General features: G+C 42.9%; 2 protein-coding genes across 6 annotated transcripts; both read right to left on the bottom strand.

Moving 5' to 3' along the window:
• Positions 1-960: 960 nt before the first annotated feature.
• Positions 961-52,748, bottom strand: SLC38A11 (solute carrier family 38 member 11). Of its 4 annotated transcripts, XM_090045596.1 has the most exons (14): positions 52,616-52,748; positions 49,000-49,117; positions 48,483-48,557; positions 45,931-46,065; positions 42,289-42,354; positions 41,561-41,667; positions 37,897-37,976; positions 14,701-14,724; positions 13,411-13,481; positions 12,617-12,778; positions 10,362-10,474; positions 9,918-10,049; positions 3,256-3,542; positions 961-1,656 (listed from the first exon to the last, which is right to left on the bottom strand). In XM_090045596.1, the coding sequence occupies exons 1-13, from the start codon at positions 52,640-52,642 to the stop codon at positions 3,294-3,296; spliced, it is 1,359 nt and encodes a 452-aa protein (XP_089901722.1). In that variant the 5' UTR covers positions 52,643-52,748; the 3' UTR covers positions 961-1,656; positions 3,256-3,293. The 4 variants fall into 4 exon arrangements, with proteins under 4 accessions (XP_089901722.1, XP_089901721.1, XP_089901724.1 ...); XM_090045595.1 differs by lacking the exon at positions 961-1,656 and having other exon boundaries at positions 2,573-3,542; XM_090045598.1 differs by lacking the exon at positions 961-1,656 and having other exon boundaries at positions 2,573-3,542; positions 49,000-49,113; positions 52,616-52,725.
• Positions 52,749-148,080: 95,332 nt separating this feature from the next.
• On the bottom strand, positions 148,081-281,260 carry LOC149867529 (sodium channel protein type 2 subunit alpha-like). Of its 2 annotated transcripts, XM_090045593.1 has the most exons (27): positions 281,096-281,260; positions 248,271-248,587; positions 233,975-234,093; positions 232,679-232,768; positions 231,040-231,168; positions 230,436-230,527; positions 229,063-229,335; positions 228,651-228,714; positions 225,951-226,092; positions 225,559-225,765; positions 223,184-223,483; positions 218,680-219,027; positions 215,881-216,013; positions 213,763-214,001; positions 210,171-210,344; positions 207,233-207,589; positions 203,688-204,173; positions 182,110-182,230; positions 180,417-180,571; positions 179,129-179,302; positions 170,103-170,225; positions 166,492-166,773; positions 162,767-162,820; positions 161,165-161,302; positions 159,500-159,604; positions 158,176-158,446; positions 148,081-151,638 (listed from the first exon to the last, which is right to left on the bottom strand). In XM_090045593.1, the coding sequence occupies exons 2-27, from the start codon at positions 248,535-248,537 to the stop codon at positions 150,449-150,451; spliced, it is 6,033 nt and encodes a 2,010-aa protein (XP_089901719.1). In that variant the 5' UTR covers positions 248,538-248,587; positions 281,096-281,260; the 3' UTR covers positions 148,081-150,448. The 2 variants fall into 2 exon arrangements, with proteins under 2 accessions (XP_089901719.1, XP_089901718.1); XM_090045592.1 differs by lacking the exons at positions 233,975-234,093; positions 248,271-248,587; positions 281,096-281,260 and having other exon boundaries at positions 232,679-232,763.
• Between the last annotated feature and the right edge of the window lie 7,098 nt (positions 281,261-288,358).

The following is a 288,358-nucleotide window of genomic DNA, read 5'->3' as shown; positions in this document are numbered from 1 at the left end:
ATTAAAAGCTCTGAATCAATTTGAATAATCAAATCGATTTGGCCACTTCAGAGAATCGGCCATAGATTAAGCAGGCAGCTAACAAGGGTGCCTCCAGTTTGTAAGTCTGTTGGGGTTGGGGAAGGGGTGTGAGGGAGGGATTGGGGCTGGGGCAAGTTGCCCAGCTGTGGCAGGGAGACGTGTTACTTGGGGTGGGGGGGCAGGCACAGGATGCGGCACAGTAGTGGTGGGAGCAGGAACTATGCACCGCTGTTGCCCGGAGCAAGCTGTGCCTGCTTTGCACAGGCCCCCCACCGCACTGGCTGGGTTGGCCAGGAGATAAAACCGGGCAGGGCAGCCATGGGGGCTTCTCCCACAGTGCCCCCCACCAGGGCAGAGGTAGGCACAGCCAGAGGAGCTGCAGAAGTCTCCTTAGCTGTCCTGACAGGCTCCAGCCTCCCAGCACTTAAAAAAAAAAAAAAAGCCCCGCACTCACTGGCTTTGGCAGCAATGATCAGGGCCTCTGAGGGCTTGTGGCAGAGCCCCCCTGCACAGCGCTGGGCAGTGGGGCTCACTACCCCACACCAGGCATGCGCGTGGCAGCTGTCCCATTATGCAGGTGCAGCATGGCTCAGCAAGGTGCTATCTGGGAGCTAGGGTTCCTCCAGCAGTCAGCCAGACCCCAGAACTGCTCAGCTACAGTGGCCCCAGCTCCCAGACAATGCACAATACTCTGCCAAGCTGCATTGCACTGTACCTGCGTTGCCATACGGCAGCTACCACGCAGGTGCCAGGTGGGGGGATGTGATCCCCACTGCACGGGAGACCTTTGCTATGAGCCCTCAGAGGCCCTGATTGCTGCTGCTGGTGAGTGCAGGGCTTTTTTGAAATGCTAGGAGGCTGGGGCCAGGCTGGGCAGTTTCAGGGGCTTCTCCTGCAGGTTTCCCCCCCTCCCTCCCCAGGAGAGGCAGGCACAGCTAGAGGAGACATGGAAGAGCCTGCTGCTGCCTGGGTGTGCCTGCCTTTCCCTGGCCAATCCAAATAGCCGAATTAGCGATGAATCTCTGATTCTGATTTGGCCAAATCGAATGGGGACAGTGATTTCAAATCACCGAATCGAATCGCTGTCCTCTGAATCAGCTAAATCCAAATCGAATACTTCCCTATTCATACAGGCCTATTAGACAGCTCTGACCTTATGTGTTCCTTATTGATTTACACAATTTATTGCAGTCTTAGATCAAAACGGCATGTAAGGAGGTTTCTCTTTCAGGATTTTCAGTGAAACCCAAGGACTAACTTGCATCCCAAATGGACTCATGAGGGAAAATTTTCACATTCTTCTAAGGGGTGTTGGTTGTAGCCGTGTTGGTCTGAGGACACAGGCAGACAAGGTTCTTTGGGTAGATGCGATATCTTTTATTAGACCAACGAAATAGTTGGAAAAATTAGACTATTCTTCTTGCCTAGGGTTACCATACATCTGGGTTTTCCCAGACATGTCTTTTTTGGACCCCTGTCCTCATGTCCAGGTGGGTTTTTAAAATTAGAGCAAATGTCTGGGTTTTTGCTCTTTCTCTACTTTCCCAGGCTGGCTGCTTGGAGATCAGAGCAGAGAACAAGGTAATTGGCTGTTGAAGGTCGTGTGCTCCTCATGGGGGCCCCGGCAAGCCACTCCTAGGTAAAGAGAGAGAGTGTGTGTGTGCATGCACAATGCAGGAGCTGCTTAGGTAGCAGGGCTGGGGGACAGGGGGCTGCAACTTAGGAGTGAAGGGCAGCAGCAAGGCAGCGGGGGGGAGGGAGGCTGTGGGTCAGGAGTGAGGGGCATTGTCAGGGGTGGAGGGAGGCAGGGGTCTGTGGGTCAGGAGTAAGGGGCACCAGCAGGGCTGAGGGGCTGGGGCCTGTGGGGTTGGTGTGAGGGGCACTGGCAGTGTTGGAGGGGCAGAGGTTGGCGAGTTGGGAGTGAGGGGTACTGGAAGTGCCCAGGGGCCAGGAGGCTATGGGTTGGAAGTGAGGCGGGGCTGGCAAGGGGATAGGGGTTTAGGAGTGAGGGGCAGAGGTAGGGCATGGGCATATCACTGCCCCACCCACACAACCATATGCCCATTATCAACACATCCTTAGCTGAAAGATCATAAAGATCTTAAGATAACATAAACAGATTCCAAGTAGGTGAACAAATGTCTTAATATGGATGCAAAACAAAGTATTTTCATAAGCATAGCAGTACAGTGAAAAACAAGGCTTAACTTTTTCACATTATTTACATGCAAAGCCTTAGTTCAGTAGACATAGATAAAAATCGTCTCAGTGAAAGTTATGGATTATGCTGTTACCCATATATTGAGCAGTGTTACTAGGGCTACCATGTCACTTTCTAGTATCAAGGGAAAAAAAGAACAAATTCACCTACAAATGTACAGCACTACAGAATTCTTTATATTTAGAGTGCTGTAAATTTAGTTTCTACCCTGCTGTTTTGCTTGGTAATGATTTTGAAAGTATGTTCTGTTGAATCAAAATAATAACAATAATAAAAATGATTAAAAACACACATATGGACACTTGTGCTATTTCTATTCATGTTTTTATAAAAAAAAAAAAAAGCCTAAAGCATACAACTCTTACAGTGGAATCTTGTCATTCACAGTTCTTTGTGTAAAACTGCCATCATAAAGAAACCAGGTCAAGGTCTCTGCACCACTAAATCCCATGTTTGAGTGTCAGTGCATGACTCTTCCCCCTCACCTGGCAATTGGTGAGGGGGGTGCTATTTTATTCTAAGCTGCTTATTCTACAATTCATAGGCAGAATTCACAGGGCTACCTCAAATTCTTTGCAAAGACATAACAGCAAAATGGTATGGTCAAATCTTTCAATATACTATTAGATGCTAGTAAAATGTTCTGTAAGGCTTTATAAAAGAATTAAAACTAAATTACACTTAAATGAGGGGGAAAAGTTCAGTCTGAGATGTTTGCTCCAAGCTTCTTATTTGTGTTTGTTTTCTGACTTACTAATTTGCAAAGTGTAGTCCTTTGCAATTGGTTTCCAAATCAGTCATGCAGTATAACAAGACTGAACTGAACAGACTGGTCTGAGGCAATGAACCTTAAAGCATTTCAGCCTTAAAAATTAAAGCTGAATTTCTATCTGGAGAAGGATATAGCATTCAACAAGATGTGTACATATACATTGTACAGTTTAATATTTTTGTTTATGTGAAAATTCAAGAACTCTCTGTTCCTGTCGTATTTAAATTATCATTGGACTCACAGGAGACATGTAGCATATCCTCATGGTTAGGATACTGGCTAAGGTGGAAGTGTACTACTATTGTAAAGAGAGATGTTGCTAGGGAAACAGTAGAACATTTCTTTTCCGTGGCTACATTCTTGGGGATGCAAAATAGTCAAAATGAAGCCAACTGTCATCACTAATACACCAACAGTGAGAATCAGGCAGGATATGAGACGATCTGAATGGTTCCAACGCTCTTCAGACAGCTTCAGATAACACGCTGTAGGGATGATGAAAATAAGTGGAGTAGCACTGAGAACCCCCTGGGAGTAGGAAACAACAACAAAATCCATAAGCATATATGCTTGTGTCTCCTCATATGCATATATACTCGTGCATAAAAAAAAAAAGAACAATTGCAATTTTCCTATATGTAAATGAAACTGTGCAAAGTGATTCCTATTAACTGAAATTAGACTATAGTGAGGGGGGTTTCCTTCCATGAGGGGGGTTTCCTTCCATGTGGTTAGATGTTGTATTTCACTTACCCAAACACTAGCAACTCATAAAGGCATTTGTAAAGACTGTTTGAAGTCTCTCAGGATTAAGAAAATAGTTGTAAATATATTCACGTGGCTGAAGCAGGGTGAAATTTTATCTGACAAACTAAAGTTACGTGAAATTTACCAGCTACAAAAGTACAGCAAAGTTCATATATAAACAGTTTTAAAATAATTTATCATTAAGGAATATTTAGGAGCATTGCCTGGCAGGGTTTTCGAAGATATGATCAGAGGCAATACTGCTTTTGCCTTTCAAAAGAAGAAACTGAAGCTTGCTAATGCATGGTGAAGCTTAATGCATCAGTGCATAATGTAGTTTTAGCAAATTCTCAGCTTAATACTACTCAGCAATGCTTCCAACTTTGTGAAAGTCCAAATCCAGAACTTTTAGAAGACTACATCTTGGCCTAAAAGCACAGCATATCCTGGATAAAGATGCATGTAATCCTATCCTAAAGGCATGTCTAAACATACAAACTGATGATCCAGGGTACTGTCCACAAGCAGCATACACTACTGCAGGCAGGCTACTGCTTCAACTGGAATCAACACAGCCATGTCTGCAAAGGGCTAAAGGTGGACTCATTAGCACTGTCACTCAACAATTCTAATTAGCCCACCCCAAATGCCTGATAGCTTTAGCCACACTTCATTCAGTTTAGGAATCAGTCCAGCACAGCACAGCATGCTGGAAGACATTATTCTGGACCACAGTCAGGGTTTGAACAAATGGACTCTTGGGGTGCTTATACATGTGACAAAAATTAGCTGTTTTTGTGGCTTAATTGTGTCACACTGTACAGGTGTGGGGGATTTTTATGATTTAAATGAGTTTGCTACGTTGCAACCTAAGCCACATCTGCATTTAGTTTAGTTTGCAATCCTGCTATTTGTAACACTGTAGCCTTTGAAAATTTGCCCCCCTGCCACAGAAGCGGACTGAGACAGAAGCAGAGAGGGGCATGACCCCCGCCTTTTTTTCCCTGCCCCCCATGGAGCCTGCATCTCCCACAGCCAGGATGCAAACTGCTGGTGGGCCGAGCAGTCCCTAAGCTGTGGAGGACCTCAGTCCTTCCCTCCAGGGCAGTGGTGCCCCCTGGGGCTGCCCAGGCGGACTGCTAGTAGTGGGGTGCTGCCCTAGCTTGGGATCAGGAAACAGTTGGATTGGGCTGGGTGCTGCCTACACCCACCCACTAGCTGCCCACCTAGGTGGCCCTGGGGGGGCACCGCCACTGTGGAGGAAAGGAAAGGTCGGGGCTCTTCACAGCTCAGTGCCCACTGGCAGCAGGAGATGTGGCAGATTGTGGGGGGCGGTGGCGGAAGGATCAGGGATCACTCCCTTTGCCATGTTATTTTTTTTCCCCTCTGGTGGTGATGCCCCCTGGGGCTGTCCGGGCGCTGCCCCAGACCTCCAGATCCAACTCTTCCCTGAGACTCAATGCTGGAAGCCCACCAGGTGCTGCTCGGGGAAGAGCTGCGTCTAGGAGGTGCTGCCTATGAGCTGAGGCAGCACCCACACAGCTAGGTGCAGCCGCAGAGGGAAGAACTGGGCCTCCCTGGAGCTCAGGTGCTGCACGGCATGACAAAATGATCAGGCCCCTCATTGTAACGGTGATGGAAGCCCCTACATTGCAATGGTGGGTTTTTAATTGCTGCAATTAAAAACCCAACTGTTTCAATTTGGGGGACTAAACCCCTGTCACATGTACAAGTGACCTTGGAGTGGCTACAGAAGTGGAGGGGGGACTGGTGTTCTGGAGTGCTCAACAGCTGTTATATCAACTGTTATGTATGCACAAGCCTATAGCAATACCAGTGAGAAATTCAGGGACAAATTCAGAGGGGGTGCAGTGGTACAGTTTCACCCATTTTGACCCACTGTGAGAGCAGTGATTGGCATCTATTTTTATGTCCCTCAGGCAGATAAGAATCTACCCTTCTCCCTATTCTCAGCACCCACTCTCTTCCTTTCAGTGCTCAGCAGTCAGTCCCCTTCCTTCCCACTTCCCTACCTGCCGTTACCATGGTCTGTGAATGGCCCAGCGGTGCGGGAAGGCTCCACAGCTGCTCCTCTACTGCTTCAACTGGGCTGTGGGGGGAGCTAGGCTTAGGTAGGGACAGTGGCAGCAGCAATGATGGGCAGGTTCCCCCTTCCTGCCTGCTTCCACCACAAATATTCCGCCAGGGGGAACTGCCCTGCCTCATTTCTGCTGTCCTTGATTAAGCTTGAAAGGTGGGGACAGCAGCAGAGGTGGGCAGGTGTCTGTGTTCAGAGACATAAGTAGAGATAGCAAGGAAGGGAATGGGAGGAGAGGGGAGGTACTGATGAACAGAAAGAGGAATGGACGGGTTGCCTAACGCTGGGAGATGGGGATTCTTACTTATTTCAGGGAAACTTTAAGAAAGTCTCCAGCTGCTGCTCCCACCTCCACCTCTTTAAAAATCCCAGATCTGCCTAAATCGGAATGGTTTTGCCATAATTGTATGACAACAGGCTAATGCACACCCAACTTGTTACAGCATAAAAGTTGCAGTGGTCCCCCTCTCTTTCTGAAGCTACTCCAAGTGCATGTGCAGACATGAACTAAGCTAAAAACAGTGCAAGCTTGAATATTAGTTGCAGCCAACTATCACTTGCCCTCAGAGAGCAATGCATTCCTAAGTAAGAGTTGAGAAGTTGCTATCTCGATGCACAGTTTATGGGCAACATCCATTAATGAATTAGTTTATTGATTTAGGAGACAGCCATAGAGTGATAATCCATTTTATATATTTTTTGTCTTATTTGTTTGTATTGACCCATATATTGTTATGCTGAAAGGTGTTAATAGTTACTGTTACAGATTTGGTAAAAACTAAAATGTATACTAGCCATCTTTAGTTCTGGCTACATAAGTGTGCAATTCAGTTTTATGATGGCTAAAACCAAAGAACCCAAAGGACATGTGAAAGGACAAAACAGAAGCTAAACTATGTGGCCTAGAGGTTTTCTCTGTGAAAATGCAGTAACATAGTAGGTGGAACAGGACTTTTGGCTTCAACTGCATGTTTCTGTGTATAATTAGAAGGAACTAATAGGCAGAAAGAAAGTAAACAGGCAGTGAAGGGATCAGTAATGAGTATGGTCCATGCTAAGAGTAAGAGCCAAGAGATGGCGCTTCATTGTAGTACAGCATTTGCTGTGAGGGTAGATTTGGATTCCTGTACAAGGAGACTGAGTTTTAGGTATATTTCTTACATACAGAACAGGACTCCTCCAACTAAAATACCTGGCTCATCAATTTTTCTTTACAATGCTCACCACCTGATAAGGCCTTGATTACTGTTTAAATGGTTGGGACAAATGGGGCAAGAATATGGTATTTATGGACTATTAAGTCCTGAGTAATTATTTAAAAACCTTTAAAGTTGAAAAGTATTTAACAATAAAAATCAGGCATGTTTACTAATCTTAGGAAGATAATAGAGTTGGCATACATTGCCGGCTCCTTACTGTAACATAATTGATTCAGATCTGTAGCACTATATCAAGGATGTAACTCTGGGTAATGAGAGACTTTATACTGAAAAGCTGTTGTCGATGAATAATGCATGTATGACTGTCATATATTTATAATTTAAAACAGAAAGAAATGTTGAAAAGCGCATTACTAACAGATGCCCAAGAAGCCGTATTTGGGGGATATGTTAATGTTAACATGTAAAAGGGATTAATTACAAGGAACAATGAAGGTAATTATTTCAGAGAGGTTAATTGGATAGCTTATCTGGATGTTAGGATCAGTACAACAGCATTAGCATGAGCATGAGCGCTAAGTAAGCTGGTAACAACTTCTTTCTACCACTCGAGAAAGTTAAACTGCATTGTGAATGAGAAAGATGCATTGTTGAAGATTGCTCGTTAAAGCTTTACTCCTGGGAAAGTGCTTGCACTTGTGTAGAGATCAACTCACTTCCTTTTACTTCACAATTTCAGTGAGGTTTGGTTAGGGTTACCATACATCTGGGTTTTCCCAGACATGTCCTCTTTAGTGGACCCCTGTGCTGCATCTGGGTGGGTTTTTAAAATAAGAGCAAAATTTCCAGGTTTTCTATTCTCTTGGGCTTGCTGCTTGGGGCTAGAAGTGGGCAAGGTGATTGGCTGTTGGGAGTCACGCACTTCCTGTGTAGGCTCTGGCAAGCCAGAAGAGAGAGAGAGCAAGCGCAGGTGCATGCAATGCAGCAGGACTGTGGGGGCAGAGGTCTGTAGGTCAGGAGTGTAGGGCACCAGCAGGGCTGAGGGGCAGAGGCTGTGGGTTGGGAGTGAAGGGCACTGCTGGGCTGGGAGCACAGGGGGCTGCAGATCAGGAGCAAGGGGAATGGGATGGATGACTGTGGGGTGTGCAGGGCACTGGCAGTGCCAGGGGTTGCAAGTCAGGAGTGAGGGGCACCAACAAGGGGTGGGGGGGCAGGGTACTGCTGTTTGGGAGTGAGGGGCACTGGCATTGCTGGAATAAGTGGGCCTGGAGTGAGGGGCAGCAGCAGGGCTGGGGGTGTGTGGCTTGTCAGTGAGGGGCAAATAAGGGGAAGGGGCAGGGCACTGGCATGTCACTGCCCCACCCCCCATCATATTCCTTTTGCACCCCCTCCTCCCCCAAAGGTGTCTTCTTTTTTGGACCTGGAAATATGGTAACTGTATTGCTGGATCAGGTGTGTAAATTTTCAACTAAGGACAGTTACATAAGGAGCCCCCTTTTTGAATGCTTTTGAGCAAAGTTGGTAATGCTTTTGGCAGGGGGCTGGAATGACCCGACTTAAGTCTGAGAGGGGTGGGCAGTAGCATCTGGCTGCCTTTGCCACTTCTCTCTGCAATGAGGCTGGGTACAACACAGGAAAAGCCCCACCTTTGTCAAAGCCCTGGGCAACTGACTGCCACACAGGTACAGGTAGTACTTTCTATCTGCCAAAGGTCATTGTGCTCAGCTTCAGTAGTGTGGGCTGTTGTACATTTGATGCATGACATGCTGTAGATTTCCCCAAACTGAATTTGAAGCTAAATTGACAGGATTAAGGGGAGTTTATGAGGATTACCACAAAAAGTGACTGCCTGATTTAGGAATATGTTTGCTTTTCTGGTGTTGTGACAGCATGGCCGGGAAGCCTGCCCTACCCACTGGGAAATGAGGCAGGGAAGATGTCATCTTGGAGCACCTCACTGCTACTCAAGCACAGTGGGAAGAGAGTTCAATTGTAGCAGCAGGAAGCACCCTAAGGGAAGCTCAACTGCCTCATGTCCAAGTTTTGTGGGTAGGGAGAGGCCATGTGCCTTGGTCTCCCATTCTGAAACAGGAAGCAGTACAAACATACCCTCAAAAGGCTTTTTTGTTAAACTACAGAGCCTGCTTTATGAAGAACACAAGTATTCTGTATGACGCTGTATGATAATCAAAATAAGGGAGTCTGTTGGTCAGAATGTGGTTCCCATCAGCAAAACCAGTTTTCAGTCTAAAAGTTTTAAAGGAGAGAAAAACCATGTCTGTTTTTTAAACTGAATTCTGTTTAGCACCATGCACCTTGACTTTAAAGTAGACTAGGGAGGTTGCTTTACAATGTACACATTTTCTCTTTGAAAAGTTTAGGTTTGGATTTTTGGACTACCAAACTCCAATGAAGACCATGGTGGGAGTGTCGTATACAGAAAATACCAGTACAGTAACAGTGGTGATCTATGTTAGGAATTGGCTCTAACCACCCTTCTGCCATGAGCTCAACAAAAGTGAGCAGAACTACTTTGGGAGCAGTCCTGGATAGAGGAGGTAGTGATCCAACATGGGATATCTGCAATAAGGATCAATATTTGAATGGGTCCCACTGTTCTCAATTCTTCCCTAACACATTTGACTATTGGACGTCATAGCTACATCTGCTGCTCATTTACTCTTCTGTGTTTTGAATGTCCTCCAGATGTCTAGTCTTCTTCCTTAGCTTCACGCCATGTCTTCTTTCTTACCATCTTTTGGAGGTGGTGAATAATTCTCTCTGACAGTCAATACAAAACACAATGCTACATTCATTTTAAGAGGCCTGTACATTTTCAGAACTGCATAACAATGAAAAGGTGGCTTATTTAATAATAGAACATCTAGGTGTACTTACATTCAGCTCTAGAACTATTCCAAGACAATCGTACACTAAAGAGACGCCTGTGGCTACAGCAACAATGATTACTGTCACAACAATGTGGAAAACTGTTGTTAGATTCCCTTTGAAAAACACATTAGCGATAACCTGAAATGGAAACAGAACTTTAACTTTGTTTTCTCATTTTATTTCAATGAGCAGAATGTGTTTAATTCTTTATGCTATGCCTCTATAACTCAACTGAAAAGAGAGGGTGAGGATGTAATGACTTTCAGCCTTAACCATCTTGCAGTTCTATCACAGAAACAAGATAATAATAACCAAATAAATGCTATATGTAGTATACACCAGGCCAGTAACCACTGGTCTTCACTAAAGACCAATCAGTGACTGCAATTAGAACAGATCTCTCCATCTACTTTACAGATTAATATAATGGAAAGTATGGTAAAAGCTCACCTCTCGTGTCACAAAACATTCAATTGGGAAAGTCAGGATTACAGTGACTCCATAACAAAATCTTCCAAATGTAGCAAGGTCATCACCTCTACAGTAGTTTTCAAATAGGTCCCCTGGAGAATAGTAAAATACAAAATTATTTTGAAATTTTTGACAACTGTGACTAATTATGAGGTGACATTAAGAGTTTTGCAAATAGAGAGACTGAAGTCACTGTAACAGCATTGTGCAAGCACTTGAGATTTCCTGACCCACTTTGTGAGGCACAGATCAGGAAGAGATAATTATACAGTCACAAATTACATTCAGAATGAACTGTCACTATCACTATCTCCTATGAGTAGCAGCTTTCTCTATTATTACTTGAAATCAAGATAATTTCCAGGTTGGTATTCATCTTTTTAAAAAAATCATATGGCTTACTATGTTGCCATCCCTACATTTTGCAGCTCTCTTTTTTAATTGAAATTTTAAGGCAACTAGTGTTTGTTTAAAATCTGTATCTCACAGTTTTAGAAAGAAAACAATTCTAGATAAAACAAACAGATTTCCTTTAGAAATGTTATTCATAGGACAAGAACAATTACATAAGGAAGACTAGATGGGTGCATCTGGAGACTTGCATTTCCTGCATATCACATTACAGGATCTAATCACAGCTGCAAAAACTATATTAGAGGACTTCAAATATATATTGACCTCTGTAAATACACTCCAGTTAATAATCCAGTTTTTTTATATCTAACTACCATACTATTGCTAGACAATTTGAAACACCATCCTACCTAATTGTTATAACAAATGACCTGAGGAAAGATGAACATAGATTATAGCTGAGAAATGCAAGTAAATCTTAAGATCAGAAGAAGATAGGTAAACAGATATCTTCTCTCTTAATGCTATTGTGCTATGGATGGTCTGCACCTACAAAACTACCAGATTTGTTCTGGAAAAGCCAGGGACTGAGTGACTTGGTGGAAAAGCCAGAGGTTAGAGGAAATTGCTTTATAGTATAAACACAAAAGGGCACATGACATAGACCTTTCAAGAGCAGGAAAATCTGTCACAGGCATTCCGCTCTCAGTCAGTCCAGATAAAAATCAGGATATAATCAGTGGCTAGAATAAATTGTTCTCTTGGATACAAAATGTAATAAAGTAGGTTTACACAGGGGGCAGATCTGGCCCATACAGCCAGCTGATTTGGATCAAAGCCAGGGAATTTCAGCAGTGTTTTGGCAGAATTCTGATGGTGTGGAGCTTTACCTGTGTGGGATCAGGAGCACTACAGTGGGAAGTAGGGACTGTGGCACTGGAGCAGGCTGGGCTAGAAGTGGCTCATGCTCAGAACTAAGAGTTAGCAGTTAGCTCTGTTAAAGCAGTTCCAGTTTCAAAAGTTTGCCAGCTGGGTTTAAAATGGCAACTGCTCATACTGGTATAGGAATGGACAGAATCATCCAAATGTATGCTTGTGAGTGGTAAGCCCACTCCCATTTACATTGCTACATCAATTCACAGCCAAAGAAATGTTTCCTGCTCCTCTTCTCTCCCTCCCCCACTCTATTAAAGTCCCCTTGTCTCCCTTTGAGCTACTGGGAATGAGTTTCTTTGAACCATGTTTATGTATCTATGGCAGATTCATTCTAGCTGGTGTAGGTGAAGATAAGCCAGACCAGGCTGAGCCAGCCTTGCCACCAGCAGAGAGTAATTATTCTCGAAGAAGTGTAGGTGATGATGATAATAACATTGGTGTCCTCGGTCACGGTTTCAGCTGGGGGCATTTAAAGCTAGATATTGTAATTGCACTGTTAGCAACAGATGCCAATGGGGTGTGTGAATACTGCTTAGTCTTTTACACTTTGCTTCTTAAATCCCCAAACACCCTGGTCTTTACTTTGGGTATTTTTTACACTTTGCTAATTCTTCAATTGGGAGGATGGCATTAATCAGTTACAGCAGCTTGGTACTAATACATGTCCTTGGTGCTGGTTTTCCATCAGCAGTGACCCCCCCCAGTTTTGAGTCCACATCATCTTATGCTATCACAGGCCCTCAGATGAGCTTTTCCTACTTGCTTGCTTTCTGATTACTGGATGTGAAGGATAAATTCCAACTCTTCCTTCATAAGTACAAATAAAAAGATCAGCTTGGCATTCTCCCCTCTCCTGTGTATTTTGCAAAGCAGAAAACTGGAAAGAAGGATGGAAATGCCAGAGACTAAAATAAACATTAAAATGGATGGACTGAGCATCTTACCTTCTGTGTATCCTTTAAATGTCACATATCCACATGCAGCAAACATCATGCTGATAGACACAGCAAGTGAAACAGACACATGTGTGATGCGAGACCAGTTACTTAGAGTGGGTTCCTCCAAAGAGCCATATATTAAAAAGCTGTTATGGTGGCAAATGAATGCTGAAACACACATGGCCATTAATAGCAATCACATGCATTTTACTTAAAAAAAACAAAAAACAAAACAAAAAATCCAAACAAATAATGATTCGTATCAGGCTAACGTTGCAAATTGTGTACTCCAAGGCAGTGGAAGTATGGCACAACTTAAATTAATTTATTATTACAAATAAACATGAAGTAGGTAATGAGTAGCAAAGCTCACACAGCCTGAAATACTAGCTACCTGTCCAATTCTGTGAATGTTTTTTTCTTTTGCTACTCCCTTCAGTGTAAGACTGTGACCCCAGTACCAGTTCCTACTCTGGCATTCTCTGTGACATGCACATTGTGCAGTAACAAGCAACGTGGAAACCACAAAGCAAAATCAGGACTTATAGAGAGGTGTGAGAACAGTAGTAGGGTTTATGAATATTTGAGGAGACATCAAATTTTGAGGAATGATTTCATTTCGACTACTGGAAGAGAATGAGACCCAGCTTAATTTTGCCTACAACATCTTAATAAATACTAATATCAAAACATAAAAGGGGGTGCCTACTTGCTGGCTAGATCAAAATATTTAAAATAAAACTACTTTACATAGCAAGATTGACTGCAGGTTGAGAAGAAATGTTCAGATACAAACTTACCAAAGGACATCACCCCAATGGCTTGTACTGCATTAGACTTTGCAAATACCCAAGCATTCTCTGTTTGGGGTCTAAAATAAAAATTTGTTTTAATAGAACGTCCCCTTTCTTGTGATCAGGAATTTTAAATACGATATAGAACAAAGTGACACTGGTGAGCCCCTGAACTCTTCATGCCAGGTTTGCATGTGCCAGCTGCTTTCATTAAGTAAAGTAGCTCCAGAAATACAAGTAAACCTTTATTAAAACAACCTATCTGGGAACTGCTGTCAGCACACTGAAAGCCAAGGTGCTCATACAAATAACCTCTGAGTCTACTTCTCCTGGAAGCATATCCCACGGATTTCAATGGCTATACATCCTATACAAAATCTTTCTCTGTGCAGGTGCGTGTGTGTGTAAATAATAAAGTTTTAACCAGTCAGATTAAAGAGTAAGTACTACAAGTTCGCAGCAATGGCCCTAGATTGATAGAAGATGGATTTAGGCCTATCCCAAACTTTCATCCTTATTAGGTAATATGCATACAGAATGAGTATAATTTCAGATGCCCACACATTACATTTTTCCAGTTATACTAGTAAAATTATACACATGTTCTTCAAGTGCTATAGGTCTCAGTATAGGTCAAATGTATTGGAACAAATCCCCTGTAGACATTTTTATTCCAGAATCAGACTTTTTTTTTCTGATTTAACTTAAGCTATGGCCAAAGCAATATAAATTAGAGAAAAAAGAAGAATTTTTGTAGCAGAATAAGAGTATTTATATGGGAAATTATTCCAGAATCACCAATGTTTTAAATAATGTCCTACCTTAGGACAGTGTAATTTTTCTGTATAGACAAGTCCTAGGAATATGTAAAAAAAAAAAAGGTCCAAAAGAATAGCTTTACAGAATTAATTTGTGCTGACTGGCTGTTTTTAATCTACAGTTAGTTACCACTTCCATTTATGTATTTTTAAAGTTATTTCAGGGTATAATTTCTTGTTGCCTTGTACAGAGAGACCAAACTGCCTAAATTGCTTTCAGTCTTTAATTCAGAAACATCCTCTGAAGAGGACTGCAGAAAGCAGCTCAGATCAGACTGAGCACAGAAAAGAAATCTGGCAGCAATCTTTGTTAAATCAGATCCAGAGTTTGAGTTACAAAATTCCACCCTGAAAAAAAATCATGAAAGTCTTCTTCATGTTAACGTACACTCTAGGGAAATCTGGGTGGGTGACGGGAGAGAGAAAATACCGTTTTTGTAATATTGGTCTTCAAAAGTATCAATTGAAATGTGCTCACCTGTTGAGCATTTCCTTAACAGCTCTACAGAAGAGATAAAAAAAAAAAAAAGCAGGAGAGAACATTGTCACATAGTCAGTTGCTTGCTCCAGTTTCCACCACATTTTGAGGAAGCTGCTGCCACCTGCTGCTGTACTCTTACTATAATGTAACACAGCATGAGAATTATTAGACCACCTCTGCCAAGAGAATAACACCTTCTTTCTTCCTTTTTGTTGATGACTAATCTGTTTTCACAGTCCTCCTATCTTAGTTTAAGACTTTATTGTTACCAAAATTTTAAATTCTTTCAAGTCAGTTCTTTCCCCCCCCCGCAATATTTATTTTCCCCATTCTTTAGATCTGGAGTGCCTTCCAGAAGAGGGATTTTAACAACTTGATTATTCCAGTTACACAAAACACTACTGAGGTTATTCTATGATTACACTGCTTTGCTTTTAAAGGACTATCAAATAGTAAATTCTTACTTTCCATCTTAGAAATATGGCTTTTTCAAGGCAGCATATTTAGGTTTGATTCAGAAAAGCTATTCTTCATCTCATTCTTAACTTGTAAGTAGAATTTGAGTATATACTTAAGGTAAAGACATGCTTAACTGCTGTCATAATTCAGTCCCTACCCAAGTTAACATAGGCTCAGGCTAAGATACAGTACATGGACTGGATGTATAACATATTTTTCATCTTTCGTACTGTTTCCAGTATTATCAAACTCAAAATCATGTGAGGGCTCAAAAAACAAACAATCAAAACAACAAGAAAAATCAATAAACTCGCCTCCAAAGCATGATTTTTTTCTCTTTCCCTTTTTCTTTCTAAAGAAGTGTTATGGTATGTAAGGGCTGTCCTTTAAATTCCCCATTCACATTTTCATGGTGTGTGAGAAAGCGAAAATTAATATACTGAGGAAGGCAGACAAGGTTCTTTGGGTGAATCTGATATCTTTTATTAGACCAACTTAAGTAGTTGGGGGGAAAAAAATTCCAACATATTTTTGGACACGATGATCAGTATCCAGACCACATTATAAAAAAGAAACCCACAGACCCACATAGATATCTGCACAGAACCAGCAATCATTCTAAACACACCAAAAAAGCTGTGCTATACAGCCAAGCCCTCAGATACCACTGAATTTGCACTGAGGAGAACACCTAGGATGGCTTTTGCCCAACAAGGACACTCCTCTAGAGAGACAGAATGCATGTTTGAAAGAGCTACCAATACCACATGAAGAACTGCTGTAGTACAGAAGAAAATCCCCCACGAATCACACAGCGCTGGTTATGACAGATCATCTCTCCCTTGCACCCATACAGAATATCCTCAAACAATTGCAACCCATACTAGAAAGAGACCCTATTTATAAAAAGATCTTCCCAGAGCAGGGGCAGGCAATTATTTTGGGCAGAAGGCCGCTTACTGAGTTTTGGCAAGCCAACAAGGGCCACATGACAGGCAGCCAGGGGCAAATAAATATTAATTTTCTACATTTTTTAGGGATCCCGTGGCCTGGATAGAATGGCTTGGTGGGCCACATTTTGCCCACCCCAGAGCCACTCATCCTAGCCTTCAAACAAGCACTGAACCTTGCTAACCTCATCACCAGAAGCAAACTTCCTATGACCCAAAGCACACTAAATGGATCCAGACCATGCCATGACAAGAAATGCAAAACCTGTCAACACATTTCCATCACCCCCACACTTGCTACACCCCACAACAGAGCCATCAGCATTTCTAGATCTTAGAACTGCACTTCCAGAAATGTAATACATCTTATCCAATGTACCAAATTCCCTGATGGAAACTACACAGGAGAGACCAAACAACAACTGCGCACCAGAATGAGTGCACACCAGGAATCTATCAAAGACAAGAATACCCAATTACCTATGGGACCACATTTCTCACAAGAAAACCACTCTCTCTCCAATCTCTCAGTTCTAATCCTCAAAGGAAACTTACACAACACTTCCCAGAGACGAGCCTATGAACTCCATTTCATCAACCTCCTGGATACTAAAAACCATGGACTAAATATATTCATTAGATTTATGACACATTATAACCTGCATGACATCCAACTCCCCAGGTATTCATTCCCCTTCTTTCCCTTACCGCCCCCACCACACACCCAGCCTGTTTCTCACCCATTGACACCTCAATCTACATCTTCACTGACTACCTGTCTTGTATGCAGACCAGCCCAGCCTCTCGCTTCTTTAATTTTCATTCCATCCAGGAAGAGCACACACCAACTGCTGAAACTCAGCCTGACAAAGGGTTTTTAAACCTGAAAGCTTGCTTAATTTTTTTCCCCCCAACCATTTAAGTTGGTCTAATAAAGGATATCAGATTCACCCAAAGAACCTTATCTGCCTATGTCCTTAGACCAACATGGCTACAACCTACACCCCTGTATACTGAGAAAGGTGATTTTAGCTCACTAGTACTGCAGGAACTCGTACCCAACATATCTGTTCACCCCTGCTACAACTATGTCCACCCCAAATTACCACATTTATTCTGCTTCAACATTAATTCTACCAGTCTTCTTAGATGTGGACCCCCTGCATCTAAAAAGACCGACCTACAAAGGATGGAGGATGGGATCCACCTCCAAGGAGGAATATACTGCATTGGTCCAGGCCTGCAGGGAGCGATCCAGGAAAGCCAAGGCTGTGATGGAACTCCAACCAGCTACAAGTATCAAGGACAATAAAAAGTCCTTTCTTAGATATGTGGGGAACCAGAGGAAAAGCAAGGGCAACATTGAATCTCTGCTAAACCACATGGGTGAACTGATGACCAACGCCCAGGAAAAAACCAACTTACTAAATGGGTACTTTGCATCAGTCTTTCACAAGTCCCACAGGATGCCCCTGCCCATTACGGGACGGGGATCCTTGCCCTCCATCAGTACTGACCTTGTGAAGTCAGTGACCTTGAGAGGCTGGACGCCTTCAAGTCAGCCGGTCCTGACAATTTACACCCCAGAGTACTCAAGGAGCTGACCTGCATCATTGCTCAGCCCCTGGCACGGATTTTTGAGAGATCCTGGCGCTCTGGTGAAGTGCCCGATGATTGGAAGAAGGCCAATGTGGTGCCTATCTTCAAGAAAGAGAAGGAAGTGGATCTGGCAAACTACAGGCCCATCAACCTGACTTCTATCCCGGGGAAGCTCTTAGAAAAGAATAAAGAGGCCATTCTTAATGGACTAGCTGACGGCAACACCCTGAGGGATAGCCAGCATGGGTTTGTTGCAGGTAGGTCGTGCTTGTCCAACCTCATTTCCTTTTACGACCAGGTGACCTATCACATGGACAAGGGGGAAGAGATTGATGTCATAATATCTTGGCTTTAAAAAAGCCTTCAATCTGGTATCCCACGATCACCTCTTGGCAAAACTGGCCAACTGTGGCCTCAGGTCCACCATGATCCACTGGCTCAGAAATCGGGTCTGTGGTTGGACCCAGAAGGTGCTGGTTGATGGAAGTCAATCGTCATGGTGCCCTGTGACCAGTGGGATCCCCCAAGGCTCTGTCCTTGGACCTATGTTGTTCAAACTCTTCATCAATGATGTGGACATTGGAGTCAGAAGCAGACTGGCCAAGTTTGCCGATGATACCAAACTTTGGGGTAAAGCGTCCACACCCGAGGACAGGGGGGTAATCCAGGCTGACCATGACAGGCTCAGGAAATGGGCGGATGAGAACCCAATGGTGTTTAACACCGAAAAATGCAAGGTCCACCACCTTGGGAGACAAAAACCTGCAACATGTTTATAGGCTCAGCAGTGCTACACTGACTAGCACTATGGATGAGAGGTACTTGGGGGTCATTACTAACCACAAGATGAACATGAGCCTTCAATGTGACGCTGCTGCTAGTAAAGCGAGCAAAACCCTGGCTTGCGTCCATAGATGTTTCTCAACCAAATCCTGAGACGTCATTCTCCCATTGTACTTGGACTTGGTGAGGCCGCATCCAGTTTTGGGCTCCATAATTCAAAAAGGATGTGGAGAAGCTTAAAAGCGTTCAGAGAAGAGCCACGTACATGATCAGAGGTCAAGAAAACAGACCTTATGACGAGAGGCTGAGCTATGGGACTCTTCAGCCTAGAAAAGTGCAGGTTCAAGGGTGACCTGATGGCCACCTGTAAGTTTATAAGGGGTGTTTCACCAGGATCCGGGGGAATGTTTGTTCACCAGAGTGCCCCAAGGGATGACAAGGCTGAACTGTTATAAACTTCCGCAATACTATTTCAGGCTGGACATAAGGAAAAACTTCTTTATTGTCTGAGCCCCCAAGGTCTAAAATAGCCTGCCGCTGGAGGTGGTTCAAGCACCTACTTTGAATGCCTCCACAAGAAACCTGGATGTTTTTCTTGCTGGGATCCTATGACCCCAGCTGACTTCCTGCCCCTGGGGCAGCAGGCTGGACTCGATCTTCCAAGGTCCCTTCCAGTCCTAATGTCTATGAAATTTCCCAGCCTACTGCCCTTCTTCCAACCCCCAAGCCATCCATCAATTCTGTTCCCCAAACTCCCAACCACACCAAGCTTCCAAACCCACCATATCTTTCTGAAGCCTCACTTCTGCCCCTCCTGAGTGTCTTCATCTCCCTAACCCAAGTTTGAGGGGCAACTCTGGCAGAGATCCCTTCTAGTCTTGTGGGAAATGCCTCTATACAAATGCTCAAATGCCTCTACACAAATGCTCGTAGTATGGGAAACAAGCAGGAGGAACTTACCCTCCTGCTAGCTGACACCAACCCGGATATAGTGGGGAATCACTGAAATGTGGTGGGACCCAATGAATGACTGGGCGATGAATTTCAAGGGCTATAGGCTGTACAGGAGGGACAGGATAGGAAGGAAAGGTGGGGGCGTGGCACTCTACATTAAGGAGGAATACCCATCCTTGTCAATTAGCAAAGAATCAGAGGAGGGGCACTCTGAAGTGCTTTGGGTTAGTATACAAGGCAGTCGAGGGGAAAGAGACTGAATGGTGGGGGGTCTACAACAGACCTCCCAACCAAGGGGAAGAGCTAGACCAGGAATTCTTAAGTCAGCTCATGGAGGTAGTGAAATCAAAGGATGTGGTCGCCATAGGGGACCTGAACTTTCCAGACATCTGCTGGGAAGAGCAGTCAGCCAGGTCTGACCGCTCACATAAGTTCCTAGCCAGAATGCAGGACCTCCATCTAACCCAAGAGGTGCACAGGCCACCAGGGGAGACACCTTGTTGGACCTGGTGCTGGCCATGGGTGACAACCTGGTGAGGGGGCTGCAGGTGCTCAACCACCTGGGTGACAGTGATCATCGCCTGCTGAAATTTGCCATCCAGCACAAGGTGGCAAAGGCCTACAGCAAGGCAGCAGCCCTAGATTTCAGGAGGGCGGACTTCAGTGTGCTAAGAATAGTCAGGGAAGCACTGAGGTCCCGGAGTGGAGGGGAGCCAGGTGTCCAAGGAGAGTGGTCATTCCTTAAGGAGATGATCCTCCAAGCCCAAAGGGAGGTAATCCCAATGTGGATCAAAGAGAGCAGGAGGGCACATAAGCCCCCATGGCTCACCAAAAGCATCCGGGAATGTCTCCTAGCAAAAAAAGGAGGTGTACACCCAATGGAAGGGAGGGGCCATCACCAGGGAGGACTATACTGCAGGGGGGGGCAGTCAGGAAGGCCAAGGCAGAGATGGAACTAGGACTAGCTTCCCGGATCAAGGACAACAAGAAGTCCTTTTTTAAATACATAGGGGGCAAAAAGAAGGTTCCAAGTAATGTGGGGCCCCTGCAGGAAACGCTAGGAAATTTGGTTGTCACACCAGATGACAAAGCCAACATATTTAACAATTACTTTGCCTCCATTTTCCTAAGCAGGGACCGGAACATTCATCCTCCCACTCTGGGCCCCCCTTAGATCACAGGAGAGGTGCACCTAGGCCAAGGGTTAGTGAGGATCAGTCAGGGAACTTCTGGAGGGACTGGATTATTTAAATCAGCTGGTCCAGACAATCTCCACCCCAGAGTGCTGAGGGAATTAGTGGAGGTCACTGCGGGATCCCTGGCATGGCTGTACGAGCACTCGTGGTGTTCTGGTGTGGTGCCAGAGGACTAGAAGAGGGCGAATGTGGTTCCCATCTTCAAAAAGGGAAGGAAGGAAGACCCAGGAAACTATAGGCCAGTTAGTCTTACCTCGATCCTGGGTAAGCTTTTTGAGAAAATTATTCTGGCGCATATCCATGAGGGGTCAGCAGGGGAGATTATGCTTAAGGCAACCAACACGGGTTCATTAGCGGTAGGTCCTGTCAGACCAACCTGGTGGCCTTCTATGAGCAGATCACCAAATCCTTAGATGCAGGGGTAGCAGCGGACAAAGTCTTTCTGGACTTTCGGAAGGCCTTCAACACCGTCTCTTACCCCATTCTCATTAAGAAACTGGGGGACTGTGGTGTCAACACCAACACAGTCAGCTGGGTTGCCAACTGGCTGGAGGATCGCACCCAGAGAGTGGTGGTAGATGGGTCATTTTCGACTTGGAGGGATGTGGGCAGTGGGGTTCTGCAGGGCTCTGTCCTTGGGCCCGCATTGTTCAACATCTTCATCAGTGACTTGAACAAGGGGGTAATAAGAACCCTGTTCAAATTTGCTGAAGACACTAAGATGTGGGGGGGATGTGGGCATGCTAGAAGGGAGGAATAGGCTGCAATCAGACCTAGACAGGTTACAGGGGTGAGCGGATGAGAATAGGATGGGATTCAACACTGACAAGTGCGAGGTACTGCACCTGGGGAGGAACACCTGGCACCATACCTACAGGTTGGGGAACTCCTTTCTTGTCAGTACAGAGGCAGAAAAGGATCTTGGAGTCATCATTGACTCCAAGATGAACATGGGCTGGCAGTGTGGGGATGCAGTCAGGAAGGCCAACCATACCTTGTCATGCATCCACAGATGCATCTCAAACAGGTTCAAGGAGGTAATACTCCCCCTCTATGCGGCACTGGTCAGGCCACAGCTGGAGTACTGCATCCAGTTCTGGGTGCCACAGTTCACGAGGGATGTGGACAACATAGAGAGGGTCCAGAGGAGGGCCACTCGCATGATCGGGGCAGCATAGCAGGCCCTATGAGGAGAGGCTACGGGACCTGAACCTGTTCAGCCTCCACAAGAGAAGGCTGAGGCGGGATCTAGTGGCCTGTTACAAACTAGTCAGGGGGGACCAGCAGGCACTGGGGGAGTCCCTGTTCCCCCGAGCACTGCCAGGAGTGACCAGGAATAATGGTCACAAGCTGGCAGAGGGGAGATTTAGGCTAAATATCAGGAGGCGCTACTTCACAGGTCAGGGCAACTAGGATCTGGAACCAACTTCCACGTGGTGCTGTCTCCTACCCTGGGGGTCTTTAAGAGGAGACTAGCTGTACACCTTACTGGGGGCGTTTGACCCCAGTACTCTTTCCTGCCATGGCAGGGGGTCGGACTCAATGATCTGCTCAGGTTCCTTCCGACCCTAGAAACTATGAAACTGCAGCAGGACTCTCTCTTCCTTCTTCCAGGTCAAGGGCAAGCAGCTTTTCTCACCCTTTCCCATGTCTACATTACAGTGAGAATGATGCCACGTTGCCAAGAATCTGATTGGCTTCCTGAGGATCCGATTGGCTTTTCTATGCATGGGGGTAGGCAACTGGGTATACAGCTAATCATAGAGTATTTTAAAACTCATGAGAAGGCCTGAACTTATTTCATGACAAGGCTGGCTCCTTTCCTAGCCAAACATTCCTTCTGCAAGAATTTAGGACAGGTGGCATCACTGTATTTTTAGCTGAGAACCACAAGGAGTCGGAGGCAATGAAATGGAGAAAAAAGGGAAGTTCTGCAGAAGCAGCAGTTAAACCCATACAACGCTTACAGCTATCAGCCTGTCTGGGAAAATCTCCCACAGCTTTATTGGGCATACTGTAGGTGGGGATAGATATTAAAAGGTATCTCTAGCCGCGATACCCTCTACCCTGCTGTCATACCAGCCAGAAAGATAGGAGTTAATTAATGGATATCTTCCCCTTCCTCCTGAAGGGGCTGCTAAAGCCAGGTGGTAAAGACTGTTGGAGCCAACAGCAATTGCCATCTTTGGTACACAAGAATAAAATTGCTTTAGGCTGGGCCTCAGCTAGCTGGGGTTTGAGGAAGGAAGAGGCTTTGGCCCATTGCCTTTAGAGCTGGGATACTAGAGGATGCAGCAAGGGGCCCTGCTGCAGCTTTTCCTCTGTTTCCTCTGAAGTAAGGCAGAACAAATGGAGTATTATCGTTCACACTTGGCTGAGGTACTGTGATTATTTTTGTAATTATGTGAGCTAGAAAATTACTTAAAGGAGAGAAAGACTTACATCTGAAAACTGTAATAGGTTTGCCCCAAAACTTCCTACTTGCTGAGGCTGAGTGGAATTATACAAGACTGATCCACACGCATAACAGGCACGTACATTGCATTTTTAAACAGACTGAATGCTTAAACAGTGATATTTCCTGTAGGTTAGGCAGATTCAAAACACGTTGGAAAAATAGTTAAGGTTATCCATAAGGTTATCCAATATAGAAACAGTAGTAAGGTGTAATGAAGTGAGTTCTTGTGAAGACAAGACCTGCCCAAGAACGACATAATCTGGCCTGTGGAGATCCCCACACATCCAGAAATTTGGTGGTGGGGAGAGGTGGCATTTAACACATCCACTGCTTCTTCACTACCAAATAGTCAAGCCTTGCGGCCAGCTGACATGGCCCTATATGCCAGACATGGCTTGTGCAGGGCTGGGACAATAGATTTGATCCAGTGCTTGCAGGGCCAGGGCCCTATCTAGAATACATGTGGCTGGGCCCTGAGCAAGAAGCCCAGTTCCTCATGCAAAGAGGCTGAGGCCCATGTGGCAGGTCCAATGTAGCATACACAGAACTGGGGCAGGGAACCTGATTTGGCATGTGTGAGGCCAGAGTAGTAGGCCCAATCTGGTGCATGCACAGTTAGGGTTGGGTTGCAAGCCTGAACTAGCACACAGGGCCAAGATCTAATCTGGCACATGGGGCTGTGGTCACATGCCAGGTCACGCCTGCACACTGGCTTCACACTGGATCAGGGCCATGAATAGGAGATCCATGCATCTCCCAGCCACTTGTTCTGTGGAGAAGAGATGTCTTGCAGCAGCAGATTTTGAAACTACAGTAGCAGCCATATAGATCCTAACCAGTTCTCTTCCCATATACCTCCAGATGATTGCTACATGCAACTTTTCTGCTTAGGCCTTGAACAGGTTCCAAGATTTGGCCCTGAATTTGAAAATGAAATTATGTGCAATAAACAATTATGTGTAATTTATCAAACTCACTTCTTTGGTGAAAATGCTTGCAGTTTAATTGTTGCCAACTTTTAAAACTTTCTCTCTTCAATATTTTGAGGTTGTTCTTAAAGCTCCAGCTCTTATTTACTTGGATCTGCTGCCTTTCAATAGGGGTGGGCAGGTGGGGAAAGGATTGTAATATTAGTATTGTCAGTTAGGATTAGTATATTGAAAGTTACACATGGGCAAGATTATTCAGAACATGAATATTCCATGCATTGCCATTAGATGAACAAGCGTCATAAACTTTGTTAAATTATGAACTATTTAAAACAGCCAGCATAATTAAGTTGAATTATACCATTAAGGCCAACCTACTGAAAAATATCTGTATAAATCTTGTATGCATTTAGACATTAAAGGGCAGAAAAGTAAATTTAGAATTTTCTTGTTTTTTTCTTTTCTTTATTATCTACACCATTCTGAATGGTAGAAACATAAAAATGTATTTAAAAAAATATTAATTATGCTTCTACTGAAGCTTGAGGCTGTTGTTCCTAGTCCCTGGTAGTCATGATAAAAAGCCTATCTCCATCCGCTCTATAAATGCCCTTCAGGTATGTGAAGACAGTTATCAAATCCACCCTCAAGCTTCTCTTCTCTCAGCTAAATAGTCCTAGTTCTTTCAGCCTCCCAGGCTTGGCCCCTAATACTTTTTGCTGCTCTGCACTGAACTCTTTTGCTTCTTGAGGTGTGGAGTGCAAACCAGACACTACTCCAGGTGACGCCTCACTAGCACTGAAGAGAGTGGAAAAATCACTTCCCATGCAACATTCCTGCTGATATAACCCAGTATATGCTTTGGCCTTTTTTCTGCACAACAAGAACATACTGTTGGTTTATATTCAGTTTATGGTCCACTGTAATCCCCAGGTCCTTCTCTGTTGTACTGTAGTCTGACCAGTCATTCCCCAGCCTGTATTTGTGCATACAATTATTCCACCGCAAGTGCAGGTCGTTACATTTGTCTTCATTGAATCTTATCTAGTTTAGTGCCATCGATTTAAAAAAAAAAAAAATCAGAAATATGTGACGATAAAGATGAAAGTAGGTAGGTATCAGTAGGTATCACAGCCAGGTATCTAATTCCAGTCTATCAATGTGAAACTTATTACAAAAATCCAAAGTTGCAACAAAACAAGTTTAATAATATGTCAAACTAAGATGTGCAAGCAATTCAGTTTTACAACCACTAGATGTCAGATAATATCAAAACAGAAGGAGAGACTGTTTAATGTTATTCTTTGACGGCACTGATCTAACGGAAAAAAGGGAAGTCTTTCTAACCAAGAGTTAAGACACTGAACCTTTTCCATTAAGTATAGTTCTAACTGCATTATAATGTATGAATGTACTGACTATTTAAAAACACAACCAGAAAAAAATGCTTTTAATGCTGCTAAAATATTAAAAGTAAAACACAGGCTGATATGAAAATGGCCCTACAATGCTCCACTTTGACACACTTCATTTCATTATCAAACTGACAATTATGACAAAATGTGTCAGATTAAATAGTTTTATAGCTAAATTATAAATAATAGTAGGTATGTCAGGACTTTGGACGTCATGTATATTATGAAAAGACAGTAAACAGGGCAGTTTGTTAAAGATAAAAAGACACTCATGAGTGGTGTGCATACTGTAAATAGTGGCTTCTGCTTCGGCAACTTATCACACTCATCAATCCAACTGAAACAATGTTGTTTTCTAGGTGCATGACTCCATAGAGAGGAGAGTACTACTTGGAAATAGCACCAGAAAAGTAAAATCCTTAGACTGGATTAGCTGGGCACAGAAGGTGGTTCCCAGTCCCACCACACATTCTTTGAGTTACCAATCAGACTTCACACCACATTACCTCATTGCAACTGTATGCCAATACAGAGCATCATAACATACAAATACTATATCCCTTATTGTACCAAACATGTTTTCCTAATCGTTAAATTAGAAATAGAGGGAAGGCACACAACTCTGGAATTAAACAAGTTCTTTTCCTATTTTTATAAGAATCATCTTCATATTCCATCTCTCATGAGATACACTGTGCAGTCTAGTCATGAACTGGAGTTTTAAAAAGCAGTGAGAGGTAGTCAGCTGTGTTAGTTTGTAGTTAGGCAGAAGGAACAGTAGAAATGCATCTTATAGACCAGTGGGGGGAATAACGTTTTTGGGAGGAATACTACAAGTTAACTCTGCACACTCCTCATATGGTACTCCAATTGTCTTGTGTCCAATCTGCTGCTCTGCTTTCTGCTTCCTTCCCCATCTGCTGCCCTCTTTTCTGCTTTCTGTCCTACCCCCTTCCTGATCTTGTCATATATAGAGGCTGCCCTTGCTACTTGCTACATGCTGTAGGCTGGTAATGCCTGTTACAGACTAAATCAGAGATACATAAGCATTTATGGTCTTAGGTTCAATTCATCAGGTGTTGCGTTGGATAAAGTGAGATTGGGTTCACAAAAGCTTAGGCATTTCTGATTTAGTTACTCTAAAAGGTGTAGCTCTACCTTGCCTTCTGTGTTAGAAAAGAAGTGGTTCCCAAAAGGATTTAAGTAAATATTTACCGTGAAATCTTAATATATAGGGTTGAAAGATAGTTCCAGAGTTGCAACTTCTTTAACTTCTCCAGAGTTGTAATAATCTCTGACTCCTGGATACTGCATACTAGGATTCGGATTCTGCTGATAGCAACTTGATTCAGTGATTCAAATCACTGTCCCAAATTGATTTGGCCAAATCTGATTCTGAGATTTAGCTGCTGTCAAATCGGCTGAATCTCTGAATCAAACAGGTCCCATCCCCTGCACGCTATCTCAGCCCCATCAACGGCTGCCCCGCCTGGCCCCAACATCCCAGCTCTTTAAAAAAAAAAAAAAAAAAAAAGCCTTGCTCTCATCAGTTGCTGCCATGAAGGGGGGGCAATTCCTGCTGCCCCCCACTGCATGGGGGGCTCTGCCACAAGCCCCCAGAAGCCCCAGTGGCTACTGCAGCAGCTGGTGAGTGCAGGCTTTTTTTTCCTTTTTTTTTTTTTTTTTTAAAAGGTGGTGGGATGCTAGGACCGGGTGGGACAACCATTGATGGGGCTGGGAGAGTGGGCAGGGTTGGTGGGTGCTCAGGGGGAGCAGGCAGCAGATGGGGCCTGGTGGGGGTTCCCCCATGGTCCCTGCCCCCCTCCTGCTTACTGGCACAGTCTGGGCCTAGCTCCCTGTGGCAGCAAGTGGGGACTGTCCGAATCTCTAAATCCCTTCAAATCTTTCCCAAATTGATCCAGAGAGCTTTGAATTGATTTGGACCTTTTTAGGTTTCCCAATTTGATTCAGATTTGGAGATTCAGCCACCGAATTGGGCCTAACCTCCTCCAAATCAAATCAGCACCCAAAGGTTTGCCCAGCCCTAACGAGTACCATAGTGTGTTGCAACCTATATAGAACTTTGAGGTGGGGCACAGGTTGCAATAAAAACTCCTGTATCCCCGATCTCAACCCTACCACACGTACCAGGTAAAAAGAGCTCAGCAAAATAGAAAAAGCACTTGCGATCCAGGACAAAAGTCACACTTCTGTAAGAGGTGGCTGCGTTATTTTGTACAGCAAAAGCCTCCCACTTTCTTGAACAGCAGCGTGGCAGGGTATTGTAGGTGCCTGCCACTTTTAGGGCCAAGCCAAGTGGCCAGCAGGTGCTTAATTGTGGCAGTCATTTTAGATCCATGGCTACCTATATAAACAGTGCAGTTTACTGCTGGCAAGGCAGACAGTAACATTGCTTGGCTGCAAGGCTGTCTGGAATATCCTGGAGGTAAGGAAAGGAGCTGTAGGGGATGGTTTGGAGGCTCCTGGTCCTGGGCATGACCTAAAACTTCACTCTGCTGGGAGTGGGTGGTAGGGGTGCCTTAACCCCAGCCCTTACTTGTGGGTGGGCCATGTAACACTGGAGCAGGGTAGGCCACGTAAACTTCTGGAGGTGCCTCAGCCTACTGGGGGAGTGACCCTGCAGGGCCAGGCATGCTTCCAGGAGCACCTGAGCTGGGAATGGGGGACCCCAATCCATAAAGGTAGGCAGGAGGCGAAATCCCTGCTGAGGTACTTGACTGGTCAATGCTGGGGCCAGGACCACAGGGTCAAAAGGGCCAGAGCCCCACTGCGAGGGATGCCCATGAAAAGTGCAGAAGCTCAGGGTCCCAACTGGGCCTGAGATGGGCCAGGGCTTACGGAAGCCAAAGGTCCCCATGGTTGGGGCCACAGCTAATGGGCGAAGGTGACAGTTTAGCTAACTGCCTGAGATGCCATCTGTGAGGCTTGGGCTGCAGTGTACGGGTGGAACAGAGCTGTGGATAGCTCCCTCCCCCCTTTTCAGGGTGCAACAATGGGCAGCCTCCCACCTTAATTAACAACTTACTTAATTACCAACAAGGTGTGGCGGATGAGACCAGCAGGTGGCGTGCCCAGAGGCAGGTGGGAAGTTAGCTTTGTGGCTAGTTAGGGACTCCCACTTTGCCACAAGCAGCAGCAATAAAAAACTACAGGAACAAAACTGCCTGGTTAAGGAGTAGGCAATTAGCAAAGTAATGCTGATAATGAAGCAACAGATGGTAGATTTAATTCAAGTTTGAATTCTAAAATGTAGAGCTCTATAATTGTGGAAATTCAATTCCAATTCTGAGGTAAAACTATGTAATGAAGCAAAATATGGAATATTATCTTTATACTCTGGTTTAAGGCATTTACAATTTGCAGCCACTGAAGAGAACCTCAATTTGCATTATGAAAAAAAAACATAGTTACAATACAAAATTGAAGGCTCTTCTGAATAAGGGAGATCTTCCTGACCATCAAGGAAAATAAACCATCAAATGAAATACCACTTACAGTTCTGGCACATCCCTAATTAAAGATAATAATTGTGTTTTCCTGCTCTTTTTAATGGACTATTTAGTGGTGCTATAAATATGGAGTTTCTTTGTTCTGGATTTAATAACAAGCAAAAATTTATCTTTGTTATTTGATTAAGGAGGAAGAAAGCATCAAGTTCCCACTTTCATGTTGTTTTTTTGAACACTTGGAGTTTCATCCCTATGATCAGCTGCCTAATTCTCACATCTACATTTATGTGTGGTCTTTAGAAGTCGCTCTTGAAGATTTTGTGGAGATTTATTTCTTTTTCAGGCACTGGCATCATGCTATTTTTTCACAATCTACACCAGTATAGTGAAAAACAGTTTAACTTTATAAATGGCATTATTTATTATCCCTTTGCTAACAATGCAGTTTCAGAAGTTTATTCTAACCTATGAATTCACTTCATGCAATATTAATGCAGCTGAAAATCACTATAGCTTGAGTTTACTCTAACCCACTGTGGTTCCTAAGCGTGTTAAAAAAGTAACCAGCCGTAAGTAGTTGGAATTAAACTGAAGGGAAGATCATCTAACTGTATTTTACCAAACAATCCTCTTAAATTTAGCAAAGCCAAGAAATATAAAGTGTATATTCTTAAAAAGCTATATGATATGCTTCAGGCAACCACCTTTATATACAGATTATGTATAGTGGAAACAAATCTGAAAAATTAGATGAAAGAGAGAATGTATATTTACTCTCTTGGCTAAGGATAAAAATGGATCCAAGTAGTATTCTCGCACAAATGTAAACTCTTTCTGAAGCCTACCAAAATACAACTAGGCCTTCGCTATTTTTATAATAATAATCATTAGTATGTGAAATTAAAATAAACATAATATATCTAGTTTGGCCAAATTACTTCAAACTGTAACACAAAAGAACTTTTTGGAAAGGTGATCAGGCCACGGAAGAGAATTGCATTTTAAATGAAAGAACGTCAAGTAAAAATTGGTGCTAGGTCTCCACCCTAGTGCACACACACTGGACCTTAAAGACACCTACTTTAAATTGTGCAAACAATGAGGCCTTTGCTCTTCCATAAGTGTCTGTTCCACCATCTATTTGCAGCCTTTGTTTAATTTATTTTCCTTCAACCACATCAATAATACAGAAAAATAAATGGATAACGAGTCAAGTTCTTTAGAACTCTAAAAGGATGTCTAGAAAGAGCAGTGTAGATCCTTCTAGCTCCCCATACCAGGGAGACCCTCCTTACTTCCCCACGCCCCTTCCTGAAGGAGTGGGAGAAGCCCGTCACTGTCCTCCTTAAAGAGCAAAGGGAGAACAGAAAATCAATCAGGGTTCCAAACCCACTGGTAGTAAGAGAAACCTTACTACAAAGTCACGAGGCAAGGAGAGATGATGGCAGGCTGTAACTACTGCTTTAAAAAGAAAACTGAGAAATAGAAATAAAATCTAACATAATGAAGGTACGATAGACTAGAGAGATAAATACACAATGTGTCTAAAATGGCAAAAAAAGAAACACCTATGTTTATTTAGCTGAAATCATATAAATATCTCTGAGTTGCAGGCTTTCCTGTAACATCAGTAGCTGTGGAAGTGGAAACGTTCTGATTTTTCCAACACTAACTTCTGACATATCTACATAAAAATGAAAACTTTCAGTAAGGACATACTGCTAGCACCACAGTATGATCACCATCCATTCTCACTAAGAAAGACGATTTCCTCAGACCAATATACATCTGTGAAAGCAGCTATGCCTATTCTTCAGGGACATATATGTGGTTTCATCCTCTAAGGCTGCTTACAGATGTGACCCCTCCCCTCCCCCCAACAAACAACACTTTACTGTCAGCTTGGCACCCTCCTGTGCCAAGTGCAGCGCATGTCCAGAAGAGGCACTGCGTTAGTATGATCTAGCTCACCCAATGTCTGCATAGATCAGGTGCTTCAGCAGGGGTTTTTGGTGCTTTTATCTGATTGAATCAGCTATTAGATAAAAATGCCTAAAAGATCAGGTGAAGTGCCCAATCTATACAGATGTTGGGGAGCCGAGTCAAACTAACATGCTTCCTCTTCTGGTATAGTGCTGGGTTTTTGTTTGGTTTTCTTTCCATGTCTGTCAGCAGCCTAAATGTTGCAAACTTAGAAGTCTATTAGTATTCACTGCCATTTGGGGTTAGATATTGAAATAAGGCTCAAGATTCTCATCTCAGCCAGATTCTACTTGTACAGAAGCTCCCAATCTTTTCTGAGTTTCAAAATCCTATTTATATGTTTCAAAGACGAACTCTATAAAGAACTGTCAGATATTCAGGTACATGGTTCCCATCACAATATTAAATAGCTAGTAAGCTATTTGGATCACAGCTGCCAGGTTCGCATAATTATCTGTCAGTAACCTAAAACTTTCAGTCTCGTGGCAAAAACGGTGGTTTAACTTAAACTGATTTTACTTATAATTTTAAATTATCAGGCATGGAATCTTGATTTAAATAATCTATTTGAATCTTGTTTTGCAATTATATTTTACCTTTGTAAAGAAAGGTCATCTCTCACCAGTTTGTAACCATTAAAAAAATACACTGCTTTGCAATTAAACATAACCTTTACACTTTATTAGGTACTACTTTCTGCTAGCTAAGTAGCACTAGGATTGCTTATTTAAGCCATTATAGGGGCTTAAAAATTAAGAACCGAATACATACATATTAGTTTTTTATTAAGTTAAAAAAAGATTTGAGATTTTTCCTTTTTAATAGATTATATTTTTAATACTTGTACTTGATGTCAAATTGGGTTTGAGTGGAAATCGGGATGGTACAAAACAGCATTTTAAAAGCACAGTAGTTGTTAAAGATGCTTTGTTAAATCAATGGAAGCATTCTCTATAGTTAACGAACTGAAGGGGTTATTTTTGGTTACCATGTCCTTCAGCATTTTAGATTTCACAGACTTATCATCTGCACTCAGTATTTACTTGTAGATTGGTGTGGTGGCATACCTTTGGGTGCTTGCCACTTTAAGGTCATGTGCAGGTGAGGGAATAGAGGGTCACGTGTAGGCATAGAGGGAAGCAGCAGAGATACCGCCCCCCCCCCCCGGGGAGGATTTTAAGGGGGAGTGCGTGGCGGTGCACTTTTGGGTACTTGCCTCTTTAAGGGCCTGAGCAGGCTGTGAGGTAGCTGCAGATGACCGCAGAGCCAATCAGATGGTCACATGATAGCCAGGAGGCCACTTGACTGGAGCAGGGTGGAACAGCCTCAGAATAAGAGCAGGCAGTTGCAACTGGGGAGCTGAAGGATGAACAAGTCCTGGCTGGAGCACAGCTGCTCCGAGGATCATTCTGGAGGTCAAGAGGAGGAGGTTTCTAGGGACCAGGGAGGGGGCAGTCCCAAGCCCTGAGAAAATGGCTATGGGCCCAAGGATAGTGTGGCTAGCTTAAGGAAGGGGCTTAGAGAGTGTGGGCCTACTGAGGGGCTAGGCAAGCACTTGATTGAAACTGGTTGTGACTGAGGCCGGGGGCTCAGATGAGCCCGATGGAATAAAGGGCTGCCAGAAGATCTCTTGGGCACTAGGCAGGTCCAGCAGGAGTTGATGGCTGTATAGTGGGTCCCCCGCTGATTAGGGAGGTCAGCTGCTGCCAGACCGATCCTCAGACTCTCAATTACTCGATGCAAGGCAGGCAGAGCTGATAGGCTGAAGGACATGGAAGCCCATCATGAGAGGCAGGGCAGGCTGTGGAGAGCTACTGGTACCTTAACTGGCCTAGAGGCAGGGCCACAGCTTAAAAGAGGCTGAAGTTCTCTTCAATGTGGGGGACATCACTGCTGAGAGAGGACAGGAGGTCAGCCAAAAAGCAGGCTGGTAGGAAGAAGGCTGAAGCCCAGCCTCCTGATGGGAGGTATTCTGCAAGGGGAGCTGAGAGAGATGGGGCCTGTGGCTGAGAAGAAGAGTATGAGATGGAAACTGCAACACAGTGCCCCAGAGTGAGCAGCCTGGGAGGAACATCTGGAAGCCCAGTGAGGGAGGTGTAAGACCAGTGCAGGTAGGCCTATATTGGTCCTGGGGTATGACCTAAAACTAAAACCCTGCTGGGGTAGGATAGTGTGGTGGAGCTGCTTGTGGTGAGGCAGCCCTCAGGAAATGCCACACTAGTGCTCCCTTAGAGACAGGCAAGTATGGGGCACAGGAAAGCCTCACTCCCCACTGCCTTGTGGGTGACTCTGTGGAGGGTAAAGACTACACCCTGAAAGAAAAGCAACAGGTTTGGGCAACAACAGGCTTGGAGGCCAGGAGGGCCCAAAGTGTGAGAGAAAGAGGCTTGGGCAACAACATGGAGGCCAGGAGGGCCTGAGGCTCAATGACAGAGTGAGGTTTGGGTGACAACACAAGGGCCAAAACGGCCTGAGGCCCAAGGCCTAAATGAGAGTGGAGCCTAGTGAGATGCCCAAAGGCAGGTGAGGTCCAGGTATGCTGACTGAGGCCTGAGCGGGCCATAGACTGACAGTGGGGTCCAGGCACATTGGCAGACACCTGAGGCCCACAGGGCATAAGGCCCAGTGAGGGGGCACGAGTAGAAGCCACAGTGAGACCCAGCTAAGGGGCCAAGGGAGTCAGAGTGGATTTGGATGCCACTGGCAAAGCATGGGACACGGTAAAGGGGAGGGTGGAGCTGTCTATTATACCCTTAGCATCAGGGCATTAAATGGGCAGCCTCCTGTATTTTTTCCATCTGTATATTTAATACATCAAGGCGTGGCAGGAAAGTCAGGGCAGACTGTCCTAGACAGCTGGGCAGGCCAACATTGTGACTGGCCCTGGGGATGGCCCCCCGTCACAACTGGGAATGAAAAAGCAGTTAGTCCAGCCAGTCAAGGAACCCAACACAGGTCTGTGGCTTCAGCCACTGATAGTACATCCCCCTAAAACACAATTCAATGATGGCCCAATTTCTGGGATATACACAAGGTAAGGGAGAGACAAATCAGTCCCTATACAGCCGATGGAGCTATTTATTATTTACTTGGTTCTTCTGCTATAATAAAAATGGTGAAACATATTAGATGAAAATAAAGCAATACAGATTATGTTTATTTTGTCATTAAGAGATAATACTACCTGGGAATGAAAAGATTTTCATTATAAAAGTACTATATACATATACAACATAAATAATTAGATAACAGGAGAAGATTCTAGAACAGTTAATTTTAATAGACTCAGTTCTGAAAAGAAGAATAGTAAAAGAATAATTGATAAATATTGGAGGTATCAAAAAAATCCATTAGTAAAATCCTAGAAATTATTTTACAAAAAAATGTTATTCTTTATTATTAAAAAGTAAGCAGAACAATGTCTTATGATTTACAATGCAATACTATTGTTAAAACGATAGTGTTACCATAGTAACAAGGTCTTCAGTAGCCATTATATACAGCTCCCTTTTTGACGGGGGATTAAGAGATCTTTCTTTCACATACATACTGGTATTTAACATGCACTACCGTTTCCTATATCATTTCAGTGAAGCAAAACAAGAAAGCAAAACCACACCATGCTGAACTGACAGATGATGTACACTCGTTTATTATGTTTTTTGTTTATCATGTTTTCAGAAGCAAGACTGCCATTCTAGGTATTCTGCCAACATTAAAAATATGCCCTATAGTTAGCCTAATTATCAGACAGCGATCAAACCAGACAGATAAATAGCTCTGTGTGGTACCACTGAATCATCCACGCTAACATCTTCCAAGTGTACGAATCTACTCCATATACACACACATTCTGAAGAGTGCAAACAATCCCAATGAATAAGAAATTAAGATGTTCACGTAAAGTCCCTCCCCTCTAAGACGTGAATCTCATATAAAATAGAGGATACCATTCTTTTAAAGATGGATAAAGCCATAAAGGATGTACATAAGATTCATACACTTCCTGCTAGTGTAGCTTTACAAACATGGTTACCACCAAACAGACACATACTGATCTTCTGGTTTGTGGTAATGTTAATTATCACACAAAGTGCAGTACAGAGTACTGGGCTGCAGTATTGGCCTGTTTATTCACCTGTTTTCTGGAACAGCTTATTAGTATTTCTATTTACTGGATAGTTTCCCTTTTTTATTCTTTCCCATTTGTTTTCCCAACTTTGGCTTTTGAAATAATTGTTTTAATAAGCTCTGAAATATCTATATTAAATTGCCAACATTTTCTAACTTTCAATTAAAACAAATTTTAAATTTGACTGTCCATTACATGAAAAACCATCAGAAAAAAAAATCAGAATCATCACATCTTAAAGCTTACAAATTTTTTAATACATCAATGCAGCCCATTAAAGAATGAAATATAATTCTTAGGCTCCCTCTACACATGATACACAGGTATCACACAATTAACTGGTTAATTGCACATTTAACTTAAGACCAGCTTCGTGTATGAAATACTTATCACACATTAAAAAGCTCCAGTCACCTATAAAGCTAAACTTTGAAAATATGTACTACTTTGACAGCTGGCTGCTTTTGAGCTTTAAATTTACACCTGCAGATGGGAACTCCATCAGCTGACAAGGCTCGTAGCCACAAACAGTACATCATGCTCAGCATGAAACCCCAAGGCCCTGGGGATTGTGGCTGCTGCAATCCTGAAGGCTTGGGGGGTGCACGAAACCTCTGGGCCCGGGGGATCACAACTGCTATTATCCCAGGTCTGGGGGTTTCAGATACTCCCTGAGCCTTGAGGGTTGTGGATGCCATGATCCCTCGGGTCTGGGGGTTTCATGCACTCCGGCCTTGGGGATCATACCTGCTGCGATTCCCAGAGCTCAGAGGTTCAAAGATTATACAGTCGGAAGGGACCCAATGGATCATCATATCTGACCCCCTGCCCCTGGCAGGAAAGAGGACTAAGGTCAGACGACCCCAGCCAGGTGATTGTCAAGCCTCCTCTTGAAGATCTCCAAGTTAGGTGATAGTACCAGCTCTCTTGGAAGCCCATTCCAAACTCTGGCCACCCTTACTGTAAAAAATGTCTTCCTAATTTCCATGCACTTCTAAGTCTCAAGGATCGCAGCTGCTCTGATCTCCCAGCCCCAGGATTTTTCTTCTTGATGGTGCATGTATGGCATGACCGTGTGGATCATGCATTAGGTTGCATCACACCTTTACCTGCACACGTAGAGGGGACCCGAGTCCTGCATTATTTTAGAGAAGATTGTGCCATTGAGATTACTTTGGGGACATTTGTCAGATGCCTCCCTTTGTGAAGACCTCAGGGACCATCTGGGCCTTAGGAAACAGGATCATTCCCCCAGTGCTTCAGTAAATCCATTGAACTTCGCTTTTACTATTGGCTTACTGCATAGACTAGTACAGTTATGACCACACCCTTCTCCTCATGGGATCACAGAAAGGTTGGGCTGGAAGAGACCTCAGGAAGTCATCTAGTTTAAACTTCTGCTCATGGCAAGATCATCATCATCTAGACTACCCTCTACAAGTGGGTGCCTGATTCTTAAAACTGCATGAAAAAAGTCTCTTGCCCATCTACTACACACAATGCCCAAAACCACTAAGAATGTCTCATCTCACTTTAGGTAAAACAGAGCCATGAAGACACTATTAATGTCCTTCAAATGCTGCTTGTTAAAATACACTTGATAGATTCTGAAAATGAGGATCATACACCCATTGCAGAGGAAGATAAAACCATCATGTGTCCATGCTGATCTGACAGTAGTATACACTTCTTTCTGACCCTAAATCTGGTGATTGGTCTGACCCTGAACAGAAGACCCATTAACAAAGAAGATCAACACACTCCAGTTGGTAACCCTAGTGTTGACTGTAGCTAACATCTAATGCTTCTGAGGAAGACAGAAACCCCCCCGCCTGACACTTGTATCAGCAGAGGGGAAAACTTCCTTCCTAGATTCATGCGGCAACCAGCAAAGCCTAGACACACAGGAAAACAAAACAGTCTGCACAGCAACCTAGAGACCACAAATGCAAGTCCAGACATCCTAACTAGAGAGCCAGAACTCCTATTTCCCTTACTGAACCCCCTCCATAAATTTCTCAACTCCTTAAGCTTCTTTCATAACAAAACCAGCTGTGAAGGTCTGCTTTATTCTCCTGTTGCTGATCATGGCCCTCTCCAGTAAGGCTCTTATTTTGATGTCCATTCAACACGCATGTGGTCTTCATAGCATGCTCCAGGCATTGCTACTCCTAGAACACCTCTGACCAATGCTTATCCAACATCTTGAAAACCATTACTGAAGGAGATTCCACAACTTCTCTAGACAGTCTATCCTGCTAACTTACTTACAACAGCAAAGAAGTTTTTCCTCAGACCCAATCTAAATATGCTGTACTCCCCCTGTAGATATCTTTTTATTACCCGCATATTGTGAGAATGCAGCTCTGTAAAGCACAGGACCGCTACTGTGAATCGCACTCGTTCAGGAGAGGCAATGAAAGGAAGGACTATATTTGCATCAGGCACATTGCCTATTACTGCAATGGTTTCCAAAAGAATGGATGATTTTTTCCCATATGTAAAATGTTTTGATGCAAGAGGAAAGCTGCACAATTTCTGAGGGGGGTAATATATTGCATATTTAGCTGTAATTCTCAATTCTTCGTTTATATTTTTTTCATAGCCCTGCACCTGTGTCTGTATCCCTTCTCTTTCCTTCCATCACCCAGGTTCTGATCTCAATCAAAACTGAACGCTAGCCTTCCATCTACTTTTCATTGTATTTTCCAATTTGTAAAATCTATACTATTTTAAATATATTCCAATCCTCCAAAAAACAAATCCCAGAGTCGAGTTCTTTACTCATGCAAATGCACACAAAAGATAAAATACATGTGCTTTATAAAATTCATTCAGTGGTGTTCAAAATGATAAAATACTCACACTTGTGAACTAAACGTAACTGCCCGTATCATCACAATGACCAAGATGACAATTGTTAATATGAGAGATGTAAGAGATACCTGCAAGTAAATCAAATATGGTATCAGCTGGATGGTCAGAAATTAAATATTTAAATATCTATTTCAAAATCATAATTTCTCTCAAAAAAAGGAAAAAGTTTCTTTAAAACAACTAATATTGCAATGGATCTTTTGTAAAAAAACAAAACAAAAACGAAAAAACATTCATAGCCTTTTTCTTTTACTTCCAGTCATCCTCTTTCTATGGTTCTATGTTGGAGACAAAGGTTTAGTCCACTGCAACCACCGAGAGTGTAGATGTCAGAGATGCTTTCCACTCACTTCATTTGAAATTGCAGAGAATCAGTATCTTTTTCAGTCAGGCCCACAGTATCTGCCACTAAAAATAAAAGCTTACCTTTCTTCCTAACAGTAAAAAGAACATACAATTATGTAGGTGCAATAATCTTTATTTTTTAGTAGAGACAAATATTTTGGATTGGAGCCTATTTATCCATACGCTCCTGTATTTTGAGGATGCAGGTTGATTAGTCCGTTTTATTCTATTACTTGGGGGTCATGTAACATGAGATAATCTAAATGTATAAAGTATAAAATAGATTTTCCCCAGAAAACATTAAATAAAAATACATGAAGTTGACAAGAGCTGCATCTGCCTATGTCAGATCTAAGTTGGGCTTTATTTCATTCTGGTCACGTGAGATGCTTCAATACATTTTATATTCATGGTGTTATAAAGCATACATTTGAAGGTGTTTTAGCACATAAGTCTTGAATTCTAAATTCTTATCATCATGGACACATGGATTTGCTTGTAGAGATAAGACTGCATAGCTGGGGTAAAAGTTTGCTTGGACTGCTTACTGGTTACTATTTTCCACCATGATCACTGTATAAATTACGTGATCTTCATTTTTAGGGAATACGATACAAGATTCAGGGATTGAACCTGCCATCTTTGTTAGAAAGACACTTTTTGCATCAGTATTTGAGCCAACTCCTCCTCACAAAATTCATGCTGATTCATTCAAGTGACAGCCATTATTAATGAGAGTGGTGCTCTGCTCAATACTCTAGCCAGGGTATCTGAAATGTTTTGCTCAGTCTTTATCAAAGAAAATTAGTTCAGCATGAGCTATCCACGCATGTAAAGAGCATAAAACAATCTACAACTGAATATGAATTGGATTTCAAAGAGAATTGCAGAAAATTATTAATATTCAAAATAACACCCTGTTAAGCAAAAGTAATAGAATTTGTTTTTAATACTTCTAAATATTTGGCAATCTGAGCAATTCAAGTCATCCAAGAAAAATGGCTGATAATATTCACAATGAGATGGTACCCAAATATGGGGAAAACTTAGCCAATTAATTTAATATAATTTTCTACATTTATGACTGTCAAAATTATATTATAATATGTAATGTTGTAAATTGCTTCAACCACCTAACCCTTAACGATTTAATTCTATCAGCTGCAGTCTCTAGAACGTACTTTCCATTTTTTACCCTGAGAGATTGTGGGTTCTCTCTCACTGGAAGTTTTTAACAGGTTAGGAAAACATTATTCTGGGATGTTTTAGGGTTGAAAAAGGGTTGGACTAGAGAAGTGGTCACCAACCTGGGGATTGCAATTGACCTGCTCGATTCCTGAGCCTTTTTAGGTTGATCCTGGGCTGAAGGGATAGCTGGGTGCATGCACATACCCAGCGCCATCAGCCCCAGCAGGTCAATCTGGGAAGGGGGGAAGGGGGCCACAGAGGCCCCTGCAGAGAAGGGATGACCTGCGGCTCAACCAGGAGCAGGGGAAGGCAAGTAGGGCCCCAGCCTCATTGGGTGGTGGAAAGATTGGAACCCCAGGGTGGTCCTCCAGGGGCATGGGGTGCTCCCTCCCTGTCCCTGAGGGTGGAGGAGGCAGAGGCGGCTGCTGTAGTGCCTCAAGCCTCAATGCAGCTGGCTACATGTGGCTAGGCTCAGCAGTGGGGACTCATGTGGTGTCAGGCACCAACCTGGATGGGTCTGGGACTCTCCATCGCTGAAGGGTACAGCCCAGCAGGGGCTCATGCCCCCCACCTGTCCCCCCCAATCTGTGCTTTGCGACAAAGTGGCTCCTGCTGCAGGCTGCCTGCTGTACCTGGAGCAGAGAGAGGGAGGGTGCACGGGCCAGTGGAGCACAGATGGGGGTAGGGGAGGGGGTTATGGGCCCTTGAGGCTTCTACCAGGTTGTACCCAGCAAAAGGAGCCCCACGCCCCTGGGTGGTGGAGTCCCAGGCCCAGCCAGACCGGGGCCCGATGCCACATTCCTTTGGTTGCCAGGCATGGCAGAGAACTGGGGTCGGGACTGGGACTGTCCGCCACCCAGAGGCACATGGTGGGGTGCTCCTGCTACTGGGAGCAGCCTGGCGGAGGCCTTGGGAGCCTATGCCCCCACCCCCCACCTGTGCTCCAGGTACAGCAGCAGCTGGCTCATCCCAGAGCACAGGGAGGTGGGGCCCGGGCCTCAGGAGCCTCCCCCCCGCCCCACACCCATGGGTGGTGGAGAGACCCAGACTGGGCCAGGCTAGGACCTGACCTCAGTTCTCTGTCACAACTGGGCTGGGGGTGGGGATGGGTAGGTGGGACAGCATGGTAGATCCTGGGGTGCCCTTTACATCCAAGAAGTGATCTTCACCATAAAAATGTTGGAGAGCACTGGACTAGAGGGCTGTCTGAAGTCTCTTCCAGCACAACTCCCTTTGATTTTATAAACACTATCATTTTGACACCCATGTCTATATTTCTCCAAAAAAAAAAAAAAATAGTTGTAACATTTCATTTAGTTATATTCTTTTGAATGTATAAAGTTTATTCGAAGTGTTTGTTGTGAAAGTTCTTTCATACATATTAAGAACAAGAATGTAGTCCCCTTTCCCACACTGGAAGATGCTATTGAATGCAAGTATTCCCTAATCCAGTGGTGTTCAACCTTTTCCCCCTGCAGGCTGTATGGGTAGTGCTTGGTCTGGCTGCAGTCTGGATGGTAATTCCAGTCCACTGTCTGGGGCTGGCATGACTGGCACTATCCAGATGTGTGGAGGAGGAAGGGGTGGGTGGGGGGAGGGAGGCTCTGCAGGTAGCATTTGGCCCATGGGCCAGCAGTTGAGCACCCCTGCCCTAACTTTTGTGACTAGGTGAGGCACAAGATCTTATTCCAGGGGCATCTGAAACTGATATATGGTTTCTTTAGTAGACTTATAACATTTAAGTCTCTCAGTTACAACGCCAAGGAGAACTCAGGACCTGAGAACAAGTCTGTCAGTACCAGGACTATTCAGTTCAAGGTCTGAGCCACGCAAGCAGTAGGAAGCACTAAAAACCCAATCTAGTACCGTTTGCAGTCAATGGACAGTCTCCAATTGACTTCAGTAGGATTGAAACAAGCCAGGAAAACCCAATGTTAATAATGGGAAAAGGAAGAGGAGACTAAATGTGCACTTTTTAAAAAAATACAAAAAACAGGATTTAACCTCTGTAATTGCTTTCTCATGCTGAACTAAATAGTTAGCAGTGTAAATGGATATTCTATTGTGGTATAATAAATTACATCAAAGACCACTGAGATTCACTGTCATTATGATTTACCTTTCCCAGTTTTGCTATGTCACGATACAGAGATAAAGGCAGAGTAAAGATGATGGTAGTACACAGAATAACAAAGTGACGGTCAATAAGCCAGTTATCTGGTCCAACTAAAACAAAGAGGAAAAAAACAGAAAATTTATTTTTGAAGAACCGATTTATAGCAAGGAATTTAGGGTCTGCCCCATAATGAAATAAAGTGTGACTTCAACTCCTCTCCTTTCCTATAGGAAACACACATTAAAATAAAAAGCGAGTATTAAATGGTTCTGTGCAAATATAAAAGATATACAGTTATAAAGTAATATTAAAGGCTTAAATACACATTTAAAATTGATTTGCATGATCTGATTTGTAAGTCTTCTAACAATGATCAACAGACAATGATTGTTTGAATATCATAAGTGGTGTTTACTTCAGCTGTTACCCACTAAGAAACAAAATGTATGTTGGCATGTTTAAAATCCTGTATCACCCCACACTGCATGGAGTTGTACTGAAGCTAGTTGGGGTCAACATTGGCAGAGAAATCCACTAATATTAATTAGGTAGGGTTAGGGCCTCAGAGTACAGGAAAGACAATTGTATATTAAAATAAATCCTTCACATAGGAGATCTTATCAGTAGGAGAAATTAAATGACTGTTTATAGAAACATTATGGTTACTTTTTACTAAAGAATCTCAACTAGTTGATTGTCCCTGTACTCCCAAGCTTTACATATAAACTTACCTCCAGGTATTCTTTGAAAAACTTTAGTCAAAGTGTCTCCTGTTGTTATGTTGTAACTAATCATAGCTTCAAAAAACAAAACAGAAATAAAACTTACAATTAATCAAACTTTTATTAATACAAATCAATTACGAGATAAAGACCCACACTACATACTACAGACTTCAGGATTATATGCAGCTAATAATGGAACCGAGTCAACATGGTGCATGGTGACCAGTGGTGTCCCCCAGGGTTCAGTTCTCAGACCAGTACTCTTTAATATATTCATAAACGATCTGGATTTGGGTGTTCGAAGCAGACTGGCTAAGTTCACGGATGACACCAAATTATAAGGAAGTGCCGTCACTCTAGAGATGATAGGCTGGTGATTCAGGCTGACCTGGACAGGCTTGCAAGGTAGGGGGATCAAAACCTGATGACACTCTTCAATATAGAGAAATGCAAGGTGCTCCACCTCAGGAAAAAGACCCACAACATATTTATAGGCTCAGCAGTGCTACACTCACTAGCACTATGACCAAAAGAGACTTGGGGATCATGACTGACCAAAAGATGAATATAAGACACCAATATGATGTCGCAACTGGCAAACCAAATAAAATCCTGGCTTGCATCTACCGATGCATCTCAAGCAAGACCGAAGATGTCATCCTCCCACTTTACTCAGCCTTGGTGAAGCTGCAGCTGGAGTACTGCATCCAATTCTGGGCTCTGCACTTTAGAAAGGATGTTGAGAAGCTCAAGGGGGTTCAGAGGAGAGCTACACACATGATTAGAGGTCAAGAGAGCAAGCCTTATGAGGAGAGGCTGAGAGGCAGGGGACTCTTCAGTCTGGAGAAGTGTAGGTTCAGGGGGGACTTGGTGGCAGCCTAAGTACATAAGAGCTGTGCATCAGGATCTGGGAGAACATCTGTTCACCAGCGCTCTCCAAAAACAGTCACAAACTGAAGGAAGACTATTTTAGACTGGACATAAGTAAAAACCTTATCGTCCGAGTCTCCAGTCTGGAACAGACTCCCCCCAGAAGTGGTGCAAGCACCTACTCTGGATACATTCAAGAAGTGTTTGGAAGATTATCTTGCTGGGGTCATCTGACCCCAGCTGACTTCCTGCCCTTTGGGCAGGGGGCTGGACCCGATGATCTCGTGAGGTCCCTTCCAGCCCAAATGGATATGAAATTTATGAAATCTAAATTAGTTGCAGTCTCATCCTTACTAGCCTTTTTTTTTTTTTGACTGGCTTCCTAACCTTACTGCTGCCTGTAAGCTGCCCTTCACAGACCTACTTTCAAGTTTTGAATGCTAAATGAAGAACTATTTAATGCTCACAATTTTCCTTGTATAATAGACATGAGAACTTGAAAGGGACCCAGTCAGATGACCAAGACTGTTGAATTTTGTGGCTAAGCACATTTACTTCAAAAGGGGGAAAAAAGGGCTTTTAAAACTGCCTCCGTCAAACACAGCAATTCATTGACAGCTTTTATTACAGAGAAAAATTACATGCATCCAACAGTTCGTTTCAGCTTTATACATAATCCTCTGGGCTCAATCCCGCTGTCACATGCAAGGGGATATATGTACTTATTTTACCTTGAACAATTATGCACAAAACTGATTTTACAAGAGTGCTAGTCAATGTTATAGTTATTTGTCCTGTTGCAGGGATGCCACTTCTAGTGTATCTTTTAATTTAAACAGTGACAGATACAAAAGTTACTGTAGGAACCTCATACCAAAGTGCATTTTAAATGGCAACTGCTGTAGATTATGCGGTAAAATTTTTTTAAGTAATTGAGGGCAGAAGAGAAGCAATATTTCAAACAGTTCCCTGATGCTTGTAAACAGTTACTGAACTTTGCAACTTGAATAATGGGAAAGGGAATAAAAGCGGTAATGCAAAGGGAAAACTGCAATAGATGAAGATACAGGTTTTGAAGTGGGAAGACTAGGTTTTAGTCCTTCTTTTCTCAATAGGCTTCTATTCATTTCATCAGGAACTTGAGTAAGGACAGAGGGCTTTAGGTCCAAACTCGCAAATCATTTTTTTACATCAAAAGATTACTACACATACTATAGATATGCATGCGTTTTTGTCTTTTACAAATTCATATATAAATATGCCCCATCATACAAATGCTGATGCATGTATTTAACTTAACTACTATAGTTAATCATTATTAGTAGGGGAAATCAACAAAAAAGCATTTATTTTAGTGGATGCATAAATATTTTCATAATTGTATATTTCCTATGATAAAGCTACTATTTTTCACGCTAAAAGGTTGGGGATTCTGTTCTAGTACCTTACTCATCTCATGATTAGAAACTCTGTTCTGATTTGTAGCTCAAGTTTATTCACTCCAAATGCATACAGATCTGTTCTTGGACCAACACTGTTCACTTAATTTGAATAGCTTTTCTCCCTTAATGAAGTTTATTCTTAATGTATTTGGACAGAACATATCCCTTCAGCTTTGCCAGGTAAAACAAACTAAGCTTTTGGTTTGTTGTTGTGACCCATGCCTTTTGTACAATATTGGATGGAATTTTAGTCTATTAATCCTGTTTTCAAGGTATTTTTTCCCTTTATATCAGTCTTCTTCCAAAGCACCTGAAATTAGTTGTCCCTTGAAAATCTTCAGCATCAAAAGGATAGAGAATGAGTTTTCTGTGTTTTAACAAGTAAAACTATTGCTACCAATGTTGGAGTGATGTCATAGCTGTAACTTCACAGGAAACATGCAAAATGCAAGGATTTGTGCATGTAATATCTTTTGTTGGGCCAATTGCATGGTTGGGATATATCAAAACAAGAAGAATGCATTGCATTTGTAAACTTCAGGACCTGAAAAAATGCACTCCATTCAAAAGTTTGTCTCATTCTATCCCCAAAACTGAAAGAGTAGCTGCTTGATGGCCAGGCTATCAGAGATCCAGCCCTTTTACCTCTCTCTCCCATGAAGGAGGAGGAGGGAGAGCAGAGAACTGTGGGATCCTAGACACCCCTGTAATGCTACGAGTAACTGTACAAGGGCTATGTATACAAAACTGAAAAGATCCTCTTTGAAACAGATACCATTTTTACTATTTTGTAGCACTTTCATGATCTTTACAGAGCTACAAACAGCATGTAGCCTTTTTTAAAGCATTTAGAGGGTGAATTTAGCTTTAGAAATGTAATGACTGCCCATGACCTTAATATTCAGCTCTAGTCACTAAAAGCATAAGATTCAAATATACCTGGGATGAAAGCCTGGTGCAGCTGAATCAATGGGATTTTACCATAGACTTCAGAGCCAGAGTTTCACACTCTGAAATGAACCAGACCTAATAAAATGTCCTAATACATTTTCTTACTTCAGATAAGGACATATTATGAGTTAAACTGTGAAGATCTAACTATTGTTTTATGGTGATATTATTTTTAATTGACTGGCAAGACAGATAATAAAATTATAATTATAAGAACAGGAGATACTTGGATTTAAGTGTTCTCAGTTTCATTGCCAATATAACGAAACACAAAAATGAATTCTTATCCTAAAAATTCATTTTTAAGTATTTTAAGCTAAGATGATCTCTTTTTTGGTAATACAAATAGGACAACTTTAAAGGAATAACTTTACAGTAATCTTACCAATAAATGGATATAAAAATTGCAGAGTGGAGAGGATTAGGTACCCTACAAAACCGTATGTTTTATGTACCAGTGCTTGATAGGTGTTCATACCAGAGAGATTTCCTGCTTTAATTAGTAATATAATGGAATAATCTGTAAACAATAAAGACATATTGGAGATTAGCTTTGTGGTTTTTTGTTTTTTTTTAAACACGTTCCAAGAAAACAGTTTGATAAATTTTACAACAAAAGCAACCTGCAATTATTGACTGAAATGCATGGGTTTACCTTAAATCAACTTTACAATGGATTTAAACATTAGAAGTCAAGATATTCAAAAGTGTAATTTCCACCATGGATGTGTAACAAGTTTACTCACACATATTACAAGTCTAATCTTTGACTGTGACAGAACACTAAGGTAGTCAAAATTGCACACTCTGGCCCTACAGCTGTATGCAGCCATGCAAAACACTACACTGAGTTCTCTAAATGGAGTTACAAATAATTAAATTCCCTGGTCTCTGTGTCTGATATCTAATAAATGGGAATCAACTTATTTTGCCACTAGATCTAGTGATGACTATTGGGATTTAACAGTGTAAAGCTGGTTAAATCCTGATCACTGATTTTCATGACTCCTTTTAGGTAGTATTTGAACCCATAAAAATGGCCCTATAAACTTTTTTGTACTGTGTAAAACTATGAACCTCTGCACGACTTTTGGCTATAGGAGCATATTTCTGCGTATCATAAATTGCAGCATCAAGGACATGAAACTAGCTCATATAACATCCTAAACTTCTAAAAAAAAAAATAAAAATAAAGGGTCTTTAAGTCTGCATCCTAGGATTAGTATGTATTATTTAAAAGGGTTGGCCAACTAGCCTGTGGGCACCTGCAGCTGCCTCTCCTATTGCAGTGCCGTGGGGAAAAGCCCAGGGAGGGCCATGCACTGTCCATGTAGCAGGTGATGGGGAGACTGCACACTGTTGACAGCCCACGCAATGATGAAGGGTGCCCAGGGGCCTACCCCAACAGGATATAGCCAGTGTAGTGTGTGGCTCAAGGGCTACACTCTAGAATTACATAAAGTTCCCAAGTTCACTGACACTAGGTAAACCTGTCCTTCCAGTTGTAGCATGAGACACACTTGAATGTGTACCAGATCAAGAAAAAGGACCTAAAAAACTACTGTACATAGAACATAAGTATTCAATTTTGCATATGGGTGTATTGGAATGCTTAAAGTATATAATAGCTTCTTGAAGAATGTTAAGTTACAAACACACATGACTGCTAGTCTACAATTTTTAAAAATGAAAAATGTATATTTTAAAATGACAAAACAGTGATTTCTGCCTTGCGTTCCAATCCTTACTACTGTAAGGAAAATAAAGTTGAATTATTTGTCAAATCATATCCTGCAGACTTGAAACTAGAATATTTCAGTCTCTCCTCTCACTTTAGGGAAGCAGCTGAAAAATTCTGAATGGTTTCTGTTCCCATCTGCACAACCACCTACACTGCAGTAAGCATTGTAGTTACACCCCTGAGAGCTCCAAAAAATGCATAACTGGAGAGTCTGTGCCAAAATACCAACTAACTCCTTGAAAACTTGTTATGGAGAAAGAAAAACACCAGGCAGCATAATATAAAACTGTGGTAATTTTATCAGGAGATTTCTAACTGCAGGGAACCATAATATTTCCTTCAAAAATTAATTATTGCTGTTCTGTGGTACAATTTCTTCCTGGAGGAGGTGTTGCAAACATAGAAGGCCTGTATTTTGCCTTAACTTCAGTTAAGTACTGGGACAGAGTTGTCCCCCAGGAACTTGGCACTGATGTTTTAGTGAAATTTCTGGCAGTAGAAACTACCTGTTATATACAACAGGTTGGGTGTAAGTTACCCAGAATTCCACATCACTGATTTCTCCTACTACAGGAAACCAATGTTCAAGACCCTAAGGTTTGCTCAGACATGCTGCTGTCCCTCCTGCTGTCTTAGCACTGGGCACCACAGGGCTAGAACATGTGACTTTTATTCACATGGATAAAGATTTACAAACATACTCCCATTACAACCAACAGATTATTAAATTTGGGAAGTAGATGCTCACTCTGTGAATCTACATTGTGGCCCTTTATGAATATAGAAGTAGGGGAATTTAGATTCTTTCTTGCTGGACAATTATGATAAAAATAAAATAAGCATGTTGAAAAAGATCTGGTTTTAATATGTTTGGAATACACCATTTATGTCTTAATTAGAACTTTTGAATAGGAACAAGTGTTCTGCAAGAATAGATAATATTTATCTCAATAATGGCTTAATCTAGTCTAGTTACCTAGATATCCCCTCCCCGCAAGAAACAGCTTTAAATGTATGGCATAATTCTCTGCTTGTATTAATCTGCTCAAAGGATTAGCAAACTAAGTGTAAAAGTCTTTATTTTTACTAAATTGTAATTCATAGATATACTTGCTAAGTTATTCTCAACTTCAAATTCAGTTTATCTTTGCAAAATGGATTCTCTCCCTATATAATCACTATTGCTTTTGTTGTACCTGTGATATAGGCAACACCAAATAAAAGTAATATTCCTAACGGAAAGCCAGCTTGCTTCATTGAATAGGGCAATCCTGTGAATAAAGAAACAAATGCAAATTAGAAAAGATCCGTTCTACGTATTTGTAATGTTTTTGCAAGATAAACATTCTTTCAAAATAAAAATCTATTATTCATCCCAAAACTTGGAACAATACTGTGCAATGTTTCCCAGCCCTTCCTACCCGTATACTTCAGGGCTTACTTAAAAAAAGCTCACTTTTGGAGGATAAAGACTATTTATGTCTTGAAGCCGAACCACTACTTGATTGCTCTGCTGGTCTGCCAACAAAGACTATACAACAGTTATCATACTGGGGCTCTTGATTCGTTTGCAAGTGCTACTTCAAAACAAGTACATAATAGTAACCTGTACTGATAGCACTATAATAATGTAAAAGCATGTTTTTCTCAAGACTGTATATTTTTGCAACGATGAAAGACCAATTAAACCAGAATGAAAAAAGTGTAAGTTACCTATTATGCCCGATCCTATGATAGAGTTGATAATATTAAAACCAGCCGATGGCAGATCACCGTTTCCTCCTTTCTTCCTGGGCTTACAAACCAGGGCTGTTGTGTCACCTGTTTCTATCTAGTCCAACAAGATAATATTAACATTATACAAGAAACAAACAGCACAGGAAAGAACAAGTAGATTACACACATTTAACTAAAAATAAATAAATATTGCTTTCAAATGTAATCACCATTCAGTCACATCTAAAAGTCTGGACCTTACTCTTCAGCTTCTCAATTAGTTCTGATAAGTTATAGGATGGGGACATAATGGTTGAAGCCACATGCACTTATGTGGGAAAAGAGTTGTTCTTATGAGATCTTGACCCTAGAGGCAGAAATATGGGACCAGGTATCCTTCCAATATTTTGGCTATGTGACAAAGCACTCTCAAATTCGGATCTATCCCAGAGCCAAAAATCAGACAGATAGTTTCAGTGCCAAGAAATCAGATCGGAATACTCAAGAAATGTAAATTCAAAGTTCCACCGGAGATTCATTTTTGGTTCTAGCAATTTCCTTCTTAGTTAGAAGTTTAATCCATTATGTATAACTAAATGATACAACTAAATAGCTAGCTCCAGCTATGTGGAAGACCTAGATTCCAGGCAAAGCAAAAGATTATCATGCATCAGACTTGCAATAGCCACCAGGTCTTGCAAAAATGAGATTCTCAGTCCGTAGATAGATGGAAGAGAGAGAAAGATGCGTCTTACTCTGATCCTCTGCTTGTGTTGTCAAAAAAGGTGTAGTCCCATCATTATACTGCAACTACCTGAATCTAAGATGACTCTGAATTTAAGGTGGCCCCCTCGAATAATTAGATTCCGTGCATGGAAAATGCATCAAATTGTTATCATTTTCCATACATACAATCTAATTATTGGACACCAATAATTAGACTGTATACATGGAAAATGATAACAATTTGATACATTTTCTTAAAGTCATCCCCCCACTGATCCAGCAAGGAAAACAGGGATGGGGAGCAGGTGGTAAGAGGAAGAAGTCAAGCAGCCTGGCCCCTGCCTCTTGCTCCTGCCACATGTCTGCCCCCAAACACTTTCTCCCTGCTGCCCAATTCCCACCTTGTGCTTGGGCTCTGGGGCCTGGCCAAAGTTACCAGAGCCACAAGAGCTGCTATTGGGACAGGCTGGAGATGGAGCAACCATGTGCTCTGTGCCCTGGGCTGCAGCAGTGCCAGAACTATTCTAGAGCCAGAGGCTAAGCAGTGGAGGGGAGGGAAAGACAGCAGTGAGAGCACCGGGCCCATGCGGGGCAAGGGGACAGCTGCAAGCAGTCCTCAAAGACTATGCACTATTCTGCTGCCACAAGCCTGGAGCCAGAATAGTTGCCTGCTCCCCTGCTACCTCGTACTCAAAACTAAGATGAGACCCTCACCCCCTTATTAAGTGGGAGGGAAAACCTCATCTTGGATTCAAATAAATTTGGTATGCAGCAATAGCATGGAATTAAATGGAGGAACACGCATTTATATGGAAGTTAAAAATGTAAACTCAACCATCCTCATACTCATCATGATACTGAAATCCCTGTCTCAAGCAGGTAAGAGCTCAGTCAGTATACTCCTACAGTATAAAGAAGAGTTCAACCTGGCTGCCTACAGCCAACACTAACAAAAAATTAATATGATTTATCAATGTCAATTGTATTCAGTTCAAAGATCTGTGCACTTCCACCAGCGGCCAAGGATAACAGCACTGCAAAAAGACCTAATTAAATTATTACATGTCAGCTTGCTGGTGACAGCAGTGTACATCAACACCAACATGGGACTGGAACATTTTAGGTTTTCTCCCTTGCATCAAGCATTTAGATATTACTTCCATTGTCTAAAAGCTTGATGCAAGAGATGCTCCCACCCCTTGAAATAAAAAACTTGTTAGAAATATCCACTTTGAAATCAGAAACTCATTCATGTTATTGTCCCCTCTCCAGGTTACTGCATGATAAGCCTTTGGAAAAAAGAATTTTATGGTTAAACTCAGGGGCTGGCAAACGTTTCAAACTGCAGGCCAGAACCACTCAGCTCCAGTCTGGTGAGGGCTGACTCAAGGTTGCTTCCACTCAGGCAGGGGCCAGGCAGTTGGAAACCACTTTCCCCAGTTCCCCAAGTGGGGCACAAGCACAGCTTCCAGCTAGAAGGGAGCTGTGCTGGGGGATGGGCAGCTGGCAACTGCACCCAGGCTGCTACCACTTCTCCCTGCCCCCCTCTCCCTGGCTGCAGTGTGGGGGCAGCTTCATCAAGGCCAGGGGCTGGAAGCACTGCTGCTGCTTCTCCTTGCTCCCCTCCTTCTGGCTGCTGTGCAAGCTGCACAGATATTTACTGCCCCCCGCCAACACATATTCAGGCAAAGGCAAAGCCTTCCAACTCTGAGGACCAGATCCAGGCTGTGTTGCTGATCCGCAGTCAAACTATGTTGGTTACCTGTGCAGCCACATGTTAAATATCAATCCTTATCAGCAACCCTTGTGAAAACCAATGGTGTAGCCTGGATGGGAACCTTTACTTTTTTCACACCTGTGAGACTGGCCTTCAACAAGGGCCAACAAAGCATCCATGCAATTCGCGCAGTGTTATCTGTACCAGAAGCATTCCTGACATCCTGAAAACAAATCCCGTTTTAAGAGAGCATCCAAGAAATGCAACAGACAGTCTAATTACCATTCATTTCTTTTTGATGCATCACAGTATAATATAACAAAGGAATAAAGGGTTCCGGTCTCTATTCTGAATCACCACATGCATGTTGGATAAAATAAATCCTCCTTCATGCCTGTGATTCTTTTCAGTTACTACTACCTGTGCATAGTCTTTTGAGGACTTCACAAGGCACCAGCATGCCTCCATGTTTCTATAACATGCTCATCCATGGAAAGGTAAAACTAGGACTGACTTTGCTTTCCTTCAAGACTGGTGTGGAGCAGAAAGGTGCTTGAAGGCAGATTTTCAGAGGCGCCCACTCCCCGGGCTCACATGACAAAACCCACGCGTGCTCGCTGTGTGCCTTCCGTGCTTTCTTATCCCTCCCCCACCCAAGTATCTTGCATGGGGGACGCTCTTCTAAGCCAAGACACGTCGGTTCCTGCCGCCCCGCCCCCGGCAAGGCTGGCAGAGGCTGCTTCTGTTTCCAGACATCTCTCCGGTTAAGGCGGTTGTGCAGCGCTCTCCCCCTCCAGACACCCCCCTTAGGGTTCGCACAGAGGCGGCAGCTCAAGGGGGCCCAGCGAGTTCAAACCAAGCCAGGCCACTACTAACGCTGACAATCTTTTCCTCCTCATCCAGGGTGTCCAGGCCCTTGGAGATGTGGCTCTGGCGGGCTGCGGGCTCGGACACACGCGGGTGTCTGAGGGGCCAGCGGTGCTTTCCTCCCCGCGCCGCACGGAGCCTCGGGTCCGGCAGCCAGAGGCGAGCGAGAAGGGGCACGCGGCGCGGGCAGGTCGCAGGAGCCCTCTGAAGCCTGCAAGCAAAGGAAGGGCATCCCGCCGGCTCCGCCGCTCCCCGCCTGTGCCCCAAGTGCACGGAGGGAGCCCGCACAGGGGCCGCGCTTACCTGCGGAGCCGGCTCGGGCGGCTGCATCTCGGCGGGCCGCGTCCCGCTGCCGCCGCTCCGCGCTGAGCCCCCGCCGAGCCCCTCGCTGCCCGGAGCCGGCGGCGGCTCGGCTGCAGCGGGCGGAGCTCCTCCCGGCCGGGCGGCGCCGCCAGCACGTGCGCGGGGGCGGCGGGGCGGGCTCGGAGCTGCGACCTGGGCAGCTGCACTCGAGGGCGGGTTTCCCCCGTCCCTGAGGCGGCGGAGCCTGCCCGGGACGCGCCGGTGGGGCTGTGCCCGCCCGCCCGCCTGCCGCGAGGGGTGCTCGGCCCCTGGCCCCTGGGTGGCGGCACGCCGCCGCCGGGGAACAGATAGGCCGCAGCAGTAGAGAGTTGCCCGGGCACTCGTGGTTCCTGGGAAGGGGGGAAAGGAGTCAAATGCAAAACGGACTGAGGCCACGGTGACATTTCAAAAGGAAAAATACTTGGGAAACAGCACTGCCAGTGATGCAGTACGCCGGGTGGGAGACGGGCGCTGCACACCTGCGGCAGGTGAGAAAGAGCCACTGGGTTGTGCACAAAAGCTCCAGCTGTTGGGAAAGAAGGGCTGGATGCTGTAAGTGCTCAACCACAATCATAGGGCAGAGGGCAACACACAAAGCCCTCTAGTCCTTGCCCCTGCTGGGGCAGGATCATCCCTGACTAAACCACCAGGCTTGGTGTCTGTGTAATCTGCTCTTAAACTTCCAAGGCTGGAGACTGCACAATCTCTCTAGGTAACCTGGTGCAGTGCCTGATCGCTTGCATAGCCAGGAAGTCACTCCTAGTCTGTGGGGGCAGGGACGTGGAAGGGGGCCATACTGAGGCCCCCACAGCAAGCGAGGGAGGGAGTGGGGCTGGGGCACAGACAGGTGCTGCCCACGGGGGGCAGGGCGGGGTGTGGGACGGCGTGTCTGGGGAGGTGGGAGGGGCCGGTCCCTCAGCTGTGCACAGGCCCCCGCAGCAAGGGCAAGCTACCCGCTCAAGGCCAGAGGCAGTGCCCACCTCTTCCCAGCAGGGGACTGGGCCAGCCTGTGGTCGTGGTAGGTGGGGCGTGGTGGGCAGTGGCGGCACTGGGAGGGTGGGTACAGGGGTGCTATGGTGAATTTTGGGGTGGCTGCAGCTTCCCTTGAGCACCACCACCACCTGCTCCACCCTGAGCACAGCCCCAGCCCAACCCCCACCAGGAAGAGGCTGGCTTGGCCCCCAGCCCTGAGCCTGCAGTGGGCAGCCCATCTTCACCCTGTGCACAAAACCAGGGGTCACATGCCCCCCATGCTTCTCCCAGGGGTGCACACAGCTGTAGGAGCTGCCCCCTACCCCTGGATGAGCTGCCTGTGGCTCCGTCCCATGCCCCACCCTGCCCCAGCTGGGCAGCTCCTGCCCCTGTCCCAACCCCACTCCCTCTTTCACCATGGGGGCCTCAATCTGCCCCCCCATACACCTTCCCTCCCCCATGCCCCCTCCTCGCTACAGAGTTACCAACTAGATGTTGCTCTCCAGGCTGCATAACAGTAATCAGATGGGTACTGGCTGAAAATAATTGGCCAAAACATTCTTTGTTATTGAGTTCCAATTTACTGTCTATATGAGGATTCTAAGAAATGGGGTTGTTCAGAGTTTAAGGGATGGAAACCATGCCTGTGAGACTATTTTCTTTCTGAGCTCAGGGTACATTAGTAGTCTTCTACTTACCTGAGCAGAAGGGCTGATATGGGTATTAGGAAGTAGTGTATAAATTTTTTAAGTTATTCATTATAGGATGCTATGTGATGTTTTGATGAAAGCCAAAAATTTACAGTCATGAGACTTTGGGACTGATTTTTCTTTAAGCTGATTTAAAGTAAGAGTGACTCTAGGTGAACTGGGAAGATAGGACGGTATCTTGTTGAAATGAAGGGGAGTCTGGCACCTAAAGTAGAGTAAGGTGCCTTAATACTCTGAGTGGATGGAGCAGGGGTATTTATTCAACCACCAGCCCATGGCGTGCTTTTGGCTTCAGGGACTTAACTTGTGGCTCTTGGTTGCCACTATCCCCATCGCTCTTCTGCTGCTGCCATAGGGTGCAGGCAGAAGTTGTGTTTGATGTTCAGTTGACCCCTTGAAAGTGCCCTACAGCCGTGCCCTTACAGAAGTGCATGGCTGCAGAGCACTTTAAAAGTGTCCTAAGGTGAGGGGGCTCCAGACGTGTCTTTATATGTAGGTAGCATCAAGGTGAATTTAGCCTCATTGTTATGTCTACATGAATTGTGGTATCCCATATACATATGATTTTGATATGTCTTGTTAACCAAGACTGTTTAGTGGGGCAGTGATTAACTTAAGCAGTCCTCATCTATTCACACTTGGAAAAAGTAATCACTGGGGGTTAGCATGTGATATAGGGTTTGTCTACTCACGGAGTAGATCCTGGCAGATGTGTTCTGAGGCCCATGAATCAAGCCCTTCAGACAATGACAAACTCCCCAGCTCCCAGACAGTATGCAGCGCCTTGCTGAGCCATGTTACACCCATGCAATGGGACAGCTGCTGCGCGGGTGCCAAGTGGGGGGGGGATCCCCACTGCCCTGCACTGCATGGAGGGGCTCTGCCATGAGCCACCAGAAGCCCTGATTGTCACTGCTGCGGCTGGTGACTGCAGGGATTTGTATTTATTTATTTTTTAAGTGCCAGGAGGCTGGGCACAGGTGGGGGATGGGACTAGGCAGGGCAGCCATGGGGACTTCTCCTGTGGCTCCCCCTGCCTGGGCAGAGGCAGGCACAGCCAGAGGAGCCATGGGAAAAGCCCCCATGGCTGTTCTGCCTGGCCCCATCCCCCACCCAGCCCCAGCTTCCTGGCACTTTAAATGGGGGGCTGTGATGGGGGACGGGGACAGTATCTAGCTACAGACGTCAATATCAGAGCTGTCCTTCTCCCCCCTGCCTCCCTCTTCTGAGTTTCTGTTCCCTGCAAGCCCACCTCCAAAACATCCAAAACATTTGGGATGTATTTGTTACCAGTCTCACCAAGGTCTTCCAAACCTGTAGAATTGGGCATCCCTGGTTGTATCGGGGGGCCACGATGTGTCACAGGAATGGTCACTATGTTCGTAGGGTTCAACATTAAGCTATCTTAACTTACTATCTGCATTCTTGTGAAGTGCTCAGACTTTGACAAACCTCAGATAGGAGATGATACATAATTACAGATTATTTTAAAAGAAGTAGTACCTTCCTTAAAGGTAATTTGGTGATTCAGGGAGCTGTAAGTGATAGGGGTGTGCAAAACAGCACCATTTCATTTCGGCTTCCATTTAGCCATGTCAATGGTTCAGTGTTTTGTTTTGAGTTTCATTTAATTTCAAAATCACTGTTTTGTTTTGTTTCGTCAGAACTGTGTTTCACTCTTTCGACGTTTCGCCCATAGGCTATAATGGGGAAGCATGAAACTGCCTGTAAATTTATCATTTTTTGGCAGATTTGGATGAAAGCAGCAGGGATGGTAGCTCCTTCTGAGGCCATGAAGCCTGCCAGCTTTTTTAAGAGAGAGGTGCAGGAGTTTCTGGGAAACTGCACCTCAAACCGCTGACAAGCAAAACTCACGATGTGTGACTGTGTGTGTGTTAAGGCATGCCCTCACTGGTGCTGGGGCCTCTAGACAACACGTTGGTGTGCCCCAACGAGGTCTCCTCCTCCCCTACAGCCTCAGCCCCAGTCTTCTCAGCAACTTCTCCACTGTCCTTCCCCCTGCTTCCTCCTCCCTCTCCTTACTTTCTGTTTCCCTGCAGACAAGCTCAGCTTCAGCTTTGAAACTCTAAACGTTTCAAAACTTTTGAAACATTTCAACTGCACTCGTTTTGTTCCGAGGCTGTTTCCAAGCCCTTTGTTTCATTTCAATTTCACTGTTTCGAGCTAGAAACAAGTCGAAACAGTGCCAAAATAAAAAGGCCGGTGAAATTTTGCACAGCTCTAGTAAGTGAGCTACCATAACATTTCATTTATTCAAAGTATTAAAAAATGCCCGAATTTTCCATTCATTTTTTCCATTCACAATTTGTGAGTACAGTCAACAATCTAGGGGAATATAGGGCATTTATACACATACATTTGCCTGCTCCGATGCACCAGAGATCCAGCATGTTGGAGCAGAGTCAATTAATCAAGTTTGTGGAGCATGCGAGCTGACATGCCCAGCGCTGCAGCGCATACATTTGTACAAATGTTGAAATGTGCATCAGTGCTGAGAAAGTGGTGGCAGTGTGGTTTTGAACTAAAACACCTTCCATATGTTTTAGTTCAAAAGTGCACCACCACCGTTTTCTCAGAGCTGATGTGCATTTTTCCATGTATATACATGCATGTGCTGCAATGCCAGATGCTTTTAAAAGCACCCAGTGCTGTGGGGCAACCATAGAGTTAGGATTTTCAGCACTACAGAAGAACAGTTTTCTTTATCACCAGGCAAAAGTTATTCCTTTATATCCTATGACCCTTAGGGTAATGCTTTTTCATGTTTATAAGCCTCATGGAAGGCTGAGGATTGAGGAAATATCTGAGACCATAACAACCTTTTTCAGCTAGAGTAATTATACTGCTGTCTTTCTTTACTATGTCTCTGATGTTCTTTTCTTCTGCTGCTGCTTGATCCTTCTGTATCCTGTTTTCTCTTTTCATTTCTGGTCATTGTTTATCTTCCAGACTATCCTATTGCAGGTTCTTTTCTGTTAGATATGCTTGTAACAGTTTCTAGCATATATTATCTTATACTCCTATCCATAAGAGAACTTTCTTCCTGAGCAACTATCCTTAACAGAAAATTGATTTTAAAAACTAATAGTGGAATGTGACAGTAGTGAGTATATGCAATCAGTCTGAGTTGATTCTAGGCAGCCTTTAGAAGCTCTTCATTCTTTTAAGGACACAGATAAGTGTCATGTCTCAGCAAACCGCACAGGAATATTTCAGCTACTTTGTCAGATCTTACTGTGGCCACTGTAGTCTTAAGCAAAAGAAGTATAGCTCTCTGATTTTGTTTTTCTCTAGTTTGTGAACTTTTCTAAGTGTGGAATAATAGGAATAATGACTGATATTAATTAACTTGTAAAATAAAATGGGAGACATACACGGGAAAATGGCAAGTTTGCATGCTGGGAAGAACTAATTTCTTGTGGTTTTATCCCAAAGGCTCTGGCTTGTTGATTGTTAATTCGGGTGTGGGGAAGGGAAGGGAAGGCAAGGGGGGGAGGGGAGTGAGCAGGGTGTGGGAATGGATTGGTAAAAGAAAATGACACTAGAGAATACTTACTGGGTATCAGGAAAACAAATAGACAACATCATTTTTTTTCCTCTCTCAATCTGAAAACCTCTCATCTGAACATGTGATTCCAATACTTTGTAGGGTAAAGTAGAGTATATAAAGGAATGCACATGCATCAGTAATTTTTGTCCTTGAAGACCTATAGTACATATGATTTTAAAATCAATAACTTAATCCATAGGAAAGGAATGCATGGTATTTTTTTGCCCAATAACCTAACCATATTAGGTTCAGCTGCTGGTGGAGGAGGGAAAAGCACTAATTAGTTCCATGATAAGCTACAAATAGACATGTATTTTTGTGTGACTGGTCAGCTGATATGACTCAGCAAAGAAAATTTCAGAGCCCCAAGATTCAGAAGAAATGCTGTCTTTTTTGGTAACAGCATAAGCTGTACTGTAGGAAGAGCCCTCATTTATACTGTACAAATTAGATTGTGTGGACACAAAGGAGTAAAGATGAAGCTGTTTTAAAATAAATTATTGTTTTAGAAAACAGTGTACCAAATCATGCAGTACACTTTAATGAAGTTATTCTGCCTGACTTTGTGTGTCTGATTCAAGTTGCTGAGCAGCTTGTTAGTAGCATTCCATTTTCTCAGAAAGCCTTTCTGTTTCAGAATCATGTATGCTACAATAATCCCCATATATGCTGTGACTTTTTATAGTCCAAAAAAAAAATAAATTTTGTCATATGAGAAAACATTGTTTTGTAAGAGTGTGCGTGTGTGTGCATACACACACACATGCACGCACATACACACACTATTATATAAAAGGTGTTTCTCCTATATAATGTTTTAATGGATATTTAATGATGGGTTCTTACTAGGCAGTTCTTACAAAGCTGGGACCCATTTACTGAGTTCAGGAACTATGTGGTAGTCCCTTGATTTCATTGGAACTCCTCACAGTAAGACAATGTTGAGTACTGTTTGTAAATCTGAGCTCTAAATAAATAGCATATAGCAATGAATTAGGAGAAGGAAGTATGTGGGGGTTTTTTTTCCTATTTTTTATCCTACATTATAGTCCCCAATTACTTGATTTCTTATTTTTGGGGTACATTATACAATACTCTTAAAACATTCTACATTTTTGTAATGTGTACATGAAATTTTTGTGTATACAGGGGAAGGCAAAACCCCTCATTGTCCATGCCCATCTGAACATGGGATAAAACTCCTTCCTGACTGTAATATGGTTTGACCCTAAGTCAAAGGCAAGACCCTTTAGCCAGGAACCTCTGGCTTTGGTCCCACCAGGAGCATTGGCATATACCAGTCAAAGTCCCAAGCCTTGGTTGTAGCCAATACTCAGTGCCTTTGAGGAAGGCTTAAAAGCATCCTGACACACGTAGGGAAAAGGAAGGACTGAGCAGGGGCAACCAGCAAAGCCTAGAAGCATGGGAAATCCCTACAGTAGAACATAGGCATAGCTATTCCTAGATCATCCCCAATCAGTGGCTGACCAACATCTTCTTGAACACTTCCAGTGATGAAGAGTCCACAGCTTCCCTAGGAAGTCTGTTCCACTGCCTCACTATTCTAGCAGCAAATAATTTTTTTCTGGATATCCAGTCTAAACTTACTTTGCTGCAACTTCAAGCCATTGATCCACATCCTCCTCTCTGTAGCAAAAGGGAAAAGATGATTTTCCCATTCTTTATGGCAGCAATCATATCCCCTCTTAAATGCTTTTAATGCAAGTTGAACATGCCTAGTTTCTTCAGCTTCTCATGACTTGCTTTCCAAGCCCTTTATGTTTGTAGTCCAGCTCTGAACCCTCTCTAACTTTTCCATATCCCTTTTAAAATGTGAAGCCCAGGACTGCATATGGTACTCCAGATGAGGCCTAACCAGTGCTAAGTAGAGAGGAACTATCACAGTGGCAGGCAATTATTTTGACTGGAGGGCTGCTCAATGAGTTTTGGTGAGCTGTTGAGGACAGCAAGGGTAGCCCTGTCTCTTGACAGGTGCCTCGCCCCTTGGTTGCCATCTTGCCACTGGAAGTCCCTCTCCTTGTCCCCCAGAAGTACTCCTTTTTTGTGGGGTTGCCATCTTGGAACAAGAAGAAAACCAGATCATATACTAAAGTCAAACAACTACTATAACATATTTTAATTTAATTACAAAAATATTATTGTCATGATTTGTGTTTGTGTAGTGTATATTGAGGTGATTACATAATAACTCAAAAGTAAAGTCTTACTTTTGTATATTGTGTGGGGGTGTGAGATATGGTTGTGGTGGGTGGGTGTGTATTGTGGGAGGTGTGTGACATCCACAAACTCCGCCTCCCTCCATACAGCCCCCTATGCTGCAGACAGCAGCAGCTGACCGCAGGCCCTCAGGGCGCTCGTGCCTCATGTAGGTGCTGCTGCCCAGCTGTGCATGGCTCTGGCCAGTGCTGCATGTGATGGCAGCACCTCTATTGCTTGGGGCTCCCTGTGGTGTACATGCAGCTTCCACACTAGCGCATCACTAGGGGAAGCACCGCATGTTGGAGCTGGCTGCCTTTACTGCTCTCTGCCATTCAGGTCCCAAAAAGCTTTTTTTGCCCGGTGTGGCCAATAATGTTGCTGATAAATGCCACATGCATGTGCAGCTGCATTATGCACACAGCAAGCCTGGCAGCTTGCAGAGCAGTGGCCGGCTGGTAGGTCTGTTGGGGCAGGGAGAGGGAAACGGCATGGTGGGGGGAAGATCAAGTCTGCTGCGGTGATGGAGGGAGAGGGACTGGGGCAAGAGCAGTAGAGGCAGGGTGCGGCACGGGATGGAGCCATGAGGGCTTCATCCAGGGGGTGAAGGGGAGGTGGATCCTGCTGCTGCATTCACCCCTGAGGGAGCTATGGGGGGTATGTGCACCCCTGGATCTGTGTGCGGAATGAAGATGGGCTGCCGGCGGCCAGGGGCGGCACTGGGCTTTTCCCAGCTGGGGCTCTGGACTGAGGCTGGACTTGGGGCAGGTGGCATCACTGGGAGGCAGGGCTACAGTGAATTTTGGGGTGTCTGTAGCTCCCCCTACAGCCCCTCCTTGCAGTGCTGCTGCCATGCACCCAAGCACAGCCTCAGCCCAGCCCCCCCACAAGGAAGAGGTTGGTGTAGCCAGCCCCAGCCCACTTGACAGCCTGTGTGCACAGGGTGCACACATCTGAGGGGCACTTCCTCCATGCCTCCCCCCAGAGGTGTGCGCAGTGGTGGGATCCATGCTCCCTGCACTCTTCAGACAGGGCGATAAAAGCTCCATCCCATGCCTCGCTGTGCCTGAGCAGTGCCTGCCCAAACCCAGCTCCCTGTCTCACCACAAGCAGTTTTGAACTTGAAGGCCCCGTTTCCTTTGCATTTTTGAGATGTTGACTGGGACATGCTGGAGGACCAGGAGAATCGGGCACCCCAGACCTAGAGAAGGATCTGGGCTCAGGATATTTTGGGACCTCTTAGAGACCTCTAGGGAGGATCCGGGAAGCAAGGGATTTCACGTTTCTACTTTTGAAGTATATTATTGTTTATGTTGTTTCTTTTGTCTCAACAGTATCACCTATGATACTCAGGGTTTGGATATCTAGACAAGAGCAGCATAGTCTACCATCACCTCACAGGAGATGAAGAACAAGATTTCATCAGTGCAGTTCCGGCACTAATATCTTCGAAGGAGTCCAGTGGCTTTGACGGGGTGACGAGTGCATTCTTGGTGACACCATGTCTGGTGTGTGAATAGGTGTAGGGGAAGTGGAGCCTCAAGTAATTGGTCTGTCACTCCATAAGTAACCCTGAGGAAGGGATGGAACCCGTAATAGCTGCACTGAACCCTCCTCTTTCTTCTTAACACCAAAGACGTGGCAGACAAGTTGGAGGTGGTTCTCTCCCAGGGTGCTCACAGATAGGCCTCCTGGAGTGCAGGCTCTACCATGCAGATATACTTTATACTGTGCCCCTCTGACTGTGTGGCAGAGTTGTACTGCTACCAAGCATGTCCACATGTAGCAGGTAGTGGAATGACCTTCAGGGTAGCTGTAAAATAATCAGATGTAGCTTATGAATAAGCAGTTATGGGCCAAGCAATGGCAGCACCACTTGGATGTGGTGACAGCAGCAGATGACAGTTGTCTCCCTCCTGAAAAGTCACACATATCCTGTGATGATGCTGTGACATGATGCGTACCTGTCTTCGCTATAATAAAACTGCCCAGCCCTCAGCCATGGGTCTGTAAGACCTCAATGGCAGAGTAGACAAAAGAAGATGTTAGAATCTCAATGGCTGCAAAGGCAGAGGAAGGCTGCTGCAGAATGAGAACCCTGGTTGTTGTGGTCTCCTTGCCATTGGATCAAGGTCCTGTTCTATCAAGAGCTGTGTGGAAGCTGATGTGCAGCAGCTTCCCCATGATAAAACAAGTCATGTACAGGCATCTTTCATGAAAACAGCTTTTCCAGATCATTCCTCAAGCCTTTTGGTGACCAACTAATAGTGACAGGAGCAGGATTGTAAGGCCTGGAAGCTCCTAGTCGTGAACCAGCAGAAAGGCAGCAGTTACAAGAAGGTCATCTAGCACTTGGACAAGACAGGAGTGTGATTTGGCAGCTGTAACTGTGACTGAGTAGCCCTCTTCAGGAACTGCTGCTCACCCTACATGGGAAAGGAGCTAAAAAATGTGCCCTAAACGTAGCTTGTCTAATACAGTATTTCTTCCTGCCTGGGTAACCCTATCCAGTGGGATCACCTTTATGCAGTCGAAAATACCAGCAAAGACACACAATCATTCTTGGGACCTGGAACATCAGCACCCTCATGGACAACTCTAATAGTGAATGCTCCGAGCACCACACTTCAATTATGGCCTGAAAACTCAGGCGACACAACATTGATGTAGTTGCATTGAGCAAGACTTGGTGAGCAGGAGATGGGCAGCTCAAAGAACATGGAGGTAGCTATACCTTCTTCTGGAAGGGTAAACAGGAAGGAGAACACAGACTTCATGGAGTTGGTTTTGCCCTTAAAAATGGACTCTTAAACCAACTCAATGAGTTTCTGATCAGAATTAATCAGTGCCTCTTATTAGGAAACATCAAGAATGGCTTGATGAGAATGACTGGGAGATCCAAGAATTAATCGATCTTAAGTAGGGATCCTGGTTTTCTCTGCTAAAAGTGTTCAAATTCTCTGATTAAAAACACAATATCCGTAATAAAAATTAAAGGCCCCCCCAAGTAGTGGCACACAGCCATCCCCACCACCACCCACGCCACGCAGTGGCCACAACCGCCACCACACTGCTGCTGCTGCCCTGTGGCCAGCCATACAGCTCCAGGCATGGCTCCGTGGCAGCAGCGGGAGGTTTTGTATGCAGCAGCCATCACCGCTGGCATACAGCGGCTGCTGCTGTTTGCCTGTGAGTCGGCCCATACCAGTGGTGATGGCTGCTGCATACAAAAACTCCCACTGCTGCCACGGAGCCATGCTCAGAGCTGTGTGGCTGGCTGCCAGATGGCAGCAGCAGTATGGTGGCAGCCATGGCTACTGCGTGGTGTGGGATGCTGGTGAGGATGGTTGTGTGCTGCCCAGTCACCACCACACTGCTGCTGCCACCCTGCGGCTGGCTGCAGAGCTCGGCACGGCTCCACAGCAGTGTAGGGAGGTTATGTAGGCAGCAGCTGTCAGCATTGGCACATCCCTACAGGTAAGCGGCAGTGGCCGCCACATGTGAGCCCCCTTGCACCCGCAGCTGTCATCCCTCACTGCCTCTGCAAAGATGGCCATGTAGCTGTGCAGCCAGCTGCATGCCGGCCTCTTCCTTCCTCTCCCCTGGGCAGGCGGCGGGGCAGTATGTGTACAGCTTGCACATGGCAGGCACCACCACACTGCACCCTGCATTGCTTGCCCACAAAGCCCCTGCAGAGGGGCACCCCTGCTCTCACCCCCTGGCTCTGTACCCCTGCCCGTACCCCCTGGCCCTGCTTCTGACTGTGGTATGTCACCTGGGGCCCTCAACCATCTTCCCCAGCCCTGCCCCATAGCCCCCAAGTCCCACTTACCTCTAGGCTCCAGGGGCAAAGGGCGAGTCTGAGCCTGAGCTCAGCCTTGGCTGCCTCAGAGGCTCAGGCCCTGGCCTTTCCTCTCTTCCTCCCCTTCTAGGCAGGGCTGGAGGTTTGCCACTCTTTCTGCAATCAGCTCTTGCAGGCTGGAGCTGTGCCAGCCTGCAATAGCTCTTTGCAAAAGCAGGGAATCTGCAGATTTCTCTGCTAAAAAGGAAAATCTATGATTTTCTCCATTTTTCTATGGGGAATGGAAAATCTGGATCCCTGAACAGTGCAAGGCCTGTTGTGCTTGGCAAAACAACACCAACTCCAAGCAAAAGAACTTGAATCTCCAACAAGCCAGGGCAGAGATCCAAAGGAGGACCTGTGTTGTGAAGAACAAATGGTGGAAAGGTGAGGCTAAGGACATTCAACATCTTGCTGACATCCACAATATGCCTGGGTTCTTCAGTGCCACCAAAGCCATCTATATTTCAAGCATTCAGGGACCAATTCTCGTGAGACCTAAGGATAGAGGAGACCTGATCAACGAAAGGGGAGCCATCAATGTCCATTGGAAGGAGTGTTTTGAAGACCTTCTCAATTGAGGCTCTGTTGCTGATAATGTTCTCAACTCCATCCTGCAACACCCAGTTAGAGATGATTTTGGAATCCCTCCATCCTTGGTGAGTTGACGAAAGCCATAGTGGAGGAAGAACAAGAAGGCATTTGGAGTGGATGGAATCCCTGCTGAAATCTTCAAACAGGGAGGAGAAGAGCTCACATCACAGCTCCATGCCCTCATCTTAAGGATCTGGAATGATGAAGAAATTCCAGATGACCTCCGGGATGCCATGATCGTGACAATGTTCAAGAAAGGAGGCAAGTTTGACTGTGGCAACTACCGAGGAATCACTTTACTGTCTACCACAGGGCAGATCATTCTGAGACCCCTCCTAAACTATCTCTTTCCACTTGCTGAAGTGCTCCTCGCAGAATCCCAGTGTGGGTCAAGAGGCACAACTGACATGTTGGTAGTGCTGGATTCTTGATGTGGGCCTGCTGCCCCCACTTTTCCATCTCCTGTTCTTGTTGTGAGGTTTCAACCTCGTGAGATTCCTGCAGCAGACTTCCTCAACTTGGGACAGTCCTCACTTGTACATGTGAGGTGATGTTGGATTTCTTCATTGAAGTAAGCCTTTTGAGAGATGACTTCTGAGGTACAGAAAATACTCAGTGTTTTCCAGAGTCTCACCATGGATCTGGATTACTGGAGCTGGGAACTGTACCTTTTACAGCTCACCAGCTTCAGGAGAAATGCTGGGAACAACATAAGCCTCTTTACATGGCCTTCTTTGACTTCACAAAAGCTTTTGACTTTTGTGTTGTGGAGTATCCTTCTGAAGTATGGATGCCCATGAAATTTGTCAAGATTTTCTGCCTGCTCCATGGCAATATGAGAGTGGTGGTTCTCAGTGATGGAACTATCACAGATCCCTTTGAAGTTGCATGGGAATTAAGCAAGGCTCTGCCATTGCTCCAACACTCTTCTCATACTACTTGCTCTGCAGTGCTACTTTTGACCACCAACAAGCTTCTAGCCAGAATTAAGCTAAACTACTGAAGGGATGGCAAGCTGTTTAACCTCAGCTGACTCTGAGCCAAAACTAAGACCACCCCAACTTCAATCATTGAGCTCCAGTATGCTGATGATGCTGTAGTGTGTAATCAATTGGAAGCAGACCTTCAGCAATTGTCAACACCTTTACCAAGTTATACAAGAAAATGAGACTGATGCTTAGCATTCTGTAGACTAAGGTCCTCCACCAACAAGCTCCTAATGAACAGTCCCCAGCTTCAGTAATCCAGATCCATGGTGAGACTCTGGAAAACACTGAGTATTTTCTGTACCTCAGAAGTCATCTCTCTTACTTCAATGAAGAAATCCAATATCACCTCACATGTGCAAGTGAGGACTGCCCCAAATGAAGGAAGTCTGCTGCAGGGATCTCAGGAGGTTGAAACCTCATGACAAGAACAGGAGATGGAAAAGTGGGGGGAGCAGGCCCACATCAAGAATGCAGCACTACCTACCCCACACAGAACCACATGACCAGGGTTCGGTAGCGTCTGTTGATCCCAGAGGGGCCTCATCAGCTATCTTCGGACACACAGATAAGACAGTTATGGAAGATGATATTCCTTGACTTCATGGGATTGCCAGAGAAGATCCACAGCAAATAGTCATCCACCCAGAAAGTTACTTTGTCAAAGAAGGAGATGAAGTTTGTTTGACACTGTATGTTTTTCATAAATCCATAGTGGCTGCTTGTGATCAGCCTTTCCTCCTCCAGATACATCCAAATGGCCTTCCTTAGGATGTACTCCAGTAACATTCCAGGTATTGAGGTGAAGCTTACTGCTTTGTAGTTCCCTGGGTTGGTGGGTTGGTTGGTTGGTTTGTTTGTTTGTTGTTTTTTCCCTGTTTTGCCTTTTGGCTTTATCCAGCATCATGGTGAGGAATGTTCCAGGCAATACCTTCCACACGCTTGCCAGATAAATATTTATTCCTTTTCAGATTATATATTTTCTCTTGTTTTATCTTGCTTCTGTTATGTTTCTACTAGTTTCCTCATTACAGAGGTTTCAGAGTAAGATGAAAGGTTTGTTATCATTATAAATTGGAACAATAATCAGGGAAATTTAAAAAATGGAGTTTCTTGTAACCTTACTACTTCTGTTCATGTTTTTAACACAAATATAGTGCAGGAATGTCAAATATATGGCCCACCAGCTGGATCCAGCCCATAGACCTGTAGCCCCAGCCTACCTCTGCCCGGTGCACAAATCTGGGGAGCCCAAGCCTCCCATGTCTTCCCTGGGGGTGTGCACCACGGTGGGGAACCGTGTCCCACCCCCTTACCCCCTATCCCCTGGTGCTCATGGACGTGCCAACTACAGCTCCATGGACCGCCCTGGCCCCAGCATCCCATTAACCCAGCCCCTCTCCCACATCCTCACTGTGGGGGCCTCGATCTGCACTCCCTTCCTCTCCGCAGCTGTAGTTTAGCTGGGCACTGCTGTACATGCAACCAGGTTGCATTCCTGTAGGGTTACCACATTTTTAGTTTCAAAAAGAGGACACCTGTGGGAAGGGGGGGGTATGATTGTGGGAGGGAGGCAGTGATATGCCCATGCCCTGCCCCTGCCCCTCAGTCTCACTCTGAAGCCACAGCCCCCCCACGCTGCTGCTGCCCCTCACTCCTGACCCACAGTACCCCACATCAAGGCAGGCAGGGTTTTCCCCCTCCTTAGGCTCCAGAGCCCTCTGTGGGTACCCACCCCTCACTGGGCTTCAAACCTCACACGCACACCCAGAGCCCCCCACACCTTCACAAATCTGCCCCCCCACAAACACTCCACATCCACCCCCCAACCATACAAAGAACCTGCATCATTTTGCATAATTTCGAGTTTTCAGTTGTGCAATTAAAATTGTGATTAATTGTGACTAATTTTTAAATCGTGTAACTAATCATGAACAAACTTTTTAATCATTTGACAATCCTACCCAAAATCACTATCTGCATCTTTTTGAAACTGTAAGACAGTAATTCTGAATAATTTGCTTGTTAATGGGTCTGTGTAAAAAATTAAACCTGAATCTTCTATTTACGCTACCCATGGCTAACACAGAAACTTCCTCTAGGTGTGCTAGAAATCAAGCTTCAAAGTAAATTGGGCTATAAGCGAGTGAACTACACTCTGGTGAGGAAAGTAAATAATCAGGAAAAAGATAAGGGCCATTTTTCTCATTATTTGGTGTTTTTTATTTAAATTGCATCTTGGGTTCTGTAACATTAGTGGTCTGGAAGCAGGGCATAAAATGTAGAATTCTTTATTTTTAGGAGTTAACATTCTATATTTTACTGATATCATAAAGGCTAACAATGATAAAAATAAAAACATTAGCAGCGGCTTTAGTCCTTTGTAAAAATATGGAGCCAAAGATTTTTTGTGAGTGGGGTAATAATTTTGAAAATTGAAATCACCTCTTTGTCTGTCATTTTTTCATACTTGCCAAGTATCTCATCTGAAACATCAGTGTGCAAAGCTAGAATATTTCCTCCAAAGTTTTTTAGCTCCCCCTTTCCTCCTCTTAATTTTTGGTTTAGCCTTTCCCTTTTAGCTTCATCCTCTAAAACTGCTCTGAGAGACCTATAGTTATGAAGAAATAAAGGACAAGAAACGGATGGGCAGAGGTTGAGAAGGAAGAAGCAAAATCCTATGCTTCAGCATGCTGATTCTCAACCAGGGTGATACAACAGCATGGGGTACTGCCAGATCCTTCAAAGGTTGTGGGTTGTGAGGAGCTAAACAGATAAGCTAACCAGATAAGTACAGGCTCAAGTTTTCCCCTGTCTGGACAATCTCCTGCTACCACTGCCTGGTTCCTCTGTAAGAGGGTAAACACTTGAATGTGTAAATTGAAATTGAATTTAGTTTTTGAAATTAGATGTCACTCAATTCAGAAACGTTATGGAAAGGTACCTTCAGTCCAATAAGGGGTGCCTCGAGTCTAAGAAGTTTGAGAATCACTGCTTTAACATCTCTAGTGAAACTTAGTAGCCTTATTATTTCATAGCTGTCAGTTTGTCTCAGTTTGGTTTTTTTAAGCATAATAAGTGTGGTTAGAAAAACTGAATAATAAGAGCCGGTGACTGTGCAATTTGGAAGCAGTAGGCAGATGGCCCTGCCATTGTCACTGTATGCATTATTGGTCATGTCAGTGCACAAACTGGTTGCCAAAGGTATGCAAGGAAAAAAAAATACTGTGATCCCTTAAATTTGTCTTTGTAGGTCACAGCTGATATATGTTGGCAGGACTTCGTGGTGAAGTTTGAATTGTTACAACTTGTGCTTTATCAGTTTTGTGGCTGGAGGACTTCATTTTCCAAGGCTGTCAAATAGACTGTCATCTTTCATGAGAGAGAGAGAGATAGCTGAAGGAAAAATCGATAAAAGGAGTTGTTTGTGTACCATCACTCTGAAGATGTGTTGCTGTAAGTCTGAAGGCATTCATAAGATAAAAGAGATCCAAGGAGGAAAGATGATACAAGATAAAACACAAACTAGACGTGATGCAAATTGAGAAATATAAAGAGAAAGAAAATTCATTTTTTCTACAGTCTATTTTTTAAGTTAATAAAATGCAAATAAATGAAGATGCTAGAAGGATACATATAATCACATGAAACTTGGAAGTCAGATTTGCCAGTTTTTGTTCCTTAAGTTGTCACTAGCAATATCATTTGAATTATGTCTTTGTCCATGAGGCAAATCTATAAAGAACCAATGGTTTTTGTAATAGTAAATTAATTTAGCTATAAGACAGCTAACAATATAAGAATTGGATTTAACTCCTTTGTAAAGTGAACATGTCCAGATAAGTAGGCCCCTATGTTCTGTCTGAACAACATAAGGTTAACATTCTGTCTTCCTCAATTAGATACTGTTACAAAGGCTGTTGGGACTGCAGCCTCCTGATGCTGTAGCTGCAAGCAATCTGCCTGCAATGCTTAATTGAGTAGCTTAATAAGCAGCAAGTGCCTGATCCTTTGGAGGAGTATATAGAGCACCAGGGAAGGTGTTTGCAAGAATGTGAGGTGGAAGAATAATGCTTACTTATGTTTTAAAAGGCTTTTCAAGTCCTTGTTCATAGAAGCCTTTATTTTTTGTGAGTATTTGGTGGGCGAATCTAAAGCAGTTGAGCTAAAAATCATCTGTGCAACTTTCCTTTTTCCTTTTTATATGGCTATTATATAGCTTGTCTGTCAGAGACAGCTATTAAGAATATTGATAAGATTTTCTATGTGGCCTGTAGGCTTCACTGGTGATCCATGATTCTCGCTTTTACGTATCTGTTTCAGAATTGCTCTATTTGACACATCATTTGAGCTGCTTATAAGGAAAATCTGAGACAAGTCTAACTGGGTATTTTAAAGCAAATATGAGAAACAAGATACTTGCTTATTAGGACTGTGCAAAATTTCGACGAGTGTTTCATTTCGAAGCTGTTTCAACACATTTCAAGTTTGAAACTGAAATGAAACAAAAGGCTTCGAAACAACTTTGAAACAAAATGAGAGCACTCGAAATGTTTCAAAATATTTAGAGTTTCAAAGCTGGGCTTGCTGCAGCTAAACAGAAACTAAGGAGAGGGAGGGGGAAGACGAGGGAAGGACTGCTCTGATATTGACATCTAGCTTCCTGTTTGAATCCCCAGCTCTATGATTGTTTCCCCCAGCTCTTATCATTTTCTCAGCTCTTTCCAGGGGGTGAGGGCCCCTGGTTTGCACACGGGATTTCAGCAGTCTGCAACTGAAACTGCAGTGGCAGCTTGCTGAAACTCAGCACGCAGATCTGGGATGCCCCGGAAAGAGATGGGGAAATAATCAGAGAGCTGGGGAATCGAACAGGGGGCTGGGGAATCCAGTTGGGAGCTGGGGGAATGTTTAGGTCCCTGAACATGCCACTAGTTCCCAGTAGGATTCCCTGGCTCCCCGATCTTTCCCTCAGTTCTCTGATCGCTCCCCCCAGATCTTCCTGGGGGGCATGAGCCCTTGGATGATGCAGGATGACAGTAGGCTGCTGCTGCTGGCTGGGGGCAGTGCCAGAACCAGGTTCATCCCGGTGCTCAGTGTGGGCTGTGCCAGGCAGACTTGGGTGCTGACACTGTCTCCAGCTGGCAGTGGCAGCATGGTGTCATCCCACATGCAGATTTGGGGGCCTGTACCCCACAGAAAGAGTCTGGCATAGCCCTAAGCCCTCCTGGGGTTACAGACCCCCAGATCTGCGCGGGGGATGACAGCAGGCTGCTGCTGCCAGCAAGTGATTCAAGTTTGCTTATAATGGGTGTGCTGCTGTCAGGGCTGTCCCTAGGGTATGGAAAATTGGGGCTACTGCTCTGGGCCCTATGCTTTGGGCGGCCTATGGAGCTGGGTGGAGCAACCTTGGTCCCTCCCACAGGGCCTGCCTGGTGGTTCCACCCCATGCCACAGAAGAAGCTCGGAGACTCCTCCCCCAGATGTGGGGGAGACCCCAGTCCTTGAACTGCCTGTGTGGGGGTCCCATGGGTCTTGTGCAGTGTTAAGGGTTCCCCACACAGCCTGGCTGCTGCTGTTTGTCCCCAGGGAAACAAGTGTCCGTGCTCATCTGGATGCAGCCATGGAGTTTAAAGGACTCAAGGCTCTGATTCTGCAAGCAGGTGAAATGTAACACTTCTGTCAGGTTTCTAGTTGCATAGCTTTATGCAGCATACATGTGTTGTGCTGGACTTGGTTTAGATAGGGTAGGACATTTACTTTTTTCTTCTTAACATGTTTTAACATGTTTTTCTTAACATGTCCTGTAGTCGGATACACTTAAAGTCTTAGCTTTACTGGGCAGGCATTGTATAAAGAAGAGCGCTATGTGTCCTGATACGGTCCTTTATGAAAATTGTGTAAATATCCAGACTCTGAATTTTTTGAGACCTTCAGTAACAGTAGTAGCTCTAAATGTTGGTTAGCCAAGGATGATTTTAGGATGTAGTTCTACATGTAGTCCATCTCCATTTAGGCTACTCTGTTGGGTACTTGTAGCTGAAGTGCATGTATAATATAAGAACCAGTAACACTTTCGATGGGTGGTTTCTAACCTGCAGAATATGAGCCCCTTGTGGTACTCAAGGGTGACTTTTTGATAAAGAGATTTTTATACTTGATTGTGAGGTGGAAACTGGCTCCTTGGACTGCACGCTGACTGAATTATTTGAACTCCATTTGCCAGGGAAGAAATGGAAGAATTCAAATCTCCTCAGCTGTTTCCTCCTCATTCCATTGAAACACTAGAAGCCTCTTTCCATAGGTTTCCCTGTTAGTCACCTGTTGCATCACAGAGATAACTCTGGCTGTTCCATATCGTACATGGTTTTAGAAGCCTCAGCATGGTTATAGATGAAGATGGGAGTTCATTTGGCTTTGTCCGAATTTGAGTGTCTAGGAAAGTATGCGCTATCTCAAACATGCAACCACTCATGTCTCCCTTCCCTTTTCCCCCTGGGAGGGGGGAATAGAAGCTGGCAACCAAAAACTAGGGAGCTTTCCCTGACTATTATAGCGCAAATTGGAACAACCTAGAGAAATACAAGTAGGGTTTATGGAAACTGGATTTGACTTCTCGGTCTTCTCTTCACCCCTTGTGCTGCCTAACCATCTCCAAAAAAGCAAAAGAGAGAAAAACTGCTCCAAAATACTGACTGTAGAGTGAAATAATTTTTGGCACCCAGACTGAAAAACTCTGCCATTTCAAATAACCTCTGTGGTCCTTTCTTTAATTGTTCTGCTATACCATAATACTGACAACAAAAGCTGGTATGCTTTATGCCTTGTATCTGTTGCCTTACTTTGTCTGCCTTAAATTCCCAGGCTGTGGGAGATCTGCTTTGTTACAAGTGTCCAGCAAGACCCTTGGAAAATTGTATTGTCTCTGTCCAAGCTCCCCATCTGTAAAAAGAGCAGTTCAATTACCCCAGCAGGAGTGTTTTGACAATAAATACAATAAATATTAGAATGCAATCAGATACAACAAAGATGAAGTGCTAAAATGTATTTATCTTAGATGTTCATCTTTGGCTACATTCATACCTAGTAGTTCAAATAGAAAGAAAGTGGAAAAATCCATGACATTTTCAACTAGAAATAAATTCTGACTTCTGATCCAGTAGGTCATTTGAATATTGTCCAAAAAAAATTTATGCAGGACTATATTCTGAGAAAATGTTGCATGCATGTATTCCTTCAGATACTGCGACCAGGCCTTTGAAACAGATAGCGTAAGTTTATTATGGCCTGTATTTACACTGCTGAAGCCTTGTACAATCGATAAGGAAAAGATTAGGTTTTTGATACGTCATGGTGTACAGCAGGGTTGTCCAATTTCTAACCAGCTGGGATCTGTATGCCCCATGAGCCACACTAGTGGAGGCTGTACTGGTGGAGATCATGGCCCCTGAGTCCATATACTGCATGACTCCCTGCTGAACCACGCACCCCCAGTGCCCCTCCCACCCGCTGCACCACATGCCCCAGTGGTCTTTCCCACTGCGCTTCATAGATTTCATAGACATTAGGGCTGGAAGGGACCTCGGGAGATCATCAAGTCCAGCCCCCTGCCCAAAGGGCAGGAAGTCAGCTGGGGTCATAGGATCCCAGCAAGATAAGCATCCAATTTACTCTTGAAGGTGTTCAATGTAGGTGCTTGAACCACCTCCGCTGGCAGACTGTTCCAGACCTTGGGGGCTCGGACAGTAAAGAAATTCTTCCTTATGTCCAGCCTGAAACGGTCTTGCAGGAGTTCGTGACCGTTCGACCTCGTCATCCCTTAGGGCGCTCTGGTGAACAAACGTTCCCCCAGATCCTGGTGGTCACCCCCGATAAACTTATAGGTGGCCATCAGATCACCCCTGAGCCTGCGCTTTTCCAGGCTAAAGAGTCCCATGGCTCTCAGCCTGTCATGGTAAGATCTGTTTTCCTGACCTCTGATCATGCACGTGGCTCTCCTCTGGACTCTCTCAAGCTTCTCCACATCCTTTTTGAATTGTGGAGCCCAAAACTGGACGCAGTACTCCAGCTGCGGCCTCACCAAGGCCGAGTACAAGGGGAGAATGATGTCCCGGGATTTGCTCGAGAAGCATCTATGGATGCACGCCAGCATTTTGGTCGCTTTACTAGCCGCAGCATCGCATTGGAGGCTCATGTTCATCTTGTGGTCAATGATGACCCCCAAGTCTTTTTCTTCTGTAGTGCTAACCAACGTAGCACTGCCGAGCCTATAAGGGTGCTGCAGGTTTTTCCTCCCAAGGTGGAGAACCTTGCATTTTTCGGTGTTAAACACCATGAGGTTCTCGTCTGCCCATTTGCTGAGCTTGTCCAGGTCAGCCTGGATCACCCGCCTATCTTCTGGCATGGATGCTTTGCCCCAAAGTTTGGTGTCATCGGCGAACTTGGCCAGTCCACTCCTAACTCCAATGTCCACATCCTTAATGAAGATGATGAACAGTATGGGTCCCAGGACAGAGCCCTGGTGCTCCTGTTTTGCTGTACTGTGTGCCCGAGGGCCCCCTCTCTTCACTGTACCAGGCATCCAGGTGTCCCACGTCATCCTAAGCTCTCCAGCCGTGGGCCCCTTCATTGCACTGTGACATGGAATGGCGAAGGAGAAGCTGAAGGAAGGTGGAGGCTGGAGACCATGACTGCTTCTGTAGCCAGAACAATGTCGGGAGCAGTGGCTGGATGGGAGCCTAGGGGCTTCAATTTAAACCCTCATGGGCTGCCTGTGGGCCACGAGTTACACAGCTCTGGTGTAGAGTGCCTTTTTTTGTAGCTGTTTGATACTGACTCATTGTGGCAGTTGGCTTTAGTGATGGTTGAGCTGAGGTGTTTATAGCTAAGTGGGCTAACATGCAAGTCCCTTATCTGGCACAAAAAGATTCTGCTTTTAAATGAAGAGGTGCAGATCTGATCCCTGCCACCAAAACACAAGAAAGGTAGCAGTATAAAAACTGCCTTTGTTCTTACAGATCCCTGCCTCTTGCGCTATCAGACTGTTATCGGGTCTGCAGGGTAATGTCCCTTCCTCTGTTTCTTGCCTGCCATGACTTTGTTCTTATTAAGGGAGGAAAGAGATGGAGTGTTAATAGGTACCCACGGAGTAATGATGCTTGACCCGTCACGTAATCCAAGTGCTTTATTCTCTTGTCTTTCTTTTACAGTGGCCTGGACCACAGGCGGCAGCTCGTCCACCTCACGCTCCCCAAAGTCACCCTCTTGGTTGAGGAAAGATCAGCGCTTCACTGTCCTGAAGGTAAGCGCCGGCTGGGGGACCTGCGGTGCTAAATACCTCATTAGCAGCCCTCGCAAATGAAGCCTTTTATCCCTCGCTGATTACTGTAAGCAGTGCTTCTGGCTGTTCTCCGTCTGTGGGTCTCAACCAGTGGGAGTCCTGACACAGTCCCCCTGGGTGCATGTCGCTCCAGCTGGCGACTTGGCGTAATATCCACTAATTACCTCCTTAGCAGTGGAGGCTGGCCACGTCTCTTACTGCCTCTCAGCGGTTTGAGGCAGCTCGGCTCTGGGAGCACCGTAGCTGCTGGCATCGGTGCTGAAACTTCGGGGCAGTCTCCCCCTTTCCCTTCAGGGTTGCTGTCCGCTTCCCTTCTTGGATCCCAGTAAGGAAGCTCTTCTCTGCTCCAGGACACTGCACCTGCGTCACTGCCCGGATCTGCAACTCCTTCCCTTTGACTCACCGCAGCGGCTGGGGTTTCATGCATCAGTACCAGGCGTCTGGGGGCTGCCTGGCTCTTCTCATCTTTTCTCCGAGATCCCGGACGGCCCTCCTCTTCGCTCTCTAAGTGCCCGGAGGCATTTTTTCTGGGGCCTCTTCCTTCCTTTATTCCTGGAAGCTGGGTCCCATTGGCTAACCGGTGGCGTGGGGAATCTCTCCCCACCCGACCCTGCCTGGGCATTGTGACTGCCAGCTGCAGGGATTTCTCCAAGTAACAGGGCTTTGCTCAGGGACCCTGTTACACAGACAAATCATGGTGTAATGACTCTGGACCATGACTTTTTGGATGTTTGTAGAACAGGTAGAATAAAAGGCCCTGATTCTGGTATCAGTATGAAATTTCTGATGTTGCATGTGAAATAGTGGATGACACAACGACCTAAACTGTGGCATTCTTAGATTTTTTTGTTTAAATTTCCATTATATTGAAATAATACTAGATGATGTTTGGAGGGTCATTCAGTCCCCTTCTCTGCACAGATGCAGGATTTGCTGTTCCTAAATTAATTATTTTTGTTAATTAAAAAAGAAAAGCTGTAGAAACTTTTCTGTACTAAGTCCACTCTGCTAAACTTTAAATCATAGTTTCAAAATAAAAAACTTTGAAACCCAGGGGGAAAACAACAAGGTGTGGATGATTGAGGTACACTTGTCTGCAATCAACCTGAAGGAAGAACAGCTGTTTCTTCAGTCACTTAGCATATTAGTGACTGTCTGCCAGTCAGGCGCCCAGAGTACAGACAGTAAAAGGTAAGGGTAGAGAGACACGTATTTGGCTTGTGTGTGTTTTTTCACATGGTCTTCTTTGGCTAAGTGTATTAAATTAGTATTCCTGCCAAATTCCACATTTAAATTGTGCTGGATCCAGTGGCTAATCAGCTGGTGTTGGCATGGCTGCCAGCTAACCTAGATGTTTTGATTAACTTCTTTGATGCTTCTGGTTTGTGGCAGACACTGACAATATTCTGTTGGTAGTTCATTGTGGAAATACTAGGTACAAATGTACTAGAGTTGTATTAATCTGTAGCTACATAATATCATTTTTCAGGTAATAATTGAAGCTGTCTTGGTTGCTAGGTACTTAGGTTCTTAAACAGGGTTAAATAACTTGACTTCTATTAATGGATCTGTCCATTTTGACTCCTCTGTCCCCTGAAGTCTTGCTCATCTCCAAAGTAAATTCTGAGTGATTGCATTATTTATTTTCTTCCTGGGAGCATTTTAATGTTAAACATGTGTTGTGGTGGTGGTGGTGTCCTTTTAGTGGATATCAGCATTAGGCTGCTTATATTAATATCATGACTTGTCCTGGGGATCAAAAAACACCTTCTTGTAATATGAAGATCCCTTGTTTTCTCACTTGAGAAAAACTAAGTATGATTTACTATGGCCATAATCTATTTCTTTCTAAGAACAAAAGATGAAAAGGGTGAGTTCACCTGTTCTGAATGATAATTACTTAATGACATATTTTAGATAATTTACAATTTGGGGTGAGGGAAAGAGAAAGATAGAATGTTTTCTTTAAATTCTTTTAAAAAAAGATATGATTGTAATCAGAGGCTTATTAACTTACTGAACACAAGGACTCTAATGTTTTCCTATTTTGACATTCAAGGTTATTTTTTTTAATGTGCAGTCCTAAAGGCATCATTTTGCATATAAATTGCCCATAAACTGCTTTCCAAGTGTTTCTAATTCTTTTGTGCAGAAATTCATAGCTTCTGCTAATGTAATACATTTTTCAGCTATGGCAATCATGTCTCCTTCACTACATCAACATTTTTGTTTTTGTGGGCCTGAGTTTTCCACCAAACTTCTGCAGATTCTATTTGAGACAGCAGCAGTAGCTCTGTTTATATAGACTAGAGCCTGGAATAATTTACACTAGGTGGAGTTCATGTAATTGCTTCTTTCTTCAGTTTTATGTATTGGTCACTAGAGGGCAGCATTTGACTTCATTAGTGGTAAACTACAAAGATGTAAAAAATCCTCTGTAAACTCCCAAGATGGATATAACTGAATATAGGCCAAGTCCAAAGCCCATTGAAGTCTGTGGAAATAATTTACTTTAGTCAGTGCTGATACAGGTTTATTATGTGCAGTCTTCTACAAACACAAATGAAACAGAAATTTTAAAATATATATTGAAAACAGTATCTGAAAAACAGGTTCTCTCTCTGTGTTCCTATTCTTGCTTTGCAGTGACTCTTGCTGCTGACATGGTTGCTTTTATTGCACAGCTCTCACTATGACTTCATGTGATATCAGCAATACTTATGGAAGAAACATCCTGTCATCGGTACTTGTATTCTTTAAGGAGGTAGGGGTCTGTATGAATATAAAAGCTTGTTGGGTCAAGTCAGTTTGTAGGGTGAAGCTTTGACAGGATGCTATAAGCACAAGAGTAAGTCTTAAAACCAATTTTAAGATCTTATGTATGGGATCATTTTTTTTCAAAGATGTACATACATAACTGTTTATACATGTAAATGCAATGATGACATACATGGATTGCTTATGGTTAGTTGTGTGTGTGGAAGATGGCCAGGTACATATTTATGATCCAAAGAGATGTATAATAATAAAATGTATAAGCACTGCTTTGGAAACCTTTAAATATATTTAAATTCATACATCTTTTCTGTTGCTTGGAGTAAGAATGCTTGGATAAGTTTTGCTTGCCAATTTCTAAAATCATACATGTTCATCTTATAAATTTTGTTTCACAATAATATATTATGGAAAAGAACTTTTTTCAGTAAATGCCTATTTAGTATAGCACCTATGGCCACATCCAGATGTGCAGGCATGTGCAGTTTGTGGCACTAAAAACTTCTTTATGGCACCATAAACCGCATGCTTGGGATGTTAAAATGTGTCCCTATGCTGTAATTTAGAAGTGCTGGGGCAAGTTTTGCTACTGAGAAATCCCAATAGCAAAAAAAATAAAAATAAATAAAGGCACGAAAAGCACATTAGAGGAGCGGGCACTGGCAGACACAGATGTTTGGTCCTCCCAGGAGATGCTCTGGCTGCTGGCCAGAGTGTTTCCACACCTTTATGTCCCCTGGCTTATCCACTATGCTAGGAGCCGGAAGGAATGGGGAAAGGGCAGTTTTGCTGAAGTGGGGCATTTGCCCCACACCAAACTGCACATGCAGGGGCGTGCACAGCAGCAAAAAGTCAATCAAGTCCATCAATTTGATTTTATTGTTCTAATCCTACATCTGCCTTACTAAGATTAGAGGCAAACAGAACTTTCCTAGTCCCATGAAATATGTACTCTGATGGAAGTTCCCCACTAGATGCTGTTTTCTAATACATGCATATTTTATATCATCAACTCTAGTTTTTCTTTGATTCATAATGGCTTTATATAAAAAAGTATATCATCAGCCAGCCAAACTGCTTGATAACCTTGGCTGGTGTTCCCCCAAAATTATCTTCCTTGCCTCTTTCCCCCAAATTTATCAACAAGGTCCTGGTTTTCTTTGATTTAAAAAATAAATCCCCAATTTTCAATTAAAAAAAAATAGTAACCCCAAATCCACATTTTCCCATGATTTAAATGAAACACCTTTAATATATATAGTATGTATATATTAGTGGTGTTTCATTTTAATCATGGAAAAGTGTGGAGTTGGGGTTACTTTTTTAACAAGAAATTGGCATTTTTTTAAATAAGAGAAAACCGGGATTTCTTGTCATCAGAAAGATGAAAACTCTGGCTAGGGTTTGCTTTAAGTGATTCTGACTGCACTGACTGACTTTAAGGGATGTTTCAATTTTTTTTTTTAAGAATTGAAATTGTGATTGAATATTCTATTTTGAGCTGCCAGCCTCCAGTATAACAATAAAAAAAAATCAAGTAAGTATTGGCCAGACGTTTAAAAACACTCTGCAATATCTTTTTATTTTTAAGTTAATGAAACTAGAGCAAAGTAATCGGTAAGAGGACATGATTTGTTAATGTGTGATTTTCTTCCACATGGTATGACAAATTTACTGTATTCCGGAGCAATCTGTATGTCAAGGGCAGCTGTAGAACAAAGAATAGTTGTACTGTGATCAGAACTGTAGAGTAATATTGTGATCAGACTATGTCATTTGTCAAAAATGCAATTCTATTGGGCTCTCATCTGGATGAAAAATGCAAATGAAATAAAGTTTTAATGCTCTAATAGCTAATTTTTCAAATAATGTGTATATTCAGTAAGTAATACAAACTCCTTAGAACCTAGTTTGTAAGTGAGTGATGATCATATGGCCCCATCTGAATGTTACATTTTAGGCATGACGAACCAGTTAATCATGTCATAAGTGGTCATCTGGCCACACATTCAATCAATTAATGGCTTGCTAAAAAGAGGAATAAGTTACAAAGTTATTCCATAGAATAGGTATAATAACTTTGTAGCTGCTTCTTATCATGCTGTTAATTGAACATTTGGCCAAGGTCCTATGGCTAATTGACAGTACATATAAATAAAAGAATTACTTCCATTGACAGTTTCCTTAGCAGAATGGTCACCATCATATTGCAAAAAGTATTATAGTGTACTTTTGGTGCATTGTTATAGTGCATGGATTTTTAATGTTTGTTCTTGATGGTCATTTGTAAACCTTCCTTGGTTATTTTTTTTTAATGCCAAAATTGAGAGGACAAGATGAACTCCAGTGCAGGAAATGAAGTGTAATCAAACTACTTAAAGTATTCAAATTAATTTAAAGTACAGCATGACATGCTGTGAATATGCAATAGATCCTAAGTATTGTATTTGAATCTCTCTTCACTTGATATATATTGCCTGTGAATTTACACTCTTCTTAAGAATGACAGTGAACTTACATTTTTTGGACTTCCTCAAGGTATCTCTTTATTAATGCTCTTCTTTTTTATACTGTCTGGATGCTTTGGATAAGATGTTAAAGATGAAACCCAGGTCCCACTGAAGTTAATGAAGTTAACTGAACTCTTATTTACCCTAAATACTCCATAGGGATGATAGATGAAAAAGTATATACTGCATATGCCAGGATTCTCTACTGCAGTAGTCACCAATGGGTAGATCGCGATTGACTGGCAGTCAGTCGGGGGCTAAGCATGCCTCCATCCCTTCCCTCCCACACAAACTGCCCAGCAGGTCAGTTTGTGGGGGAGGGAAGTGGTGAGGGAGGGAGTGTGGGGCAGGGGCTATTTGAGTGAGACCCTGGCCAGGCTGGGTGATTGGACAGTTGGGGGGGGGGGCGGTTCTGCCACTGTGTGCACTTGGCAGAGACCTAGGGGAGCACATGCCCCCCCACCAACTTGTGTGCGGGGTAGAGGCGGCTGCCACTGCGCACTGGTTTTTGAGCCCTGAGCCCCACTGCAGCTGCCCCGGGAGCGGTGTGACACCATGTGTGTCTCGCCGCTGGGTGGGCAGGGGGGTGTGGCTCAGGTAGTTTCTGGGTTACACTTTAATTCAAAAAGTGATCTTGTGCTGAAAAAGGTTGGAGATCACTGCTCTACTACCTATGACACAAAGAATTTGAGGGCATTTCGTAACTTTCATTTCCACATTATTTGGAATATAGACAGTTTTACTTTTGGGCACATCTTTCCCAACTATGCAGTTGATCCATTAAAAGATAATCACAACCCCCGCCCTCTGTAGTAGTTTGTATGGCAGTTCCTTCTAATCGTATCCTTTATAACTGTAGAGATAATACATACTTTGCACAGGGTGGATAAACTTCAGCATAAGAGGAAAGACGGGAGCAATAACATTGGTCTAAGAGCACAGTGATGTCAAATATCAGCCTTAAGTGAATTGTTGGTAGTCCCTCATCATAAAGCTACAGTCTCCCAGTAAATAGGAAAGTCATCAATGAATTCATAGATGATTGAGGAGACTGATATGAGATCTTTATGTTTCATTGCAGATGTGGCAAATAGTTCTGGGAGGAAGGAGTAGATCCTGGTGATGTTGGGTCACAGCTCTTTTCCTTTCTCTCATCTCTCTCTACCTCCATAGTGAGATGAGTTAACTTGAAATGTTCAATGCCTTGTACATTGTTGGGGATGACTTAGTTCCTGAGTCTCCCAAGTATTGATGTTAATGTAACATTTCAGATTGGCTCTTAAGGCGTCTCTTCTTTTTTCCCACTTGTAGAGCAGTGACCGGGGTGATTTGGGAGTATAGGCTTTGTTTGGGTGTTTGATTGTCAGGTGTTTATGATCGGTACAGACAGTTAATTTTAATATCGTGGTTATACTTGTGACAGACAGGGTACATTTTGTGGGTTACAATCTTGCAAGCTTTGCCTTAGCTAATATTAACTGTTATGCCATTGTTAAATGCTTCCACGAAGCAGACATTATTTGCTATAATTTGCTTATTAACCTCTTTGGTTCTGACCATCACAGTCAGGCATCCTTATGACATGTCCTGTCGAAAGGAGCTGGTACCATATAAATTTTACTTCAGTGCTGATGGTGTTTGAGCCAGAACACTGGCTTTTGTTCCGTCTTCCCAGTTGATGTGGTGGATTTTCTAGAGAAATCATTGATGGTAACATTATAAAGCTTTCAGTTGTTTTCCAAAATGTTGTCCATATTTCACACGCATGTAACAGAGTAGGAGTAGAAATAGCCTGGTAGGTGAGAAGCTTGGTTTGGGTCCTGATGCCATGATCAAAGACATGATTTTGGAGACATCTGAAGGCAGCAGTGGTAGATTTTATCTGGTATTGAATATCATCGCTTACGTTTACTTTTGGGAAAGATGGCTACCCAGGTTGGGGAAATGCTCAACATACTCCAAGAGTTGCTCTTTAATTGCAGTGTGTGGAGAAACAGCTGGTTGGTTTGGGGTGGGTTGGTAAAGGATCTTGGTTTTTGTGGGGTTCACAATGAGTTCAAGCAATTCATAATGCTTCACAATCAAGAGTGACCTAGAACTGAGTCAGCACACACAGCACAATCATCAACATATTGAAGATCAGTAATGCAGGTGGAATTGGTTAATGTTAAAGAGATTCCTGTCCACACAGTTTTGGAAAATTACTTCAAATGCAAGCCTCTCACCAATGAGATGAGGAATTGCTGTAATATAGATGGGAAAGAGTACTGGTACAATCACATATCCTTGTTTGACTCCAGTTCTAATAGTGAAGGAGTCTGTTTCTGCTTAGGATTGTCGTTGTTATTACATCATGAAGGAGACTGATAATGTTAACAAATTTTGGTAGGCATTATTCAGATCTCATCAGAATCTTCCAAGGGGTCTCTCTGTTGATTTGACAAACATTGAGGTCTTTACACTGTTGTCACATCAATGAAGGTAGTGTAAAGACCTCATTGTTTCTAATGGTACTTCTGCTGTCTAGTAATTCCTATCTAGTGTAACTCTGAGTGGTGTGAAACTACATTGGGACTTGGGTAGAATCCCCTGAATGAGGGAAATTAATATGTTGAAGTGAATGTGGGTGAGGATTTGCCCAGATATGGACCAAAGTGGTGTACCACAGTAACTGCTGCAATCCTATCCATCTCCTTTCTTGAATATTGTAACAATTCTGGCATCTCTCAAGTCACCATGACTCTGTTACTGTTTCCAGATATTAAAAATAATGACGTATAGTTGGTGAGCTTTTTTCCACCTTGCTTATAAATTTCAGTTGGTGTTCCATCAAGATCATGTGCTTTGTTCTTCATAATCTGCTTAATGGCTTTCAAGGCCTCTTGATAAGTTGGTGGATCTGCAAGGTAGTCCTTAATAGTGTGGAATGGCTTTGATGGTATGGTCTTTGACATTAGAATCTTAGTTCAATATTGAGTGCTTGAAAAAGCGATCATGTCTAGCAGTGCATCAGTGAGAAATTCTCCTTGTTGATCTCAACACCATTGATCACTAAGGAGAGACTCAAAAAAGGAACCTATGAGGTGAGCAAAGAGTCTCTAGGCTTCACAAGGAAACCTTAGGACTGGTTCAGTGAAAGTGGTAGGGAAATTCAAGCTCTCATTGACAAAAACAAACAAACAAGAGCCTTCAGAGCTTGGCAGAATAAAATCAACTCCAAAACAAAGCAAGGCACTTATCTCTGTATTAAAGCTGAGAGCCAGAGGAAAATTTCAGTGAAAGACTAGGAGAATAAAGTATGTAAAAAAGATTCAAAAGTTTCTTGATAGCCGCAATATGCATAGTTTCTTCAGCGCAACCAAAGTTATGTATGGGCCAAGCACAAAAGGAGCCATCCCTCTGAGGTCCAAGGATGGAACAACACTGCTTAAAGGTAGTTCCACCATCAATGCATAGTGGAAGGAGCACTTTCAAGAGATCTTGAACTGAGATTCTACAAGTTTAAGTGATAAATAGAGGTAGCTTATGCAAAATATTTAGAGTATGGGCTGTGATGCTTACAGGGCCAGGAAGCCCAAAGACTGGGAAGTGGGAAAGACCTAATGGGATAGTGGCAACTTAAAGATGATTTGAAAAAAATAGGATAGAAACAAGTGGGGGACAATTGAGTTGGTCAATATAGTCAGTACTATTCTTGTTAATTATGCTCTTGAGAGTTATTTCTTTGTTTCTTCTTTAATTGCTTTTGCAGCCTCTTCTTTTTTGAAGAAGCATTTTCTGACTTAGCACTCTTAACATTTCACCCAAGTAGATGATTAAATGTTTTCTAATTGTAATTCAGTTTGTAATCATAACTGATTGCTCATTTTAGCCCTCAATATATTAGTTAATTGTGAAAAGCAGTCAAGAAATTTTTGAAGCAGTTCTTGATTCAACTGTAGAATGAAGGTGAAGAAATCAGATTTTTTCTGTAACTGTCATAATGTCAAGTGTAACAGTGTATTAAGCATTTCCTGTTATACTTTACACTGAGGATGCTCACCCCTCAGCCTGTGGGCTAAATCTGGTCCACAGGGCTCCCCAGAGTTCAGGGAATTTGGCAGAAGGGGAATAGTAGCCCTGGCTCCACCTGCCTCAGATGCCAGATTAGGCCCACTGGCTGGGGCCAGCCCACAAACGGACTGCACACTGTTTGTCCATGGCAAAATGGTTGGGTCCCACCACTTTACAGTGACTTTCACCTGTATTGGCACAGCCCACCTGCAGCATTCATGCCAAGATTGGCACTATAGTCTCTGTATGTGGCACATGCCAAATCCATGCGGGGACAGGCAGCACAGCAGCAGAAAGCAAAGCAGTGGATTGGTTAGGCAGCGCAGAGCAGAAAGCAGAGCAGCTGATTGGGCAGGGAGCACAAGGCAGGAAAATAGAATAGCAGATTGGGGAGAGGAAAGGAATCGGTGGCATTCAAGGAGGATATGGGGCTAGTTTGTGGCACATCTGCCAAAAAGGTGGCACATCTATATGATCCAAAGGCGGCTGATCCAGAGGCAGCTGTGCTTGGGCTGGGTAGGGTGGGGCAGGCAGTGACGGTGCTGGGAGGGGGGACTATGGCGAATTTTGGGGTGGTTGTAGCCCCCTCATAGCCTTCCCTCTCGTTGCTGCCTGTACCACGCCGCCCGAGTGCAGCTGCCAGGAAGAGCCAGGCCTAGTCCTGGCCCTGAGTGAACAGCGGCAGCCTGCCTCCACCCCATGCATAGAACCAGGGGGCACATGCCCCCCATGCCTCCCCTGGGGGTGCATGCAGCAGCAGGAGTCGACCCCTTCCCTGGGCCCCCTGGACAAGCTGCCAGCTCTGTCCCATGCCCTGCCGCACCCCGGCTGGGCACTGCCTGCCCCTGCTGCTGCCCCACATCTTCCCTCACCATGTGGGTCTCGATTTGCCCCCACCACCCCCACTTTCTGCCATGTCCCCCCAGCCCCCCTGCAGACTTACTGGCTGTACACTGCTCTCCAAGCTGCTGGGCTGCATGTTATCTATCAGATCAGCATTGGCTGATATGGCTGGTGAATAATCGGCCGTCAGTATTGGCCCAAAAAATCTTTTATCAGTGCACCCCTACACATAAGGCACTACTGGAATGTAGCTTCTGCTGTTCATAATTGCCTATATAGTTGTTCATGTGTTCAAATACAGACTTCTGCTGGGAAGTGTCTGTTGTATGCATGTTCCAAGATACTTTCTGTTGAGTGCAGTGTCTGTACCTCAGTTTTTGTCAGCTGGATCCTGACTTCCTATGTGTTCATAGGAAAGTATGACTGAAAGGGACTGTAACAGGTTGTCTGCCCCAGCGCCATCTTCCCTGTTATCCGCGCCCTACGTGGAGCACCCTTGGAGTCCTCTTTGAGGTTTCTTGTATCCTGCTGTCTACTTTCCTGCTGCGTCTTGACAGAAAATTGTTATACTGATGTTCTTGTAAGCAGGAGACTGCCTATTATATTTTGTATGTTGGGGTCTTCCACCTACATGAACCTCGACCCCTGCCTTTCCCTAGCTAGGCCTCCCCATCTAAACCCACCAAACAGGGTTGGACTCTGAGGCTCTAGCTCTTTTCCTTGTCTTGAGGCTCATGGCCCTCCTTTCTGCTCCAATCTCGAGCCAAGTCTCCTTGGCCCAGAGGCCCAGCCACTAGCCCCCACCCCCACAGCCAGGGGGTCACAAGTTCAAGGCTGGGGAACCCATGCTATCCTAGTCCACAACCCTCCCCCCCGCCCCAAACAAACAAACAAACTGTACCTCAGGGGCACCAAACCATCCCGGCCTTTTAGGATGACACCTTCTGGTGTGGGGTCACTACCCCACCAAAATCCTGTGCCAACACTGGCTCTGGGGCCTATGTACCCTGAATATTGTGCCTTCTCTGGCACCGGGGTTAGTACACCCCAGATCCGGCACCCACATGGTTGCCAAGTCCCCATGGTGTAGTGGGATCCCAATGAGGCCTCCTTCTTTCCCACTAGCCTTGCCCAAACCGCTGGTGTTATTCAAAAAATCCCATAAACAGTCTGTCCATGGGCTGTAACCGCCACCAGAAAAATATGATCAAAGAAGGCAGAATGCCAGCTTACATTTACTCAAGGGTCATGCTTCTGCTCCCAACTGTTGGCTACCGTCCTTCCTCTGGGGTTGCAGCTGCTTCTCTGGATTCCTCAGTAGTTCCTTCAGCCTTTGGACTGCTCACCCAGCCTCTCCATGGAGCTCTCACACGCACTTCTTCTTCCTTGGCTGCCAGGCTCCAACTGCTGCCCAGCCCAGGGTTTTTATAGTCCTGGCCTGCCCCCTTTGTCACCTGACCAGCTGGCCTGGCTCAACTTCTAACCCCTACCTTTCCAGTGCACTGTGCCCAGAAAGTCCTGATCTTAAAGGGACTGACCTGTCTTCTGGTAACAGGGCTAGGGTCCCCCTCTCTTCTCTTTTGTCTGGTCTGCAGTCTTTCCTTCCCCTCTGAATCCTCAACCTGCCTTCTGGTAACAGGGCCAGGGTTCCCTGTTACAGGGACCTTGTGAGCTCATCAAGCTTAGCCCATGGCAGGATCATCTCAGCCAAGTGTCTGTTTAACCTGTTCTTAAAAATTTCTCTGGATGGAGATTCCATAACTGCACTAGGTACCATGTTCCAGTGCTTGACAACCTCATAATCAGAATATTCCTCTTGATCTGCAACCTAACTTTACTGCATCTTGAGGCCATAGCTTCTATCCCTGTCCCCTACAGCCACATTCCTTGCCATTCTATTATTGCCCTTCAGCTGTTGTCAAATCTCACCCCAGCTTTTTCTTTTCAAGACTAAATAACCTTAGTTCTTTCAGACGTTCCTCATAAACCAGACTTCCTAGGCCTCAAAATCATTTTTGTTGCTCTCCACTGGACTTTTCAATCCGTCCACATGTTTCTTGAAGTTTGGGGCCCAAAATTGGACACTGGACTCCAGGTAAGGCCTCACCAATCCCAAATAGAGCAGCAGAATACCTTCTCTTGATTTGCATGTTACATTCCTGTTAATATGACCCAGGATACTTTGACTCTTTTCCAGGAAGAGCATACTGTTGACTCATATTCAGATTATGGGCTGATGTGATTCACAGGTTATTCTGGGGTTAATTAAGACAGCCAGAAAATTCTGTTTGCTTCAGTGCTTTAGAGGTCATTAACTGGCTAGTCTGTTGATCTTGTATTTTAGCACTTCTCTTATGGTTGGTAACTTGAGAGTTTTATCACTAGGTGTACAGGTACACCAAGGGCCTCTTGCTTTGGGAAACTGCATATTCCAGAAAAGTGCTCTGTTTTCAAAATCTATCATCTAGACCTGTAAGAAAAAGATGGCCAGACAGATAAATCTAAAGCTAAACAGTGCTCCTGAATTTTCCTTTGACCTTGGACTCTGCTCCATTGATCTTCCACTCCAAAGCACTGATTTAAAGGGTTTGCTTCTAGCATTACAGCACACAGTACTGCAAACTGTAGCATGGCTACTGTTACTGATGTACAAGCCAACACAGACAACCTAAGAGACCTCAGTATACCTTCACATGCATGTAGCCTAGCATTTCCAACATCTTGGCCTTAAGATCTATACTATTCTATGCCCATGATGTCTATATTGATGACCCTGGGCTTAGCATAGAGGTGGGGGACAATGATGAACTGTATACTACTTTCAACAGGCTTTCCAACATGGACTGCCCCCATAACTTCAGTGAGCCACCTCTCCAGAATAGGAGGATCTAATAAAAGATTTCACACACACATTTCCACTAACCTGGTTGGCCCTATTCCAGCTTTCTTCTTTTTCTTCAGTTAAGGCCCTCATCTCTTCAAGTTTGCACCTGGATGAATAAAAAAGCAACTGCACTGCAGATTCCCGTGGTAGAGGTCAAGAAACCAAACTGTTAATTGGTATACATACTACTGATGGAAACTAAGAAATTGGGGTGTGTGTGTTGTCTGTGCATGCCCATGTAGTATGTATGTATGCATTACTTAAGTGGGGAAAGTGGTTCTGCCTATAAAGAAGAAATGTGAATCTGGTAAACATAGTGTGTCCAGAACCATCCACAGCAACACCTACAATGTAAGAAAAAGATATCAGGTATCACATATCACTAAATATATACTTGGCCACAAGGCCACTTGATGAGTTTACACTTCAGGCACCAACTTTCAGACTGTGAGGTCCATGCATAACTGTTGAGCCTCAGAAGCTAGGATCCTTCCCAGGAAATCTACTACCACAACTGAGACAGAAGTTTGTCTGCAGAGTTTGGACAACTCATGGTCAAAACCATGTTGCCAAATGCACTAAGTGCAGTGGATGCAGTGGCAACTCTAGCATTCATAAAGTGTGCATAATTCAGGCTTTCCTGAATTGGTCCACTGCTTTGGAGTTGTGGTAAGTAGAATCCAGATGTAGGATGCAAAGTTATGTATATAGCCACTGGAGTCCCTTGTGATATGTTGTTGAAATTCATATTTTCTTTCCATCTTCCTCAGTCTTTCTCTGTTCAGTCTCATTTGAGAAGAAGCCAGGGTACCATTGGTGTGTTCTTGCCCTTTATATACTTGGTGCACAAAACAAGGACTATGAGGACATATATTATCTATCTGCTGGACAGATATACCCCATCCTCAAAGTAAATGTAATGTGTACCATTAGTAGAATATATTTATGCATAAAATATCATCACAAAGATTACTTTTGTGCTCCAGTTACTATATAAAGAGCTTCTTATTTCCCTGGTATAGAAGATAGAACTTGGACCAAAGGCAGGAACCGTAGAACATATGTATCCATCAAAGATCATAGTAGGTATGCTTACAATTTTGGAAATTTAAATGATATTTCTTTATAATAGGAGCTCCTGCATTTAAAGGAATCCATACTTCAAAGCTAGAAAATGCATAGCTCAAATATTTGTACTTTTGCGTACTCAACTACTCTGCTTTGGAAGAAGACAAACTAGAACTCATCTATCACATCTCTTATTTTAACAGAGATGTTCTGGGCCATACCACTTTCTTTATGCCTGTAAAATGGGATTAATGGAACTTCCCTACCATGGAGCGATGCTGTGGAGATACAGTCATTAACATTTCTGGGGTACTTAGATGCTACAGTGATGAACACCACAGAACTTACTACAAGTAAGCAAGCAGTTATGTTTTATTTGAGTGACTGGGGAAAAAACTTATTTTCAGTTAGATTATGTAATAGATTCTCTTGTCATTTATATTGGTGAGTTTAGTTTCATTTCACTTTTGATCTAGTTGGAGAGTGGCTTGTGTAGGAAGAAAATGGAGAGAGGTTAGAACTTGCTAATGTGGGGCCTAGATGTAGTTGCTAAAAAGGAAAGTTATGTAGGAAGAGCCTATAATTTTCAGTGCTATCTTTGGACTTGGAATAATGCCCAGGATAGTGACAAATAAAATGTCACTGGGGAAAGACTCAGAATCAACTCCATTGGCAATAATAAATAGCTAAGGAAATGGCTAATGGCATAACATTTGAACACTAAAAAAATTAAATCAATAAATTATTACATTTTTAATTTCTTCTGGGATTTGTTTTCAAAACATAAAGTATTAATTAAAAAGGAAGATATTACTACTTGGAGTAGTAGTTGGATTGCAAATGGACACTTTATCTATAAAGTGCTTTCCAAATAATGAAACATTTTCAATTATTTATTTTCTATTTATGGAGCGCAAAAGTGTCCGACATACTTTTGTACATAAGTAGAAGAATTCCCCGCTCAGAAGACCTTATATTCTAAGATTCTTAATCTACCTGAATGGGTCCCACAGCTTTCTGTGATAGCATACAAAGGAAGTTGAACAAAAGCACAAGACGTTTCTCCTCCTTTAGTATTTCCATCCACTCTTGTATTATAAGTTTTCTCGTTTCCTTCTCGTTTCCTTCCATAATTCAGCTCAATTTTTCCTTGTCCTCAGTACAATTCTGCCACTGTTCTTCCCTTCCCACACCAAACAAATAAACATCATCCCTTAATTTCTTTCTTCTTTTCTCTCTTCATTGCCAGGCCACAGGCACAATTATGAAAATGATGTTTTCCTGGGGCTTGGTAGTTTAATTTATTCTTGGCAACAAAAGATATTGTTTCCACTGCTGTGGTAGAGAGCTGGAGAAATGCCTTGTTCTCCCTCTATAATATATCATTATAGATTTCTAGGATCGGAAGGGATCTATTAGATCATCGAGTCTAACCCCTTGGTCTACAGGCCCATCAGCCTGACTTCTATCCCAGGGAAGGTCTTAGATAAGATTATCAAAGAGGCCATTCTTAGCAGATTGGCCGATGGCAACATCCCGAGGGATAGCCAGCATAGGTTTGTTGCAAGTAGGTCTTGCTTGACCAGTCTTATTTCCTTTTATGACCAGGTGACCTATCAGCTGGACAAGGGCGAAGAGATTGATGTCATATATCTTGACTTCAAAAAAGCCTCGGTCCGGTATCCCATGATCACCGCTTAGCAAAACTGGCTAACTGCAGCCTCGGCCTCACCACTATCCACTGGCTGGGGAATTGTCTCCATGGTAGGACCCAGAGGGTAGTGGTTGTTGGAAGTCAGTCGTGGAGTGCTCTGACCAGTGGGGTCCCTCAAGGCTCTGTCCTTGGTCCTACACCATTCAACATCTTCATTAATGATGTGAACGTTGGAATCAGAAGCGGACTGGCTACGTTCATTGACGACACCAAACTCTGGGGTAAAGCATCCACACCTGAGGACAGGAGGGTGATCCAGGCTGACCTTGACAGGCTCAAAAAATGGGCGGATGAGAACCTGATGGTGTTTAACACCAAAAAATGCAACGTTTTCCACCTTGGGAAGAAAAACCCACAGCATGCTTATAGGGTCAGCAGTGCTACGCTGGCTAGCACTATGGGGGAAAGGGACTTGGGGGTCATCATTGACCACAAGATGAACACGAGCCTTCAATGTGATGCTGCAGCTAGTAAAGCAAGCAAAACCCTGGCTTGCTGCCATAGATGTTTCTCTAGCAAATCCCAGGATGTCATTCTCCCATTGTACTCAGTCTGGTGAGCCTGCAGTTGGAGTACTGTGTCCAGTTTTGGGCTCTGCAACTCAAAAAGGAAGTGGAGAAGCTTGAGAGAGTGCAGAGGAGAACTACGTGCATGATCAAAGGTCAGGAAAACAGACCTTATGATGAGAGGCTGAGAGCCATAGGACTCTTCAGCTTGGGAAAGTGCAGGCTCAGGGGTGATCTGATGGCCACCTGTAAGTTTATCAGGGATGCTTGCCAGGATCTGGGAGAACGTCTGTTCACCAGAGCATCCCAAGGGACGTCAAGGTCAAATGGTCACAAACTCCTTCATGACTGTTTCAGGCTGGATATAAGGAAGAACTACTTTACTGTCTGAGCCCCCAAGGTTTGGAATAGACTGCTGCCAGAAGTGGTTCAAACACCTACTTTGAACACCTTCAAGAGACATCTGGATGTTTATCTTGCTGGGATCCTATGATCCCTGCTGACTTACTGCCTCTGGGGCCAGGGGCTGGATTCAGTGATCTTCCAAGGTCCCTTCCCGCCCTAATGTCTATGAAATCTATGGAAGTTTTCTTTTATTACCCAGGCAATGCTGGATTTTGTGTAATTGTGATTTCAGTAGGTCCCTGTTAATAGACACTCTTCTCTTCTTTGCAGGAAGGGGAGATGAAGCAAGTGTTCAGGATTCATCAGTAAGCTGACTTTTGTATCCTTTCCCTATTTTATTGTGGCCTGTCACTGAAATCCATCTCCACAACTCTCTGCCATTTATCTGCATGTTCTGACAAACTGGAATTGAACAGACTCTCCATTTCAGAACTCAGACAATAGTGACTACCTTCTAAAAATATTTTGCTTGCTTTAAATAATTAAACTGTCTCTTCAGTGCTCCTTGTATGAGAGAGGGCTTATTTAAAAAAACATAGTGAATATGATTTTTTCAAATGAAAACCAGCATTTATGTATACAGACTCTAGATTATTACATGATAAGAAGCCTAAATATGTTTAGATTGATTGTATATGAGAGACTGGCAAATACTAAAGATATTATTTAAAGCAAAATTGGAAAAAAAATTAGGAGCAATCAATACAGTAAAGACAGTTCCTTCAGTGCTCTGGGCTTTTGCTTATTTCTAACTTAGAGAGACAAGTGCTTTCCTACAGAAATAATGCAGTGAACCAAGCTAATGACAGTGCTAAATATAAGGTTTTGAAATAGTTGGGTATTTAAGAAATGTTCTAAATATTAACTGGTATGTTTCTGGTGTGAAATAGCTTGTTGAAGCTGATTGTTGACACTCATTCTTTAACAACAAAAATCTGTTTGCAGGCAGAAGCAGAACATGTGATAAAGCAGCTGAGCAAAATACAGGTCTCCATATTATATGCTGTTGCTAAGGGTATAAACCTATCAGTTATATCTCATTTTAGGAGTTCAAAGAATGAATAATAGACCTGTGACTAATTATTAATGATATAGAGAAAAAACCCTGTGTTGGGTGACAGAAGATAGTAAAATGATTCTATCTGCATCAATGCACACTAGTTTGCACAAACATTACAGCTTTAGAGGCAGGGTAGGTGGAAATGCAGCTGGGTAGGTGGTAGTGATAAGATTAAAAGAGAATGCTTGATGTGGGGAGAACTTGTATCCTGAAAGTACATTGAAACACTAGAAATTAGAAGTGAAGGGGGGCTGGGCTTCTTCAGGTTTCCAAATACTGTCTGTAGTCTGAATTCTGGGTTAGTGGCATCTTTATTTCCACAGCAACCATTCATGGTGTTGCAAAGAGAGGACTGAAGGTAGAGGTGCCATTATTAAATACAGTCAAAGCAGGTATACATTGTAGCTCTGACTGTTTTAAATATATCCCTTACAAATGAATTCAGCATGCTTTTACTCTTGCTAGTTTACAGGTAGACAAAATACTAATGGTATCAGAAGAGTATGTTCGATCAAGAATTTAACTTATACCACTTTAAGAATTGTTGGACAGGAAGTCATTGTGAACTAGCTACATATTATTGTCCTTGTTCCTTTTAAAGCTAATAAATGAATGTCACTTTAAGCATTTTTAATGGTACTTGAAACTAATTTTAACAAATTATTTTCCTCCCACATGATATGTTTAAGTTAGCATAGCTTTATTCATGACGGTTATTCTGTAGTCAACCACAGGAGAACATTTGATAGTCAGTCTTTTTTCTGCCCTTATTTTCTAAATATGAATGATAGAATCATGTGTATTCACAGTTCTTCTGCTCTGTATTATCTCAATTTTGAAAACAGGGGCTGCAACATTGTTTATATTTAGCCTTCTTGTTGAATCCTCAAGGATCAGCAAAACCAAAGACAATGAGTTTCTTCATATACTCATGATTATCTTGTTATTCCTTTCCATTTTTTGTATCTGTGTTGTATGATAGCCTGCTGTTGAAACATTCAAGGATCTTGATTTGTGAGAACAGTATTCATGCATATTGCATTACTCTGCTGGCTCACAAGAGCACAGTGTAGGGGCTAAGTAGAGGGATGTTGCAGCCAAGTAGAACAAAACTGCGATATAGGTCTAATTTTAGGACTAACAGCCTTGACATGTGAATGTGTGTGTGTGTGCGCGTGTGTGTTTAAGTCAAAACCAACTTCAGCAGGGATAATACACAAAATTCAACACTGTAATGGATTCTAATAAAAGGTTAATCACATTTTGATAAAAATCAAGTTACAGTTCCATTTATTTTTTTCAAATGTGACATGGATACAGTGGAGCTATAGGAATTTTGTATGCATGGGTCTAATTTGGAAGTTTTCTATGCATTTTGGAGTCTTCCCAGTTCCTTTTATTGCTATTTAATAAATTAAAATGTTTACATCTCTTGGAAGATATGCTAGCAATTTGTTTCCTAAATAATACACAATTAAGTCTTTTGAAAACACTTTTCTTCTGTGTTTTGAAGAAAGAATGTCCCTTTTTTAAATGCTGGCAGCTTCTGTACCTGCAAGGTTTGGAAGTCTCTTAATCGTCATCATATAAATACCATGATGCACATCATGCATGCATAAAGATGAATTATTATAGCACTGAATTTTCACAGCAGGATACATAACTAGGTGTAAATACAAGATATATATCACAACTTTATTAAAGAAGGTTAATAATTATCAGGGAAAACAAACCAACAAAAAACTAATATGGTGCGTCTCTAATTAAGTTTCAGCAGTTTAGGCCATAGCATTTTTTACCTTTGTGCTTACTTTCATTTATAGTATCCACAGATATTGATTATTTGTCAAATGCTTCACCTTGCCTTATAAATGAGATCTAGACCAAAATGTGGGGCATCATGTTCTGCCCTTCCTCATCCTGAAAATTCATCAAGCCTCTCTCCCAGCTATGCAGTTGTTCCAATAAAATATTTCATGAAAAAAGCCTTCTAGCCCTTACATGTGTTACTAATTCTGACTGAATAAGAACTAAAGCCTTTGACATGACAGCAGTTCAGATCTTTGGGAAAAAAAAATTTCTTGCAGTGCCACTATTACCAGACAAGATTAAGATATGAAAAGAAAGGACCAGTTGAACCCCATTATACAATATTAAGGCAATAATGGTAATGTCTCTCTTAAGAATTTGTATAATTCCCTAACAGTCTGAGAGATCTTTGTTTTAAAACAGTTTAGCTGAATTTCCAGATTAGTGCATGTCTGTGGAGACCTAGTTATGTCAAAAGCATTGATAAAAAATGTATGCTTCTGTTAAAGGCACAAAGATAACAAACTGTAAAAGTGCCTTTAAAGTAATAGGTTAATAGCACAAATCAAGGACATTCCTAATTAAATCTTCAGATTCTTAATTAATAATAACACATTCCAAGGCCTTGCTCTACACATTTTTTATCCAGAAGTTTTACAACGATAGCTGGTCAATTAATATGGGAAAAAGAAGATATTTATAAGCTAATCTACTGATTGATAGAAGATTTTTTTTAACAAATTCTCCAAATATTAGCCAACCAACTATACAGCATATCAATTAATTAAAAAAAATGTAACAAAAAATTATTTGTTTGGGGGAAAATGCTGTAAATCTCTCATGACAATTATTTGAAGAAATATTTTTTGTTGATGTTAATACAGTAGTAAAGGGACACTGGCTTAGTGTTCTCCTCCCCCCACCAAAAAACCCAACAAACAAAACCACCCCCCCTCAAAATTTATGCTTGAAGAAGATGAAATAAGAAATCAAACACGTAAAATCCACCATTCAGTTCAGTTCTGTTATGGGGAGTACACTATAACCTCTTCCCTTCTTGCCAGTATATCAACTTTTCTTGGGACTGTTTATCTTTTCTGTTCTAGGATTTTGTGTAGTGCCCATCATTACGGCATATGACAGCTTCAAATAAATGTTTGCTAAGTGGGAATTTGTATACGCTAAATTGAAATGCAGTCCAAGAGAGCATGAATCCTTAAGAGTTGTAACTTAAACCTGAAAGTTTGAATTGTTGTGTTTATTAAAATGTATGCATTCGTCTTGCTGGGCTTTTCTGCCTAATGGTAAACATGTATAATGTGTCATTTTTCTGCAACAGTAGATAGAAATTTTCTGCACTTGTAATCTACTGCCAGTGGTGCAGCTTCTGGCAGAGGATAATGTATTAAGCATTTGCATCAGTGAGCACATTTTTTACAAGCACTTTGAACCATCCTACCATACATTCTTAGGACATGTTGCATCTCTTTTGACCATAAATTGACTTTCCTTGCAATTCTCTTTTATAATATATCAAAAGTCATCTGCTGTCTGCCAAATACCATTTTGTTGTTCTAAAGAATTTTTCATAAATGCAAAACAAAAGGTACCCTGAAATCAGTTTAAAAACAAACAAACACCAAAACAAAACCTCACCCAACCTTCCCCATCAAATAACTTGACAAGACCCAGAAAATTGCATTAGTTTGAAATTGCAGGAAGAATTTGTCCCAATATCACTAACAAGGCTGCAAATTAGTTGTACTGAATTTTGTGATGAAGATGCCTCTCCACTAGAAACTTGACAGAGTATCAAGAATAAACTTTGCCTTGTATTATCCCAAAGAAATTCATGAGTTCTCTCCATTTTCTGTGTGACTGCTTTTGTTATCTGATAGCTTTTGTTTAAGTAACTCTTTAAGTAGTGTTTGTTTACGGTAAATTTTCAAAAGCTCTTTAGTAAAAAAGCTCATAGGAGATTCAGGTAATTCTGAAATTTTCATTCTTGAATTTCTGCATTATACATTAAGCTCTTGATTTAGGGAAAGAAATCTTTATGAATAAAAGAATATTGAAAGAGAGATTTGATCATTATAATCTTCCTTTCAGTGTTGAGTGGCTTATCTAGTCTGACTTCATATTTTAATGCTAAAAATAAGAGTGTGAGATTTGCACTTTAAATACCTCCAGCTTTGGGGAGTTCTTTTTTGTATCAAGATCATTAAAGTAATCAATTTAATCTAAAATACTGACATTAGACTTCAAACTAGTTCTTGATTTTCTATTAGTTGATTCCTCAGAAACATTCAAATGGCAAGCACCTGAATGCTGAGGCATGAGACTACATCTTAAAGGATTTCAGCCATTTGCATCTTTCTTTTTGTCTCTTGTATGTAAATTTTCAGGCTCAGCCCTTTCAAAGTGGCAGCGCAATAACACTGAAGATCAAAAGGAATGTAAACTGTTTCTGAGACTAGCAGCAGTAGAAAAGCAGTGAACGCAGTTAAAAGATTAATATACCTAAGGGTACACAAAAAAAACATTGAAACTTAACTTAAACGTGAGGGCTTAAAAAGTATTCCAAACACTGTATCATTTCAGTATTTAGCCATTAGGCCTGTGCAAAGCAGCTAGTATTCATTTTGGATTTGGATTCGGCCCATTCGGGGGGACAGTGATTTGATTTGGTGTCCCAATCTGATTTGGGTGAATCTGCTGCTGCCGAATCTCTGAATTAGCCAGGCCAGTCCTATCCCCCGCCCGCTCTTCCCAGCCCAGCAATGGCTGCCCCACCTGCCCCAGCTCCAAGCACTTGGGAGGGGGGGAAGCCCTGACTTGGTGGGTGGTACCAGGCAGGGGATGATCCCTGCTGCCCCTCAATGCCCCATGCTGCATGGGGGGCTCTGCATGAGCCCCCTGACCCTCCACTCGCTCCCCCAGTCCCCCCACAGGTGCTCCGCCCACCCCAGCTCTGGCTCTTTAAGAAAAAAACCCCCTGGACTCACCGTTCCTGCCAGTGGAGGGCTCTGCATAAGCCCCTGAGGCCGCTGCAGGAACAGCGAGTCCCAGGGCTTTTCTTTGGCCTTTTTTTTTTTTTTTTTTTTTGCTTAAAGGGCCAGAGCTGGCCTGCTGTGGGGAGCAGGAGGAGCAGGGAGGGTTAGGGGGCTCATGTAGAGCCCTCCCATATAGTGGGGAGGGCTGTGGGGGGGGGCAGCAGGGATTGTCCCCCCTCCCAGCAGCACCAAGTGCACACCAGGGCTTTTTTTAAGGTACCAAGCTGGGGTGGGTGGGGGCAGCCATGGGGGGGCTGGGGGAGCAGGTGGGGGTCGGGGAGGCTGGCAGGGGTCCCCCCATGATCCCCTCCACCCTCCCCCAACCCCCCCTCCCCTGCCTCTAGTACTTATCAACTTGGAGTCAGCTGCAGCTCCCTGCTGCAGCCACTGAGGACTGTCTGAATCAAAGCTCTCTGAATCTTTCCTGAAGATTCAAAGAGCTTTGAATTGATGTGGACCTTTAAAATTGGTCCCCTGGTTCGATTCAGACTTGGAGATTCAGCTGTTGAATCAGGCCGAATCTCTTCTAAATTGAATCACCACCCGAAGCTTTGTGCAGCCCTGTTAGCCATATAGTACAGCCTGAAACCTTATGTTTGTCCTCAAGATTAGACTATTGCAGTACAAAACTGCTTGGCTTTTCTTAAAATCCCAAACTGTATTGCAGTCCAAATACCTGCTGTTTTATGTAGCACAACTATGTAGGGTTTTTTAATGCTTTTGGCACCCAGCATGTTCGCAGAGTAAATGGATTTCCTGTTCCATGTAAGTCAAATGATGAGGTAGTATTCTAACTTTAGGAGGCTGTGAATAAGTCCATTAGGACAACGACAGGTGAGAAATTATAGAAATTGTTTTTCTCCACTTTTTAATGTTACCATCTTCCCTCCTAACTCTACCACCAACCCTTTACCCTGTTTCCATGTCTCTCATCTGAAGCCGTGTGCCTCCTCCTATTGAAGTCTCTTGGACTAGTTAATTGTGCGCTGTTGTATATTTTTGAGATTTTTCTGTCTTCTGTGGGTGATCTGCATAGTCCTGAAGAACATAATTTGATTGCTACTTTGATTATTTCAACTGGCATAACTTCATAAAATGTTCTAGCTGTTTTTCAAAACTAGATATAGTATTTGGCTCTGACCTTTTCAGTTAATGAGTTCCCTGTGTTGGCAGTTTGCTTTGTGAGGAGATACTTTCTTTTAGTGACTGATTTACAGTCCGTGTTTTCATATTATTAAGTAGAATAAATAAGCAGTTAACTGGTTCTATTTTTCTATTGTTCTTCAGTCTGAAAACATCAAGTCTTCTCAAACTCGCCTCTTGTTTGTGGTAAATGGGAACTTTTGGTGTTTCTCATAGTAAACATACCATATTTTTAATGATATCTTACTGGCCTCTCTTCTCTTCTCATTTTCTGCTATATTATTATAGGCTCTGCTTTGCAAATAGACATGTATAAGTGCTTGACTTTACTATCATGACTAGTTCCATACAGTGTTAATAAACTTGTGCACATATGTAAGCATTTGCAGGCTCAATGGCCAAGTGTTCACCTGCTAAAGCCCCAGTCTTCAATGTAGACAAAGACTAAGAGGGGATAAGAGAATTATATTAACAATCTGCCTGTTAACCCAGTGAGCAGAGGGGGAAATGTCAGTTGCTTGTCTGCCAGGTGTAAATCACTGCTTTGCTTGCCTTGAGAGAGCTGGTTGGGAGAGAGCAGCTTGTCAGACCAACTGCCCAGAGGTTCCATCCTAGTGGGAAACAACCTGCTGAGCCAACATGCCTACCTGTGATCTCTTTTTAAGTCATATTATGAGCAAATGACCTGGATAAGCAAATAAAGGAGGGAAAGGAGGGAGCAGAAGGAAAATCCTTATAAGGTTGAACTCTCCTACTATATGAAAAAAATACTATGTAAAGCATAAGGACAGAGACACAGGAGGGCAGTTCAGTGCCTTGGGCGGTTGTGGCCGTCACGGCGTGGGGTCTAGGAGCGGTTTTGATCCTCTTAGCACCCCCTACCATGTCAATTAGGCAATCCAGCACCCTTTATCTTTGCCTGCCATGTCTTTGCTGTTAAATGGTTCAATTAGGGAGGCTGCCTTTATCTCCTAATACACAGTATTTGCTGAACTATCCCCTGTTCCATATGGGGTGACTCAATACCCCAGCTTTAAGGGCTATGTGTGCCTCCTACCTCCCCTTTAGCACACCCCAAGCCTTGCAGCTCTTCCGGACGTTGTCAGGTCCTTCTCTTTTCTGCGCCCCTCTCTTTGGCACCCCCTGGGCTTGCCACACAACCCGCGCCCCTTACTACTAATTAGCCCTATCGGGCTCACAAATGGTATCTTCCCCACTGGGCTAGTGGCCTAAGCCTCACCTAGCCCCTCTGGGTTCCCGTCAGTAACAGTTATCCAATTAGGCTCAGGCAACCTAAGCCTTACCTGGCCCCTCTGGGTCCTGTCAATCATGTGTGTCCAGTTAGGCTCAGGTGGCCGGAGCCTTACTTGGCCCCTTTGGTTCCTTGGGGTTCCTATTACTGTGGAATCCCTCCAGAACACTTTCTAGGCTGCACCCCTTTTGGGGTGACTGTCAATCATACACACCCCTCTTGGTGTTGCTTCTTACTACACGTGCCCCGCCTGGGGCCTCTCTTCAACACATACCCACTCCCACAGCTTCTCAGCACTTTCTCCAGGCTCTATATAGCCATGGATTTGCCCTCACTGTTTAGTCGCCTTTACAGCACCCACCCTAGGCTTTCATTCGTGTGGCTCCCACACCTGGAGCCCAACACGAGTCCCTACAGGCTTCACTCTGGTGCTAGGACCTTCGGGCAGGGTCCTCTGCCCTGCTCTGGTCTCTCACTATCACCCATACAGGGCTACCCGCTGTGCCTTTCCAGCACTGAACAGCTGTGCCATTCCAGGCACCACTCTTTTGCCAACATAGGGCACTGGGAGCCCCCAGGCAACTGGGGAGCTCCCGTGAGGCCTCCTCACACCTCTACAGCCTCACCTGGTCCTCCGGTGTAAGCAATATCAAACAGGGAACACAGAAGCCATGAGCCAACTGGCTGCAACATAACAATAAGCCTTTTGGCTATAACATATGGTCCAGGCCCCACCTGGCTTTCCAGTAAAACCTCCTAGTCAGGGTTTTCTCCACCCGTGCTATAATGCAGCTGCTCAGCTCAGCTCAGCTCCCCTGAAGAGCTCCTGCTCCTACAACTGCCAGAAGGGAACTGCTCTCTAGGCTCCATCCTGGGCTGTTTATAAAGGCCTGGCCCTGCCTCCTCCTGGTCACATGACCAGCTTGGTTGTCCCAGCAACCATCACCTGGGTTCCCCTGGTGATGGGCAGCTACCCTTCTTCCTATCTAGGAACAGGGCACCTAAGTGTTCCTGTGACAGTGGGATGTGGTGCCAATTGTGGTGGTGTGATCAGCTGCTGATACAGTGGTGGCTATTTTTTGCACCCTTTGCTCTCCTGCTTACACACAAAGGTGGTACCCAATGCTGCTGCCCATTCACCCCCTTCCAATTAAATAATTTCATAAAGGGCTGGTGTTTGAGAAGGTATAATTATGTATTAAAGAGATGTCATTGAAAAGAGATAAGATAGAAGTCAGGTAATTGAAATTTGGGTGTGCATACCTGACCTTAACTGTATTGCAAACTACTGACTGGAATATATAAAAAGGTACTTGGAGAAACACCACTAACAAAATGGCAATCACTTCTGGAAATACAGAAGCATGGTATGATCCTAGGATTCCAACCTGGTTACAGCTTAATGAGATCAGGTATGCTTTTCAGAGTGTATTTTTTTATCAGCAAATCTACAAACTAATCTGGAAATGAGCAGTAATCATGCATGTAAATATAAGTGTCCTGTGCTGTTTCTCTAAGCATATGAAATTAAGTGGTTAAAAAAAAGACAAAATGTTATGAGCATTGGAATAAGTGATAAGAAAAATAAATGTTTCCAACATGTATATTCCCACTATGAAAATGAGCTTTCAGTGATCTTGGGAAAATGCTTGATTGGTATGCAAATCATGGTTCCTACAGTGATGGGAAAGAAAACATTGGAATAGAATCCAAGAAGGAAACAGAAATGCTCAACTAAAAAAGTAAAGCTAAAATCCTGTTTTTGGGCCACAGATAAATAGTTTGATTGATTGATGAAATGAAGAAAAGTAATTAAAATGTTAGAAGTACAGGGAAATATGGCATAAAAATAGTGATACCATATGAGTAACTCATGGGATAAATATGGAATTGAATTGTTCATTTTGGGAAAACAAAAATCACCTGTTCATAACACAATCCAGTACTCATTTTCCAAAATAAGTAACTCTCAAAGATACCATAACAACATGGGTTTCAAGCATATTACATCTGTATTTGCACACAAAGGAATTCAAGTAATTTTAATAGTAGGAAATGCCTAGATTTTGCTAAAATATGTCTTTTATCATGAGAAGTCTAGTCGCAGATACCTCTAAACCTATTCCATGTTACTGTAATCTCTGGCACTTAAAAAACAAAACAAAACAAACAAACAAACAAAAAACAACTTGCCGAAAAAGGGCAATGAAGAAAAGTCAGTTGTTGAACACTTTTAAGATATATAAATGCTCTGTTATTGGACACTGGGGAGGAAAAAAAAAAAAAAAAAAAAAAAAATCGGTGAAGGACTCCGTGATAGTGTGGAAAAGACGGGGAAGTACAGAGTTAAATAAAACTAAACACAAAGTTTCTGGCTGAATTTGCTTAAACAAACTCCAATCAAAAAGGAGTTCTCTCCTATACTCTCTGATCACACGTCAGTTTCAAACTTTAGAAGGAATCCTATATACATAAAAGCGTGGCCAATATTAGTCAGGTGAGAATAGATATACATTAAATACTTAACAATAGTTCTTTCATTATTTTAGGGAAGTATGAATGAACACAGTAAACTACTCAGGAGAGCATGGCTACTGTCTTTCTCTACAGTTATAATAATTTGAGCTACACTGGACATGTGTATTGTTACCCGTCAGCTCTGTGTTCCTGAGGAAGCCCTGGCACCCAACTTGCTGGACTTACAAAGGACTTTTTCTATTTCCCTCCCTCCCCCCACCCACACACACCTCATCTACCCAGAACTAAGCAGAAGAAAAGTTTAATAGGCATCTTGGTCCATACATTCCCTGGTTCCAGTATGGGATGCCTATTTAAACTTGATTGACTAGAGCTCGGTTGCCGGGTTAGGGAAAGCTGAGGCAAGAGACCAAGGCAGAGCAGGTATGGGCAACATTTGAACAATGGTTAAGTGTTCACAATAGATAAAATACAAAACACTGATACTGACTTCTCAGATGGCCTAGCTATGCTTGCACTGTGAAGAAACAATGTGGTATCTCCTTCCAGTATATCTTCTATGTTCGTAATTATTTCAAGCTAGCTCCTAGGTGTCTAGTTGCTCCATAAAACTTAATATTTTTCCTGGTCATTAATCAGTTTGTTGAGATGTTCCAAACCAGATTACCCCTTGTCACTGAAAAAGGTAATTCATTTAAATTTAAACTGTTTATATAACAGGGTTTTCCCTGTCAATTATGGCTTGGGACCCTCTTGATTTACACAATTAAAAGAATGCTTTGAAGAGGCTAGACTAAGGGTATAAGGAAGCTGTAAATCAGCAAACAGTGTGCTTCAAGAGAGAGCAGTCTCTTTGACACTATCCGCTGTTCATAGATGCATAGATTGTAGAGTCGGAAGGGACCATGATGGATCATCATGCCCGACCTCCCTGCCCCTGGCAGGAAAGAGGACGGAGGTCAGATGTTGTTCCCAAGAAGCTGAGAGAAACAGATAGTCTCCCTTCAGCAATCATGTTAGAAACTTTGCTTGTCAACACATCACCCAAGTGCCTTGAAATGATGAGATTCCAGCTTTTGCTCTCTCTTTCTCTTTTTTTCTCTAGGCATAGCTTTCTGAACCTGAATTTTATTAGTTAAGCTTGAGCTAGGTTTTCCCAAATACTCAATTAAATCAGGGTAATATTGTAATTGTTTTGTTTGTTTTTCCTTGCATGGCTATTACTACTAGTACCATTATAAATTTTATATATTTAGCAATAAATAACTTTTATAGTCAAACTGGTGGTAACTGGGTGAATTTTTCCTTGTCTTTTTCCCTTTCCCACTTGTTCTGCAGCAACGTTTTTTTTACCCAAGACAAAGATCCCTGTGAAGCCCAGAAATACTGAGGTCCACTCATCAAGAGGTTACTGCTACTAGGGCAGTTAAGGCAAAAGATTGGGACATGCTGATTTTGAGACGCATAAGGGAATCAGCTTGTATAGGCTAATTGACCCAGTTTGGCTCAGATGTGCCCTAATGAACTGAATGCTAGCCCATGAGGGTGTCAGCTGGACACCCAGCCAGATTCAGCTGTGTGCTCGTCTGGCTGCATTTTATTGTTACCTTAATGAACTGATTCCTGGCACATGAGGGTGTCAGCCTGTACGTACTGATCAACCTGGCCAGGTCAGGCATATCACATTAGAGAGACAGTGAGTGAGTGTTTGACTGATTTGGTGGCTGGAGGAACCCAGCCCCACGGAAACCGAGTCCTACAAAGTAGCTCCACTGGGGGTGAGGACTTGTAGAGGGGGGAGATACAGCTCTGTATAGAAACACAGGTAACATGAGCAGCATATTGATAGAATTACAGACCCTAGAAATGTACCCCTAATAAATGAGCACACCACAAAGTAATGGGCAGATCTGGTAACAGTGCTAAGCCTTTGCTCAGCTATTGCACCGTGATTGTACAGTGGTTACTTCACATTTAATAGTATTTGTATAAGCAAATATTAAATAAATGTGCAGTAACTGAAGTTACTACACAGTAGCACCGGAGAATGCTTTTTAAGTGATACTGCTGTGCAGTAGCCTAATAGTACGGCATAGTAGTGACTTGACATGGTTTTTGCCATGTCATGCTACTGTTCAGTAGTATCAGGCTACTGTATAGTCAGCATCTTGTGTAGACGTGCCAATGTGGCTCGTTGGGGTGAACAACAAAATCCCTCTCCCTGGGGTTCACCTGCCATGTTTTGGAATAAGAATAAGGGAGGGTATAGTAAATCACCCCAGAAGCAGGATTTTAAAAAACCTGGTTTATTAGTAACACCCCTGCAGGTTGTGGAGAACCCCAGCTGTTCTCACAGCTGGCGGTCGCCACTGTGGAGCCCATTCCCTCAAGCCAGTCAGCTCCGCTCCAGTCCCACTCCTTTCTCTCTTTCCTGCCAGTACCAGCAGATCCTTTCCCTGTGGGACCTTCTCTCAGCCAGTAAGTTTCTCCTTTCTTCCTCACCGCCTTGCTTCACTGGTTGCCATAGTTACCTACACCCAGTCAGCTGGTTTTATCAGCAAGCTGCTCCAGTGCTGGGTCTGCTGCTCCTGGTGTCCCTGCTGTGCCCCACGGAGCAAAGAAAAACCCCTTGCTGTGGACTTAAGTAGCTGCTGGCTCCTAACCAGTTAACATTCACCTGGGGTGCAATCCCCTTCCCAACTGTGTATACTAAGTAATTAACTTTGCCCTGTCCCTTCCCCATACTTGCAACATCATAACATTAAAGGAACAGGAATGTCTTTGCTCTGTTTCAGAGTACTAAAGGAGTTATATAGCTGTGTATTCTTATGCATTCTTTTCAGGGTTCATATGTATGTTTCTATGTAAGGCAAAAGTAGTTAACTCCTACAGGCACTAAAGAAGCTATTTAGTTGTAAATACTGTATATATTTTTTCTTTCTGCTATCATAGCTTCTGGTTTACACACCACTTGCCATCTTTCTGTGACTAATCCTTAATTTGTTTCTCAATTTGTCACTTGAAATGAACAGATGTATTTGAGATGATCACAGTGACTAAAAATCACTACATTCTGCAGCATGTAGTGTTCAGTGACCTTGAAGTTCTTTGCATACATTTTTGAACAACCCTATGGCTTATGCACTGCTTATCTCTGTTAAACAGGTGAGGAAAGTAAATAACAGAATGTTTCAGCATCTTGATAGAGAGACTGCAGGAGTCCTATGGCAGAGCTAGGAACAGAACAGTTCTCTAGATTTCATTACTGTATCTTGACTGATGAGCCAAGCAAAGACTTGGGTAGCTTTGTTTAAGCCAAAATTATTGGTGATTTTAGTGGTAGCTGTACACTCACAAAGGTAGATCAGCCTATTTATTTTGAAGGAGCCATTAAAGATTCAATGCTAATTACCAACCTAACATAAAGCCAATGCCTTCATCCATCTCCCCGTGTATCCTAGGGAATGTTGTCAAAGACATGCATGGCAGTTAAAAGTCTAACTTTCATTGGAAATGCATATCTTTGCACCTGAGAGAATCATCCTCTGCCTTTTCTTTGTATGTATTGGTGTAGAGACTATTTTGTGTTTTGTATGTATAGCACCACAAAAATGAACAAATGACTTCCTCCTGTCTAAAATGCATGATTAAAAGATATGCATGTACTATAAGTATTAGTATAGTGAATGGTATGTAAACATAGTGTGAATGATCAATCTAGATGTCGAGAAGGGTCCGGGCAGCTGGCTGAGCCAAGCTCACGGTCTCCTCGGTCACGATGAGTTGGCCAGGTGGGGGCAAATTGGATGCGAACAGGTTGGGATTAGCGGCGGTTGAGTCGGGGTGGCACAAAAGCTTGATGGTTGTAAACAAGCAGATTTATTGACTTACGCTTTGGTGGCGCAGGTACAGATGCTTCTTCTTGTTACAGTTATACAACAGACAAGGGGGTCTGTCCACTCACGAGGTTCAGCAAATAAGCCCTTGCTTTCTACCCCTGAGACTTGCCCAGGGATAGATGCGGCAGCCTGATGCCTAGTCCCAGAGTTGGGAGACAGCTCATGAAATCAAACAAACAAAACTGTAACTGAGCATGGAGAGAGTTGGTGGTCCAGTGGGTAGCGGAAGTCGGTAGCCGGTCGAGAGATAGTGGGAGTCCGATGAGGTGATCTGAAATCGTAACCAGGTCGAGCGGGCCGAAGGTCAAATGCCAATGGGTCAAAATGGAGAAATGGTATCGATGTGAAGCGAGAGGCAGGTGAGGAGGAGACCGGTAGGCCTAAGGGCCTAGCTAAGAGACAGTACTGTGACAAGCAGTCACTATTTCTAGCCACGCGGGTTGTCTTTGAGACAGTCTCTGGCAAGCCACTCTCTGTCACAGAGTTCCCCAGGGAGGGACTCAACAACTTTTAAAGCAGTCTTGTGGCCAATCAGGCTGCTTAACTGAGTGAATTTTCCAGAAGCGTGACCTCATTCTGGTTAGTCTCTGAGCATGCTCAGCTGCAAGCTCTGTGAGGCAACTGAGTCTGCGCCAGAGAAAAACTAGGTCAGGCCTGAGTGACAGGCCAACAGGTCATGAAAAGGGCACCTGCAAGGCCCGTCGCCACGGTGCATGCCTGGTAGCTTCTGTTTTGGCAGCACACACAGCAAATTTCTCTGACACTAGACAAATGTAATATTACTGGAGCAAGTTTGTTTATGTAAACCCTAACTAATTTTTAGAAGTTGAAATAGGTAACCATTGCTTCCAAGACTGTTTTATATGGCTTTACTAATGGTCTCTGGTACTAAATTAATTTTAGGGGATCTGATGCTGAAATACGTATGGGGGTGGCAGATCAATGCCCCCACAGTGAGTGAGAGAGTGGGGTTGGGGCTGGGGTAGGCACTGCCCAGCTGGGTTGGGGCAGGGCATGGGAAGGAGCCATAGGTGGCTCATCAGGCATGTGCATGGGCTGGCTCCTGCCTCTGCACACTCTTGGGGGAGACATGTGCCCCCTGGATTTGGGTGGTGCCAGGGCAAGCTGCCTGCTGCAGGCTCAGGGGCTGCACCAGCCTATGCCTTGCAGGGAGGCTGGGCTGAGGCTGCACTTGGGGCAGGGTGGGCAGTGGTGCTGGGAGGTGGGGGCTACAGGTTGTGCTACAGCTGCCCCAAAATTCACTGTAGCCCCCTCCCCAGCACAAGTGCCATCCACCCCACCACTGCCTGCCCATGGAACACCCTTGGCCCAGCCCCCACACTGGGAAGAGGCTGGAGCAGCACCTGAGCCTGCAGCAGGCAGCCTGCCCTTGCCCCACACAAATCCAGGGGTCACATGCCCCCTATGCCTTCTCCAGGGGTGCATGAAGCAGCAGGAGCTACTTTCCTTCCCCACCCCCTGGCGCTGCCTGCATGAATCACTCGTGGCTATGTCCTGCTTCTCACCCTGCACCACCCCGGCTGGGCAGTGCCTATTCTTACCCCTACTCCAGTCCCAGCCCTACTCCCTTTCTCAATGTGGAGGCCTCTATCTACCCCCACATGCCCCTTCCCCCATATAGACTTACTGGCTAGATGTTGTTCTCCAAGCTACATGCCTGCATTCCTGGTTGTGTGCATGCTGTCTGTGCGCTTGCATATGGCATTTATTGGTGACGTTATCAGTCACATTGGCCAAAAAAAGCCGATTGGCAATAATGGCAATTTTCCTTTTATTGATGTCAATACAATATGAACCAGCTCTACTTGTTGGTAACTCAATTTCTTTTGCTTGGAGTTGGAGTGTACCAAGCACACGAGGCTTTGCACTTGCAATGGATCAACTCTTGGATCTCCTGGTCAGTCTTATTAAATGTTGTGAGGGAGCGGCAACTAGGGGCGGCCGTGAACCCCCTAGCGCCGCCTACCGTCACTTTAGGGTGACGTAGCACCCTCAGAACCTCGCCCGCCACGACTTTGATGGTAAGATATATGATGTGGAGGCTGCCAGTTCCCCTAATGGACGGTCTAGTTGTTCGTCCCTATTCCAGACTGGGGATTTTAATAAGCGTCCTGCCTTAAGGGCAATGCGTGCCTCCAAGCCTCCCCCTTAGCACGCCCCAAGCCTCGCAGCTATTCCGGGGGACGCTTGTATGGTCCCTCGCCCCTCGGGTGCTCTTGTTCGCACTCTCGGGCACCGGGGCTCTTCGCCCACCTGGCGCCTCCTTGGGTCGGGCCCCAATCTCTGGCCCGTTCCCCACGCCCTGGGCCTATCACGCTGGCGCCCAGCCACTTGCTGGCGCCTCCTGTGTCGGCTCCACCAGCGCCGCTCACTACCGGCCCCCCCTGGGCTGGGTTCTAGCCGGCGCCTGGCTAATCGCCGGCTCGGTCTGAGTCTGGAGCACTCTCGCCGCCCTAGCCTCGGCGCCCTTGGGCCGGCACGCTCCCTCTCCCGGATCTTGGCTCTCTCGCCGCCCTAGCCTCGGCGCCCTCGGGCCGGCTCACTCCCTGCGCCCGGATCTCGGGTCTCTCGCCGCCCTAGTCTCGGTGCCCTTGGGCAAGCACTACCGCCGCCCTCGTCTCGGCGCCCTCGGGTGGCTAGCTAGGCTGCTCTCGCCGCGCTAGCCTTGGCTCAATCGCTGCCCTAGTCTCGGTGCCCTTGGGCCGGCACTACCGCCGCCCTAATCTCGGCGCCCTCGGGTGGCTGGCACTATCGCCGCCCTGGCCTAAGCTCCATCGCTGCCCTGGCCTCGGCGCCCTCGGGCCGGCTCACTATCGCCGCCCTAATCTCAGCGCCCTTGGGTGGCTAGCTAGGCCGCTCTCGCCTCGCTCTGTCTCTGCCCTGCTCCGGGCCTTGCCCTCTCGGGCTGACTCTGCGCCTCCTGCGCTCTGTCACTGCTCCGCTCCAGGGTTAAACACCGCCCTTCTGGGCTGGGGTCTGTAACCCGCTCACTGTGCCTCCCTGGCGCAATACTATGCCCAGCCGCACTGACACTGGTGCCCCCGGCACTGTGCCTCTACTGGGCCCTGGGAACCCCCAAACTGTTGGGGAGCTCCCCTGAGGCCTCCTCGCTCCCCTACAGCCTCCCCGGTCCTCCGGATGTAAACTATAACTAAACACTCAAGCCATCTGGCTATAACATAAATACAAAGGCTCCACACGCCTAACAACTCCAAGCCCCACCAGGGCCCGCAATCCTACCTCCAGTCAGGGCGATCCTGTTCCCTGCATCATTGCAGCCGGTTAGCGCGATGAAGTAGTAGCCACTAACCCCGGCCGCTCAGCTCAGCCGCAGAGCTCCTGCTCCTGCAGCAGCCAGAAGGGAACTGTGTCTCAGGCTTTGGCCTGAGCTGGTTTTAAAGGCCTGGCCCTGCCCCCTTCCGGTCAGGTGACCGCCTGGTTGCCCTGGTAACCCAGCACCTGAGCTGCCTGGGTGATTGGCAGCCCTGCCAATCAGCCTCAGAATCACGGGGCACCTCTGTGACTCCGTGACAAATGTGTTTTGATGTTTCCTGGTAGAAAATCTAAGTGCTTCTTCACCAATACTGCTGATAATTGACTTGAAGTCACGCCAAGGACTGATGATATTCTCCCATTGTTGTTGATGGGAATTTGCTAGTTTTTCATTGAGGCACTGGTGGAAGAGGTGTCGCTTGATTCGTTCTATGTTGACCTCCCATTGGCATTGCTTCTGCTACAGCTGTTGTTTGGGAGCCAGTTTGAGTGACATAAGCGAGTGGATGAGTCAGTGATCAGACCAGCAATCATTAACTTCTAGCATAGCTCAAGTGATTTGAACATCTTTATGATCCTGGGCATGAAACATGATGTAATCAATCAAGTGCTTAGATTGTGGATGTTGCCATGATGTCTTTTGGTTTTCTGGTATTCTTCACATTTGTTCAAGAGGAGGATACTGTTGGAATTAACCTTTCCCACTTGTTTGCTGATGTTTCCATTCCAGAGGTTCGAGTACTTTCCCATTCTATTATTGAAATTTCTGAGCAGAATAAACCCGTCTCCCTCTGGAATGTCAGAAAGGACTTGGCCAAAGTTCCTCCTTGCTTTCTTTGGCAGCATCAAGAGTTGGGGCAGATGCGCTGATGACAGTGCCATAATGGGTTCCTGCCAATTTGAGACAGAGAGTCATGAGGCAGTCATTCATTCTGATAGGGAACCCATTGGGTTGGTTTATGATTTCATTCTTAAAGCCAACTCTGTGAAGTTGGTATTCTCTTTCCTATTTACCCTTTCCAGAAGAGGGTATAGCTGTCACCTTGTTCTTTGAGCTGCCCATCTCCCACTTGCTGAGTCTTGGACACAGTTATCCAGTCAGAAATAAGGTGAGCAGAGCAGATCCTAAAGAAAGATGGTCAGTCAGTTACAGCTGCCATATCACTCTCCTGCCTCATTCAAGTGCTAGCTGACCTTCCTGTAACTGCTGCCTTTGTGCTAGTTCATGGCTCAGAGCTTCCAGGCCTCACAGTCCTGCTCCTACTGTCACTAGCTGCTTGCCAAAGGACTTGAAAAATGTGCTAAAGCTGTTTTCATGTAAGAGGCCAACACATAATTTTTTATCATGAAGAAGCTGCTGCCCATCAGCTTCCACATCGTTCTTGACAAAACAGGACCTTGATCCAATGGCAAGGAGGCCAAAACATTGGAAATCTTGTTCTGCTGCAGCCTTCTGTCTTCACAGCTGTTCATATTATAACATCTTGTGCCTGCTCCACCACTGAGGACCTATGGCTGGGGGTTGAATGGGCTTCTTATAATGGCTACCTGCTCTCATCATGTCACAGCACTGTCGGAGGATGGATGTGGTTTTTCAGGAGGGAGTCTTAGGGTAGTTTGTCATATTTTATAATTTAAAGTTGCACTTGCTTTTCGAGTGGTGAATTATAGTATTTTTCAATTTATATATTCAGCCTTTTTTAATCATTGCTTACGTTCTGTATAGCTTCATTATTATCTGAACTTTTCATTTTGTTTATCAGCTGGCCTTGAGTTGTTTTTGTAGAGCTCATAGTGCCCATTATATTATATCTTTTCTTTTTTATTGTTGTAAGAAGTTTTTCTAACATAACATAGCAATGACCTTGTTACCAGCTCAAATTAACTGAACTTGGCACTAACTAGCTGGATCAGAGGGATGAAATGATTGGATATGTTAATGAAAGGTGATAAGGGAGACCAATGGACAATGCCCAAAGTAAGACACTGGAAAAAGGCCAAATTAAGAGGTGTGTTCATGATGGGTCTGTTGAACAAAAGAATATGCTGACAAGATAAAATATGGATAGTATGCTGACCGCAGAAATCAGCCTGAAAGCCAGGAGTCATCAAAGGAGTGAAATTAAAGACGAGCATAAAAGGAGGCAGCAAGGAAGTTAACTAGCATTGTCATAAATCCAGCCTTCAACATCTGTCTGGATTATCCCAGCTAATGATGCACCCTATACTGCCAGGAACTGAGTGGCCAACTTTTCTGTTGAGCAAAGTAACATCTGGGATTGGGTGAGATTATTGTACTGAATGTTTTTCTCTTTCTGATTACAGAAACTACTTACTACTAAAGTTAGACTTTGATTTTAGGACACACTGTTGTCTGCATTTGTATTTCAGTTTCCACTTAAGAGTTAATTGTGCTTTAACGATCCCTAAGCACTATCTGGTGGACAGTGTTGCTAACGGGAGAGCATTGCCACCTGCTGTTACCACCACATTCTGGCGGTGCTGCCCTTCCTTGATCCGCGACTGCTTATTCATCAGAGTTGCCTCTGCTTATTTCACAACTAACTTTCCCTGAAGGCCTTTCCATTATCCGCCACCTGTAGATGTGCTGGATAGCAGCACACCTCTGCCACCAGAACAATTGTATTTACAAATTGTACTTGCTTCTTAAAGGGTGTTCTGTATTATTAAGCTTCCCTCAGATATTTTTTCATACCTGTGTGTTATTCGTTCTGTGCTCAGTGGAAAAGGAAATAAAGAATAGTATTGTTAATTACTTTCTGTTACTAAGAATCTTGATATGACTTTGTACTGTGTATTAGTGAGTGCATAACCATCTCTTGCAGAAATCTGAGGAAAAGAAAAGGGATTATTTTCTTGCACTTGTTTAAATTTTAATTGCCTTATCAACTAGCAAACAAGCTTCAAGCTAAGTCTTGTAGATGTTGAAATCTAGGTCGTCTTGTTTATGCAAAAACTATGTTTTCTATACTATAGCACGATGGTTTAAAAGAAACAATTTAGGAAGATTTTAAAGTATTTAGTAAATCCATAAAAATGTTATATACTTTTTAAGGACAAAGCTGTAAATTGACTGTTAATTTTCATACAATTCTGTTAATTCTTTTGCTCTGTACATACTTGGTTTTACCTTTAACTAGCCAGCTCTAAATGAATAACTGCAGAGAGCTTTCCTTATTCAGGATGTATTTGGAGTAAAAACAATTTACACTTTTCTTAATCTGAGGTGATCCAAAGCCTTCCATGCTGACTAGACTTTAGGGGATTTATAAGACTGTTTTGTTTGTTTTTTATCCACCCACCAAGTTCACCTGAAATTTCGTGACACAATAAAACTTTTTCTTCCCATGTCAGATAATGCAAGAATTATTTTGTTTCATTCCTTTTGATTTTACTAAAGGCTCATACTGGATCCTCTTCTGATTATAAAGCCATGTATCAATTCTAGGTTTGTGACAGATGTGGCTGGCTAGTATGGAAGGATTTGGATCACCTCAGATTAAGAAAAGTGTAAATTATTTTTACACTCCAACTTCATGGGCTACATTCTCAATAAATAAAGCTCTCTGCAGTTATTCTTTTAGAGCTGGGACACAATCTGAGAAACTACCTATTGGCATGCATACAGTAGCATAGAATTTGTACAGTGCTGTGGGGCAATAAAGTTATGAAAGCAAGGTGGAGTGCAGTTTATGCACAGAGCAAAACATGATAAAATAAGTTACATAGATAAAACCAATTAAGGTTGCTGTAATTGAGGTCATAATTTGAGGGTAGTGGAGTTGTGTATTTTTAATGAAGGGTAGAAATTTTCATGAAACTTGATCATGAAAGGTGATGTAGCCCAGTGAATTAAGCACAAGGTAGAGAGTCAGGAGTTCTGTGTACTGTTAACATCTCAGCCACTGACCTGGGAAACTGGGAAGAAACCTATTTTTCTCTTTCTCCATTTTCCATTTTTTAAATTGGGGTAATAATATTCTGTCTTCTCTTTAAAAGTGTTAACCATTTTTTGAATGAAAAGCACTGTAGAGATTTGTGGTATTATATATTTAGTACCTGAAACAATTCAAAAGCCAGAAAGAATTGAGCTGAGCATCCAGTTTGTAGGATATGTTTGTAGAGTGTGAATTAGGGGAAGTAATTTAAACATTTTTCATTGGTGATCTGAGAAAATTTGATATATAAATGGATGGTGAAACAAAGTTCATGTAGAGAACAGGTTGCCATTGATTCTACAGAGGAAGAATCACAGTTGTTTATTACTCACGTTTACAGCACATGTTGCATCTCACCTTCTGTATGGTAATACAGTAATAAAACTGTAATATCTGAACCACAAAATGTTTCATTGGATGGAAATGCCATTTTTCTGGCTGGCTTACACATAAATAACAATATATGTATTGTATATAGTAAATATTTAACTGTGAACTTGTGTATTACCATAAGACATTCAATTAAGTTTTTTTATTATACTTCTTATAAATACTAAACCTATCAAAGGGAAATACATTTTGTATTTGATAGTTGACATCTAGGTTCTGCTGTGCATTTTATTATAATAGGATCATAATCTTTTCATGGTAAAAATAAAAATAGGCATTAATCAACATTTGGAATCAGCTGACAGAGAAAATACCTGAAAACATAAGGTTGGCTACGGAGAAACATCTATAGAGCCTAAACAAAGCTCCCAATTGGTCCTGAATACCCCACATTCAAGACATCTTTCTTTTTCAAAGTAAATTTTGGACTTCTGCATTTTTGCTAAATTGTCCAAATTTCAGTTCAAGTACATAAAATAATAAACAGAATGCAAAGGATTTTAAAATGGTCAGTGTGGCAGGGATAGGGTCCTGGCCCCTGCCACGCTCCCACAGAAACAGCCCTGTGGTTGGGGGAAACTCACCTGGCAGGGTCTGGATACATGGCATGGCTCCAATGTCTGGGGGAGCACAGCTGCTGGTAGTTCCAGGAGCGTGGGAACCTGGAGAACTGGCCCTGATTGGCCTGCAGCAGGTGGTGGGCCATTTAAAAGTGAGAATGCCAAGGGAAGCATGCGTCAGCATTCCCAGGCAGAAAACACTGGAGCCTACAGGAGGGGACACCTCCAAAGAGAAACGTCCCACACCAGACCCTTGGGAGCTGCTGGGAACAGGACGACCCCAAGTGAGGATTGTCCCTCCCGGAGAGAGAAATAAACCATGATATGTGGGGATTGATGTGGAGGGTTGTTCCCATAAGAACCCAAGCTGGGATTCTGGGGAAAGAGAACCCCATGGCTAGGGTTATGCCAATCATTGCTCAAGTGAAGGAGAGATAAGGAAAGAGGAAGAAAGAAAGTGAGCCAGCTACCAACTGAGGCAGCTGACCTAAGGGAAAGGGTTAAACTGCACTGCTGGTGGGAGGACCTGAGCAGAAGCACAGTCTATGGCAGAAGGAGAGAGAAGGACTCTGAGGGATTTACTGGACATAGGTCTGTAAAGGAAGAACCAGGTTGAGAGCCTTGGCTAAGAGCGTTTTTTGTGGGTTTAATTCTTCCTACTGGAGACAAATCCTAAGAGTGGAATACAAAAAGGAGAAAATCCTTCCCTGGAGATTTGAGTTTTAGTTAACCAAGCAGCAGGGCAGGATTCCCAAAGAGGGGACAATTGGCTAGGGTCCAAGGTTGGTGACCTGCATGGGAATATCTTCAAGGGACCTTGAAGAAATAATGTGTGTATGATTTAAGGAGCGTATCCCTAGAATGAGTGAATGGATGAAGAGTTAGAACCAGCTACTGGGAGTGTAAGACAGAAGGAGAGACTCGGACAAGTTCCATTCAATACCCACAAAGCACAGTGACCATCCACCCAAGAGAAAAGGGGCAGGGTAAAGGGGAGGTTGGAGCCCTGCAGAATATTTGCGATGAGACCAGATGGACTGCCAAGCCAGAACATCCCTCCTTCTGAACGTATTTACCATCAAGGCATGGCAGGAGAACGTGGGGAATATATACATTGTGATCCCAGGAACCTGGTGTGGTTCTGAAGCAAGAGAATACAACTCACTCACAGACAAATTATAGTCCTCTCTTTCTTTGTCCCCCTTTTCTAGCCTATGAATCTTGTCACTAGTGTCCTTAGAAAAGGACCCCTCTAATGGGCTTCTCAACCTTTAAAACTGTTTTCATTTGACCTATAGAAATAACAAACCAAGGAAGTCTTTTACAAACTCATGCTACTTCTGTATTCCTACATGCCAGATAGTGATAGATAAGAACATGCCCAGCATCTCCTGTATGAGAGAGATGGTAGAAGGTTATCAAATATTTCTGCTAGTCATTATTATTAAAATTGTTATTGAAACTACAGTATCTATTTATCAAAACATAGATATAAGCCATAATTTATCAATCAGTGATTATGCAGCATTAGCTCAATATTAGAGATGGTGCATAACTATTTTAGAACATTTTTTTTGATTCATACAAACCAGATAGCTACCTGTTTGCCATAGCAACTCTCTTGATAAAACTGTTATCTTATCTACATGAGTCACTTTTAACACGAGTAATATGACTCTTCCACACTCACAGCATCCTGACTTCTCTTTAAGGTTGGGGGTAGGGTGGTATGTGAACACACGTGGGTTGCAAACAGAAGAAAAGGTTCTCTACTATTTTTATCCTGAACTTTAAAGCTGAAATCTACTTTCTGACCATAAAGTTGTCTGTGTTAAAACATCTATAGAACCAACCTAAGTAAAAGTCCTGAATAAACTACAGATTTCCCTCTGTTCTTTATATGTGAATTCACTCTTATGTGATGAGCATATTCAGACCCATAATTTGTTATATGCAAGGTAAATTTGCTCTTATGTGATCAGCATAGATGCCCCCCATCCCCTGCCTAAGCAGGTAAGTCTGTGGGGGGAGGGGAAAGAGCCATGGTCCCACTTATCCCAGCCCCAGCTGCAATGGCCCTGGGAGCAGCCGGCGCCAGCTGCCTGCAGCCATGGGACTGCACCATGCCCTGAATCCCCTGGGGCTCTGACTGTCTCCACTCACTGCAGCTCCTGCTGCACTGCCCTGGGAGCGGGCAGTGCCAGCTCCCTGTAGCTGCTGGGCTGCACTGTGCCCTGGTGCAGGGCTGTAGTGAGTGTGGACAAGCGGAGCCCTGGGCAGTGCAGGGTGTGGCACTTGCTACAGCAGCTCCGGGAGCTGCTGGCCACATGTTCAGCTCCAGGGCTGGTAAGTAAGGGGTATGGGGGGCTGGAAGAGGGGGGACTATGGGGGAGACCCCTGCCATCCATGCCCTGCCTGGCCCTTCTGCCTCTCTACCCCCGGCCACCCTGATCACTGCCTGGCCCCTCCTCTTATGTACCCTCCCAATCACCTCCCTGCTCAGCCCCACCCCCTGCCTGCCCTCTGACCCCTGCCCCCCCCACTCCATAGTTAAAAAAAAACAAACCCCAAAACAAAACCCAGCACTTACTGGCAGTCTGGCTGCCATGTGTCTCACTGGGGCCCCACCCGCACAGTGCAGGGCAGAGGGACAGGCCCATCCCAGGACCTCCTTCCACCCACTGCCCTGTGCTGCCTGGGGGGCTCTGTCAGGAGGGTGGTATGTGAACACACGTGGGTTGCAAACAGAAGAAAAGGTTCTCTACACCTGCTTCTAGAGTAAGTAGAGGCTTTTTATTCTGCTTTTTTTCTTTTTTCTTTAAAGTGATGGTGCCTGGGGTTGGGGGGGGCAACCATGGGGTCCTGGGGGTGCAAGCGGGGGTTGGGCCAGGCACGGCAGCCATTGGGGGAGCGGGGGGTGGGGCTGGGGCTGGGTGAGGCAGCAATCAGGGGGCTGCTGTGGGGCATGTGGGTCTTGCAGAGGGGGTGATAGCCCCTGCGAGGGCCATTTGGACCCTGTTGGGGGGCCATAGGCCCTGCATAGGGATCAAACCCCCTGTTGGGGGTCTATAACCCCTATGTGGGGGCTGTAGCCCCTGTTGGAGGCTGAATCCTCTTTTGGGGGGGCATAGCCCCTGTGGGAGGGCAGCAAAATATATATTCATGTATTCACTAATTCATGGAACATGTATTTAGAGTTCACTTTATTATGGTAGAGACACTGGTAGGCTTCCACATTGCCTTAACACTGTAGATATATCAATAAAACATTGCCCAACTGATTGCTGTCTCTGTCTTTCTCTCACTTTATAGTGGTCTTTTGTTTTACTTGTGGAGGAACATGGATTTTGGGGTATTTTACAGAGTGACTTTGGTTTTTTATCAGGGATTTTTCAGTTTTCCAGTAGGGAACACCAGAATTCCTGCTAGGGAGGCTAGTGGCAGGACCTTGACTGCTCAGAGCTGGCACCTTGGACCCAGCTGGCTGTGGCTGGCCTCCTGGCTAAATGCAGCCAGGAGGACATGCTTTGACCACCACACCCAGAACAGCAATAGCTGTCCAGATGGCTGGCCAGGGGGCACACATGACAGTAGTGCCGCACAGAGGTCAACTCTGCAGCCACAGCCCGCTGGCAGGTGGCCCAGAGGGGCAGATGCTTCTATTGGCTGTGCAGTCCCCATCCGGGTCTGGTAGGTGCACAGCAGGTCATGGCCAGGCAATAACTCCCACTGTCAGCCTGCTGCAGTGGGTAGAGGGTGCAGGGAAATTTCAGGGCTGCTTCAGCAGTCCACTACAAGGGGTAGTGTCCCCAGGTACCAATTGGCTGGGCCCCCGAAGCTCCTGAAACTGAGTAGCCCTGAGCTACATGCCAGGGTCAGCTTTTTATACTGCTGGGGACAGCACAGGTGCTGGCCCCTGGCTCTAGCTCCCCCTGGCTGCAGATCAGGGAGGTGCCAGGCAGGGTTATTTTGCCCCAAGTGGCACAATTTGCTCAAAGTGCATGTCCGGGCTTGTGTGCTGAGGCAAAAAGCCCCAGCTCAAATTTGCACTGCTTCTATTTGAGCTGCTGCAAGTGCACATGCTTGCATGTGTGGACACGCTTCTAGAGTTACTATTTCCAAACACTGAGTCAAAACCTTGATTGGATTTTCCCATGAACAATGGGTGGTTGAAAATTCAGTTATTGGACTTGCAGCATGTTCCAAACTCACCAGTAGTTAAGTCAGTGATTCTACACCAAGTACTATCAGCTCCTTAGAAGGGTGTTGCAAGCTGTGAGGAGGTAAGTAGATAAACTAATCAGTAAGCTAGGTTCAAGCTTGTCCCTGCCTGAACAAGCCCCCTTCCCCACAGCTTATCCCCTGAGTATATACATTAGTTTTTAAACTTTGGAGCCATTCAATTCAGAAAAGTTATGGAGGGGTGCCTTGAGCTCAGTGTGGGGTGCCTCAAGTCCAATAAAGGTTGAGAACCACTGAGTTAAATAAATTTAATTCAGTATCCCATAATAACGTCTCTCTTCTGCACTGTTTTGGTGTTGGTACTGATTTAATAGCATCTTAAAATATAAAGCTAAATGAATTTGTAGAGGTTGTATAAATCTAGTGTGATGTGTGTAGATGAAACAAATTATGTTCCTCCTGTGTCATGCATAAAATCTGCCACCTCATTGTAATGCTAGGCATCAGTTCCATTTTTATTTATATTTTTATTTTTATCTTTGAGGACATAGAAAACCTATTCTGAATATTTACACCAGGATTAAGAAAAGGAAGTTTTGTCACATGCTTTGGGCAGAAACCCAGAACCAGCCAGCTGCATTTGAAATGGACCTTCACTTGTGTGGGGGAGGTAGGAGACGTATCAACAAAGTTGTTTTTTCTGTCTGGCCCTCTAGATTTTGCAGAAATGTATCTATGCTGCACATGTGTGATTTCTAATTGGCAACCATAGACCATGTCCACATGAGCACTGATGTTTGGTTGCTTAGGGACAAATAGCTGTGGCCCAAGGTGAGCCGCCTCTACTTGTCCCTGGGGAACACCTGTGCCATGTGCACTTTGGCATGTGCCAAATTACCCCCAGTGAGGTAGGGGAGGATGGGACCAGCATTAAGCTGGCCCCAGCAGCCTTCTCTGGGGTTTTTGGGCCTCCAAATGCTGTTGAAGTAGCCTTTATAACTAATATTCTACACTGATTTTAGAATTGATTCTTTTTAGCAGCTAGGGGCCATGACCACAGTATCTGCTATTCAGCAGGAGCTTTATTGCTCTATGCCTTTTTAAATAGAAAGTTAATTAACACAATTAAGGCAAGAGAAGCTGTTTCATGGTTCTGAATATAACAATAAGCAGGAACTCCCTAGATTTTGAGGATTAGTAGTTCAAGTATTTGGAATCTGCTTGAAGAAATGTAGCTATTTAACTCTGGTGTTAAAATTCCAGAATAGATGGTGATTATTCTGACAAAGAATTGTATCAGCTTTATGTATGACTGGAAATGTATGCATCTCTGCAGATCTTGTTACTTATGTATTTGAAGTATTTTGGAAATCAACTCTTAAACAATGCATTAACTAATTTAAATATTTGCAAAATAGCCATTTGGTTCATATTATAGCCAAATATATTGTGAGAATAACTCCCAAAAGCAATATATATAGAAAGGCGATTTGTAGGATAAAAATGATGTGTGATGTTGGTATCCAGTGCAGCTTGGGGAGGCGTGAAATAAAATCTCTATTCAGTTGGCCCATTGCCCAGATAATATAGACAATGCCTTGCCAAGTCCTATAGGTAAGAAATGTCACAGATCCCAAAGAGAAATAAAGGCCAGTATGCCCAGAAGATACAAACAAATCCTGAAAAGCTTTAAAATAAATGTTTGTAGTCTCTTCTTATTTCCTCCTTCTTGATCAGGAAGTTGTGTACCCTCTCACAAAAAGAACTACAGCCTGTAGCAAAACAATTCATTTTTCTCACTGTTTTGAATGGTTGCACAGAAAAGGCATGGCCTAGGCAAATGTTTCTTCGCAGGGATGCAAGAAATTACATGATTAAATACCTAAAAGAATTCAGATTTGATTACCTAAAAATGACTAACTTCCCTTGCATTGAATATTGTCTTGCTTCCATTAATACAAAAAACTGGATAAAGAGAAAAAAAATAATATTTTACAGAGTAAGGGATAAAAGTACCTTAATCTAATTATATTACAGAATTGCAGTCTAATTATATATTTCTTCATGCCTATGTTAAATATGATAGCTGACATATATCATAGACCCTGGCATGGATCTTCGAGAACTCCTGGTGCTCTGGTAAAGTGCCTGAAGATTGGAAGAAGGCCAATGTGGTGCCTATTTTCAAGAAAGGCAGGAAAGTGGATCCAGCAAACTACAGGCTCATCATCCTGACCTCTACCCTGGTCAAGGCCTTAGAAAAAATTATTAAAGAGGCCATTCTTAACAGACTGGCTGATGGCAACATCCTAAAGGGATAGCCAGCATGGGTTTGTTGTGGGTAGATCTTGCTTGACCAATTTTATTTCCTTTTACAATTGGGTGACATATCACCTGGACAAGGGCGAGGAGATTGATGTCATATATCTTGACTTCAAAAAAGCCTTCAATCTGGTATCCCATAATCACCTCTTGGCAAAACTGGCCAACTGTGGCCTCAGGTCCACCATAGTTTCATAGTTTTATAGTTTCTAGGGTCGGAAGGGACCTGAGCAGATCATCTAGTCCAACCCCCTGCCATGGCAGGAAAGAATACTGGGGTCAAAAGACCCCAGCAAGATGTTCATCCAGTCTCCTCTTCAACACCCCCAGGGTAGGAGCCTGCACCACTTCTCTTGGAAGCTGGTTCCAGACCCTAGCTGCCCTGACTGTGAAGTAGCGCCTCCTGATATCTAACCTAAACCTACCCTCTGCTAGCTTGTGACCGTTATTCCTGGTCACTCCTGGCGGTGCTCGGGGAACAGTGACTCCCCCAATGCCTGCTGATCCCCCCTGACTAGTTTATAACAGGCCACAAGATCCTCCCTCAGCCTTCTCTTCTGGAGGCTGAACAGGTTCAGGTCCCATAGCCTCTCCTCTTAGGGCCTGCCCTGTTGTCCCCTGATCATACGAGTGGCCCTCCTCTGGACCCTCTCCATGCTGTCGACATCCCTCCTGAAGTGTGGTGCCCAGAACTGGATGCAGTACTCCAGCTGCGGCCTGACCAGTGCCACATAGAGGGGGAGGATCACCTCTTTGGACCTGCTCGAGATGCATCTGTGGATGCATGCCAAAGTGCGGTTGGCCTTCCTAACTGCCTCTCCACACTGCCAGCCCATGTTCATCTTGGAGTCAATGATGACCCCCAGATCCTTTTCCGCCTCTGTGCTGACAAGAGGGGAGTTCCCTAACCTGTAGGTATGGTGCCGGTTGTTCCTCCCGAGGTGCATCACCTTGCACTTGTCTGTGTTGAAACCCATCCTGTTCTCGTCCGCCCACCCTTGTAACCTGTCTAGGTCTGATTGTAGCCTGTTGCATCCTTCCAATGTGCCCACGTCCCCCCACATCTTAGTGTCATCAGCAAATTTGAACAGGGTGCTTTTTACCCCCTCGTCCAAATCACTGATGAAGATGTTGAACAGTGCGGGCCTGAGGACCGAGCCCTGAGGAACCCCACTGCCCACATCCTTCCAGGTTGAGAAGGACCCATCCACTATCACCCTCTGGGTGCGGTCTTCCAGCCAGTTGGTGACCCATTTGACTGTGTAGGTGTCTACACCACAGCCCCCCAGTTTCTTAATGAGAACGGGGTGAGAGACAGTGTCAAAAGCCTTCCGGAAGTCCAGGAAGACTATATCCACTGCTACCCCTGCATCTAATGATCTGGTGATCTGATCGTAAAAGGCCACCAGGTTGGTCTGACAGGACCTGCCACTGATGAACCCATGTTGGCTGCCCCTAAGCATGCAGTCCCCTGCTGGCCCCTCCTGGATGTGTACCAGCATAATTTTCTCGAACAGCTTGCCTAGGATCGAGGTAAGACTAACCGGCCTATAGTTTCCCGGGTCCTCCTTCCTGCCTTTTTTGAAGATGGGGACCACGTTGGCCCTCTTCCAGTCTGCCGGTACCTCACCAGTGTACCACGAGTGCTCGTAAAGTTGTGCCGGGGACTTGCAATGACTTGGGCCAGTTCCTTTAGAACTCTAGGGTGGAGATCATCGGGACCAGCTGACTTGAATACGTCCAACCCCTCCAGAAGCTCCCTAACTAAATCCTCGCTAACCCGTGGCCCAGGTGTGCCTCCCCCGGGGCCCGAGGGGGGCCCAGCAGGGAGGTGGCTGTTCTGGTCCCTACTTAGGAAGACGGAGGCAAAGAAATCGTTAAACGTGTTAGCTTTGCCGTCTGGTGTGACGGCCAAGTTTCCCATCACGTCCTGCAAGGGCCCCACATTACCCGGGACCATGATCCACTGTATACAGAACTAGCTCTGTGGGTGGACCCCGGGGGGTGGTGGTTGATGGAGGTCAATCGTTATGGTGCACTGTGACCAGTGGGGTCCCCCAAGGCTCTGTTCTTGGACCTATATTGTTCAACATCTTCATTAATGATGTGGACATTGGAGTCAAAAACGGACTGGCCAAGTTTGCTGATGATACCAGGCTGTGAGGTAAAGCCATCCACACCTGGGGACAGGAGTGCAATCCATACTGACCTGGACAGGCTCAGCAAACGGTCAGATGAGGACCTGATGGTGTTTAACACTGAAAAATGTAACATTCTCCACCTTTGGAGGAAAAACCTGCAGCATGTCTATAGGCTCAGCAGTGCTACACTGGCTAGCACTACGGATGAAAGGGACTTGGAGATCATGATTGATCACAAGATGAACATGAGCCTTCAACATGATGCTGCAGCTAGTAAAGTGAGCAAAATGCTGGCTTGCATCCATAGATGCTTCTCAAGCAAATCCCGGGACATCGCTCTTTCATCATACTCAGCCTTGGTGAGGCTGTAGCTGGTGTACTGCATCCAGTTTTGGGCTGGGCTCCACAATTCAAAAAGGATGTGGAGAAGCTTGAGAGAGTCCAGAGAAGAGCTACGCACATGATCAGAGGTCAGGAAAACGGACCTTACGACAACAGACTGAGAGCCATGGGGCTCTTTAGCCTGGAAAAGTGCAGGCTCAGGGGCAATCTGACCCCAGCTGGGATCAGGATCCTATGACCTCAGCTGACTTCTTGCCCCTGGGGCAAGGGACTGGAGTCGATGATCTTCCAAGGTCCCTTCCAGTCCTAATGTCTATGAAATAGATGTATTGTGTGTGTGTCTATGCACACGCACAACACACGCACACACACACCAGTTGCCCATCAAGAATGATGGGGGGGTGGGGGCGGGGGGGTGGCTGGGATGGAGTGCTGCCACCTAACGCCACAGGGTGGGGCAGCCAAGGCCAGCGTTGTTGGCCTCAGCCCCCCGACCCTCTGTCTGGTCCTCAGGCTCAGCTTTGGAATCATGGCGACACTCTCCCAGACTTGGAACATTCTGATTGGCTGTTTCCATCAGCCAATCTGAGTGCGAATAAAGTATTACAGACAAAAAGACAGACTTAGGCTCTCTCTATATGCATTAGGGCTTTAGTGTGCTACCTATAGAGACCCATTATTGTCCACTCTTTGAAGTAAAAGATTGTTTTTAATCTCCACTAAATTAGATGAATGCAAGAACTACATGAGAGTAGGAAAAATCTAACCAAAATACTTCTATGGTGCATATTTTGTGACTGGGGGTCAGAATCCATTATTAAGTGTCTTACCTCAGCTTCAGAAAGAAAAAAATAACCTTTTTAGAAGCCCTGATCAAATAAATGAGTTCAGGTTATAGTCTGTTATGTGAGAGCTCCTTCGGGAAACAAGGATTCATTTTTGTTGTTGAGGCTGTTGTCTGCTTACTACCAAATATTGAATTAATTTATGTACCCTGATGGGATACCCTCCCTACTGTTTAAGTAGCAATAATTCTTTGTGGCTTATCTTTGCTAAAATGAAATTAAATAAATAGAACTTAGTAAACCAAATTATATAAGGGCATGGATATAAGAAAAGAAATGTTGCAGGCAGCATTAAACATTTAAGTTTCAAACAGAACTTCTCTTGATTTTGTTTTTAAATTAATTTTGGTTACTAACTGTTTACAAAGCAAAGGCATAAAGACATGGCAATGAGGTATGCATTTTTCCATTTGCCATCTCCAGCAAGCATAATATTCATTCATGATTAAGTATTCCTTATCTTAAAATTATAGAATTGTTATACCTTGGTAACATTAAAAGGCTGAATAAAGTACTCTCTACAGCAGCGTTTTCCAAACGTTTTGAACATTTTTGTGCCCCCTACTTCAGCCACCACTGCCTCCCTCACTGTTCGTTCCCCTCATTACCAGTTGCTGTTCTTGGTATCTTCCTTGGTGCCTGTTTGCTCCTGCTGCCATTGATTTCCCTCTCATTAGTGATTGCCACTAACATCCTGGGTCCCCTTGTTCCCTCCCACAGGAACTTTACACATACCAGAGCTGCCTTATTCTGTACAAGGGAGGTGTGTCCCATGGTTTGAGAAATGCTGCTCTAGAGGATGTGGGATTTAGCTTTTCAGGCCTTACTCATGATACTAGTTCTACTGACTGTATTGAGACATATGGATGAGTAGGGGCTGCAGACTTGGCCAGTAAGCCTCAGGTGAATTAAGGAAGGTGTTCTGGACATATTCCAGACTCCAAACTGTTGGTCTCACTGTAAATATCAAGAGTTAATGTTTAGTTCAAAAGTAGCATATTTACGTAAGCAGTTTTTGTTATACCATATGCATTTTAGTTCTGTATATTGCATACTTTTGATACATGTCTTTAACCAATTATGTACCATAAGCACAGTAATTCACAAAATTGAGATGCTACATGTGTCTGTAGTGTTGCAAAATAAACTGTAATAAATTATTAGAAGCAGTGTTCTCATGAAATTAGACTGTATTTTATTGTATCTCCACAAGGTGGCAGAGTTAACTTTAGCTTCATCAACCTTAACTTAGGATTTTCTGTATTTGGTGTGTTAAAGCATTTTCTGTAGTTGGTGTGTTAAAGCATTCAGCATACTGTTCTGTGAGAAGAATGCCATATTCAGTATGGTGTTACATGGGTACATACTGGGTGGAGGGCATAAAAAGTCCCACCACCTTTCCTTTCTTTGCCTTTATGATGTTCATCAAGAATTGCAGCCCCTCTAGGCATTTTTTGAACATAACATTTCCCCCATATTCCCAGCGTCAGCTTTCACTGCAGACTCAGCATCAGCATAGGTGTTAGCTGATCTTTCCAAAAAAGTGTAGTAAAGGTCAGCTGGTCTCCTGTTTCTGTGTGTGCTCTCTATATACAGCTTTTTATTTCTGATTGCTAGGTACTGATTCTTTCTTACAGTTGATTTCTCAAGGGGTAGTCCTCCTCAGCACTGATGGGAATGGCAGTAGATATTGCCTTACAAATGCTTGTGCTGTGTTCATTCCCCAGTATTCCCCCTGTATGTTTTGGGAAGGGCAGAGCCAAGCTCCTCCCAAATTTAATAGAGAAGCATTAACCTGGTCCAACTTTGCAAAACTACAGCCCATGGAAACCCCATAAAAGTTTCTGAGAGGCTTAGTAGAGTCAGTGGAGGGACAGTGGAGTATGCTGCAGAAACTGAGCTCAGTCTTCATTCTGCCCAAGCCACTGGTTCTCTGTGCCCAGTGGCAGAGGGCTTGGTAGGACCCTTACTTTTCATTAATTGCTGCTGTTTCTTGGTGCTAATTCAGCCAGTTTCCCTGTTTCTAGTCAGTTTTGTTTTCAGGTTCTCACATACTAATACAATGCCGCAATGTTTAGATTTAATCTGGAAGGGATAACATATTTTAAAATCTGTATTTCCTTTGGAATAAAAACATCAAAAACCCAATTCATGGAAACATCTGCAGTCACTTCATCTTTGCAAAGCCTGTTTGGAGTTTGGGGTGAGCTAGGACATACATTGTCCTTTCAGTTTTACTTACTAAGCAGGTACTTTTGAAGAACTTCAAATTCCCCCTTTTATTCATTGGCAAGTTGCTGCTGTTTTGGTGAGAAATTTTCATGAGGCTTCAAAATGTACCTGAATTATTTTCTTCTTATTTTGTTCTATGGGTTTTTGTTGTTGTTGTTGCCATTCCCTCTGTTTGTTTGATTTCTGCTAGGATCAGGTTGTTTTATAGGCTGCAGCGTGCTCCAAAACGCCGCGAAACAAAGCATTATATTCTGGCTCATCGCCTCCATTGCAGGGCAGACAGGTGGCGATGTCCTGTCACCATGACTACAGGCAGTCCTCAGGGAAGCTCTTCTAAGATGATACTCGGTTCCTAGGACTGGGGGAGGGGCAGCTAGCTATGCTAACCTTAGCTGTGGGCTCTGCTGTAGTGGTTACACTACATTATGAGCCCCTAATGTGCTGCAGGAGCGTATGCATTTATTGAGATGCCTTTAAGTAGAAATCAGAATAAGAATGATTCATTTAAGACAGAGGCAATAGCTACTTCACTTTTCAATCAGCATCCCTACATTTAGTGACATTCCACCGAGGCTCCTTACCAGATTAACTCTTCATTATAAACTATATTCATTTGCTATCGTTTTCATTCTCTCAGCTCTGTTATAGCTGTTTCCTGTTGTGCGTAATCAGCATGTTTAACTCCTAATGAACATGGTCATTCACTTCCTCAGCAACAGCCTCCAGCAGGTGACAGCTCACTTATTAAACTTGATTAGAAGTGTACAGTATGGTCGCATCTTACGTGGGGGTTAGGTTCTAGAGTCAGTGTGCAAGGTGAAAATCGCATATAGTCAAAATTACCCTTGAAAATCAGCTGCACAGCTTCCCAGCAGGGCTGCTCCCAATATAGCTGCTTGGCCCCATGCACAGCACTGCGGGGGGCACTCTAGGTCCCAGGAGCTGGCTGGGGGTAGAGGGGAGCCGGGGGGCTTGCCCAGTGGTACAGTCTGCTCCCTCCCCCATCCAGCTGCTCCCGCTCAAGGCAGCCTGCACCAAAGTCCCGCCCAGCCAGTGTGCGCAGCTTCCCAGCAGGGCTGCCCCCAATCTAGCTGCTTGGCCCTGTGCACAGCGTTGCAGGGGGCAGCTGCAGGCTGCGCGCACGCTAGATCCCGGGAGCTGGCTGGGGGTGGAGGGGAGCTGGGGGGCTTGCCCAGTGGTACAGTCCACTCCCCCCCAGGGCATCCTCCCACAGCGCCCAGGGCAGCCTGCTCCAAACTCCCGCCTGGCCAGTGTGCACAGCTTCCCAGCTGCGGGGGGCAGCTGCAGGCTGAATGCAAACAACTGCCACTCCGAGGTATATGCTTATGAGGAATTTGCGTAAGTTAAATGCACGTATGATGCGACTCCACTGTACGCTTTTTTCCTGATATGTTTTACCTTGAAGTGATGTGGAAATAATACAAACATCAACTTACTCTGTTCTCAGAACATTTACAAACCAAAAGAGATGTGTAGTTTTGATGGTGGCTTTCCCAAGCATTTCTTTATTTTAAAAAAATCACAAATATCCTAGAATGTCACAAGTTACTATACGGGATGTGTTCCCTGTGTCCATCCCCACTCCCAGATATATTTGACACCTCAGATATATTGAATGCCTATTCAGAGAACATCCCCTGAGCATTGCAGGTCTTTAGAGGCAACAGCATCAACAGGAACAGTGTAAACCTGATGAGCTTGAGCAATCATGGCACTATTGTATTTATACCCAATCTTTCAGCCAAGCTGATTTCACAGCTCTATACAAACTTTATGAACACTTCCTTTCTATCAATCCAATTTGTTTCTGTTTGTAAGGGTGTGTCTATATAAGTGCTGTGTTGCGCTGGAGATTGCAGTTGAAAAGTTTGCCGTACCCATGTTCTCCTAGTTCTCAAAGCCACACATTCCAAGCCTAGAAACATGGTGGTGCATGGGAGCAATCCCCACTGCCTCTCTTGATCTTTGTTTCACATGTCAAATCTCCTAGCACCATGGTTGGGTATAAATTCAGTAATGATTCAGGTAGAGGAGTGCCTCTGAGTGAATTACCAGTACTTTCCCTCTAGAGACATACCTTCTGTGTGCTGGCCTGGCCTGACCTGCCGTTGTTTAAACTCATCAGATATGACGAGATAACAGCTTGGGTTGGTATCACTGCAGGATACTTGTCAGTTTCATTCTACTCCTTTCTACTCTGTTAGGGAATCCACCATTTGTAGAAGCACAGATACATTTTTTTTTACTGACTGTATACACATGTGTGCAGGAAAGAAGAGACAAACTTAAAAAAGGAGTATGAAAGAGACAAATGACATGGAAGAGGAATTGCAAAAGTAAGAGAAGGAATGAAACAACCACAGGGCAAGCAGGTCTTGTGGTTTGGTGGTAATATATTTATTGGCTTGTTTGAAACATTACAAGCTATACTAAAAGAGTTTCTGTCTAGTGTTCCTGCTGGCCTTAACAGTCTTTTAAAAATACATTACAGAGCTCTGTTAATGCCTGCAGAGATTTGAGGTCACAAGAACCCAGCAAGAATATCTAATAGATGTTAATAGACCTGAACTACAACTCTCAGGACCATTAGCTTGAAAGAGTACTAGCAATCTCTTGGACAAGGGATGAAGGCACACTTTTCAGTATGTTTCAGAAGTTAATAAACCCATATCATTCATATCTCCAGGTGGGGGGAGAGGGGCATCACAACAAGCTTCATTCATAGTGACTTCTTAACTTAAGAAAAGCTATTAGTTATTTGCTGTGGCTTTACCTCAAAGAAGTCTCCCTCTTCAATCAGCTGGAGCTCATCATAGTCCTGTGAAATTCATGGGGACAGAGTGCATTTGAAGTAAAAGCCACAGCAAATAGCTGTAACACCTCAGCAGTCCCATGCACCTGCTTACTCCAGCTTTGCGTACCCCTAGATACTTCAAACCTTCACCTTTATAGGTGGGTTAAGAAATTAATCATGTGAAGTATCCAGGTTTTCCTGTATAGACCTGGGAAAGGAGGGAGTTTCAGAAGGTCAGGGCCTATAAAAAGGCGTGACCAAATTCCATCCCTCTTATGGGATCATCAGCTCAGGTGCCTCTGCTGGGTTGCCACTGTCAGTATTCCATGGGAAGACTGTCATGTAGTAAAGACTTGTTCATTAGGGGCGTATGTACGCATGATAAAAATTGGTTGTTTTTGCAGTTTAATTGCATCCTGATGTACATGTATGGGGTTTATTTTACAATTTAAAAAGTTTGTTATGTTTCAAACTAAACCACATCCCCATGTAGTTTATTTTGCAACATAGCTATTGGTAATGTTGCAGCCTTTCGACAGCTCCTCCTGCCCCCACAGAAGAGGCGGGCTGAAGGCAGAAGTTGTGAGGGGCCAATTCTTTCCCCCTCCCCCTGAAAAACCTGCCCATGTCTCCCATGGCAGAACAATAAGCTGCTGGCAGGCTCTGAGCTGTGGGGGCCTCAGTCCAACTTGGGGGGCTTTTCACTTCTTCCCCTGGCAACTGAGGCCTGGCTGGGATCCCCCAGCCCCACCCCTTCCTTAGTTGTTGCCTCTGAGAGGGGTGAGGGGACAGGGAGTGGGAATGCACCGCTCATCCACCCCTATACCAGCCCCCCATCCGAGGTCTGCCCGGTATGGGGGGGAAAGCACCCACTGGATGGGCTTTTCATTCCTGTGCAACTCAAGCTGGCCTGAGATTGCCCCAGCCCTGCCCCCTCCTTAGCTGTCACCTCTAAGGGTGGGCACGCACATGCACACGCACCCATTCTGGGTCTGCCTGACGTAGGAGAAGCACCCACCTGGGGCTGTCTTTTCTCTCTGCAGTTCAGAGCTGGGCTGGGATTGTCTTGGCTCTACCTCCCCCTCAGCCCTCTGCCAGATGGGGGAGGAGGAGGACTGAGATAATTTCAGCCTAGCTCTGAGCTGTGGGGAGATGAGAAGCACGCAGGTGGGTGCTTCCCCCCCACACCAGGCAGACCCAGGCTGTGGGGGGGGGGGGGCAATGCCAGGCCCGTGTTCTCATCTCCTGCCCCTCTTGGAGATGACAGCTGAGGAGGAGGCAGGGTTGGGGCAATTCCAGACCAGCTTGAGCTATGGGAGAGCAAAAAGTCCCCCTGGTGGGTGCTTTCCCCTGTGTTCTGGACAGACCTTGGCTGCAAGTGGGGGAGAGGGCTGGAGGGGTGGGCCTGGTGCATTCCTATCCCCTGCTCCCCTCACCCCCAGAAACAATGTCTGGAGAAGGGATAGGGCTGGGGGATCCCAGCTGAGCTCAAGCTGCATGGGGGGTGTGGTGTGAAATGCCCCTTGTGGGTGCTTTCCCTTCTGTGCTGGGAAGATGTCAGCTAGAGGGATACTAGGGGGTAGGTTCCTACCCTCTGCTGCCCCTTCTCTTTCTCAGAGGTAGAGCGTTGGGGAAGGGGTGGAGGTGGGGTGATCCCAGCCCAGCTTGATCTGCAGGGGTGGTAAAAAGCCCTCCCAGTACCTTTCCTTCCCACACTGGGCAAACCTCAGCTGAGGATTGTGTTCCCACCCTGCCTCCCTCTGCACCACACTCTTGGAGGTGGATGGCTGAAAAAGGGGCAGGTCTCAGCTGATCCTAGCTTGTCTCAGAGCTATATGATGGCAGGAGATAAATTCTTGGGTTGGGGCTTGCCCCGCTTCCAGACCATGGCTGGGGGAGCAAGTGCCAGGTGGGAGGTGGGGAAGGGGACGTTTCCCCTTTCTAGAAGGTGGAAGCTGTGGGGAGGGCAGGGCTGAACTGATCCCTGCCTGGCCCACTGGGCTGCAATGTGGGTAGCAGAAAGTTCCCACAACAGGGGCTTTTCTTCCTATTGATGTACAGCCTGGGACTAAGGGTCCCTGGGTGTCCATTCCCCTGCCCCTCATTCCAGTGGGTTGACAGGCCCAGAGGCAGGAAGCAGGCTGAGGAGATGAGGCTTTAGTGCCTCAGGTCTGTGAAAGCTGTGGTCAGGGCCAGCCTTGCTCTGTTGGAGCAGACAGAATAGTTGCAAAGCATCCTGGGATGCTGGGTGACTGTCAGTTAACTTGAATCTGGAAGGGATCTGTGCCTGAAGTTCCCTAAACCAGTTTAACTTAAATCAGTTAAGTCTGATACTATTTCTAACCAGGTTTATCTTAAACCAATTTCAGCCATTTTGAAAGTACTGAACTTCTGTTCTGTTACAGGTTTAAACCAAGTTTCTAATCACTTAAACTGGTTTTATGTGTGACTTCTGTCCCAAGCCCACATGTTCAGATTATGAGTCTGGAAAGTGGCACTACAGGAAGGAAGGTCACTAGTTGGGAGCCATTGCACCCACTCTGGCCTTTCCAGTACAGTAGTTTCTGCTTTGGCTGTATGCAGTTGACTGTAATGATCCTAGAATAGAAAGAAAAATTTTACAGATGAAGAGACCTGGACAATATAGAAATATTTCACAGTATAATATTTACAGCCTCTAGCTGTAGATCTTTAAAGAAGTGGTAGAAAGGCGGGATGTTAGCACCGACACATGGAAGTAGTTCATCCTCCTAAATGGCTGTAACACCATATTCTGATTTGAAATGCAACAAGGATGTTCCCATGCACATGCATAAAATCTGCAAAACAGAAATAAAAACCAAAAACATAAAATACACAGTTGCATAGTTTCCACGATCAATTTACTAGCTTAGTCACAACATTGATTGGCCTGTCCTTTACTATGACAGATAAAATGGGAAGTTTTACTTAGATATCTTGAAAATATTATTTGTTGTGGCCTGATAGGCTGATGTAAGATTACATTGTTACAGGGGGAGCTGGCAGGAAGCTCTATATTTAGGTTGCTTAACACTTTTGCTTATATGCAAATAAAAGTTTGAGACATCAAGAAAGGGAAGGTGTTGGAATCACAGCTCTACTAAACTCACTTCGTGTAAGCTGGCTGTCATCCTGCTTGATCTGGGTAGCAGAGGATTCTGCCTCTCCTCCCACCCCACAAGTGAAGGATGATCTTGTGGTGACATAGAAACCCTCATATGGCAGTTTGTATAACACCTGTCTTTTTACATGTATGGCCAGTGGCTGGACGATACTGAATATATACTTGGAATATATGTTTGAATTTTATATGCTATTTGGCTATTTGGTTCTGTTGTATACCAGAAATTGGCCTAATATGTGGGGCACTGGGATTAGCGGACCTTCCAGGTGACTTGCATCTAACATTTGCAGTCCCTCATTTCTAGTTGCAAAGCTGAACACAACTTGTCTGTAGCAGGTCTAGTCCATGATCCTAGAAAATACCAATATGTGCAAAAGGCAGCTCTGTATGTAGAACACTGTATGGAAAAATACATCCTCAAATGAAGCACTGAAATGCAAACTACGTTTTAAACGTCATTATTCATATCACTCAAAATGCTGATGAGAACAGGGTTAAATAATACTTTAAATAGAATTGCCTGCCCTGATTTCTGCACCACATGCAGCACATGAATTAAGAATGCGGTTGGTGTGGGTGGGAGATGTTACACAGCATCCTTTTTACACAGCATGTATTCATGAAAGTAAACTGGATATACTAACTCTTTCCCTTGTATTGAGTTGTTCTGTCACTTTGAAATGGCGTGTGGAGTTTTTTGTGGAGTTGGGATAGCAAGATCCGGTCCACATTACTAAAGAGTATGTGTCTTTCCATGATGTGTAGGTTTCCTGGATGTGTCATTTCAGGAAATACTCCTTGCTCTTTCCCTTTCTGTTGGTTTTTTTTTTGTCTATAGCCTATGGTTAGGGATAACTTGGTTGAAGGATAGAGAAAGTACACAGCCTTTATATTGCACACTATCTCGTATTTCTCAGACCTCTCTGTACTTATTTGTATGAAGCGTTTAGATTATGGCCTTCAGTGTTGTGTAGTGACAAAAGGTTGTTGCTTTTTCTGTGTCAATCAATTTCCTGCCGCCCTCCATGCTATCTTTTCTTCCTTAGATCAGGTCAGGGATGTGCATAAGGGCAAATTGTTTCCTGCAGAGTCCTGGGAATCAGGTCTGCAGCCATCTTCACCCTATAAGCGCAAAATAAAAGCAAATGTGATTAAGTGCAAGTTTTTGTGGCTATTGAACTCAATCTAGTGGTTCCTGTTACATAACAAGCAGTTGCACAAGTACATATCCTAGATGTGTTAAATTATTATTCATAAAGGTATGTAAATTAGTAGTTATGCTTCTCCTGAGGGAGGGAGAAGGAGCAAGAGGAGAAGCTTAAGTCCCCTGCCACATCCCCTTCTCATCCTCTGGGCCAGCTGACAGGGTGGCATGGGGACTTCAGCTTCTCCTCTCCCTCCTTCCCCACTCCCCTCAGCTGGCCCAGAGACAGAAGGGGACGTGGCAATGGATTCCTGCCCTGCTCCCAGCTTGGGGGTAGGGGAAGAGCCAAGCCCCAGTACAGGTTGCTTGATCCTTACAGCCCGCCCCAACTGCGGCTGAGAAGAGGAACTCTGTCCCCTCTTGTGCTGAGCAGTCACGCTGCTGGGCAGCTGCCACTCCATCTGTGCTCAGGGCAGTGTCCTGAGAAATAAGCCCCCTGCTGCTGGGAGGGGCCTGGCTCAAGTGCAGACCAAGTAGCAGCTACTGATTGCAGGGCAGCAGCCTAACTTCTCAGCACAAGAGGTGAGAGAGTTCCTCTTCTCAGCCTTGGGGCTCAGAGGAGGGGGGAAGGAGGGAGAGGAGAAGCTGAAGATCCCTGCCATGAGCCCTTCTTATCCTCTGGACCACCTGTGAGGTGGACAAGGCTCCCAGCTTTGGGGGCAGAGCCAAGTCCCACTGTGGGTTTATGCTCCCCACATCCCTTGCTGGCCTCAGCCAGCCCAGAGGCTGGGAAGAGGATGTGGCAGGGGACTCCAGCCCTGCAGTGGTGGGGCAGGGACATGGCCAGACAGGGCCCCTTGGGGGCGCAGGGATGGGGTTATTCTTCTTCCCTCCAACCTCCTGGGGAGGGAACAGCAGAGGGCCTATTCCTGCACTGGGAATGAGTGTGGCAGTGGCGTCAGGCAGATCCGGCTACCTGTGGGGGTAGGGGGGAGGCTAACTCTCTTCCCTACTCCCCTCTGCCTCAGGGACCATGGTGCCCCGCTGCTGTAGCAGCAAGGGGGGGGTGCCCAGCATGCCTGGCTGGGGTCTCTGCAGTGGGATAGAGAGGGGAGAGTTAAACCCCCCCTTGGCCAGACCCCCCCCCTTGCCTGCCCCTGCTTGAGCGGGGGAGCAGAGGGGCGGGGCCAGCCTGGCTGGGCTAAAGCAGAGAGCCCAGCCCAGAGAACAAGCTGGGATGCTGTGGGTCTCTGGTTTAAGTTAAACCAGCCTGGGACAGACATTGCATAAACCGGTTTGAGCCAAATCAGTTATTCAGTCAGGTTTACTCAGTCAGGTTCACTCAAGTTGGTTTCAGTCATTTTGAAACTGGTTTATATGCACTGAATGTCTGTTCTATTACAGGATTAAACCAGTTTCTGATCACTTAAACTGGTTTATGTGTAATGTCTATCCCTAGCCTAAGTCTTCAGAGAGGTAGGAGATAGTGTGCGTTATCCTAGATAGGTGTCTAGAGTCCCTTTAAATGCATAGGCATCATTTCTGAAGCTGGTGTGACAGAATGCCCTAGATCTACTTATCAATTCATTTAGGTGCAAGAAATAGCAAAGCAGATACAGATTAAGAATATTGCATTTTAGGATGTAAGTTTATAGAAAGTAAGCAAATACCAGGTATATACCAGGCAAATACCAGAGAATAAGCAAATACCAGGTAAAACCTTGTAATGTAGTGATCTTCAAATTGCAGGTGCCTTCTTCATTTGTTTCATATATATTTCATATCACAGCAAGGAATTGCAATTTTGGCTGACTTGTTTTTTTTCCCCTTGTTCCTGAATGTATGATTTGTACAAAATTTAAAATGGCACTGGTTATAATAGAAAATGTGCTTAAGTACATTTACATGGCATGGCTCCCTGCTTTACTGTTATGAATTGTTCATAATATGTCTCCTCATATATGCATCAGACACTTGCTGCATAGATGCATGTGATTTGTCTTTTCTCCTGAGAAATGATAATTGACTTTGGTTTACTTAGGTTACTTGCAGTACAGTTTATTTTCTCAGCCCAACTAAGATTTATGCAGCAGCATACTCATACTATGAGGGATGAACAATTTAATTTCTTAAATGATAGAGGGTATGCAGTGCATTACAGAGGTGGAATATATTTGTACTTTAAGATATGTCATAAAATAGATCAAACACATTTATACTGTATCCCACTGAATTTGTTGTTAATTGTGATAAGCTAGTAAAAACAGAGGCTTTCTCAGTTAAAAGATCAGCTTCACCATGTGTACACAAAGAACACATTAGGAAAGTAAACGATGAATAGGGATATTTTAACCATTTATTATTACTTTTTTAAGACTATAATCCCTTTTCTGGAAATGTTCATAGCCCAATCCTGATCTTTTCAAATATATTCAGTAGTATTTGGTGAATACTAGCAGTGACTGTTGAATGACTATCAAACCATGGCTTCTTTGAATTGCTTACTTTGTCTTTTAATAATTATTTGTGTGGTGGAGCTGCTTTGTCATGTTTCTACTTCTGCTTGCTTATGAAGTAATTAAAATACTTTAAACAGTGAACAATAATGAATAACATTTTTAGGTCTGAATTCTTCACACTAAAAGGGTGACTTTTAGATTTTATTGCAATTTTTAACTATGTGATGAGGTTCTGAATCTTAGGGATAAGTCATGATATGAACCCATGAATCATGGAAAATTTAACTTCAGGGAATAAGTTCTTCTATGCAAAAATAATTGAAAAGGAATATTTTAATAATTGAAGCACTTACAGTTAGGGCTGTGAGAAGTTTCAGTCGCTGATTCAATTCAGCAGAGATTCAGCCCGATTCAGTGGCTGAGTCTCCGAATCTGAATTGAATCAGGAGACCCTTTAATCTCTCTGAATTGAATCGGAGAGATTCGATGATTTGAACATAGAGCTTTAAATGTTTTTTCTACATACCTAAAGGTACCAGGCAGTACCTGGTGAATGCTGAGATGCTGGGGTGGATAGTGTGTCACACCGGAGGACGGGGTGGGGGATCCCCAGCAGACTCAGCAGTGGACCCAGAAGTGGACCAGAAGCACTTCTGGTCCATTTCTGGGTTCACCGGAGAGTGCGCAAGGCCGCCCCCTGCACTCCTGTGGGACGCTTCATCTGTCCTGCCTTCGGAACATTCAAGAGCCATGCCTGGTACCTGCAGGTATGTAGAAAAAACATTTAAAGCTGTGTCATGGATGAATCACTGATTCTCCAAATCAGTATTGAGGATTCGGATTCCGACGAATCAAATCAGGACAGTGATCCGAATCAACTAATCGGATCAGTATAGCCAATTCAGGCTGAATCCCAATTGGATACAGCCCTTTTGCACACCCCTAGTTACAATAATGATAGACTAGAAGACTTAATGTACTGAGTTGAAGCAATTAATTTTTTTTCCTGAGCCTCTATCACAGCCATAGCTTCTTTCCACTTACGTTTTTTTACATTGAATTGCATCATACAAAGAAACACAGTATGTAGTTTTATAACAGATCCTCAGAAATGGTGAGTATCCACAGCTTTGTTTTCTGTTATCCTCGGTGAGTCTGAAGAATGCACTCTGCTACTGTGCAAGATGGCATTCCCAAATGGGCAGTCTTTTGGTTTCTTTCCTTTGGTTCCCAGACTGTTCATTTCCAAAACTGCTTATTTGTTGATTTATTTGCCTTTGGCCACAGAAGCTTGTCTTCACTGCAGAACTTGTCTCAACTAAATTAACTTAAGTTGAGCATTGTACTGCAGTAGTGCTTAACCTGTCTGGCCATGCGAACTGCATGAGTAGCACAGGGTCAGTCCATGGGTGTAATCCAGCATGTAATGTGTGAGGCATGGAACTCAAGGCAAAGATTCCTACTCATCTTTAATATAATTCTTAGCCTGGCAATAGATACATGAAGAGCATTAGGAGACGTTTTAATAACGAATTATGGCATGTCTTACGAAGGACATCATGCAGGCTGCCTGAAGCCGGGGGCCAGCAGAGACAGTGGATTAGGGATTTAATAGCTGCAGAATTCCTCAACACTGGAGGTTGTAGAGGAGGAGCATGAGCACAAAGCACTAGGACTACATTGTTGTGAAGACTTAGGTTGCCTGCAGGCTGAAGGGATTATTTTTTAGGTGGCATCTCTGTTGAAGTGCTATAGAAGCAGCACTGAGAGTAGGCATAGTAGGAACATAACTGCCATATACTGAGTCAGACCGTTGGTCCATTTTGTCCAGTATTCTGTGTCACACAGTGGCAGAAGGGTGAAAGGGTGAGTGAACAGAACATAACCAGTAGGCCTGTGTGAATAGGGAAGTATTTGATTCAGATCCAGCCAATTCGGAGGACGGAGATTCGATTCAGGGATTTGTATCACTGTCCCAAATTGATTCAGCCTAACTGGCTTTGGAAGATCTGGTGATTCGTCCATAGACTATAATGGGGAATCACTGAAATACCTATAACTTTGTCAATTTTTGGCAGATTTGGGTAAAAACAGCCCTTTTTGAAGGCATGAGGTGTGTTATGATAGCCCTTTTTGAAGGCATGAGGTGTGTTAAGTTTCACAGAGATAGGTGCAAGGGTTTCTGGGAAACTGCACCTCAAACTGTTCAAAGCAAAACTTGTGACGGGGATAAAAACAGCAGGGAAGGTAGCCTGTAGCCGGGGGCCTTCCCAGTGCTGGTTAGATCTCTGCCCACCCACCTTTTTCTGGGCCAGCCATGCTCCCCTCTTTTGCTCAAGCAGAAACAGCTCACAAAAGGGACAGAAAGTCTTCAGAGAGAGGCTTATATGCTTTTTCTACATCCCTCCCCCAGAGCAGTGTGATTGGAAGAGGACTCAAGGACACATCACAGTCACTGGCCGTCTATTAAATGTCAGTCTTTCCCCCACCCGTTCCCCCTCCCTCTTCTCAGTTTCTGTTTCCCTGAAAGACTGCCTTCCTAATCATTTTCCAAATTGATTTGAAGACTCCAAATTGATTCGGGGGAGGGAGGGGTTGTCTCCTGATTCAATTTGGATTTGGTGATTCTTCCTCCGAATTGGGCCAAATCTTCTCCAAATCAAATTGGCAACTGAAGCTTTGTTTTTTTCCATTGTTCCTCTTCCACTTGTAGCATCCAGCATTTAGGCCAGGTACAGACTGTACACTTTTACTGGGGTAAGTGATTGGAAACTGGTTTGTACCCATAACAGAAGTTTAGCAAACAAAATACGCCCATACCCATAACAGAATAGAAGTTTGGCACATACAAACTGGTTTAAAAATGGTGAGCCAAGTCTAAGATTTGCCCCCCTCTCCTCCCACCAAAGGGCAAATGTGTGTTTTGCATGCTACTGATCAATGATGCTGCTTACAGAAAACCACATAACTTAGGTCGATTCTGCATCAGGCTTTCTGAATATCTGTACCTAACCCCAGTGTCTAGAAGTTCTGATTCAGAGGCTGTGCCACTAACTCCCATGATCAAGCTGTTAACAGCTAAAGACTTGAGTTAGTTTTTAAGTAAAAATGTATTGCGGTAGTTTTGTTGTTTAGTGCCTCCTCCCCTCCCCCTCCTTTCCCCAACTCCTCTACAAATACTCATCACTGCTTTAGTGCTGCTTGAATGATAAGCAGAACTTCCTGCTCAGTAGCAATGATATCCACTTGTCTAAGATGCTCTTTACTGCTTTGGGCTCTCCACTGCCCCTTCCACTCAGGGTATTTGAAGTCCAAGTCCTCATGCAGCTCTTCAGATGCTGTTTCTAACTCCAAAGCCCAGATACAGTGCCTTGTAGATCAGGAATAACTGGCTTTGGACTCCAGAGATGTAAGTCTTCTTAGTAATCTTCCTGGATACAGGCCTCTCATCTCTCCAATTCTTTATGGCTTCAAGTAGTTGTTTTTTGGAGCTTCCTCTTTGTCCTGGACTTCATGTCAGATTTCCTCTGTTCTCACCTTCTTGGAGTTCCTGAAGGTGTGCAGGAGAAAAGAGCCTTTGCATATGACTGATGTGTACCTAGAAGCTTCTTGATTCTGCCTGTGCGCTGTAGACCTTATAGCCTTAACTTAAGGGGAATGGGAGAGAAGTAATTCCACAATGGACATTCCTGGGCTGCGGAACCATGACACTAATTGTGACTGACCACCTTCATCCCTGATCTTGTATATGACTTCCTTCAACACAGAGTCTGAGGTTCATTTGATAGCTGCTTTCATTTATTGTGCAACTGGCAAGTTTGGTCCAGAGTCTCCTCAGTCCCAGTTAGATATGAGAAAGAATCTGAAAAAAGTGAGAAATAAACGTGGAGGTTTTAGGGAAAGAGGCATAGAGAGATAGGGGGTGGAAAGCTCAGTGATTTAGTTTGCAATGATATTAAGCTGTGGGGACACCCACGCACATCAGAGGATAGGGGAAGGATCCAGGATGACCTTGACAGACTGGTTTTATGTGCAGAATGGAATCAGATGAGGTTTAACAAGGTTCTCCTGTTGGAGGGTTCTTCATCTAGGTAAGATGAACCTCCACCATAACATCATGATGGGTGTTGGTCCACTGGCTGGCACAGCTTCTGAACAGGACCTGCCGGTCACAATCGACCAGAAGATGAACACAAGCCAACACTGGAATGAGGTTGCCAGCAGGGCAAATATAACTCTGGCATACATCAGCTAATGTGTTGCCAATAGATCCAGGGAAGTGCTTCTTCTCTGTTTGGTGTTGGTGACATCACAGCCAGAGTACTGTGTCCAGTTCTGGGCACCACACTTCAGGATGGATGTGGATAAGCTCAAGAGGCCACACATATGATTAGGGGCCTGGAGGATAGACACTGTGAGGAGAGATCCCAGAAACTGGGCCTGTGCAGTCTGAGTAAAAGATGACTGAGAGCTGACTTGATAGCTGCTTACAAGTACATCAGGGGTGAGCACCAAGATCTAGAGAAGCAACTCTTCATAAAGGCACCTCAAGGGAGGATGAGGACCAGTGGGAACAAGCTAATAGAGGTTAAGTTGGACATAACCTCTCCCCAAAAAAACCCCAACTTCTTTTCCGTAAGGCTAACTAAAATCTGGTGCTCACTCCCAGCAGAGGCAGTGCTGTGCTCCACTATCCTTGGAGGTATTCAGGATGAGGCTGGATAAGCCTTGTTCAGCTTGTTTGAACCCAGTAGCTTCTTGCCTATGGCAGGGAATGGACTTGATGATCTTGCAGGTGTCCTTCGATTCTATGATACTTAAGGAAATGCATAGGTTATCTTTCAAGTATCTCATAGTGGTAGACTTTGAAGTCTGAACTGAAAAATTGTGTGAAATGCTTGAGCCTACCCTTTCAGTTCTCATGGGACTACTCTTCTCATAATAATTTCATATTTTTGTCTACACAGATGAAAATGTAATATTATAAAAGCCTCTGTCTGTCTGTCTGTCTGTCACTAAAGCTGACAAACAGCCAATCAGAGTGCGACCAAGTGTTCCAAAAGGAGCTGGTGGCAGTGGAGTGCTGCCATGATGGCAGGAACACAGAGGATGGGGGAGCAAGGTCAGCTCTGGTGGCCTGCCCCCCCCCCCCGCCCTGCTTCCTGGAGTTTAAGGCAATGGATGGGTGAGGCCAGCACCCTCACCCCCCCGCCCTGCTCCTTGCAGGTCATGGCAATAGAGTGTGGGGGGGTGAGGCCACTGGAGCTGGCCTTGCCACCCCCTTACTCCTTGCAGGTGACAGCAGTGGGGACATTGGAGGGGAGTTGGGATCAGGATGCCATGGGGGGGTGAGGCCACCACCTCTGGCCTCAGCCTGCCCCTCCCCACTTCTGCAAGGCCCAATGCAGTGGCAGTGGGGGGAATAGTGGGCATGCCATGGCAGCAGCAGTGGGGGGAGGGGAAGGGTGGGTCCAGGCCCAATGCGGAAGAGGACTGGGTCTGAGGGTGGGGAGAAGCGGGCCTGGACCAACCCAGTGACAGTCGGGGGGATGGGAGGAGTGGGTTCTGACCTGACGTGGCGGTGGGGGAGGAGTGGAACCAGGCCTGGGGTGGGGATGAGGACCAAGCCTGAGCTGAGGGAGAAGCTGGCCCGTTGTAGTGGTGAGGGGGGGGAGAAGTGGGCATGGCCTACTGTGGCAGTGGCTAGGCAAGGGAAGGAGTGGGCCTCCTCCCCCCCTCAGGTCTGGTCCCACTTCTCCCCCACCCCCCTCTCCCTTGCTTCAACCCCAAGCCTGCTCATAGAATCATAGAATCATAGAAGTAGGGTCGGAGGGGACCTTGTAGATCTTCAAGTCTGACCCCCCGCCTGGGCGGGAGAAAAGACTGGACTCAAATGAGTCCAGCCAGGTAGTCATCAAGCCTCTTCTTAAAGATCCCCAGGGTAGGAGCCAGCACCACTTCCCTAGGAAGTTGGTTCCAGCTCCTAGCTGCCCTAACTGTGAAGTAGTTCTTGCGGATGTCTAATCTAAATCTACTCTCTAATAATTTGTGTTCATTGTTCCTTGTCATGCCAGGGGGCGCTAGGGGAAACAGTGTCTCCCCTAAACCCTTCTGGTCCCCCCTAGTGAGTTTATAGACAGTCACCAGGTCCCCCTTCAGCCTTTTCTTGTGAAGGCTGAACAGGTTTAGGTCCCGCAGTCTTTCAATGTAGGGTCTGCCCTGTAGTCCCCAGATCATGCGGGTGGCCCTTCTCTGGACCCTTTCAATGTTGTCCGCATCCCTCCTGAAATGGGGCACACAGAACTGGACTCAGTACTCCAGCTGTGGCGTGACCAGCATCGCATAGAGGGGGAGGATCACCTCCCTGGCTCTACTTGAGATGCACCTGTGGATACACGACAGGTGCGGTTAGCCCTGCCAACCGTGACCTCGCATTGTCGGCCCATGTTCATCTTGGAGTCAATAATGACTCCAAGATCCCTTTCTGCCTCCGTGCTCTCAAGAAGGGAGTTTCCCATTCTATAAGTGTGCTGCTGGTTTCTTCTACCTAAGTGCAGCACCCTGCACTTGTCAGTATTGAAATGCATCCTGTTTATGTCAGCCCACTCCTGTAACCTATCCAGGTCTTGTTGCAGTTTTTCCCTCCCTACTAGTGTGCTCACCTCACCCCAAATTTTGGTATCATCGGAGAATTTAAACAGGTTCCATTTCACCCCGCCGTCCAAATCGCTGATGAAGAAATTGAACAGCGCAGGCCCCAGGACCGAGCCCTGGGGGACTTCCCTGCCCACTTCCCCCCAGGTCAAATATGACCCGTCCACCCTGAATATGCTCCTCCCATCCCGCTGCTACCAGCTCAGCCTGGGTCCACTGCTCTCCCTACCGTGGTGGCCTGGCTTCTCCTCAGCCTTGGGCCCACTCCTCCCCAGTATCAGGCCCAGGCTCACTCCTCCCCTCCCCCCGCTGCTGCAGGAGGGAAAGGAGGAGTGGGTCCAAGTGGCAGGGGGGCACACTCCCTGCCCACTCCCCCCTGTCATTTGTGATGGGCAATTGGCTAGTTGCCATAATAAAAGTCTATCTGAAGATTCAAGAAAAACACATATATGTACAATAGTATTGTACCTAAGGATTTGACAAACTATATTTATTTTCATAGTTTCATAGTTAGTAGGGTCAGAAGGGACCTGAGCAGATCATCAAGTCTAACCCCCTGCCATGGCAGGAAAGAGTACTGGGGTCAAATGACCCCAGCAAGGTGATTGTCTAGCTTTGTCTTAAAGACCCCCAGGGTAGGAGCCAGCACCACTTCCCGTGGAAGTTGTTTCCAGATCCTAGCTGCCCTGTGAAGTAGTTCTTACGGATGTCTAATCTAAACCTATTCTCCAACAACCTGTGGCCATTATTCCTTGTTATGCCAGGGGGTGCTCGGGGGAACAGGGACTCCCCCAATACCTGCTGGTCTCCTCTGACTAGTTTGTAACAGGCCACTAGATCCCCCCTCAGCCTTCTCTTGTGGAGGCTGAACAGGTTCAGGTCCCGTAGCCTCTCCTCATAGGGCCTGCCCTGCTGCCCCGATCATATGAGTCGTCCTCCTCTGCACCCTCTCCATGCTGTCCACATCCCTCTTGAAGTGCAGCACCCAGAACTGGACGCAGTAGTCCAGCTGTGGCCTGACCAGTGCCGCATAGAGGGGGAGTATCACCTCCTTGGATCTGCTTGAGATGCATCTGTGGATTCGCGACAAGGTGCAGTTGGCCTTCCTGACTGCATCCCCACACAGCTGGCCCATGTTCATCTTGGCATCAATGATGACTCCAAGATCCTTTTCGGCCTCTGCACTGATGAGAAGGGAGTTCCCCAGCCTGTAGGTATGGTGCTGGTTCTTCCTCCCCAGGTGCAGCTCCTGGCACTTGTCAGTGTTGAAACCCATCCTGTTTTCATCCGCCCAACCCTGTAACTTGTCTAGGTCTAATTGCAGCCTATTCCTCCTTTCTAGCGTCGCCATATACCCCCACATCTTAGTGTCATCAGCAAATTCAACAGGATAAGTCAAAGTCAGTGATGAAGATGTTGAACAGTGTGGGCCCAAGGCCCAAGCCCTGTGGAACCCCCCTCTCCACATCCCTCCAGGTCGAAAATGACCCATCCACCACCACTCTCTGGGTGCGGCCCTCCAGCCAGTTGGCAACCCATTTGACGTTGGAGGTGTCAACATCACAGTCCCCCAGTTTCTTAATGAGAACGGGGTGAGAGACAGTGTCGAAGGCCTTCCGAAAGTCTAGGAAGACTATGTTCACTGCTACCCCTGCATCTAAGGGTTTGGTGACCTGGTCATAGAAGGCCACCAGGTTGGTCTGACAGGACCTGCCGCTAATGAACCCATGTTGGTTGCCCCTAAGCATGATCTCCCCTGCTGGCCCCTCGTGGACATGTACCAGAATAATTCTCTCAAAAAGCTTGCCCAGGATTGAGGTAAGACTAACTGGCCTATAGTTTCCCGGGTCCTCCTTCCTTCCCTTTTTGAAGATGGGAACCACATTGGTCCTCTTCCAGTCCTCTGGCACCACACCAGAGCACCATGAGTGCTCGTACAGCTGTGCCAGGGGTCCCGCAATGACCTCAGCTAATTCCCTCAGCACTCTGAGGTGGAGATTGTCTGGACCAGCTGATTTAAATAATCCAGTCCCTCCAGAAGTTCCCTAACTAGATTGACCTCATTGACCCTTGGCCTAGGTGCACCTCCCCTGGTGCCTGAGGGGGGCCCAGTGGGGTGGGGGGCTGATCCAGTCCCTGCTCAGGAAAATGGAGGCAAAGAAGTTGTTAATTAAGTTAGCTTTGTCGTCTGGTGTGACGACCAAATTTCCTAGCATGTCTTGCAAGTGCCCCACGTTACCTGGGACCTTCTTTTTGGCCCCTATGTATTTAAAAAAGGACTTCTTGTTGTCCTTGATCTGGGAAGCTAGTCCCAGTTCCATCTCCACCTTGGCCTTCCTGACTGCCCCCCTGCATCCCCAAGCAACCGCAGTATAGTCCTCCCTGGTCATGGTCCCTCCCTTCCACTGGGTGTACACCTCCCTTTTAGCTAGGAGACATTCCCATATGCTTTCAGTGAGCCATGGGGGCTTTTGCACCTTCCTGCTCCCTTTGATCTGTGTTGGGATTACCTCCCTTTGGGCTTGGAATTACCTGCTTTTGGGCTTGGATTTTAATGCGAATATGGGGCTTCATCATGCACTAATCTTTTATCAAATTTTATTTTTATATGTTACTGTTTCTGTGTAAGAGTTCAGAAAAAGATCTGAAACAGTTTTATAAAAAGATTTCAAACATCACTGTTCATATTAAGGGTGCCTTCCCTCAAATGCTTAATGCTCTATTGTTTTGCCTTTTTCTTTGTTTGTTATATGCAACTCATTACTGATCTTAAGGTCCAAACTCTTAATGAGACAATTCTCAATTCCAGCCATAAGTTTGAAGTTATGCTTAAACTACATAATCTATTTTTGGCAAAAGTCTTAAAAGTCAATTTTGTTGTACAGTTTAACTGTCTCCTAAATTTGAAACAGTAGGATTTAAGCATTAATTTCATTCTAGGTTTTAGAGCAGGAATTCCCATTAAATCTTGGTACCTGCTTTGCCTATCAAATGCTACTATATGGTTTCAAAAAATGCTTGATCTAATAAGGGCCAAATTTCAGCGATTTGTACAAGAATGAATGCCTATTACAATTAAGCCATTGTGTTCCCTCAGTAGTGGTAGAGGTTACAGTGTCATACCCTTTCTGTGCTGACATGATGGTCTGCGCTCAAACTTACAGATAATTGAAAATGAATTACTTGTTTTTTTTTATATTATATTTTTTTCCAACTATTTAAGTTGGTTTAATAAAAGATATCAGATAAACCCAAAGAACCTTGTCTGCCTATGTCCTTAGACCAACATGGCTACAACCTACACCCTTGTAACATTGCTTTATTTTATTATTTCAAAGATATCGAACGGTCCAAACCATGCCGTTCTTGGTCTGTAGTTGGGCAACAAGTCTGTTGGTTCAAAATATTGTTGTTTAGATTTGTTTAGGACAGTTCTATCTGTCAGTTTCAGGATCTTCCTTACTTCAAAAATGGGTACATCTGCATTTCTATCAATTTTTCCCATTTGCGGTTTTTGAGATGTATTTTGTAATTTTCTCCCGTTTTGTAATTTCTTGTCTCTAAGCTAAACATTTCATATCTTGAAGTCCTCCCCTTTTTCTCCCACCCCACATGGTGAGGGCAGCTGCTGCAAAAGGAAAGAAGGAGTCTAATTTTACTCTGTTTAGATAATTGATTAGTATTAACTGCCTTTCAGGATATGTCTAGATGTGTTCCAGTGTCTCGCCAAAACTTACATGATAGGTTCATGAATTATTCTTTATACCATCTTTCATTAGTATTTGATACCTCAGCAGGTAAGTTTGAAGTTCCCTTCTAAAATGGGATCTAGATAGTACATGAAATTAGTAATATTACTCTCCACTCACAACTGTATCCCTAGGGTATTATGCTGTTCTGTGATTTGTTTTTTATATAGTGTTCCTTTCCAGCAGTCAACCGTTGGTGTTTCTCATTATGTTGACAAACTTTAACTTTTTTGTAGGTAACTTTCACTAGATAACTGTTCTAATAAACCATCATAGCACAGGCTTCCCTGAGTAGTCTTCAGATATCAAAATATAGTACGTCTGCTATTTAGCTGACTTTAGTAAGTGGTAGCAAGTCATCTTGCAAGTCTGCTGACTTCCTACCACTTGCTAATATCAACCAAATAGCAAATCTAATGTTCTGCCTCTGCCAGTGCTAAATTTCAAATCAGAAGGAAATCAAAAATTGATAGGACACTAGTTCCTGACACTGACAAGGTACACAGAATAATATCAAAGACATTATATAAGAGCCCAATATTATTGTGATTTTATTTATCAATCTGACCAGTTTTTCATGTAGTTGATCATTTTGATCTACTCCCTTGTTTATAAGATCTTGCAGGCATAGGCAGGGCATTGATTTCTATCATAAGCACTAGCTTCATTTCGGGAATCTTACAATTTTAGTTCTTAAAATCAGACAATAAAAGATCGGGTCTTCTAAGCTACAATCATGGGACTCCTCAGTAGTGGGTTGTTATTATAGAGAAGATGGTTTATATTTTTAAGCTTTTTCCAGAAATTGTTTTTGGTTTTATGGACAGAATCAAGGCATATCAATGCATAAATTATTGTATAGATATATGGCATGTTTATACTAAGGAGAAATATTAGAATCAGAATATTAGGGACCCATCCAACTATTCAGTAGAGTGAGGTGGAAACAATATCTACAGTCAAGGTGGACTAATAGTTCTTTGTTATAAACCCTAGTGTTTGGATACTTATTCCTTTATAAAATGTAACTGTTTAGCCTAACATTTATATTGGGTCTTTCATTGTCAGGGGTCAGCAACCTATGGCCCTTGGGTTGGATCCAGACTGAAAAGGGCCATATGGGTCTGACCTGGGCTGCATTTTATTAAGGGTGTGCTAGTCTCCAGTTGTTTGAACCCGTCTGTGTTTTCCTAATGGCACACCAATAGCCTCCAGCCTGCAGTGGAGGGGTGCTCTTTCTCATTGGAGCCTCTGCTCACCCTTGCTGGAACGGCTAGAGGTGAGTGTGGGCTTATGACATCAGCTAGGTTGCAAGCTGTGTCACACATTAGTAAAAGGTTCTAAACTTTTTAATATATTGTTGTCTGTTATTTTTTCCCTATATATGCAGATGATACTTTTAATGTATAGAGATTAAGGCATTTAACTTTGAATATCAAGAACACATTCCTGATCAAAAGCAGTTAATCACTTTATGATTCCTTAAGCAATAAAGGCAGAGAATCAAAGGAAATAAATACAATAAAAAACAAATGTTTATTCTTTTGGCTCAATTATAATGTAGTTTACGTTTTTTATGGTAGTAGCAATTTCCTGCATGCACTCCATCAACACATTACAAGTTAAAAGCATTAGTAAGGAAGAGTCTACATTTATCTTTAGCTTGTGAATGATACACAAAATGTGGTGATGAGTTTGATTTACAAGTGTACCATTTTTTCTCAGGAAAATATTGGCGATTCCATCATATGCTTGAGTGCAGTATGAATTAAAAAGAATAAGAATAGCCTATATGAACAAATACTGAGAAATAACAAGGTTTCTGTGAAAAATGGGTATCTGTACATGAGCATCAAGGCTGCTCCGATGCTCTGTAATTACTGCCCATCTAAGCAGACTTGATCATTCAAGTCTTCTGGAGCATGGTAATGTGGTTCAACAAGCTTCAGATAAAGTAGCCCCACTGCCATTTTGAAGCACGGAGACACGGATGTATGAGATGTTCTGGGCTCTTTAATTACAATGGCTCTCAAAGTTGCTCTAATTAAAGCACTCCCCCACCTCCCCCCTGCCCCTCAGCAGATGTATAAATGCCCAGTAAGACTATCGTGAAACTTCTGATGCAAGTAGTGCTAGAAATTCAGTTGTCCCCCTAACAGTTTCTCCACTATCCCTAACACCAGATATGATTGTATGGTAACTAATAAACTGGTGTTCCAGTTTTACACACTTTACAAATTAAATATCTGCAAATATAATATTAAAACAAAATAGCCTATTAGTACTTATTTTCTTTATTTCTTATATTGTGAAGATCTCAACCGAATATTATCATGGACAGAAAGTAAACAGAGTGATATGGGAAGTAACTTAAACAGAGAAGTGAGCCTGATGACAGTTACCTTATATACAAAATGCTGCCAATAATATGATTTTTTTTACATTATTTATATATGCTAACCACATTTCAACAGGTTAAGCAATTTGCAGTATGCCCCATACATTTTGATTCTATACCATATAATAGCCACTTAAAATTTAAAATGCAAAACTAAAGAAGCTCATAAATAACTTCAAACTATTGCTTAATGATATGAAGGAATGAGGTCTTGTCAAACAATTTGATTCACTTTATCACTGACATGGCTTCCTATAGCAGAGACTCTGGACAGTGGAAGGAGCAAGATACAGCAGCAAAACTATTGACATGCATCAGTGGTACTCTCCAAACTATCTATAATGATACAGAATATAAGAACTTACCGGTTGAGAGCTTAGAATCTACACATACTTTGGTACATATTTGATGCAATATGCTGTGGCACAGCCAGTTATGTATATATTCAAATATGTACAAAAGTGTAAAATAAGTATTTACACAATAGGGGGGATTTTGTTATTTCATTAGTTGTCAAGCTTACTGAGAGTAAAAAGGGGATAAACAATTTCAATAAAATATAAACCTTTAAAAAAATTACTTATTTGATTAAATTACTTTCCCAAGACAAATACAATACAGTGGTTTTTTTTCTGAACAACATTTGATAAAAACAAAGACTAGGTGACTAGAAATTGGGATGAAGTTTGCGCTTGCTTATATTTCATGATTTGCATAAACATAACTCGTGTAAATTCTTGTAAATTACAAGATACTTTGCAGGCACATAAAGATTAGTTTGAATGTGACAACACAAATCGTTAAGGACTTCAAATTTTAAAGCCACCCAGAAAGATGGAAGTAGTTAAAACCCTTGTTGCTTTGCATCGTGTCATGGTTTTTTTTCCAGGCACAATCTACAAGTGCAGCATGCCTCCATGCAAATCACTTTGTCTGTACATTATAGAGAATTGGAGAGTAAAACACCTGGCCCTCATACCCCCTCCCCAACATAAAACCCATTTACAAAAATAGTCACATATAATATTAAACAACCTGTGGATTAAAAAAATCAAAAATTCACTAACACTGTTTTTGTAAAAATATGGCAAATGTGGCAGTTGAAGTACAAACAGTGAATAGAGTTACCATACTAGGTGTTTTTCAGTATGTCAAACACGCAAAAAATGTAGCTTTGCACACCTTTCAGGGCTCCTATGATGTAAAGAACCATTGTGTCTGTCTTCTTCAGCAGTGTCAGCTGTGATGAAAACAGTAACCACCTATCAAGTATGTTACCCTGTTTTAGACTTACAGGTTGATGACGATGGGTCACTGTCTTGTTATAGGCACTGACCATAAGTATATATATAATGTGTATATACATATATATATGTAAAAACAGTCAGTTTGGCATAAACCTCCTACAGGAGTCCTGTTGACACAGATACATTACTTTCAAAGGCTGTAAACAAGGTGACCTACAAACAGAATTCTTAGTGTTTTACTTTTTACTTTCCCTGATGTCTTTGCCTTTGTAGTCTTTTACTGCTTTGTCTTTTTCATATTTCTCTTTTTCTGGCTTTGTTACACTGTCATAAGAGGGCGGTGAGGTGGTTGAGGAGCTCTCATCTGTTTTTTCTGGAGTAGAATTCTCATTTAGTTTATCAATAATCATATCCTTGATAGGTAGTCCATCTCCTTTGTTTTTATCTTTGTTAATTAGACTAGAAACTTTTTTAACTTTTTGCCTTAAAAGGTGCCGTCTGTAAGCACGCTGAATAACAGTAGCAGAAACCTCCTCTTGCTTTCTTTTTAATGTGGTTGTAATTGGTTCATAGGAGACTTTAGAAGGATTGGCTGCCATAAACCGATCTTCCATTTGTATTCGAAGTGCATCCATCTCCCCACTTTCACCCAAAACACGCTTTGTAAAAGCAAACAAGATGTCCAGGCAGTGAATTCTGTCACCACTTACCATGGGCAGATCCATTGCAATAAGCTGGACTTTGTTGGGCTTTGCTATAAGAAGAGGAGGATCCAGTGAAGCTGCAAAATCAGACAGTTTACTATATTCTATGAACTGGGTTGCATCTGGGTCAAACTTTTCCCAAACCTCATAGAACATCTCAAAGTCATCCTCACTCAAGGGCTCAGCACTTTCTTCAGTTGCAACACTGAAGTTCTCCAAAATCACAGCAATATACATGTTTACTACAACTAGAAATGATATGATAATGTAACTGACAAAAAAGAAAATCCCAACTGAAGGGTTACCACAGTCTCCTTTAACAGAGCTTCCAGGGTGATCTTTATGTGGGTCACAGTCTGGTTCCCCACTGTTAAGAATTGGTGCTAACAAGCCATCCCAACCAGCGGATGTGGTAATTTGAAATAGGCAGATCATGCTGTTGCCAAAAGTTTCAAAGTTGAACATGTCATCAATCCCAACTTCCCTCTTAACATAGGCAAAGTTGGACATCCCAAATATTGCGTAAATAAACATGACCAGGAAGAGCAGGAGGCCAATGTTAAACAAAGCAGGAAGAGACATCATCAAAGCAAAGAGCAAAGTGCGAATCCCTTTAGCTCCCTTAATGAGTCGCAGGATTCGACCAATTCTGGCGAGTCGGATGACTCTGAACAAGGTGGGGGACACAAAATATTTTTCGATCAATTCAGCTAGAAACATTCCTGTTAAAAAATAAATTAAGTTAGTCAAATAGGCCATTAATTTAAAAACAGCTACTGGATATTTATACTAGCATATTCAGGCTGACCATAGAGGAATATAGCACACTTGTAGTATACTATAGCAAACTATAACAAAATTGCAGTAGTTTGTATTGTCACCATTCAGTTAATTGAACAAAACATTCACAGTATGAAAATCAGCAAAAAAAAAAAAACCCTAAAAGTTTTACAGCACTCTGCAAGACCATGCAAACTGAGCCAAAGAAATGCATATATTTTAGCTGGCAAGGTTCTTTGAGTAGATGTGATAACTTTTATTAGAACAACTGAGTAGTTGGAAAAAAGCTCTTAGCAAGTTTTTGGGTGCAATCACCCGATATTTTAGCATGTGCGTATGTGTGTGTGTGTGTGTGTGTTTTTCCTAGCACAGAATACTCCCAAATAGGAGTATTATAAAATGCACTTGGCCAGCCTATTTGTATTATCTCAATATCATAGATATTGAGGTCTGAGGAATATTGTTCTGTTTTAGTTATAATAAAATAATATAGATTAATTGGAAGGAAAAGCCCTGTTTATAGTTGTTGGTGACAGATTACAATGTAATCAAATCAAACTACTTCTATGAAATATATAAATTTATACAGAAAATTAGCTTTTTGCAAAGAGCAAAGTTCAAATCCCTTTATCTGTCTTTATTAGTCACAGGATTTGACCAATTCTGGCAAGTCAGATGACTCTTAACAAGGTGGGGGACACAAAATATTTTCCGATCATCTCAGCTAGAAACATACCTATAAAAACAAATACACATTTAATTCAAGAACAGCTTTAAATTTATTAATGTATCATTGGTGGAAATATTTGTTTGTTGTTCTCTCAGAAACAATCAGAATATGAAATGCTTGTTTCTTTACTTTAAAAGCTAAAAGCTGACATCAGTCTTTCTGGAAGGAAGATAACATATATACAGATATAAACTGGCTATTTTATTACCACACTTACTTTAATACAAGACAATGCCCAAATAATTAGATTCTATATATGGAAAATATATAAATTTGTTATAATTTTCCAGGTATTGAATCTAATTATTAGAGGTTTGCCTTTAATTTGTCCCTCTCTCACTGCTACAGCAGGGAAAATAAATTTGGAGGGTCAGGTAGCCTTTTTGCTCTCTGTCCCTGTCAGCTTCTGCCCCCCTGCAGTCCCTTTCTCTCTTCCACGCTGTAAGACCCTGTTCTCCCTGAGCACATGGAAGTGAGGGGCAAATCTGAAATAAACATACCTGTATTAATTCACATCTAGATACATTATTACATGTACCCACACACTTAGTTCATGCAGATTTGATCTATTGTATCTTCTTCTTTTTTTTTTTAATTGCTGCAAATTTTAAGACAGGTCCTCCAGAAATGCACTTTTTAGAAACACTTCTGTACATACACTTTTGTGCCAGACTATCCATGGTATTAACCCAAAGCCAAAAAGGCTCATGATTTACCATATAGGTCATTGGCCTGGACCCCAGCAGAGTCAGCAGCTTTTAAAGCCATGGTGACCTCACAGCTCAGTGTTGCTCAGTATGTTTGTGTACTCTAGATTCCCCCTCCCCCTACACAAGGATCCATATGCTAATTAGTCCCCTACTCATGACTAGAAGTGTTCTTGTCATGAAGCCTGAGACCCTCCAAAAATGTATATGTAGATGAGGTGCAGGGCAACCTGGTTTGGCTGTACCTCATGGAATGTGAGGCCACACTAATCATATGAAACAAACTGAGAGAGGAGGAGGCAGAGGCATTCTGGGTGAACTGTATGAAGCTGACGTTTGCCAGACATTAAAAGCAGAACTCAGCTGTGGGGGTGAAGAGGAAGTCAAAATGTATTCAGTATAGTGGCTAGCCATGACTTGAAAAAGAGTCAGTGCTGAGGGGGACTGTGCTCAGTGGGCGCTACCATATATCTTATTCAGTTGGGTTCACTAACCTATCCTTGTGGTAGGGTCCAATCAGCATGTTTGTCCAATATGGGCCATGTGTTTTATAGTTAAGTTCAGTGTTGGTTGGGCAGTGCACTTACTGTGCCTGCCACTTTAAGAGGTCAGGCCATCTGCGGAGCCACTGGGGGGGGGGTGGTCAGGCCTAATTAGAGAGTCAGTTGACCCAGGGGCTTGCAGGTGCAGCTAATCCAGATCAAGGGGGTCATCTGACTGCATGGGAAATGCCTGATTGGAGGAGAGCTGGGCTTAGACAAAGTATAGGCCCAGACACCAAGAGCAGGGCAGGCAGTAACATCTTGGGAGCTGGTGGGGGAACATCACCCAAAAGGAAGGTCGCAGCTCCTGAATTCCAGGAAGGAGAATGACATTCTGGGGGTTTGGGTAGCAACTAAGGGGACGGAGGAGGTTCCTGGGGACCCAGGGTGGCTTTCAGAGGCCTGAGAAGGGGGATGAGTGCCTGAGCCTGTTGAGAGACCAGAGGAGCCTTGAGAAGGGGACTGTTGAGTGCTAGTGGCCTATTGAGAGGCAGCCCAGCCCAGACAGAGAGGAGCAGTGTGCACAAGGGCCTTTAGAGAGACTCAGAGAACCTCAACTGGTCCAGACTGGAGACAGGGGCCAGGGGCCAGGGCCTAGGAGAGGCTGAAGGGCTAAATAGCCCACCACCAGAGACTGAGAGACCCAGGAGTCTGGAGTCTCAACTGGCCTGGAAGGTGGGGCCAGGGCCTAGGAGAAGCCAAAGGTCCCTGGGGGGCCACAGGAAAGAGAGGGAGGGGTCATGGAAAGACAGGCCAGCCCAGAGAGAGTGAAAGACTGTGTGCAGAAGGGGCCTAGAGAGAGAGGCTGGACCATCCCAGAGTGAGGGGCTTGCATACGAGGGCTAGGTAGGCCCTGAGAGAGTAGTTTAATGTGTGGGGAATCTAGGAAGGGCCTGAGTGAACCTCAGTGAGGGTGACAGAGTATAGAAGCCCACTGAGGGGCCTTGAGGAGCACAAGGAAGAAAGGAGCTGCATAAAGGAAGGACTACGGGGCTCATGAGGGAGTGATTTATGGAGGGACTCATGAGGGCAGACCAATAGAGAAGAGAGGGCTGGCTGTTGGAGGAATAAACCTAGTGACCTCTGTTGGTCCAAACAGGGGCCAGAGCCCAGATACAGATGAAGGGTGAGATTGCCCATCACAAGAAACTGCCAGAACCAGGAGCTTGGAGTCTTGACTGACCTGGTGGTGGAGCCAGGGCCTACGAGAGGGCAAAGGTCCCTGGGTGGCCACAGCCATGAGAGGAAGGGGTCAAGCAGCGGGCAGCCATGGATGATGATGACTGGAGCTAGGCTATCTGAGGAGGAGGGATTTAGGAAAGGGATCTGAGAGTGAGCTGGGAGCCAGAGATGGAGGTTTTAGATATGAGGTTGAGCTAGGGCCAGATGGCCCAGGAGTTAGCAGCCCAAGAAAAGACTAGGACATTTAGGGTCCCAGAGAGGAAGTTGTAAGATCAGGTAGGCCTGAAGACTGGTCCTGGGTAAGACCTAAAACTGTATGCTGCTGGAGTGGGTTGTTATGGTGGGGCAGCCTCCAAGAAATGCCACACATAGGCCACACCAGGGAAAGGTGAGGATGGGGCACCAGAAAGCCTCAGCTCTCATTGCCTTGTGGGTTACCCTGTGGAGTGGGAAAGCTAGAGGAGCACACCCTGATAGAAAAGCACTGGCAAGGAAGATCAATGAGGCCTGAGTGGAGAGAGGCCCAGTTAGAGGCCTGAGGCCTAAGCAGAGTGTGGCTCAGAAAGTGGTCTGAGGCCGAAGTTGACTGGGTCCAGGATGAGGGACCAAAGAGGAGATGACATCCGAGAGAGGGGCCAGGTGGGAGACTGAAGGGCCTGACCGCCCAGTGAGTGTGATTGCATGAGACTGAAGGGTCTGAGGGTCCAGAGAGGGGCCTGAGGAGAGATTGAGGGGTCTGGCAACCTGAGTGGGGCTGAGAGAGAGATCAAGGGGTCTGAAGGCCCAGTGTGGGGCTGAGAGAGGCTGAGGTGTCTGAAGGCCCAGTGAGGGGCTATATCAGAGATTGGACTATCTGTAACAATGCCATCTGTGAGGCATAGGACACATTGTAGGGGAGGTATGGAGCCTTGTTATTGGCCCATAAGGTGGGTGGTTGGTACAGATTGGCCCATAAAGACCAGGTGGGTGGGTGGTACAGTAAGATCTGGGCAGCCTCCTGCATTATATATATATCAATTTACATTGAGGCATGGGCGGCAAGAGTGGGGCTGACTGCTCATAAAGCGGAGTAATTTCAGTTTTTTGTGAGGTACTCTGTGACAGTTGGCTACATTTAATCAACTTCAGTTGGCTGCCGTTACTGAATACATGCTGCTTTTTGGCAGTAGTTTAATGACAGACAGTGTATTTAATGAGGTTTCCTTGTATGCGATTTCAAGGCAAGGGGCTATTCCACCCCATGCTGAAAGGAGAAAAACTTTTTCTTGTATTTTGTGTTTTGGGCTCCACAGTTCAAAAAGGATGTGGAGAAGCTTGAAAGAGTCCAGAGGAGAGTCATGCACATGATCAGAGGTCAGGAAAACAGATCTTATGATGACAGGCTGAGAGCCATGGGACTCTTTAGCCTGGAAAAGAGTAGGCTCAGGGATGATCTGATGGCCACCTATAAGTTTATCAGGGGTGACCACCAGGATCTGGGGGAACTTTTGTTCACCAGAGCGCCCCAAGGGATGACGAGGTCGAACGGTCACAAACTCCTGCAAGACCATTTCAGGCTGGACATAAGGAAGAATTTCTTTACTGTCTGAGCCCCCAAGGTCTGGAACAGTCTGCCAGCGGAGGTGGTTCAAGCACCTACATTGAACACCTTCAAGAGTAAATTGGATGCTTATCTTGCTGGGATCCTATGACCCCAGCTGACTTCCTGCCCTTTGGGCAGGGGGCTGGACTCGATGATCTCCCGAGGTCCCTTCCAGCCCTAATGTCTATGAAATCTATGAAATAGTTTCATAGTAGGGTCAGAAGGGACCTGAGCAGATCATCAAGTCTGACCCCCTGCCATGGCAGGAAAGAGTACTGAGGTCAAACGACCCCAGAAAGGTGATTGTCTAGCCTTGTCTTAAAGACCCCCAGGGTAGGAGCCTGCACCACTTCTCTTGGAAGCTGGTTCCAGATCCTAGCTGCCCTAACAGTGAAGTAGCACCTCCTGATGTCTAATCTGAATTTACCCTCTGCCAGCTTGTGACCATTATTTCTAGTCACTCCTGGTAGTGCTCGGGGGAACAGGGACTCCCCCAGTGCCTGCTGGTCCCCTCTGACTAGTTTGGAACAGGCAACTAGATCCCACCTCAACCTTCTCTTGTGGAGGCTGAATAGGTTCAGGTCTCGTAGCCTCTGCTCGTAGGGCCTGCCCTGCTGCCCCCCGATCATGTGAGTGACCCTCCTCTGAACCCTCTCCATGTTGTCCACATCCTTCTTGAAGTGCGGCGCCCAGAACTGGACACAGTACTCCAGCTGCGGCCTGACCAGTGCTGCATAGAGGGGGAGGATCACCTCCTTGGACCTGCTCAAGATGCATCTGTGGATGCATGACAAGGTGTGTTTGGCCTTCCTGACTGCATCCCCACACTGCTGGCCCATGTTCATCTTGGCATCAATGATGACTCCCAGATCCTTTTCTGCCTCTGTGCTGATGAGAAGGGAGTTCGCCAGCCTGTAGGTGTGGTGCTGGTTCTTCCTACCATAATTAATACGGTAATTATGAAAAGGTTATGCTGCAGAATGTCTATAGATAACATTTTTTCCTTCTGTGACATTTTGAAACAAAAAGGACACTCTGGATTAAAATTGAAGTGAACATAAGAAAAAAAGAATATTTAGAGAAAAGCTAACTTCTGGTTGGCAATCTAAACTCTGCACTTATTACTAAGGAAGCCTGGAACAATACATTTGTCTCACGGAGTTCATTAGTTCTTATACCTGAGCCTGGTACAATCCTTTTATATCAAAGAGTATCAGCAGTTAAAAGTAAGGTGAACTCATGCAAATTGTAGGAAGCGATAAAGCAGTCTCAGAGACTCAGTAAAACTGTTCCATACCTTGAAGAAGCTTGAAATCTTATAAACTGCAATATGGAAATGTACTACTTTTTAAATAACAGACCTCTAAATATTCTTGGAGGCTCTATTTAACCTCCATACTCTTCATTTTGCTAAAGAATGCACCTTTATGATTAGTTGATATGAGCCACTGAATATATTTATTTATAAATTATGGTGTAATAATAATGTGAAGCAAGCACCTTCTTTATAAGATTCTGACATTAAAAATTAAATAAATGATAACAATTTGGTAAAAATGATCTTACTGTACGCATAGTATATTTATAAAAATAAAAATCTATAGAATTGCCTTATCTGAATAAATTTATAAGCCATATCACAAATAATAAGGCTGTGTGTATGGTACTATAAAATCCTTAAACAGACGTTCACTTTCTCCTCATTTAAAATCTTATTGAAAATGAATTGCTCTTACCTACTATGGAAAGAATGACAACCACAAAATCGAATATGTTCCAGCCTATGGTAAAGTAATAATGACGGAGTGAGATCAGTTTCAGGACACATTCTCCAGTGAAAAGGATAATGAACACCAGGTTAATCCGAGATAAAATAGTTTCCATATCTTTACTCTGATCATCTGTTTCTACCATCATTGTAACCATGTTAAGGCAGATAAGAATCATGATGCTGATATCAAATACTTGCTTTGTTACAAAATCAAAGACCATGCCTTGGAATTTGTTCTGCCAAAAACAAAACAAAACGTAAGAAATACTTTTGGTACCCTGAAAATACCTTTTTTCTTTATAAATTGCAAATTAAAGAATAGCAGTTTTATAGCACATATTGGCTTTGCAGAACAGAAACAACTTGCAACTCATCTGGTAACATCATTTTCCTACTACATGCTGTCTGAGGTGTGCTAGAAAGGAGTCACCATTTGTTGGAGAGGTATAATGCCACCTGGTTAAAATGTGATGGCAATAATGTAGGAAATTAAGATTAGTCAAATCAAAAGAAATGGCAGTGACTTAGTCGAGAAGGAGCTAATTTATTATTTGTCATAGCTATTTTCACCACTTTTTGCTCCAGGGTTGTACACATTCTATATTTCTGGAACTGCCTTGAACAGACTGTAGTTGCTGATTTGATTGTATTAGTTAATTTGTTATAGCTTTAATCCATTATACTGGGTACTTTCTGCAATATGTATCACTTCCCAACTTTCCAAAAGGGTTCAACAAACTATACACTATGAGGTGCACAATGAATCTCCCCATATCCACTGTCATGTTCTTACTACATTTCTTTAGAATTGAAACTGACTAGGATCTTTGTGTCTAAGGCATGCCAGTTTGCCACTATTGCCCTTCCTATTTGCTGGTATTCTGGGAACCACCTGACAGGATTGGTGCATTCCCATTTCTTACAGAGGGCTTCTGGATCAGCAGAGGGGTAGAAGTCAGTGTTAGAAAGTACCATCTATTGCTGCAAAACAACAAGAGCCAATAAACAGCCAAAATTCCCAGTGCCTGTTCTGGGACTTAGGTGGTAAATCCTGATATTTAATGCAGGTGCCTAAGAAATTCATACTTTGTATGCCCAATGTACATACTTTAAACCAAAATTAAAAAAAGCCCCCAGTTACTCTTACATGCTAAACTAACAAGAAGTGAGGAAAATTTCCCAGCTCTGGGAAAAAAAACAAGAAAAATGGCTTCCTTGGCAAAACAGCCTCAACTACAGTGTAACATAGGCATTAAATGCTACCGGAGTGAAGACAGAATCACTCTTACCACTGGTCTAGGTATAGGTTTTTGTGGTTTTTTGGACCCTAGTTTCTTCATTGCATTGTAATATTTCTTCTGCTCTTCTGTCATAAATATGTCTTGACCTCCAAAGTAAAGAAATGAGATAAAAATTGTTACAACCATGTTTTAGCTATAGCCTTTACATACAGTATGCACCATATCATTTAGTTGTGGATATTATTGCATTTATATTTGAGTCATAAGTTAAGATTTTGATTTTCAGGTATTTATATGCTGGAATTTTGTTTTGAACAGTATTAAGCATAACAGTGGTGTAACTGACTTTTCATCAACCTTTCTCAGTCCCGGATGCTGAAAGTGTATCCTAGGGAAGGAGTGTGTTTGGGACATCACTTTGTTTTTGTAGTCTCTGATTGTTGAAATAAATGGCTCTTAAGGTTGCAGCCAGCTATTTGCAAATTGGGGAATCCTTGAGACTGCTCTAGCTTGTGCAGAGGCCCAGTCCTGGTTGACTCCAGGGTTAGGCAGGTTGAGAATGAATGGTTTAAAAAACAAAACAAAACAAAAAACCACCTTTGAAAAATTCTCTGCCCCACTTCTCAGCTTTGCCAAACAAAACACAGTTCTAGCCCAGGATTGAGATCATAATGGATAAAATTGGTTTAGGAGAAATGAGGAGATATCCAGGGGCAATCATGTCAGAAGAAAACATGAAGTAAAAAAATGCGGAGCCTTTAGTGTGTGTGTGTGTGTTTTATCATTGGTTTCTATTTGTATTTACAAAGTCTGTCGGTCAAATGCCCAATGGCTTCACTTGTGGGAGTTTTCAGTATTCTCACACGTTCACAGTTCACTGTGGGCATAAATAAATATCCAGACTCAGTGTCAGTCCCTCAGTGGCGGCTACACTGGAAGTTTAAGCCCAAGTTATGGCATTTGTTGACTGAATCTTTTGAAATGTTTTTTTTTTTTTGTCTATACTTGTTCTGAGCAGAGAAATGGAGGGTTTAAAGATATCCATATCACAACATCTATTTTTATGATTCATGACTCAGTTTTACCTTATATTTTGCTGGAAGAAAAACTGAAAGGTTTTTATTGCTCGTTTTTTCTGACTGGTTGATAAGAAGGGCTTCAGTTTAGGCCATACAATTTTCACAGCAGATGCAATGATTTATGACGGAGCTCAAACTTTTAGCTTCACTAGAAGACTTAGGTTTCTCGGAATCCTAGGGACTCCTGTTTTCATTAAAATGTTTTAAAACCACTTGAAAGTTAAGTAGTTGCAGCAAAAAAAATAAAAATTCTCCTTTTCCTCTTTTGTACTATTATTAAAAAAACTCTCATAAGGCATAAGTTAGAAAAAGTAAATATGGATTACAAATTCTTCCCATCTCCTATAAATTTGTGTGGATTAAAAATCATGGGACTTAGTCCTGCAAGTCCTAACTCACAAAATACATTATCACAGTCATACCCACAGTAGCAAATTATGTTACAAAATAGGTACATACGGCGATTTCTCTCTCTCTTTTTTTTTAGAAATAAGTATTTGAAATAAATGGTGTCAACATCTTCACAATGCATGAGCCATTTATTTTTTGGAAGGAATGATTTGAAAGGAAATTGGCTCAGAGTGGATAGCTTTTTGTTTACTTTTATAGCAGTAAAAATATTTTAAATACTTATCTTCTTTTTTTGTTGGTTGAAGTTATCGATGATAACACCAATGAAAAGGTTTAAGGTAAAGAATGATCCAAAGATAATAAAGATGACAAAGTAAAGATACATGTACAAGTTATCCTCATACTTTGGCTGATCTTGGACCTACAAAATATAATCAATTGATATATAATCTATATGCTGAGTGTCTAATTTTTTTCATTTATAAAACAACAATCTGTGGGAAGCACTTGGACTATCTAAAGCTTTATCTATGAAATATATTTTCTTGGGTAATACTAAGTTTTATGATATCTCTTTCTATGTCTCCTTTGACAGACAGAAAAAGAAAAATAGAAGTCCTAGCATGGTGAAAACAGGGAGTAGGAGAAGAATGGGGAATGCTTCATCTTTACTCAGTGACAGATTGCAGCCATTAATGCTTTTCATTTTAGCAACCTAAGTTTAAGTATCCTCTTATTTGTATATGTATACATTTGCATATTCAGAGCCATTTAAACCATGGAGAGGTTTACAGCCCTCTGTTACATCTGCTGCCCCCCATCCACATTGGAGTTCTTCAGAATTGCCACAGTTGCATGAAGCAGCATACTTTCCAGCCGAGATGCAAAGCCAGGGTCCTACAGCTCTGTTCCCCCCTCCCCACAAGAGTTGTGGCAAAGTGGGATGGGTAGCCAATCAGCACTTTCTTGTGCACTCAGTCTCTTTTTTAGGGTGCTTCATAAGGTATATTGCTTTCTGCTCACTGTTTGAAGTGCTTCAAATGTTACTTCTATCGAGGACCTGAGAGAGGCCAGTTGTAGTAGATTCCCATTTCCTATTGTTTGTTTGGAGTCTGTTAGACAGACTTCATCCTTCCCCCAACCCTAATATTCATTATTTCATTTCAGTTCATTATTCATTTCTGTCACAACTGTTCTAACGTCTGCTTCCACATCTGTATTCTCAAGGTACATTGGCAGTGCACAATACAATGTGCAATGAAACAGGGTAGATTAACTCAAGTAAAATGCCATGCTAACACACCTATGTTCTTATTGGTACCTCAGTTAGCTCACTGAGAGCTAGTTTGGGTAACTTTACACAGCAACGCATTTTAGACAAAGTGCTGTATGGGAATCCTTTTAACTTTCTGGGGCAGCCAAGCTAAGGTTCTGCTCCTTTGATACATTTTCAGGTGATCTTCAAACATGAAAAGTCATTTGCACTTAAAGTTGGATAACATATAGTGCTCTGTATAGTATATTTCTCAAAAAGTAATCTATACTTTTTCAGCAATTTATGCTGATGATTTAACAAATGAAGTGTTAAAACACCATCACCATAAGACTGGATATTTTTCTGAAAGGTAGTCTACATAGATTAAAACAAACACAGATTATAAGTTTGATAGAAGTAAGGAAGACTAACTCTCTCCAATACAGGACTCCAGGACAAAATTCTATCACGTGTTACATAGGAAATCACATTAGATAATTTAAATAGTCACTGAAAAAAAATCTCTGAATGTGTGTGTAATGTTGTTGGTGTGTTTGGTTTTTTTAAATTTCACTGTCTATGTAGTATACCAGCATATGGTCAATTAATGGTCTGAGAACTTATACTTACATCTCGTGAATCAACAGCTGCATACATAATATCCATCCATCCTTTGAATGTAGCCTAAAATAGAACACATGTGTTCACCTTTCCTGTAAAAATCCAGGCTCTAGAGAATTACTGGGGTTCAGCATTTAATAACAAATTCATATCAGCAAATATACACTATACTGAAAAATAGGGTATAATAAAAGATATTTATTTAGCCATATCCTCTTCACTTTCTTCATAAATAGTTATCAGATAATCTAAAATTATGTTTCAGCGGTATAGTTTGTAGCCATGTTGGTCTAAAGACATAGGCAGACAAAGTTATTTGGGTAAATCCGATATTTGTCATTAGACCAACTGAAATAGTTGGGAAAAAAATCTTCTTTGCAAACTTTCAGGTACAAATGCCCTTTGTCAGGCTGAGGAAGCATCTGCAGTTTGCCTGTGCTCTTCCTGGATGTAATAGGAAAAAAAGTCAGAAGCCAGTATGCATGTGAGAAAGCTAGTCAATGAAAACATAAATTGAGGTAGTCAATGGGTGAGAGACAGGTCAGGGGAAGGGGGGAAAAGGGGGATGAATATAGCTGGGAAATGGTAGAGAGGTTACCTGGGGAGTTAGATGTCAGGCAGGTTATGATGTGTCATACATCCAGTGTCTCTTAGGTCATTATTTTTTGTATCCAGTAAATTGATAAAGTTAAGTTTGTAGCTTTGTCTGTGAAAGGTGTTTTCTGAAGTCCCTTTGAGGATTAGAATTGAGAGATTAGAGACAGAAAAATTTTCTTGTGAAAAATGTGCTCCCAAATGTAGTTGAGTATTCCTGTCTTTGATGGATTTTCATTGTGTGTTCATTCTGGTGCACAGTTGTTTGGTTTCTCCTACATATTTTCCATCAGGGCATTTAATGCACTGGATGAGATACTACATTTCTGAAGGTCCAGGAATCTTGATGGTTCTGTTGTGAAGGATAGTAGTTGTGGGGGTGGTGGTGATATGTTGGCAGATTCTGATGCCTCCCCCTCAAAGAATATTTGCACAAACAAAATGAATCCACTTCCAACACTTTCAGCATTCCTGGATCTTATATCTGCATCTCCAGAAATGTTATATATCTCATCCAGTGCGCTACATGCCTTGCTGAGAAATGTGTAGGAGAAGCCAAACAACTGTGCACCAGAATGAATGCACACTGAATATCCATCAAAGACAGGAATACACAATTACATCTGAGAGTATATTTCTCACAAGAAAATCTTTCTTGCTCCAATCTCTCAGTTCTAATCCTCAAAGGGACTTTACAAAACACCTTTCACAGATGAGCCTACAAACTTCACTTCATCAACATGCTGGATACAAAAAAACATGGGATAAATAGACATGGGATTTATGACACGTTATAACCTGTATAACATCTGACTCCTCAGGTAACCTCTTTATCATTTACCAGCTATATTCATCCCCCTTTTCCCCCCTCTTCCCCTGTGTCTTGCCCATTGACTACCTCAATTTATGTTTTTACTGACTGGCTTTCTTGCATGTATACTGGCTTCTGGCTTTTTTACTATTCCATCCAGGAAGAGCATAGACAAACTGCAGATGCTTCCTCAGCCTGACGAAGGGCATTTGTACCTGAAAGCTTGCAAAGAGATTTTCCAAGTATTTCAGTTGCTCTAATGAAAGATATTGGGTTTACCCAAAGAACCTTGTCTGCCCAAAGTATATGCATCTTTGTACATTATCTCCTCACTTTGGGTGCAGGTGCATATTCAGACTTTGTTGTCAGAAGATCGCAGAGATTTTAGAAGATGTTTTTAAATGAAGACTTAATAAAAATTAGGATCATATGTCACTAGGGCTGGAAGGGACTACATAAGATCATTTAATCCAACCCCCTGCTCAAGGCAGGATCATCCCTGACTAAATCATTCCTATCTATTACTTTCCAGAAGCTGCAGTTCTTCAAGATATGTCATTCCTTTTCCTATCCACTGAGGGTGCACATGGGCCTCAAGCACTTGAGATCAAAACATTTTTTGCTCTAGCTGTACCTATATATAGTATGTATGTGTCCTGTCTCTCCCTCCTGTGAGGCTACCAAGATACAAGCCCATTCTTCCTTTTCTTTTGTGACCAGGAAGTAATCATTATAGGACAATTCTGTTGTGTGGGAACCTCTTCTATGACTTCCAGATACAGGTGGAAGGGGACTACCTGTCAAAGTAAAATCTCATGAGAAGTGTCTCTAAAAGAAAATGTGGGCATGAGGTTTGGATATAGGTACCATGCTGAACTGGATAGTATAACTAAGGTGTTTAGGACTCACTGGGTGCATCTACACAAGACACTTTACCTGAGATCAGATCAAATTACTGCCTACACGTACACATGCTTAGTACATGTAAGTACTGAAAAATAATTTGCTCTAATCATGAGTAAATTTGCTACCTGTAAATACAAGTAGCAAATTTAGTCATGATTAGTTAATGCACTGTATGGCACATGCAGATGGCTGAAAGATGGAAATTTGCTCCTGGGCAGTAGGGGGTGGGAGATTGCTTCCTGCCCTTGGGAGCTGTCTGCTGCCAGGGCAGGCTCCACCACTGGAGCCCAGAAAGGAACAAGGTCCCCATACCCCAGCAGCAGGGAGCTTCCACTCCCCGCTCCCTGATTGTGATCATGGGGCGGGGGCTGGGGAGTCTGCTCCCAGCCCCAGCTCAGTGATTACTGGGTGGGGACCGGGAACAATCTCTGCTGAAATCTGTCCTGGTCAGGGTCAGGTCCCAGCCCTGTGCCCCAATCAGGGAATAGTGATGCGGGGCTTGGAAACAGCTGCAGGGGAGGGGCAGGTCCCAGCCCCCTACCCTGATGGGCACTCTTAGTCCCTCCCCTGCAGCTCTTTCCAAGCCCCCTGCCCCTGACTAAGGAGCCAGGTCCAGAAGCTCTCTGCTGCTGGGGCAAGGGGACATTGTTCCCATTGGGCTCTGGGGACGGAGCCCCGCCCCAAGCGGCAGGCAGCTTCTGGGACCAGGAAGCAACCTCCTAGCCCTGTGGTCCCTGTCAGCCCCTGGGCTAGCACCCATGGGGAACCTAGACCCCCCCGGCTGCTGCAGAGGACTGGTGCAGGGCTGGAGGGGGTGGGACCAGACTGCAGCAAATCTGTGTAGATGCCTGCCCAGGCATCTAGAGTAAACCCACCCTGCAGCATTTGCATGTTTAGTCACACACACTGGATCTAATCCAATGGATGGAAGGATAGGCAGCCGTTGTTCTAGGTATGTCTAAGCATTTTATCTGGGAGAAAAAGGCTTGCATGTTTTCACTTTAGTGTGCAAGAGTGAAAGGCCTGAGCTTCATCCTACTGGTCAATCAGTCAGCTAGAATACCTGTCCTCTTCCAAAACACACCCAGAAAGAAGCTGAGATCCCAGGAGAAGGAGGGGGAAAACTATTAGAGATGCCACAGAAACTTCGCTGGCCTAGAGAAAGAATCCCTAATTATGGTTCTGCAGACAGGTGCAATTGTATTGTGCACCATTTAAAAGATTTTTTTTTTAAATCAAAAATACTATAACTGGGGTTTGAAGATATCCTCTATACTTGTAGTGGGGAACACTCTTCCTGCCAGTAATACCTTAATTACTAGCAACAATTCAATATGTGTTTTTATGGATTCTAACAGTATATAAAAAAGCAATCATTTTGCTAATGAAAACAAAGCAACACAAAAAATATGAATTTACTTACTACTTGAAGCAGAGCAAGATACCCAGCTCCTACATTATCGAAGTTTACTTTTACATTTTTCCATCGGGCACTTTCATTTCTTTTTATAAGTTCTTCACACTGAGTGTAATTGTCAACATCACTGACATCAAACATCTCACCAGTTGTAGTATTAACACAGTGGTAAAACTTGCCAGCAAACAGATTTACTCCCATGATACTGAAGATTAACCAGAATATAAGGCAGACCAAAAGCACATTCATGATGGATGGAATTGCTCCAACAAGGGCATTCACAACCACCTAGTATACAAATTAAAGAAAAAAACCACAAATGTATCTCTCGCAATGAAAGAATCAGGCATTTTCTTTAAGTTATATTAACATTTCTATAAAACTAATACTTCATATATTTCATTATAAAATATAGGTAGGAAAAATGATAAAACATTAAGACAAAATGATATATTTAATGAAACCACAAAAAGTACGAGCTAAAAATCTAAATGGAAAGGAAGAAAATGCAAAAAGTGCAAAAAGAAATAAAAGAAAACCTGGTAGTGGCAAGATGGATTCTTAGAACATTTGTGGTCTAGGAAAAAAAAAGAGAAAAACATTAAATACGAAAACATAAATAGAAATCTATAAACAGTGTAACAAAATATTGTTTTTAAAAGCTTAAAGAATGGTAGATAACATGGAAGGGTGATTTAAAAAAAAAATACTGCACATCACACTAGAAGTATAGGTGATTTTATTTTTTAGACAGGAAATATGAAAAGTTATACTCTTGTATCTACACCTTATTCTTCTAAAAATCATATACAAAAGTAGTATAAACATTATGTACTTAATTTTGTCATTACGTAAGTCATTTTGTCATTACATAAGTCATTTACACCTGGATATTAAATGGGCTTATTCTCTGAACTTACCTAATGTAAAATTTGCACATTTTTGTTAATTTGTTTTTTCTTCACTATATTTATTTTATATAAAATTAAGCAATTTTTCTAGGAAAAGATCCTAGTGTATTCAATGGAGCAAAAGATTCTTTTCACTATCTACAATTTTCATTATCTCTACTTATTCTGTTTTATTCTTAGAGATGAAGCAACTGACAGAACAGCACATAAGGGCTAGACACAGAAATTACATACCAGTATAAGTAAACAGAACTAGTTAATTTCTGTAACACAACACAAGTTCAAAGCACATACACCACTTTCAAAATGGCTGAAACTGGTTTAAGATAAACTTGGATGGACATAGTATCAGACTTAACTGATTTGGGTTAAATTGGTTTATTGAGCTTCTGCCCCAGATCCCCTCCAGATTCAAGTTAACTCACAGTCCCCCAACATCCAAGGATGCATTGCAGGTAGGTGGGCTAGCCTTGGCTCAGTCTGTCTACTCCAGCTGAGCAGGGAGGCATGCTCTAGCTCCCCCTAGCGCTGGTCTGGGCCACTGCAGACATGTGGTTTCATTTCTGGAATCAAAAGTGAATGTCTGTTCACTTGCTTATTGGTTCAATCCATGCAGCTTAGACTAACCTGCAAAGATGGAATCAATTCAGCTGCAGGCTTTTTGACTGTCTGTACTTAGCCAAGCTGTCTGCTAAGTCACATGAAGCTGTGAGGTTGGTGGAGGTTACTGAATGGTTAATTTTATATGGCTTTGAACATTAATGCAATTTTGTGACTGAGGAACCTGATCCAAAGCCTGTTAAAATCAAGGGGATTTTTTCCTTTCCTTCATTAGGTTTTAGATTAGGGGTATTTGTTATTTGCAAAGAACTATTGTTTTATGTAGTTGCCCGGTCCAGAGGTCCTGGTCATCGTTCATTAATTTATATATATATGTCTGCTTGAGAGATATGCATACATACCCACCCCCATCAAGAAGTGCAGTATTGGAAACTGATGGGGGGTTTTATATAGAAACTTAAAGATAGATTTGTAAGGCTCTCTCTCAATTACATATTATTATTCATGGTTCTCCACAAATTAGCATGGACTTATACTTCAACAGAAATAGTGGGTGTTATTCTTAGGCAGACTGGCAAGATAAGGAACTCACAGTAATTTCTTAAACAACGCAGAATTGGAGGGTTGCATGGGAAGAGAGGTAAGATCATATAGCCTCACCACAACTTCCTTAAACCTTAAGAGAAGAATACATATTTAAAATTAAATGTTGAGGGTGCAGGGGTGTGGTAGCTAAAAGACTTCAGCCATCTCTTTTCTTCTGTACTTTCATGGGCTATCACATCCATTTCCCCCTGTATTTATTAAGCTTCCTCCCCTAATTCTCCATTATTAATGCCACTCAAAAGCAGTGTACTTTTCCTCCCTGAGGTAGGAAGGGATCTTATGGCTCCTAACACATCTTTTTCTCCACTGCTGGCCATCTTCTTCCCTACGGAACTTCTTAGTGTTTCATGGCAGTTCTGTTTCACCCCCAGTCACAGGAGGCAGGGGATGAAGACTGGCCACAGAAATCAGGGGATACATCTCCCAAACAGGTTAGGGAAAGAACTAGAATTCCTGATTTCTCAGGATGGTCTCTCTGCCTAATCAAACCCACAAATCTAATAGAAATTATAACAGCTTCAAGGCTGAAGTAAGAGCTATGTAGCCATGAGTAGACAGGATGATCTGTTTACAGTTTGACCTTCACAAGTAAGCTCTGTGGGCACATCCAGATGTGTGTGGACATTTGGTTCCCTGGGGACAAGTAGTGGCAGCACACCATGCTCCACCACTTCTTGTCCCCAGGGAATGCCCATGCCACACACGCTTTGGCACGCGGCAAGTTGCCCTGGGTGGCCTGGAGGAGGCTGTAGCCAGCGCTGTGCTGGCCCCAGCAACTTTATCTGAGGTCCTGGGGGCCTCCCAGAGCTGCAGTTATGGTGGTCCTGCTGGACAGAGCCTGGCCGGCAGCAACAGCACAGCTCCGAGTGTCCCAGCCCTGCTTTTAGCAGTACACGCTGCCCTGTGCGCTGCTTCACATTTTTTTTTCTGCAGTTATTTTTTTTTGACCCCTGGATATCCTTGCAGTGCACAGAACTCCACACAACTGCGCTCATTTGGATGTGTTGTGTGGGTGTGTGTGCATGTACTCACGCACCTACATGTAATATAAGCATGCTTATAAACAGTGTTCCTTTTCTCTGCCACAGCTGTATGTATTTTCTGAAAGGAGTTCTGTGCAGTATACCTGGTATCATAGTATCATATTTGAAATGTGATTGTCATAGAAAGATAGCAGCCACAGTATATGAAATGTTGTAATCTCAGTTGTCAACATTTTTTTTAGCAGGTAATGATATAAAAACTATGCCTCTTCCACACATTATCAGTGAACACATTAGGATGAATAATATACGTTAATAGTAGTTGCATAATATTTTAAAGAAGAATGCTGTAACCTCTGGGAAATAAAGTAACCTTAATGTCCGTGTCTTATATATATAGGCTGCTTACACTTTTTAAGTTATATGACAAAGTAGCCTTCTGTAGATTCTGAAATTTTAAAAAGTATAATTCAACATTTTAATAGTGATTCCTAATTCTGAATACATATTCCATTTTTATTAATTCATTTTATCAGATTCTTTTGTTTTAACTCACCCTCATTCCTTCAAATCGTGACAAAGCTCTTAGAGGTCTCAAAGCTCTTAGTGTCCTTAGTGATTTAATGGCACCAAGTTCAGAATAGCCCAAGGCATTGGCTATTAAACTTACCAATGAGACCTACAGAAAAATAGAATAACAATTGTAATTTTTTTTCAGTTATTTGACATTGGGATACAATATATGCTACATAAGTTTCTTAAAAAGCATAAAGGTTTTCCCCAGGAAAAAAGTCTTTAAAAACCAAAGAAATAGAGAGACTTACAGACTGCCTACTTATTGAACTCTACTTGCATAAAAATGGTCTTAAAATTTCATGTTTTGTTGGAGTTGTAAGGAACCATAATAACCCTGCTAAAATAGTTTCCAGTTTTATGTAGGGGAAAAAAATCCTGAATCACAAACATGAAACTTACAAAATCATGTGCTTAAGGAATACCAATTTAGAAGCAGACCAAATTAATCAGCTGTTTTATTATTATTTATTATTTACAGTGTACATTAATCTGATTGAAAATAACTTTGCAATTAGTTCACTTAACTAGACCTTTCAATGGATAAAGTCTAAGAAAGAATTCATTTTTACAAAAGGAGAGGCTTATTTTATTGCTATAATAGTTACATTTGTAAAGGAACTTCTGTACTTTTTAAACATATTAGGAAAAAATCTTTCTATCACCTTTTCAGTAATAAGATAGAAGATTTATTATTTTTGTCATTACAAAGCAGATTTAGAAGTCATTCAGGAGATTGGCTTTTTCCTAGGTGTTGCATATTTTTTGTATTTTTACAACTGATTTAGTGACCCTAAATGTCAATGGTCTTAAATTGCTTCAGGGGAAATTTAGGCTGGATATCAGGAAGAACTTTTTTCACTATCACAGTACTTAATCAAGATGATTAAGTATTGGAAAAGACTACCTAGAAAGGTTGCAGACTCTCCATCCCTATAAATATTCAAGAGCAGGCTAGACAGACAACCGCTTGTTTAGTCAGGGATGATCCTTCCTTGAGCTGAGGTTGGACTGGGGACCTCTTGAGGACCCTTCCAGCCCTATTATTCTATGCTTCTCTGGGGGAAAGTGGGAAAAGGAAGGGAGAGAGTGGGGCAGTGTCAAGCATTCCCACAACTCAAAGCTAGCAGATGTAGCAGGAAAGGATAGACCTGTTGGGTATATGTTTTATGTGAGAAGTGGTAAAAGAGAAAGCAGAAGGAGGCATGTTAAAAGGGAAGAAGAAGGAAGACCTATATGGTGAAGGAGAAAGAACCAAAGTGGTGTGAAGAAAAGGGAGTCTAGGCTAGTGGTGCTCAACCTTCTAGTTCTGCAGGCTGAATAAGGTATGTGGAGTAGGTCTGCTGGTTAGATCTTATATGTGGTCAGTTTGTGGGTGTGATCTCATGCACTGGTCTGATCTCACACACCAGATCCATCTGCACACCAGCCCAACCCTGAGCTCCACTGTGCACTGGCACAATCTAGTGCATGACTGATGCATATTCTTGGAGGCTGGAGAGGCATGGCAACTGCCCACAGGCGGCATTGGCAGCAGTGGGGGTGTGGTGGCAGTGAGTGGGGACTGCTCACAGGCAGCTATGGTGATGTTGGTGGTGAGGGTGGGCTGAGCAGACTCAGTGGCAGGGGGGTGGCGAACAGCGGGTAGCAAGTGGGGACTCTCTGCAGCCACCCTTCACACTGTCAGTGGCACTGTCAGTAGCAGCAAGTGATAAATGGGGACCCTCCACAGCTGCTAGTGGCCATGTCAGCAGCGGGGGGGCGGGGGTCAGCAACCACCCACAGAAGCTGGCAGCTTTGGCAGTGGTCAATCTTGGGGGGGACACATGCCCCCCTGTGCCCCCTCTACACCTTGCTTATGATCTAGTGCATAGGGCCATGTCATCTGGCTTGCATGGCTCCCTACAAATCTGGACATTTGGCAGCTTAGCGCTGCAATTAAAGCTGTAGATGACATTGCCTCATGGGCTGAATCTGTCTTATGGGCCCAAGCCATTAATCTAGGCTTTTAGCTCAGACTAAAGTGAAAACATGTACTAGACAGAGAACAGTGAAAGAAGCCCAGAGTTACCTAGAATCCACAGAGATAGGCAGAGATGACCAGAGCAGGGTGCAGGGCCCAAGGCAAATCAGCCTGTGTGGGGCCCCACCCTCAGATGCAAGGAAGCCAGCAGCGGATTCAGTAGTGGGGTGGTGCTGTGCAGCCAGACATAAAGCTGGTGGCAGTGCGGAGGTGCCATAGCCGCTCTGCTTGGGCTCTGTGGGCTCCCCCCAAAGCATGGGGCCCAGGGTGCCCCAATTCACCCTCATCTGCCCCAGGGATAGCCCTAGAGATAGGATATTCTTTCACTTTTATTGCCAAAAATTATTTAGAAGTCTAGAATCATTAAACTATGGTGACAGTTACTTGCTTTCAAGAAATGAATCTCAGCATTTTAAGTGCCCTCGATAGATTATTTTTGGTGTTTTACATTGTGAATCTCTGTTGCATACTGTTGTTGACCTTTGGATAGTTATGGTTGAGATATGTGCTCTATGAATCATAAATCCAAGAAAGAACAAGCCAGGCCTCCCTTTACTTTCTTTTATGTGCCTCCAATCACAGTTCTTAGATAGTGAAAAATCAAGGGCAGATGGCATATGTAGGCGTAATATGTAAAAATAGAGAAGATATCAATGAATTATATAATGCTAAAGCACTGGGATGGCACTTTTAAAGGAGTAGAATTAATTTAACTTTGCTACCATTTAGGTTGCTGATTTTGAAAATCCCATCCCTAGTGCATAGTAACGGTTAGACTGATTTGCACAGTATTGTTGTTGCTATGGATGTTCCAGAGGTATGAGAAATAAGATTTGTGATGTAATATCTTTTTAACCTAATTATTATTAATGAATTTTCCCACCTAAAAAAGTGGACAGTTATCCTCTATGGAGCAAAGAGAAGTTAGCAAGGGAGATTTGAGAGGTAAGTTAAAAGGAGCCATAAAATAGGAGTCTTTTTAAGTCCACATATGTTGGTACCCAGTAAAGTTAGGAATTTTTGTTCCTGGCCCTGTTTCCTGAAGACATAGCATCAGTTTCTTTGGAGGATAAAGACTGTGCGTTAAGAGACAGAATTGTTGTCTTGTGAAAAATGTTCTCCTACTTTTTTAATTAATATTATAATAGTCAATGAATAATTCATAACATTCATCAGTAAATGAATTTCACTTCTTTCCATTTACAAATTGTCCACAAATAGACTGTGATTTTTCTGATTTTTTTAAAAATTAATCCTATATTCTTGTCTAGGTAAGTATTATTCTATAGTTTATTCATTTCAAGTATTCAAAATTTGCTTTCCTTAGACACCTAATTTTCCTGTTTTCGTGTTCTATTTCCTGACTGTTTAAGCTAAACTGTTAGAATGAGGTTTTGTTCATAAACAGTCATGAATTTGAAATTCATACTTGGCAAGCATTTTGTAATATTATCTTAAAATTGCCTCTAATATAGGTTTCCTGCGTGGGAACATCACCTAATTTCTCTGTATATGGATTTCCAAACTGTGATGGGGTGATAATACTGCCTTTATTTTGCAATTTTTGTGCCTGTTTACACTAGAAGTTCTTCAGGATATGCTATTGTATTCACATAAGGCATTTACCACAGACCTGATCTTGATATGGCCCCCTGGGTACTATTATAATATAAATAATAAAAACTAACAATACTTTTTAGAACATTTCTGCTGGGAAGCTAATTTTGTTTGCAAGTTAATAAAAAGATTGCAAGCACAGCCGAAGTGAATTACTTTAAATATTTGAACAAATAAGCATAGAACATTTTTAGCTGTATTCACCTAGCTTTAGCTTTAATAATACATAAGCTAGCAGTATGACCTGTCTTTTTATATAACATCTAGTAAGCTTCATTTTTTTTTTCATTTAATTGCTCGAAGATTACCTCTTTTGGAATTTCAACCTGTGTGAGCAGTTTAGATGCTGAGATATGGAAAGTTCAGCTCAATGGTTGTATTCAAATTATAGTTATACTAGCCAATTGCCCATCTAGAATTATGGGGGGAGGAGCGGGGGGGATGGAGCCCCATTCCCCCCCCATCTGGGCCTGCTCCCCACTTCCCTCCAGCCTCTTGGGGTCTGGGCCCACTCCCCCCTTCTCTCCCCACCACAGTGGTGTGGGGAGGAGAGGAGCAGGCATGAGCCTGATGCAGGAGAGGACCTGGTCCAAGAGTGGGGAGAAGCCAGGCCGCCACAATGGTGGGAGCATTGGGCCTAGACCAACCAGGCGTTTGTCAGCCAATCAGAGTGTGAATAAAGTGTTATGGACAGACAGACAAAGGCTTTTATAATAGAATTGATGCACAACAGAATGCCTCAACAGACCATCCCCTTTCTCGTCTCCTCATATAGCTCTAGTTTGGTCAGGTCTTCTGTAACTATAGCAGTGTCACACACAGAGAAATGTAATTTCTTAGCTAGGTTTGGGGATACATAGGTCTACGCTGGTCAAAAGCTTTGCAAAATGTCATTTCTTATCCTTCAGTAATTTGGTCAGGCAGTCAAGCAGTTCACGTAAGTGAAAACTTCAGGCCTTTATAATGCAGAAAAGTGTGACCAAGAGGAAAAAAAAAGCCCAGTACTAGGAGAATGAAAAGTCCCTATCAAAGTCTAATAAAGTCTATTCTTTTCTGAAGGGATGGACAGTGACTTAATACGTTTATGTTCAAAGTGCTGTCTGGTAATTTTAAAGGGCGGGGCATGGCTGTTTAATAGCCTTAGGCATAGTAAGACATCTTTTTATCACATTGGATATAATATTTTGAAGAAGGTGAGTTGTTTAAAACTTGTCTGATTATTCTTTCTTCTATAAAATTAAGATGAAATGTAAAAAAATGTCAAATGTTCATCATTTTTATGTGAAGACAATATTCTGAGATTCTTTTCATACATAATACTAGCTCTAATTATGAAAAAGCATAAAAATTTTACTGCCATGTTTGCCATGTGTAACATGAAACCAAATGGGAGGGCACAGTAGGATAGCCTGGCTATGTAGGTAGCCAGGCAGCTGAGACAAGGCTAGCTGCACAAATATAGGTTGGAGGAATAGGGCAGATTCCCAGGCAGCCATAGGACAAAGGCTGAAAGCAGCAGAGCTAAGCTGCAACCAGGAGGAGCAGACTGCCCATTAGACCTAAACAGGAACACCTGTGCAGGACTAGGGGGTCACTTGACCCAAGGGGGCAGGGTTCTAGGGCATACAAACCCTGTATATAAGTCTGTCTTGCTCGATGCATTGCAGGGAAAAGAGCTCCTAGGAGATGGGAGCTGCAGGAGACACCCTGGCAGGCACAAAAACACCCTGAGAGTAGACAGGTAAGAGCCCAAAGGAAGGAGTGCTGGCTAAACATTTGTTTTACCTATAGTGGTTTTAAAGTGGTTGCTTGCCTTTTTGTTCTAGTTTAGACTGGCAGAACAGCTGTGGCTGTAAGGTGGGGGTGGGCAAAGTGGCCAATGGGCTGGATCGGGCCTGTGGCAGACTCCATTTCCCAGCACCCCCTGCCCACATTGCAGTGGCTGGTTTCCATGGAAACCCCAATTGTGACAGTGCCATGACAGTGCAAGGTCAGGGTTTCCATGGAGTTTGGCCCCAGTAGCACTGGCAGGGCACATGGCTGGGAAGGGAGCTGATCCAGGGCTGGGGCTGGAATCTTTCAGTGGCAACAGCATGGTCCAGAGCCAGGGCAGAGCTGTGATCCACTGTGATCTGGGAGGGGAAAAGGGAGTGCCCGGGGCATGCAGGCAGTGGATTGCAGCTCTGCCCTAGCTCTGGACCATGGTGTCACCACTGCAAGATCCCAGCCCCGATCCCAGAATTGCACCTTGTATGCGTCCTGTCGGTGCTGCTGGGGCCAGTCTCCTTGGAAACCCTGGCTTTGTGCTGTCATGGCATTGCTCCTACTGGGGTCTCCATGGAAACTGGTAGCAGTGATGCAAGCAGAGGCTGCTGGGAAATGGAGTCTGGCTGCTAGCCAGATCTGCCATTTTGCCCACCCCTGCTATAAAGGGTGAATAGGAGCCCACAGAAGTGCCTGAGGAGCATGCTAGTTTTGAGCCAAGGCTGACAGGGCCAAAAGGACCTGATCTGAGACTGAGAGGAGGAAGACCAGTACCAGGGAGCCCACAGCCTGAGAAGGGCGAGACTAGGGCCACGGGTCCCAGAGCCAAAGAGTAGCAAGAACAGGGCCAGGGCTCCAGAGCACAAGAGGGGTGAGAATGGGGCTAGGGGGCCCAGATCCCAAGAGACCAGGGCCAGGGGGCCCAGAGCGTGAGAGGGGGAAGACCAGGAGCAGGGAGCCCATATCCCAAGAAGGGTGAGATAGGGGCTGGAGCCCAGAAGCTTAAGTCTGGCATAATGGGTCTTGGCTGAGAAGGGCCCAGCCAGAGAAAAGAGGCCAAAGCCAGGAAGGGTGACACTCAACAAAGGTTTTGAATTCTGAGAGTGCCAAGCATTGTGGTGTGCCTGGGCTGCCCTTCTGCAAGGCATGGATGTGTCTCTGAAGGCAGATGGAGACCACGAACACAGCTCTTAAAGTGCTTGGTGTCTTAGGGTACCAAAAGGGCTGGAAGGGCCACAATGGATTGTCTGAAGATAAATTGGCAGTGGATGGATTCACTCTGGGCTCTTTTTTTTATGAACAACATCAAGGTGTGGCAGAAGAGCAATAGGGGAGGGCACCCTGAGGGTTCAGAGTGAGCAGGAGGTGCTATAGCACTATGATCTTGTAAATAAAAAAAATTCATGTAACCCTTCATTATTCAGGAGAGAAGTTTCAATATTAGTTACAGTTCATCTGAAGGAACACAAGTTAGTGAATTTCAAATACTCCTGGAAGGAAATTATTGTACTGAGCATTGAATGATATACTGTTGCTGGTATAGGAGTAGATGTAAACCATACAGATATGTTACCTCTTCCAGATTAAAATATTTTTTTGCTTCTGAGACTCATGAATCTCACTTACTCCTAGTAAATTTTTACAGAGATTGTACAACTGTACCAGAATTTTGTACATTTAGTGAAAAGATATACTAGTTTCGATGCAAAAAAGAATAAACATCTTTGCCAGAAAATGCTCCTTCTCAATTCCACACACAACATAACTTTCACCATGACTCTCTGGTGAACCAATTCAGATAATGGGTGAGGGAAGGAGATTAAAATATTCTGGGAGCCACAGGCAACTGGTGGAGGGGCATGGGTGGCGGGGCACATGCCTCACCTGAGATTGGCCCCTGAAAGTGCTGGGGGGCCTGTTGATGCACCCCCAGCTCAGCACCTCTAAGGGTAGGGCCAGGTGCAGAGCAGATCTTCACCGGCCTGATTGTATGGCTGGGGACCACACTGCTTCTCTAGCCAGCCCTGCTTTCCCTGACAGTGCTCTGGAGCCCAGAGTGTCAAAGAATGCTCCAGCCAACCGGAGCGTTGCCTCATCTCCCTCCCCCGTACAGCCCCTCTCTCTCCTGCTCTATCTGTAAAGAATATGCTCCAATCCCCCAGCAATGGTGCTGTTCCTGCTGCTGGGAGAGAGGTAAGCTTGGGGCTCTTGCTGGCAGGGGGGGCAGCCCAGGGAGAGGCAAGGAGGTAGTGGTGTGCTGTGTCTCCCCAACCTGGCTCTGAAGCAGTTATTTTTGCCATGTGGGCCAGTAGCATGGTAGGGGGTGGGCACTAAACTGCAGCATAGAAATACTCAATAAATAATCAATTTATTGTCACAGAAGTATAGGAGTGGATATGGGGCTTTGGCCTGCCCTGGGCTCACCTACATATTGTCCCCTCCCAGACTCAGGAGGCACCAGTCGTCTAGGAGCAAAACCAGTTTTGATACTTTTTGGCAATGCCTAGATCCCATATAAAATATATCACAGCTGGGAAAACTGCCAAGTCATAGCTGACTTTAATATTCCAAATTGTTAACCAACTTACAAATCCAAACTATGCTAACTGAATTTCCCATAAGTGACTGCCTTTCTTATGGCTTTACTGGAAATAGTAACAGAACATGGGATAGTAATCAAGCAAGCTGATTGAGGGGCATCAGCCCTGGGAATAGTTGTTGGGCTAAGCAAGCCCTGAGAAAGACAGAGAGAACGTGGTTAGACACTGAGCCCAAGGGGCTGATTGTGTGGATATACCTGTAAGACTGGCAGTGGACTGGGTTGGGCCCACTAACACTAAACAACATTTGGTCCTGAGTAGCCCTGTGATGTGAATGAGCCAGAGGTACCTAAGGTGGTCCTTTAACTAAACTAAGGGCCTATTCATTAATTATCAAACATCAAGGCGTGGTAGGTGAAAATTAACCAGGTTACCAAGACGTTGGGAGGGCAGGCAGGTGAGGACTGACTGCCAAGGTGAAGCTGATCACTTCAGGACATCTGGGGCTACACTATGGACCATAATAAGATTGATTTTTAAAAGTGCATACATACACTGTGGAAGTAAGATTTTTCATGTTGCCTTAAGTTTGATATTCTGATTTAGGATTTCTAGACTATTTTGCTTTGTATTAGGTGTTCCCTTCTCTGCATTATTAGATAATGACACGCTATCAGTAATGTTGAATTATTGTACTATTTTGGAGTAATATTTGTTAAAGTATAATGTTTATTAGACCATGTATTACACCCTCTGGCATGTCACACTGCATTGTCTGGAGTGTTACCTGAACTTGAAGCAAGATGACTCCATCCATGTGGCACTACAGGCGGCTAATTAGGCAGCTTAATTGCCTATGTCAACTCAGCAGTGCTAGCACTCTGAAGTGCCACACAGACACAGCAACTTTGCTTCCTGTTTAGGAGGTGGCACACATGGTGCTGCGGTTGCTGGGCATAGCAAACTTAAAATGTAAAAATGGTATTACAGTGCTGTGTAACGCTAATGAACTCTATAACTTCTTTAACATGGGAAAACAACCTAAAAAATATTGTATGTACTTACATCAACAATTAAGAAATCCAGCCAGCACCAAGCATTAGTGAAATATATTTGAAAGCCGTATGCTACCCATTTTAGAAGCATTTCCAGAATGAAGATGTATGTGAAAACCTTGTCAGCATATTCCAGCATGGTTTTGATAGTCTTGCGCTGTTCAATATATATGTCTTCAAAAGCCTTTGCATATAAAAGTATCAAATATTCACAATGCTTTCAAGTTCAGAAAGGTAAATCAGATGATTTATTTCACTTATTTACTGTTTTTACTGGTTACTATATTACTTATTACTACATTAATAAATAAATTAATGAGTTTCTATCAATATTTTTGAGTAAGAGGCTTTCATTGAAAATCCCTCCTTTGTTGTAAACTTATTCCAAAAAATATATATTTTCTTGGAGGGAACCTGAGAGAGACAATTTACTGCACCATTTAAATCAAACTTTTTTCTATAAATATAACCAAGGAAGAAGGCAGTGTCACTAGGCAAGCATTTTTATATTAAACATTAAGAGCAAACTTGCTTAATAATACTTTCTCAGAAAGCATACTTCCCACTCTGATAGTATAGCAAGTGTCTAGCTTGTGTAATTTGAAATTGAATAGTGCTTGGTAGTAAGGATCATTTTGGAGAACCAAACAAGAACTGTTATATCTTAAATGCTCCATAACACTGTCTCCTCCCCTTCTTACCCCCCTCCAAAAAAAAAAGGCATGATATTCCAAACATACAAAACAGAAATACAGAAAAGATGAACATGACAAGAATGACTGAAAAAGAACCCCAAGAGTGGAAGAATTTACCTGAGAAATGGAAATTACCCCAACAATCTACTCAGTCTACAGAAATAATTTTTACAAGAGCTTCTTTAGCATACAAAAAAAATCTTACTATATTTTCAGTACCTGGGTAGTTACAGAAAGTACATTTATCCAGGGCTCATATACTTGGTATTGTTACCTTTACTATATCACCCATCCCTATTAAAATACAAACAAGTTCAAATGTGGTGATTTTTGCATTGCAGGCATTTGCATGAAAATTGTCTGTATGGATTTGCATGAAAATTGTCTTTATGGAATAACTAGAGGTGGGTGAACTGATCACCAGCCTTAAGCGTTGATTTAAAAGTTGTACCAGTGGTGGCAGCAGCCTGTGGTAGTGGAGTTAAGCAAGACTGCAGCAATTAGCACCACCATGCCTTACTCCCATCCTTCCCTGGGTGCCAAAATTCTCAGTTATGCTCTAACTTTAATCCAAAATCCCATTTTCTTACTTAGTTCACTTACCAGAGCACCACTGCTCAGGAGAATCATGAAGACAATGAATGTTTCAAACCAGTTGTGTTCAACTATGCTGTAGCATGTTTTCCTAAGATTCCACCATATTTTCCCTTTTCCATCTTCTATACTTACTTGACAACATGGGAACTTCTTCACGCAACCTGTAAATGTGATATTAGGTTATTAAAACTTATGATCAAATAGTAACTTATTTTGAAGTAGGCTGTCACTGACAACAAATTCATTATTTTCTTAGTTTTCTAGCCATTCACACTTAATGAATACTTTTAAAATCTGACATAAGAATCCCATATTTACTTACAGGGTACTGGATAGCTGATGATGGGTAGTAAATATGTTTTTAAAATATTTGAGTCAATCCATTATTGCATGTACAATTAAGATTTAATTTTTTTTTAAATCTGTCTATATTAGACACAACTATTTTGAGCTGTGTGCAAAAGCCACTTGTATGCAAGGCTTAGTCCACAATTCTGTTTGCTCATGGAGTTCAAAAGAAATTATGTCACTCCAAATTTCAAGGTCCCTCCTAAGAGACTTCAGAACACATTCATTTTTGGAACAGAAAAGTTAATTTAGGAACCCTAATTCTAAGAGGTAGGACTGTGCAAAGCTTTGGTCCCCAATTCAATTTGGCCCAATTCGGTAGCCAAATCTCTGAATCCGAAGCAAATCAGAGGACCCTTTAATCTCTCCAAATTGAATCGAAACCCTCCAAATTGACTCAGAGAGATTCGGAAAAATTTGGAGATTCGGACATAGACAGCTTTAAATGTTTTTTCTATATACCTCTAGGTAGTAGACGGCTTGTAGATGCTGGGGTGCATGGAGTGTTCCACAGGAGCGCAGGAGGCTCCACAGCGCACTCGGCAGCAGACCCAGCACTTCCAGGTCTTCCGGGGAGTGTGCCGGAGGGCCCCCTCACACCATCTCCAGCTTGGCAACTGGTGCCTCCTGGGTCTGGGGGTGGCATCCTGGGTCCCCCTCTCACTGACTGCTGAGCTGTTGGGCCTTGAGGGGGCCTGCACACTTCCTGGTGGGTTCAACGCTGAACACATGGAGAGCCCCCCTCCACTCCTGTGGGACCCTCCATCTGCCCTAGCATTGCAGCATTGACAAGCTGTTCTGGTGCTTTGAGGTATGTAGAAAAAACATTTAAAGCTGTGTCTGTGCCCGAATCGCCGATTCTCCGAGTCAGCATCGAATTTTCAGATTCAGATTTGGCCGAATCAAATCAGGGACGATCCGAATTGAATCGCTGTCCCTGATTTGGGCTGTATCCAGATCCGAATCGAATAGGGCCAGCTTCGCGCATGCCTACTGAGAGGTATCCTGTTATTGGATGGGATGGAAAAGAGCCAGTTGCCAAAGAATGTTTACTTTGATGTCTTATGACTATTAATTTGAGTTTGGAGCTACTTCTATTGGCTGTTGAAGTAAAAAGGCAGATGGAGTTTGAAAATTAACAGGGCACCTTCATAGCCTGGGCAATGCCAGCTGCTGTACTGCTGGTGGCAGCAGTGACTACTTTAGCATCTTTGCCCTTCCCTCTGAAGATGGTATCTGGGACTGCTGCCTTTATTATCTTCCCTTGCTTATGCTCTTGGTAGACACTGTCTGTATGACTCAAGCTGCTGTTGACTAATTTATATCTTTAGTCAGTATGGTGTGCTGTTACCTTCTGTAAAACAGGCTTCTGGTTCCAGAGATTCTTCAGGTTCAATCTCAGCTTGTTCACCCTCTCCAGGAGGGGCAATATCAACTGTACTGCCTTCAGATGAGCTGGATGCATTTAGTTTCTGCAAATAAAATCCCACAAAATGCACTTTTTTCCCTCATGAAGTACTGTATTTATAGAAACTATTGAAATATGCCAGTCTCTAACTTTTAAATAAAAATATTAGTAAATACATAGTGACATTCTGCACTGTAAGTGAAATTTTAGCATTAAAATTTACATGTTATGGTTTCGTGTTCCAGAAAGGAAAGGAGACGAAGAGTGACAAGGAGTTTGACCACTAACCTGCTCCATACATAAGAATTCTGAAACAAAGATTCAGTAACAATAAGGTCCGGTGCATACCCCATATTGTTGAGTTATTTAGTTCTCTCTGTTGCATTGGATTACACAGCAAATGCCACTTAATTTTTCTAGCACAGTAACAAAGTTAACAGAAATGTGTATGTTATTTCACATCCACTACAGAAGGTGTTTTCTCAAAACAATATATGGATTGAAATATTATCAAGTCAGTGGCTATCCTCATAAAAATACACAGCACCAGGTGCTCATAGCTATATCAGCTGAGAGGATCAGCAAATTAACTTTAGAACATGCATTGTTTTGCATTCTTTTCCATTATGCATACTATTACTTTTATATGTAGTCAAATCCAATAGTGTTTTTACTTAGACAAAACTCTTAGAAATGCCAGTGGGAGTTTTTCAATCCCTACTTCTTAACTCAGGTGAGATTGATTTGATGGTACTCAAATGATTGGACATATTTCCACAGGCCATAACAGACTGTAGATAAAGCTGATAGTCCATTGGCAGTTTAGAGCTATTTATTATTTTGGCATGCTTGTTTCCTTTTTAAATATGCAAATAAAATATTTTTCAAAGGGCAGATGCATTTGTTTGTCAAAACAACTAACATGAAAGTTGGGACACTCAGAGTCACAGAGTTTCTAACATGTTTTTAATTGTCAATATTGTTCCTTTGCTGTTTGAATTTATTTGGAATTAATTTTCATTTGCACTTAAATAAGAGTGCTAATCAATTCTACAACATTAAAGAAAGCAGTTCAGTAAAACATTTCATTATATACCATGCAGCAATATACATAGTATGGTACATCATAGTAACTTAAATTCCAGTATTAGTAAGAGACTGTTAACATGATTGAGGTAGAATTATAATGTAAAACTTTTGGAAAAGCAGCATACTCTGTTACAAATTAACAGAAAGATTGATGTTAGTACAAACGTGTATATGGAATTAAAACTGATTGAGGAAACCACTTATTAGTATTATTTAAAGAATTTTTATTCTGTGCTATATCAGAATACAGAAAAATTTAGAGGTGCTATTTAATAAGGAAATGTTAGTGCATTTCCTCATCAAGAAGTAATAATCCTATGCAAAGTACTTTGAGGCTGACAGGACAGATCCTTATGTGGCATATCGGGACAACTTCCTTGATTGCCTAGCAAGGGAGCATCACATTCTGCTAAATTACATGGATTTACAGCATCCCAAGGATTTAACCTGATATTTTATCAGCCCAGGATATGAGTAATAGTGAATCAACAGGTAGTACTCTCAATTTGGTATCAGAAATATTAAAATGAATAAAATTATAACCAAAATGATCAATCAAATGTCATTATGAGATGTTGAGATCATCGTTATGAGTACAGACACAGGAAATCCTGAGGAATTGGTAGGAGTGCCAAGATTTGCAAGGAAGGCTTCCAAAAAAGCCAATATCTGTACATGAGTTCTAACTTGTTGCAACAATCTGTTTCACTATAACCCTTGATATAAGTTACATTATTACATTATGATTTTTTAAAAATAATTTTGAGTTTTGCTTTTGTTAAAAAGATGTTATGAAGACCAGTGTTTCTATTGATTTTAGGCATAATCTTACAAGTGTCAAGTATTGTTGTCTTTCTGTTAAGTTAGGAGAGAGCCTACAAGTTGGGTTCTCAGTTATTTGGAAACAAATAGCCAAGTAATCTATAAAATGAGTAATTTAGAAGTCATTGATTTTCAAGGTAGGAAATGTTGATCCTGTATTAATATTCATACTTCTGCTATCCAAATTACATTAATTAAAAAATTCCATGTGGAAGACATAGGCAGAATGGCAGCTGGTCAATGTTCTACTTCTGGCCACATTATTTCTTGTTGGAAGATGAGATTATGTGGTTTGAGTCAAAGAGACTTGTCTGAAAAGAAGTAGAGTTTGAAAAGAAGTAGAGGAAAATGTATTTATTGTTTTCAAGTGACAGGTGAAGCGAGATACAAAAATAATTTTGTATCGGTGGATAAAAATAAAAAATTGAAGAGACATTTTGGCTTGCATAATATGCTCTGCAGTACAGGCAACCCCCACTTAATGTGGTTTCACTTAATGCTATTTTGCTAAAGCTCTCATTTAAAATGAATACCTGATTTCACTTAGCGCTAAGCTAGTTTCATTCTAGTGCTCAGCGAAGCAGCAGCGGCAGTGAGAAGTGGTGAGTGGCACCAAGTGGGCGGGCAGGAATGAGTGCGGAGCCTGCACTGGTGCTGCAGGGCCAGGGCCAGCAGGGGCCCTGGGCTGGCACACAATGCTGGAGTGGCTGGTGGATGGGGGAGTGGAGAGAAGCAGCAGCAGTAAGCAGCAATGAGTGTGGGGGGGTAGGTGTGAGTGCAGGGCCTCCACTGCTGCCTGAGGCCAGGGCTGGCAGGGACCCAGGGTGGAGTGGCAGAAATGCAGGGCTGGCACATGTGGGCTGGCACGTGGGGCTGGAGAGACCAGCAGGCAGGCAGAGAGGTGGGAAAAGGAGGCGGTGGTGAGAAGTTGCAGCAAGAAGTGGCAGTAACTAATTATCTCTATTTACATTAGTTCATTATGGGGAAATGGGTTTCGCTTAGTGCAGTTCCACTTAATACTTGGTTTTTCCAGAACCAATTAAGAGCATTAAGTGGGATTGCCTGTAATACACACTAACTCTTGAAAGGGGTATTTTCATGTTTTTCTTTAGTGACCATAAACATTTAAAAAAATACATCTAGTTCTTTCATGTTATTAAACATTATCCCATAGGGGGAATAAACTGGTAGATAAGAAATAATGTGATGTTATTGTAGATTATGTGCACTGTGTCTGTCTAAACATCAGGTGTAGATGAACAATTTATTTTTCTCATCAACCCTCTAGATCAAGTGATTTAACATTTTTGGCATATTTATAAGTATTTATGTGATTGCTAATAGAAATTTGTGGGCTTAAGTCTCGATATTTGGCTTTCACAAATACAACATTTCAGTAAATTAAACTCAGCTCTGTTGTATACTGATAATAACCAGTCATGGCATAACTATGAGTGCAGTGAAATTTAGAAAAAACAAACACTGCAAGGTTTCTCTTCTGGTAAATAGACTTATCTAAAACACACACACACACACAGGGGTATATTTTGGAAACCATGTATGCATTATATATCTGTTAGCATTCCAGCATTCCTCATATGCTTTCTCTTGGTTACAGAAGCTTTAATAGCACAGTGTGATGTATACATATGGCTCCTTAATAACACTGTTTTTGAAAGATTAATATATTCAATAATTATGTCAATATTGTCTATTTAAAAAACTAACTAATTTTCAATATCAGAACATATTCTAAAGACCACAAGTAACAAATATTGAAAGTATATGTGCATTAGAACTGAGAGGTCAGTATTAATGTTTAGTAATTACTAGGCAAATATATGTGAAACATGAAGGAAATAAAACTGTATTATATAGAAGTATTTCACACTTTTGCTTTCACCATTCCATTTTAGCTATTATCTACATAGCAAAGTGCTGAAGTAATGGAAGAAAATTGACAATTACTAGCACAAAATTACCTATAGTAGGAAAAAGAAAAGAAAGAACCATTCTTTTAGAGCAAAAAATAAAAATTGTGAACTTCTTTTATATTTGTTTATTTACTATAATAAGACTTAACTTCTTCCTGTCATTGGAACTGTGCTCTGTTCCTTAATTAACTGACAATTTAGTATTATTAAATAATCTGATACATTTAAATTAGGCAGATTAGGAATCATTTAGAGACTGATTCAGCACCACTGAACTCAATAAAATAGACCTAAAGGATAATAGGATAAAAGATCACAACAATAATCAATTTTTATACTTCGAATGACTGCCAGTTCAGTGAAGCCAATTCTTTGAACATTTCTGCCTCGTATAGACCTGTCTTCATTAGTCCTATCAGAATAATCATTAAATAGCAAATATTAGAACTGCAGTATATGTTTAGTAATATAACAAATGTGGCAACTCCTCAGCGTGTTCTTTGTTTATTTTTCAGTTAATCTCAAATAATCACAAATTAAAAAAAAAAATATGAAGTAAATGAAAATTACTTCCTCTACCCCTCAAATTAAAAAAATAATCCTTAACATTTAGAGATGGAGGCATTAATTCTGGTACTTTTTCTAGGAGTAAAACTAATAAAATAAAAGGACATTCAAAATACACAGTCATTCTTTGTCAAATTTTTCCTTTTATGTCACATGTAGGATTATCACATCCTAAAACATTCCGTTCCCTGTAGATACTCATTTGCACCTGTAGAAATGATGTCTTATTATCTACAGGGATACATTTGAAAACATTTGCTTATGATGTAGCATTCTCGAGGCCTGAATCAGCAAACCAGCATGCTTGATTGAGCAGAAGCCTGAGCATTATTGTGGGGAAAAACACACACACAAAAGTAATCAAAGAAAAAACTACTTGTATGGGCTTATATTGGTTATTTGGGTAGAAGAATATTATTGGTATAATATATACTATTGTACAGGATGTGAAAAAGAAGTTTAAGCAGGACTGCTTACGAATATTTGAGTCCCTCATTTGTATGCATGTAGAGTTGAACCTATATGCTGGGAAGTAATGCATCTCTTAATTTTAACAGTTTAAATAATCAAATAAGCCTTGACCAACAGCATGTTAATGTGCCCATTTCCATTAGAATGCATTCACATAGGACCCAGTCTTGCTCCCATTTAACTGTCCTCTAGATTTCAATGGGAACAGGAGCAGGTAGCAATATTTTTAAGCTTTACAAACTGCTTCATGATTCAGGTGACAATAACATAAAGAAAGGGATTCAGCCATTATAAATTGCCTTTAGTAATCCATCCATTAGTTTCAGACTTAGAATTTTGATCGTTATGACTTACTGTATAATTGAGAGACAAAATATAAGATAAATAAAGGGATTCACCCATTCCAAATTGCCTCAAAATCTACATAAATCTCAAACATTGTAAGAGCTAATTTACTTATATGCCAAGAAAATAACCTGTCTGCTTCCCTTAAAGCTTTATCCTGAGCTTTTGATTTAGCTCAAGCATATCTACATTATATTTATATACTACATTATATTTATTCTCCGAGACTATACAATAATTTGAATTTTTTTAGCACACAAGAGGTGGTGAACCTGGTTTAAATTACTAACCATTAACATGTCATTTAAAAATAGTAGATATTAGATGCCACCTAAACTATGCCTGATAAAGGGTATGTGTGCCCAAAAGCTTGCAATTAAAGAATTTTTTTTTGCAAAAATCTTGTTGGTCTAATAAAAGATATCATCTTACTATGAGTCCTGATTCCCTTTTCCTGTAGACGAATACAGGTACAACCTGGGTACCTGACACATGGAAGATATTGAATTTTAGCCATTTTTAAAAAAATGAAGTCTTCATATTTTCCCAAGTAGGAAGCAACTGTGACTAACTGCAACCTGAGATCCTGCTCCTGCCTTTGTTTTAAGGTAATTTGCATCATCACAGATCCTCACAGGAGGTAAGAGGCTTCATACCAGCTGTGAATTGACTGCCAAAAGGAGTTTTCCATCTATTGACTCCTCTGTGAAATCCTATGAAATAGGAACTTTCATTTCTACCCAGAAGATCTTTTATGATCTTTTCTCAAATGCCTGATGAAGGGTGTTTGTGTCAGAAAACTTGCAAGTAAAGAATTTTTTTTGCAAAAATCTTGTTGGTCTAATAAAAGATCTCATCTCTACTATGAGTCCTGATTACCTAAACTGTACATAATTTCAAATCAATTATATCTTCTATGCGGTTAGGTTTTATTAGGGGAGAAAATGAGGTGCATGACCTGAATGATAGGCAGGCAAGGTTCTTTGGGTAAATCGGCCATCTTTTATTAGGCCATCTCAAATAGTTGGAAAAAATCCTCTTTGCAAGCTTTTGGTACAATTATCCTTCATCAAGAAGAGGAAAGGTAATTGTACCTGAAAGCTTGCAAAGAATTTTTCCAATTATTTGAGTTGGTCTAATAAAAGATATCCAATTTACCCAAAGAACCGGGTCTGCCTATGTCCTTAGAGTGACCAACAGAGTTACAACCTACACTTCTGACCTAAATGATGGCATTTTGCATTTAAAGACACACAGTGCAGTACTGCCTTCTCGGCATGTGAGGAAGACGGCACAGAATAGACCTTAAGAGGAAATGATTGTTTTTCACAGCACAGCTATCTTCATATTTAAAAAGGAAGACCACTTGCATGAAACATTCAACTAAAATTGGTTCATATAGACAGATACTTTGAAGTCAATGGGGTTCCTCCTAGTTATAATGGTTTGACCTTCAGTATCTAGTACAGGTGTGTGAAGCAGGCCCTATTCAATTCGGTTTCAGATTCAGCCTGAATCAGGGACAGTGATTTGGTTAGTTGATTCAGATCACTGTCCCTGATTCAATTCAGCTGAATCTGAATGAAGATTCAATGCTGATTTGGAGAATCAGTGATTCGAACACAGACACAGCTTTAGAAGTTTTTTCTACATACCTTGAGGTACCAGCGCGGCTCATGATTACTGAAATGCTGGGATGCATGCAGCGTCCCACAGGAGCACGGGGGGGTGGGGGCGGAGCGGGGCCCTCTACATCCTTAGCGGCAAACCCAGAAGTGGACCAGAAGTATTTTCAGTCCACTTCTGGGTCTGCTGAGGGGCTCCCCCATGCCTCCCTGGCTTGGTGATCAGCTGCAGGGGGGGACCCCAGGTGCCCCCCCCCAGACCCAGGAGGCACTAGTCACTGAGTTGGAGAGGCACAGAGGGAGCCCCCATCGTGCTCCCCAGGGTACCTGGAAGTACTTCTGGTCCACTTCTGGGTCTGCTACCGAGTGTAATGGGGAGCCCCCGTGCTCCTGTGTGATGCTTCATGCACCCCAGCATTGCAGCACTCATGAGCGCCTGCTACCTAGAAGTATGTAGAAAAAACATTTAAAGCTCTCTCTATGTCCTAACCTCCAAATCCTTCCAAATCTCTCTGAATCGATTTGGAGGTTTCTGATTCGATTCAAAGAGATTAAAAGATTCTCTGATTTGATTCAGATTCGGAGATTCAGCCACCAAATCAGGCCGAATCTCCACCTAATTGAATCAGGGACTTAAGCTTCACACAGCCCTAGTATCCAGAGGTAGGATTGTAATCACTGGGCAGGTCTACATGGGACACATTTACTGAACAGCATATTCATTTCCTGTGTAGTAAAGCATCACCATCTACTTGTGTGTGGCAATTAGGGTGCAGTACACTGATTTACTGCATTGCTGGATAGTTCCATCAGATACAATTGTATCAGGCAGCACAGTAAATTACTGTGCTTAAAAGCACATGTAGACGGTGATGTCAGAATTAGTTTACTCCAGCTTAAATTGAGCTGGAGTATATTCAGTTGCATTAATTGCATATGTAGATGCATCCACTGTCACTAAAATGTCCTTTGTCCTTTGCTACCATCATGTCAAATTTTACTTTGAGTCCCACTGGTATAAATTCACACTTCTGTAATGGCAGTAAAATTGCTACAGATGCATACTGTTGTAGCTCAGAGTGGAAATGGATGTATAACTTTTTAAATGTTCCATTTTTTGCATTATATCTAGTGTTCATGGGAAGTGAAGGTCCTGTCAGTTATTGCATTGTGTAATTTTGTTAAAAGTTATGTTAGTTGCTCCATATTCAGTAATTTACAGTGAGTAATGTGAGTTCAAGACTTGAATCACAGATGTGAGTATTACAAGGTATGTATCCCAATTTAAATTCATGTGGTAGAGGAAATTTCGAGTACTCCATATTTTTTTAAAAACATTTGTTTTGTATAACATTTTCAAAATACTATAAAATTATGTGACCTGCCTCAGTATATTAATGAAAAGTCAACATATGTGGTGTCCAAATGAAAACGAAGTATGGCTGGTAATATTTGCATTACATTCTGATCAACATATGGACTGTTCAAATTTAAATGCATGTAAATTTGCAGCAAATGAGATTCATTAATATGTTCAAATTAGTATTAAATAAGGAGCTCTAAAGTAACAGTAAGTATTACACAAAAACATCTACACGTCCTTTATCAACACAATACATTTATAAGGGCTGAATCAAAAAGGGTTGTTTTTATATTATTTAAAAACTGTGCATGCTCCCTTTTTTCCTTTGACTTTTTTAAAGTTGAACATTCCTGTAATTTTATGATCCATAATTCAAAACCTATTGAGCATGCAGTTAATTATTAAAGTACTTTATAAAGAAGTATTAAGAAAAGTCATAAGCAGAGTCAAATGTATGTTTGGGTTGCCAATCTTGCCTGACCATGCTGTGATGTGAGTCATGTGACTCAGCAGAGAGCAGCTGTGCATGTTTCTACCATCTTGCAATGGATAGGGAAGGAACATAGCTGAGTAGCATGCAGGCCAATCAATATCCATTAAAAAGTGATTATATATGTATAACTTGCTTAGGTAACCTGTGTAAAATTGGTGACACGTTGCTCTGTCTGGTTAAAAAGCACCAGAGCTGCATTCTTGATTGCTCCAGCTTGGTTTTACCCCTGTGAGAAGTAAGAATGGTAGGCAATGAAGTTCAATATACAGTATCTCTAGTTTCTTCTTTTTGGAACTCTAATTCAAACATAGCTTCAAAACAGTTAAGGTATATTTGCTAATTATTTTATTACCCACTGACAAAGAGGGCAATACATGCAGGCTGATTAGAGAGAACAACAAACATGCCTAAAGCTTTACTACAAGATTATACCTATCTCACTCACAGTAATACAAAATGCAGGAACTGATCTAATAATTGTACAAGTAATTGTGGTTGACAATTAGAAATACAAATAAATAACTGCATAATGATATGGCTAGCATCAGAAGAGTTGAGTATGTTGGGGCCTGAGGTCCCTGCCCCCCCTCAGGAAGAAGGCTGTCACCTGAAATGCATAAAACTTTCCACATGTCCATCATCTTAGCCTCCCTCCCCGCTTCACCCCGGGAAAAATAAAAGTCGGCATTTATGACTAGCATAGATTGTGAAAGTTTTCCAGTTTTTATTAAGTATATAATAGCTTTTATCAAATAAATATAATAAGCATTATTTAAGGTTTTAGAACAGAATGTTTCTCCTGTTTTCCATGTAAATGATCTAGTCTTCATTTCATGTGCATATTTTCTCTTGCTTGAAAAACTGGATGCATATAGTCACGGCTGTCCCTAGGGGGGGTGAACTGTGGCAACCGCCCTGGGCCCCAAACTTTGGGGGGCCTTGTGGAGCCAGGCAGAGTGACTGTGGTGACTCCATGCAGCTGCCAACTTCACGTCTGGCTACTCACACACCCCCAACCACTGAATCCATTGCCTCTGGCTGCTCGGCACTCCCCCCACACTTTCTCCAGTTGTTAATGATATATAAGGCAACAACTATGATCAAGAATCTTGGAATCCTGACTAGTTCAGGTCTTTATTTTAGGCCCTCCTTACAGGTTACAGGTATTGCACAATCAGTGGGTTGAGAGCAGCTACAAAAGCAAAGTAACTATCACACAATAAAAAGCTCCAACCAGCTATAAAATAGAGGTCCCGATATATCAGTCCATATCAGATCCGCATCGATAAAAGGAAAATTGCCATTATCAGCAATCAGCTTTTTTTGGCTCGTGTAGCTGATAATGTCACCGAGAAATGTTGCATGCATGCTCACAGCATGCATCCAGCCAGGAATGCAGCACAGCAGTGTGGAAAGCAGCATCCAGCCAGTAAGTCTGTGAGGGAAGGGGCATGGGGGAGGGAATAAGGCCCCCATGGTGAAGGAGGGAATGGAGCAGGGGCAGGGGCAGGGGCGGAGGCTGCCCAGCCAGGGTGGGGTGGAGCACAGGGTGGAGGCATGAGTGGCTCATCCAGGGGGAGGGTGGCTCCCCACCTGTGCGCACCCCTGGAGGAGGCATGGGAGTCATGTGCCCCCCAGATTTGTGTGTGGGGCAAGAGCAGGCTGCCCACTGTGGACATGGGGCCGGGGGCTGTGCCAACCTCTTGCCAGTGTGGGGGCTGGGCTGGGGCTGCACTGGGGGCAAGTAAGGGTGGGGCGAGCACCATCAGCAGTGCTGGGAGGGGGCAAAGAGTAGCTATGGCATATTTTGATGTGGCTGTAGCCCACCACATAGCCCCCACTCCCAGCACCACTGATGCCCACCCTGCCCACTCCAAGCACATCCCCAACCCCCTCACCAGAAGGAGGCTGGTAGAGCCCCTGGCCCCAAGTCCACAGTGAGCATCCCACTCTCACCCTGTGCACAAATCTGAGGGGCTTATGCCTCCATGCCTCCCCAGGGATGTGTGCAGTGGTGGGGAGCTGCCTCCCTCCCTGTCACCCTGTGCCTTGCAGATAAGCTGCCTGCAGCTCCACCCCACTCCCTGCCTCACCCCAGTTGGGCAGTGCCTGTCCCAGCCCAACCCACTTCCACCCTCACTGTGGGCTTTGATCTGCCTCCCCACTTCCCTTCCCTACTACAAACTTACCAGTCAGATGTTGCTCTTCAAGCTGCCAGGCTATATATTGGCTGTTGGATTGATATCTGCTGGTATGGCTGGTTAATAATCAGCCGTTGTTATCAGCCAAAATTATCTTTATTCAGGCACCCCTACTATAAAATTAGATCTTGAAAATGTGTACTAACTTTATAGCTGGCTGCTACCAAGCTTTAATTTGCAAATGCACTAGCTTCCTCTTCTGTCATTTTATTTACTATGTAATTAGTATATATTAACTGGTAAATAATGCAACTGCTAGTATTCTGATGTTTGATAATATTAATGCAGTCTGTCGGACCAATTAGCTTTCATGCTTTGTATTAGATAACACAAAACTCAATGTTAGGTTAAGTTTCTCCTAAAATAAGTTCCAGATTACTTTTATAATTATTCTTCATTGTTTTGATTATTTGCTAAGGTAAATTCATTCAAGTTTCATTTTCAGAACTTAAATGAATCATTTACAACCCTAGTCTTTGGTAGTCAATCCAGTGATTGGTAGTTAGTCGTTCAAGTCAGCTACTTAGCTCATACTTAGCAATACATGGTGTGTGAACTTTTAATTTACTTGACTAAATCCTCTTTGCCACACAAAGCTCAAGTAAAAAAGCTTGGCCTAGACCCATGTGCTGGACCTAGGGAAGAAGGAAATGTTTCCCAAAGGGCAGGATCATAGGTGTAGTAGATTTGTTGACTGCTAAATCTTGTTTCATGACAGAAAAATAGGTTTGGCTGGTGAATCTGTCTTATGATATGTGCCAAGGGTCCAAAAAATATCTTTGTCCTGGGCAGATACGGGTATACTCTGTACAGTAACTCCATGCATTCGGTCTTATCCCCTATATATACAAAGCAGCACTGTACTAGTTTCACCATGCTTGGGGTAGTCTGTGTATACCGGAGGGTAAAGGTGAATTTACCTTAACTGCAGAATGTCTAAACATTACAAGGTGCTACAAATCCATTTGGAGATACAAATGGGTAATTACAAAAGAACTGCTATAGTTTCAAGTACTTATTAAGGCAAAATACAGTAATTTAAATATATAAACACATATGTATTTTATTAAGATTAAAAGTATATCTTCAGTTGACAAGACTTTTTTTTATTGAGACCTGATGAGAATGTGTGGCTGACAGTCATGTTCCAGATAAGTTCGTACCATCTGCTCTTATGCAGATGACTGTTATGTTTCAGGCAAGCTAACACTTGCAAAGTCATATCACTTTTCATGTATGTCTGTAAAGAGTTAACCACAAAAAAGATCTGTTCTGAGGTACTAAATGCAAAAGAGCTAGAGACTTCTAGGGGAAGATGTGGTATGATTTAGAAAAACTCAGATGCAATTTTAGAGCCAAATAAGGCATGTCTGTAAGTGCTACATCATGATGAAAATGAAGCAGTTGGAAAATATGGGAACAACCTATATAGACAATTTTTTTTATCAAAAATCAAATTGCCAGTTATAGTTTACATTCAAACTGCATATAATATAGTCGTGAGTAAGCCAATATATCATGAAATGTTGGCTTTGCAAAATTAAGACTGAAATTCAGTTTTAACTATAATCTTGATTCCTTCCTTTTCTCTCCAATGGCCTTGTCTACATGAGACACTTTACTGTTTAGTAGACTAACTACTGCACAGTAAAGTGTTGCCATCTACATATGCAGGTGCTTACTACATATGAAATTAGTCTACCATACAGTAACTGTACTACCTACACATGCATATGTAAATTTACTGTGCATTAAAGCCAAATAGCATTAATTGCACGTATAGATGCACCCAGTATCTTCAAAAGAACTATTCCATTTCAAATTTAGCGTATGTAGGATTTTTAAATAAACTTGAGTGATTTGAATAGTATGCAAATCAGAACTAATAGGTGTATTATATTAAAAAAGGCAAATGTTTTGCCACATTTTATCTAAATCATAGATTCCTTTAAAATTTCTAATGAGTTTTATGTGAATTATCTTGGTGATATTTAGACCAGGTAACTGAATTCAAAAGAGAAAAAGGTATTTCTAAGAAGTTATTTATTCACTGGCAAGTTATTTATAGCTTTTTTTCCTTAAAGCAAGTCTCCAGCCTATTTCCTACAGATTCATCTTCAAAAATACAACTGACTGATAAAGTTTTAACACAATGTGATTATTGGGAAATAAAACAGGAATATTTGGAATCTAATCCTCCAGCTACCAGCAGTCATCATTTCCAACTCATTTATCGGCTCTTGGCATCTTCCACAAGCCCCTCTTCCATTTATCCCTTCCCTGTCAGTGGAGATAGAATTATTAAAATAAACATTTTTCGTACACCTCCATAAAATATCTGGTCTAAGTGTCCATGACTGTGTCAGAATTACTAGAAATTATAGGTAATGCCACTCCCTTTGTAGCTGAACCAATGTAATTTCTCACAAGTCTTTTTGGAAATATGAAGTTCTATGGAAAGGAGTATCTCTTAGCATTTTGATTTCTGAAGATACTGTAGAAACCCTATGTCATATTTATAGGAAGAGAAGATGTGTCTTATTTTTTATTCTTTGTTCTGAAGTATCAGACCTTCTCTTGCCAGCAGTTTTGTCCTACTGGAATTGTCCAAGAAGAAAAAGGGAATAAATGCTGCTGTATTTCTCCAGTGATGCAATTTTTAAACACTAGGAAAATATATAGAGCAGTGGTTCCCAACATTTTTTTGCTGTGACCTGCTGCTGGGAGTGGAGTGTGGCAGTGGCCCAAAGGCAAGGGAGCTCCTGGCACACAGTGCTGCTCAGCCTTTATATGCAGTGCTGCCAGCATTGCCCCCATAACCCTCATTTGGGTTACAACCCGAGGTTGGGAACTGCTGGTATAGAAAAAATAGCCAGCAGAAGTATCCTCTGTATTTACTATCCATGGGGTGCATCTACATGTGTGCTTTACTGTGGAGTTGACTAATTAGCTCTGCAGTAAACCATCACCATCTACACATGCACTGGTATTTAGGGTGCCATAAATTAATTAACTCTGCCATAAGATAGTACTGTTGGGGACAGGTCTATCTTACAGCAGAATCCTTTATTGAGCATAAATGCATGTGTGGGCAGTGACTGGGACTGCAGCAATTTGAGCTGAGGTGGAGCAGCCCCAGGCTGGCAGCAGGGTAAGGGGGTCAGCTACATGGCTTCAGAGTTCCCAGCCAGCTCTTCCACTGCTACCTGGAACCCAGGGCTGACTCCTTGAGCCTGCTGCCAGCTCCTAGATGCACATGCAGATGCTGCACTCAGGAGCAAACGACTGGCTCAAACTGTGCTGGAGTTTATCATATCACCTAAATGGCTTGTGTAGATGAACCCGTGCAACTATAGCTGATCCAGTTGGGGAAATTGAAAGTTACATGGCTTAAGATAAGCATGGAATACCATGTTTTCTCATGTACAACATGCCCACAAATAAAATATGCCCCTTGATTTTCGAAGGCAGAATGTAGAAAGGCAGGGTTATGGTCAGTTGTGTGACACAGAGGGCACATCTATATGTTCATTAATGTACCTTAGATACTGTGCATTTAGTTGACAACTTCCTTGATAAAGGACTAACTAAATGCACAGTACCTAAAGTTACTGCATATTAGTGCTGGTGCACAGTTAATTAGTGACACTGTACATTAGCCTAATAATACTGTGTAATAGGCTATTATCAGTGTTTGTGCTGTGACACTCTACTGTGTAGTGTTTTTAGGCTAATGTACAGTAAGAGTTTCATATATATGCACCCAGTGTAAGTCTTCCTGGGAACATAGAGTATGGAGGATATGTAGCATCCCAGGAGATAGTCTGGATGAAGCAGTTGACACCAGGAAGTTCCTGCTACTTCACCCAGACTATCTCCTAGGATATTGCACTTCCTGGACACTATATTTCCAGATTAGGCCTGAAATTTTTGCAAGGGTGGTTATAAGGCTGATAGCCCTTTACTGTGAATAAATAGTTCTTTTTATAAGTTCCTGTAAATAAAGTGTTGTTTCCACATCTTAGTCTTCATCATGATTCTGCCAGCAGCTTACTTGCTGCTTCAGGCACAAGCTGCAGTGCTCAGCCAAGAGCTACAGTGGTTAGAGGGTTAACAGAGGACTCTGCTCCTTCAGTTTTCTGAGCCAGACACAAGCTGCAGCAATGTTGGCAGCTGCATGGCATACACAGTGTCTCCAGGCTTGCTTCTTTTCCAGCAAAGAAAACAGCTTTCCCACTTGAGTCACACCCCAATTTTGGGGGCTTATTTTTTTTGGGGGGGGGAGACGTTACATGTTGTATGCAAGATAATATGGTATTAGTGCCATTTATGAAATGATTTTTTTAACTGTCCAACATTCATCTGCCTACCTCTGAAGTATGTGTGATCAAGTATTAGGCAGTTAACTGCTGAGCAATAAGATATAAGCAGAACTCAATACAAGCGACTGGACTCCAACTTCCCTTGGGGCTGGAGGTTAATACAGCCTAGGAAATCCTAACTTTTTAGAGCTTATCCTACCTCCACTGTAATTTTCCCATAAAGCATTCAAGCATCATACACTTGTCTTGTAACCTTCACCAGCCAGCTTCCCCAAATCACCTGGCCTTTTTGCTCTTAAATTACTTAATATTGATTATTTGCAGTTTGCCTCTCTGAAGACATCGGTGCAAACAACATCTGCTACACGTGTTTTTTACACTGAGTTGTTAAAGTCCTAAGGACTGCAGAAAAAAACATAGGGAAGCAAAAGCACAGAGCCTGAAAAAACGAGCAGAGGCTGCAGTGCATGAAACAGCTGCCTTGTAGTATGAGGTAGGAAGTCACATACAGAACCTCTTAAGACCAACATTACTTTATTTACTGTTTCACAGAGCTTCAGACCTGCCCAGTTCCTGTTGTTTAACATAAATATCTAAAAAATGAAAATCCTGAGAAAATACTTAGGCCACTACCTTTGCTCAGCACTCAGCTGGGCTTTATTAGAAGAAGACTTGTCAAAATAGCCATTAGGAAAAAATTGAAATTTAGAGCAAAGATTTGATTTTAAATTAAACCAAAGCATTTGAAAGAATGAAAACTTATGGTTAATGTCACTTAAATGATCTGAGGAAAAAAATTCTCAGGCAACCTTGTCTGTTTAGCTCATCATTGACACCCTAGGCAAAAATGGTTTACCTAGAGTCTTAAAAGGGTTTTCTGAGTGGTCTTCTTTACACTATTTGTAATCCATAAATAAAAACATGGTCTTATCACGAATGATGAATACCATCCATTCATAACTCATATTTGATATAACTTGGCTTATAAAAATCATGGCATTTTTTGAAAATTAAAAGTACACAACTAAGAAAAACCATCCTGTTGTTTAACAAATAACCAAGAAAAGGCAGAGATGCTGTTGTTAAGAGGAAGATTCTAATATAGGTTTGAACATAGCACTATTTGCATATTATTAGATAAGTATCAGCAGAGAAGAAAATCAATGCATTTTTTACAAGTCCAAAGAAGCAACAACAAAAAAAAAAGGGAAGAGGTTGGAAAAGAGAGTTACAATATGGGGTAAAATTGGAACACATAATAGATGTTGTGCCAGAGTCAACTTAATTTCACTGATTTTGGACTTAAGTAAGCACATTATCAAAATGCTATTGAATAAGGTTACCATGGGCGTGTCCACACATGGAAGCACGTGCACTTGCAGCAGCTCAAATAGAAGTGGTGCTAATTTGAGCTGGGGCCTTTTGCCTTGGTGCACGTGCCCAGACATGCACTTTGGTGTGGGGCAAACTGTGTCACTTGGGGCGAAATAACCATGCCCGGCTCCTCCTGGATCTGTAGCCAAGGGGAGCTAGAGCCTGGGGCCAGCACTTGTGCTATTCCCAGCAGTATAAAAAGTTGCCGTTTCCTGGCCCCATCAGTAGAAAAAGCTGCCCTGGCAAGTAGCTCAGGGCTACTTGCTCTCAGGAGCTTCTGGTGCCTAGCCAATTGGTACCTGGGGACACTACCCTTTGTGCCAGCTGGACTGCTTAAGCATCCCTGAGAGTTCCCTGCACCCTCTACCCACTGCAGTAGTCTGGCAGTGGGGGCTGCTGCCTGGCTGTGACCTGCTGTCCACCTGCCAGACCGGGATGGGGACTGCACAGTCAGTAGAGGCATCTGACCCTCTGGGCCAGCTACCAGTGGGCTATGGCTGCAGGGTTGGCCTTTGTGTGACACTACTGCCACATATGTCCCCTACCCAGAAAAGGCAGAGATGCTGTTGTTAAGAGGAAGATTCTAATATAGGTTTGAACATAGCACTATTTGCATATTATTAGATAAGAAGATGTTCCAGTTGTGGTGGCCTGCTTTGAACTGTTGGCCTCAACCGGCCAGGAGGTCAGTCATCTCCAGCTGGGTCCAAGGTGCCAGCTCTGAGCAGGCAGGGTCCTGCCACTGGCCTCCCTAGCAGGATTTCTGGTGTTCCCTATTGGAAAATTGGAAAATCCCTGATAAAAAAAATCCTAAAGTCACTCTGTAAAATACCCCCAAATCTATGTTCCTCCACAATTAAAACAAAAGACCAATATATATATAGAGAGAGACAGTGTGAGATAGAGACCCCAGCCAGATGCCTATCCAAACTTCTCTTAAAAAACCCCAAGGTAGAGGAGAGCACCACCTCCCTTGGAAGCCCATTCCAAGTTTTGGCCACCCTCACCTAAATCTACTCTCTGTCAGTTTGTGTCAATTGTTCCTTGTTACCCCAAGAGGCACCCTGGTGAACAGAGAATTTCCGATCCCTTGCCTTGTCCCCCTAATGAATTTGTAGGCAGCCACAATATCACCTCTTCAGCCTTCTCTGTGGAGGCTGAAGAGGTCCAGGTCCCTCAGTCTCTTGTCATAGGGCTTCCCCTGTAAGCCCCTAACCATACGAGTGGCCCTCCTCTGGACCCTCTCGAGTCTATCAACATCCTCCTTGAAGTACACTGCCCAGAACTGGACGCAGAACTCCAACTGCAGTCTGAACAATGCTGCATAGAGGGGAAGTATCACCTCCTTGGATCTATTTGTCATGCATCTGCTGATGCACAATAAAGTATTGTTAGCTTTGCTGATGATTTTATAACACTGGCGACTCATGTTCATCTTGGAGTCCACTATGACTCCAAGGTCCCTTTCCACTTCTGTGCTGCTGAAAGGGTCATTTTCTAGCTCTAAGGTGTGCTGGTGCTGGATATTTTTGCACTCTAGGTGCAGCACTCTGCACTTGTCCTTGTACTACATCCTATTGTGTACTGCCACCTTTTCTAACCTGTCCAGGTCTGCCTGCAATTGTTCCCTACCCTCTGTAGTGTGCACTTCACCCCACAATTTAGTATTGTCCTCAAACTTGGACAGAGTATACTTCACGTCCACAGGGGTCACAGCCCCCCAACAGGGGCCAAATGGTAGCCCCCTACAGGGCCCACATGCCCCACCCCTGCTTGCTGCCCCAGCCCCCTGGATTGCTGCCCCGCCTGGCCCCATCCCCCACCAGCTACTGCAGCCCCCCCCCATGGCAGCTTCACCCAACCCTCCCTGCTTCCCCAGATTCCCCAATGGCTGCCTCACCTGGTCCCATCCCCTGATTGCATCTGCCACCCCCTGATGGCTGCCCCCCCAGCCTCTGGCACTTAAAAAAGAAAAACAAAAGCCTCTACTCACCACAGTAGCAGGGGCTCTGGGGGCTCTGGTGCCTCCTGGCAGACCACCCCCACACAGTGGGAGGGCAGCAGGGCCCCAGCTGGGGCTACTGTGGCTGTCACCTAGCTCTGCGCTGTGTGGGGTGGGCCCCAGTGACTGCAATGGCAGCTGCTAGTGCTGGTGAGTGCAGGGGGTGGCTTCCTGGGATGCTGGAGGCTCGGGGGGCTAGAGAGGGTGAGACCAGGTGGTCTAGGGCTTGGAGTCAGGTGGGGCAGCCATGGCAGGGCTTGGAGGGCAGGTGGAGGGTGGGGCCAGGTGGGGCAGGCATTGGGGGGCTGGGGGAGTGGGCAGGGTCCGTGGGGTCCCCTTCTCCCTCCTCTATTCCCCCCACCCCTTACTTACCAGCACTAGAGCATGGGTCCAGCTCCCTGCGGCTGGCATGCTGCCTGCCCTACACAGACAGTCAGTGTGCTTCAGCACCAGGGTGAGGGCCAGCCATACAGATGCTCTGGCTGCTACCAGAGTGTCTCTGTGGAGGACCCAGCCTCTGGTTGCCTCAGCCCAGCCCCACTTTTTTCTCTGTGTTTATTTTTTTAACCCAGATATCCAGGAGTCTAATTTTGCCCTTGCGCTGCAAATTTGCAGTGCGGGGAACATTTTCTCATTCCTGCACGTGCCTCTTGCAGTGTCTCAAACAGCTTTGAGATGCTGTAAGACGCATATGTGCGCTCATCTGGATGTGCCCCTTAGGGCTATAAACCATCTCACTATTGCTTTTAAAGCTCTATAGTATTTGAATGGAGTGAATGTGAGAAGACATGAAGTTCATGAGAGAAAGTGAAATATCTGGAGGTACTCTGAAAACATCAAGGTTACACAAACAGCAACTAGAACTTTGGCAGGACAAAGTTAGAAGAAAGAGGGCCCAACGTCCAGCACATGAAAGCTGTAAGCATCAAATATTGTGTAAATTAAAAGGATTGGGCTTTCTAAGTTGACACCAAGGGAACCTAACATCTCATTATGTCTTTGGTACCATGGATCTTTATTTCATTATCTTCTGTAGCTTAGACTGTTTCCAGAAAATTCAGCCAACTAAGCAAGTAGTACTCATTCCCAAGAGATTTTCTCTTGGGAGGATGAATGCTTGTACACCAAGGTTCCCTCCAAGCTGTGTGTGTGCATGACCGCACACACTTTAAAACCATGCGCACAAACTTATTAAGGCCATGCACCTGCCCGGAGAGGAGCTGTGCTGTGGCTTCCCTGAGAGGAGCTGGGCAACAAGGTGGGCATGGAACATGGCAGAGGCACCGGGGCCGGTGCAGGACACTTACTGGAGGTAAGCTCAGGCAGTGGCTCCTCCCCAAGGCCATGTGCTCAGTGTGAGAAGTAGAAGGAGGATTTGCCCTCTGCTCAGTCTGCTTGGCTCCAGGGGAGTGTAATGTAAGTCCCCCACTTGCTTCTGATTCTGGAGTTCCCAAAGTGAGAAATGGACAGGGGACTTTGCCCTGCTGCTCTAGGCCCCTGAGAATGGAAGGACTGGAGCAGCCTACACATTCCCCAGAATGGGATCACCCCAGTTTTGGGAAGGCACAAGGAGCAGGGGAGTGGCTGAACACCTATACTGCTCCCTGTCTCAGAATCGTTGCTAGAGGTAGAGATTTTCCACTTCTGGCAGTGAACAAATATGCAGCCTCAGTTTATATTTCAGTATGTAATATACAGTTGATTCTCTGACTATAGTGAGGCTGAATCATGGAAGACGACTAAAGACTACCAGTAAAACAGCTTTAAGAGGCCAAGGTGACACATACTTAAAAGTTATTTTACACTCCTTAGTAATGCTCCAAGTGATGTCTGTTACAGATAAAAATATAGATAGACACTACACATATAATATACAAGCTTTCTAGCACCAGTCATGAATTTACTGCTATATAGACAATACAAACCTTGCGGTAATAATGAAACATAACTCTTAGTATCTTATTGGTAACATATCAGTGTCTTAGTGACTTTTAGTATCAACTTTAAATATTCCGCCTACAAGTTGTAAAAGAACCATGTTAATTCAAAATGTCTGTAGTCATAGATAGCAGACTCCACAAAACTAAACTTTTCTCGGTTCTTATGTTTTTGCTTAGATAATGTTCTTGTATATTTTTTTTTCTTGACTTGTATGTATTCTCAACAATAACTCCAGGTGTACATATTTTTGACTGGGAATATTTTCCAATGTCAATTCTAAAAACCTAATTTGCTTTTTAAATCAATATTTTTCAATTGTTTTGCAGTGATATAATGTCTAAACAAGACGTTTAAGTAAGTTGCTGCCACATGTATATGCATTACAAAACATAGTTCCTCTGTACACCATGGTTTCTCCAAGTGCTGCTCTTGAGAATGCTTAGGAAGATATTTAGTTCTTTCATGTAAGCCAGCTTCATCTTTGAACTAAATTTTTTCACAAATACTATTCAAAAAACTTCAGTTGATCTAACATCTGTCACTGGTCTATTTATACCATATCTCATTATTCACCTTTCAAAATTGCCCATGCACACATTTTTTCAGTGTATATTAGATTAGATATTTACAGCCAGATACACTTAGGTTCTCAATTATAGTACTCATGAGGCTTTTTTAATACTCTTATTTCATAAGCTCTGATCAGTAGCTTATAAAATGTGCATTGTGTCCTAAAACTTGACAGAATAAAGTGTGAAAGAAATGCCACCCTTTAAATCATGTCTCTGCAGAAGTGAGCAAGCTAATAAGCAGAATGTTATTTTTTCTGTTAACAAGCCTGACTAAAAATACTGTACCTAAGGAATCATGGTTATTGAGAGAACTTTTTCAAAAGCAATGCAAAAATAGATTACTTATAGGAGAAACAAATACATGATTACAACTTAATTTTTCATATATAAAATGTCTTACCTCTTTGCTTCCTTCCACATCTGATTCACTGCTAAATTCTTCTGTATTTAAATTTTCAAAATCTGATTCTCCAACAGCAATGGGTACCATCACAGTGAGGCCTGGGTTGTTTATGAACGACATGTAATCATTTTCCTCAATTATGTATTTTTCCACACTGCTTCCCGTTCCTACACCACTGGTAGTTCCATTCCCATCTCTAAGATAATTAAGATCTTTGCTTATCTCTACTACAGTATGGTTAGAAATGCAGCTGTCTTTCTTGTTGTTTAGCTCTTCAAGTGCTTTGATTTCCTCTAAAGCTTTTTGCTTTCTAACAAAGGCTTTTTGGACGAATTCCCGTAATTTTTTTTTGACATAGTCTATTCCCTTCTGAATCCTTGCCACAGCAATCTGGAGGTTGTTCATTTCATTATCATCATCTGTAGCAGCAAGGTTGTCTGAACTAAATGAACTCAGCAGCAAGGCTAGAAACAGGTTCAGTACCTAAAAGAGGAGAAAATAGAGTTGTAGAGTATATATGTAAATATAATGAATCAGTAGTTTTAAAGAATGCTATTAAATTAAAAGGGAGCATACTGTTTGTTTCCAGAAAGAGTACTCCCTAATTTATTTATTTAATACAACCTAAGGACACCTTGTATTAAAAAACCTGAGAGGTGTTTCATACATTTCTCTTCTGAATGTGTGTTGTCCCTTTGGTCACACAATGAAAATAGACATGTTAGTTTTTTGTCAGTTTAGCTTTCTTTTCTCCTTTTTTTTTGTTAGCTCAGTTGCTTAGATTCTAAATATATTTGCTCATTTAAAAAAATTAAACATTTTAAAACTTCTAGTTGGCATGAAAGAATAATTTTCTACTTCATGAGTGAAAAATCAGGTCAAATGTAATAAAAAAACAAATATGGTTCTATAGATGATAAATAGGTTATTCTCTTCTAAAGCCTGCATATTGTAATAGTAAAAAATATCCTCAGATTTTCTAACAACTTTTTAGGATGTTCTGCCTGGAATGGAATTTTCAGTTGGGTGGAGTCATTGTATAGAACAAAGAATTAGCCTTCATTAAATTTTATAACACTCCAGTAAGAGTATTTTAAAGAAGTTTTAGTTTTCAATCTTCATTACTTAGAATACCACCTGCAGATGAAAAACCAACTAGTTTCTCCTTCTTTCCATTTAGCACACCCTGACTTTTTTTTGCTTTTCTATAAGAATTTTAAATTAAAGTAGCTTTCTTTGTTCACTAGCAATATTGATGATGCACTTACAATGCTGCAAGGGAAATATGATTTATTAACTACTGCTGTAAGCTAACAGAGGTCATGCAAAAGGACAAAACTTCCTAAGTATTATTTCAGCAAGGTCTTCAATAAACTCTGAACAGTTCTGAACATTTTAAGCAGTAGATTGTTTCATATGTATCACTTCAAGCCCTCAGTCTGTATAGGAATGTAACATTCCTGACCAATTAGCAGTTTTTAAAGTAGGGGTATTTCAGATAACATTAAAGGGCTAATAATTGGATTTGCAAGCTTTGGACCATAATCCAAACTATAAATCACTGACCATCACTGACCAGAAGCTTTCATCTGATGACAGCATTTATATAATCAATACGTTTCCTAGTAAGAAGTTTTCACAGCATTTGAGAAAAATAGTAGGCTGAAATTTTGAAATATTCTAGTCTTAATTTGAAAGAGAAAACAGAACAAAAATAAATCAATCTTGGTATGTTTCAAATTCAGCATGTAAAATCTCCTGGACCTTTTTTGTTACATAATAGTGTCCAAGTCTTAAGACCTTTCGTATATGAAAGTTACCATACAGTCAGAGAAAATTTTGGGAACATAAGTGATGCTGATCAGGCTGAAATAAGCAATAACCTTTCTAAGTGAAGACTAACGCTAATAAATTGCAGAGCAGGATCCATTCAGCAGGGAAGGGAATTATTTTGCAGCTTCTCAGACTATGTTATGCAACATGAATTGTATGTGCCCTTGGTGGCTGTGGGGGAATGGCTGTGCCAGCGGCTGCAGGAGCACAGTGGTGGGAGCCTGGCGGTGGTGAGCATGGAAATCCTTCAGATGCCACCAGCACTGTTAGCAGTGGGGCAGGGGAGTGGTGAGCACCAACCAGGGGTCAGCAACCACCCACAGGCAGCAGCAGCCAGGGAGGATCATGGACTGCCCACAGACACTGCTGGCAGTGCTGATGGAGGGGTGGCAACTGGCGACCACCAGCAAGCACCGCTGACAGTGTAGACAGCAGCTTTTTGCAAGGGGTGCACCACCAGATGCAGGGGGTATACATTCACCTGTGTGCACCCCCTACGCATCACCCCTGTTATGCAAACTATGAAAACAATAACAGCAAAAGAAACTAAAAGCTAAAATAATAATACAAGAGCAGTGGACGCTTAAACACTTTTTTTTAAAGTTCCAAATTGGTACATTAGGCATAAACTTGGCACACTAGCTGCCAGTTTGGATGCAAATTCAGTGAATCATTTATGTAATTTTATTCTTTTAGATATGTTATAAATACAAGAGCAAATTTGGAGGTCTCTGCAAATGGTGTAGTTTTTAAATAGGCACGTTTTAAAAATGTATATATCCAAAAAAGTGACAAAGATCAAAATTTACAAACTTAGATACGTAAAATTAGTCCCCTAAATCTAAGATGTGCTACATAAACAGAGCAACCTTTTTCATTGATATACAAAGTCTAATAAGTGTCTTTAAGGAATATTTTAAAAACATTTTACAATCTACCCAAAGTCTCATGGACAAAAAGGGAAGAACAGCTAAAAGAATTACATAGAGTTGCCTTTAGACACAACTCTAAGCATGAGGTGCTGTAATGTACAAAGCACTATACCAAGGGGACTTGAGAGAGGAAGTTAGCTGTTTTAGTCTGAAGTCAAGCAGAAGGCAGGGCAGGACAGCACCTTAGAGACAAACTGGTTCAGAGAGTCATAAGCTTTTGCAGGTGATGGCCTACTTTGTCAAATATGGGGAGACAGTCTGACTCAAGACTCAAGACTCGAGCCCCCAAGGTCTGGAACAGCCTGCCATCGGAGGTGGTTCAAGCACCTACATTGAACACCTTCAAGAGCAAATTGGATGCTTATCTTGCTGGGATCCTATGACCCCAGCTGACTTCCTGCCCTTTGGGCAGGGGGCTGGACTCAATGATCTCCCGAGGTCCCTTTCAGCCCTGATGTCTATGAAATCTATGAAGACTCTGAGTTAATTTTCTGATCATTCACTCTGTGGTTGGTAGGAGTTAAATGTGAAGTATCAGCTTTATTCCCACACACTTTGACCCAGGATAAGGACATCTTCATATCAGAAGGAGTGGCCTTCCTCCTCTTTACTCCTCTTTGTGGACATGTAGTCCAAGTCAAAATCTAGCATCATAAAAAGAGATCTCCCTTTTCCCTCTTTTCCACAAAGAGTCTGGAACACCTAATTGCTTGTTTTGTGAAGTATTACATGCACTTTTGTGTCAGAATGAATTTTTGAAAAATGCTGATTACGTACCACCAGGTTTCCAATGACCATGACCAGCATGAAAACTATAAGGCACATGGTTTGGCCTGCAACCTCCATACAGTCCCACATAGTCTCTATCCATTCTCCACAAAGCACTCGGAATACAATCAAGAAAGAGTGGAAGAAGTCGTGCATGTGCCAGCGTGGAAGTACACAGTCTGTGGCAATCTTGCAAACACAGTCTTTGTAGCTTTTACCAAACAGCTGCATGCCAACCACAGCAAAAATGAAGACAATGATGGCCAGCACCAAGGTTAAATTTCCCAAAGCCCCCACTGAGTTACCAATAATCTTTATCAGCATGTTTAGTGTTGGCCAAGATTTTGCCAACTTGAAAACTCGAAGCTGAAAAATAAGAGCAAAGAGACAATGTTAGTAATAATTATAGTGAAGGTCTTCATGACATTTCTGTATTGCAAAATGCTTTATTTTATGGTTACAGAAACATTTCATTCATATTTTCTATGGAAGTTATCTGTGTATATCGTCTAATTCAGAAGCTTTAGGGCTTGTTCCACATTTATGACTAGAAGATGTCATTTTAGCACAAGCAATTACCCTTCTGCTTCGGGAAAGCAAAAGATGCAGGTTTAAATTCCCCTCCGTCTGGGTGAGTAGGGCCTAGAATCGGAGTCTCTCGTCCCCTGAGTGAATGCCCTAATTGCTATGCTAGCAAGCTAAAACATGGAAAGGCACTTGTCCTCTTTCACATGATTTTGTGTCTAACAACCACTAATCATGGGTTTTTAGCCTGGCCACAATTTCAACACTTACCCAGTTTTATACATGCACCTGGGCACGTGTACGGCCCCTAGAGTGCATCCCTTCTGATCACACTCATTAGGTTTATGGAAGCTTGTTCACACTGCAACTAGAATTGAACTGAAAACTTTGTATAAGTGTCAAAACCAGCACTTACATGGCTGGGCAATGTCAGGGTCACTGATCAGGTATACCCGGCTGGGCCAAGCACCTGAGTTGTCACACCTACCCCTGATTTCTGGCTAACAAAACTTCCCCAGTTCTCTGCAACTGGATTGGTTGCTAAAAGTGCCACTCACCCCTTATAAGCACACCTGTAGCTTCAGGCTGCAGGCAATAGCATGGCTTTACATGCCTCTATCTGTTCTGGCAAGCCTTGTGTTTACTGCTGTATTATTCTCCTGTCTCCTGACTCAGCTTTGGCTTTTCCTGATCCTGGTCTTGGATCTTCCCTGAACCTTAGTGCTGGCCTTGGTCTCTCTGGTTTGCTTGGTATCCTGACTCAGCTTGGCTTCCTGACACTGACCTCAGGTTTTCCTTGGAACTCTGCACCAGTTCTCCAACTCCTGGCTTCAGACCTCAGCTTATGGCTCAGGGTGTCACTTGGATTTCCCCCCTAGCTCCCCTGGACCTCAGTCCCAAGCTTTCCATTCTGCCAACACAGACTCCAGCTTGGTGCTCCAGTATCCTGTGCCCCCGCCCTGCTCACACCCCAGGTCACTCTTAGTGGTCTGTCTCAGGTCTGGCTGCCTACATCCCAGCTGAACCCTCGCAGGTAACTGCCAGTAAGGTATGTACACTGAACTAGGATATAGCCTTTTGTTCAAGGTATTGGTAAACCCTTAATGGGCTTAGTTTCACTTATCAGAGAAATCGTCCAATAAAGTAGGTAGGGCTTTTTGTGTCTGTTTTGGGCCTTAAATAATGTAAATCAAGTGTCTAAGAGTGTTCAGAGCTGAAGCTTAACACCTCTAGAAGCTGTTCTCCCTGGAGGTAGGCTAGATCCTTGTTTTGGTAAGCTTCCACATAGTAATGGCTGCACTGGCCTACAGTGAACATGAAAAACATTGGTCATTTTACTTAGCTTAATAACCCAAATATGATAATATCATATGACATATATTGAAGCCCACTGCACTAATTACTGTTGTCCTGACAGTTCTCTTCTTTTCCCATTAAAAATAAATGTTGTAAATGGTAGATGTATATAAGGAAATTATAGAAAAGACAAATTTAGTGTTTGGAAGACAAGAACCTAATTAACAATTTAGTAACTCTTATGATTGTATTGGTGAGATGTGCTTAAACAACCTCAAATAGTTTTTAATAACTTTGTTTTCTTGAGGAGTAGAGATTAATAAGTTACATATACGTCCGTATACAATACATAGACGAATAAGGTGCTTTTAAAGTTATATGATGCATTCATAGATTGATATCTTAAATGGTAAAATTGCATGTCTAACAATAGCATTTTTCATTCCATTATTGCTAAATGGTATTGCTAAATAAAATGTTATTGGTAAAATAACATTATTGCTAAAATATCTAGCAAAATGTTGTGTTTTCCTTGTATACCTAAAATATAATTAAATTATTGGCTAATAATAAATAAATGGGATAATACCATATTTACTTACACATCATACACACTTTTCTTCCAAATACCAACCCCAAGGGAGCAGTTGGTGTCTATGTCAGTGTCCAAATATTACAATCATAAGCAGCAGGTAACATATACATATTCTAGACCTGATTCTCAAAATAAGGAATACACAAAAAGATGAACAATTGCCCTCACACTTGCAGTGATGGAGAGTACATGTATATGCACATTGGTCAGTGATACTGCATGCTTAATATTTAAAACCACATTCCAAGGTAATAAAAATAGACCTAAATTTTCATCACTGGGCCCAGGTGACAAGTAAACACCCCTGATATCTAATGTCACTGCTATACTTCCTTACAACATCCTGATAAAAAAAAAAGGCTTCTATGAATTTATGTTCCTCTTTTGGTAGAAGCCCACATTACACAGTGCATGTATGAGGCAATGCAGATTTCCTGAATGTGCTTTATATACACACTATGGCTTAATTTTCAATGTACATTAGAACCTAGAATATAAAGCATGAAAATATGTATTTATTGATATATTTACCAATCTGAATGATCGCAAAACCGATAATCCTTCAACGTTTGCAAGACCAAGTTCCATCAAGCTAAGGCTGACAATAATGCCATCAAAAATATTCCAGCCCTCTTGAAAATAATAATAAGGATCCATGGCAATTATTTTTAGAACCATTTCTGCTGTGAAGATCCCAGTAAATACCTAAATACAGATTATAGTTAGTTAGTCTAATTCTATTGTGTGTGCACATAAATTAACGTTTCTAATCCATTTAGTGGCTGCCTTTAACTATTATTTCATGAACACTTGGTTATATTTCTACAGAGCTGCTAAATATTTATACACAATGAATTTAGTAATTAAAGTATTTTTACATGAATACGGACATAAGAAACAGAAGTTTAATAACTGGCTATCAAAGTTTCACCTCTAGTTTACCAGTTCATTGTGAAAGAAAAGCTCTACTATTGGCTTATAATATTTTACAAAGATTACTTGTGGTGCTTTCAGTTCAATTCCCAGAAATTATTTAAAATAAAGACAGCACAAAAATAGGCAATTATTTGTATCTTTGCTGAGGTCTCAGCAGAGAGACTAAGGACAGAGACAGTTTGAACTTTGTTCTTCCTCTAGAGGTGGTTTGCAGGTGAGAACTGAAAAGAATAGGTGGATTAGTGCAAGGAAGCTTGTTCTCCTGTACCGATTCTGAGAATAAGAAAAGCATTTCATCTTATACTGCTGAGAATGTAGCACTTAAGAAGCTCCATACTAATATGAACAAAAAAAAAAAAAGGAAAAACGCTGAGGGTAAAAATGTGCTTAAAAACATTTGAAAGCACAATGAAATGGCAAAAGGCCCACTGATTACAGTGGGGTGAGGATTTCAATCCAAGATCTCTTCTGCATACATATATTGATAAGCAGCATTTAGAGTACATCAAGATGATTTCTAAGCAAACTGATTTCTAATCATCTAATATGATTTCTACTATCTGTTGTAATTTACTACTTAAGATGTTTTGCAATACCATGGAAAGGCATCCTGTGACTTCTTTTTCCCCTAGTTGTCTGTGAAATTCATGCACTCTATTGCTGTACTGTGACTGTGCATTTCTTTCACCATGTTCTCAATTCCCCTTTGCTCCCCCTTCAGGCTAATTCAGTAGTTGCAGAGCAGATTTTTTACAGTACTATGCAACTGTAAATAACACGATCAGAATTTTAGAATTTCAGAGGCTGTAAGAATAGCACATGTAACAGTATGGTTGTATTATCATTATCAAAAAGCAAATACCTATATTTTAAAGGAGATGTAGAAACAAAATTATTCTATAATTAGAATGACATAACTACATAATGTTTATGGCAAACTAAGTGCAATAAGGGAAACAACTCTTTACAGAAAGGTACAGTGCCATGGAGGAGGCCCCACACAGGAGACCTGGGTTCAGTTCCCCAACACACATACAACTATAGTCATGGAGGCACCATCTGGTCTTTGGATTCTGTCTCAGTCCCCTGAAGGGAGGATAGAGGGTAGCCTCTACTCCTCTAAAAATTCCTGCCTAGCATTCAACATCTGGGTGGCCCTCTTGCACATACATGATCCAGCAGGATCAATGGTTGCTGCAGTTCAGGAAAAATAAAAGCCTTACCGAGGATTAAAGGAATGAAAACCTTTCAGATATTTTGACACCATCCACAGGCTGTTTTCTCCTGAGGTTTACAGTAGTATTAAATCCAATGAAAATGCAATAGCAGATAGCACTTCTTAGCAGAAGTGAGTATACTTTTGTCTCATGATTGTTGAATAGTTCTGAATCCTGAACCAATTATTTAATTATTTGAAAAATGCATTTCTTGGGTATTTCTTCCTTCTTATTAAGATACTGCAAGAGTGCAACCTTTTGTTTGTCATATCATAATCAATCCTCAAACAATAGAATATGATGTCACAAACAAAAAATATTTTAACATTCTTTAGATGCAGAAAACCAAATTAAAGTAAATAGACTCATACAGTGAAGAAGTGGTGATTTAATTGAGACCAGCAGGGAAAACATTCTTTACATCCCTAATTAAGGTAGTAGGTTATTAGAATGGGTAGTTTAAAATCTAAGTGTTGTTAACACGAATAAAAAACACATCAGAAATTCAGAATAGCAAAGGAGAAGGGGGAGGACCTTGGAATAACAAATGGTTGAAGTGAGATGTTTTACAATTAATCTTTCCAGAGATAGAAGATAACACCTTCAGGCAGAATGTTCTCGAATGTGTGATGAAAACAAGGCGCAAGATCAGTCATATAAATTCTCAGTGGGAAGGGGGGAACTGCATGTTATTAAAAAGCACCTCACTTTATCATTTTATTTCTCTTTTCTATTCCTCTTTCAATAAATCCATTTAAAAAGATATTACCGAGGTGCATGGGCTAAACAAAATGTATTCAGTATTTAAAACATCCTCCCACTGGTAAATCTTTCAGCAGTCCACATGAACAGAAGCTAAAATTCTTAACATCTACCAAAGAACACTTGGTTAGTTTTGGTTTCCATGACAAGAGGGTTTTTTTTCTCTCATACATGTACTATGTACAATCATAGAAGCTACCCAGGGATTAAAAATTTATAAGAGTTCAGTTCTCAAGCAAATGATTCTTGAAAGTTTCAAACTCCTTCATGCTTGCAAGGATGAGAATGGCAAGTGAAAAGAATCAGGGAATATATCATGTATGTTGTTGAGATAGCTAGACTTGACCCCAAAACTACCTGTTTAGAAAGAACAGCATGTATATCCCTGTAGTTAAGCATTAAACTGAGTGTTCAGACCCATGTGTAAAACTGATCCAACTCTACTTCTGCATGTACAGCAGTTAACAGAAGCCTGTACTTAGCTTTGCTTTATATTGGACCTTGTTCAATGCAATACTACTATCAATATTACAATACTATACTACATCTAATCCGGCTTCAAAGAATGAAGGCTTCTGCTTCTGCTTGGTTTATTGTTGCTAGATTTATACATGTTTGGACAGTTTCTGATGTGGAATAAAATATACCCTTTTAGTTTGGGGAATAATTTTCCAGTAACCTAAGTTGTCAGTGGCATATTACTAGTAAGGAGAAGACAATTTCCAGAAGTAGGATTTTTATATGAATATAATGAAAGCAAATTCAGAGAGCTTTTCTGATACCTGAGTATTTTATTCCTGACACTATAAAAATATTTTCTGTGCAAAGAGTATTAAAGGAAGCACAATTGAAGATAATTAAATTATCTTCTAGGGGTTTATAAGGTTTAAGATAGGCTTCAAGGAGTCTATCTGTCAAGCAATTTTCCTAAAGTTAAGATTATACTGTCAAAAATATTCAGTGATTTTGTTACAATTTAAAATTATGGGCCATATCCTGCTTGTGTAGAAGTTTAGATTTGACATTGCCTTCAATGAAAGGAAGGCTGCCTTGTCTGGAAAAATCCCAGGTACTCTATTTAAACTGATTACAAAAGGCTGTCTGAAATTAAACAAAACCTATCTTAAATTTATTTTGAAGTAATTAGAGGGTTTTTTAAAAAGGAAAATGCAATGTTATCAACACATATTGGTTTACAGATCACTTACCAGGTTTCCCACAGAAAGCACACTGCTGAACTGCTGTGTCATTGGGTAATGTTCCATTGCCATAAACAGTGTGTTTAGAACAATGCAGATAGTAATAGCAAGATCAACAAATGGATCCATCACAAACAAATTTACGATGTGTTTTACTTTTAACCATGGACTCCAGCAGTCCCAGATCAAGAAAGTGTTTGCAAATCTGTACCAGCATGGTGGGCATTTCTGTCTGGATTCCTCAAGCTCTGAAAAAAAAAATAATATTAACTCCAAAAAACCACAAATTATCCCATTAAAAGGGGACTTTTAATTTAAAATAGCCTACATGTTTATGTTCAAAAGAAATAAGTCAAATACAAATTATGCACCCAATGTTTCCATTCAGTGTTTTTATTTGTATAAACATAATAAAAGGATGGTATTTTTACATTACTATATACGATACATGGTGAGATCTGTGCTACTAAGCACACTTGTTTATTATTTAGGATATATGGTAAATCATTAATATCTTATACTTCACTTAAAACAATATTTTTAAAATATAAATTAATATTTAATTTTTAACAAAAAGCAGTTTTACTATGTCTGTTTAGTATTGTCTTCTAATCCAATATATCTATCAATTAAGAAGCAAAACTATTGTAACATATTGTGCCCTCAGTTTGGGATCTTTGTTTTATTTTTCTTCTGTGTTTACCCATCCAAAAGCACATATTTCTAGAAGGTAAGCTTTAAAGAGTGGTTTTAATACAAGAATTAACATCCAGTGTTCGAACTGGGAGCTGTATAAGCCCCATATGTTGCCCAGCTGGGTGGCAGACATAATCTTATAGCTCCTTGTGCACTAGGACGTGTCAAAACCACATGTACTATTCAGTTGCTCAGTATATATGGCTTTATAGCTCCCTATGCCTTAGGACCTGTCAAAAATGTGTGCCACTCAGGCAGCTCCCCAAGCTGAGCTGATTCTCAGGGCACCAGTTTGGTTCCCTACCCTCGTTGACAATCTTATTGGTTTTATTTGCTCCCCTGCACCTCCAAGTAAAGTGCTGCTACAGTCTAATCCCCAAATCATGCATCCTGCCATGCATGTGTGGGATGGCAGTATGTACAATTGTTGGGGTCAAGGATCAGATCCCACCATGTCTTAAAGTGAATGTCTGTCAAGGGCCTTAGAGAAACCATCAAATTTGTAGTCACTTACAAAATGACTGACTACTTTGAAGTAAAGTCTAGTATACTATTTTAATCTCAAATTTTCAAAGACTTCTACAATCAGTTTTACAAGAGAAAAGAGGATTTAAACCTTCCTCTCATTACAATAAAGTATAGGCTGATTTGTGCTTCTGAAAATCAAGTGACCAAGGAACCATTTAAAAAACAAAACAAAACCCCTCTGTTGAAATTCCAACTTTGGGCAGATGAATTTGACAACTATTTTGATTTTTTTTTCCTGAAAAAAATCTTTATTGTTCTCTTGGCCTCATCATTTTAGGCACTTATAGATTCAGATGGAAGAGTCTTTTTTGTTTGCAGTTAATAGAAAATTACCCCAGACTTACGCCCTTCTAAAAGCTTACCTTTCTGACCTAGTTCTTATGGCAGTAGCTGCTCTAAGGCCCCTCCTACATGTTGCATATATTATGCAATTAACTGGTTAAACACACCATAAATTTAGACCAGCCACACATGCAAAGTAATTATCACATGATAAAAATGACTATTCAGCTATAAAAAGAGCCAACCAGCTACAAAGTTAGTGCTTGAAAATGTGTAACAACTCTAAATCTGATTTCTAGCCAGCTTTAATTTGAACATGTAGCAAGGCCCTAAGAAAAACCTCAACTTATTGTTCCTAATCCAAAGCCTTTCCCACCCCCCCGTAACAATGATTTTTTTCCCTCAGAATATGTTCTGGGACAAGAGCAATATATGAGGAATGATATCTTACGAGTCTTGATGGAAAAAAAAATGTTAGCATTTAGAGTATGTGATATAAGTGCTTGATAATTTTCAAGCTTTGTAATTATGAAATTACGAATTAAATTTGTTATGGCTTATCTTAAATGCAGTCTCCACAAATCCAGTGAAAGGTGTTTCAGCAGAAAATGGGTTGCATACCTTCCATTGTATTTGTTAGTATACTGGCTATACTCATTGCTCTTTGTCTTGCAGCAGAATCTTCTAGCATGTCCATGGAAATTTGATAAGAACTTAATCTTCTCTTTCTTATTTCTGTTTCTGTAGTTGTGCCCTGGAAATAAATTGCAAGAGAATTAATCCGGTTTTTTTCCATATTTTTCTCATGATTCTACATCTTTTCCAGCAACTCATTAACAATACAATATGCCCGTCTCTAGTGACTCAAAATCCTACTCCAATATGTTTTGTGTCCAATGTATTAGACTTTACCTAAATAGTTAAAGTTTCTGTGTCATAAGAATTTTCAGTTTACTAGGTTTCAGTTGGAAATTTTAAGTGGTCCCACAAGTGGTTTAGTTGGCTGGTAGAGAATATGTAAAACTTAGTGTTGTGTAATAAGAAGGGAAGTAGTGTTTTAGATTCCCACAGGGATTCAGCTTCCTTTCTTCTAAGGGTTGTGTGGAAAAGGATTTGTAAGCCAATCTTACAAGTTGCCTGTTTGATTTAGGGCACTTGAAGCCAATGGCTTTTCCTTTTTACTGAAGTGACTACTAGGACTGCATTAAATTTTTCTGGCAGATATATTTTCACTAAATTAATCCCTTAAGAAAAAAGAAGATGCAGGGTATTACGATGATCTCTGGAGAAATATGCTGAGATCTTGTCAGCCACAACATGGCAATAGCAAAAGAATATTAAATTATTATTTAAAAAGAAGGTTTTGAAACAGGAAATACAGTAGTTCAAAATGAATGATGTTATTAAAATGCTCATTCCCATCCTGGTGAGAAATCTCAAAACTTTCACAAAAGTATGGAGGAATTTCCTGTGAAAGAGAAATCAAAATAACTTAAATCTCATCATGAAGTCTCAATCTCAAAGGTTTGCAAATATATAAATAACTATATATTTTCCTCGTTGTAGTCCAGTTTACAGATGTTTAAGACATACAAAATAAGATGGCCTTGGACTTTCTGCTCTCTTCTCATGATCTATTTAAAACAATGGATGTTAGACTCCAATTTAAACATTCCTTAACAGGATGCTGTTACTTGTTATGTACTTTAGGTTGTGCAAAACGGGCCATATTCAATTCAAATTTGGCCTGAATCGAGGACAGTGATTTGATTAATTGATTTGGATCATTGTCCCAACTTTGATTCAACCAGATGTGAATCTTCAGATTCGATGCTGATTCAGAGAATCCAGGATTTGGCCATAGACACAGCTTTAAATGTTTTTCTACATACCTCGAGGTACCAAGCGTGGCTCCTGAACACTGCAATGGTGGGGCAGATGGAGCGTCCCACAGGAGTATGGGGGGTAAACTTCCAGTCCACTTCTGGGTCCATTTCTGGGTCTGCCACTGATCACATGGGAGACCCCCCCCAGAGCCCCCCAGCTCAGTGATCAGCCATGGGAGGGTCCCAGGTACCCCCCCCCCCCCCGCAGACACAGGAGGCTCCAGTCGCTGAGCTAGAGGGCAGTAAAGGGGGGTCCCCCACACACTCCCCAGTGGACCCAGAAATGGGTCTGCTGCCAAGTATGCTGGGGAGAGCCCCCCGCATTGTTGTGGAATGCTCCATCCACCACAGCATCGCAGCATTTGATGTAGAAAAAACATTTAAACATGTGTCTATGTCAGAATCATCAAATCTGTCTGAATCAACTCAGACGGTTCCATTTCTATTCAGAAAGATTAAAGGGTTTCCTGATTCAATTGGGATTTGAAGATTCAGCCGCCAAACTCAGCCAAATCTCCGCCGAATCAAATCAGTGACTGAAGTTTGCACAGCCCTAATGTACTTTTCTGGGCATATACAATTGTTTTCTTCTTTGGAGGGCAGCCTGGCTTAGTGGCCTGCACACAAGGGCAGTCTAAGTAATTCCTAAATCCTGACTCAGCTCTCCAACTCTCTTTGTGGCTTTGAGCAAATGACTTATTTTTTCTGTCTTAGTTTTACTGTGTGTGGAAGAAGGATAATAATGCCTGCATATTTCTCAAGAATGTTCCAAGGATTAACTGATTAACGTTGGTCTAGTATGAAGAAGAAAAGCCCTTAAAAAGAATTAACTAGTATTGTTCCTTAAGAGACGATTCTAGACATAATCAGGATTAATCTTATTAGAGGAAAATGTTTATCACATGTGCATAAGAATGCATATACCAGCTGATGCTTTCCTTAGTTAATTTGATTTTCTGATCTGAAGACCTGAATCAAGATGGAAAATAAACATAGAAACTAAAGCAAGATATTTATACAAGTATTGATATTTCAGTACTACTTTTTAATGTGGATGTTTTAAAAGCAATGCTGTTAAAACTGATTAGTGCTATACTGATTCAATCCATTTTTAACAATATCATATCATTAACACTGCCTATGTTTTGGTAAATGTTTGAAAGTATCAGTTTTGGGATTATATAAACTTATAACTCCATGTGAGATACAATGACATTGCATGAGTGTGTAATGCATATGAACATTTTGCTCATTAAAATCATTGTTATGGAACTTTTTGATTCCCACTGCAGTTGTTGAGGTTTGTGCCATTGTCTTCAAAGGGAAAATGAACTAGTCCCTTAGCTTGTCCATGTGTTTGGAAATAGTGCGTTTCTACTCAGATCTAAATGGCAAATGCCTCTAAAATATTCTGCTCTACCTATCCTATCTATAGATCTCTTATTGAAGAATGCATTTAGGAAAATCCACTGTGCCCAAACCATTTCCAATTGTGCTTGCATTACAATATTATTATTAATTTTTCTAAAGTCACCTCTGGGAAAAGCTGTCCAGTAGGCGAAGTAAGAGCTGAAGGTCCTCCAACCAAGGAAACCACTCCATTGCAGTCCACAGTGCTGTGCATCTTCCCATTTGCTGGAAGTGCTGGTACCATCCTGAATGACATACTAGTCTGGCTAATGTTACTATTGCGCCGTTCTCCATGTTTGTTTGGAACAAAAAGGGAATCCCTTCTGCTCTCATTATCTTCAAGAGTGCTGTGTTCATCATCAGCAAAGTCATTTTCTGATCCTATATCTTTTGCTCGACCTCTGAAACTGAAAATACTTGTTCTACTGTTACGCCGTGGGGAAAACAGAGAGCCACGAATGCTCAGCAAAGACTGGGGGTAAAGGAAACCAAAACACAGCATTAGTATCTGAAACATCGAAATATAATCACTTGCTTTCTCATAGTAAGTAAATACCATGTTCAGCAGGAAGGAAATTTGTTTTTTTTTTTTTATTTAGCAACAAAATTGTGTCCACATTATATACCAGAGGAGAAGAATTATTTTTTAAGTATACTAGCGTGTGTAATGAAGGAAAAAAGTGCAAGGGCAGACTCTGGGATCAAATTGTTTTTCATTAAAGATATGCAGCAGGATTTGGTGATTTTTTGGAGTGGGGATAGAGTTGGTATGTTCTATTGAGGTGGTCTGCTGGAAAGAGGAGTGTTCTCCATCTACATAATGGCTAGGCAGACATGTTGGGGTAGGGGGTTACATAGTCTTAAAAATGGCATCCAATATAACTTAGTTCACCCAGGTGCCGACCTTACACTTAGAGTAACCTAACTAGAGATGCAAGTGTGAACCATAAAGAAGTTCAGATCAACCTAAAAATTGGTTGACCTGATCTAAGTTAACTGTACCTCCAAGGAAGTCCAATCTAACTGAACTTCTGTACAGTTCCCAGCATAGCCCCGGGGCTGGGAAAGCCACTTTTCCTACCCAGCCTCCTAGCATTGGACTATTTTTAGCCACCCGGCACCTCGCTTCTTCCCCTTGGGACAACTGCCCTTGTGGACCAGACAGCCCCTCCCCTCTGAACCTGCCAAACCCCCATCCTGCAAGTCATTCCAGGTTCTGAGAGCTGATTGAAATAGGTCAGAGTGGGGAGAGAGGTGGGTAGGATCATGGTGGGGGAGATTTACTGGGGGGTGTTATTCATCTGGCAGTGAGAGGGGTTGGGAAGCTAAAAATAACCCCTGGCCTGGGAAATGTGGGGGGGGGAAGAGCCTTCCTATGAATCCTGCTAGCCCCCCGATCCCATCAAACCCTTCTAGATTCCACCCAAGCCTCCCGCAGACCACATTTGCCCCCCAACCCTGCCAAATCTTCCCTCCTCTGCAGATTCCACTTGCCTCCTCAATTCACCTCTGCAGGCCCTGCTTCTCACCCCCGCCCCGATTTCCCCCAACCCACCCTTACGTCAGGTGGCCATTTTTAACTCAATCTAACCTCCCCATAAAATCCGTAACTTTATGATAGTGTCATCTACCTTTTTTTCTGTCCTTCCATGAAGGTGATGACTGCCCCTGTATTTTTTTTTCCTTTCCTTTCCTTGTGGAATGTGGGGACTCCAAATTATAAGGCTCATTGCTCACTTCTTACTCTGCTTGCTTAAGGGGGAACATTCCTGTGATTGGCACTGAATTCATTCTTGCTAATTCTAGAGCAGGGGCGGGCAATTATTTTGAGTGGACGGCCACTTACCCAGCTTTGGCAGGATGTCAAGGGCCGCATGAGTAGCCCTGCCCCTTGACAGGTGCCCTGTCCCCCTGGTCACCATCTTGGGACCAACGTCCCAGGGCCAGCACCAGTGAGGCCCAGAGTGGGGTGCAGGCTGGCAGGGGTCCATGGAGCCAGGCTGGGCTGCAGCAGCGGGGGGGGGGGGGGGGGGGGAGCTGGCCCGGCTCCATAGAGCTCCTGCCAGCTGGGACCCCACACTCCTGCCACCCTGCTCTGGGCCCCACCGGCACTGGCCCTGGGACACCAGTGCAGGTCATGTGCTCCCACTGGCTCCCTGCCTGCTCACACCAGTGCCCCCCATCCTCATGGTACAGGTGGTGGGCAGTGCACAGCCCTGATCCCCTGCTCACCAGCAGGGAAGAAGCTGGTGCTGAGAGTGGGGAAAAGTTGCCCCTGGCATGCCCCATGGCCAGCGCTCCCTGCTGCAGGTGCTCACAGGCTGCACGGGGCTGCCTGGAGCAGGCACATGCAGCCTCATGTGAGCTGCAGATGGCTGAAGTGCAGGGCACTGGCCATGGTGTGGGTGAAGGGCTGCTTTTCCCCGGATTTAGCACCAGCTTGTAACACACCCCACTGCCAGTCTGGCAGTGGGGCCGAGTTACAAGCTGATGCTGAGCACGGGGTGGGGAAGCATCCCCTCCCACTCCATGCCCAGCACCCCACACTGCAGCCACTCATACGCTGCCTGGGGCTGCCTGTACCTGCTCTGGACAGCCCCGTGTGGGCTGCAAGCACCTGCAGTGTGGGGCACTGGCCGGGGGTAGGCACGGGGCTGCTTTTCTCCATACAGGGAAGGAGCCCAGGGAAAAGCTGAGCATGTCAGGGAAGCGGCCCTGCCCCACGCCCGGTGCCCCACGCTACAGGTGCTCACAGCCCACATAAGGCTGTCTGGAGCAGGCACAGGCAGTCCCATGCAGGCTGCAAGCAGTTGCAGCGTGGGACAGGAAGGGCCGCTTCTACACTCTACGCTTCTTCCCTGCCTGAGGTCCACCCCCCACTTACCTGAGCTTCCTGCGCCAGGGCAGCCACATGCCCCCAGCCTAGAAACCCCAACTGGGGCTTCCAGTTGGTGGGGTGGGACTGGGCAGGCCCCACTGTTGTTGGAGCCCGCTGGGCTTCCCCTGGGTCCTACTGCCCTTGGTTCCTGTCATTTTTGACAGGAACCAAGGGCAGAGAAATATTAATTTTCTAATTTTTTTTAGGGGCCCCACAGGCCAGATAGAATGGCCTTGTGGGCCAAATCTGGCCTGTGGGCCATAGTTTGCCCACCCCTGTTCTAGAGTCTGCCTTTTTTCACCGGCAACACCATGGCATAGGCAGCATATGGAGCCCTCTCAAGCTACTAAGCAGTGACAAGTTCTGGAGATTGATCTACTTATAGATTGTTCTAGCTTGTGCCAGCCTTTACCAAGCTTGGAGTAGAAGGACTGCTAATACTAGCAGATTGTCATAAGTGTGCTGATTAGCTATCACAGTTCTAAATGGAATTTTTGCAGGACTTAAATTACTTTCAAAAAATTGTAAAACTATAACACCAAATTCTATCCTTAGGTGGACAGGTAAGACTTTTCCTGAGTTCAAAACCATTTCCATGATGAGGATAGAATGACACAATTTGCATGTACTGAACTACTGAAGAGATTGTACAGGACTACAGATATCTGAAGAGAGTTTGAGTTAGTTATTCTTTAATTTAATTACATTACATGAAATTGTTTAATAGAGTCTTCCCCCTTTCTCTGCATATTTTATTAGCAGCATTCAAAAATAAATAAAATTTATTTTAGTTGTGAAAAAGAGAGGTTCTGCAGTAATCTTTCTTCAGTTCTGCTTTTTTAGTACATTTTATTTCTTGGTACATTACAAACCTGATTCTGAGATGGCTCTCAATTCAATCACCAGTTTTGCCGGTAAAACCCAACCTGTACTTCCATAATATAACAACAGTCAGACTCACAGTTTATATAGTGAGTCTGCAGACAGACATAAAAGCAGAAACTTCTATTAAAAAAACTATCCAAAATATTGTACTAATAACTTAAATACTGAATATTATTGAAATTTAAAAGAAGTGATAGTATCATTGAGTACTAAGGTTGCCTGATCCTCCCCATTGTAATCTGTTTTCAGTTATAAAAATGCCAATTTTAACCATCTGGCCTTAAATTTTCTGTTCCATCTGTCTGCCAAAATGGTTCAGCCATTTCTGAGAACAAATCTTCAGAAAAATATGATTTTTCTCATGTTAAATTCTGGGTACCTTTTTTTGAAAAACTCTAAAGCTATAAACAGAAGTTGCATTTGTCGTGAGACTGGTTGTGCCACAAAAATATACGGGATTGTCATGTCCAGAAATTGATCTTCAAAGCAGGTTTAAAGGGTAGCTGAAGGCACCACCATCAGCAAGTGGCCTGGGAGACAGACATGTCAGCATGAACTGTGGCTCTTGCACCAGCAGAGTGAAAAGAACATAGCATGTAGATAGCTCTGACAGACTGGTCCATGATTCTGTCCTAGATAATTTAATAGACATATCCAGCTCATTGTCTGAAACACAACTACAATAACTATGATACACTGTTGGAAAATGCACCCAACAGCTCTCTCAACTATATGGTTGGTTTAATAAAAGACATCACAAATAATCCTTGCTTCTATGATATAATTTTCTCTGTGTAACGTTGCTGAAATTTCCAACACATCACAGTAGTAGAAGAAAATGATTTAATTAGTAACAGTACTCTACCTGATGTGGAGAAGTAAACCTTTTTTCATATGTCAATCGACCTCCATCCATGGAAAAACGGAAACCTTTTCTTTTGATACTGTCTTCTGATTCAGATTTTGGAAACTTTTCAACATCTTCTTTGTCCTCGGCTTCCGAGAGTTCTTTTTGTCTTCTTTTTTTCCTTCTATTTCTTCTTTCTTTAGCACTCTTTGAGCTCAGCTTTGATGCCTCTGAAGAACTTTCTAAGAGCTCTCCTAATCCCCCTACTCCACTGAAATCTCTCGATGCAACCGATGCTGCTGCTACTGCTGCTGTTGCCTGTTGTGTTACAAGGTGTGATAAATTAGGATGCAGAATGCAAATAATTTTAAACACTTGTAGTGTCATTTATTATTATTAACCTAAAAAGTTGCTGCTTGAGAACAACATTTCAATGAGCAACAACAATTGAAATAAATGCAAGAAAAACTCTATTTAAATAAATATTTAGTTCCCTGTCACATGAAGCATCAGACAAAAAGGATGAATTTTAATAGAACAGTATTAACATCGAAAGACATACTGCATAATAAATTAGCCTAAAATAGATGTAATACAATAAATCACAGGTGCTATCTTCTCCACAAACAGATACTTCAAATCTCTGTGCTTCTTTCTGTTTCCTCAGAAGGATTCTACATCCTACTTTAAAGGAACTCTGCTGATCCCCCTTAGCATTGATAATGAGGATTAATACTTGGTCTTTGTGTAATTCCTACTATATGATTTAATCTAGTAGTTTGGTGGCATTAAATGAAGTTAATTCTATTTATACTCAGAGTTTTTAGACTCACAATATTTAATAATCATTTTCAAATATTTAAAATAAAAAAGAAAGAAGGAAGTATTTTGTACTAGAATATCCTCTGAGATCCTAATTCATCAAGTTGTTTAAGTACAGTCTAAGAGCAAAGCATGCTTTCTCAAATCTGGTACTGTTATCTATGACCACTAACATATAATTGAATAAACATTCATTTCTTACGTATAACCACATTTAAATATGGCTATTTTCTCTCATTTTTTCTAAATTCTATATTCCAAAATGTTATAGAAATTGCAATGCCTTTTCTAAGTTAAAAACCATGGGAAAGGAAAGCAAATGGGAAGATGCACAGCACTGTGGATAGACATACAGGCAGGCCAAGATATATTTTCAAATTATATTTGAAAACAGATGGAGATTTCAGACAGCACTCACTGTGCTTGTGTGATTTCCTGAAGGGACAGAGGGAAGTCTAATGCTAAATGATCAAGAAGTGAGGAAAACAAAAAGAAAAATATCACTTATGCGGTAGGATGGAACAAGAATGGAATAGCATGGGGCTGGAGATGATGTAGTCATGCTTCTTTTGTGCATGTCAGAATGCGGGTGGGAGATTCATAATAGAAATCAGATTACTAAATCATGCCAAGCTGTGCTCAATGCATGACTGATTCAGGGTAGGGGAATGTGGGAAAAATCACTGGTTGAGCCCCTCAATATTGAGGTATTTCAAACAGGAAATGTGACCACAGAACTTTTTGGTGAACCTAGTAACAGTGGTTTTATGTACTATGAATTGTTTTCGTATAATTTTGTGACACTAGGCTTGGTGTAGTCATTTATATCAGTGCAAAGCAGAGGCAATATCCTGTGAAATCAGAATCCTCCAGGCAATTGAGGGTATATGGTTAAGGTTAAAACAAGGAAAAAGGTTTTTAAAGATGTTTAGTTAAAAATAATTGCTGATTTACATGTGCAGTTAATAACTGCACTTCAAAAACTAGTTAGTTCAGGTAGTAAGCAAAGGCTTTGGGGTTTTTAATTCACTAGGCACATTTACATATGCACTTACATGTGCATTAGCCTTTTTTAATGCACATTATAACATCACTAAAAAAACCTGTGGGTTTCTATACATGTGCTCTGGAGTGGAGGTATGTTTTAATCAGAGTGGCTCTCAGAGCTGTCAGAGCCACTCTAATTAAAGCGCCTGCAGTGTCTCATGTATTCCGTGTCCTGTGCTAATTAGCATGTGTTGGAGCAGAGGTCCATCACGTGTATAGGTGCCCTGTATTATTTAGTTTATGTGAATTAAAATACACTAGCATGCATTAAGCTTTACTTAAAAACTGCTCTGTAGTTAATGTGCATTAAGAAAAGCTAATGCCCACTTTCGTAGCACCTTACAATGGAGATACTAGATTTAATGCACATTAACAAAAGCATGTTAATGCATATGTAGATGTGCCCAACTATATATTAAATCTCATTATATATGTTAATTTATGAGTGTAACTTTAGAATTTTAGGTCTAAGAATATGGATGTTCCGAAACAGACACAAAGTACAATCTACATTATTAATATACCTGAGCTTCCTCTTGTTGTTTTTTCAGTTGCTCTAGCATCTGCTGAAATTCTGCTTCTTTCTGTTCTGCTTCTTCCAGGGTTGCTTGATTTTGTTCTTCATAGGCCATGGCAACAACAGCCAATATCAAATTAATTAGATAGAAAGAGCCCAGAAAAATCACCAGAACAAAAAATATCATGTATGTTTTGCCAGCAGCTCGTAGCGTCTGTAGGGGGAAACATACCCCATATAAACACATAGTTTACTAGTCTGGTAATATAGATTACTGATGCAATACCAAGCTTTTATAGCCATTGATTTAAAGGCTCTTATCATTACTGAATAGAAGTCTATTCATACAACTTCACCATAGCAAATAATATGTAGCCTTTGCTTCACAAAATATCTCACCAGCTGATAAAGGTTTTCCCAGAAGTCCTGAGTCATTAGCCGAAAGAGTGACAGAAAGGCCCAGCTGAATGTGTCAAAGCTTGTATAGCCATAGTTGGGGTTTCTACCAGCTTTCACACACATATATCCTTCTGGGCACTGACTATGTGAAGAGAAAACATAAGGTGTTATAGTGAATGTTTATGCCAATCTCTGTTATATTTCAGAACATAACCGTTATTTTTATCACAATTTTTGAATAGCTGTTGTTAGGAAAATTCCCGTCAATTAATGTTTTGTGTGTTCAAGACAATTAAAAAGGTCCCAAGAATCTAACTAATACAAATAAATAACAGATACCTCTTTATATTGTGTTGTGTTTGTCAATACATGTTTCCTTTATTAAACATCTGTCAAATTATTTAATTCAGATTTTCACCAGCCACATTTTCAACAATAATTTCTAAATAAAACACTTAACATCCTGACAAAAATAGTATTAAAGAAGTATAGTCAGGAAATTCATGTAAGAAATATTTTTTCTGTAAAGGGCTTCATTCTACCCATGTAAGTTCTGAGCTTACCTAGCAAATGTCCTTTTGACTGCAGATTGAAGTCTGCAAGACCTGTTATTGTATATTGTATTGTATTCCTCTCTCACAAAGACACTTTACTGTGTCAGTAGGTCTGGCTAGGCATAAGTATTCCACTATTCTATCATAAAAAGGGGGAAGTACATGCTGGAGCCTTTCAAAGAGTTTACAAAGGTTTGTACACTTACAGAAATTAACTCAAATTAAGTAACTAGACTTCCAAGTAATACTCAAATACTCTAGTTTATGTACATTACACTGTAGTATAATGATTTTGAACTTCTAACCCAAGGAGGACCAAAACTTTATAGTCTAAACTATGAACCTTTAAACTCAGTTGAGTCCAGCTGGAATGACACTCTAGTTCAGAGGTCAGCAACATTTTTGGGCAGAGTGCTAGAAACACCTGCAGCCTTGACTTGTAAGATATACTGGTGTGCCAGGGGCAGACAATGGGGAACCAGAAGAGGCCTGATCTTTGTTGTGGCCATGTAGCCCCAACCCCTTCCCCACTATCCACCCTGAGGCACAACTGCCAAGCAAAATCCCATCATGTGCCATGCTGTGGCACCCATGCTGGGGGTTGCCTACCCCTGCTCTAGTTAGTCCCCCAAATAAATGCACCAAGTAAAAACTGTGAGATCACAATTTTCCTCACTGGAGTATTCAGCCAGTGGGTACATGGAAGTATAAAGCCTTTTTGTAAGGGTTAAGTATCATGCACACATGGACTCTGTTTTTTGTTTCATGCCTGGCTCCATAATCCAAAAGGGTTTTTTGAAAGTAGCATGGGATTTTTTAGGGGAGGTTAACTTTCAAGTTAACTTCTTCAGTTTAGCCCATCTGACTGGCAGTTTGCCAAGGCAGATAGACTCATGCTCTAAATAAGAAGTACATCCTTGAACTATGCAGTCACTACTCTGACTTGATATCCAGGTTCTCCTTCTCCACTTTATTCTTCTCAGTTCACACCCTTGATTTCATGTTATTCATGTTCAATCAATACACCTCAAAAGGAGATTATATGAGAGTTGATATTTTTATCATTGATATCAACAATATGTTCTAAACATACAAGAACATGCATTTACTGTATTTCCCTGAATCCAAGATGATCCTGAATTTAAGATTTCCCTCCCACCCCCATTAGGTTTTATATACGGACAATTTATCAATTTGTTACAGAAACTAATTATTGGAAGATTATCTTAAATTCATCCCTACCACCTCTGCAGTGGAAAAAGCTATGGCAGGGGAATAGGTGATGCAGTTTAAGCAGTGAGGAAGCAGTGAGACAGGTGCTGGGAGGGCAGGCAGTGGGGGAGCAGTGGGAGATAGGCAGTAGGGGGCAGGCAGTTTAGCCCTGGAGCCTGCCCCTCCCACGCACCCCACACTGCTACTCCTGCCTGCAGTGTCTGCCCCCACCTGCACCCCTGCACCCTTGGGTCCCCACCTCCATCTCTCATCTGCTTCCCCGTCTCCTCTGCTTCCCCCATCTCTTCCCCTTCTTCCTCTCTTACCATTGCTCCATCCTTTCTCTGGCCTGGGTCACAGAGCACAGCCTAAGCCCAAGGCCATAGCAGCAGTGCAGAGCCAGCACCATTGCTACAGGGCCAGGCTTAGACCATGCTCTATGCCCCAGGCTGAAGCAAGGATGGAGCCTGTTGGCATAACAGCAAAGGTAGGGACTGGGGGAGGGCATGGAGGGAGATGAAGGAAGATGGAAAGTTGGAGGGGGGTGAGGCAGAGACCTGGGGCTCGAGACTAAAGTGGGGAGGCAGGGGGTGGAGAGGCAGTGGAGGTTCAGGTAGCAGCTGCCAACCTGGGTTCGGGACTGAAGTCAGCACCACAGTAGCTGCCTGCTTCCCCCCAGTGCTGCCTTGTAAGCAGTTCCAGGACAAGGGGCTTTTTTCCTCATGGTAAATGCAGGAAAAAAACCTCATCTTGGAATTGACTTTATAAGGTATATTAGTTTGAATGGTCAGAGATTACAATACCTTGATTTCAGTCTGAAGTCAAACATTTAGCATCAAATTCCTAGAAAAGTTCTAATATGAATAGACAGATATCGGATATTTAAAGTTAAAGTTCCTACTGCTACGAAACAGAATATTTTTGAAAGTCTTACCCTGCATCAGAGCTATTACCACAAAGTAGGGCGTCTCTTTGTCCTTCCAAAACATAAAAATGAGCTGTTTAGAAAGCATTAAAAATATATGTGAATAAATCAAAGAAATAGTAAATTAAAAACTGCATAATTAACATAAAAGAATCTACATATATATTTATGTGTGTAGTAGACATACTTAGTTTCTGACTGCTTCTCAGTTCACTTAGGAATTTGGATTTCAATTGCTTTGAAAAGACATGTGATACCATATGAATGCACAAATTTATGTTACTTCTATTAAAATGTGTTGGAGCAGAGGTCCATCACATGTATAGGTGCCCTATACATGTATTTTTTTTTTGTTTGATCACAAATAGCCATGAACTGATATTGCAAAGAGTTGAATAATAGTTATATCAGTCATTCTTACTTTCATCCTCAACGTACTCCTTCCAGTTAAACGTGCTCACTGTTGTATTAACAAATGTACCATTTTTGTCCATTGTGCTATTAAAGTAGGAAATAACGTTTATCTCAAAAGTAGAATTGTCTGGAGGCCACTGCAAGCATTTATGCCTCAAGTTGCCCATGAACAGCTGCAGCCCTATTAGTGCAAATACACTGAGACAAAAAACAGTCAGGATCATTACATCCGAGAGCTTCTTCACAGACTGAATTAGGGCTCCCACGATAGTTTTCAAGCCTGCAAAGAGAAAATTTCCAAAAGTGTGTTAAAATATATCATATGTTCTTTTTATAAATATATGAATTCATGCAGAAGCCCAAAAGGATGGTTTTCTTATTTGTGAACTAGTAAAGCTTTATGGACAGCCTCAGAGCTTGTGAGGATGAATGAATAGCAAAGTTTCTTGTTTATGAAAGCGCAATGTACACACATTCCAAATGCACGTAATATATTATGTTCTTTCAAGCAGAAACTTTTATCAATCATGGCTAATATGAAAACATGAACACCATGTATATAAAAATCTTCCTGTTATATATTTTGTTTTATTTTTCTTTCTTTTTTCTGCCAGTGCCTGCATTCCAAACAATTGATAAAGAAGACTTGGCAGAAATGAATGAAACTGGAAATGATTCCTATAATAAAAGCAACTGAAAATGATAAATATCACATGCCATGCTTGTGCTATTTTGATTTTAAAACTCTTTTTCTCCATCAGTTGAGAACCTTTTATAACTATTTTTATAATTTCAGTGACTGCAATAAATGGTAAAATCCAAATAAATAAGAAAGCCACAGCACTAAAGCTTTTTCAATGTGAAGGAAAAACTTGTCATATTACAATGCAAACAAAGCCCCCGCTCCCCAAAAGAAATAGAACAAATAACCAACCCCCCACCCCAAACAATAAAAAAAACTAAATAAGGCTTTGCATTTTGTTGATGCTTCATGCAACAATTTGTTAAACTCAAAGGCTGATTTGGCAAAGAAAAGAAGCTAATATTAAAAAGGCAAGGAATCATGTTCCTATTCTATGATTCCTGTCTTTTTTTGCAACATGAACAGTGCATAACAAGGCTTATGCTGAAAAGAAGTGAATTCAACTTCAATGGAACTAAAGTCAGCCTCAGTGTTTAACCTAGCTCTCACCTGGAATGACTGATATTGTTTTCAAAGCTCGGAGAACTCTGAATGTTCTCAACGCTGAGACATTGCCCAGGTCCACAAATTCTGTCACATATCTGTAATAGGGGAGTTCACACACAAACACAATGACAGCACACAAATAACAGTTGGAGATACAAGGGGCCTAGCACCTTACACCATTTGCTTCTTACCTGGGATTACAGAAATAGTTTTCAAAGCTCTCAATACTCTGAAAGTTCGAAGAGCTGAAACATTGCCTAGGTTTACAAATTCTGTTACATACCTGCAGAATTAAATCACAATTATTCAGAATTGAGACAGAGTTTATACTACTTGCTTGGGTCTTTTATCAAGACCTCTGCTGATTTTAGTAAATAGAGTCCAAATTTACCTTTCTCTGTAGTACATCTCACTTTAATAGACATAAGTTATCAACTACATTTGAATTTCATTGAAGTGAAACTCACTGATTTTATACTGGAAAAGCTAAGTAAATTAATTAGATTAGTAATAACAAGGTGGCATGAAGTCAAAGGGATGGCTTCCATTCTGGTGAGCAGAAAGAATGAAGGATATGAAATTAGTGTCCCTTTACTAGTGACTGACATACCATGTTGGCCCCTGCAATATCATGCTTTGAAGTATGGTTATTAATACACATGACACATGCAGTAACAACTTTGCTACTTGCAGGAATGTAATACTTTCAAATAAGTGCGTGCCCAATAGTAGTATGGTATGTGCTGCCACTAATTTCATGTCCTCATAAGCTTTACAAATTGTTAAATCACTTACGCCATCAAAATGACACTGAAGTCAAGCCAGTTCCATGGATCTCGAAGGAAAGTAAAACCTTCTAAACAAAAGCCCCTTGCAAGAATTTTTATAAGTGATTCAAAGGTATAAATTCCAGTGAACGTGTACCTGAGGAAGCAAGCATTACCGAAACTGAGCTTGGCATATCAGTTGTTATATGCAATCACATTTAATTACTATAGGTTTATTTGTTATGACAAAGGACTATAAAAATCTTTGAAATTCAATAGAGAAGTTCATAAATAATATAACTACAACATTGTAAGCTTATAAGTTGTAATTGTAAAGTTAATTAAAATTTTATTCAGAGAATGCGTACGATTGATTTTCTAAATGCTTTGGAAATCAGCCTTAGATTTTTGTGCCTACAAATAACTTCAGGCACAAATATTTATAGGCACAATTTCTAGCACTTACATGCCTGGCTACCTGCTTGCATTTGCAAATCAGATAGATGTCTTAAGTGCTATAAAAAGTGCACAGAATTGTTTTCAGTGTTAAAATCAGAGCTGTCCCCTTAAAAGTTCTATAATAAGTTATATTAGTACAGGCATATTTTATAAGCAGAATTTCTTCCTAAGAAAGAGCACCTATTATCAGGAATCAAGGCAGCAGACAGGATGACTAGCACAGCTGGCCCTGACCACCTGAGTGGGCTTAGCTGCAAACCGCCTAACTATTTCTAGCTGGCCAAAGTTATCTACACGGGCATGGTTGCCTGCTTATATAAGCAGCAGTCCTTTCAGTAGACTACTCTCCCTATCTGGATCCCTGATCCTAACTGTAGCCTGGATCCTGGCTCTTCAAGGTTCTTCTGGTTCCTGTATTCTGGCTCCTTGCTCCTGTTTCCAGACTGGACTTGCTCCTGACAAACTGTTTGTTCCAAATTTTTTGGAATGTGAAATCCACACACCTTCTACTAGGCAGCCATATACTCTCAAGCCATGGTAAATGTCTGACTGCATAAACTAATACAGGGTTGTCCAGCTAATGGCATGTGGGTCTCATGCAGCCTGCAAGGAGTTATTATGTGGCCCATGGCCCCCAGGCAGCTGCCTTTCCCTCTTCTGTGTGACAGGAAGGGCCTGAGGCCATGTGCACTGTCTGCACAGCAGTGGGCAGAAGAACTGTGCTGCCAGTGCAGCCCACAAAGTAGGGGGAAATGTGAGGGAAGTTGTCTGGGCCTATGCGCTGTGTGACCCAGGGTTTGTATATTGGTACCATGTGTGGCCTTTGGCCATGCTGAAGTTGGAACGCCCTGATGTACAGTAAGGAGGCATTATGGCTGGCCTCTCAAGTTATACTTAAAGCTGTCTGCCTATATTTCTTCTACTATTAATGTTCCTTTTCCCTCTTGGACCCCATTGCATCCAGGGACAAGATGCAGACCTTAATATTTTTTGGAAAAGCTTCAGATATTCATCAAGCATACATATCAAGAAATAGGTACCATTTTTAAAACACTTCAATACTTTAAGATAAAAGGCTAGAAGGATGGTCCCATCCTCATGGAATCTATCTGTTCTTTATGAGTACAGAAAGCAAGTTCCAATAAGTAAATATTCTAGTCATATTATGTCCAAAAATGTTATTACAGTAACAACTGTGTTTAACTTACTCTACATTCTTTGTCCAGTCGGGGGGGTTACTCATGGTCATAAATACACAGTTGGTCAAAATAGTGCACATAATAAGCATGCTGAATAATGTAGCTTAGAGTCAAGGAATGTAAGCCAGAAAAATGAGATAATGCACAAAAGATGTAATATTCAACACCTGAATTATTAAAAATAAATAATATATAAATATGTATATAAGTAGCAAATAATATTCTAAATACAACTTGAAATTAAAAATGCCTATGTAATTTAATCTATTTTAAATATCGTATGCCAGCTGGCATAATACTTCTGCAGCATAAAATAACATATTTCTCTCTCAGTTGTGCTAGGCTCTGGGCTTAAATGAAATTTGCAATATCCTTATTAATTATGTTGAATTATGATATAAACAGTTTTCACTTAAGAAAATACAGACTGGACTCCATTATACCATGTGTCTGTACAGAACCCAACAACATGTTTCCTGATCAAGGTGGAGCTTTCAGGTGCAATTGTAAGGCAAAGAATTTGTTGGGCCTAAATTTACATCTTTTTGTCAGGTGAACAGTCACAGTGAGATCCATGAGATTACTCTTGAGGTCGATTCAGGAGACTAGGCCTAGTTGTATTTAGTTGGACAAGTTACTTGCATGGGGACATACAGGCTATTCTCTTCAACAATTTGGCTGTTGCTCAGCTGAAGTTGGTGATGTTAATGGGACTTTTTGAGGGCTCATTGCAGGACAGCAGCATGAATGCTGAGGACACAAATAATCTCCTTGGCATTTCAGTGGATTGCACTTGAGACTAATTGGACTAAAGTGAATTTGTACTCATAAAAATGTACAGTCCCCATGGAATATGATTATTTCACACTCCCTTAATACTACAAGGTTCTGAGTAACCTCAGAGAATTTTGTGGAATTAGACTTAACTGTATATGCTACATTTGTATTTTTGTCATTAAGGTTTCCTATATTGACCATTATTATTGCAAAATTGACCAGTGCCTGAAATCAGCTCCTAAAAACAATAACCCTGCTTTGCAGACATTAACTTCATTTGTAATATCACTTGACAAAGGAAACTGAAGGTTGTTAAAGGAGGGGTCTTTCAGCAGCCACTTTTGAGAGATAATGATGAAGAGGGAAGAGTGACTTCTTGTTCTAAGGAAATGCCATGTGTATTGATTCCATATAGAACTCTGTACTCTAGTACATGTAAATGCACACGGAGAAATGAAAGTAATTATATCAACAATGATACCTTGGTTTAAATGACAACATTGATAGCTGAACACTTGAAAAGGATATGAATGTACCAAAATCTTAATAGCAATTTTTCTAAGAGGATTGAAAGGAGTTAAAATGTACAAGGCAGATGTGGCGCTGAATCGGAATATTGTCTTCCCTTTATTCAATACTATGAAAGTCTAGAAAAAAGAAACATAAAATGAAAATAAAGTGCAAACAGTATAAGCAATTCCAGCTTCTGCAGTTTGTTCTTCTGTGAACATCCTTCACCTTGTGGAGCCAAGCCTTTAGAAACAGTAATCCTATTCCATCATTTGCCTGAGATTCAAATATATCTGATTTCTAGGATACATAATCCAAGCTTGCTCCAATTTGTGAAAATTGGTGAGAGAGAACACATATAATATGGGTTAAATTGCAGTCCCCTTAAAATCAAAAGTGCAGCAGAGCATATCCTTTTATTTCTAAAATAAATTGTATTTTAATTTCCTTTGTAGCCCCTTTTCATTTATATGCCAATTGCTAACAATAAGATGAAGTGTTCAAGTAAATTCAGAATAACAAATAAAAGCACATACATGATATTACAGTCAGTTGCAAACAACACCAAAATACTCAGAGCCAAATTCTGTTATACTAGCTAGTTTATTTGCTCCCTGCTCCACAAGTTGTACCACTGAATGCAATTAAAATTAGTCTAGTGGTAATAGGTGAGATGCAGTCATTATGATTAAAAGAAGGAAACTAAATAAATAGAAAATCATTGTATGTTGTGTTTAGATTTTAGATAACATTAGTATCAACTGCATAGATTGTTTGAATTGGTATGTCTACTGGCAAAAAAGGGGTTGACATAAATGATAACTGACATCAATCACAAGAGCCTGAGACAAGCATGAGTCAGAATTTGGCATCCTACGATGGAAAAGAACAAAAAGGTCAAACCCTGTTTTCAGTTATTCTGGTACTGGTTTATTGACCTTACTTTTAAACACCCAATTTTAGGCATGTATTATTATTTAAAAGTTCCTATAAATTACATGCATTTGTAAATAAGTTCTTTTTCTGTTCACAGCTTAGTTGTTTTCCTGTTTGTGGTCATATTGTAAATAATACCATTTCTACCCGAATACACATGTATTTCAAGTTCCCTTATGGCATTCCTCTAACATTTCCATGGCACTCCTGGAAATGCCCCTCTTCAGCATACCTTGCCAATTCACATGCACCAAATCCAGAAATGGGACAGCAAAGCTGCCCTGAGGGTAACTCTATTTAAACTACGCTTGAAATAGAGATAATGACCATGGCTATGCGGACCACCCTCAGGGTAGCTTTACTGTCCCATTCTAGGTTGCATGTGTATGGAGCAGGAGCAGTTTAGGTAGGGCACACTTCACAGCGGTGCTGTTGGGAATTGGAATAGACATATCCTTTCACTTCTGCTGTTTGAATTTTTCAAGACACTGCTTCTCTTTCCTTTCATTTTTTCTCAATTTTATTGATTCTACTTAATGATACCAGTCTTTGTTATACTCTCATCAGGGCTTTATAATGTCAGAGTTTTATGTTTTCTCAGTTCATTTTTATTATCTGTAAAACATGCCTTGTGATTACAGTAAGATGATGACTTTTTCCTGATTTCTTTTCCCACGTGGTCTTCACTTTTATGGGAAGGAAACTTCAATGGAGGAACACCAACATTAGAAAGTCTTCCCTTTCCCAAGAAACCCAAGAAATATTGCTTGTATGAGACCTCTGGTCTGGTACAAAAAGTAGGAAAATAAAGACAACCCACAAAATAATCCTTTTCCTAACAGGGAATCAAACTGATAGAGGTTTCCTCTGACTCTGAGGTCTTTCTTCCTGTTCATCGTAGAAAGATACTACCCATCCTACGGTCACTGCTGCAGCAAAGTGGGAGGGTAGTTCATACGTGATTTTCTCCTGATTGCAACAACCTCTGTTATTAAGAGCACTTCCTGCTAACTGGATAAATGTTAGCAACAGGAGAGATGAGTAATTGAATTTAGTCACTTCTGATGTCCATTCTTCTTGTGTTAAATAAATCCAGTTGATAGACATTTACGTGTTCATGTTATTTGGGATAAAACAATCTGAAGTTTACTCATTACTGTTAATGAATTAACTAGTCCATTGTTAGTTATCTGTTTTTAACTTTTGTTTACAAAACCACTGTCACAGTGAGAGTTTCATCAATAGTTAGTAAAATTACATATAAGTTTGTGGAGGATGTCTGCTACTTTGTTTTTTTAGTGGAAGTATTAAACAACTTTTTTTACTACATTTTGTAATTATCCAAAATAAATGTATGGGATTTATATGTTATTAATATTTTGTATCTTCATCACCTGTCTTATAGGTCTTTGAAGTTCAGGTAAGTCACTGTTACCATCGCTGGTCTATGATGACATAGTGTACACCTTTCTGGTGAGTCATATACAGTCTGAAGGTTGCTTCCAGGGGACTTAACCACCTATTTTTCTCCTATACTTCAGTTTATTAAAAAATGCTTTTTATATTAAAATATTATAATATTGTACAACATGGGAAGAAAGGCACTTACCTCTGTGGGTTATCTATAATTTTACCAAGTTTAAGCATTCAAAAAAATTCACAGTATTGGTAGAAAATTGAGTATTTTTTCAAGAAATAATCATTTGCAAGTTTTTCTTATTTCTTCTGATTTTTGAGTTGGAACCTGCCCACATATCTCCAATTTAGTATGATCATTTTGAACTATAAATCTAGCCCCACGGTACTAACAAAAACACAAGCTTCCACTTCCATTCTTCAGTCAGGGTCATTAACCTCCTGCTCTTGTCAACTAGATGTTGCAAGCTACCACTCTCCCCTCCATTCTCCCCTTCCTATATCATTGCCCTGTCTCGGTCACCCTTTCTCTTCTTTCTGTACCATTCATTCCCTTCCACATTGTCTTGAACCCTGTCAAAGACTGTTGCATGTCAACTCATAATTTTATCACAAGTCTATATGTTTGGCCCTTCTATTTTAAACTTCATGTAATTTCCTGATACTTAGCTTTGCAATCAGCAAAGTAGCCATCATCATCCATTCATTTCAGTGACACTGAAGCCTAATACACTTAGTCAATAAAACCCAACCAGCATACCTTTCTCTGAAATGGGTGATAAAGGAAAGGTATAGAAAAGGTTCAGAACCAGTGATTTCCAGTAAAGTGTAGAGGAAAATCAGACAGGAAGGGAAGTTCAGGCAGTTGGCTGAGGTCACGTGTCTTGGGAAAGCCTGGAGAAAGAAGGTGACTGGAGGAAATGATGTGTTGTTATGAGGTGTGAAACAGAATAATACTAAAAATAAACAGAGTAATACTAGAGGAAAAGACTTGCAGTTTCACAAGCCGAAGGATTTAGAAAGGAAAATGTTAATCCAGGCAGCCATGAGGGAAACTTCCATTTTCACACATGGATTTCAGTTTTATGTCATACAGAAATGATTCAACATGCTTTCAGAATAGGTGAATATCCCAGGGGCTCGAAAATCAGAAGGGAAATTTTAAAAAATCCCACATTTTAAAATCTTTAAAATGCTGCCTTATGATCTCTGACTGCTGAGGTTTGCAATACTATGCCCTCCACATTCTCAACAATTTTCCCTACATCTGCCTCCTGACTCCAGCATTCCTTTATTCCATATTCCTTTCCACTATGCAGAAGATCTCAGTTTTACTTCTGTCATTTGCAAAATGATAGAAAGGGGCAACAGTCTTCAGTATTGACAAATTTACTAATGCATGCAAAGGTATGTGTAGAAATGGTGTCCATGCTGGAGGAAAGCAACCTTTGTTTTCAATTTAGTTATAAGTTATAGGGAATGATCATGATATTGGCTAGTGGAAAAGTTATGTTTGATGGGGATTATGGAAAATAAACACCTGCCATCCTGCCCTCCATTGGACTCTGGACTATAGACATTCTTGGAGCACAATCAGGTGTGTTGTGAGATGTGGCAGCACAGCTGGTTGCGCTTCACTAAAGAAATCTGTTTCAAGCCTGAGAAGTGTCAGATATTAATTACCTTTAGAATCAAAATGGATTCGGCAGGGTCACAGAAAAGTCTGAGACTCTTTTGGGGTTGGGTAGGACATTTATTTAACTAATCTCAGAATGCATGGTGCTAGGTAACATAAATTGTGCATTACATTAAGATGATAAATTGCATGAGAATGAAGTTGCATAATTAGATTCCAAGTTTAGATGAACATAGAAATAGGAAGAGACGGCAATAGAGGGAGAAATCATAGAGATGTGCGTGGCAAAGTGCCACAGTGCTAGGTTCCCCACTTACCTTCGGGCATGCCACCCACCTGACTCATCTTCCACCCCTTGTTTTTAATTAATTAATAGTTGTTAATTAAGGTGGGAGGCTGCCCATTCATGCGCCAGTGCCAGGGGGTGCTATCTGCAGTGCTGAACCTCCCCTATGCCACACCCCATGCCTGGCAGATGGCGTCCAGATATTACTGTGATCCCAACCTACAGCTGGACCAAGCTTAGGCTGTGCTATCACACCTCAGTCACACACACATTCATACCGCCCTCTCTCACTATGGCCTCTCACACTCCACCCTCTTTCACAGGGTCTCTTTCATCCATCACCAACTTATGCTGCCTTGCTCCCTCTTGGAGTGGGCCCCTTAGGCCATAGACTTAGCTAGTTCATTCCTTGGTTGGCAGATGTACTGTCTTTTGGGACCCTCCCATGACCCTTACCAGGGTAGTGGCCAGCTAATTACCTGACGGGGTCTAAGCTTACTCAGACCCCTTCCAGGGGCAGCTCTATACATGTAAACATTCTGGGCACTCAGCCCTCTGGTTCTTCCTCTAGCTATTACTTTTGACCCACACTCAGCCTCCCAACAGTGGAGCACTTACCCGGGTTGAGACTTGCCCCTCTCCCTTGGACCGAGCCCCCTTACTCCGCCTCTGGCCCAAACTACCGCCTTAGGTGTCCAGAGACATACCTTAGGTCTACTCCCCTCACTCAGGGCTCCAGATCTCCGCCCCCTCACTGGGATCCTCATTTCTGCCCCCTTCACTTGGGGCTACTCATCTCTTCCCCCTTCACTCGGGGCTCCACACCTCCTCCTCACAGCTTCACACTGCCCCCTTGCTTAGGGCTACTCATCTCTGCTCCCTTCACTTGGGGCTCCTCACTGCCCCCTCACTTGGGGTGACGGGGCTTCACTCCTGGGTGGGCTCAGGTGGCCGTAGACCTACCTGGCCCCCACTCTCCCTCCTCAGGGTTTTGCACCCCACTAGGCTCAGGTGGCCATAGCTGTGCCTGGCCTCCACTCTCCCTCCTCAAGGTCTCTCAGGGTCTTGCACCCCCCACAGGACTCAGGTGGCCTCAGCCTGGCCCCCACTGTTCCTCCTCAAGGTCTCTCAGGGTCTTGCACCCCCCACAAGACTCAGGTGGCTGCAGTCGTGCCTGGCCCCCCAATCTCCCTCCTCAGGGTCTCTCGGAGTCTCTCACCCTGCATGGGCTTAGGTGGCCATATCCATGCCTCGCCCCCAACTACCTCCAATGTTGCACAACCCACCTGAAGGTGAGGGTTAGGGTTAAGATGCCCTTACCTGCCTTTCACCGGGCTGATAACTGGCCTGGCATTTCCTAGGGGCTCCCACACCACTGAGAGCCCCACCAGGCCACCCACTCCTGGCAGGGTACAGTTTTTGGTCATGCCCAGGACTAGGAACCTCCAATCCATCCCCTACAGCTCCTGCCCTTACCTCCAGGTTGTTATGCTACTGCCTGGCCCGACAGCAGGAAACTGATCTGTTTATATGGGCAGCCAAAAATCTAAAATGGCCAGCAATCAAGCAACTTCTGGCTGCTTGGCTCCAGTCTTAAAGTGGCAGGCATCAACAGTGCCCTGCCACAATGCGGAAGCAAGGGAGAAGACCACACAATTATGTTGTTAATGGCGCATGGTAACTGATTCGAGAGGATTACAGGAAACCTATTTCCTGAGTGTGTGTCACTATTCACGGGTTCGGCATTCATGGTTTCCAGTATTCGCAAATGCTGAACCTGCTTTGTAAATATACATAAAGGAGCTACTCAGGAGCTCTGTGCTTGCCACCGCTGGGCTCCTGCTGCCCCCACCACTGAGCTCCCACTGCTGCAGCGACACTCCCACTGTCACCAGAACAGCCATGCCCCCCACCCCCTCAGCCACCCAGGGACATTGCATTCATGAACGCAGACAGTGTTCATGAATGCGGTGCCTTATTGGCGGATTTTGCCATTCGCGGGGGATACAAGAACGTATCCCCCATGAATGGTCAGAGTCGCTTGTACATGCTTTAAAAAAATATAAATACACTACTGATTGTCCATTTACCATACAAGTATCTTTTTTATTTCTTTTATGCTGCCATTTACATAAGGAAGGTTCTTCCTTTATGTTTTCACTTCCCTTTTCAAGACCTACCACAAACTGCCAGTTGAAGATAGCTGCAGGGGTGGAGTGGGGGAGACGGGAAGGAAAAAGCAGTTGTAACCCTCCCACCTTTAATTCCTAGTCCACCCAAAGTTTGAAACCAACTGCCTGGTGGCAGCAGCAGCATTTCTATTCAGGCAGCATTGAGGGAGTCAATTGACTTCATGATTCACTATAATCTACCAGACGTCTTCTAAATCCTTCATTCCAGAGGTGTGGTTTTGATATTGCACTAATCAAGCTATCCTTTCTCCTGTAATTAATTCTGCTGTTAGTTACTTATGGTTAGCTCCTGTTTTACAACCCTGCAGAGCATTTTTCACTGTAGCAAAAAATATTAACTCAGGTGTGGAAATAACTTCCTGTGAACCACTGGATGCATCGTCACGATACTCAGGAATGCTAGATTGTGCTTTATAAAGCTGAAAAATAGATGTAGATTTAATTTTAATGACTACAGGATTAATGAACAACCTCTTTTGATGATTTTTTGTCTAGTTTGTTATGTTTTATACATGATGTATGTGATATAGCAAATTTATGCACATTCCAATAAAGATATACTTGTTTTTGCTTCAATCTTAAATAGAATAATAAAGCACCAGGCCCCCAGCATGTTAGCAGAGCTTCTAGTTTTTTTTAACTAGGAAAAAATGTATTTTTTTGTATGTGATGATGCACCACACCATCTACACCCTTTTCAAAAATCCCAGATCCTCCTATGGACAGCTAAGTAGGAATTAGTAAGTTTGTCTCTTGCTGCCTGCATACTCAGCAGTTCACTTTATCATTTTTTAATGTGGGCCAGGATGTAGACAGACACTTGTCATGTTTTTGCTGACTGCCTTGCCTATCACCTCTTGCATCGGTTCCGACTCTCACCTGCCACGTCTTTATTAGCTGCTTCTCACAGCTTCTCCCTTTCTCGCACCTCTATTTCTTCTCCAGGAAATCCTTCGTTGATTCCCTGATTCCTTTCTTCTTCCAGCCTCCTCCAACACACTGGACCAAGCTCTCGAAGCTCCCTGACTATGCAACCCTCTCCCTGCTCTCTCTTTCTGAGACGCCTCTTGCTCCCATCTCCGCCTCTGCCTCACACAGTCCCATGCCAGGCTCTTTTATATGCAGCAAGCAACTGCTCTGGAACCGCCACACTCCTTGCTCAATTTCTTTTTCAGGTCTTTCACAACACTGTGCAGAGCTGTACAAGTAAGGAGCATGATGAAATGAAGTTTTGTTCCATTAAAATTAGTATGGTCACTGGACCATTTTAGTTGGATTAGTAACTACCTGTTGATGGTCAACAAGTTTGTCTATCTAGGAAACAAGCTCTCCTGTGCTTCCCACATCGATGACAAAGCCAAGGCAAGACTAGCAAAAGCTAATGTGGCCTTTGGCAGACTCCATTAGTCAGTTTGGGACCACAGAGGCATTAGAATGTCAATGAAACTAAAGGTCTATAAAGCCATCATTTTTCTGACCCTTCTCCCATCTCTGCCTCCGCCTCACATGGTCCCATGCCAGGATCTTTTATATGCAGCAAGCAGCTGCTCCAGAACCGCTGCACTCCTGGCTCAATTTCTTTTTTAATACCTTGGGGTTCACATTACCAGCTTGACGTTCAGTGGCAAGGGTCTCGGATTTCATTGGGAAGCGTGGTTCTTGACGACATCATGAAAGGAAATCAGCCATGCCAGAAGCTCATCCAGGCCTAAATTCTATATCAAAGTGAAAGGGTTGTAAGGTGAGTGCCTACCGAGTGATCCAAGCATTGTCTGTCTGTGTGGTCTTTAGCCATTTCAAAGGTGCATGATCAGTTACTAATATAAACTTTTGTCCTATGAGGTAATAATGAAAGTACTCCACCCCCAACTTAATCACAAGACGTTCTCTCTCAATTGTGGTGTACCTTTGTTCCTGGGGTTGGAGTTTCCTGCTAGCACAGGTGATAGGGGAAAATGCAGAATAAACCACCAATAACAATTGGCCAATCCGAGGAAGACTCACATTTGTTTCCTTGTTTGTGGTGGCGAGTAGTTTTGAATAGCCTCTATCTTATCTGTCAAAGGATGAATACAGGCTTGGCTTCCATGTAGCTGAGATGTTTTGTTTCAGCTTTGCCTACTGTGCACTTTCCTGGGTTCCCCATAAGGCTGGTTAACCATAATTCTCGGAGTACCACTCGAAGAGCTTCTAAATATTCTTCCCATTCATTGGTATAAATAATGATATAATCTATGTACACTGCAGTGTATCTTTGGAGTGGGGCTAAGACCCAGTCAACTAGACGTTGAAATGTTGCTGCAGCCCCATGGAGTCCGAACAGCATAGGTTTAAATTCATACAACCCCCAAGGGGTGCCAAAAGCTTATTGTGCTTGATCCTCCCTCCTCACAGGAATTTGCCAGTAACCTTTGGTCAGATCTAAAGTGGATATGAATTTTGCCCATCCAACTCTAACAACTCACTTACTTGGGACATGGGAAAAGCATCGAACTTCAAAATCGCGTTCAATTTCCTGAGATCTACGCATAATCGCAAAGTACCTTCTTGTTTGGGCACCACTACCAGTGGGCTCCACCAAGGACTACAGGACTTGGTTATTACTCCCTGGGCCAACATCTTATCTATCTCCATCTTGATTACTTCATATCGATGGTAGGGAATCCTTCTCCACTTTTCTCTTACCACCTGTCCCTCAGATGTAACAATACTGTGACTTATTCCCTGAACACGGCCTGGGTTTTCATTAAACACATTGCTGAACTCTTTCACTAGGAGTTTTAACTGTTCTTTTTGTCTTACATTCAGTTGGGACCCCAAGCTTACTTCCTTGTTAGGGCTTTGTACACTCTTTGGTGTCGATCTAACATCTGGGTGCTCTCTCAGTGGAGTTGCCAATAAGCCCTCAGGTTCATTCCATGGTTTTAATAGATTGACATGAAAGATTTGTTTTTCTTTTTTGAATCCCGGATGGAGTATTTCATAATCAACAGGACCCACTCACCTGATTAGTTCACATGGTCCCTGCCAATATATTAAGAACTTACTAGTAGCTCAAGGAAGCATAACTAACACTTTTTGCCCTTCACATAATTCACATTCTCACATCCCTTTGTCATAATTAGCCTTTTGCTTTTCTTGGGCTTCCCTAAGATGGTCACAAGCTACTTCTCCCACTTGTTGTAACCGTCTCCTTAATTTCTGAACATATTCGGTAGGTTGGATCCCTTGGGTTCCTCCTTTCTCCCAACTCTCTCAAACTACATCCAACAAACTTCATGGTTGTCTGTAAACTAATTCGAATGGGGAGAATCCTATGGAGGATTGTGGGGCCTCCCTTACCGCAAACAGTAACGGTGGTATTAATAAGTCCCATTTACTGGGCTCCTCTTGTGCACAACTTCTCAGCATACTTTTCAGCATCCCATTAAACCTTTCTACCAACCCATTAGTTTGAGGGAGATACACAGATGTCTATAAGTGCCGTATTTTTAATACTTGACACAAGCTGTGCATCACGTGTAACATGAAGCTCATCCCTTGGTTTGTAATTATTTCTCTGGGTATGCCAACCCGAGATACCCAGTTGATCAGTTCCTCTGCTACTCAAGGTCCTGTGACTGTGCATAGAGGTATCGCTTCCGGAAATCTAGTAGCATAATCAATCAGGACCAATATAAATTGGTGTCCCACTGAACTTTTTGGTAATGGTCCAACTATATATAAGGCTATTCAAGAGAAGGGCTCCTCCATTATGGGCACAGTTTGTAAGGTGCCCAAGGAGGTTTTTGTAAACTTACTCGCTGGCAATTTGGGCAGGCCCAACAGAAATCTTCCACTCACTCATATAATCAGGGCCAGAAACACCATTTGGTAAGTCTAGCTTCTGTCTTAGATGTTCACATATGTCCTCCCAAGGGATGTGTACATGCCAGCCACAATAGTGGGCCTTAGTAGGCTTGGGGAATCAACAGTTGTGGGACCACTAGTTCATCTTGTTGTCCTTTTATCTAATACAACAGGCCCCTCCTTAGCTCATATCTAGGACTAACCCAATACTGCTCAGGACATATTACCTGCTCATCTCACTTGGCCAATTCCAACTAGATGATGGACTGGAACAGATCTTCTCTCTGTTGTGCCTCTCTAAAATGGATGCTGCTCGATAAACTCTCCATATCAAATCAGCCTACATCCTTTGGGATTTCTTCTTCTTCTCCTAGCAGACCCTCCAGTGCTCTTATGGTGTCTAATACATGATAAATTTCAGTCCAATCTCAGCCCAATATCATTGGGTAAGGGAGATCTTTTACTAGACCCATGGGCATCTCTCTTAGCTTGACAAGTACTTCCACCATATATTTTCTTCTTGGATACATCAAAGGTTGTCCATGCATACAAACCATTCATATTATGTCTGCCTTTGGGGCCTACCTGCATGGAGCCACATCTGCCCAAATCAGGGTCTGTGCACACCCAGTATCTACAATGGCTTGGATTTTTTCCCCTCCAACACAGGTCCACACCATGGGTTTTTCTTTTGGACCTTCGCATTTGACCTTCCCAATGTCTATTACCTCTACTGTCCCACTATCCCTGAGCTCATTCCTGGGCATCCTGCTGTCAAATGCCAGCTCTCATCCACTGCATCTGATGTGGGAACCTGTTACACTCTCAGGCCATGTGTCCCACTTGACCATATCGGAAACACACAATTGTAGATCATCATCCCTCCTGTGCTTCTTTCAGTTCTGTTTCTTGAGTTGTAGGATTCAGTACTCCCTTGGGCTGTGCTCTCGGTATCTTTCTCCCTGTGCACTGTCCAAATCCTTTGCAAGCCACAGAGCTTCTGCTGAAGACTTTGGATGGTGGCAATGCACCCCCCTTTGAATACTCTCATCCAGCTCTAATAGGAACTGTTCCAGTAAAATCTGATCACATAATTCTACTGTGAACACCTCTTGTAGTTTCAACTACTTTTCTAACAGGTCTGTCAAATGTTGAAGCAAGATCCTTGGGATTCCTTTGTTCTTCTTTCTCATCCAGAATGCTTGCCAATATCTTTCTGGATTGATGTCCAATCGGTACATAATTTCTTTCTTCACCTTGTCATAATCGATGGCTTTGCCCCATGGCATAGCGCAGTACACAGCTTGGGCTTTTCCTATCAGGAGCACGGCCAGTTCACCTGCACATTGGCTCCAATTTAAGACTGAAGACAATGTAACTCTCTCAAAGCTCTCCAACAATGATTCCGGGTCATCTAGGGGTGTCATTTTTGGAACTTTTAATTGGGCTTGATTTCTCTGTGTTCATGCTTGTTGTTGGAGCCATGGTTCCTCAAGAGCGATTGATGAGCCGCTTGCTGTTGTTGCTGCTGGAATAGCTGGCCCATCAAATGCAAGGTTTGTTGAAGTGGTTCGGTGCAACCCATGGTGCTGGGTTGCATCTCCATGTTATCTGTCTTGCTGTGGTTGTCATTCAGTTTCCAGCCAATGCACCACTGTGATGTTTTCACTGACTGCCTTGCCTATCACCTCTTGTGTTGGTTCCGACTCTCGCCTGCCACATCTTTATTAATTTTGATGTTATTAGTCAGGAGATATTATTTCTGCTGTAGGTCACTGGCAATCTCTCAGTTTCTAGCGGTGACTCACCTATCTGATGCCTTTCTTGTCCGATGCATGAATTAAGAATATTACTCAAACCACAGTCATATGCAGCTGAACTATTCTTTTTATTATCTTTCAGGTACTTTTACACTCATAACTATTTTTATAAAAGTCTTCCCTTTTTTTGTACACTTTTAATGCTATTTCTTCTTTATTGATATACAACATAATCAAACTCACTTTTGAACTCGTTCTTGAATTGTCCCAAAGTTTTTACTTTCAGTTTCCTTTTCCTTTTTTTTAAATTTATTTTTCCTGTGTTCTTCCTAGTTTCCAATCAGACCTCTTTAAGAACAGTCAGTATCATCAATGATATAAAAATCAAAACTAAGAACTCTCAGCAGGTTTGTTCATTTTTTGTTGCTTACTCTCTTGTTCTTTTCTTTTTTTCTCTGGAGTATCCACCCCACCTCTGCTTCTCACAGCTTCTCCCTTTCTGGCACTTCTATTTCTTTTCTGGGAAATCCTCCATTGATTCCCTGCTTCCTTCCTTCATCCAGCCTCCTCCAACACACTGGACCAAGCTCTTGAAACTCCCCAACTCTGCAACCCTCTCCCTGCTCTCTCTCTCCAAGTCGCCTCTTGTTCCTGTCTCCGCCTCACATGGTCCTGTGCCGGGCTGTTTTATATGCAGCAAGCAACTGCTCTGGAACCACCGCACTCCTTGGTCAATTTCTTTTTCAGGTCTTTCACAACACTGTGCAGACATGTACAAGTAAGGGGCATGATGAAATGAAGTTTTGTTCCATTAAAATTAGTATGGTCACTGGACCGTTTCAGTTGGATTAGTAACTACCTGTTGATGGTTGACAAGTTTGTCTATCTAAGAAGCACGCTTTCCTGTGCTTTCCACATCAACGACTAAGCCAACACGAGACTAGCAAAAGCTAGTGTGGCCTTTGGCAGACTCCATTAGTCAGTTTGGGACCACAGAGGCATTAGAATGTCAATGAAACTGAAGGTATATAAAGCCATCATTCTCCCAACCCTCCTTTACACCTGCGAAACCTGGACCAGTGTCATGTCAAGAAACTAAACCACTTCCATCTGTGCTGCCTGTGAAAGATACTAAAGATCAAGTGGCAGGACAAGATTATGAAGACTGAGGTGCTTGGAAGATCAGCTCTCCTTAGTATTCACACTCTACTGAAACCAGCACATCTTAGCTATGCCAGCCACCTTTCAAGAATGCCTGACACTCGCCTGCTGAAGAAAATCTTCTACAGTGAACTGTCAAATGGAGTACGCTGTTATGATGCACCAAAGAAGCAGTACAAGGGCACCCTAAAGGAGTCCCTAAAGAGTTTCAGCATCCACCCAGAGTTGTGGGAGCAAATCGCTCACAACCATCCATCCTGGAAGTCATCAATCCAGAACGGCTTTCAAACAAATGCACGGCAGATGCAATGAAGAAATACATGGTCAGGAAAACAAAAACCTCTTGTACCCAGTCCTCATCACTTTTCTGCCTCTGCTGCAGCAGATTGTTCAAAGATTGGGCTTATAAATCACCTATGTACCCACCCGACCTAGCCTCCACCTCCCTCCTCTCTCTTTTCTCCTTTTGCCTTCTTTTCTCTTTTCTTCCTCTCCACTTCTTTCCCATTTTTTTTCTCTCTTCTTCCCCACTGCTGAATGCAGTCATCTTTGCCTATGAAGGATAAACAATAGTAACTACCTGTTACCTAAAACCTTCTCTATCATAGAATCCTTTTGCAACATTTTATTTTTCATAAATTATATTGTTTTGAACTTTCTGCTGTGTAAACATACAGGATTTTTCCAGCTCAATACTCTCCCCACTTGTGTACATTAGGAGTGGCAACTAAATCCAATGAATCTACATTGTAAAACAGGCATGAGTTAGATTAGTCAAGCCAGTGGCCTTTCAATGTAGATTTTGCGGCTTGAATGTTCTAAAAATACAGTGATTAAAATCTCTTAGCATTTTTTATTAGTAGTTGATGAAGTAATGCAGAAACTTAGCTTTCAGAAATTTTCCAACGATAAAATATTGTAAGGTACAATTAGATTAAAGGTTGAAAAATAATGGAAATAACATAGTACATTGCTTTCACAAAGGGAAAAAAATAGAAAAAAACTCATTCCATTTCTCTGAAGTATTTTACTAATCTGTCACCTCAGACATCTCACTACATTCTTAATAAATACTCACTTTTTTATTGATATAGTATGGGTCCAGGTCCTCCAGGGGCTCAGACACCATTCCTGGAGGTATGTCACCATAAATAAATGGAAGTGTCTTGCCTGCTTCCAAATCACTGTTTGGCTTTGGGCCATTTTCATCATCATCATCTGTATGTTCTTGTTTGGGCTTTTTAGCTTTTTCTTCTGCAGAACGTTTTTCAATAGCTGCGAGAGACTCTCTAGTAAAATAGCGAAAGCTGTCAGGTCCTGGTGGTACCAGAAGTGCCTGTGCCATCTTTTCATCCTGCAAATTTAATTACGTTTAGCCTCTTGCATAAGAATTTCCTAGGAAAGAAAAATGCAGAGATTTTAGGAAAACTGTAAATGAGAACCTCCCACCCCAAAATAAACCGAAAACCAAATAACTCTTTATAATTTATATAACAACAAATACAAAGTTCTGCTCTCTAAAATACTCTCTAAAACTTTATTGTATTAATGGACGGTGGTCCTCAGCCTTTTAGACTCTAGGCCTTTTATAGTCCTTCAGTGGTCCCACCCCCTCATTAGACTCAAGACACCTTGGAAAATGCTAGCTCTTAGCTTTAACACATTTTTCAATTACAGAAAAATAATAAAATAATAATTTTGTTGCAAAGAACTATGAAACATGACAACAGGGTAGAATGTCTTTGGAACTAAGAATCCTTATTCCTTTTTCTAAACCATGTGAATCATGTCTAGGTGTTTCCACATCTAATAGTGCTGATACTGGAGAGCACACCACCACAACCTTAAAAGGATCTATGGCACCCTATGGTGTTGCTCACCCTGTTTGACAATCAGTGGGTTATATGTTTATTTGTTAAACATCAATTCTTAAGATTCTCAATAATTGAACTTTATAACCTTAAGCATTCTTTTTAAACGGGTCATTTATAATGAAAGCTGTTTGGCAATAATTGAGCTAATTTAATAGCAAACTGATTACTATACAAATACTTTCCTATTGGTGGTCTACCTTAGTAAGGATTATTTTGATCATTTGAGTAGATTGGGACCCACAACGTTTGCCAAACCACTTGTACTTTATGAACCAAAAATATGTGCCTCCTACAGTCCTACCTACATGTGTAGATAAAAGTGCAATGGGATCTGATGCATGATCCACACAATTGTGCCTCCTGCCATGCCACATAGCATGATAATTACTTTGCACATGTAGCTGGTCTAAAGTAATTGTTCAGTTAACTAGCTAATTGTATAGTACATGGCAGGAGAATCACTTGATTCATGATGATTGCGGGATCATGAATCAGATCCCATCATGCCTTTTTGCCAGTGCAGGGGGAGCCTGACTCCAGATTCCTCCTGTACTGGCAAGAAAGAAGCTCCTCTGGGAGCCCCTTCAGCTGATGGGTCTTCCAGTTGAAAGGCACACCATGTGCCCCGATGGCTGGGAGCCCCATCAGCTGACCTGAGCTCCCAGTTATGGGAGCTCCCAGCAGGGCTCCCAGCACTGAGACTCCAGCTGAGACAGTGCCCCAGCTGCAGGGGTGCTCTATGCGCCCCTGCAACTGGGGGACTGCAACTGAGGACATAGCAGAAGTGCCCAGATCTAGGCCCTGTCAAATTCTCCTGTGAATTCTGTTAAATACCTCATCAACAATCTTAGCCACGACACAAGAAGAAGAAAGAAAAAGAAGTAGGAGGAGGAAGAAAGTAGCAGTAGTATTAGTAGTTGTGGTCTCCTAGACATAGGGGCACTAGGAGCCCTGTCAGCTGATGGGGCTTCCAGCCACAGGGGTGCACATGCCACCTCCCCCCCTGCACCCCCAGCTGGGAGCTCTGATCAGCTGATGGATCCCAGGCATGGCAGCCTGTGTGGGCACCATGGTGGCTGGTAGTTTCTTAAGTTGAAGGGACTCCCAGCAGCAGTAGCCCATGGGAACAGTTCCATGTCTGAGAGTCCTGGGCACCCCCACATCTGGAAGACCTGTCAGCTGATGGGGTTCCCGGTTGTGGGGACAAGGCAACATGCAAAGTAATGCTGGATGGAAACCAGGTATAAAGTTATTGCACATTTTCCAGCTTCTACTTTATAGCTGGTTGGACCTTTTTTAGGCATATTAGTTACTTTGCACATGTAGCTGGCCTAAATTAATTGTGCTGTTAACCAGGTAGTTACACATATTATGCAATATGAAAAGGGGGCCCTACATATGAGGCAACAGGATTTTTCATCAGGGACATGTAGAAGCAGAGGACCATCTTGTCAGATCCACTGTGAACATCCAGCTTGCTCCAAACTACCAAAAACAACCAAAAGCAATGTGAAGGACTCTCAACACCAAACATCTTCAAGACCCAAAAGTTGGTAAGGATCTCCAGTGGGGTCTCAATGGAAAGCTCTATGCCCTGTCCACAAATCAAGGCAACACTGAGGAACTCTGGTAGGGATTTAAAGCCCCTGTCCATGTTGCTTGTGCTGAATCTATTGGATTTACCACCTGTCAACACCAAGACTGAGTGTGCCATCAATCTAAGCTGACCTTGACCAGACAAGAAAGATTAAATCTACTTGGCAAGATTACATCTTACGTCTGCAGAAAAAGGAGATGCATTAGCTCCTCAAAGCTAAAGCTCAGAGGAGGTTCCAAGAACTCAAAAACCAATGGTGGCAAGATAAAGCCAAAGAGATCAAGCTCTATGCTGACAAATATGATATGCATAGGTTTTTCCAGGCCATGAAGGGCATCTACAGCCCAATTTCCCATGGTTGTACTTTCCTGTGATTACAAGATGACTGCTCCTCAAAGACAATGAATCTATGCTAATTAGATGGAAAAATCACTTTGAGGTACTCCTGAACTGTGAGTCTACTATCATTGAATCCATCCCCCAACACCCTGAAAAGGACTCCCTTGCTAGTCCCCATATCCCCCTATCCTAGAAGGAGACAAGCGTGCTATCAAGGATACAACAAAGCTGCTGGAAGAATGATATAAATGCTAAAATCTAAAAGGCAGGCAGTAAGGAACTGGTACTGAGACACCATGATTTTATTCTATACATTTGGAACAATTAAAGGATCCCTGGGGACTTGAAGAATGCCAACATGGTAGCCAACCTCAAAAATGGAGATGAGTGTGTGTGGGAACTTTTAAGGTACTGCCCTTTTTTCACAACAGGTAAAATCCAATCCTGCATCCTTCTAAACCATCTTCTAACTCTTGCTGAGGAAGTCCTCCCAGCATCTCAGTGTGGTTTCAGACCATCCCATGGGGCAATTGACATGATTTTTGTTGCCTGCCAGGTCCAAGAAAAGGATTGGGAAACAACACCAGGATCTGAATATAGCCTTCATCAGCCTCACTAAAGCCTTTGAGTCCATCAACTGCAAAGCCTTGTGGAAATTACTGGCCAGATCTGGATGTCCGGAGAAGTACATCAAGATCCTGAGGCTTCTCCACAACCTGATGGCTGCAACCTTTCTATTTAGTGGATTGGAGACAGATACATTTGTCAGTTGAGCTGGGATCAAACAAGGATGAGTCATTACCCTAACTCTGTTCTCCATTTTTTGACAGTCATCCTGGTGTTCATTATGGACTGCCTTCCTTCTAGAATTCTGTGACAAGGATGACTCTCAAGCCTGGTGTTAGCACTGATACACCCCAGTATCTGGGCAAACCATCCTGTTGTGGCCGGGGCCACCCTTAGGGGCCAGAAGCACTGGGGACAGACCTCAATGCTCATGGAGGAGGGCCCAGGGACCCCAGCACCACAGAAAACTTACCCAGGAGGCAGGCTGGGACAGGAAAGGAGCTGTGCAAGCCGGCATTGTGCTGGCTCTTCAAGCAGCTGTCAATCAAGCTGGGCAGCAGCTGGCTGATGACATCACCTGTGAATGCTGCTGTGGGAGATTTAAAAACCCCGGCGGAAGCTGGGTGTGTGTGGGGGGGGGGGTGAGGCAGGAGGTGGGACACTGAGTCCGCCATGGTGTTATCCATTGAGCAGACCCCTCACACAAATCTGCCCTGCCACAACCCCTAGCCACTGGATTAGAGGTCCATAGGTAGCCAAAACCTACAGAGCATGTGATGGGCATAGTTTCACAGTTAGTAGGGTTGGAAGGGACCTGAGCAGATCATCAAGTCCAACCCCTTGCCATGGCAGGAAAGAGTACTGGGGTCAAATAACCCCAGCAAGGTGATTGTCAAGCCTTGTCTTAAAGACCCCCAAAGTAGGAGCCAGAACCACTTGGCTTGGAAGTTGGTTCCAGATCCTAGCTGCCCTGACAGTGAAGTAGTGCCTCCTGATGTCTAATCTGAATTTACCCTCTGGCAGCTTGTGACCGCTATTTCTAGTTGCTCCTGGTAGTGCTCAGGAGAACAGGGACTCCCCCAATGCCTGCTGGTCCCCTCTGACTAGTTTGGAACAGGCCAATAGATCCCCCCTCAGCTTTCTCTTATGGAGGCTGAACAGGTTCAGGTCTCATAGCCTGTCCTTATAGGGCCTGCCCTGCTGCCACCTGATCATGTGAGTGGCCCTCTGGACCCTCTCCATGTCCACATCCCTCTTGAAGTGCAGCACCTAGAACTGGACCAGTGCCACATAGAGGGGAAGTATCACCCCCTTGGATCTGCTTGAGATGCATCTGTGGATGCATGACAAGGTATGGTTGGCCTTCCTGACTGCATTTCCACACTGCCGGCCCATGTTCATCTTGGCATCAATGATGACTCCAAGATCCTTTTCGGCCTCTGTCCTGACAAGAAAGGAGTTCCCCAACCTGTAGGTATGGTGCCGGTTGTTCCTCCCCAGGTGCATCACTTTGCACTTCTCAGTGTTCAATCCCATTCTATTCTCATCTCCTCACCCCTGTAACCTGTCTAGGTCCCATTGTAGCCTATTCCTCCCTTCTAGTGTGCCCACATCCCCCCACATCTTAGTGTCATCAGCAAATATGAGCAGGGTGCTTTTTACCCCTCATCCAAGTCACTGATGAAGATGTTGAACAATGCGGGCCCGAGGACCGAGCCCTACAGAACCCCACTGCCCATATCCCTCCAAGTCGAAAATGACCCATCCACTATCACTCTCTGGGTGCGGCCCTCCAGCCAGTTGTCAACCCATTTGACCGTGTAGGTGTTGACAGTACAGTCCTTCAGTTTCTTAACGAGAACAGGGTGAGAGACAGTGTCGAAGGCCTTCTGAAAGTCCAGGAAGACTATGTCCACTGCTACCCCTGCATTCAAGTATTTGGTGATCTGATCATAGAAGGCCACCAGGTTGGTCTGACAGGACCTGCCGTTAATGAACCTGTGTTGGTTGCCCCTAAGCATAATCTCCACTGCTGGCTCCTCGTGGACATGTGCCAGAATAATTTTCTCAAAAAGCTTGCCCAGGATCAGGGTAAGATTAACTGGCCTATAGTTTCCGGGGTCCTCCTTCCTTCTGTTTTTGAAGATGGGAACCACGTTGGCCCTCTTCCAGTCCTCTGGCACCACACCAGAGCACCATGAGTGCTCGTAAAGCCGTGCCAGGGGTCCTGCAATGACCTCAGCCAATTCCCTCAGTCCTCTAGGGTGGAGATTGTCCAGACCAGCTGACTTGAATACATCCAGTCCTTCCAGAAGTTCCATAACTAGTTCCTCACTAACCCTTGGCCTAGGTGCACCTCCCCTGGGGCTTAAGGGGGGCCCAGAGGGGGGGTGACTGTTCCAGTCCCTGCTTAGGAAAATGGAGGCAAAGAAATCGTTAAACATGTTAGCTTTGTCGTCTGGTGTGACGACCAAATTTTCTTGGGTGTCCTGCAGGGGCCACACATTATCCGGAACCTTCTTTTTCCCCCCATGTATTTAAAAAAGGACTTCTTGTTGTCCTTGATCCGGGAAGCTAGTCCTACTTCCATCTCCACCTTGGCCTTCCTGACCGCCCCCTGCAGCCCCAAGCAACCGCAGTATAGTCCTCCCTGTTGATGGCCCCTCACTTCCATTGAGTGTATGCCTCCCTTTTAGCTAGGAGACATTCCCGGATGCTTTTGGTGAGCCATGGAGACTTATGTGACCCCCTGTTCCCTTTGATTCGTTTTGGGATTGCCTCCCTTTGGGCTTGGAGGATCATCTCCTTAAGGAGTGACCACTCTCCTTGGACACCCGGCTCCCTTCCCATCTGTGACCTCAGTGCTTCCCCGACTATTCTCCTTAGCTCATTGAAGTCCACCCTCCTGAAATCTAGGGCTGCTGCCTTGCTGTAGGCTTTTGCCACCTTGTGCTGGATGGTGAATTCCAGCAGGCGATGATCACAGTCACCCAGGTGGTCGAGCACCCGCAGCCCCCTCACCAGGTCATCACCCATGGCCAGCACCAGGTCCAACAAGGCATCTCTCCTCAAGCCTCATTCTGGGCCCCACCACTTGGGGTCTGGACCCACTTCACCCCACAGTGCTGCCAGCTCCAAGGAGCAGGGTATGGGTGTGAAGACAGCTCCTTCACTCCCACACTGGGTCTGCTCTTCCCCTCCACTGCCACTGCATCAGCCCTGTGGCAGCAATGACAGAAGGGGGGGAGAGGGGAGCTGAGGCCAGTGCCAGTGGCCTAGCCTCCCCATGGCATCCCAACCCCACTCCCCCCCATGCCGCCCCCACAGCTGTTACCTCCAAGGAGCAAGTGGAGTGGGGCAAGGTCAGCTCCAATGGCCTTGCCCCCCACTCCACTCCATCGTCACCACCTGCAGGGAACTGGGGGAGGCAAGGCCATTGCAGTCCCATGCTCCACCCCTGTGTCTCCACCATCATGGCAGTGGGCTGCCACCTGTCCAAATGCTTCTTCATGCTCTAATTAGCTGTTTGTCAATTTTAGAAAACCAGCTTAAATTAATTTTGCTCAAAAAATGGAATTTTCATCACATGAGACAGTCTTGCACTTGGAAAGTTGCTTTCCTCTGAATCAGGACCAAAACCTATGTTCAAAATATATAGACATAAACATTTTTGTAGCAAGAAAAGTTCCAAAATATTTGGACACCTGAAAATGTACTATTTATATATTTTCAGTTAGCAAAATACATTTGTTGAACTTCTAAATAAAAACTTTATTGTAGGTTGATTAACTGAAGGAAAACAATTCCGTGCAAATTTTTTCCCAATGAAAAATCAAAACATGTCAACAAACTAACATTTTCTCATTTAAAATAGATTTTTTCTTAACCTGTACTCTCTATTGGAAAAAAAAATTGAAAATAATTCTCAAACAGCTTCACTTGTTTCACATACGTCACCACACAATGGCAAGATGGCAGTGGTTGCCAGTCATCATCTCAACTGTTTTCAATTTAGGATGCAGGAATTATTGAAGGCAGAAGTAATAAACTACTAAAAATCTAAATTCAACTACTTGTACTAACATTTCTTTTCCCCTCCAACTTGTAACTCTCACTCTGAAAGTGTGTACTCATAGCATTTAAGTAATCTAGATTTTGGAATTTGGCCTCACAAAACAGGGCAGAAGTGTCAGAGGGAACATTTTAGATTTAAATCTGTTGTATTATGTCCATAATGTTGGTCTTAAAGGGTGTAAATGCACCATTCTACAGTCTTTAGTGCAGCAATAGTCCATTTATTTGATAAGGTTATTTTCATTTTATAACACTATAATGCTAATTATTAATCCTATAGTGGCTTGACAATGCAGTAAGAAATGTGAAATCACATTGCACCTAAGACCATGAATGTGGCAGCTGAACCACTGGTAGAAGCAATTTTAATGTTACCGTAAACAGGGATCGAGCATTTTTCCAGTAGATCTGAAACACTCTCTGAAAAGAAGTTTTCATTACAATAGGATAATAAATCTTGCACCCATTCTACTAATGAATTAGCATCAGTGCAGCTACTTTGATTTTTGCTGCTATTGTAATGCATTTTCCTATTGTACTAAATTTCCCATTGTAGATATGTCTTAGATATATTTCTTGATATTACATTACATTAGTTAACTGTCCAAAAAAAAGCATGGTTTGTACTTTATACAAGTACTTATAAAAGTGTTTCTTAAAAGTATGTTTATGGAGGACTTGTGCTAAAACTTGTAGCAGTTTCAAAAGAGGGAAACGGCATCAATTCTGGATGAATTAAGTCCATGGGTACCTATAGTAATTTCCTTATATGCAGGTTACTACAGGTATGTTTATTTGTAGGCCAATGTTTTCAAATTTGCCTATCCTTTCGTGTGCTCAGAGAGGGTAGGTCTGAGAGGAAGGGGCTGCAGGGGAGAGAAGTTGCAGGGGGCAGAGGACAGTGGAGCTAGCTGCCTGAACACCCCTGCCTCCCAGATCTGGTGTAGCAGGGTGAAGGAGGCAAATTCAAGGCAAACCTCCAATAATTAAATTCTAGACATGGAAAACTATAACTTGTGCAGGAGCAAGCAGGATAGCTCTGGCACTGCCGAGCACTGCTCTGGGTCCCACCCTTGCCAGTTCCTACATATGTTACAGTGGAGGGTGGCAAAAATCCCTGTGCTGTTCCTCAGTGACGGACAAAACGTAACAAATAAGCTCACATTTCTATCCAAGTATGTTTCCTGTTTTAAGTTTGGGTATGTGGTGGGGGGAGGGGCATGTGGGGTTCATGGGTGGGTGTGTGGGGGAGGGAGGGATGTGGGGTTTGGTAAGGGAGTTGAGGGGAGGCCACCACATGCCCACCTCCTCCACTGACTCCCTGTGATGCACAGCCCAAGGTTTTGGCAGCAGCAGCCAGCTGGGCCATCAGGGTGCTCATGTCCCACTGGAGGCACAGCCCAGTGGGTGCTGCCTGACCTGGGATCTGTACATGGCAAATGGAGCCAGCCTGGCCTGGCCCAGCCCCACCCCACCCCACTCCACCCCACGTGGTGGCAGGAGCCATTCTGGTCCTGTCCAAAGCTGCACGCTAGCAGAACAGGCTAGAATGGCTCTGTTCGCCATGTGCAGACCCCAGGTCAGGTGGCACTGCGCCACCATGGAGCTGTGCCTGCAAGTGCCTGGACAGCCCAGCTGGCTGCTAGTTCCCGGGGCTGTGCGCCATGGGGTGGGGGGGACAGGGACAGAAGGAGAGGGAGTGGACATGGGGCAGCCCCCTATTAAGCCCTCTCACAAATCCCACACCCACAAACCCCTGAGGCAGCATGCTGGAGCAGCAGAGACATGGGGCAGCCATAGAGGTGCTCTGACTGGGTGCCAGAGCATGGCTATAGAGGACCCAGCCTCTGGTTGCTCCTGGAGCAAGCCCTGTGATGCTTTTTTTCCACTTTTTTTCTTATTGGGATTTCTTGGTATCAAATTTAGAGGAACATTTTTTCATTCCCAGTGTGCCTCTTGTGGTGTCTCAAACTGCTTTGAGATGTTACAGCAGGCAGATGCTCACTCATCTGGATGTGGCCTGTGAGGACTTGAGCACTAGGCCTTGAGCTATGTCTCCAATTGGATACTAAGAAGAAGTGGACTCCTGAGCTTTTTCATTTCAGTGAACCTGAACCATAGGCATGCAGGTATATATTTGATTACTGCTAGAATAAATGCAAGAACAACTCCTTTATAAAGTGGCTATGTAACCTTGCTCTCAGCTAAATAGAGCACTAGCTTCTCAGATGCAAAGACCTGGGCTCAAGTTTCTGCTTAGGGATCAGTGATAATGAATATTGCACCTTATAGTCTGATAAATGTCTGTTCACATAGCAGAACTGGGATTACCCCTTAGGTTAAGATAAAAGGGGCTGTAGTAGTCTGTTTCACTAAGCTTCAGCAGTAGCAGCATCCTAGCTAAAATAATCTCTTTCTGCAGCTCTAGAGGTAGAAAGTGCTGAGAGGAATTTATGCAATGGTGTATCATGTAACACTTTCAATCCTGACTCAGCATGTGAAGAGTTCTGAACTCCTGGGACATACTGACCAGGAAAACAGAAAGCAAGAAACCCAGTTAGGAGAAGGGAGTAGCAGGAGGACATTTCCACAGTGAAGAGGAGTCTAGAAGGGTGGAGAAATCCAAAAGGAGGGAGAAATTAAAAATGAAAGGAAAGAGTGGAAAGAAAAAGACATGAAGGCAGACTAAAGTCTGGGGGATGAGCGCATGGGGTGAAGGTGGAGAGACAGTGGCAATGTTGTCTTCAGGGAAATGAGTTGTGATCCTTAAAGTGAAACCACTCTTGGCAGAACTCCATATAGCTAAAAACACTTTCTAGCTCAGTAACATCAATGGCTACAAAGCAGCACACAGAAAAATATTCCAGTATTCCCCTTGTGCTCATCCTTTGCATAGTTATTTGTTCCATACGTGCAGAAGTATATCTCATAGGAATCATCCTAAAACTGGGAGCACTGACTAGTTATGGAGAAAGGAGGAAATAACATTTATTTTTCAGGATGTATATTTGGCTGCATTTGAGGTAAATTCTCCCTGTGAAAACAAATTTTCAAACATCCATCAGAAGCCAGATGTGGAAAGTTGGTAGCCTTCCTGTGTCCCCTGTCACCTAGGCTAGGGACAAAAACTACACACAAACTGATATAAGTGATCAGAAACCTATTAAAATCTGTAACACAACAGAACTTCAGTGCACACAAGCTGCTTTCAAAATGGCTAAAATTGGTTTATGATAAACCTGGATGGATGTAGTATCAGACTTCACCAATTTAGTTTAAATCAGTTTCATAAACTTCTGTCCCAGATCCCTTCCAGATTCAAGTTAATTCATAGTTCCCAGTATCCCAGGATGCTTTGCACCTGCCCTGCAAACCCCCTTCTTAGGGTGGGCAAGCTAGCCTAGGTCCAAACTGTTTGTTCCATCCAAGCAGGGAGGTGTGTTGTACTACCCTTCCCCCCCCCCCCCCGCGGCTTCTGGCCTGAGCCACTGCAGACATGTGTCTGCATTTCCGTAATCAAAAGTGAATGTCTGTTCACTTGCTTATCGGTTCAATATATGCAGCTTAGATTAACCCACACAAATTGAATAGATTCAGCCTCAGGCTTTTTGATTGTCTGTACTTAACCCTACAGCTCCATGCTTTCCTGTGTTCCTGGTCTCCTAAAGCTTTGCCTCTTCTTTCTTTTCCATGCTCATGTCACCCCCTCACTGTTATTCTTTCCCACCTACCACTCCACTAGTAGACATTCCCTCTCATTATCATTCCACCCACTTCCAGTCATGAGTGAACTGAGGAGTTCTGAAAAGTTTGAGGAGTTTCAGTAGCCACCAGGCTGAATTTGAACTTTCCTTCCATTATTTAAGGGTATGTTTAAAGGTAAAATGTGAATCAAATGATTTTCATTATAGGGACTCAGTGTGGAAAAATTTGGAATTAAACAAAATGGCTGAATTCTGATCTGATATCAGTTTTACACTATTGTGTCTCTATTTGATTTACACTTGTATAACTGAGATTTCATCAATCTTACTTGATTATGGTGACAAGAGCAAGAAATTAACAAAATATATAGAAAAATAATGCCCATTGTGCTATTGAGATCATTAGTTTCATTGCATTAATTGCTGTTTTTGCCAATATAATCAATTAAAGGCCTTCTTAAAGTCAAAGGCCTTCTTAAAGTCCAGAAAGACTATGTCCATGGCGACACCATCATCCAGGGATTTGGTTACCTGGTCATAAAAGGCCATCAGGTTGGTCTGGCAGGACCTGCCTTTGATGAACCCATGTTGATTTCCCCTGGGCATGATCTCCCTTGCTGGCCCCTCATAGATGTGATCCTTGATAATTTTTTCAAGGATTTTCCTCAAGACCGATGAGAGGCTTATGGGCCTATAGTTTCCTGGGTCCTCCTTTCTCCCTTTCTTATAAATGGGGACCACATTAGCTAGTTTCCAATCTTCGGGCACCTGGCCCGTGGACCACGATCACTTGTACAGCTGGGCCAACGGCACAGCAATGACCCCTGCCAGCTCTCTCAACACCCGTGGGTGTAGGGCATCAGGGCCCGCAGATTTAAAAACATCCAGCCTTTCCAGAAGATCCCTAACTACATCTGCACAGACCCGAGGCCTGGCAGTGCTATCCCCAAGATTGCGCCTACCTGTGGTGGGAGAGCTGTCCTGGTCCCTGTCCAAGAAAACAGGCAAAGAACTTGTTAAAAATTCCAGCTTTCTCATCTGGTGTAGCCACAAGATTACCATTTGAGTCTAGCAGGGGCCCTACATTACCCGGTGCCCTCTTCTCACTCACAGTGTATTTGAAGAAGGACTTTTTGTTGTCTTTAATCCTGGTCACTAGCCTGAGCTCCACCCCCACTTGGCTTTCCTAATAGCCCTGCTACACTCACAGGCCAAGGAGGAGTATTCCTCCTTGGTGATAGCCCCTCCCTTCCACTGGGTATACACCTCCCTTTTGGCCCTCAGGCATTCTCAAATGCCTTTGCTGAGCCATGGGGGTTCTGGCTTCTGGCATATCCTGACTTCAGCTCTGACTTCTAGCTCACTCTGAACTCGGCACCAGCTTCTGATTCCTGAACCCTGACTCAGTCTGTGACTTGAACTCTGACCCTGGATTTTCCTTTGGATCTGGTAACTTGGTCTGTGATTCCTTCCCCCTGACAGGACCCTGATTTTGGTCCTTCCCCTCCCTTGGTGGCATAATCACTAAACTAGACTATGTACACTCTCATCCCCCTGATGTACCTAAGGAATATCTTCATTGTCTGGACACACGAAAGGAATCTTTAGTGACATTCCACCAGGATTTTAACAATTTCCATCAAACTAACTCTGGAATTCTTCACCCAGCAAATGTATTTCCTACATACCATGGTGAAGTTTTGCAATTGCCACATTGTATTGGGAACCCACTGACTGCTACAAATATCCTTATAACCAGTTTTCATCTTAAGCACACCACTGCATCCATCATCTACAACCAAGTTCTACATTACAGCCATATTTGCTCCCATCCCACTGATGGAGATGTACACCTATGCTAGGGACAGACGTTCAAAAAGCCCAAGCCTGAATTGATTCACTCTTTACAGGGTAGCCTAAGCTGTGCAGCTTAAACTGATTAATAGCTTGACAGACATGCTCTGTTAAACCAGGAAATGCAGGCACATGCCTGGAGTGGCTCAAGCCACAAGCTGGGGGGGCACTAGAGCATGCCTGCCAGCCACTGCCAAAGGGGAGGAAAGAGAGACGCCCTCCAAGGCTCTCACCCCTCCCTACTGGAGCAGAGCGGGTGTGGCCAGGCACCAGCCAGGGCTAGCAGGGAAAAAGTCCTTTCTCTAAAGAAAGCTATTGAACACAGCAATTTTTAAAGCATACATACAACAGGGAGCCACCAAACATCTTTGCCTAAGATAAGATACAGCTCAGTAAAACACAGCATACACAACTTTGTTTAATTTAAAATGTAAACCACAAAGAGGAGTTAGTTTTACTAATCCTAAGAACAGAGTGTCTCCTTAGAGCCAGACATTAAGAAAGGGTTTGCTCACATGTTCTGCTTTGTAATGTAAATGTAGCTCTCTGCATTTGGTGCAACTTCTCTTAACTAAATCTCCAGCATGTGTACACTGTCAGGTCTTTGCCAACACTTTCCACCTCTCAGTCTTGTTCTGCAAGTCTTAGCTCTGGGCTCAGAGCTGCAGCAGGGCTTGGATCTGCACATAGATCTGATTGCTTTTCTCCCCTGCTCTGGGACCACTGTGCAAGCCACAGAGACTGCACCTAACACCCAGGCATCCTGAGGAAGAGAGGGGACAGAGGGAATGATTAACTCCGTCCCTGCCTGTTTGCAGGTAAGCCATGGAGGTATGACTAGGGCTGGCAAACAGTAGCTGTGGTCCCCAGGGTTTGCCAGTGGAGGGGACAGGGGGAGAAATTTGCCATGGCAGCCCAGTGTCTGGCAACACCCTGCCCCTGCTCTGGCCAGAGAGCAGAGGGGAGAGGCCAGCCCTGCTGTGGAGTAGAGAGCCCTGCCCAGCCCAAGAGCATGCTGGGGATCTCCAATTTATCTTAAACCAGCAAGGGATCTGCGACAGACATTGCATAAACTGGTTTGAGCCAAATCAGTCAAGTCTGATACTACATTTAACCAGATTTCTCTCAAACTGTCTTTAGCCATTCTCAAACTGGTTGATGTGCAATGAACATATGTTCTGTTACAGTTTAAACCAGTTCCTGAACACTTAAATTGATTATGTGTAATGTCTGCCCCTAGCCCTAAAGTATTTGGAGCAGGAATTCCTACAAATGCAATACAATCTTAAAGCTATAGCTACTTAAATCAACAAAGCCAGACTCCAACTTTGTTCCAACCTGCTACAAGACCAACCCAAAAACAAGGACAACAGAGTCTCTCTGGTTGTCACCTATAGCCGCGAGCTTGAACACCTTGGATGCATCACTGATGGCTTCTGACCCTCCTTGGGCAATGATAACTGTTTCAAGGTATCCATGGAGCACAACCTGTCCTGTCTTACAGATAGTGTGTGTCCCCCGCCTCCTCCCAACCTCAAACAGTTTCTCAAGCAACAAGTCACTTAACTCTTATTCTCACTGAGGCACCAGGCCTTGCAACAGACCCAGATTCAAGCTGTGCCCCCTCATCAATACAGACCACATCATCACTGGACCACATAACCTGGATTATAACATTCACCTACTCTATCCATGTCATATCAGGTGCTTATAGTGCCCCTCTGCTGTCTACATTGGACAGGCAAATCCCTACATGTAAGAATAAATGAACATTAGTTCCCGAAAGACGCACAAGCTTATGGCAGAACACTTGAACCGCCCTGGACGTTCCACTGCTGACCTCTGAGTAGCTGTTCTTAAACAACAAACCTTTAAACACCAATTTGAATGGGAATTACAGACCAAGAAATCATCCACAGACTGGATTGTGTTATATATTGTCTAAACAGGAACAATGGATTCTTACCCCACTACCTGTATTAGCTTTTGTGCCTCATTTATCCCAAAAGTCCACCTGCCAAAAACCTTTGCTTTGAGAAAGACTCTTGGAAAAAACAGATGATGAGGTTTGGGTGAAACTCTTATGTTTTCTCTTTGCAGTACCAGACTGATCAAATGAAAGCTGGCAAGGATCTGGAATGTGACTGGAAAATTTGTTGACCCTGACTTTGTTCCTTTAGGTCCCCTAAAAAGATGCAACATGGAATTGACAAGGTGATATTAGATATACTTCCTCTTTGAAGGATTCCATTAATCTGCACTTTGAGAAGTCATGAAAAACCTTCATAGTGTGACTGTGTGAAGTATAGGAGACAGATTTCAAGGTGGAGAAAAGGTCTAAGCAGATAAGGACAGACCACAAGATGTTCACTACACAAAGGAGATACCTCCTCCACCGCCCCCTCCCCCCCCCCAACTCCAACTCTGACCCACCATTTCTCACTCTGTTAAATTTCTGTATCCTGAACTTGGTTAATATAGTTGAGCAACTTACCACAGAATTAATTGTTTCCAGATATCTTCAAGCACTAAAATGTCTAGGTCAGTCTTTCCAGTAAAAGATATAACCCTAAGAAATCCTTGCCTCTTGCATAGACCAGTCCCCTAAGTTGACCTATGGGAAAATAACTTGAATAGATGCCCCAATAACACACAGTCTTCTGGTAAGATATCAATAAGGACTATATATTGAATACCTGACTCATATTCTTTATGGTAGTAACCCAGAAAATAGGTAAAGAAAATATTTTCCTTATGGAGAAGGAAAAATGAATCTTACCTTTATGTTTCTGGGCTTTGACTGTTCTCCAGATCTAGTCACTTGGATGTCTTGTTATAAGTAGAAGAGGGCACTTCACTGGGAAGGATGTAGAACACAAAAGATTATGGGTATGGGTTAGAAATGTTTCTCTTCACAAAATGAAGTTTGTGTAAGGCTTTCCCATTTTTATGTCTATGTCCAATGTTTCTCTTAAATTCTCAGAACAGATCAAAACAGGCAAATGTAAATTGAGAGGAGACTGGTCTCTGCTCTCCAATCACATTGCTACATGTCTCCACTCCATGATTAAAGAATCTAAGGAAAAGTAGGATAATGTACTAGTTATTTATAGATTAATTATTCAGAATTATGAAGCTTCTCAGGAAATGTTTGGAAGTTTCTAGAATCCTATTTATTACTTTTTTTAACTGAAGTTTTTAACTGAAGAAAAGAAGTCTTAAAGGTTATTAGACAGTTAAGGGAGGTATCGAGCTTAATTATGATAATAAGGCAAATATATTCCTTGTAACAGGAATGTTGCAGTCTCTTCCCAAGATAATTTCAGGCACCCTGCACAGGACACACTATTTTTAAACAGAAGGAGAAAAGGATGTCCACTCCAGGTCAGATGGAAAATGCAGATGTCCTATTCCTCTTGTGTCATGTATTTTTAAGCATTTCTTTGTCAGTGGCTTTTTCTTTTTGCAACTTCTAGTTTTAAAAGTTTTAAACTACATATATCTTGGTCATTAGATTTTAAATCATCTATTTACACCATCCTAATCACAGTCTTCATCCATTGAGGTTGTTGCAGGATATCTTCTACCGTTCTTCTCATTGAATTAACATTTATTTCTGGCTCTTTTCTTACTTCTTTTGATTTTGTCCTTATTTTCTATCTTATTCCTAGGAGAACAGGTATGAGGCCCTGGCAGCCCTGGAGGAGGAGGAAGGAGAGGATGAAACCAGGGCGGAGGCAACTCCATGCTCACCGCGTCCTGAGCAAGCTGAAGGAGACAAGCAGGCCAGAAGGAGGAAGCATCACGTGATCATCATTGGCGACTCCATCCTGAGAGGTACGGAGGGCCCCATCTGTTGCCGGAACCCCTCGGCACATGAGGTCTACTGCCTACCCGGAGCGAGGATTCAGGATGTGAAAGGGATGCTCCAGACCGTAATCCGGCCCACCGATTACTACCCCATGGTCCTAGTCCATGTGGGCACTAATGATGCGGCCAGGAGCACCCCGATCGCCTGATGGAGGACTACCACGCTCTGGGGCATGTGCGGAGAGAGATGGGCGCACAGGTGGTTTTCTTTTCTATCCTGCCAGTGAGTGGATGAGGCAGACGGCATGAAACGTGCATCGCGGAGACCAACTGATGGCTACAGGAATGGTGCTTCGAGGCGGGCTTTGGCTTCCTCAGCCGTGACTGGCACATCATGACGAGAGACATGCTCGGATGTCATGTTGGACATGCTCCCCTAAAGGAAGCGTGTTCTCTTCTAGGTTGGCGGACCTCCTCTGGCGGGCTTTAAACTAGGCTCATGGAGGGAAGGGGAAGATGGGGGTGGAGGAAACATCAGACTGCCAGACCAAACAACAACCAAAACTACAGCCCAGCCCAGACCAAAGAGCGAAATGAGCAAACAGGTAAGCAATGGGGGCCAGGGCATTGCTGGGACTAGGGGGGCAGTACACATCCACAGGAGGCCTCAAATGCCTCTACACAAATGCTTGTAGCATGGGAAACAAGCAGGAGGAACTCACCCTCCTGATGGCTGACACTAGCCCGGACATAGTGGGATCACGGAAACGTCGTGGGACTCTACGCATGACTGGGCGGTGACTGTCAAGGGCTATAGGTTGTACAGGAGGGACAGGATAGGAAGGAGAGGTGGGGGCATGGCACTCTATATCAAGGAGGAATACACATCCTCGTCAATTAGCAAGAGGTCAGAGGAGGGGCACTCTGAGGTGCTTTGAGTTAGAGTAGAAGGCAGTCAAGGGGAGAGAGACTTAATGGTGGGGGTCTACTACAGACCTCCCAGCCAGGGAGAAAAGCTTGACTAGGAATTCTTAGGTCAGCTCACAGAGGTAGTGAAGGCTAAAGATGTGGTAGTCATGGGAGACCTGAACTTCCTGGATATCTGCTGGGAGGAGCAGTCAGCCAGATCTGACCGCTCACGTAGGTTTTTAGACAGAGTGCAGGACCTCCATCTAACCCAAGAGGTGAACAGCCCCACCGGGGGGACGCTTTGTTGGACCTAGTGCTGGTCACGGGTGATGACCTGGTGAGGGGTCTGCGGGTGCTCGACCACCTGGGCGACAGTGATCATCGCCTGCTGGAATTCACCATCCAGCGCAAGGTGGCAAAGGCATGCAGTAAGGCAGCAGCCCTAGACTTTAGGAAGGCAAACTTCAACGAGCTAAGGAGGACAGTTGGGGATGTGCTGAGGTCCCAGAGGGGAGGGGAGCCAGATGTCCAAGGACAGTGGTTGCTCCTTAAGGAGGCGATCCTCCAAGCCCAAAGGAAGGTAATCCCAACGAGGATCAAAGGGAGCAGGAGAGCACACAAGCCTCCATGGCTCACCAAAAGCATTCAGGAATGTCTTCTTGCTAAAAAGGAGGCATATACCCAATGGAAAGAAGGGGTCATCACCAGGGATGACTATTCTGCAGTCGCTCGGGGTCGTAGTAGGGCAGTTACGAAGCCAAGGCAAAAATGGAATTAGGACTAGTTTCTCAGATTAAGGACAATAAAAAGTCCTTTTTTAAATACATAGGGGGCAAAAAGAAGGTCCCAGGTAACGTGGGGCCCTTGCAGAACACGTTGGGAAATTTGGTCATCACACGAGACGACAAAGCTAACATGTTTAACGATTTCTTTGCCTCTGTCTTCCTAAGTAGGGACCAGAACAGCCACCTCCCTGCTGGGCCCCCCTTGGGCCCCAGGGGAGGCACACCTGGGCTAAAGGTTAGTGTGGAACTAGTTAGGGGGCTTCTGGAGGGGCTGGACGTGTTCAAGTCAGCCAGCCCGGACAATCTCCACCCTAGAGTCCTTAAGGAATTGGCTGAGGTCATTGCAGAACTCCTGGCATGGCTTTATGAGCACTCGTGGTGCTCCGGTGTGGTCCCAGAGGACTGGAAGAGGGCCAACATGGTTCCCATCTTCAAAAAGGGGAGGAAGGAGGACCCAGGAAACTATAGGCCAGTTAGTCTTACCTCAATCCTAGGCAAGCTGTTTGAGAAAATTATGCTGGCACACATCCATGAGGGGCCAGCAGGGGACTCCATGCTTAGGGGCAACCAACACGGGTTCATCAGTTGCAGGTCCTGTCAGACCAACCTGGTGGCCTTCTATGATCAGATTACCAGATCATTAGATGCAGGGGTAGCAGTGGACATAGTCTTCCTGGACTTCTGGAAGGCCTTCGACACTGTTTCTCACCCCGTTCTCATTAAGAAACTGGGGGACTGTGGTGTCGATGCCCACACAGTCAATTGGGTTGCCAACTGGCTGGAGGGCCACACCCAGAGGGTGGTAGTGGATGGGTCCTTCTCAACCTGGAAGGACGTGGGCAATGGGGTTCCGCAGGGCTCGGTCAACATCTTCATCAGGGATTTGGACGAGGGGGTAAAAAGCACCCTGTTCAAATTTGCTGATGACACTAAGATGTGGGGGGATGTGGGCACATTGGAAGGATGCAACAGGCTACAATCAGACCTAGACAGGCTACAAGGGTGGGCAGATGTGAATAGGATGGGATTCAACACAGACAAGTGCAAGGCAATGGACCTTGGGAGGAACAACCGGCACCATAGCTACAGGTTAGGGAACTCCCCTCTTGTCAGCACAGAGGCGGAAAAGGATCTTAGAGTCATCATTGACTCCAAGATGAACATGGGCCGGCAGAGTGGGGAGGCAGTTATGAAGGCCAACCGCACCTTGTCATGCATCCACAGATCCAGCAGGTGCAGGGAAGTGATCTTCCCCCTCTATGCGGCACTGGTCAGGCCGCAGCTGGAGTACTGTGTCCAGTTCTGGGTGCCGCACTTTAAGAGGGATGTGGACAGCATCGAGAGGGTCCAGAGGAGGGCCACTCACATGATCAGGGGGCAGCAGGGAAGGCCCTATGAGGAGAGGCTACGGGACCTGAACCTGTTCAGCCTCCAAAAGAGAAGGCTGAAGGGGGATCTTGTGGCCTGTTATAAACTAGTCAGGGGGGATCAGCAGGCATTGGGGGAGTCACTGTTCCCCCAAGCACTTCCAGAAGTGACCAGGAATAACGGCCACAAGCTGGCAGAGGGTAGGTTTAGGCTAGATATCAGGAAGCGCTACTTCATGGTCAGGGCGGCTAGGATCTGGAACCAGCTTCCAAGAGAAGTGGTGCTGGCTCCTACCCTGGAGGTTTTTAAGAGGAGGTTGGATGAACATCTTGCTGGGGTCGTTTGACCCCTATATTATTTCCTGCCATGGCAGGGGGTCGGACTAGATGATCTGCTCAGGTCCCTTCCGACCCTAGAAACTATGAAACTATGAAATTATCCCCACACTGCCGGCCCATGTTCATCTTGGCATCAGTGATGACTCTAAGATCCTTTTCTGCCTCTGCACTGATGAGAAGAGACTTCCCTAGCCTGCAGGTATGCTGCTGGTTCTTCCTGTTGAAACCCACCCTGTTCTGGTTTAAACCAGTTTCTGATCACTTAAACCAGTTTATGTGTAATGTCTGTCCCTAGTCTGTAGGACAGACTTTCAAGCTGCCTTCTCCCAGTACAACTCCTAAGGGGACACTAGCTCTCATACCGTCACATGCCATAGACCAATGCAAATCTTCCTTCCAGTACAGCTGTCACTTGGGGTGCAAGAAAGATTTTCCCATCCCATTTCCCCTGAGGTGAATCTGGCTTAGGGCCCTGAAGTAGCATACTGGTTGAAACATGACTTCAACACTGAGTACAGTTTAAATAGGCATGCCATTCTTGCGCGCTTAAATAAGCTGTGACACCTTAATAATTATTAGTTAAGTAATAATTAGTTAATCATTACTGATCAAAGCAATCACACTGATCACACTGTTTCTCCCTTCACACGGCCCTATGGCACAGCCTCTGTGCTCCCAATTTGTAGTTACTTGCTACTAGGGCTGGGTGAAGTTTCGGTCCCTGCTTCAGTTCGATGGAGATCTGGCCCAATTCTGTGGCTGGATCTCTGAATCCGAATTGAATCAGAGGACCCTTTAATCTCTCTGAATTGAATCGGAACCCTCCAAATAGATTCAGAGAGATTCAGAAAGATTCAGCGGTTTGGACATAGACAAAGCTTTAAATATTTTTTTCTACATACCTCTAGGTAGCAGGTGGCTCGTAAATGCTGTGATGCTGGGGCAGATGGAGTGTCACACAGAAGTGCGGGGCTCCCCAGTGCGCTCGGCAGCAGACCCAGAAGTGGAGCAGAAGCACTTCTAGTCCACTTCTGGGTTCTCTGGACAGCGCACAGGGCCCCCCCCCACCGTCCTGGCTTGGCAACTGGTGCCTCCTTGGTCTGGGGGGCACCTAGGGTCCCCCTGCAGCCGGTCAGTGAGCCAAGAGGGTACAGGGGGGCTCCCGCACCCTTCCTGGTGGATCAATGAATTGAATCACTGTCCCCGATTCAGGCTGAATCCGAATCTGAATTGAACAGGGCCTATTTCACATACCCCTACTTGCTACCAACTTAACAAGTTGCTAGTCCTAACATCTGTATTTGCTTTAATTAACTTCAGACTACTTTGCCGTATCCATGAGCACCATACATCATATTAATGATACTTGCTGCAAAACATAAAGCTTGATGACAGAGTGGTGAGTCCTTTATCCTACAGAGAAGAAACTGAAATGCTAACGGGGACTGGACCACTTCAGACTAATTTCAGTACAGAATTACTTTAATTTAGCTTCCGAATTTAAGTATCTTCTTTCTGTGTAATACTACTGTTTCTAAGTACATTTAAGATAATGGCCTACCATGGTTTTTCTTTGTTTTTCTCTTTCTTGTGTTGTAGGATTTTAATCTATTTGGCTTAGTTATCATAACAAACAAAAAGCCAATGCAGGAGACAGGATATATTCCTTGTGAAATTTGATTCCACATCAGTCTTCAGCCATATCTATGACCCAGCTAAGAAAGTTCCTAACTTCCATGAGGAACTTGCTGTACAAATAATGAATATGATGCATCATCACAAACCTTAGCTGGGTACCGTAACATAATACATATTTCTGCCTTCAATTAAACATGTATAATTACCCTGCAGAGATCACCATCAATATTACCTTTAAATGATTTACAATTGAATATTATTTAGATCGGAAGACCAGTATCTTGTATGAGCAAGAACTCCTCTTACTACTCAACCACAAATTACATCCCACATACTGTAGGTTTATTTCTTATTATTCTACATATTCTGATGCATGCAACATTATGTCTGATCTCATGTACTAGTATTCATTGACTCTTTGTCACAGGAACCATCACAGAACACAGAAAAGAGGTAACAAAAATATAATACCAAATTTTACTCTTTCTACAAGAGACATAAAAAAAAATAACTCACTTGGTAAGATGCTTTACAGGAAGCTATAAAAACCCGTGTGATACAGAAAATCATTGTTTATGCACCAGACAAAAAGACACAACAATCTAAATTCAGAAAATTCTCCAAAACATGAAGAACTACAGGATGCATCCAGAAGAACACAGACATGCAGAATGTGGCACTGCAGACCCATCTCTGGCACTGCACACCACACATGCCACACTTGCAGGCATTCCACATGCTGCTAATTTGCAGTGCACAAGGAGGATGAAGGGGCGGGGGTTGACACCAGGAGATCCTGGTGTGCCACTGGAAACCAGAGCCTGGCCTTCCGGAGCCACGCTGCTGTTGCTGGCCAGGCTCTGTGCTGCCGGATTGCCACAGCTGCAGCCCCTGGAGGCCCTCAGGACCCCAGGTAAGGCTGCTGGGGCCAGCTCGGGTGCTGGCTCTGGCCTCTCCTACCCCAATAGAGGCAATGTGCCACATGCCAAAGTGTGCATGCACTGGCATTTCCCACGTACAAGCAGCGGTGGTACATATTTTGCCACCACTGTTTGTCCCTGGGGAAATCCATGTTCCTACTCACAGGGACGTACCCATAGAGTGCAACACATCTTTTTCTGTATACTTACTAGACTGTACCAAGTAATCAATACAGATGGTGAAGTGAGCAAACTTTATATAGCAGAAGATGAATGAATAGTATTTAGACTTTAATGGTCATGTTAAAAACTGAGAGAATAAAAGTGGTAAACTTCTGGAAAATAGGCCCCCACAAAATTCCCAGACGAATACCATAGGTAATATCTGAAGGAAAAACAGTGCTTTGTTTATCTCACAAATAGACATAAAATACAATCACATAACTTGTGTAGGGTACTTCATATCAATCAGCCAAAAGTTTCAAGGTTTGATTTCACGGTTTTTTCCATCTTTATCAGAAGGCCTTCTTGGAGGCATTCATTCAGGCAGAGTAGATTAAAGAGTCTGTTAAAAGTATAAAGCCTAATGAAGCCCTGGGCAAGCCTGAGCTTCCATTAGACGCCGCTGCTTGTATTCTAATTCATTGCTACCAGAAAAGTTTGGTCCAGTCACCCTTGCTCCTAAGAGGCAAAATCTAAGGGATACCTCTTCTCCAAAAGGTTCTTTTATTTAGCATGATGCTGAAACTGAGTTTACTGACCAAACCATGTTCTGGTTAGAAGTTATATAATTAATTAAGCAGGGATATAAGATCTTGACCAGTCTAAATAGAAAGATAATCTTACCAATATAATTTCCCCTATCCAAGACAATTTACTAATATTGCTTACTCCTTTTTATGTTAGTGTAAAACAAATACCTTATGTCAACTGTCAAATCAGTGTTTGTAATAACCTTTTATCAGGAATCCCTTATTCTTAGCTAAAACATTTTCAGAAGGGAAGAAATGTATACAAACAGAGGTTGACAGTTTTTCTTCTCTGTATCATGTTTTTGTTCAGGCTTTGCATGTGGGTCAAACTTCTTAATACTAAGCCTCTGGCCTTGAATGGTTTTTAGCAGGTTTATATCTCAGCAATTTTTATCTGACTCAAAGTAAACATCAGAGCTGTCTTTTCTGCCCTTTTCTGTTTGGTCTGAGCTTGGAATTATAAACAGCAGTCATTCAAATTTAACTTATATATTTCTGGACTGTATGTGGTCAACTAAGGGTGCCTTTACACATGCATCAAGGCTGCTCCAATGTGCTGTAATTACTCATTCAAGGAGCTTTAGTTAAAGTGCTCCCACCACTGTTTTTCAGCAAGGGGACGCTGATACAAGAGCTCTCAGAGCTGTTTTAATTGAAGTGTCCTCTGCCCCACTCCTGAAACGTGTATAATGCACCTAGAGCCTAAAATAATTTTATATACATATTGTGCCTCCTTATCTGTAGGCGATGCCCGAAATAGTGGTTTGGCATATGGAATTTTCTTTGGTTAGAGAGATTTACAATGTAGGGATCTTAACATTTAAAACAGTTAGTAGTGAGAATAATTACAGGCTCCTGTTCAGTTTGTCTTCCAAACAACAGAAGATGTACATACAGACATCTGGGGAGGTTAGGAGAAGGTTAGATTGCATTAAAAATGGCCAGCCAATGCAACTTAGTTTGCTCAGGTGCAGAATTTACACTAAGATTCCTATTTAGGTCAATCAGAGTATGAAATGTACAGAAGTTCAGGAAGCCTAGATTGGTTTAAAAATGGGTGACTTGACCCAAGTTAACTGTACCTCTTAGTCAGTCTAACTTAGATCAGATCTGGCAAGACCGGTCTAATTGAACTTTTGTATAATTCCCAGCATGGCCCCAGGGCTGGGAGAGTCCAGCCACTGGCCCCAGTCCTGGCACTGCACTTTCCTACACCTCTGCTGGCATTGTACCTCTTGTCCCACCACCAAATGAACACCACCCCCCCAACAGACCAACCAGCCTCTCCACTCCCAAGTCTGCCAAACCTTCCATCCCACAAGCCTCTCCTGGTGCCAGTTTTACTGGCTTTTGCTGTTGCCAGGAGCCAAGGAAGTAAGTTGGGGTGGGGAGAAGGGTGGGTGTGATCAGGGGGTTTGGTTTGCTGGGGATTGGAAGAGTCAGAGGGGCTAAAAATAGCCCCTGGTCCTGGTGGGGGGAGAGGAGGAGAGAACCCAGCCATCCCCCTAAGCCTTCCCCATGGACCTTGCTAGCCTCCCTGATCATGCCAAACCCTCCCAGACCCCACAACCCCAATGAGAACCCTGCTAGCCCTTCTGATCCTCCCCAAGCCCCTTACAGACCCCATGTGCTCCTGCCAAACCCTTCTGGACCCAACCAACCCCCCATGGACCCCACTAGCCCCCCTCAGCTCCCCTGCAGGCCCACTAGCTCCATAATCTCCCCAACCTCCCCTGCAAACCCTGCTTGCCCCCTGGTCTCCCAAACCCCACCACTAAGCCCCCCCATCCCAACTTACCTTAGATCAGGTGGCCATTTTTAACTTGATCTAACCACCTTCTAACCTCTCTGAATATTTGTACGTACTCAAGATGTGTTCAACAAAATAGCTGTACCATTGTCATTGTGGCATAAGGTTAACCTTATTAAAATGAATATACTCCCTCCTTTTTTAAACATGGTGAGCTCTCAGATCTGGTCCTTATTGCGTGAATATTTTACAGTTACCATATCTGTTGACATTCTTAAATTGTATTGGTACATATACCACACCTGCTAGCATAATATAGTTCTATCAACCTCAGTAACCCTTGATAAGTATCATTCCTTTTGGAAACTGATCTGGGAACCACTGCACCTGCTTGTCAATGAAACAGTATTACTTTTACTATTATCCAAGTTTCAGATGACCAATAGATTCAATTTCAAGAGAAAATCCTCCTTAAGATTCATTATACCACCACAATTTAAGGGAAGGGTGTAAAACTCTTCCAACAGCATGGGCCAACCTATGAGCTAGATCAGAACATGCACCCTCTCCCTTCCCCTCCTTGCTCTTTCCTTCCTAGCATACCAGATCCAGTGTCTGCTCCAAACAGTCTTGGACCTGTGCTGTGTGCAACACACGTTCTGGAGTGGTTAGGAAGGGCTGTTTATATGCAGTCTGGCTGAGATCATGTAGAGCAGATCCCAGGCCAGCGTGAGTGGGTGCTGCATTGTATGTGGTGCCTGCTCCAGCTGGACTACGCTACATAGGGCACCTGCTCTGGGACCCATGCTGCACACCTCACTTGAATGTCCCATGCAGCACAGGTACCCCATGCAGCAGTCCTGGAGCTGCCAGCACACCACATGTCCCTGACCAGAATGTGTGAATGTGCTGCAGACATTGCCCATTCCAGACACCCTGCGATCTATGCTACATGTGCCAACCCATGCAGTGCAGTCTCAGAGCAGCTAGGATGGGGGCCTTGTGCAGCATGTTCCCCAGGCCCTGCCCATGGGGCTGGCCCAGCAAGTATTATATGGGTCTGCTCTAACCCAGGGGCAGCGCTGGGAGCTGGATGGAGCGGCTCTATGGATTGCTTGACACTCCTGATATAAAGGAGGATGCAAAAAGTGGGCTCAGTAATGCCCTGGTTCATTTATCTAGTTGTCTTATAATGACAATTTTTGGAGAGATGTTTTTGACAAAATAAATTTTCATTTTAACACTGATATATTTTTAAACTATCAAGTTTCCTTATTTGAATTGTACTGTAAGAGTGGTGTTGTAGCTGTGACAATCCAGAAATTACGTGAGAGGCAAGAATTTCTTGAACTGATATCTTTTATTGGACCAACTACATAGTTGTTTGGACTGATTACATTAAAATTAAGTTGGAGACTCTGGTACTCTGAGGTTACCCTTGAAACCAAACAACTCACCCTGAAACAAAGAAACTATTTTTGTGTCTACAGATTGAAAAGAACTTGTAGTTTCTACTTTTACTTTGCAAGTTAACGAAAGCAAGATCACAGAATTGATGGGCCCTAAAAAACTTCATGACATATAAGCCCTATCTTTGGCTACTGGTAAACAGTGCCTAGTGTAACCTAGGGGTGTGTGTGCGTGTGTGTACCAAAATACCTTTAAACCACATGAATCCTGAGTTTGTTATACATTAGGATACTCCTTGTTTTCCCTCATAGAAGTCAGAGCAGCCTAAAGGCTCATCTAAAATTACAGAAGCTGTCAATGGTCCCAGAGTGCCATTGCAGTAGTCAGGGATTTCCAGTACATGGGGAAAACTCCAGCCAATAGCTAGCAGAGAAACATAATTGTATAGGAGCTGTAACTGCAGTTTCTCATTTCTGAAGTTATCTTCCCATGGTTAGGCTAACCTGGCTTTAGGGCCACTCTGTACTGGAGACCAGCACAAAGCTGCCTTAATGGACTGGAAAATTTGCTCTCTTACTGTATTATTTCCTTGCCTTCTTTCCTCTACTTAATTTTCCTCTGTACACATACAGTGCTGGCAGTCATTTTAACTGTAATCTAGTAAACTCTAAGACAGTTGTATATACTTATTAGTACTTTATCCTAAGCAGAACATATAATTGTTTTTACTTTTACTCGTATGTGGCCTAGCACCCAGTGTCACTACAAAAAATCAGTTGGAAAAAGAATTTGCTCCACACATTTCACTTTCCATTCGCACATTATTCTGAACTAAAATATGTGTATTTGTGACATCACCTTATTGGAAAAATAGACTATTATATTATTGATACCATAAAACCAGAACTATGACTTCATAGTTTCATAGTTAGTAGGGTCAGAAGGGACCCGAGCAGATCATCAAGTCCGACCCCCTGCCATGGCAGGAAAGAGTACTGGGGTCAAACGACCCCCACAAGGTGATTGTCTAGCCTTGTCTTAAAGACCCCCAGGGTAGGAGTCAGCTTGGAAGTTGATTCTAGATCCTAGCCGCCCTGACAGTGAAGTAGCGTCTCCTGATGTCTAATCTGAATTTACCCTCTGCCAGCTTGTGACCGTTATTCCTCTCACTCGGTAGTGCTCGGGGGAACAGAGACTCCCCCAGTGCCTGCTGGTCCCATCTAACTAGTTTGGAACAGGCCACTAGATCCCCCCTCAGCCTTCTCTTGTGGATGCTGAACAGGTTTAGGTCTCTTAGCTTCTCCTCGTAAGGCCTGCCCTGCTGCCCCCTGATAATGCGAGTGGCCCTCCTCTGGACCCTCTCCATGCTGTCTTGAAGTGCGGCACCCAGAACTGGATGCAGTACTCCAGCTGAGGCCTGACCAGTGCTGCATAGAGGGGGAGGATCACCTCCTTGGACCTGCTTGAGATGCATCTGTGGATGCATGACAAGGTGCGGTTGGCCTTCCTGACTGCATTCCCACACTGCCGGCCCATGTTTATCTTGGCATCAGTGATGACTCCAAGATCCTTTTCAGCCTCTGTACTGACAAGAAGGGAGTTCCCCAACCTGTAGGTGTGGTGCCGGTTGTTCCTCCCCAGGTGCATCACTTTGCACTTGTCAGTGTTTAATCCCATTCTATTCTCATCCCCCCACCCCTGTAACCTGTCAAGGTCCCATTGTAGCCTATTCCTCCCTTCTAGTGTGCCCACATCCCCCCACATCTTAGTGTCGTCAGCAAATTTGAACAGGGTGCTTTTTACCCCCTCATCCAAGTCACTGATGAAGATGTTGAAAAGTGCGGGTTTGAGGACCAAGCCTTGGGGGACCCCACTGCCCACATCCCTCCAGGTTGAAAATGACCCATCCACCACCACTGTCTGGGTGCGGCTCTCCAACCAGTTAGCGATCCAATTGACAGTGTGGGTCAACACCACAGTCCCCCAGTTTCTTAATGAGAACGGGGTGAGAGACAGTGTCAAAGGCCTTCCGAAAGTCCAGAAAGACTATGTCCACTGCTACCCCTGCGTCTAAGGATTTGGTGACCTGGTCGTAGAAGGCCACCAGGTTGGTCTGACAGGACCTGCCGCTAATGAACCCATGTTGGTTGCCCCTATGTCCCCTGCTGGCCCCTTGTGGACATAGAGAATCAAAAATGTGAAAATGAACTGTACAAATAAGCCCTAGATCTCTGGTTTATTTATCGAGTACATGCATTTGTAAACATACGTTACAGTATAACCTCATAAATATGGCATGCTTGGCCACAAAGCTGAGGGTGGGGGAGGTGGTGTGTAGCGACAGCCAGTCCCAGAGTAGTAGCCACACACGGAGGGGTGTGTTGGATGGTGGCTCCACCTCCACTGCTCTCTGGGACTGGCCACCACTACACCCCGATATAGTGTATTTTTAAAAAAGTGCCAGATTTTTGAGAATTCCAGATTTTTGATATCTGGATTTATGAGGTTATACTGTATCATCATGTTATCCCTGTCCAACTTTTGTTATTATATGAGCATCGTGATTATAAGTAGTTTGACTACTATCAAGTTAGTGAGAACACAAACAATTGGATTGATTCCCGATAACTCTTATTAGTTTCACACTGATGTAACTCCATTGACTTCAGTGGAATCCTTCCTGGGTTACACTAGTTTAAGAAGAGAACCATAGCCACTGTGTATATATCTATACCAGCAAAGATAATACAAAACATGTGACTAGATGTAAGTATATGGCTTTCTTCAACTTTACTTGTTGACTCTCAGAAGTTTAAGAGCTCCATTTAACTACTGTACATTACACAGGAGAACTTGTCCTGAAATCAGGTTTGGTGATGAGTTTGAAATGAATTTTTGTAACGATGAACAGAGTTTAAGAAACAATAGTTTTGGTTATATATAGCTTTCCCACAGTCGGAGGATACATTAACAGATATGTAGCTTTGTTTAAGTTTAAACAAAATATCATTGTGATGTTTTTAAAGTTATCATAAAACTTCATTGTTGAATAAAGAAAACAAGTTAGAGATAATGTAAATTCAGCAGCCCAGAATTTGACAGTTTTTTAAAAATTCAGATCAGTTTATCTCTGCTTATTCTATAGAGCATATGCCATCAATGTTATGGCAAGCCAAGAGCATAAATTGTTCCTGTTATGTGTTGATAGTAAGATGTAATGTAGCTCCTGTCTTAACTGTTCTCATTCAGCTGAGAATGTCTTTGCTCCTGTCTGATCATAAGCCAATGACAAGGAAGATCAGACAAGCAAAGATATCCTTAAAATGACATATTGCAGATACAAAGTAATTGGAGAAAAGTTTTTCTCCAATTACTCCAAGTGCGGATAAGCTGGATAGGAGAGATCAGTAACTGGAATGGCAAACAGTTCTAATAAAAAAGATCTGCATTCTTATCTAGACACCTAACTCTCATTAATTACAAGAGAATGCCATTTATTTCAGCAGGAGTTTAACACCTAAATAGGAATGAGCACCTACTTATATCTATGGATCAACCCAAAGGTTTTTTCCGATCTATTGGCAACAGCTATCAGAATGAGTAGCAGCAACTTTCCAAGGATAAAAATGCAGTTCTCTCTGTCCCAGTTCTACTTTGATTTACACCTCAGGAAGCCTGACTGGCTGAGGTCTAGTTGCACAGGGTATAAACCTGTTTCTGTGGCTTCAGCCTGTGTGAACTAGAAACATAGCATTTTATTACCAGTCTGCAAGATGGTGATGATAAGGAACAATGCAGTGCTATATTCATTGCTAATTACCAGCTGCTGGGAAAACCCATACAGTATAACCTCATATATCTGGATATCAAAAATCTGGAATTTTCAAAAATCCAGCACCTTTTAAAAATACACTATACTGGGGAGTAGTGGTGGCCAGTCTCAGAGCAGCGGAGGAGGAATCTTGCACGCAGTGGCTACCACCACCATCCATCACCCTGTGCCACCACTCTGGAGGTGCTCGATCTTGAGCATGTCGGATTTATGAGGTTTATAGTGTACCGGAAAAAGAGCTACTTTGTGTAATGAGTAACCTACCTCACTAACATCTTGAAACTCACTTTCTGAAGTCATTTTCAGAGGTCAGCAGCTTAAGTAATCTTGACCCCTGTTTATATTACAAAAATTCTATAATTATGAAAGTGACATTTATTTTTTTTTGTAGTGGGATGCACATGCTTCAGGAAAAAGTTCCTATACTATTGACTGTATGGTGACAATACATTGATAACAATGGGGTAGTCTGCATCCAAAAAGAAGTAAGTTCCTGCCAAACAATTTCTTTTTCTTTGGAAGGAAGGACGGAAACAAGTAAGCAAGCTACTGCTACTTAGACCTTAAGGAAATCTTGGGGTCCAACAGTATTTAAATACGTAACACCTAAATGTTAAATAATTCAGGATGAGAACATGACAGAAAGAAAGCAGATGCTACTCATTATCATGTACCTTGTTGCTTTCTAACCCTGTCAACTTTATCCAAGTGTCCAATCTTCATTATACAGAAGGTAATATGGAAAGAGAGTCAGTATCATCAGCACACTCATAAAAACACATTACCACTGATACCCTTTCCTGCTCAAGTATACTCTAGGTAGTAATAGTGATTGAATGGAACTCACTGGAAAGCCACAAGGGAGCCTGCAAAACAGATAAGTCATTGCCTAAATTTTCCATGAAAAAAGAAACGCTAACCTTCCTAACAAACATTAGCATGTAAAAAATACTTCAGAATATTGAATCTAATTTCTATATGTATCATGATCTAAATGATACATAGAGTAAATTATGACCTAATAACACAAGTGCATTTTCTATAACATATCCGGTCCCAAAACTCACAGTGGGATGGAGACAGGGAGGCCTGAGAATCCCAGATATTGTTGTACATGCTGTTTACAGCCTCTCCGACAATCTTCTCATCCACCCCCAAACGGAAATTTGAGACAGGGCAACTGCTAAAAAGACTGACAGCATCAAGAAGTCATTATCTAAACAGTGTTCTTTATGCATCAAATAAGAGAGATGAATGATGCCATGGTCTTTAAATCATTGTTATTTTTTAATTTATTTGTATGGCATTATGAAGTAAAAGCTAAAGCTGTCTCAAGCTGGGCCTTGTACAAACACACAATCATGAACTTTCTTCTTCCAGACCCTCACTTCAAACAGGCCTCAGAAGTTGCTGTCCGACTCAGTCCTGCTTTCCATACTAACCTAAAATTGCCATTGCCTAAAACAAATGCAAGGAGAGACCCTGCTTTATAAACAGCATGTTCCCTATAGTTTTGTTTTTATCAGAACTTACCTTTGAAAATAATTTTGTAGAAATGCTTATTAAAATATAATTCTGTTTCATAAAGTGATATCTAATGGATATTTTCCTTTTTCCCCTTGGTATTGAATCCTGTAATTATGACTAATAAAAATGTACTGAGGGAAGCTGAATAGAGAATAAAACAGAAGACAGAAACACCTCTTTTGATTGCTTCCTTGAAAACAGTCTATTTAACAAGTATATGTAAAGCAATGTCAGTTTTATCAATATGGACCTTTGCTTAATTAATAGTTGTTAAACCTCTCCTTTCATATGTACAGGCACACAACCTGTATTTCATGAAAAAGATAATTGCACAAAAGGAAAACATTTCCTTACATACCTTTTAATAACCTAGTAAGTTATATTTGACACTGACAGTTTGAAAACTGTATATACGACCCATATACAGCATAATACCCATGTATATATACCCCTAAAATTGTATAGCCTTGTTAATTAAATGCTGGGTACTACTATATTTATTTTTCTTCCTAAGGAGCTATATGACCACCTCTGGCGCACAAAAGCTACATACCAATCAAATAAATATATACCTAAATTATAATAAAATACATACTTTTAAAGAGAAAATTATTTTGCAAATAAGACAGTTGCATTGCAGTATCATATTTATACTGCAAGGCTAGCTTTTGGGAAAGAAGTAGGTGCAAAACCACACCATCACCACAGTCAATTCAAAATGGCTTTGAATTACCCTTTCCCTTCTTTTCCTTCATTTTCACAACAAATCAGATTGTATAATATGATTTTTACATGTGAAAATGGTCATATGGCTTAGATTTATTATATAAATGATGAAATGTCTTGCCAGCTTACCTGATAAAAAGAGAATAACAAATCACAGCAAAACCCAGCATCCAAAAATGATGTGATGCTATAATGTGCCACCTTCTGAAATTATCCAGATTTCTGGCCACAAAGCTTTACAGATTAAGTAAAATTTCTGTATTCACAGTGGAAAAGAAAGCACAGAGACCTTTCCAGAATGCTCTCTGCTTCTGCCTCCGCTTCCTGTTCTCAGTCTCACTCTATGGTACCCAACATATATCAGAAAACAGCTTATTAGGAGAGGGGGGGAAGGAAAAGGGGGAAAAAAGGCAGCACCTAACAGTGCAGCTCCACCTACTGGTAAAGCCAATGAATCAATGTACAGCCTGAGCATCTTTATTTCAAACTATCCTGACCTCCAGCTGAATCAACTCCTATATAAATAGTTCTTCCAGGTAAGAAACAAAAAAAGAAAAGAAAACCCAGAAAAAAAAGAGTTTCGTTATTGACTGAGACCATAATATTGACTAATCATATTTTAAAATATTGAAGTTTTGTTTCAAAGTAAGTACAGTAGTTTAAGTTCTTTTAACAACATATTTCATAGCAACAAAATGCTATTTCCTGCATGAATTCAACATAGAAACAAGGAACATATAAATAAAACAGTATTGATACTTGGAGCTATTCACACAGATGTATGTTATTCTTATCGATTACTTTGATATTGCCCTTTTATTTCTGTTGTATTATGCATATTTTTATTCTGGTTTCTTACATGTTATCATTACTACTATTCTTCCATAACTCAAGGCATCTAGGGGACCTCTAAGGAACAAATACTCTAATTTACACCTGACTACTAAGAGTTTCTATGGGCTATGGGAATAATTACTAGGCAGCAGAGATGCCTGAGATTCATTGCTTTCCATTGGTCACATCCTTTTGCTGGAGGTTGAGAAGGGGGTGGAGGAGATGTGAGCTGACACAACATGTGTGTTTCACCCAGGATTACCTATTCCTGCTTGTCTTTATTACAGCATGATAGATGCTTCACACCATCAGAATTGTAGAAAGACTCAGTAGCTGTGGCAAGAAGTTGTCCCAAATACTGTACCCATTATCTATGATATAATGCTTTTAATATCCTTATTAAAGGATCCAGTCCAGCAAAGCTATTGACCAGCTCTATAACTTCAGCACATCATTATTCCAAATTGATATCAGTGGAACTATTTATGTACTTAAAAAGTATAAGTATTATGAAGCTTTCCTGGATAAAGGCCATCAAGGGCAGGCATCCAAATATTCCTTTCAGATAGCAATCCAAAAATACAAGCAGAGTCAATGTCTGTGCATAATGGAGAGAGTGTGTCCACCTAACTTTTATAAAAATGCACCAGATATGCTTTCACAGAAGGGGACCCACACTGATTTCAGTGAGCTTTGACACAGGTACAGGTACAGTCTGCATCCTGATCTCCTTTTCCAGGTGTGTCTTCAACTAATTTCAGAGGGTCTGAGTATACATAGTGCAGAACTGAGCTCAAAGTCATAATAACTCATTTCTCCATTTTATTTTTAATATTTAGGTTTTCATGTTTCTGTAAATATTAGCAAAGGATACACTTTTCAAGTACAAAAAATGATCCACATTTCTCTGCCCTCCTGTCTTTTTGTAGGATTCTAATACACTGCAAAACTTTGGATTTTAAAAAAAGGAGTTTTAAAAAATTGGTAGGAACAATGCTGTGCAGTGGTGCTATGCAGAGAGAAATCACTCCTCAGACCAGGTTCTCATTCCTTTTATTATTGTTTTAAGTTGAAAAAGTTGGGTCAATTTTTATCTTCAAAAGATTACTTTAGAAAGGCTCTGTCCTGTACAGAAGTACCATCCTCTAGTGCAGGGGTTGTCAGCCGGAGGTACTTGAGAAGGCCCTAGGGGGTACACATGGGCAGGTGGGGATGGAGCACCACCATGCACTATCCTGCACTGGTATACAGGTGCTGCCAGCCTGGCTGGATGTGAGGGGTGGGGGAAGTCCCCTCAGGGTCCAGCCACGTGCCACCACCTCCCCCTGCTCAGCATCCGGGGAAAGACACGTCTTTCCCCTCCCCCCACCCTCTACTCAGTGGCTGGGGGTACAACGCTTTGTGTCCAGCTGCTGGGGAGTACAATCTTTCAAAAAGGTTGAAAACCCCTGCTGTAGTGCAGTCATTTTCATAAACTATAGCTCCTTTATTTCACTAACTGACAGTGGATATTTTTCAAAATTCAGGGAGATACCAGAAAATAAACCAATTCAGCCACATACAACAGGTCAGCTTGTTTCATAGGACCCTCATCCCTGGCTACAGCTGAGGCGTTTGCAGTGCAACTGAAGAGGAAGAAGAGGTGCAACTATAATTCTGAGCTACTTCTATGCTCTCTTGATCTGGGAACTAAATTACAGAGCAATGCCCATTATATATTGTATCAATATTACATGAAGGCTGCTCTAATTTATTCTGCCTGCCAGGAGTTCCAAAGGATTATTATAGTAATAGATATTGTCAGTAGGGCTGTGCGAAACAGCACTGTTTCGTTTTGACTTCCATTCTGCCATTTTGAAGAGACAGTGTTTTGTTTCATTGTTTTGTTTCATTTTGAAGTACTGTTCCATTTCAGTTTGTTGAAACTGTTTCACTGTTTCGATGCGTTTCAGCATTTCGCCCATAGGCTCTAATGGGGAATCATGAAAATGCCTGTAACTTTGTCATTTCTTTCCTGATTTGGATGAAAATTGTAGCAATGGTAGCCCCTTCTGAGGGAATGAAGCCTGGTAAGTTTCAAAGAGATAGATGAAGGGGTTTATAAGAAACTGCACCTCAAGTTGCTGAGAGCAAAACTTGTTCACTTGCTGGCAGCGGCAGCCTGCTGTCATCCCATGTGCAGATCTGGGGTCCCAGTCCCCAGGAGGGATGTGGGGCTGTGCTGGACTTCTCCCAGGGGTGCGGGCCCCTGGATCTGCATGTGGGATGACAGAAGGCTGCACTGCAGCCTGGGACCAGTTCTGGGTGCAGCCCACGCCCAGCACCAGGAAGACTGCTGCTGCCACTGGCCCCAGGCAGCAGCAGCAACCTCCTGTCATCCTTCATGTAGATCTGGGGGCCTGTACCCCCCGAGAGGTCTGTGGGGCTGAGCTCTGTGGGGCTGGCAGAGCTGCTTGGAGTGCAGCGCAGTGGCGAGAGGCGGGGGAGAGAAAGGGCACTCTGAGTGGCTCCACCAGCCTCACAGAGCTGAGCCTAGTGGCAGGAGGCAGTGGGAGTGCCAGTGGCAGAGCCACCCCGAGCACGTCCCTGGTGAGCACAGGCAGGTGGTGGGAAGCTCTGCAGCCCCACGGAGCTGAGCCTGGCAGTGGAAGGTGGCGGAGAGCCACTGGCCAGGGCTGCGCTCAGAGCAGGTCCGCCACTGGCTCTCCTGCCATCTCCCACCACCAGGCTGAGTTCCATGGGGCTGCAGAGCTGCTTGGAGCACAGCCCTGGCTATCTCACACCTTCCACCACTGGACTGTAAACAGAGCTAAGCCTGGTGGTGGGAAGCAGGGGGGAGCTACTGGCCAGGGCTGCACTCAAAGCCAGGGCTGTGCTCTGAGTGGTTCTGCTCCAGCTCTCCATTGTCTCCTGCCACCTCCTGCTGCCATGCTCAGCTCTGTGTGGGTGCAGAGCCTCCACTGCTGGACTGTGCTCACCAGGCCTGTGCTCGGAGCCAGGGCTGTGCTCCAAGCAGCTCTGCCAGTCCCATGGAGCTCAATCCAGCAGTGGGAGATGGCTGGAGAGCCAGTAGCAGAGCCACTCGAAGCACAGCCCAGTGGCAGGAAGCTCTGCAGCCCCATGGAGCTGAGCCTGGTGGTGGGAGGTGATGGAGAGCCACTGGCCAGGACTCTGCTCAGAGCCAGGGCTGCGCTCAGAGTGGCTCTACCACTGGCTTTCCCACTGCCTCCTGCTGGCGGGTTAAACTTTGTGGGGTTGGCAGAATCACTCAGAGCGCAGCCCTGGGTCTTTCCCACCTCCCACCACTGAGCTTCTTTGAAACGTTTAGAAACTTTCAAAACATTTCGAGTGCCCTTATTTCATTTTGAAGCTGTTTCAAAGCCTTTTGTTTTGTTTCTATTTCATTTTTTGGAGCTTGTAACACATTGAAACAGCTTTGTACTGAAACACCCATTGAGATTTCGCACAGCCCTAATTGTCAGATCACTGTCAAGCCCAAGCCACAGAGCAACCCAGATAGTCTTTTGCTTTGGTCATGACCCTTATATTTATTGCATCATGTGAAATGATGTAGTACTTGTTATGGCAACTATATATCATGTACTTGGGTGATCCTCTGAAAGCTTTGTGCTGAGTAAAAGGCATCTTTGTACCACCAAGTCGAACTAGCCCCAAAGCAGGTAAAAAAGCTAGGCGATTTCTAACACAGCCACTACAAAACCAGCCATATGAGAAGAGGTTTAGCTGTAAATGGTCAAGCATAACAAATTGTAGTTAAAATTGATTTAACCTGCCTTTGTAAGTTTTATAAGTCAATATAGGATTTCTCACCCAGTACCTGATTCAAAGTCATTGTAATCATAGACTTCCATAGATTTCATTGGGCTTTGGATCAGGTCCTTAGTGAATGCATTGCATAAACAGAGTCCTATTTAAGGAACTGAGTCCTATAGATACCATATCTTAGCATGGCTGTAGCTCTTCTTTTCATAACTTGATTCATAGATTTTCATTTTTATTAGTTTTCTAGTTTTGGGGTTTTGTTTGTTTATTTTTTGCTCTTTTATAGCCAGATGGAGATTACTGCATTTATGAAATACATTTAAGTCAAAATTCAATACCAATAAAATGAGAAAATTTAAGGCAGAAATAAACTACTAAACATTCAGTTTTATAAACACAATGAAACATTCATATTGAAAAATTGGTAACATATAAACTTGCAAAATGGTAACATATGAACTTGCAAATGTATTTTTACATCCTGGTATGCCCAATATGTGGAAACTTTTGATACATTGCTTTTCCTCAATCCAGATAACAATAACAGTGTCAGCCTGTCTAATTTAAACAAACAGTACAACTAATCATGCTCTATCACTGGAAAGTGCATTTTAAGAGTTATACTTAAAAATATAAATGGACAATCTCTGGTCTTTACAAACAATCTCGTTGCTTGGCAGTCCTGCCTCAAGTGAAGTCATGCTCCTGGTAATAAGGAATGAATAAATGTAAAGCTATTTAATCACAGTTAGCTAAATAGTCACAACATCAGTGATAAAATTATCTTAGTTTTGAAGAGGACAATGTTTTCTGAAAAGGGGCAGCTCAACATTTTTAGCCAAAGAATTCATGTATACCTGCTTTTGGAGTAAAAGTCTGTGCATCAGTGAAAACTTACATTATGCATTGTTTGATCATGAAATTTATTTCATTTTGTATCCCAAATGTTGTCAAAGAATAATTTACTTTTGTGAACACCAATATAATACCAGCTACTGGAAGGTTATCAGTCTTGTGTTTAAAGGCACTGTAGGATGGGGCATTGACTTATTTGACTCTCCATTCTCTTGTTTTTCCTGTTTTCTTTAATCTGCTGAATATTTTTTATTTGCCTGTAGTGTAAGAGTGATGTTTTAGCTGTGATGATCCAGAAAATATGCAAAAAGGCATATTCTCCTGTGATCAGAGACCTGATAAAGAATGGCTTGCATTTGAAACCATGTCTAACTTTATCCAAACTATATAGTTGGTCCAATAAAAGATATCACTCTAAGAAATCCTTATCTCTTGCTTGTCTGTGCAAGATATATGTTTGCTTCAAGGTCTGTTGGGTGCTAGTTCAAGTTAAAACAATAGTTGTCATATATTCATTAGGATTCTTTTTCTGCCTTCAGTATCTCTCTCATTTTTTCTATAAAGTCAAAGTGGCAGAATAAGAATAATATATGTTGGGATTTCATTAATCTTGGCTATTTCTGTTTTAGTGTCACCAAACATGGCTTGGTAACCCAATTGTGATTCCATTTGAAAATGCTGGGTTTTCATTCTTAGCCCCATTTCTCTCCCATCAACATTCATAAAACTACAGTGTAGCGAAGTTAACAAACTTATGCTTCCTTAAAGAATCCCCTTAAAGAAAGTCAGTGATAGTCTTGCGAAAGAATTACAACCAGTCCTCAGCCAGAAATGTGGAGGTTGTACATCCTGGCAGTTTCAGTAAGAGAAGAAACAAGAACTGAGCAGACATCTTAAAGTTATTAAAAGGATACAGAGGACCTGTCTGGAGAAAAAAAAAGTTAAATTGTTTATACACATTTCTTCTACAATAATAAAATACTTGGTGTTTCAATAATTAAAAAATATAGGAATTCAATTCTCAGCTAACTAATAATTGGTCAGAAATCATGCTGTCTGAAAAAGTGTAGACTTTAAGGCATTTATAATATAAACAACACAATAATTTTATATATACAGGCTAAGAATATGTTTTATTTTATTAATCATAAACATTAAAAATAATTCAAAATTATTGTTTCAACAATTACATTATTAAATGCAAGTCAGAGTTGTACCATTCTTTTGTAGAAGCAATACTAGAACTGCACACATGGTTTAATTCTAATTTCAGGCACTGTAGAACTCTGTTGGCTCCATTCAAAATATGGCTACTTTGGACTTTAACTAAAGAAAAATCCAAAGTAATCTAGAATTGCCCTTTGTCACCCTATAGATATGATTAAGTGCACAAAGTGGTATCCAAGACCTGAATGCACAACCAATGTATACATTTGTTCAAGTAACCTAGAATCACAAGAATCCAAACTTAACAGGATTGAGCTGTAAATTTTAAATGCCTCATTGTTCCCTAGAATATTTTGGGTGCCTAGTGGTCTTTCCCTACTATTTGTGTAGCTGTCAGAGGCTTACAGGGCAACAGCAGAAGATTTAAAGAGGACCCACTCATAGGCTGTTGCTGATGAGTCAGCTTACTTCTCAGTTTTATTTTCTTTGCCCTCTTCACTGCAAATTAGTGATGACCATTTTACTATCAAATCATTTCCCTGTTAACTGCATAATGTACAAATTTAACATGATTTTGTAGTAGGATCAATCCATATCTCCTCTGACCCATTTCCTGAAATAAACTGAATTTATCCAAATTCCTTTGAACCCCATCTGGAGCCATTAGTTAAATCAATTTTTATCCATCACAACTTCCAAGGATATTGTTTTTCTATTATCTATTACAGCTATAGTTTGGGGGTTTTTTACAAT

Source organism: Crocodylus siamensis, chromosome 4 (assembly GCF_052110815.1).
Source record: "Crocodylus siamensis isolate JL-2025a chromosome 4, ASM5211081v1, whole genome shotgun sequence".
NCBI lineage: Eukaryota > Metazoa > Chordata > Crocodylia > Crocodylidae > Crocodylus > Crocodylus siamensis.
This window is presented reverse-complemented; position numbering and strand designations above follow the sequence as displayed.

What these genes read in the sequence shown, in the direction of transcription:
- SLC38A11 (XM_090045596.1), bottom strand. Translation starts at nt 52,642, where the DNA reads ATGCAGCCGCCCGAGCCGGCTCCGCAG. An exon ending in CGCCCGAGCCGGCTCCGCAG is followed by an intron (nt 49,118 to 52,615) that starts GTAAGCGCGGCC and finishes TTGTTGGACTAG; the next exon opens with ATAGAAACAGGTGACACAAC. An exon ending in GAATAGTTCTAGAGCTGAAT is followed by an intron (nt 3,543 to 9,917) that starts GTAAGTACACCT and finishes TCCTACTCCCAG; the next exon opens with GGGGTTCTCAGTGCTACTCC.
- LOC149867529 (XM_090045593.1), bottom strand. Translation starts at nt 248,537, where the DNA reads ATGGCACAGGCACTTCTGGTACCACCAGGACCTGACAGCTTTCGCTAT. An exon ending in ACTAACAAATACAATGGAAG is followed by an intron (nt 214,002 to 215,880) that starts GTATGCAACCCA and finishes TTTTTTTTTCAG; the next exon opens with AGCTTGAGGAATCCAGACAG. An exon ending in TGGTCATTGGAAACCTGGTG is followed by an intron (nt 204,174 to 207,232) that starts GTACGTAATCAG and finishes CTCCTCTTTTAG; the next exon opens with GTACTGAACCTGTTTCTAGC.